The sequence below is a fragment of the Miscanthus floridulus genome, chromosome 4 (assembly GCF_019320115.1).
Source record: "Miscanthus floridulus cultivar M001 chromosome 4, ASM1932011v1, whole genome shotgun sequence".
Classification (NCBI taxonomy): domain Eukaryota; kingdom Viridiplantae; phylum Streptophyta; class Magnoliopsida; order Poales; family Poaceae; genus Miscanthus; species Miscanthus floridulus.
The window spans coordinates 110,628,514-110,913,048 of record NC_089583.1 but is presented as its reverse complement, the minus strand read 5'-3'; the positions used below and the strand labels follow the sequence as shown (position 1 = coordinate 110,913,048).

The window sequence follows — 284,535 nt, the reverse complement described above, 5'->3', positions numbered from 1 at the left end:
ACTTAGTGTCTAATAGAAGACAAGTACTCCTAGAGGCATTAGATTAGGCGGTTCTGTCACATCTACCAACGTCCATCCTAGTATTGCAAGATCTACGTCGTGTTCTTCACCGACTAGGAGCATCAAGCTCCGATTTGGTGAAGATTAAGATCTACTTCATCTACATCAACTTCATCATATCTCTAGCGACACAAATGGCATCCACAGGCTCTAGTTAGTATCTAAGATTAGTTTTTGCATTAAGATGAGTTAGTGATCATGTTTAGGCTAAGATTAAGATCCTATTTAATCTAAGTTTTAATTCAATAGCTGGTATCGGAGCCTGCTCAGTCAACATGATCCTAGGCTAGAGTCAGTTTTGTTTATGCCTCTGTTAAGATCCGTTCAGTTTTAATCTACTATGTTTTTTTAAGTTAGACATTAGCACATGATCAGATTGACTAAATAAGTTTAGATGGCATTAGCAGTTGGAACATATATGTTTTAGATTGATTCGTCAGGTTCAAAGGATAATTAACTAAAGTATGACTTGCTTTCACTACTTCTGGCCAAAGCTGATTAGTGTTTGCATGTTCACCAAGTTTCTTGTTCTAGTTTATTCTGGCCAACTCTAATTAGACTAGTTCATAGAGCTTGTTTTTTTGGAGACTTATATGCCTTATGTTTGTCATTCTGGCTGACGCTGATTGATGAATATTTGATCATAAAATTTTTACTAGGCAAAACCTTAGCAAGACATGAGTATAGTCTAGCTAAGGATAAGAAATGAGATTCTAAGTAAATGAGCTATCCACATGGCACCCTGATTATGTTCCTAGAGAACACAGAAATCAGTGAGAGCAAAGTCCAAGGGATTGTGTTTCTACTGTTATAACTATTTCACTAAGTTGTTAAGATATGATGTGCTTCTAGAGAATGCAGAAATCAGTGGGAGCTAGTGGGAGTTCACAAAGGAGGAAGATTAAATCTTGGAGAGATAGACTTAGTTTTCTGTATCAACAACTCAAGAAGACATAAATATCTTAGTTTGTGCCATAAGTCATTAGTATACCTCCATTTAAATTACTACAATTTCTATTGTGGATTTTACAGAGTCAATTAGTAAGCCACAACAGATATATGTAGCAACCATTAGTTAATAAGTAGGCACGTAAGTAAATCTCTAATGTTGTTAATCTATTTGTGATCCATGATAAATCTATAAGATAATTACATCAAATGAGGAATTTTGATATTCTAAACCAAGCAATTTTATAAGTATATATAAAGTGTGGGTGTTAATAAGTTTTTTGATGAAGTCAAACCAGTAGGCTATAAAAGGGTCTACAATTCTATGCGTGGCTTCAAAGAGAGTTTTGAAAGATTTAAACTAAGAACATAGCCCACTATGGTTTAGAATTTCATTAGGTGGACAATTATGTTTATAAAAAAGTGAAAAGTTTATTGTCCTAATACTCTACATGGGTGAAGTTGAGTTACCTGGCAATAGTAATGTCACATAAGAATTTTCTACTCGCCTAAATCATTAATTAATATGATATATTTTGGTGAAGCCTCTGAGTTTTTGGCTATTGAGATACACCAATACAGGACCAAGTACTAGGATTATCAGAAAAGCATATCAAGTGAATGCATAAGTGATAGAGTTTGAAATGCCATGTCTGTCTACTCGCATAATGCAGATTGCATAATGCATTAAGTTTAATTATCCCAAATATTCTAAGAATAAGTTGATGACAGTTGAAGAGGAAGACGTTCCATATGCTTCGGCTATCATTTTTAACTTTAAGAATGCTCAAAGTATATACTAGTCTAGACTTGGTATCGAGATACTTGGCAAAATATTAGTTTATTAATCCAGAATAGGTCCACTGGAAGGTGCTAAAAGAATTTTTTTAAGATATTGATGAGGCACAAAAAGAATCATCATGTCACTTATAAGAATTAAGAATTAGTCAATTACCAACTCTCTTGAGTAGGTAGATTATACCTACTCTTGCATAAAAGGATAATTTCATTGAAAGCTCAAAATATAATTAGTATTAAGATGAGCTCAATTAGCGGCATGTTTACGAATGAATACGATAGGCCGTGTGGCTTAAGAGATATTATCTCAAAATTGAGTATTGACATACTGCTATAGGCCTGCAGTTGAGTTGTAGTATTATTTCGAGTAACAACAAATCAGATATTGAAACCAAGCACATTGATTAAATGTTGTGAAAGAAAGAACCCATGATCATATTATTAAGCTTGAGAAAAATAAGAACTAAGCTGATGCTAGCATATTTGATTATTTGAGTCTTAACACTTTGAAAGGATCAAGATGCTCAAGAGGGAGGGGGTGAATTGGGCTAATTCTAAATTTTCTTGCAATAATTAAATCCTACGGTTAGCCCAATTAACCCCTTGTGCCTAGAAAAGTGTTTCTATCAATCTAACGCACAAAGGACTTGCAACCTATGCTCCAAACTTACTCTAGCATGGCAATTCTATGAATGTAAAAATAAGTATTGAATTGCTCAAAGTAAATGCTCAAAGTAATTGCTCAAAGTAAATGGAGAGAGAGGAACGCGGCGATGTTTTGCCGAGGTATCGGAGAGTCGTCACTCCCCACTAGTCCTCGTTGAAGCACCCGCGCAAGGGTGTAGCTCCTCCTTGATCCGCGCAAGGATCAAGTGCTCTCTACGGGTTGATTCTTCGACACTCCGTCGTGGTGAATCACCCACAACTGCTCACAACTTGAGTTGGGTCACCCACAAGCTCCGCCAGGTGATCACCAAGCTCCCAATCACCACCAAGCCGTCTAGGTGATGGCGATCACCAAGAGTAACAAGCACGAACTCTCACTTGACCATGTGAAGCCTAATGAGAATGGTGGATGCACACTTTGCTACTCTTGATTCACTAATGAGACTACTCTCTTGGATTCTCAAATCTCAATCACCTCACTAGGACCTTGCTCTTCTTGACACTCACAAACGTGTTTCTCAGCTGTTGGAATGAGCAAAAGTAATATAAGGCAGCTTGAAAAACGAACCGTTATGTGCCTCTGCGGGGTGATCGGATGCTCCGGTCAGTTCAACCCACACACCAGTGTTTAAGTGTTGACCGAACACTGGCAAGGTCTGATCACCACTGACTAGACACGTCTGGTCGCATTAAACCCTCACTGGATGCTTACTGTACTCGACCGGACGCTGGATCCTTAGGGTTCGGTCAGTACTGACCGGACGCGTTCGATCGCAGATATTCTCTTCTGGAACCTTACTGGAGTCGACCGGACGCTGGACCTCAGTGTCCGGTCACTTGACCACTCCAGCGTCCAGTCGCACCAGACACAATCTCCTTGGTCAAATGAACTGACCGGACCCTGCGGCCAGCGTCTGGTCGCACCGGAGCCAGCGTCCGGTCAGCATTTGACCCTCCATCCACTTCCAACTCTCGATCATATGTGAATGAAGTTTGCTCCATTGGATCTTAGGCATATGTAGGAGCTACCTAGTGCTAGTTTTAACAAGTGTGCACCACACCTAACTCACTAGACTCATCTAGGTGAAGCTACCCGTCCATACCCCCTTAATAGTACGGCCAAAGGAAAAACAAAGTCCTAAACTACTCTAAGTGTCACTCCAACTCCAATCGACACTTAGAACTAGTCATCCTTAACCTTGTCGTCCATCCTTTGAAAACCAAAATGATTTCCATCGTAGGGGCATGACCACCTCGATTGCCCAATTGATCCTCATTACCATGACCTAACTTAATTGCCTCTGCAAAACACACGTTAGTCATAGTAATCTTGTATTGTCATTAATCTCTGAAACCCAACTAGGGGCCTAGATGCTTTCACACTTATCCATTTATGAGCGCGCAAATCAGTTTGGGTTTTAATGTAGAGTCTCTAACTTGATTCCAGGTAATAGAGCCATGTACTCCCAATAAGTAATAAGTTGTTCTAACAAGGTATTACAGTGAATTATCGATAATGGGATCCCAGTGGCGATTAATGCTGTTGATGACGCATTGGTCTAGTCTTGCTGTAGTACTGAGTGTGAACATAAGTGTAAAACGAACATTAGTTGCATAAGTGCATTAGCCGTTCGATCAAGTGTGAGAATGTTGGAATGTGATCGATCTCGACTAATCCTAAGATTAATTACAAAATTAATTAACTGTTAAGTTAGTAGTTTTAAAGGTTAAGTTAGTGGTTCACCTGACATTAAATATCCAACACTAATTAGAGCTGCCGTGATCGGCGGCAACCCTTAGATCTTTTAGGGTTCGCCCCCCCCCCCCCCCCCCCCCCCCCCCCCCGGGGCCACAACGCATCTATAAATAAGAGGAGATACCCCTGGCGACTCTAACCACGTGAATATTCACATAATCGATCGATTAGGCGCTGGAGGGTTTAGGAAGGTCGTCTACCTACGTTCCATCCTGGTATTGCAAGATCTACGTCGCGTTCTTCATCGACTAGGAATATCAAGCCCCGATTTGGTGAAGACTAAGATCTATTTCATCTATATCAACTTCATCACATCTCTAACGACACAAATGACGTCCACAGGCTCTGATTAGTATCTAAGATTAGTTTTCGCATTAAGATGAGTTAGTAATCATATTTAGGTTAAGATTAAGATCCTATTTAATCTAAGTTTTAATTCAACAATTTATCCACCCACGAGTATGTCCATAATTTTAGCTTTATACTTTTCCGTGGGTACGTTCATAGGTAAGATTTTGTACCTATATCCGCGCCCCATGGCTACCCCTCAGGTATCAGGTACACTGATATGATCAAATACATTCACAGTGAAACAACATACAACTACGCTAAGAACACCATGTTGTTTTGCTTTTTCCATTGCAACCACCAAACGATCAAAGCCTTTTTGGCAAATCCATGGTGAACATGTTCCTTGCTAAGATCCACCAATCCGCCATTAATTGATCCTGCATGGCGCGGTTGCTTCCGATCTATTGATAGCACCTCGGTGCATCAGTGCCAAACAAATTTATCAACAATACCTTGCCAAGGGCAGATCTATGTTATCCGCTGCGGGTGCGGCCACAGGCAAGCCCAAACCAAAAGTCAACTATCGTATTTTTTTTTGTCGAAACGCCCTCGTGTTTTTATTACCATATATATTTTACCTAGTAGCTATATAGCGATATAATAGTCCTGTTTGGACCCACCAGATCCAAACAGATCATAGCTAAACCTAGCTAAACTTTAGCTGAGAGCTAAAAGATAGACAATCTTTTTAGCTATTTCAACGCAGCTAAAACAACTCAACGACCAAACTACTCCTAGCTAAAGTTTAGCTAGAGAATCTAAAGTTTAGCTAGCTAAACAATGGAATTATTAAGGGATAGCATGGTCAAACAGGACCAATATCGCATCCCATTTATTTTAGGGTAAAGTACACTTTATAACCCTCAACTTGCACCAAAGTTCGATTTTCAACCTTCAACTATGAAACCGGTCAAGAAACACCCTCCAACTATCAAAACCGGACGAATTTGGTCCTCGGCCGGTTTCAAAAGCAGTTTTGTCGCGTGATGAGACTCAAATTTCAAAAAATAGAAAACCCTTCAATACGATGTCGAATGAAGATAATTTTTATATGTAAATTATAGACCTCGATGAGATCTATAACTTTATAGTTTTAATTTTTTTCATTTGAGGACAGTAAGATGCTCGAAAAAATAATATAAAATTTCAGCACCATATTTTATCGCGTGATGAGACTCAAATTTCAAAAAATAGAAAACCCTTCGATATGATGTCAGATGAAGATAATTTTTATATGTAAATTGTAGAGCTCAATGAGATCTACAACTTTATAGTTTTGAGTTTTTTTCATTTGAGGACGTTAAGATGCTCAAAAAAATAATTTAAAATTTCGGCGCCTCCCGAAAATAGAAAACCGCTTTTGAAACCGGCCGAGGACCAAATTCGTCCGGTTTTGATAGTTGGAGGGTGTTTCTTGACCGGTTTCATAGTTGAAGGTTGAAAATCGAACTTTGGTGCAAGTTGAGGATTGTAAAGTGTAATTTACCCTTTATTTTACTCTGGCTCCGCCCCTCTAATAACTTGCTGCAGCGGCCACCCATCAACAACCTCCCAAAGCATCACGTAATGATGGAGCATCGGAATAGTAAAGCGACGCTGATGTCACCCACCCATTTTCTGTCAGTTAAACCTTCTTGGAATGTTGTTTTTCCTGTACCTCTCTTAAGGCACCGCTGCAAGCAGGCAAGGATTATGCACTTGAATGAAACTGGTTTCGCTGCTCAACTGCTGCATAAATTCTCCCGCATGTTAATAGAAACTCAGTAAACAGTAATACTGATGCAGAGTCCACCTCAAAGATGCAGAATACATGAATGTATACAACAACACTGCAGGAAAGCGTCGTTTGTATATAAAAAAGTAACGTGCAGCAACGAATATCCGACCAATTATCTTTTTTTTTTTGTGCTTCATGAAAGTAAGCATCATTATAGGCGTGTTTGCACCGATCAATCCACTGTTGACACAGATTTGGCGTATCTTCACAAGGATTTTTTTATAAGGCCTTGTTTAGTTCTAAAAAGTTTTTCCAAAAAGTGTTACAGTAACCATTACTGTCAATGTTCGACCACCGATAGCCTGCCACGGGGTACCCGGAGCAGTATGTTCGGGCTTCAGCGTATGCAGAACTCGACGGTTAATGCAAGAGACAGTCGATCTATCCTGGTTCGGACCCTCGATCTTTGATCGAGTAATAGCCCTACGTCCAGTCGGCGTTAGCCTTTGCGTTAGATTGATTGTAAAATGTTGTGTTATCTCTGTCCCCCGATCCAAAGAGCACTGCCCTCCTTTATATAGTCAGGAGGCCAGAGTCCTAGTCGATTTACAATGTAGAGTCCTATTAGGATTACAGGGTAGTATTACTACTAGGATTATATGGAAAGAATCCTACTTAGACTAGATCTTCTCTCTTCCATGCGGGGTATTCTGTGGGTCCCGCATCGACAAGCCCTCGAGCACTTCATGGTTGAAATCTAGAAGCCTCGTCTTGTTCCTCTTGTCGAGTAGGAACAAGGGTCGTCCGAGTGCTTTCTTGAGTGAAACCATATATCGCTTCTTTGGATCTTCGAGTGGTGTGTACTTTTTGAAAAAAGTTCATCCATCTGGATGTAGCCCTCGAGCTTCTTGCTATTTAGAACAAGGAGCTGGAGGATCTTGCCTTGAAACTGCTCTGTTTCTTCGTTGAAGGTCAAAAAGAACTCGGATATGGCTCGGTCCGGGTTCTTTTTGTCGTACGGTCTTGAAGTGGTCTGCCTTGAAGAAGTCTTTTCTGTGACGTGCGCTTTTTTGAAGAAAAAGTGCACTCACTGAGTGTAGCCCCCGAGCCTCTTGCTATTTGGAACAAAAAGTTGGAAGGTCTTGAATCTTTATGTTGTTTGAAAATTCCTATTCTGAAGAAGTCTTCTGAGTGATGTGCGCTTTTTTGAAGAAAAAGTGCACTCACTGAGTGTAGCCCCCGAGCCTCTTGCTATTTGGAACAAAAAGTTGAAAGGTCTTAAATCTGAGTTGTTCAAAGAACTAAAAATCTCTTCTGAGGATATGTAGGATCTTGTAGACATTCTCGAGGGTGTATCTAAGTAACCAGCGAACTGCAGTAGGCTATCCATATACCATTGCAAGTCAACACAGTTGCGCCACCGAGTACTTTCCATAATTAGCTTGCGTGCTTGATGTCTTCCTGCATGCTGCTGTATGTCATGCCTCTTCCTTTGTTTCGCTTGAGTAATGAAAGTACATATAAATATGCACGTGCATCCTCATATTCGTGCTCATCTTGTTGACGCAAAATCTTCTCGTTCGACCATGATCCGATCCGAGTAAGGCAACCTAGATAATCCGTCAAAAGGCTTCGGGTGGGCAGTCCCCTCACCGGAGACCCCGTATCACCCCCACCTTAGAATTTCCAAATCACCGCAACAAGGTCGACCTTAGCTGTCGAGTAGTTGATCACCCCAACCAAGTAGTCGATCACCGCGGCCGAGTAGTCGGACGTCCTAGCGACTTGTAGAGCAGCAACCAAGTAAGATAGCGCGGGTCGTGTGTCTTACCCAACGAAGTAGTGGCCAAGTAAGGCAGCCAGCGGTGGGCGAGCTCCTTATTTGATGACGTGGTCTAGAAAATGGTTCCCTCTCCTATTGCAGCCCCCGAACATATATCTGGGTTCTTTTATTCAAAAAGAACTGGATCTTGGTATATTCTCTGGTAGTCTGCTTTTGTCAGATATAGTTGTATGGTGGTGGTTGAGTGTAAATGATGTTTGTTCACGAGTTATATAGTGTTGGTATATTCTTCCGAATATTCTTGTTCTTGAGTACTATTCCTTCACGTCTGAGTCCTCTTTCATTGAATTCTGTCTTTTCACCGTGTCCTTTGTTAGGTTTGTTCTGTTGGTGCTCCCGGTCCATGTGCACCGCTTCTTTGGTCTTTAAATACCCTTGCGGGTTCTTTTTGTTTTCTTTTGTGTTCCAATTTCCCTTTCTGCTAACTTGTTTTTTGGTGCCTGGTTCGTGCTGAAGAAGAACTCGTGCTTGTCAAGTTGATTAGGCGTGGAGCTAATAGGGATCTTGTGCAGGTCTAAAAACTGTTGAAGTCTTGACTGGCAAGTTGGCGACGGCTACTGAGAACTGGAATGCTTTGTGGAAATCATTTCGGTCAGTAGCCGATCTTCTCCGGACTTCAACAGATGATGGTCAATCTTGGGCTCAGTTTATTCCCTAAGTTCCGACCCATTTCTAGGAGTTCGTGAAGAGGTGCGCCCAACTATGTACCAGAAATATTCTTGCCTAGTTTTGGGTTCTTGCTCCGGAGGTGCCTTTGTCCAAGATTGCAGAGGAAGCCGAGAGTCAAGAATATCTAGATGCCATTGAAAAGGTGAAGCCTGAGGTCAAAGATTTAGCCAGGAGGATCGTGGATAATCTTAATATTGATATTTCTTCTCCTGATGACAATGCTTGATGTAATCGACCTTTGTATTCCAGCTTCTGTAATAGAACACTATACTTGAAGATTGAATGGAGATTCTTTATTTTTTGTTGATGTCTTCTTTGTCTGTATTTCTTTTGTCTTGTAAACAACCCGGTTTAGGTAAATCATTGTCTTGATAAACTTTCTTGATCTGTCGAGTGCTTTTCTAGCTTTCGTTTGTGCCTTGTAAACAACTCGGTATATGTAGGTTGATGTTTTGATAGACTTCCTTGATTTATCGAGTGCTTGTCTGGCTTTCGTCTATGACTTGTAAACAACTCGGTATAGATCGTTGTTCTTTTCTGGCTTTCATTTGTGCCTTGTAAACAACTCAGTATATGTAGATTGATGTCTTGATAGACTTCCTTGATTTGTCGAGTGCTTATCTAGCTTTCGTCTGTGACTTGTAAACAACTCGGTATAGATCGTTGTCTTAACAAACTTTATGTTCTTGTTAGTACTAAAAAGACTTAGGACATCTTCAACTTCTTCTTTTCGGCTTAACTCGGAATGTGGTCAGCATCTGGTCCTTTCCCTGGTTGCAAAAACATCCTAGGATCAACAAGCCCTCGAGTACTTCATGGTTGAGTTCTGGAAGCCTTGTCTTGTTCCTTCATGTCCTACCGAGTAGGTACAAGCGTCGTCTGAGTGCTTTCCTGAGTGAGTGTAGCCCCGAGCCTCTTGCTATTTGGAACAAGGAGCTGGAGGGTCTTGTCTTGAAATTGCTCTGATTTATGCTCAGGCTAGTTTCAGTCGTTTTGCTTTTTGGTTCAGGTGTTAGCTTATTAGCTACCCTCATCAGCGGGCTCAAGCGTTTTTCAGCTCTTTTGCTCTCGGCTGGTATGCTCAGGCGTCTTTTCAGCCATTTTGCTTTTTGGTTCGGGTGTTAGCTTATTAGCTACCCTCATCGGTGGGCTCAAGCATCTTTTCAGCTCTTTTGCTCTCGGTCGGTATGCTCAGGCGTCTTTTTAGCCATTTTGCTTTTTGGTTCGGGTGTTCGCTTGTTAGCTACCATCATCGGCGGGCTCAAGCATCTTTTTAGCTCTTTTGCTCTCGGCCGGTATGCTTAGGCGTCTTTTTAGCCATTTTGCTTTTTGGTTCGGGTGTTCGCTTGTTAGCTACCCTCATCGGCGGGCTCAAGCATCTTTTCAGCTCTTTTGCTCTCGGCCGGTATGCTCAGTGAAAACAACTGGGGGAAAGCCATAATAAGACATATGTTGTCGAGGAACACCATCTTCATTGATCATGAACGTTGATCTCTTGTGGCTTGTATATATATTCTTCCTTGAGTTGTTTTCATGCGTAGAGTCTTCTTAGTTGGCTGATGTACCATGTATTGTTGACTTCTTTTCCATCTTCAGTTATCAACTTGTACGCGCCTGCTGTCGATGTTTTGATGATTTTACTTGTCCGAGTTGTCTCAGTTGTTTCTATCCAGGAACCTTTCTCGTGTCTTCTCCTCTGCAGTAATCATCTTTTCTACTGTGTGTCTGAATTCTTTATTGTTTCTCGGATTTTCTTTGCAGAAGTCCTAAAATTGCCACCTAGCCATGATTCTGTGAGAGAAAGCTTCGATTACTTCTCGTTCGGTGATGTCATGTACTTGAGCACGTAGTTCGCCAAATCATCGATAGTAATCTCTGAGACTTTCGCCCCCCCCCCCCTTCTGCTTGAGTCCTTTTAACTCTGTGTGGGTGGTTGGGTGTGTAATGATACCCGCAAAATTTTCATAGAAAGCTCTTTGCAAGTCCTCCTAATTTTTGATTGATCCTGGATTCAATTTGTCAAACCATTGGAGGGGTATGGTCTCTAGGGCCATGGGAAAGAACAGGGTCTTGATATCGTCGTCTCCTTCGGCCAGTTCAATCGATTGCGAGTAAATCCTTAGCCACTGCCTTGGTTCGGTCTTGCCATCATATTTAGAGTGGTTGGACGGCTTGAACTTGTGAGGTAGTCGTATTGAAGTGAGTCTGTTTGCAAAGCAGGGGAACCTATCGTGCGTTCTGGCTTCTGTGTATTCTGATTCAGCACCTCCTTCTTGCTAACTGTTGTCTTGGTGAGAGTAGTTCTACATGGCTGTCTGAATAGGTGCTTTGCTTCTGACCTTTATTAGTTGTTTGACTCGGTCGTTTTGAGTATGGTCTCTTCTATTTTTTCTGTTGTGACTTCCACTTGGTCCAAGTCTCTCGAAAGCAGACTTCCTTTGATTTTGATCTTCCTGCTCATGAGATGTTGACCTGGCAGGTAGTCTTGAGTGGGTCCTTCCGTCGTGTGTCCTCAGGACTGTTGATCGGAGAAAGTCCTAGAGCTGTTCTTATTTTTCACTGGGATGTGAAGTCGCCCTGAGTTCTTCTAGTGCTTCTCGGATCTTATCGTAGGGTGTACTCGCCACTTGTCCTTCTTCGACATCTCGCTCTGATTTTCTTCTATTGTACTCGGCTAGATCTGACTTATATCTGATCCAAGCTTCCTTGTGTTGCCTAGCACGGCGTTGACGTCCTTGTTTCAATTTGTTCTTTCTCTCTCTGGCTTGCTTTTGATTTTCGGTCTCACCATCGTGCCCTTGGATAAAGGGTGATATGTTGGATTTAGATTCGTCTGATGATCTGATGTCAGGTGCTTCTGGGGGGCCAATGGTGATCGAGAACGACGAATCATGAATACTTCTCGTGCGTGGGTTGTTCTATCATCGGCGTTGGTTTCCGTACTGTCAGAGTTGTTGATAACTTTAGTAGAGGCTTCAAGGTCGCAGATCGAGTCTCCTTCTTGGTAGGGTAGAGTTGTTGTCATTGTTGTGTCAACTAGCCGAGTACTGCTATCTTCAGGAATAGAACCTGGCCAGTGGATGATGCAGTCTTGAGATGTTATGGTTAGTACGAGACATTCCTGAGCTCCTATCAGTGGTATTCCAAACATTGGATTAAGAGATCTTTTGAGTTGTACCTAATAAGACGTTGCCATGTTGCCGAGACCGAACGGAAAAGGACCTGTCTTCTTTAAAGTACTCTGAGTGTACTCCGAGTTGTATTCTTGATAGGTTGATGTGAGGTTCCGAAGCCTTGTCGAAAAAGAACTCGGTTTTCCGAAAGAACTCGGATAAGACTCCGTCTCAGAAGCGGAGCCTGAGTTTGAATCGGTTGCGTGAAGCCGCGAAATCTGAGTTGGATCGGACATCGCGAGCTGCACGAATCTTCCAGCAAGTTGATCTGTCGTTGTCGCCGAAATGAAAAAGTCCTGATGATGATCTGAATCTTCGAGGAGACGGCCTTGGAGCTTGCCATCGTCACCTGCCTCGCAGATCCACGAACCGAAGATGAAGGTTGATCCCTTCGAGAAGATCATGTTGTCGAGGTCCATCGAGCTCTCGGATGTAAAGTCGCCGAAGTCTCCTACCTAGCGCGCCACCTGTCGATGTTTGACCACCGATAGCCTGCCACAGGGGTACCCGGGGCAGTATGTTCGGGCTTCAGCGTATGTAGAACTCGACGGTTAACGCAAGAGACAGTCGATTTATCCTGGTTCGGACCCTCGATCTTTGATCGAGTAATAGCCCTACGTCCAGTCGACGTTAGCCTTTGCGTTGGGTTGATTGTAAAATGTTGTGTTATCTCTGTCCCCCGATCCAAAGAGCCTTGCCCTCCTTTATATAGTCAGGAGACCAGAGTCCTAGTCGGTTTACAACGTAGAGTTCTAGTAGGATTACAGGGTAGTATTACTACTAGGATTACATGGGAAGAATCCTAGTTAGACTAGATCTTCTCTCTTCCTTGCGGGGTATCCTGTGGGTCCCGCATCGACAATCACATCGAATCTTGTGATACGTGCATGGAGCATTAAATGTAGATGAAAAAAAACTAATTGCACAGTTTGGTTGGAAATCGCGAGACGAACGTTTTGAGCCTAATTAGTCCATGATTGAATACTAATTGCCAAATAAAACCGAAAGTGCTACAGTAGCCAAATTCTCAAATTTCACCCAACTAAACAATGTCTAAGCATATATAAGATTCTTCACTGATTATATGGTCTCACCTCTCTGGAAGGATTTTGTTCAGATCATGATAAGATCTTCAAGTGTCTCTGTTCTCTGCCCCTTGATCCTTTGTTTTGGTTACAAGTTCATTTCAGACAATCCATTTTTGCACCCAGAAGACATTAAGGTCCTGTTCGTTTCTCTTATAATCTGTACCTTTCAGCTTGTTTTTTTAGCCAGAACAGTGTTTTTCTCTCACAGTAAATCAGCCGGAACAGTATTTCGACTTGTTTTTTCAGCGAATCGAACAGGGCCAAAGTTTCAAATAATGACTAGTCTAAAGCTGTGGATAATAATGGATTAATCTTCATGTATGGATTTTCTAGTGGTGACAGGTATACCTAGGCAGCAGCAAGGCTCCCAGCTGTCTCCAAAGAAGACGACAATTCAAAGTCATAGCTCCAGTCAAAAGAAGCAATGGAGCCACATGAAAAGTATTCTTCGGTAGGGACCCATCCTAGTCTAAAGAGTGGAAAACTTCAGGAATTCTTGACGATGAACAGCTCCGAAGCTGATGTTTAATTTACAAACCGTATGGAGCATATAAGTTATCTGAAATGTTTTCGGAGAAAAGCATGCATGATTTGAGTGGACCACAGAAAAGGGGCATCCTGATCACCAGTCTTTTTCGGGTTTTCTCATAGCATGAAAATGATAGACGGATGGATATGGTAGATGCATCCATTTGTATTTTGATTTTTTATAATTCGGCTTCAGAGTTCAGACCACTTCAAAGAGGCATCATTTCGCATTTATTACAACACAATAGTATTGCATAAGCAAGAGTTTCATATTAAAAACCAATCCGAAAAATTAAAAGCCATCTACATTTGATAGGAATAAGTGCAATGTTATCCCGTAGACGACCGAATGAATCATAGCCTCCATTAGTGAGCTCAAAATCGTAGCTAATGTATCCATATTTTGATAGCAACGTGGATTAAATGTTTCATCTAGAAAGAAGGAAAATAAGTGCGGAAGGTACAAACAAACACACTCTTAGCAAGGAACATGTTCACCATGGAGAAAAAGAACACGCGAACACCTGCACCTGGTACCTCGACGACCAGTCCATCTCCCTGCTTTCACCATGCTCTCTTCTCCTTTTACGAGGTAACGCGATGTCTCCTTCAGCTTGTCTGCTCGTTTTAATGTCTGTTTTTCTAGCAGGTGAGGCGTGAAGTGAGAGCACCGACTTGGCATGGCATCCGATCCGAGGCAGCTGGAGATGGTGGACCAATCATTCGGACGAGATTAGCCATGCATCCAGAATCAGAGAGGTACCTCCTGGCTCCTGCTTTTTGCGTCGCTGAAAACCACCTCTCAGAGCCTAACACAGGCCGTTTTCAGAGCGACTGAAACGTCCTGGGCTCCTGGCAACATCTGTGTGTGCTCTTGGAGCTTTGCGCTCCACTCAGGATGGATTCTCGTTCGATCCATGCCTTTTTCTCTTCCTCCGAGTGCTGGAGACGATGTGGCTTAACATTAACGTCCTCGTATGACCTGCGTCTCTGAAGAACACGCTTGGGCCCTCTGCTTCCATGGCAGGGGCAGCCGCGCAGTTCTCAGCCAAGCAGCAATGCTAATCATCCTGGCCTCTCCCGTCTGTTTTTTTTTTTTTAATTTTTGAAAGATCCGGTCGCCCGGCCTCTCCCGTCTGCTGGCTGCTGATTTCTCCAGGGACAACTTTTATGTCTCTGATTATCCTCTGCGGACCGCGAGAAACAGAGTGTTCGGTTGGGATGAAATAAAGCATTGTTATGCTGAAAATACTGTTTATGCTGAAATTTTGTGAGAGAAAAATACTGCTCCTGCAGGAAAAAAACAAGCCGAACTTGTGGGTGTGGCTTTGGCTTGGACGGGCCGAGAACAGGTCGGCTCCAATCTGTTCTGTGCTGAAACAACTCGTTCTCTGCATTTATTTATTCTCTTTTTCCTTTGATCCGTCCGGGCTGTTGTAGTAATAAGGCAAACAAATTTCTGCATGACAGTAACACTGCAATCTTTGAATTAATTTACTACTCCTGTTGGCCAATACTGAATTCTGAAGAAGTCGACTTCCCAAACTAGTACTGGTTGATTCACAGATCACAGTACAGGTGATGGAATCTTTGATTGGAGAAGGGACACAAAGAAGCTTCTCCGGAGTCAATCAAAAGAAATCATACAAAAACAATGCTATCTTAATATTAATATTACTAGTTTGAGACCTTATAATTTAACTGTAAGCACTATTTTTTTCTATAAACAGTAGTACTACACACATATATAATTCTTTGAATAGAGAAATTCAATATCTTTAGTACCATGGTGCACGATGGAATGATTTTAAGACATAGAACCCATTTTTTCAAAAAAAAAAAAGTGTAAAGGAAATTTTTGAATAAATATACAATAAACACTAGTAAGAACAAAAGTTCTAAATACATATTAAAAACCAACATAGGTGCAGTGCAAAGGATGATGAAAGATATAAATATAGCTTAATTGATAAATTTACCACAACCGAATCGATATTGAGTACAATATAAATGGGTATTGTGTTAGGAAATTAATAGGAGATAGTAAAGATAATCACTAAATTTATCCATGAAACTCTTAATACCTATGTAAACGTGCTAGACCGTACTGGAGCATGAGTTGGTGCGCTAGTATTAGGCCTCCAATGAAGCCTTTTGATCCTCATGAGACATGCTAGAAAAAATAAATCCTAAAAGATTTCACAAGATAAGAAACATCTAGTCTAGACTTTAATTTGATAGAGTAGAATCATTAATTGCTAATAGTAGACATTGGATGTATTCTCTTTTTCTAAAAAAATTACTCACCGCTCCTATATTATTAAAATTACATAAAGTAAACCCTAGATTTCATCTATATTACCCGTACAAGCCATCATGCAAAATGTTTTAAAATAACCTCTAAATTTTTATCTAAGTTATCCACCTATGTCATTATAAAGAATAAATTAAAGTAATCACCCAAATTTGCATATAAATTACTCGTGTTTGTCATTGTGAAAGATGATGCAAAAATAACCCTTAAATTTTATTACTGCATATAACATTATAAAATATAATATGAAGTAATCTATTTAATTTTCATCTAAGTTACCAACCTTTATACCATTATAAAAAATAAATTAAATACCAATGGAAGCTATTAGGAAAATAATTCAATTCAATAACCAGAAAGACGTGGGCCCAACCACATCGTCCGCGACTCATGGTCCAGGCGTTCCCCTGGACTGGCGCATGGACGGACTCATGGTCCAGGCGTTCACCCTTTCGTCTGTCACCCTCGGCGCCCGTGAAGCCGACAGGCTCACGTCGTACATACACTCGGCGACTTACCCGGTGGCATCTATCCGCTACACCTGCCGCACGGTCACCGGCGAGAACCGCGCCCCGATGGTGCCGTCCTTCTCGTCACGCGGGCCCAGCCACGTCGTCCGCGAGATCCTGAAGCCGGACGTGGTGGCGCCAGGCGCAACCATCCTCGCGGCCTGGCCGGTCGAGTCGCCGCTGACACGCAGAAAGGGCGACGCGAGACGGGCAAGCTTTAGCATCATGTGTCCGGCACCTCCATGGCGTGCCCGCACGTCGCGGGCGCTGCTCCGGCACACACAGGCATCCCGACTGGACGCCGGCCATGACCCGGTCGGCGCTCATGACGACAGCGGCGACGCTCGACAGCTACGGCTAGGGACATCGCGGACAACAGCCACACCACCACAAGCGGCGGCGTTGCCGGGCACGTCCGGCCGCAGATGGCGCTCGACCCGGGCCTGGTCTAGTGGTCTACGACGCCGCGGAGGGAGGACTACGTTGACTTCCTCAGTTCCTCTGCACCCTGAACTACACCGCGGCCCAGGCGAGGACGTTCGTGCCTGGATTCGCCGGCTGCACGAGGACGACGCTCCCCGGCGGCGCCGCGGGGCTCAACTACCCGTCGTTCGTCGTGGGCTTCACCAACGGCGCCGACGTCCGCGTGCTGACGCGCGCACCGTGACGAAGGTGTCGGAGGGCGCCGGACCACCTGGTGGCGGTGACCGGTACAGTGACCGTCACGCCAAGGACGCTGGAGTTCGATCGACCAGCGGAAGGAGAAGAGGAGCTACAAGGTCGTGTTCAGGAGCAAGAAGAGCTACAAGGTCTAGGTTATTATTCTTATTCCATTCCATCATCGCTGTACGTATTCGCGGCACGAACGAACGTTTCATTAGACGATTAGAACTAGGAGCACGAGAAGCAGTAGCAGTGGCCCTTGATGAAGTTTCCCCTGCAGTGTCCGCAATGGCGCATCTGCACCAGGCAAGCGGCCGCGCAGAGCATCTCCACGCACGGCCCTCTGTACAGACGCGTCTCGGCGCATTGGCTATTGGGGAACGCGCCGCCGGCGACGGGGGGAGGAGGCTCCTGCTCTTCGCTTCCGCCGTCCAGATGCTCGCTTTTCACGTGACCTGCCGTTCAAATGACCCGGCTGAGACCATCGACAAATCGACAGACGTGGAAAAGTCATTTGGAAAGAACAAATCTATATATAGATTTTAGAATTTATTAAGGCCTCCAGCACTTATTATACTCTAACAAAAAAATGCAAGGAGATCCAAGTTTGTATTAATTTAAATATTTTAGCTTTGACCATGAACATCTAAAATTTTATATAAGCTAGCAACAGAAGTTCAATATACTCCCGCCGTCCACAGAAGAATGCCATTCTCACATTTCAAGGAGTCAAACGCTCTGAACTTTGACTAAATTTTTATATAAACATTTATGATACAAAACAAGTACTATTAGATTAGTTATAAAATATATTTTTATAATTATTTATTTGGAGACATAAATAATAATACTATTTACTATAAATCTGTTTAAACTTGAGTTCGATTGACCGGCACGGATACTAAAATTGCATTCTTTCCGTGTACGTAGGAAGTATCAAACTACTTCCATGACATAGGAGTAACTCTTTACGTATTGCTAGTCAATCGAAGTGTATAAAGTTTGTCCTCAACTCCTCATTGAACATATAAAGATGGGCTTATATCTATGATCTCGAAAAGAAAAGAAAAAAAATGCATGGAGGATGCGGCTGTAATACAAGCCTACCTGCAAAGACAAGAGCGACCAGCAGAAGCATCGTGAGCACGACAGTCGCTGGAGCCATTTTGCACAGCTTTGTAGTGTACTTCGTGGGTCTTATCTTCCAAGGGTCCCTTCTGAGCTCTGGGCCTCTCTGGCCTCCTCTTTTATAGGCGCCTGGCTTGGAGCCCTGCACAGAGCAGCTAGTGTACAGTTTTTAGCGTTTTCACCTGTAGTTTTAATGATTCCTTTCTAGTGGTTTTGGATTCTTCAAACAACCTTATTATTAAATGGAAAATGGATACGCTCACAGCCTCACCACTAATATAATATATGCTTTCTACTACCATTCGAGTCCAGCTTAGGATACGCAACTATTAAATCTGTAATTACACCTAAGAAACTCCGTGTTAATTTTCTTCCCAAAGATTCCAATCGTTTTACCTTTTCATATCTTAGTGCAAAACAATGGATTTCACCGACACAAGATCATCCCAACAAGAGAGAAAAAAAAGACATAAAATAAAAACAACTACTCCCGCCATCCCGCAAAGAGTGTTATTATCACTTTAAAAAAGTCAAACATTTCTAACTTTGACCAAATGTACAAGAGACTATTAATATTTATGATGCACAATAAGTATCATTATATTAATCTTTGAATATATTTTTTATAATAAACTTATTTGAAGATACAAATATTGTAATATTTTCACAAATCTAGTTAAACTTAAGAAAATTTAACTTGCACAAAACCTTAGGCGTCTTTCTTTTTAGGACGAAGGGAGTACTCCCTTCATACATGAGCATAAGCGCTTTATGGCGAATTATTAAGAAGGAAGGAAAAAGTTCATAGTGCCGCTAATCTATATCTATATATTTATATATCTTATAAAAGTAAACTTCATTATTTTTCTATCTCAACATGCAAGTTATCTATCCCCTATTAAATGTCATACCATCCTCCACTAACTTTGAATCTTAGCATGCAAGCTATCCATGTCATGCCCACTAAATGCTACATCCCCCTCTCCCTTAATTTTCAATCTCTTGATGCAAATTATACAAGTCATTTAAACTAATTGCACTTACTATTTTCAATCTATCAAGAATACAAGGCATCCATATAATATATTTGTTTGTTGTCCATGATCTTATAATTCATTATAATATTTTAATAGTTTTTTATTAGGTTCATTCTTTATCTTACTAGATTTTGACCAAATCGATACAAGAACATTTAAGTCCAATCATACTCTATTTCTAAGTCCCACAATAATGCGCGAGGTCTTCTTCTAGTTAAACAGTTGAGACTACACCTGACTAGCGTAATTGCATGCTGACCTAGGGCAATCGATACAAGAAAAAACAATTTTAAATCTATGAGTATACAATTCGCTACATCTATATCTACATATCTATATATCTAGTCTACATCTATACCTACACCTATATTTATATACATCTAATTTTTTTACTTAAAAAGTGCATAAGGCTAGTACCTCAGCACAGCACATCTCAGTGATTCATTGGATGACTTTGCCCCTAGTGGGAAGGGTTAGAGGCATGCTTATCGGTGCCACAAAGTAGGTACATATTGGGCTTGCCCTCATCACCATGGCATGTCGATCTTCCTCTTCTCTTCATCTCAATAGGAAGTCCTCACCCTAGATAACATGGATTCTACAGAACTCTCCATTACTTAGGACATCTAACCTGGAGGACATGGAATTTCGAAGAAAATGAATACCTACTTGCTCTTGCAATTGAAGAGGGAAGTTCAATTAACCCCGTGAACTTGTCATTGAGTGTGAAAACGCCCTCTCAACTTCAACACCAAGAATTATATGTCCTCCAATTTTTAAAACCGGACAAAATAACGCCCTCCTCCAACCATTTCAAAGTAGTTTCTCACGCGGTTTTGGCTGATGTGGCATGTGGGGGCCCACATGTTATCGGTCTTTTTAGGTATGCCATCTTTTATTGAATATTTGAGCTTTTAAATAATCTCAAATAAAAACAATTTCAACAAGAAAGTTTTAGATCTTGTTAAGCACTACAACTTAGGTATAGTGTGTCTCATATTTGGTCGTTTAAAAAATAAATAAAATAAATTTCAAAAACTAAAAACTAAAAATGAATATTTGGGCATCTAAACAATCTGAAATAAAAAGTTGTCAACTAGAAAATTACAGACCAAAGTAAAAATGGCAACTTTGGTATAGACCATGTAAACATTTAAGGTCATTTGAAAATTTTAAAATAATCCCAAAATCTGAGAACTTAAAACAAATATCTGCATATTTAAACAGTCTTAAATAAAAAAGTTATCAACTAAAAAGTTATAGATCGCGTTGAAATTTACAACTTTGGTAAATTCCATGTTAACATCCAATGTCATTTCTTTTCTCGGACACAACATCCAATGTCATTTCAAAAATTTAAAAATGTGAATTACAAAATGTGATAGTTTAAAACGAATATGTGCATCTAAAAATGATCTCAAATAAAAGAGTTATCAAATGCAAAGTTATAGAACATGTTGAGGTTCATATGAAGTTTGTCTTCATATGATTTCATATGGAAAGGTTGTAATTTTTTATATAAAAGAAAGAGGAGAGAGAAATGGAATACTACCTAACATGTGGGCCTCTACTGCCATGTCAGAAGCTATTTTGAAATGGTCATGAAACGTATTTTGTCTGGTTTTAAAAGTTAGAGGATGTATGATTTTTGGTATTAGACTTGTGGGGATCTTTCAAACTCAGTGACAAATTAGAGGGTTAAATGGACCTCACTGTAATAAATTTCCAATTGGTTTCATATTTAGGCACGTCACGTCACAAAAGAATGCTTAGGAGAACACAAGAAAGAAACTAACCCATTGTTTAATATTGATAGCTCACACAAGAGCAAAATTTCCATGACCGCTCAGCTTATGAACATAGCATCAGTTCACCTGATCTTATTTTTTTCGAAAGGCAACACCTGATCTTATTCTCCTGCAAAGTTTCTACGAAAGAGCCATCGCCCATCAGTTCTTCCACTCGAAGGCCACTGGGCTCCTGACTCGATGGTGGTGGTGGTCCTAATGATGTGTCCGAAATCCCACACCCTGTCTTCCGGTTTGCGAAGGCTTCATTTCTGAATATCAGAATAGCGCACTATATAGAAGGCTGAGTCGACTCGGCCATTTATAATAAAATACAGTCCACTAAGAACAGTTCAGGATGCATTACATACAAGTCATATAGTATACTTAACCATATAATTAGTACTAAATCCGTTCCAAATTATAGTTCGTTTGACTTTTTTAACCTCAAGTTTGACCACTCGTCTTATTCAAAAAACTGTGCAAAATATTACTTTTTTTTGTTGCGGCTTGCTTTATTAACAAAAGTTCTTCAAGAATGACTTAAATTTGACTATATTGGCATAAATTTTTTTAATAAGACGAGTGGCCAAATTTAGGGTCAAAAAAGTCAAACGAATTATAATTGGGAACGGAGGGAGTAGAAGTCTTCTCGCTCCTATGCTACTTTTGATTCACACTAGCTCATTGCATACATTCTTGAGGGATGCAACACACGAAAGCACCAAATTGGAGAGGTGTGTTTGTGTAGTACAAACTTAGCCTGACGCACTCACCTTAAGGAATAGGTTGTAGTCCGTATAAATAAATTTCGTTAAACAATGGTGTAGATGAATTTATTTCTGGTATACACTTATTATGATGACACTAGTATCCTATGTTACATGACAACTTTAGTAGTGCTAGCTAAATAGGTAAGGTAGTAGTGTGCTTAATCCTATAGCTAATGGCCACTAGCTGCAGCTTAGTAAGTTTATCTGTGATTTTTCTTTGTATCTGCTAATCCCTTCAAAACAAAGCAGACCTTTTTATGCACTACATGTGAGAAGCCTTGCCAAAGTTAGGGTTACTTACTGGGCTAAATTCATCCGGTTTTGAATAAAATTGCAGATAAGAACTGTACTAAATGTGTCTTTGCAAAGCAGCTGAAATCATTTGGAATCGCATGCAACAATAGCACATTTGGGAGACCAAACGTGTATTGGAGGCTTTGCAAGTTGCTACAGGTGGCGTGCCACATTGTACACACATTTTTTTTTAAACCGCCATCGGAGAAAGAAATCCTTAAAATGAATTGCAGCTTCTATCATCCAGCACTTGGACATAGCCGTTTTCATTTCTATGATAGAACTGCTGAAGGAATCAGTTTAAAACAATATCAAATTTGGAACTCTCCCAATTGTATATTACACGTATGTGTGAATGTGATAGGGTTGGAAGGTGACAGATGACAAGTAAACATGTTCCTAGAAGAATTTCATGTTCATCACGCCACTAGAAATAGGGCAGTTAGCTTCCATACCATGTTTGTATCAATGATGAACTGTTAGCATGCCTCCTGAATATCAGAAATAATTTACATGAGCATGGGCGACATTATTTCATCCATCAATATTATATAAAACGTTTCTTTTGAATCATGATTCTATATGTACACCCTGCGAACATTTACAATGAAATTACAGTCCTGTAAAACAAGGACCAGAGACATTCTTTTCCTTGCCAATTACTATATGTGCCTAGTTGGCAGTTTTGCTGCTTTCGAAAAGAATTACCATACAAGCAATGCGTTGTCCTCAACAATGAAGCTAAGGTTATATTTACAATCTTCTTGCCCCTATGCTACTTCTAATCCCTACTCAGAACGTGTCTGAGTACATTCTTTCCATCATAATTTATTCAGACTATATATATGAAGTCAAAACGAATTGACCAGGTACCCGATTCCTCCTTTTTTGCCTATAATGTCGTTAGTATCTTCAGGCTCCAGCAGCAGTGCCATTCTATCGAGCAATTACTGTAAATGTTCACTGTGAACCTGTAATAGTGCCACCAGTGAAGTTATGCTAGAAGGGGCTCCACCAAAGGTCTCCGCCGAGTATCAGGGAGGTCCATGGTATAAGCTACTATTGCTGAAAGCAGTGAACAGACAGCTGGAACTAAACCCAAGCCAAGTCTTGTAACTGAATAGCCAAATGCTGTTCCTAAATTTGATCTGATCTTTGTACTTCCTGCCATGCGAAATTCCAACCGCATCAAAACTTTTACTGGAAGATTACAAATTCAATTTTGCTTATGATGATGTTTCAGTATTAAGATAGTGACAGTAATTACCTTGATAGGACTCAAGAACATACAGAGCTACTCCACATGAAACTTTGTCAACAAAACTTAATGAGCCATACACAAAAGCACAACCATTTAGATCTTCTCCTACTAAAACACCTTCCATGCTAATACTTGTCACCTGGTATCAACGAAAGCACAGGAAAGATAAAATTATCTAAGAGAACTCCCGTAACATCACAAGAGCATACACTAAAATATGTGTAAATGAAATTCAGCTGAAATTAAACAGGATACAGTAACACTTAAATTGAAAGGGAAAATAAAAAGCTCATAGTAAGAAGTTTAACATATGCAGATATATACAGGTTGCTCACAAGTGTTGCAGCACAATGTTAACAGTAACACATCAACAAATAAACTAAGACATACCAAAACAAAATTTATCTGATCATAACATGGCATGTTGAGTCCGCAACATCTCACCAAGGTATATAACAGAACTGAACAGCAAGGACACATTTGCTAAACCAGATAGTCCTGAAGGTCAGGATTGAAATTTAAGCGCCAGCATACCAGATACATTAGCAAGCTAACAACTAGGTACATGGACGGTGGGCCAGAATAAGAGCATACCACTATGACATGATAAATTGATAATATACCTCCGTACAAGTATATTTTTTCTTTAAATGTGTGTATTATCAAATTAGCTACAAAGTATAAAATTTAATTACCATACTATAATAAATCTCCTAAAGTTTTTATCATCTCTTGGAAGTACAGGTGTTAATTGAGATTACAGTATACTTACTGTCATAAGTGCATTCGCAGCTCCTATTATGGTTGAAATGGCATACATGAGGTTGTGCATTCTGCTCGGTAGAAAAACAATTCCAAGACCTGACAATATCCAAAGCACTGCTCCAGCTGAAAAGTAAAGCTTAAGACGCCAACTTGACCATCTAGTCTCCTGTAAACAGTTTTGAAAGTAATTGAGTTGAGTAACGAAGTATTAAATTAGACAAATTAGATATTAACAAAATAGTCTGACCTGTAATATTACAGATACTATCAAACTGCAGATGTAGATAATAGCAGGTACCTGAAAAGGAAAATGAAAAATAATTAATCCAGGGGAAAAACTATATGCAGATGGGACAAACTACTAATTCTAACAAATACAGGTCATTAAAAATGCTATTGTGTCTTCACTGGGGACGAATAAAAAACCATTTTTATTTAACATATGATTCAGTATTCAAATTATTAGCCATCAGATATCTGTGACCACCAAATGTACTAGAGTTCATAGAAAGCAAGCTTCATTTCAGAAAAGGCTTAAATTCAGAAGCTTTTGAGGATTCAAAGTTCTTAATTCGTTGACAATAAGTTATACTGAATATAATAAATCACTCGTTTGTTCAATCATTTAAAATTTCTACAGTAGCATGTTCATCAGTTGAGTACGCTTTCACAAGGATATATCAAATGATAAAGACAAACTAAATGCAAGAGCCAAAACAAATGGAAGGGACTTACCAATGCTTTGGAGTATTGATTCATTTCTAAATCATTTATTACATAGAAAGCGAGAAATGCCTGTTCAGAAAAATGAAATGTTATCACTGACTGGTCATCTGGTTGAAGCTCCAAGCAAAATGACAAGTCTTATAGTCCAAATCTACTTAAAATAAAGGTAATGCAAGTCTACGTACACCAGAACTTTGTGATAATGAACAAAAGAAGTTCGTTAATTTGTCCAAGAAACATAAATGGTAATCCAGTAACATTCATTGCTTCAAAATATGAATAAACTATAACGTATAATAAGAATTCACTTAGTCTAGGATGATCTGAAATTGGTACATTTTAACACAATACTATCTTGTTGAAACAATGTATATATTTACATTTATAATACAGAAATGAACAAGTAATTTTGAGATATGTAACATTTAACACCAGAGGAAAAATGAACCTATATGTACACTTTCTCATTAGCATGTGAAACTGAAGACGGATACAACAATTTATGCTATTTTGAGCAAGTCGAGGTTCTATAAGGGCATGTACAGTGGACTAGTGGAGGTGCTTATCTAAGAAAATCAGTTTCGTTTTTTTTTGGCCATATCATAAATCATACACACTAGGTTCTTATAAACTGGATACAATGCTTAAGCTCGCTCGGGTGCTTAAGGTGTGCTAATAATGTAGTTAAGCCCATTTAAGAACTAGTTTGCATTTGAGGGATTAACTTTTATGCATGTGCTTAATAATGTGACAACATTCTCTCTCTTTAAGCACTCATGCCTAACCACCTTGTGTAGCATGTGCCCTTAAGAGAAACCACAACCAACTATAGAATACATGCTCAACGTAAAAGCAAAGAAAAAGGTAAAGAAAAACTTAGATAGGGATATATGCTCCTAACATGAGACATCTACCAGCATAAAGAAAAAGGCACTATGCCCAGAAATATTCTAAAGCTTGCTATGTATCTGAAAAACACTCTCAGAGCCACAAAATAATATATTGTGGTACGTACTGGCATGCCTTATGCTGGTAACTTTACGGTAAAAAGGGAAAGTCTACTCTTGAGTACAGTATATTAATCTACTGTAGATAGTGAGATACCCTCTGCCACAGCTGGTAGAATAATGTTAGGGCCGAAAAGGAGCACATAACATAAATCAACAAGAGTAAACAGAATGCAAAGTATAAATGCGTTTAGAAGCTCCCAAAAGAAGAGATAATTTCATCCCTATATCACAGAGTAAAAGATTACAAGGTACCTGTGAAACATTGGTCACCAATCTAGTCAGAGTGTAGACTAGAGCAACTTGGTAGTACAATACTTTCTTGAACCAGTAGGCCCATGAAATTCTGGAAAGACTCTTATCCATGCAGTGCCGGATTGATCTAAAGATAAGGATTTTGTTTAAAAATAGCAAAAGAAAAAAAAGGAGATGAAAAACCTAGGGGAAGTCGATAATTTTTCCAAAAGAATGTTAACTATGAAGGTTTCCATCTTACCCAGGCTCTTTGGTTCCAACCAAGAAGATGACAACAAAGCAACATCCGAGGGAAATGGACACATAAGCAATCCAACGATACTGGCCAAAGTATTCAAAAATATAATGAAAATGAAGAATATCAGAAACATAGCAATACAGATTAGTAAATATACAAGAGAGTACCTGAACTAGTACGTTCACTGACTGCAATAGAGTAAATATCAACAAAGCAATGCCATACAGGCTAAGATTTGCAACCTAGCAAAAGCATGAAAATTAAGAACATCAGATGCAATTACTTTGTTATTATTTGGACATGGTAGAATGAATGATCGAGTAGAGTGTTCTAACCATCGTGAAGGCATTACGACAGCTTACAAGTGAAACCCGGCTAGTTGGATTTGATGACATGCAGTTTACCATAGACCTTAGGAGCATATGAAAGATATCCATAAATGTAATGCTGAAACCATAGAAAAGCATGGAGAGAAATAGGGAAAGAAAAGCCAATACATGTGAGCGACTTGAGTAACTGCCCAACCAACATTAAAAATAGCGGCAAATGTGCTGTATCCAACAGTCTCCAAAGTAGATGAATTAGTTCCCATAAGTTTGCAAGGAACACAGCTACCAAAAACAGACGAGAAGGAAATTGCCACTAAAATAGATCCTCCTGCATGCCACAGTTTGAAATGCCCAAAGCGATCCATCTGGAACAGAAATGGTATGTTCACAACTTTATATATCTACCCCCAGAATCATACACAGTAAATGCTAAAATGAATCTAGCTTGTTGTGACTAAAAGGAGGAGAATCAATTAAATGTTGTTTTATTGCAGCTTCTAATAAATGAATCATGTTATTTCTTGGCTCATACCAATTCCCCAACAAAGATTGTTGTGAAGCCATCCGCCAATTGTCCAGAAAGCATGACAGTAGCAGCATCGCTGCAAAGGTGAATTATAAAGTAAAGTGTCTGAAATAATCCTGAAGCTTTTACTTCCAAGCTGTCAGCATCTCAATATTTCTCAAAACCTGGATAAACAAACATGATCGAATCTGACAACTCAAGATTTTCGGCAGACTCTACGACATGTCATGGATCAGAAAATTAGTAAGCACTTTCTTAGTAACTAACATGTTGGCACTGTCTTACTAGTTTTTTAGCATTGTAAATCATTATTTTTCTTTCTGAACATTACTAGCGCTAGTAGTAAAAAGGGACAGCAGAATTTTGATGATCAGTTGTGCAAACATTTGAAAGTTTTAAAGTTTTTTTTTTTATCAAGGACGTTTTAGAGTATATTGCAGTAAAATGTTTTATATAGTAACTTGGAATTAAACATGAACTTACTTCCTAATGCATAGCAGCAGAGGTAAAATTCCTCTTGCAGTAGAGTAAACAGAGTTAGAGTAAAGCTAAAGTGAGTGCATAAACACCTCCAATTTCACATGATTTAGCAACATGCTAGAGAACAGAATATAACCATATGCATTACAATCGGAGAAAAAGGAGATGTAACCCAGAGAGCACATACCCTGGACTAAGTCCCAAATCCGTCAAGAACACCAGCAAATAGGTAAACCAACAAGATGATGTGATGTCATTGAGCATATGCCCAGAACCGTAAGAGAGTATCGACACTCGCCCTAAGGGCTCGTCCAATTGTGCATCATCTGATGACTCATTGTACCTCATATTAACCATTAACTGAAGTTAGCAAGACTACAAAATTGTCCACCTGCACCAAAATGGCACTCATGTTACATTCAGTTATTAATATGTAAATAGTATATCACTCCCAACTTCCGAAAACAGAATAATACTGCAAAGCTGCTGTGCAGAAGATCCACTAAAACTGAAAATGTTTGCATGTTACTCATGAGTTTTGGGAAACAATGTAAAATTGCAGCTCAAAAACCAAATTTCAGTTCATCTGAAATATATTTGGATTGATCAACTGGCAACAAGCTGATAAATGAGCATAATTTGTGAATTTATACACGATTCCTACAGTAACAGAACAGACTGATCCTGACATGTACTTACATTGTTCTGCAATAAATACGAGGCATGGACCATCTTACTGATGGCAATTGGGAAAGTACAAGACCACTGCGGAAGGTCAACCAGGCTTTAAGTCGATCACCCAACTCGAATACATGTTCATTTACCCAGCCCCTACGGTCTATACAGGCAACAGGAACTACTTCAGTGTGCCATAGTTTTAGGAAGAAAGACTCGAACGAAATTGACAGGCGGAAAGATATATTCCCATTTCCACCAAGGCAATAACCCCGCCGCCCTCCCACTCATTCCAGAACTTTAGCCTCCTCTGGGGTTACCTTTTCCCATTCCGATCAAGTATTCCCACATATTCACGCCCACACATCCAGCCTGCCCAAACATTTTCAATAGGAATCGAGATGCACTAAAAAAAAGTTTCGCCACAAGATCGATTTTTTTGGCAATCCCAGGTTCAGGACTGAAGGACTGGCTGCAGGGGTTAAGGCCTTCGTTGGATGGATGTGTATCTACTTTGTTCCGTGTGAGTGAAATGGAATAAAACTTAGTTTAATTTTACTCCAAGGGCTTAAGTGGAAACCAAATTGAATCAAACAGTAAGGAGTACGGAGTACGCATTAAAAACTTGCGAAAAGGATCGGTTTTTTAGCATCCCTGGTCCACACGAACTGCCCGCAGGCTGTAAAGAAAACTGCACACATCCGTCCTAAGTCACGCGGTAAGAAGCATCCCCCAGCCTCGAAATTCCATGGCGATCAAGCACGGACAAAGGCGCAAGCCTTGTGAGTTCCGTCCCCAAGAACCTGGGAACCAACGAAGCGGAGGCAGAGAGGAGCTCACCTGCAGGCTGCAGCAGCGAGGGCCTCCGGCTCTCCGCCGCCCGCGCCGCGCTGCTCCTCTGGTTCAGAACTTTCTTAAAGAAGGAAACCCCGCCGCAACTATATCTCGGGAGTCAGGACCCAGCCCCAAGGAAGGCGACGGGGACACGAGGAACGTCGCGTGGACGGCAGGCAGGCTGGGCCGCAGGGGTGGGAATTGAGGAGGAGCGGGGCGCGGACCGCGGAGGGAGCAGCGGAAGCGGGGACGCAACGAAATTCTGGAGGAGAAATATATAATAATATATAACAGAATTAGGGACTTGGGGGCGCGCCGAGCGCCGAGCGCCGAGCGCCGAGATCGCGGTGCCCGCTCGGGTGGTGGGGCCGCCGGTTGGAGACGAGACGCGGAAAGATTTTTTGGAATTTTATAATCGTGGCGGGGCCGGCGCGCGTCGCGTCACGTCACGGCCGTCACCCCCGTCCCCTGGACCGCCTACCCAGTACCCACCGAGCGGCTCCCGGCACGGGTGGAGTGGTCAGTGGCGGGCATCGGACACCGGAAGGGGACGCCTGACCTGAGCCTTACGCCTGACGTGCACCTTTCTATTCTACCCGTATACTGGGTGTGGGCGACAGGCGGACGAATGGTTGCCCGAAACGAGCTGGCGAGCAGCGGTTGGAGCATCCGCGCCGCGCGCGTTCTCGGGCGGCAGAGAGGCCTGCGAGTGCTTGCCTGCCGGTCTTCCCTGTAAGAAGTGGTAAAAACGGAACGCTAGTACCACGTACGTTACGTGTATGCCGCTGTAGCGTGTACGTATCCGGTTGCTGTAGTCCTCAAAGACGGCTCCCGCTGCACATCTCCTCTGCAGCCGCGCGGCGGACGTCGGTCAACAAAGGACACAGTTGGAGACGTAACGTATGGGAGGCCACATGGACCTGTGGGTGTTCGACTGAACCACTTTCAGCTTGTTTTAGCTTGTTTCAGCTTATTCCCTCTCACAGAATTCTATCAAATCATTCTAAACCATCCGAAATTTACTGTACAGTAAACCATCCGAACACGATAGTTGCTAAGAAGATAACGCTAGCTACCGGATTCTCTCTCGTTTTCCCCCCCTGGAACACTATATATTGTGATTCAGTGATTTGAGGATAAAATAAAATCGCTGGAACCGATTGGCTGCAGAGGAATGGCAAGCGCGCAGGAGATGGCCCACGCATCGGTATGGCACATCATTCTGCATCCACCCAATGCAGATCCCGTTCCCATACACCCACCACCCAAGGACTTCGGAAGGAACCGAGCAAAGACACGGTGTACGCAACGCAAGCTCACCTGTCCTATCGTGACTCCCGAATTTTTTATATTTTAATCTTTTTTTTTTAAATTTCTCATAAATAAATATCTGAGGGAAAGAATTTAGAAAATAGACCCTTAGCTCGATACCATTGATATTGACGCCGAGCTAGATGCCAGCGTCTCTAACGTCAAGCTTCTAAGCACGGTGAATGATATGTCAAGGAGCTCAGCGTAGCGTCAGAGTGACAAACGCCGAGCTCCCTATATGTCACTGTGCCAAGAAAGCGACACCAGTTTACAGTGGTCGCGTCGCCGTGTCCCGTGATGGTGTCACTAGTCACTAGTCACTAGTCACTAGTCATTCAGCACTGCGCCCACGTCGATGCTACCAGCCAAACTATTGCCACTCGCCGGTCGCGCTGCACGGAGTATGTTTATTGTCACTAGTACTAGTGAGCATACATTTTTTTTTTAAGAAATACTAGTGAGCATACTTTTCAGTGCCTCTTTTGGTTTCGTTTCAGAGCATACTCCGTGCTACTTGTCACTGTGAAGCTCAGGGAAACTGTTCTAGCAGGACTATCACTTTTGTCGAGACAATGAGCCCGTTCGCTGGTTGGTTTTTAGATTGATAAACCCGGTTGATATCGATTTGTTATGAGAGAAAAATACAGTTGACTGGCTGATAAACTCTGGCTAAAACAACAAACGAACATGCTGAATAAAATCCATCAAGAAAAGTAAGCAGGAGACCGATCGATCAATTGATGGATCAACAAACGAAAATATTCAGCATGTTTACTTGTTGATCCATGAACATTTTATTTTCGTTTGTTGATCCATCTGAAACGAACGTTTTACCCTTGACTTAACACTATCAATGAACATTTTATTTTCGTTTGTTGATCCATCGATTGATTGATCGGTCTCCTGCTTACTTTTCTCGATGGATTTTATTCAACCAGTCAACTATGTTATCCTTTCGTACCAAACCGGCATCCGTCAGGACTTACTAATCCAGAACGAACAGGCTCATTGTCTCGGCAAAAGTGATAGTCCTGCCAGAACAGTTTCCTTGAGCTTCACTAGTGACAAGTAGTACGGAGTATGCTCTGAAATAGAAACAAAAGAGGCACTGAAAAGTACGCTCACTAGTAGTATGGCCTCGTTTAGATGCTGAAAAAATTTCAACCCGATGAATAGTACCATTTTCGTCTTATTTAACAAATATTGTCCAATCGTGGATCAACTAGGCTCAAAAGATTCATCTCGTGATTTCCAACTAAACTGTGTAATTAATTATTTTTTTTACCTACATTTAATACTCCATGCAAGCGGCTAAAAATTGATGTGATGGAGAGAGAGTGAAAAAACTTGGAATTTTGGTGGCATCTAAACAAGGCGTATGTCTCGAAAAAAAGTGTATGCTCACTGGTACCGGTGACAATAAACATACTCCGTACAGCGCCAGCTGCAGTGCAGCAACAGCACAGGCACAGCATTGTCATCTAGCTTTAACTTTTGCTGTTGTCGGGGTCACTGAGGCCCGTTTAGATAAAAAAAAAAATTGGATTTTAGCTAATGTAACACTTTCGTTTGTATTTAGTAATTAGTGTCTAATTATAGACTAATTAAGTTTAAAAGTTTTGTCCTACGATTTCTCACTCAACTGTATAATTAGTTTTTTTTTTGTCTATATTTAGTACTCCATATATATACAGCCAGATTCGATACGACGAATACTGCACAAAATTTTTAGAATCGGCCCTGAACGAGTGAACGCGAGACTTCCGGGACGAGCTCTAGTCCCCCGGGTCTTCGGCGAGAGCCGAGAGGTCGAGCTTGAAAGTTGAACCGAGCCTCACGCCGCGGCCGTCCCATCCAGGTAGAAAATTCCCGCTCGGCTGGCTGCTCGTTTCGGCCCGGTCTTGGCATCGCACTGGCCGTCTACAGCTGCCGCAGAAAATTACGGGTACTGGTGCCGCTAGCAGGCGTAGCAGGCTAGCGTAATCTCTGGTTGGCTGGTTTATGTTGTCGTTGATTCGTTTATGTGAAAAAGAAGTACTATTGATTAGTTTATGTAAATAGTGTCTATGTAAGAGGTTGGTCAGCTAGCCCAGACCTAGCCGAACAAGCGGCTCATTTTCACTTGACAGTTGCAACGCACGCTTTGTAGATATCGCCGTATGGTATTGGTATCGTTCGCATAGCCACAGGCAGGCAGATAAGATTATAGGCTTACAGCGACGGTCCATTAGCCTGATGATCGACGTAGCAGGTAACGGCGACCGGCGAGTGGCAATAGTTTGGTTGGTAGCATCGACGTGGGCGCAGTGTTGGTGAGTGACTAGTGACGCCACCACGGGCCACGGTGACACGACCATCGTAAACTGGGGTCGCTTTCTTGGCACAGTGACATGCCAGTGAGCTGGGCGTCCGTTACTCTGACGTCGAGTTCGGCGTCGTAGATCTTGACGCTAGAGTGACTGGCGTCGAGCTTCCTGGCATGTCATCCACCGTGTCCAGGAGCTCGACGCCAGAGTGATTGGTGCTTAGCTCGGCGTCAGCATTAATGACTCTAAGCTAGGTATATTTTCTGAATTCTTTCTATCAAAGGTCCATTTGTGAAAAACTTTCAAATAAAAACTAAAATGTAAAAAAATCGGTCCTGACTCCTAGAGCCGACCGGGAGAGTCTGAGGACGTGGCCGAGGGCGACGGAAGGCGACGGGGGGCGAGGGACGTACGTCGCGTGGACGTCAGGCAGGGTGGAGCGGGACTGCGAGAGCCGGGAGGAGCGGAAGCAGAGGCGGGGAAGCAATCGTGGGAGCTGGGACGGACAGGGAGAAGCAACAAAAACATGCGCGGGGGGCAGTGCACCAGCGCCGCCGCGCGGAGGTTGACTGGTTGAGGAACCCGCCCGGTCTGGAGCCGGGACGGTGCACAGATATCTCGGGGCATTGGGGCAAAACCCAAAGGATATCTCTTCGATGCGTGCCTTGGGGGACGTGGGCGCCGCACGTCAGCTCAGCTCATTCGCCGCCGCCCGCCAGCCCCGGGCGTCAGGGGCGGCGACTGCGGCAGCGGCGGCGGCCTGCATCGTGCTGCCTGCAGCCGCAGCGCAGCTGGCAATATCATGCGTGCGTGCACCCTGCAGCCTGCTCGACGGCCAGTGCGTGCATTCTTCCTCGCCGTCTAAAGTTCTGATGAATTCTGAACGGCTCGCTATGAATGATACATCGATGCAGAAAATCAGAAACCAAACACGCCACACAGTCTGTTCGCTTGCTCGTAAACGATCGTAAATTTTCAGTCGAGAATAGTGTTTTTCTCTCACACCAAACCAGCCAGCAGTAAATAATCCACGATACGATACGGTCTCCCGAACAGGCTGACAAGTGATTCGCTAAAGCCGGTCGCGTGCAACTCATGCTGCCGTTGCTCGTGGATGTGATCAGGCTACGCCGCTACGGCCCCCAGAGGCCCAGGGCAGGAGCCATTGACTACTGTTGCGCCTAACTAATACCGTGACACCGACTGCTCCAGGTTCAGCAACGTGTCACCTTTCTTCTGTGAGTCTACCGCTATGGCCCTGTTTCTGCTTATCCCATATTCTGCTTGTTCGGTTTCTTTTTTTTTAGTTGAAATAGTATTTTTCTCTCATAACAATTCAGCCAGAACAGTGTTTTTCAGCCAGTTTCAGCCAAGTTTTAGACCAGTTTCAGCAGGAACAGTATTTTCTCTCACAACAATTCAGCTGGAACAGTGTTTTTCAGCCGGAATAGTCTTTTTTCAGCCGGAACAATGTTTTCCTCTCACAACAATTCGCCATGGTTACTATCACCATTTTTTCTCATATATGTATTCCTCGTTCCAAATCGTAAATTGTTATGTTTTTTTCTAGATATATAGTTTTTACTATTTTTTTGACATAGTTTATATCTAAATACACAATAAAAGCTATGTTCTACAAAAATCAGATACAACAGATGGAGTATATATGAAGAGAATGGATTACAAGAGTCCAACTCTAGTTGTGCCCTATACTACTAAATCCAGAGTATAATTCAAAGTCCTAAGTAACTTAACCGAACTCGTACATAATATTCAATACATATCTAACACAAACCACCGTATATACTCCCTTTGTCTTAAAAGAAGTGTCGTTATGGTATTTGTGACTAGATTTATAAAAAATATTAGCAATATTTGTATCTTCAAATAAGTTTATTATGAGAATAGATTCAACGACTTGTCTAATGATACTACTTATGCACTATAGATATCTAATATTTTTTTATATATTTAGTTAAAGTTAAAAATCTTCTCAGGAAGCGAGAACGACACTTATTTTGGGATGGAGAAAGTAGTTGATAAAGCCTACCTCAAGGCCCTAAAAGTCTATTGTAACTTGTAGTTATTTTAAATAGCTAGGGTCTTAGCGTCGTTGTTTGGAATAGGCAAATTATTCGTACGTTACAAAAGAAAATAGACCTTGTTGCATGCTCATCTAAACGACTAAACAACTCGTAGCTCTGAGATTTTATATAATGTTCATGTTATCTTTTCCAATATACATGAGAATTGGACTCCGTACCGTCATTGGACACACTAACGTGCGTGGTTTTAACTTGTCTGAGCACGTGTCATAAGTCTAAAGTCTTGCAGGAGACAAAGAGAAACATAATGGCTTTGTGGGAAGTAAAAAAGATGGATAAAAATATCTTTTGCTCTTTAATATTATTATTAGAGAAAATATTAATGTTATGTACTATAGAAAATATTAATTATATGTAGCACCAACTGATGACTATCTACTTCAAACAAATAATTATTTTGTGATGTATAATGAATTTAGTTTGATATTTGTGTGTTCTTATATACTTAATTAAAGTTAGAAGTTTGACTAGAACTGAAAATAATTTATAATTTGAAACTAAAGAAGTATTAAGAAGTCAACACGCTTCTAAGAATCACACTGTCCTAAATTTGCCACTACTTTTACATTTTTTCATTGAAGTAATATTACTTGAAAACATTCTACGGTGACGATGATAAGGCCACTCTCAAAAAGACTTGATGTTCTTTTATTTTAGGAGCACACCATGTGTAAAAGGGAGCATATAAATTGAGACTGATACAGTCCTTCCAATGGACTTTATCACCTCTGATGTTTTAGAGGCAACGTAAGATATAGAATATCGTGTTAGAAAGTGGTCAGGTAATTTCGTTTGAGGTGGCGTTTATCCCTCACGGTGAAAATCCATTGCACTATAGATACGTACTCGTAGACTACAGCAGTGTGAGACGAGATTAGGTCGTTGTCGCTGTCTCCTATTACCGAAGCCCTAGGATCCTCTGCGCTACCACCACAGGTCACCTCCTCCCCCGTGCGGTAGCATAGCCAGTAATAATGAGGAGCGGGAACTCTCCTTTATCCAATTTAGGGGGTGTTTGGTTACTACAGAGAAATTTTAGTCTCTGTCCCATCGAATGTTTGGACACATACATGAAGTATTAAATATAAACAAAAAAAAATAACTAATTGCACAGATTGTGGCTAATTTGCGAGACGAATTTTTTAAGCCTAATTAGTCTATGATTTGACAATGTTGTGCTACAGTAAATATATGCTAATGACGGATTAATTAGACTTAATAAATTCGTCTCGTAAATTAGTCTCCATCTATGTAATTAGTTTTATAATTAACTCATATTTAGTTCTCTTAAATAGCATCCGAACGTTCAATATGACATGAACTAAAATTTAGTCCACGGAACCGAACACCCCCTTAGGCCCCCTTTGGTTCACGGGAGAAGCGTTTGAAAAATGGAGGAATCAGTTCCTATGGATTTGCTGACGTCACATGGTGTTTGGAACGGAGGAAAGCACAGTGCCAATTTCAGAGGAAAGGATTCGTTCACTCAAAAAACGCAGGAAATAAAACATCCGGTTCGAGCTCATGTTTTTGGGGAAGTACGAGACAAATGACCAACCTGACAAGTTGAACTACACTGCACCGCGCAAAAGTTGGCCAATGATTTAAGCAAATCACTACACTGCCTACTGCAAAGTGATGTTTCCTCCTGTCAAATCGGCATCTCACTACAGTATTCTAAAGGAAATATTCCTCTATTCTAAATGACCACAATGATTTCTTTCCTACGTTTTTCCTATGTTTCTCCTGTTAGTCAAAGGGAACCTTAGTCGTAGTAGTTAAGAGTTTGGATTTAATATATACTAGTGCAGGGCGCACGCCATCGCGCGCATATGTGGGCACAGGAATGATTTTGAACACAAGGTGTCCTGGGTATATATTAAAAAAAACACAAGCATACCAGATTGATCCTAGTACATAGTTCAGATCCGAAGATACGTATGCAGTTCGGAGTGACAGTTAAATAAACAAATACATAGTGATATTACACAGGCATAGTGATTACAATGTATTTTTAACAGGCTGCCAATTTTTTTAGCCTGGTAAGGAAACGACGTGTCCCTTTAACGTAGAAAATGTGACCATGCATGTCGAAAACGCTGGAGCAGGCATCTTGTTGGCTATCGTCACCTGCTATAGGAAGGAAGATAATGAATTGATAAACGATTGGGAAGAAATAGGCGAACTGCGTCTTCTTTCTTTGGGACAAATACAGTGGTAGGCTAGGCAGGAAGAAAGTACCATATGGAGACCAAATTAATATTTAAAGCGGTTAGAAGGCCTGCGTATAAGAAATCTGTAACGATGCAGCCTGCTGTACCTGTGTAGCAGCAGGAGGTAAAGGTTGTATAAGTACATTCAATTTAATAAGTTTAGTAATGGATATATAATTGTGAATTACAGGGCTGATGAGTTTCTTTCTGTCTTACATTCACTTTTGAGTATTGGTTACCTAGAATTGGGGTACATATTGGAAAGTGAGGGATTGTAGGGGGTGTGGTTTGTTGGGCACAAAAACAGGGGAGCAAGACAGATTGCTTTGGTTCATACAGATGTATTCAGTGAATAATCGCAGACACGGAAATTGGGGAAAATGGTGATACAATATGTAATCATCAATAAGGGTGTACATATGTTTAGACCTTATCTATTCTGGGGCATGGTTTGAGGAAGCCCTACGGTTACTGGCTTTTCCTTGATCTTCAGAGTCTTGGGTACGAACTTATGAAGCAAACAATGTGGCGCGCAAAAGCACGGAGAGGTAGTTTGACAATTGTTGACGGTAGTTAATAACTATTATAAACCGTCAATATAACATGCATAAGAGCATAAATATAATCACATACGAAGGTCTAGGAGTTTAAACTAACAAATTCCACGAGTTTTAGTGAATCTGTATTTTCTGCAGGGTTTATTTAGGAAATCATCAAGGTGGACCTATATGTCAGATTTAATCGCGTTTATCCGCAGCAAAACGGACACCAGAAGACTCTATAATACTCGAGAGGACTCCGCGCCGAGGTAGAGAGGCAGAGACTGCCAGGTGGGGCCGGCCGGCCGGCCCCTAGGGCCCACTGTCAGCCTCCACGTTGCAATATCGGTTCTCCACCGTCTCCTAGATTGCATCTATGCCGTCCTTTAAGTCGGTTTGATCCAAGGGCTCACGTTGGACGCTCCAGCCTATATATACCAGCCCCTGCCACCCCTCAGACATAACCTCAATCATCAAGTCATTTGAGAAGACAAAAACCCTAATCATCCTCAGAGCCCCATCATATTTTAGGGCATAGCTAGTTAGGCTAGGTCTAGAGGGGGCAAGCAGGCTTTGTTTGGATTCCCGATTGTGTCAAGAGCGTGATTTGGTATAATCTTTGTACCCTCTCTCTTTTGTATCTCCATTACTTTTATATGCTAGCTACAATTGTTACGACAATATTATTATTCATGTTCTTCGTTATAATGTTCATGGTCTACTTTGATTATAACTGAATTATCATCATGTTCATGCATAAGTTCGTATAGCGCTCACTCTAAGGATCTATGGGTGGGTGGTTGACATTGTATAAGCGTGGTGCTTATACGTTATTTACCTGTGAATACATCCTATATTCTGGGTATTGTGGTAGTTCGTGGATGTGACACTCCCGTTGAGTCCTTTGTAGCTCACTCCCCGAATATAGGTGCACGTAGGGCCTGGTTACGAAAGAAGAACAAGATTTGTTCTTAATCTTCCTTAGTAATATCCCTTATGTGCAGATATGACAACGATCTTAACAATGATTACTAGGTATAATTGCACTAATTAATATATGCTTTGACTTGTAATTAAAAATGACTTAGGAATTATTTCTCTAATATTCTACTTGATCATGCTAATGCCATAGAAAGAAGTACTCTGAGTGATTTATCATTATTTTTAATCAATACTTATCATATATCTTATCCTATGACTTACCCTTATTATGAGTAGAACATTGGTTATGGTTTATTTCTCCATCAATAATATAAATTATCAATACATGTTCATGTTAGATCTTCCCTGTGGTAAAAATATAAATAATGATACATGTAATACTCTCGGGTGAAATACTATAATGGTATATTATCTGTGCGCTTGTAGATTTCTTTCATATATATATATATATATATGTGTGTGTGTGTGTGTGTGTGTGTGTGTGGAGAGTATATTCAGTAGCCAGTTACAAAATAAGTTATTATGTAGCCACCTCTATTTACGATAATTTTATATACTAATTTACGATAATGTCAATACATATTTATGATAGTTGGGTTACTATAACACATGGGAATATTTACCATAACGTTATAGTAAACCACTTAGTAAGGAGTTACTATAATCTCATAAATTAACATAGTAATTATCGTAACTCAAAGTGGCTACATAATAAGTTATTTTGTAACCAACACCATTACCAAGGACTCATCCACTGAAGACTCCACTTCACTCCACCACTCCACTTTTTCACATATACCATGAATAGCATGACCTCATAAGAACTATGAGAATCATCCATCACGAATAGTAATACTCCACTACTATTGTATTACTCCACCACTATCTGTAAATTAGATTAAAGGAAGTCACCGTGATCTTCCTGCGCTTGTAAGGTAATCTATAAGGTTTGTGCTAAGTGCTTGGGGTTTTTTGAAAGAGAAAGCCGTATGTAAGTTTGCTCTGTGGAAATGAACTAAGCTTTTCTATTTTAATCTCTGCCTTCCTTTAAGCTCGTTCATATAGGGTGATGTCTCTATGCTAGGGACCCTAGAGGAGAAATATCTGTGTGTGTTGTTTTCGTGTTAGCCCTGGTAGCGGCGTTTGTAGAGAATCCTATGTGCGCAGAGAAGTATTTCCTTCGGGTAGAACTGTCTAAGAAAACGATAGAGCCTGAGTCTTGTGTGTGCGTGGCTCGGGATAGCGAGAGAGGAGACCGGGCTAGCCTGGTTCCGAAGCGAGCCAGTGATGCATACGGTGAGTACCGAGTAGGACTAACACAAGCATAGTCGCACGATCAGCTAAAACGTTGGTCTCGCCAGCATACAAAAGATCCTAAAAAGCATAATCCGCATACGCATATTCACTAATCATGCACATACTAATCACACACGCATTCTGCATCCACTATCCACCCACTATAAATTCAAAAGCTAGTGCCTTGAATAGTGCCTTAAATAGTAAAAAGTTTGGGTGCCTGAGCCACTTCTGGGTGAGTGCTCGTGCACTGTTCATATTCCAAATTTAAATAGTTACGAGTATTTTGAATAGTGTCACGAATTTGAATAGTGCTATGAATAGTAACTCGTGGATTTTAAATTTGAATTCTGAATCCGAGTTAGTTTCTCAGTGTTTGCTGTAATATCTCCATGTAACAGTAGTATCAGAGCCTGGTTATTAGATTTTGAATTTGAGGGATTTACTATAATCCGTTGAAGATTAAAAAGTTACATTATTTAAATTTAGAAGTTAATACAGGAAAGACAGTCAATACTAAAGAGAATATAAATATAAGGTGCAGACTAAATAGCTCTGAAGAACATACTTGGCATACCTCTCACGGACAGATAAACTTAATAGTTGATTTGATACATAACTTTTACATATCTTGAAGAAAGAAGCAAGATGATCTAGAACTAAAATTTGACAGACTGCAAAAGGAACATAAGCACCTTGAAGAGCAATATTCTGCTATCAATAATAAATTAGAATTATCTTTACAGGTTTTAGAAGAGAGTAAAGTTTCTCTAGAAAGAATTAGCCAGAATAGTGATTATATTAAAAAAGATATAACTTATCTATATAAGAAGATTGATAATATTAATATTGTTGAGCATAACAAAGAAATTGTGTTATCATCAGCAGTAATAATTGAGCCTACTAGATCTTTAAACTCAGAAATATGGAAGTATCTGAGAGTCTCTCTAGAAGAGACAAGTCACTCCAGCTAGTAAATAGAGATATAAGACCTCTAGGTTTTATAGATAAACTGAAGGGAGGATGTGATGATATTGAAACCTTAGAAGAAACGATAGACGTAGAAAGAGATCTTGAAAGATATCAGAAAGATACTTTAAGAAAAATAAGGCCTCAACAAATATATCAAATGGGTTGGTTTGAAAATAAAAATTGATTATATAGAATATCTAGAGAAGTAGAATTAAGTGTATTGATAGAACCAGTTCTGCTAAGAATTGTTAGTAAACAATTTGAGAATGCTTTAAAATATTCAGGGTATAAATATATACATCAGGGAATGTATATAATTGGAATTAAAGGAATGACAAGGAAAAAATTAGGAACCAAGGTTTTAATAACTTTATTAGATAAAAGATACGATTCAATAAATAAAGCAACATTAGGATTTTTAGAGGTGATATGTGTGGCAGAACCGCCTAATCTAATGCCTCACAGGAGTGCTTGTCTTCCATTAGACACTAAGCACTCGAGGGAGAACACTAAATTACTCGATTCCGTCGGGCACACCCTAGGAGAGAACCTAAAAATCCACATTTTTGCAGGAAGCATTACTAAGCATGCGTCCTTATATTCGATTTTTATTAGTAGCCGCATTGGTTCATTAACTAACCATTCTATGTAAGCACCTATACTATTTTCAAGCAGGTGGTAAGCAATCAGATTTCCTCCTTCCATCTTCCATCTTCATCTTTCAGTTCTTACTACGATGCTAAACCGTAGACAAGCCGTACCGGATAGCCCGGTGATTCGCGAATCAATGCCCCCAGCTGGGTACCCTAAAAACACACGCCCCGCTTGTACCCCAGGCACAAGCAGGACCAACCCATCACTCTCCTATCCCGGGTGTCCAGGTCCCCATCCAAACTGGGACTTCAAGCCCCCGCCCCTGAGTCCCGGACTTAGTGCGGTGCAAGGATCTCCTCCACCAAAAACAAACCCTGACAGTCGGTCTGGAAAGAGCCGGATCCGCGATAAGAGAGCAACAAGTCTTCCAAGCGCCCATACAAAAGTATGTGCTCAGGATAATAAGTCTGTGACTTGCCTAGAATCTTATGCAATGATCGGTCCTTAATTGACACAGACAGGAAAATAGTGTAACCAAGCCATGCCCCGCATCCACGGCGACACAACCTCTAACACCCACCAATACCCAAACCATATCCCTGCTCGGTCACCATTTATCATTTCCACCATTTATATTTTCCAAGTGATAATAATATAGTAACATATTTCCTAAAGCTCGCGAGTGACAGGCAATCACTCGACTTCTACTGGAGTCCTGTAGCATATCATTCTACACGATTCTGTCATACTAGTAAGACTCATAGGATAAAGATATATATATGCAAGTGGGTTTCATTCAACTCCTTAAAACTTAATGCATAAATATAATTTTAAATGCAGAAAGTAGGGGTTATGCACCGGGGCTTGCCTAGGTAAGATATATTAAAAAGTTAGTGTCTGCATCTTCAGATCATCCACCATCAACTGGATAGAAGGCCCATTGCAGCATCTCCTAGAGAGAATACCAGTACACCATCTTCGGATTCCCAATCATCCTTCGATCAATCTGTTGATCCATCATCGTACCTATATGACATGCCATGCGATGCAATGCAAATACATAATTAATCGATTGCAATGGTGACTCGTAAAGTACGGCGTACGCCTCTCGAGTTACGGGCTAATTCTAACGACGTCCGTACTTAGACTACATATACACGTCATCGGATAAGGCGTTATTTCCCAACAATTAGTTTAGTAATATAAACCAACGGTGTTTCTTTATTCGTAATAGGACATCATTATTTATCTAGTAACTAATTACTCTAGAGCTACAAAAATTGCGATGAGCAGCTAATATTGCTAGGAACCTACTGTAAAGATTTTAGATCCAATACTATTATCGATTTATCATGGAAGTTCCTACAAGTTTATTTTCTTATAATATTAAGTATCTTCGAATAATTATATCGCTCCCAAGAATATTATCCAACCATGTGAACAAACTATACTAACAGGTAGATCGTGATTTTAGGAGACTAACAAAACTGGTTTGGCATTTTTATGATTTTTCTATGATTTTCTTTGAATTTTACAAGCTTACTTTATAAGCTAAATTATCAAATACTCTACAACTAAAGAAGGCCGTCAGTCAGTAAACGGACCAGCTCGGCCTGGTCCGCGAGCAAGCAGCCCAGACGGTAGCACCAGCCGGCCCAGCGGTGTGGCAGCGATGTAGGTGGCCCAGCAGCGTACTAGCGGCCCAGGCGGGGAAGCAGTAGCCCAACTCGGCGCGCAGCAGTCAGCGGCAGGCAGGCCAATGGCCCATGCGCGGCGCGATGAGCAGGCCGGCCCAGCGAGGCGGTGGCCCCATAAGACAGGGCAACAGCGCGGGCGGCCCACCCAAGCTGGCCCACGCGCGGCCGAGCGCGGCCCAACCGGCAGGCAGCGGCCCAGGCAGAAGCAGCACGGGCGGCCCAGCCAAGCTGGCAGCGGCCCAGGCAACCAAGGCCAGACAGCGGTGGCATTTCGCGATTAGGCCCCTGTGCTTTCTCTAAATGAACTAAGCCTTTACTTGCAAATGTATGAGTCAAGCACATTTTGCAAAATGAACAGGGTAAAGCATCGTATTTGCGTTCAAGTCCTTTTCTACCTCAAAACAGAGCATCGCAGGGAAGTTGTCGTAGTCACGCTCGATGATGGCGACGCCGTGCGGGTCGTGACAGCGGAGCTAGAGCGACGCGGGGAGGTGCGCAGCCACGACGACGACGGAACGACGCGGGTGGACCCGACGGCGTGGAGATGCGGAGCTCGGCGCGAGGAGGCAGTGGCGTGGCGACTGCGCCTCGGTAGAAGGGCAGAGGAGGTCCGGTCATCGGGCACGGTCGACCAAAACCCGGCCATCAACACACCCGCCGGTGGGAGACGACGGCGCGAGGCAACGACGGGACACGGTGCGGCCGAGCGCTACGGCACGGCGCTGTGGAGCAGCTGGCCTAGTGTGGAACCGGGGCGCGGGCATGGGTGTGCCTTCGTGGCAGTGGCCGACGATGGAGACGCGGCTCGGGAGGTGCAGCAGGCTGGTGAGGCGGCTCGGGTGCGGGCGGTCGGACGTGGCACGGCAGCTCGGCGCCCGTGGTGCACCGCGGAAACGGAGTGACGACACTCGCGCGCGGTGCAGCGCTCCAGGTGTGGCGACGGCGCAGCGACGGTACACGCACGCAAGGAAGAAAGGCGCGGGTGGAGGCAAGGTGCTGCGGAGCTTGAACGGCGGGGCAGCGCGGGACCAAGGGGCGATCGAGAGAGATGGTGCTGCTGGCACAAGCAGCGGGGACGCGGCCGCACCTGGCGCGTGGAGCAGCTGGTGCCACGTGGGACCGCGGGGCTCGCACGTTCGAGGGAGGGTTGGTACCGGTGGTGCGAGCACGGGCGGTAGCTGGGCAGCGCAGCGGGGAAAGTAGGCGGAGCTGTGATGCCCACTCGGCAGTAGAGAAGAAAAATAAAGGAGCAGCGCTGGGGAAACGACGACGGCGGACGCAGCCAAGGTTGGTGCTCGGCTCGGAAAAGAATTTGGAGCCGGAGGCAGATAGGCGCACGAGGGCAGGGCGCATCGGTCGGCGTAGACAGCTCCAAAAATGTGTTCCTACACGCTGCGTGCGGTCAACTGCCACAGTGACATGACCGGCAACGCGACGATGCCGTGACAGGGCGAAGTAAATAGGTCGAGTAGAAAGGGACGCACGACAAGACCGCGCAAGATAGGCAAAGGGACAACAGGAGTCATAGAAAAGCAGGCGCGTGAGAAAAAAAACAGGAAAGAACAAGGACATGTTGCGGTCTAAATGCTCGGTGCGACTGCCGCTGACCTAAAAACATCGGACATGGGAGCTCATACTCGTACCAAGCCATGAAACAAAATGTCAAAGCGTTATGCGATTATTTTACGCAAAATAATTCGCCACAAACAACGCTTTAAAATATACTTTCAGATTTTTACTGTTGACGCGAAAAGCTGGACTTTTAATTTTTAAAACCCGAAAAATCGTCTCGTTAATTTTTCTTAGGCCTAAATCACGATGCTAAATAAGGTCGTAACACCGGGGTGTTACAATATGATTGAAAATATGTTAATAACATATATAGCTCTAGATTTAATAATGCGAGTAAAAGAATTTATAGATAAGATGGTTTTTGGATTTCAGACCAAAGGCTTCAGACTTTAAAGAAACAAATCTATTAGTAAGCGTAGAATTTATAGGAAGGTTAACCAATAGAAGTGGAACCAAATATAAGGTAAATGTGAACAATGTTATAGAAAGTATGCAATCTAAAGAAATAAAATTTATGAGTTCTCTGAAAATAAGTTCTGAAGAAAGAGCAGGAGAAGAATAGAATATAAGCTCGTTAATAGAACCAAAACTTTTAAAACAACCTAAAGATTACATAAGCTCTGAAAATAATAGAGGGATGACTAGTATTAGGTTTGTAGATTATAAAGAACAAAGTTTAGATGATTTAGAAGCATCTAGTTTAGAGGCAAAATTAGAAGAAAATAGAAGACATAACATATGTGAATTTATGGAAAATTAGATATAGATAATGAAATAAAACATTATGAGCAAAAGTTAAGCAAAATTCATGATGGATATAAAACCTCTATGATATGCCAATGGACTGCTATAAGAGAAAATAAACTTTACTTTAGACGAGAGTTATATAGACTTAATAACATCAAGAAAGATAGAGAGTTAAATAATAAGAAATTTAATATTCTAATAAAGAAAAATGAATTTGTGTCAAAACAAATAGAAAATAGGGTAAGGGAAGCCCAAAAAAATTAGAATATAGCAAAGATAAGATAAAAGACAGAGAAGATAATGATATAAGCGAAGAAGAGCAATGAAAAATTAATAATAAGTTTTTACTAGAAAGCTATGAAGAAGAGGATGAAGATACAATTGAGATATGCAGTAACTCAGTAACTCTCATAAACTCCTTCGAAAATAAAGAGTTGCATAAAAATAATGCTATAGAAGCAATGGAAATAGATCTAAGTTCATCAAAAAAAAGAAGAGGTCCGAAAATAAAGATAGAAGGAGAAAAAGAGAGACCAACTAGAAAACCATAAACTTGGCCACCAGAAAAAGAACAACCTGCATATAAAATATATACCTGGACAATATAAGCATATGGGTTAAAAAGAAGAGAATTTGAAAAGACAGTTCAATTCCAGAATTATAGAAGTGATGGTGCTATATTAAATTTAGCAGCACATGATCCTATAGATTGGTCAAATATAATTTGCATATGGAAAAGATTGATATTCCAAAAGTATATACAAAATCAGTATAATATTGGAAATAGAGTAGAAGATATGATTACATATTTAGAAACATTTTAACGAGAATTAGTCAAAGTTTTATGGGAATAATGGGTAAAAGCTTTCCCTAATCATTATGCCCAATTAAAAATGGCTGGTAGTAACCCATATAATTTTGCAAATATTATATCAAGCAATGTAATATGTGAAGATCCTGAATTAGGATTTACTGTTTTACAGAATAAAAGATTAAAAAATAGAAAAATTGTCACTAACAAGCTGGAAAGGAATAAAAAATTTTCTCAACACTACTTGTATGATGCTACGACTGCCAAGTAAGACTATAACCAAGGTATAGTTGAAAGATATTTTAATAAATTGCCAGATCCTTTAGGTTCTATGATATTCGAAGAATATAAAAAAGAAAGTAATGGTAAAGAATATAATATCTCTCAGGCTATAACATTCGTTTTCAAACAGTTAAGAAAAATATGTACGAACATACAAGCCCAAAGATCAAAGAAACAAACAGATTATAATTTTTGTAATAAAATAGTTTAAATACCATTAACATATGGAGAAGAGAGATCTAGAAACAAGAAATATCCTAAGAATTATAAGAAAGGAAATGTAAGGACAAAGAGACATTATTTTCTAAGAAGATCAGACAATAGAGCTCCATTCCTCCATAAGAGAAATGTAAGAAGATATAATCCTAGAAAAAAAATTATGATAGTACATGTAGATGCTTTATTTGCAACTTGCCAGATCACTTAAGAAAAACATGTCCTAATAAAGATAATAAAAAGGTATTCCAGTAAGCAAGAAGAACAAGAAAAGGTTCTAATAATAGATAGTGTGAATAAAAATATTTTAGTCTATGATGATGATATAATGAACGATGAATCGATATACTCAATTATAGAGACATATGTGAAGAAGAGTTAGACTTAATTGATGAGTTAACAGAAATAAAGATAGAAATGATGGATCAAATAAACTATGAACACAAATAGGATCATAAAAAAGGTGATTCTAATATAAAATGTGTATTTTGCATATATTATCAAGATCCAGCAAAAAGAGCAATATGTAGGTTATGTTTAAGACAAGCATGTATGTCATGTCTAAAACAACAGAATGATATGAAAAATGAGTCAGAAGCTAAAATAATATATGAGAAAAATAAAGTGTAATAAGAAGAAGAAGTAATTCTAGAGGAAAAAAGAAACAAATATTTAAACAATATTCCATAAGAGTTCCTCATTCCTAGATTAAGTTTTAAGACTGAACAAATTTTGTCATACTTTACTCATGATATTACAGATCTAATTTGGAAAAAATATACTGAAAGACAATATAAAACCTTTCATGATATACAAAACTATTTTATGAAATTATATCAAGGAAAAGAAAAGCCTCTAGGAATAATTGTGAATGCAAATATTTTTCCTTTACTTCATCTCGATGATAAATTAATTGTTAAGCCTCATCAAAGATTCTTAATACCGAGGGCCGATATAAATTTAAAATATTTCAGAAGCATACAAAGAAATATTGAAGATGATATCTCTCTACAAACTATTATTGATCATGGGTTAGTCCATGATATATATAGTACACTTGAAGAGATTTTCCAATCAGACCTTGAAATAGCTATCAAAAAAGCTTGTAAGAAATTAGCATGTATTCAAGAGAGATACACAATTAAGTTTTGTTTTAATCCACCAAAATTTACACAACCAATAAGACCAGCATGCCATGATATATATATATATATATATATATATATATATATATATATATATATATATATATATATATATATATATCATAAAGGGATCATACAAATTTCCTACTACGGCCCTGTTCGGCTGGCAGAATTTTAGCTAAAACTGACCGAAAAATACTGCTCTGGCTGAATTGTTGTGAGAGAAAAATACTGTTTCGGCTGAAAAAAAAAGCCGAACAAGTCGAATATGGAGTAAGCCGAACGGGGCCTACATGGACTTCAGACTCATGGCAAAATTATGAAGAGCTATTCGTAAAAGACACGAATCATGATAATTAGAGAATTTTCAGTGAAGCAAAAGAATTAGAAAGAAATACTAAATTTGCCCCTGAATATTATATGATGTACCAAAATAAAATAATAAAAGTATTCTTACGAGAATACTATGGAAGATATAGTATAATACAAAGAGAAGTTGGAAGACTAATAAAGCCTAGTTATGGCAAAGAATGCCAATTACAAAAAATATATCATGAATTGTTGTCCGGGTATGAAATATGGTAACCTGAAGAACTGGACAACAAAGAAAATATTGAGTAATAAGAAGAGTCAATACAGATTCAGTTCAATATCAATATATATATTCTAGACAAAAATATAATCTCTATGTTGATAAGGTGTTATCAACAATTCGATCGGGAAAAGATACTGCATGCCAAAATCATTGATTTGATATTTGCAACATCAATCATTCGGACGTGGAAGACCATACCAAAGAATATCCAGAAGGATAAGACCGTGCGCGACGGAGGACAGCGCAAAAGGAATATATAGTCACTCTACTATAGCCAGGACAACTATTGAAGCACACAGCTTTATCCAGCTATCCAGGCAACAGTAAAGGAGAATAATTGAAGACACCAGAAGACTTAAGCATGAAGTAACTCCAGAAGATAAGCATGAAGGACAATCTAGAAGGCTCCCTTCGCGCTATAAAGAGAGACGCCGAGCGCATTCATACGGCATCGGACCGAAGACCACCAGCACCATCACCACGAACTCATCCACTGAAGACTCCCCTCCACACCACCATTCCACCATCTCTCCACTCACACATACACCATGAAGACTACGATCTTAGAAGTTCTCTGAGTTCGTCCACCTTTAGTACTAATACTCCACTTACTTAGTAACCACTCCATCGTTGTAAATTAGAGAATAAAGAAAGTCTCTGTGATCTTCCTGCGCTTGTAAGGTAATTCCTAAGATTTATGCTAAGTGTTTGGGGTTTCTCGAAAGGAAAAACCGTATGTAAGCTTGCTCTGTGGAAATAAACTAAGCTTTCCTGTTTTAATTCATGCATTTCTTTAAGCTCGTTCATATGGGGCGATGTCTTTATGCTAAGGACCTTAGAGGAGAAACCTATGCGTGTATTGTTCTCGTGTTAGCCCTGATAGCGACGTTTGTAGAGAACTCTGTGTGCGTAGAGAAGTATTCCCTTCGGGTGGAACTGTCTGAGGAGACAATAGAGCCTGAGTCCTGTATATGTGTGGCTGGGGATAGGAGGGAGGAGACCAGACTAGCCTAGTTTCGAAGAGAGCCAGCGATGCATACGGTGAATACTGAGTAGGACTGACATAAGCATAATCGCATAATCTACTGAAACGTTGGTCTCACCAATAGATCCTGAGAAGCAAAAATCCGTGGACGTGTAATAGGCCCGGACGTCCGAATGCGCGTATCTGTTAGACATCCGGACGCTGGCAGCGGCGATTGGAGTACCAAATAGATCAAACAGCTTCCATTAATAGCAATTAAAATAAAAGAGGACACACAGTGACATCTGGGACCCAGCGCCAGAGACACGGCTTTTCCATCTTTATGGTCTGTACTAATAATTTTTGGTCTTTTGCCCTGTTTTTCTAAATTTGACAGACTAGCTTATCAGCCGAATATTTTTCAGCGTTGCTTTTCAGTGGAGCTGTCTCGTTTCTACCGGTCTCTCGGTCCTACCGGTCTCCTCGTCTCGTTTCGACGTTTCGTCTTCGTCCCCCGTGACGTCAGTACCTCACCCATCCTCACCGGCTGTCGGCACCCAACCGCCGCTGATCCCCGCCGCCGTGCCACGACCACTCGTGGGTTCAGATCAGGCCCAAATCGCGAGCGGCGATCTGTACGCCGTCCGCGCTCGCACGCCTAGCGCGATGGCGCACCCGATGTACGGCTCCGGGCCGCTCCGATCCAGGTAAACCCTACCGTACCACCTCCGCCTCATCTGGCCCCGTCGATTTGCCCCCTTGAAATTGTATCGGTTCCCATGATGGATTTGGGTTACTTGCTTGCGGGGTCGCAGGAACGCGGCGAACTCGGACGAAATCCAGCTGCGGATCGACCCGGTGCACGGGGACCTCGACGAGGAGATCAACGGGCTGCACTCCAGGGTCCGCTTGCTCAAAGGGGTAAGGTTTGGTTCCCCTTTTGCCTTGATCCTTCGTGGTTTTTCATATTTGTTGCGTGATGCGTGATAGCTTTGCTTGATTCTAGGGTCCTTGGTTATCCGTGATTTTTGAACTACAAAACATATTGGTTGGTACGCACGTTGTAGATTTTTTATGGGATGATGTAATATATATTTCATAGTTGCTTGTTTCTGATTTCACATGTAACCCGATTCGCGATTTAGTGCCTGGTGGTGGTGCAGCTTGCTAGTTCGGCTAAAGCTGGTTCCATTGTCTTCAAATCTAATTGAATTGCTCGATTCTGCTTTAAATGTTATCCGATTTGTGATTTAACACTTTGTGGTGGTGCACAGTTCAGCTAAACTGGTTCCGTCATCTTTAAACCTGCATGAACTGTGAGTGGATGGAACTTGAATTAGAATGTCAGGTGAGAATAAGAGACGGTCATGTTGGTTTCATGTGAGGTGCTAGCAAGCCTTCTAAAACCAGTTCCATATACTGCTACATCTAGGCTGTCTGCAACACAAGGATATGAAGGGAATTGTACAGGGGATAGTTCAATTCTTATGGGAATAAGAAAAAAGATTGCGTCTTATCAGAGTAAATTGTGTGCAAAATTTCCATAACTGATGTCATCTGGTCTATTTGCAAAGGCAATATATTATTTAGTGTGTCAAGGTTGTTTGATCTACTTTGAAGTTTGAATCTTTTTGTTAACAGTCAGTCAACATACATATGGCTCAGTTGGTGCCGCATTGTTGTAAGTTTTCATCGGTACATAAAAAATGCTGGGTCCTCTTGGTTTATCCATTGCTTCTGACCTTGTTGATTTCTACTTTGTTTAATCTACTTGTCGGGGACCAATACTAGGGTACCCGAAGAGGAGGAGCTAATGATCATCAACATTGATTCATCCGAGCAGTCAAGAGCGCGACTACAGCTCCAACCGACCCCCGGACGCGTGGGCTCCGCCTCGCCCGGCCTCTGAGGGAGGGCCCCGACCCCGAGGCCGCGGGCTCCGCCTCGCCCGACCCTTGGGTTTGCGCTCCGCCTCGCCCGGCCTCTGGGGGAGGGCTTCGCCTCGCCCGACCCCAAGGCCGCGGGCTCCGCCTCGCCCGACCCTTGGGTTTGCGCTCCGTCTCGCCCAGCCTCTGGGGGAGGGCTCCGTCTCGCCTGACCCCAAGGCCGCGGGCTCCGCCTCGCCCAGCCCTTGGGTTCGCGCTCCACCTCGCCTGGCCTCTAGGGGAAGGCTCCGTCTCGCCTGACCCCGAGGCCGCGGGCTCCGCCTTGCCCGACGGAGACCCATGCCGCTGCCAGCCACTCCAGGTCCAAGTGTATGGGCCTGGGTCAAAGCTCTGACATCAGGGAAGCGACCGGCACGTCCCGATGTAACCCGCGGCCACGACAGGCCATACCCGAGGATTCACATCAGGAACAGCGTTGGGCGTACCGGTGCTGTTCTGCCTAACCCTCGTATGAACACTGACAGGCGCGTCAGTTCACCACGACGTCTGCCAGGACGGAGTGGAGCGCCATGACCGGTAGACGAAGCCTGCGCATGGCGCCAGTGGCGGATAGGGCCGCGACATGGAGCCATCCCTGTTGACATCTACAGGGTCGGTGGGACCCGTATAAAGGATAAGAAGGACACGACGATCCTAAAGGACTTCTTCTCCCTCTCGTTCTTCTCCTTTCCTCTGTTGTAACCCGTGCTTTCTCTTGGCCTATAAAAGGGAAAGCAAGGCGCCCCATTAGGGGGATCGAATGATCGAACTATCACGAACCCATTGGGTCGATTCAAGCCAGATCCGAACAAACCCATCGAACCCCGAACACACGGCTGAGCAGCGACCGAGCTCTCGGCACTCGTTCACTCTTTCCACCAGAGACTTAGGACCTGTCCCTCTCTCGCCCGTTTGTAACCCCTACTACGAACTTTTAGTGCTAGTAACACGAGCAGCAGCAACGAACTGGACGTAGGGACATTCTGCCCGAACCAGTATAAACCTCGTGTCCTCTTAGCACACCATCCGAGCTAGACGCGCAATATTAGAAATTTACTCGTCGGTGGTAACTCGAAACACCGACACTACTACAATGAAGTCTCAATGATTTCATTAAACCTTATTGTGCCAGTGGCTTCGTACTGTTTGAGGCCTTGCTGTTGCAAGCTCTCTCACATGTTGGATTTGTTGAAGACCAGTTATTTGCATTCTTGTAGAACCAACCTTATTAATATTTCAAATGTATTGCTTATAGGATCTATATCAAATGTTTGAACAAGTTAACAAAAATGCCTTAAGATAATGATTGTTCATTCTTGCTACAGTTACATACAAGCTGATCTTTATACTATTTGTAGTTAGCTACTAGTCAAAGAATTTGTTCTTTTTTGGAAGGTAAGTTTGACTTTTGGTGTTTGATCAACTGTTTCTCTAGGTGGCCCAGGAGATAAATTCTGAAGCCAGGTTCCAGAATGATTTTCTTCATGAACTGGTACTTGCCAGAACTTTTTTCACTCTTTGTATTCTAAATTTTTGTCTACATGTCAAAGGACTAAGTATTTGTTTCAGACTTTTCTGAATTTAATATGCTGTACAGGTCAGGTACTTTGTATGGCCTTGAAGTCCCCTTAGACAAACACTGGCAGACTGTTAATTTCTGGATTTATGTGTTGCATCCTATATTCGTAAAGCCTATGTCATCTTTGAGTAATACAACAGCAATATTATTACCTTCAGAAACAGTTAATCTTTGCTATGCTCTTTGACAATCTATATCGGAGTTATGCTGACTTTGGTTATTGCTTGTGCATGTACAGCAAATGACCCTTGCAAAAGCTCAGGCTGGAGTGAAGAACAACATGCGGAGGTTGAACAAGAGCATCATCCAGCAGGGCTCAAACCATGTTCTCCATGTTGTCCTCTTTGCACTGTTTTGCTTCTTCGTTGTCTACCTCTTGTCAAAGTTCTCTAGAAGATAGTTCCCGTCTTCGGTGGGAAAATCTAGGATACCATGACTTGTATGTAGTCTAAAGAAAAAAAATGCTATTGTACTTTTGTCTGGCCTTGTATCCTCAGTTGTTATGTTGAAATTTGAAACAAACCAGAAAAGGGGAAATTGGTACCCCTCAAAGATCAGTCTAACCTCATCCACTGATCCGCTGTTGGGATTTCAGTTTGTACTACAGAGACGTTCTCCCTTGGGTGTTTTGTTGAGTGTATTCAACGAGTTGAGCGTGGATCAAAAGTGTGGCATATAGTAGTAAGATAAAAAAGACTAATGTTAATCACATCATTCAGAACAACGAATAGCCCATATTTTTATAAGATTATATTCCAATGTAACTAGCTGGGGTGGTTTCGTGTACCATCATGTATGTTATTTCTGATATTCAGAAGACACTTGCAAGCAAGTGGTTTCATCATTGATACATACAAGGGAAGAAATCTAACTGGCCGCCATTCCTTACAATTTATGATGTGACTTTGCCTGGTGGAACCGGATTTTGTTGAACTGAGAGGATGTTTAAGGCCCTGCAGGATAGCTGTGCATGCCATCTCATTTTGAATAAATGGCTGTGGATTAATTTAAGAGGCGGCTGACTACTCAAAGTGAGGAGTATCCATATATATGGGCTTTATCATTGTCACCTTGAGTTCAAATTGGCAGAAAATATGATGGAATTATAGTTGAAAGAGACTACAGGAGGAACTGTCTAATCTTTTAGGAGCATCCTATTGCTTCAGGGTTCATCTTTTCTTAATGGACATTGCTTCATAGTTCACATTTGCTGTCTATATTGATTTTAGTCGCCTGAAGAAGTTGAAAGTTTAGCATTGCCAAGGCTGCAATCACCCCCTCTCTTAATGCGAGAACCGCAATTCTGGCTGCTGCAAATCCAGCCTGGTAAGTTTTGATATGAATATATTATTTTTTTTCTAAGGGATAAAAAGAAAATCTCATCAGTTGACAATGTCAATTGCCTTTAACCATTCAGGGGCAGGTACGATATGAGGAGGACTCCAGCAGAAAATATAAATCTACCTCCAGCACTTCTGTCTCGTTTCGATCTCTGGTTGATCCTGGATCGTGCAGACATAGAAACTGATCTTGAAATGGCAAGACACGTTGTTCATGTGCATCAAAATCTAGAATCACCAGCGCTGGGGTTCACACCACTTGAGCCATCTGTACTCAGGCAAGGACACTAGTCCTTGAGTGGCAGTGCAAATGTTCACTTAATTTCAATTTCATAGTTGAATTGCTCATATTTTAGTTGGAAGTTCCAGAAACTATAAAACCTGAAATACAGATAAAATCATTGTGTAGTATCTTTGCATTATCTAATACTTGCTAGTCTACAATTTTTATCTGTTCATTCACAGAGCATTCCTTCTGTTCCTAGAGAGCTCGAGGAATACATTGCAACTGCATATTCCAGCATCCGCCAAGAGGAGGCAAAGTCAAATGCACCAATCTCCTACACAACTATCAGGACACTTTTGAGCGTACTCCGTATTTCTATTGTAAGTAACTTGACTGTTTTCCCTTCACAATACCATATGAAAATATCTCTTTAAACATGATGCTGCTTGCCTATTTCAGGCCTTGGCAAGACTTAGGTTTTCAGAAACTGTGGCTCAGAGTGATGTCGATGAAGCACTGCGACTCATGCATATGTCCAAGTACTCGTTATACTCAGATGACCGCCAGCAGTCTGGCCTTGATGCAATATCTGACATATATTCCATCCTGAGAGACGAAGCTGCTAGGGCGCAGCATGGATGTGAGATATGCTCATGCTCTTAACTTGATCTCCAGAAAGGTACAGTTTCTACTTTCTACATACACATACTGGTACAGGTGCACAACTCGGTATGGCCTGATTGCTGAAAAATTGGTTGGTGCTATTGAAGGAGTGCTTGGAGGAATAAGCTTCCTGAATGTGTGGCAGATGATCCATCCAAGCACCTTTGACATCCATTTCATCGATGCCTGATGCAGAAGCCAATACCGACCACTTAACATTTCATCATCAGCGAAGGAATGGAACATAAAGAGTTTGTAGCTTAGCCTAACAAGATTTAGAAGTTCCAGTATATGTATCAAGGATGAAACGAGTTGCTTGCAAATATCTTCTAAATATCAGAAATAACGTACATGATGGTACACGAAACCACCCCAGCTAGTTACAATGGAATATAATCCTATAAAAATCTGGAATGGATTCACATTACAAGCTATGCATTGTTCTGAATGGTTTGACTAACATTAGTCTTTTTTATCCTACTATATGCAACTTTTCATCCACGCTCAACCCGTTGCATACACTCAACGAAACACCCAAGGTAGAGCGTGTATGAAGTACAGAGTGCAATTCCAACAGTTCCAATCATACGGATCAGTGGATGAGGTTAGAATAAATCTCGTGCCTCTACAACTAGAACACGGGGGCACGTGACTATCTCGTGCTCTTCTCTCCTCTTCTCTCTCTTCTCAATTATCACCAGCGGAGAGAAATCAAACCCTAGCCCCCGTCGATGCCCCTTCGGATCTCCGGCGAACGCCACCGCGTATAGAGTGATTCCACCCCGCGAGATTGAAGCCCCTCGGTCTGGGAATTTCAAGGTGGGTGCTTTGCGGTTGGTGATTTGGGGGTGAAGGAGGTGGAAGGCTATGGGGTCGTCCTCGAAGGTGGTGCGGCCGGAGGAGGTGCTGGAGTCGCTGAAGAACGACGGCAGCATCGATGCGCTCCGCATGAAGATCATCGCCCAGCTCAAGGCCAACGTACGTGCAGGCTTCCCTTCCTCTCCCGATTCCCCTCTTATTCCTTTGAGACCTTTATTTTGGCTCCTCCTTACTATTATGTTAGTTTTTTGTTGTATGATAAAGAAAAACATTATACAGTTTCTCTAAAAAACATTATTCAATTAAGAAATCACTTCCAGCTTAAGTTGGTAGACCTGCTTAGGAGATATGCTCATAGTATGCGACCCTGGGACGGTCTGAATTAATGAACTTGCTATCCAGGTTGTGGGCTTTCTGTAATTGATGGAATCAGGAAGTGTGTGACTAAATCGTTAAAATTAAGTTAGAGTTCAGTAGATTATTTAAATGCTGTTGCAGTTCAGAGGCGATCGTGCATGTCCCAAGGGACCGTTAAACAGGGAATTGGTTTGCATGAGAGTTAGGGTATTTAGTTGTTCTTTGCTGTCACTTGGCACGCGTTTTGTCGTCTGTTTCAATCTGTACTTCTCTTATATCAACATGCACGAGAATTTGGGTATTTAGTTGTCCTTTGGTGTCACATGCCGTTTCCTCATTGGTTCTGTTCTACTTTTCCCCATATCAACGTGATGTATCAGGAATGTGCATATGGCAGGATATTCTTGTTGATGTAGAATAAAATCATTTCTGCATTGTCTTATGCTACATGTACCCTTCATCATGCTCTTGGCATCACTCTCTGTCAGACTCACCTGACCAATAGAGTAGTGAGAAGTGGAGACATGTCGATGAACTTTCTTACTTTGATTTCAGGAAGATATGAAGAAAAACACTATGATGATGGTGGAGCAAAGCAAGGTACTGAATACTCCTGGAGCTGAGAAAAAGACCAAGAGGGAGTTATTTGATGCACTTCGACAGGAACTGGAGTAAGCTCCTGTCTTTCTGTTTGAATCTATGCTCAGAAACAGTACATTGCCTGGTTTCTATTTGGCCTTAACAACAAATTGCTTATCTGGATGTTATAAAATGCTTATAGCAGTTTTTACTAACAAGTAAAAACATGTGTAGCCTTGACCTCATACACAAATCTCCAGGTCTAGGATAAGTCATCTTCCTACGTATTGTTGCCCTTTGCTGGTTGTTCAAAAAGTAGTGAAGTGATATAGTTCCCATGATTTTATTTGTTCTTCCATTGTTCTGGTGTATTGTTTATATTGTGGAAAATCCAAATTTACATCTCCTGCATTCTGCAGTTTTTGACTCCATTCCCAGCTTCGCAATGCTAACTGTTTTATGCAATGCAGGACTCCTGTCCTTGAGAAAGCCTCCAAGGCAGTTTGGGAGCTGATTCTAGACAATGGTGGATTAGGGAAAGAGATAACTGAAACAGTTGAGAAAGTCTTCTGCCGGCTCAGTGGAATTGACATGATGCCACCTCCGCTTTCAGCCGCTGGTGCTCATCAAGAGAAAGATGACATGGCTGTTGATGAAGTTGTGAAGAGCAAGGAGGTGGATGCTTTTGAACCATCCTCATCAAGGAAGAGACCCTTCAGCGACGTCAACCGAAAAGGAGCAGGTGCTTTACCAAATGGCAGTGCTACAGACCAGCATGATGAGTCCGAGGATAGTGACCAGAAGATATGATGCTGCTCTGTGCTGTAATTTTTAGTTCAGGCTGAAGTAGCTTTGGTGCTTGAATGATAGCAAGTCGGCTGTATGGTATATTGGCAAGTTATACTTCTTGTTCATTGGCAAGTTATACTTCTTGTTCATACAAGTTCTGTGAGCAACTCTGCAACTGCTATAGGATATTTCAGTTTTCAAGAAAGCAGCTGCTGTTGAGTTTCTTCTGAATATAGGATAAATTGGTTGACTAATTCCTCTTGACAGTTTTGTGGTATGTTTAAGTTATAATCATTCAAGAGTTATGTTAGATGCTTCTTCATTTTGCAAGGACTGCATTTTGCAAATTAAGAATCAGTCTCACCCAGTCTTCTTCATGATGGTTGCTATCCTGATGATCTGGACGATCTGGACAGTAAGAAACGACTACATATTCAGGAATGTTCAGCCGAACCTTCAAACAGCTAAGGAATTCTTCAGAAAGGAATTAACTCTGTTATCTTTGAGGGCAAAGACTAAAGTTTCAGTCACCTTTGATCTATGGATACAAAATCTGTTGTAATCTTTCTGATTGGCCTTATTTTCTTCCTTTCTTTCTTTGTTTCTTGATTTTACTCCCTGTTCTCTGTACTCTGTACTTTGTAGTCTGTACTTTGTTTCCTCTTTTTAATAAATCTTTGTAGGGGTGCAAACCCTCCAGTTCCATCAAAAAAAATATTTATTCATTTTCTTGAGAGGGATTTCACTAACAATTTTGCCAATGGTACCTTGGCCTGAGTTGGATGGTAATCTTTTATTTTTTTCTTGTTTAGTTTTGACTTTTGAGTACTATGATAGGAGTGTGGACAACATAGAGAAGTACAAGGTGGCAAAGAAGACTGCAAAACGAGCTGTAAATGTGGCAAAGGGTAGAGTATACGATGATCTTTACCAACTTTTGAGTACGAAGGAAGAAGAGAAGGACATTTATAGGATGACTAGGGTTCGTGAGAGAAAGACAAGAGACTTCAACCAAGTTAAGTGCATTAAGGATGAAAGGGAGCATCTCTTGGTGAAGGAGGATAAGATCCGACATCGATGGCAAGAGTATTCTGACAAATTGTTCAATGATGAGAATACGGATACAACCTTTCAGTTGGATGACTCTTTTGATGACACCAATAGACGCTTTGTGCGGAGAATCCAAGAATCTGAGGTCAGCGAGGCGTTGAAAAGGATGAAAGGAGGTAAGACGATGGGACCGGATGGTATCCCAATCGAGGTGTGGAGATGCCTCGGGGACATAGCTATAGTATAGCTAACCAAACTGTTCAACTATATTTTTCGATCGAACAAGATATCTAACGAGTAGAGGAGAAGTATATTGGTACCGATCTACAAGAATAAAAGGGACATTCAAAGTTGTACTAATTACCGGGAAATTAAGTTGATGAGCCATACTATGAAGCTATGTGAGAGAGTTATAGAGCATTGCTTGAAAGCAATAACGTAGGTCTCTATGGACCAATTTGGTTTCATGCCCGGAAGGTCAACCATGGAAGTCATTTTCTTAATAAGACAAGTTATGGACCGGTATACGGAGAAGAAGAAGGACCTACACATAGTTTTTATTGACTTGAAGAAGGTTTATGATAAAATATCAAGGAATGTTATGTGGTGGGCTTTGGATAAACATAAAGTCCCAACGAAGTACGTCAGGCTCATTAAGAACATGTACAACAATATTATGACTAGTGTTCGAACAAGTGATGGAGACACGGATGACTTCCCAATTAGGATAGGACTATATCAAGAGTCGGCTTTGAGTCCTTATCTGTTCATAAGGGACATACAAGGGGACATCCCTTGGTGTATGCTTTTCGCGGACGATGTAGTGCTAGTTGATAAAAGCCGGACAGGAGTGAATCAGAAACTAAAGTTATGGCGGGAGACTTTGGAGTCCAAAGATTTTAGACTCAGTAGAACTAAAACTGAGTATATGAGATATGACTTCGGCATTACTACCCGGGAGGAGGAAGATATTAGTTTGGAAGGTAAAGTAGTGTCTAGAAAGAATACCTTTTGATATTTAGAATTAATGCTATAGAGATACGGTGATATTGATGAAGATGTTAGCCATAGAATCAAAGCAGGGTGGATGAAGTGGCGCCAAACATCTGATGTCCTATGTGATAAAAGGGTACCACAGAAGCTAAAAGGCAAGTTTTATAGGACGGCGATTAGACCTGCTGTGTTATATGGTGCATAATGTTGGCCTACGAAAAGACGACATGTTCAACAGATAAGTGTCGCGGAAATGCATATGTTGCGTTGGATTTGCGGTCATACAAGAAGGGATCGAGTTCGGAACGATGATATACGTGATAGATTAGGGGTAGCACCAATTGAAGAAAAGCTTATCCAACACCGGTTGAGATTGTTTGGACATGTCCAACGAAGACCTCCAGAGGCACCGATGCGTAGTGGAATCCTAAGCCAGGATAGTAATGTGAAGAGAGGCAGATGAAGACCGAAATTGACTTGGGTAGAGGCAATAAAAGGAGACTTAAAAGGATGGAATATACCCAAAGACTTAACCTTAGATAGGAGTGCTTGTAAAACAGTTATTCACGTGCCTAAACCTTGATTGCTTCTGTTGGTTTTTAACTCTAGCGTACCCCAACTTATTTGTGACTTAAAGGCTTTGTTGTTGTTGTTGTTGTTAGTTTTGACTTTTGAGGGATGGAATGGGGATCCATCACAACATCAAAAGCACTTGTTTACTGTAAACATGAAAGAAAGACCTTACATGGTTCATCTAATCTATGATGACTTCAAACAAAAACACCAATAGCAACCAGAGAGTTTTGTCCCCACTAAAACGTCCCTCCTTTTGCAAAAATAATCCCCAGTGTCCTTGGTAACCAAAAGCATAAAACCTTACCAGCAAATTCGATAAACCTTATCATATTGGCCCTGTTCGCTTCTCTTATAATCCATCTTTTTCAGCTTATTTTTTCAGCCGGAACAATGTTTTTCTCTCACAACAAATCAGCCGGAATAGTGTTTCGACTTGTTTTTCAGTGAAGCGAACGGAGCCATTGTTGTGTGCTAGTTTCCTTTTGATGCCCAAACAATGGCATAAATGCACTGATGCAACTATTTTGGTTTCGCTAGCGGGTTTTTTTTTTCTTTTTCTTTTCTGGTTCCATGAGAAGCTTCACCAATGGAGCTGAAGCTGTTTTCGAAAAATGTTTGATAAAATAGCTTCTCGGGAGGATGGTAGAGAGGGAGCTATGAGACTAATTTTTAGCTTTATCAATGTTCCTGGTAGCAGAGAGGGAGCTGGGAGAAGTATTTTTTTAGCTTTACCACTTACCAGTATTTCCTGGACATTTAAGAGCACATTTTGAGGGACTTCTAGGGAGAAGCTTTTCCAAGAAACTGAAAAATAGCTTTGTAAAACTGGACCATAATCCATACCAAACAGTTAATAAGGAAACACGGCAGGGTACAATCCACTTTAGAGTTAAGTGTCGCACAAGGAGATTGCCAGAAAAAAAAAAGCTACTCATAAGTCAAAAAAGAATGGCTCTACTAGTACAGTTGTGACAGGCTTCTCTGCCCAGCATTACAATTGACATCATGAAATGGTCTGTTGTTCACTACAATGGAGTACAAGGGAAGAAATCTAACTGGCCACCCTTTCTTACAATTTATGATGTGACTTTGCCTGGTGGAACTTGATTTGGTTGAACAGAGAGGATATTTAAGGCCAGGCAGGATAGCTGAACACGCCGTCTCATTTTGAATAAATGGCTGTGCATTAATTTGCAAGGCGGCCCACTACTCAAAGTAAGGAGTATCCATATATATGGGCTTATCATTGACACCTTGAGTTCAAGTGGGCAGAATATGATGGAATAGTTGAAAGAGACTACATGAGAAACTGTCTAATCTTTTAGGAGCACCTTATTGCTTCAGGGTTCATCTTTTCTTAATGGTCATTGCTTCGGAGTTCACACTTTCTGTATATATTAACTTTGGTCGCTTGAAGAAATTGAAACTTCTGTCACAAATCGAGATAGCTCCAAATTTTTATTTCTTTTGTAGCCCAGAATGCTCACTGGGCTTTCTTCAGTGCGGGCAGCGTAGCACTGGTTTCAACTTGCACGCCTCAGATACATATTTGTGGCCAGGAATTTGCTATTGTCTGGTGCAAGATGACTAGTTGTATTGGATTTTAAGAAAGGAGCATGTCCAAATGGAAAGTCTCGTGAAGTACTCTTCTGCAAATTTATTTAAATATGACAAACTTATCTTAATAATTTTTTAAAGAAGGGCACAAATTCTGGCAAAAGCTCCTCACCTTGGTTCCCAAAACTTGACATCTTTCTTTTCTTTTATTTATTGGGATGAATATCTTTATACTAGATCTTTAAACTCAGTAATCACGCAAAAATTTCTCTCCCTTTTATTTTTCCAAGGGGTTCATGTTGATTGAATTAAATCTAGGGCATGCAATTCTCAGGTGAACTCACTACTCACCTGACGTTGGGGTAATGCCCATTAACCATGAGACACAACTTCCTTGCGGATTGAACAAGCATAACCAAAGTTCTCACATTAAATACTAACTAATATAGCATAAGCTCACACCACAAATAAATTCATGTAATCCTTGCTTAATTGTACACTAGAGGCACTTGGCTAGGCACATATTTCTTAGTCCTGGAGTTTACTGTGTTTTCCTTGATCAAATACCAAGCAAGTTTTGCTCGATAGGACTACATATATTGTACAATATAGAATGACATTGTTGACACTGAAAAAGGGTCCTAAGCCCCACATGTCATCATCAGGAGTATTACATCAACAATCTGTTAATGAGCAAAATCTTCTAGTGCAATCCACCGACCACATGGCCTACCACCACACCAGCTTACCACTGTTTGTGCTGTGTAGTGTAGCAATGTCCAGGGCTCGGCCTCTATAAAAGGCTCACACCGGGCACGCATTCCTTCACCACGAGCTAACGCACCCACATCCATCAGCAATGGCGACCACCATCACCAGGCTCTTGCACCACCTAGCACTCTTCCTCCTCCTTGTCCAGTTCGCCGACGCAGTTCTCATCCCAAAGACCAAGTACAACGCTGCGCTGAAGCCTCAGTCATCGCGCACCACCTACATCGTCCATGCCAACGACCTCGCCAAGCCGCCCCACTTCGGCTCCCTGGAGGAGTGGTACCGTTCCATGGTGATCACCCACGCCTCTTCCACTCGGGCGGCGAGCTCCAGCGGCATCCTGTACACTTACGACACCGTCATGCAAGGCTTCGCTGTCCAGCTCACTGGCGACGAGGCCCGGCTCATGTCCAGCGCGCCCGGCGTCATCGGCGTGTACGAGGACAGGGTGCTCTACCCTCAGACCACGAGGTCGCCGGGGTTCATGGGCCTCGAACCCGGCAACGGCGCCTGGAAGCAGACCGACTTCGGCGACGGCGTCATCATTGGCATCATCGACGGCGGCATATGGCCCGAGAGCTCGAGCTTCCACGACAGCGGGCTCGGCCCCGTCCGGTCGAGCTGGAAGGGCAAGTGCGTCGACGCCCACGACTTCAACGCCAACTTGTGCAACAACAAGCTGGTTGGAGCCAAGGCCTTCATCACTGCTGCGGACGCCGTGGCGGGGAGGAAGAGCCGTGGCATCCCCTCCCCGAGGGACGAGGAGGGACACGGCACGCACGTGGCCTCGACGGCCGCCGGCGCTGAGGTCCGCAACGCCAGCCTATACACGTTCTCCCGGGGAACCGCGTGGGGAATGGCGCCCAAGGCGAGGATCGCCATGTACAAGGCATGCAGCGAGGTAGGCTGCCTGTATGCGGACATCGTAGCGGCGGTGGACGCTGCGGTGAAGGATGGCGTGGACATCATTTCCATGTCCCTCGGAGAGTCGGAGGCAACCCACCAGACCCTCCTTTCCACGATGACGTTGTCGCAATCGCCTTGTTTGGTGCGGAGCGCAAATTAAGGCGTCTTCGTCGTCCTCGCTGGCGGCAATGAAGGCCCGCAGGCATCTACGGTGATCAACTCGGCGCCGTGGATGACCACCGTAGGCGCCTCCACCGTGGACCGGCTGTTCCCGGCGAGCCTCACCCTCGGGAACGGGGTCGTGCTCGCCGGGCAGTCCCTTTGTACCATGCATGCCAAGGGCACGCCCATGATCCAGTTACTGTCCGCCGACTGCCGCCGCCGCGATGAGAGGAAGAGCTGGACGCCCGACAAGGTCATGGGAAAAATCATGGTGTGCACGAAAGGAGCAAGCGACGGGCACGGCATCCTCTTGCAGAATGCTGATGGGGCAGGGATAGTTGGTGTGGATGCTCTTGAATTGTCTCGAGATGGTTCCGCAACCTATTCCTTCACTCTTCCGGGTCTCACGCTCAGCTACACCGCTGGCGAGAAGCTCAGGGCGTACATGGCCTTGGTGCCCTATCCGGTGGCGTCCTTCAGCTTCGGCTGTGAGACGATCGTCCGCAAGAACCGGGCGCCGATGGTGGCGGGGTTCTCATCGCGGGGCCCCAACCCTGTCGTCCCCGAGCTCCTCAAGCCCGATGTCGTCGCGCCGGGGGTGAACATTCTTGCGGCCTGGTCGGGCGACGTATCTGTGTCGGGAGCTTCCGACGATGGGAGGAGAGCCGACTACAACATCATCTCCGGGACGTCCATGGCGTGCCCGCACGTCGCTGGCATCGCAGCAATGATCAAGAAGAAGCACCCAAGCTGGACGCCTGCCATGGTACGTTCGGCGCTGATGACGACCGCCGGGACGGTCGACAACAGAGGCGGAGACATCCTCGACAACGGTAACGGGGCCATCGTGGGCCGCGCCGACAACGTCAGGATCGCGACGCCGCTGGTGGCCGGGGCCGGGCACTCCAGCCGGACCTCGCGCTGGACCCGGGGCTCGTCTACAACGCCGGCGAGCGCGACTACGTCGACTTCCTCTGTGCCCTGAACTACACCGCGGAACAGATGCGGCGGTTCGTTCCGGACTTCGTCAATTGCACGGGAACGCTCGCCGGCGGCCCCGCCGGCCTCAACTATCCGTCGTTCGTCGTGGCCTTCGACAACCGCACCAACGTCCGCACACTGACGCGGACGCTGACCAAAGTGTCCGAGGAGGCGGAGACGTACAATGTCACTGTCGTGGCGCCAGAGCACGTGAAGGTGACCGTCACGCCGACGACCTTGGAGTTCAAGGAGCACATGGAGACGAGGAGCTACTAGGTGGAGTTCAGAAATGAAGCCGGAGGGAACCGGGAGGCAGGCGGGTGGGACTTCGGGCAGATCAGCTGGGTGAACGGGAAGCATAAAGTCCGGAGCCCGGTGGCGTTCCAGTGGAACAACTGATGACTTCTTCTGCACAATAATAAGCTATGGATGCTTAAACTGCCATATATCGTCATGGTGATGAGTTCGTTGGTTAGGGGGGAATCAGTAATTCCGCATTCTGAGTCGTGAGCTGTGAGACCTATGGATGTTAAAAACTGGATGGTGTTAAAAAAATAGCTGTTATTTTTTAAAAATATTTCCAAATCTCCCATTTTATTTTGGTATAAATTAGTATTTTGGTATTCCACTCCATTTTTCTCCTCAAGCTGAACCATTTTTCACAACACTGAGTCCACTGTTTACACAATAGACCATATTGCTAGTGCTGCATCTTCCTTTTGCCTGGGTTCCTTGCTTGCCCTGAATCATTGCTTTTCACAACACTGATTACTGAACAATGACTACTTAACTGAATTAGATGGCGTGAACCGTGTAGAGTGGTGTAGTTTAAACTGTTGCTGCAACATTCATTCAGCATTAGTACTAAGACTATATTGATAGGTCGTGACTTCACCCGCAGGCAGCTGGATTTTGTAGAATCCAAGCAAGAGACAAGAGGCCCAGCTCGAAATTTAGGATGGATTTTTTTTTTAACACAATGGCAGGAGCTCTGCCTTTCAATTAAGATAGGGAAAGAAAGTTTATGTACAAGCAAGGACACTCGAGATTAGGGTTTCAAACCCCCACAAGCATGTAAAGGAGGGAGCCGCACGGCCTAAAGGGGGGGACAACAGCTAAACATAAGCGAGTGCTCTCTTCCTCTGATCTATGTCTTCCTTTATCCTTGCGGCTACCTGCGGCACCGTTTCTATCTTGTTGTTGAAAATTCTCATATTTCTCTTTTTCCAAATATTCAAAAATGTGTAGATTACTACCCCGTTAAACCGTCTACGCTCAGATCTTGGCACTTTTCTTGCCGCCTCTTCCCACCACGACCTGATATGGGTGGGGTCTACCTGGGGTTGTTGTTGAAGTTGAGTGAAGTTTTCCCACGAGAGGATCTGATCCCAAACCGCCTTAGCAAAAGGGCAACATAGGCATAGGTGGAGGCCGGTCTCTAAGGGACCGTTGCACAGCACGCATTGTTGTTGGTGTGGCCACCCTCTCTTTTATAGGTTTTGCGCCGTTAGAATTTTATCTTGCACTAAGATCCAAGCGAAGATCTTGCATCTGTTCTCTACATGCGCTTTCCAAATCAATTTCGTACGGAAGGGGACGAGCGAGCCTTTGAATTGAATTCTATAGGCCGAGCGGGTGGAGTAATTTCCATCCTTGGTCCATCGCCAGATGATGGTGTCCTGGACGCCCTGTTGTAGGTGCACATCCTGTATTCGTATCCAAAGGGACACAAACTCCTCTATGTGGACAACCGAGGTGATTTTCCTTTCTAGCTTGTGCATCCAACTATTGTTCCGGAGCTCTTGCTGCACCGTTTGGTTTGTCCTTGAAACTAGGCGAAACAAGTTCGGGGCTAGGTACCTAGGAGCTTGTCCATCAAGCCAATTATGATGCCAAAACTTAGTCTTTGCACCATCCCCCAAAGTTATAATGATTGAGGAGTTGAAGAGGAGACGATCATCATCAGAACATGGAAGCTCTGAGCCGCTCCAAGACTTGGAGTCATCCACCCATTCTTGCCAAAGCCATCGCAACCGGAGGGCTCTCCCAAATCTATCGAGGTCAGGAATGCCTAAACCACCGAGGTATTTTGGTCTGGAAACTGTTTGCCAGTTAACTAGGCAGTGTCCTCCATTGGCATTCTCCTCCCCCTTCCACAAGAAAGATCTTCTGATTTTGTCGATCTTTTTCTTATTACTGCATCTACCGCAGTCGGCAAGCTGATGTGGCTGTTGTTCATCACACTATTTTCGTTGTTGTCATGGTAGTTATTTGCGTCGAGGAGGAACATCTGCGAGTTGTTTCAGTAGAGTCGTCCATGTTGTTTCAGTAGAGTGTCTAATTCGGTAATTCCTCCACAGGTTGTGCTACGTAGTAATATAAATCTCACCCTTATGGAGGATCCTTTGCGCTTGCTGCTCTTGTCACTCTCATAGAGTGGTTGCTGATGGCTCAACCATATATGACTATATGAGCACAACCATAGCTTAAACAATTTGGAGCAGTTTTTTGAGAAACAAAAGTGCAGAGCAGTCTTAATTATATGACACTTATTTGTCAGTGCAGCTAGCTCAACTGAACATTTGTGGTGTCTTAGGTACAGATTTTCCTAGGTTTTTTTTTTTGGAATTCAGCTATTGCTACTGTCCCAGGTTTAGTTGTCTAGGTCCTTCCAGTAATGACTAGAAGGACGGGCCTGGTACAAGCGGTAGAGTCTTATTTCATACGTACTTCCAGTTGAGTGATCATCCCAGCAAATTATTGGCCACACTGATCTGCCCAGCTCTTTCCACTTTTTTTGTTTCAGGAATTCAGGGTGTATATTAGTGTAATATAACTCTGCCCTTTCTTATTAGTTGTATATCTATATGACATTCTCCGTATCCACACTTACATGGTCCTAACCAATAGAGCCATTAGGGTGCTGTAAGTTGTACTGGTTGTAACATGACAACAACTAGAAACAGTATGCAAGCTATTTTAAATGCTATGCTCTTTTGCGATTCTCTCCAGATTCTAGACGTGTTATAGGAGTAAACCAGTAAAGTGGGCAAAAAAAAAAAGTAGTATAACTGTAGTGTAGATTAATGTTCTTCTTTCTAACAAATTGTGCATCAGGTTATCAAGCAAGTCTGTTTCTGTTTAGAGCACTAGCTAGGCATGTCTGTATTTGCAAAATCCTGGTAGAGAGACTGTTATGCATCAACAATTATCTTCACAGCCAAAGACCTTTGCTGGATTACACATGAGCACAAACTGCTGTTTTGATGTTAATTTGTAGTAAAATGACCATTCCATACAGGATTGAAGGGCTGAAGGTTTCTGAACTGCAGAGTTCTCAATTCATGTCATCTCATCTCAGCTTTGCCTTTGGAGTTCAAGGACTGAAGGTTTCTGATGACTTCTTGTCACTAGTTGTAGTCTTTAAAGGACTAAAGGTTTCTGATAATTATTATTTATTGTTTAAGATTACTCATTCTTCTCCTTTTAAGTTGAATGACAAATGGCTGTAGATACTACCATTGATGACATTACTCATGGTTTGTCATCTAAACTGAAGAAAATGGAATCTTAGTTTGCTTGTGCCAAGTTTTGTACTAATAAATAAGTATATGTCTATCAGTAGAAATGTCCTTGTCATGTTTTTATATTTCCAGATTTTTTTTTCTGATTTTTTTGTATTTTGTTCAAGTATGTGAATGGATTGTAAATTTGTGCAATTTTAGAGATGCAAGTTGACATGAGTGAACGAGCTACTTGACGCAACTCTTTCCAACTACGTATAGTTCAGAATCTTCAACTACTTGATCCAAGTTGTGGGCTTTGTGACAGTTCAAAACAGTTAAACACATACTAAGGCCAGTCTCAATGGCAAGTTTCATATCACGGATACCAATGTTTGGGTGGATGAATGAAACAACCTTTCTCAGTGGATAGTTTCTTCTCACAGTTTCATAGACTACGAACATATTTAAATTATTGCACAGTGCTCTGATCAAATGTTCCATGTGATTATGTGGCCATATTTGATCAAACTAACACGAGACTGCACAAGCTAGCATCCTTCAGTAGCGTACGCACAAGAAGAAGCAGATACAATACTGCACAAGCTAGCATCCTTCGTTAGTTTACGCACAAGACTACACAAGCTAGCATCTCTGTCTTTCAGGTCGTCAGCATGCTTCCCATCAGGTGCTACATCGCTGAAAACCATCAAACTTTATAAAAAAAACAGACCCCGGAGGCTCCCACTCTGCCTCCCACATGAGTGGACTCTGGGAAAGGAAAAAACCAAGACAAGTCTGTCTCCCGCAAAATCTACGGAGAGGCTGCTTGGAATCCATGATCTGATCTGGGAAAGAGAAAAACCGAGGCAAGCTTTCCTCCGCAAAATCTATGAAGAGGCTACTTCGAACCCGTGACCTGGTGACTCAGTGAGACAGCTCTCACCACTGCAAAGGCTTGCCCTATCAAACTTTATACTACTGCAAAAGATATATTGAAGAACTCCACTTGATAAAACAGAGTCAATATTTATATGAACCAACGAAATATTCCTACCTGCTACTAGAACAGAGAACTCTGTATCGATAGAAGAAACTCTGTACGAACATACAGCAGAGATTTGGCGGCAGCGGCGTACGCAAGGAATCGCGCTAGTGCATTTGGGGGAGGGCGGACGGGCGGTGCGCAATGGCGACGCCGGCGCCCGTACCGGTTCCCCGCGCTGCCGGAGAAGGAGGAAGGCGAGCAGGTGGCCATTCGGTCAACCAGGCGGCGCAAGTGAGGACGTTGGAGACAGCACGCAAGCCACGGCCTGACGACGGCTCTTTCTCACCGCCTGGCGAAACAGTTCTCCGCCGCAAATAATAGCGAGGGATGCACCAGCAACCTCGTCTTGTCGCCGCTGTGCATCTACTCCGCACTCTCCATTATTAGTTAGCTAGCTCGCGGCATACGCGGACACGGGATGGGCTGCCCGCCGCCGCGCCGCTTGCATGCAGACGCTCTACGACGGGGCGTCCCACTTCTCGGTCAGCAGCAACGGTGTACTGTCAATCTGTCATCAACGCGGGCATGGCCGTGAGCTGGTTTTACATGGCCTCATACCTCATGGGCCTCCCGTTCTACGGCTGCTCGTGGTTCCTGCGCCGAGGCCCAGACACGCCGTGATTCAAGCAAGGTCTCGTGTCAGATTCGACGCCGAGCTCCGAAGTTGCAAATTTGCATTGACTAGGAAGCTTCCTCACACCCCACATTTGGAAGGTATCCGTAATCCCGTATCCTGCCGGATCTCCATCGGCTACTCAGACTCGCCGAAATATGGAAGCCTACGAGGCATAGGCCCTAGCCTTAGCCGCGCGTGTTCGGCCCCGCCGCCGTCGTGCAGCGTTCGATCCGTGGCACGCGCCGCCTCCCATATATACCGCCCCCTCGCGGCCTGCCTGCCCCGCCGGAACAGTAACCGATTTCTTTCGACTACTAGTACGACGCAGGGGATGACGGGAAAGCGGAGGACCGCCGAGTGTGTGCAGGGGATGACGGGAAAGCGGAGGGCCGCCGAGCGCGCGCAGCAAGGCGCGGCGGGGCGAGGCCGCGGGCGCGGGCGCCGCGCGTTGGACCTCATCCGCGACCGCCGTGCGCGGGTCGACACGTTCGGCAAGCGGAAGGAGACGCTCAAGGTCAAGGCGTACGAGCTCTCCGTGCTCTGCGGCGTCGACGTCGCGCTCGTCGTCGCCGCAGCGGACGGCGAAGGCGACGGCGGTGGCGCGGCGGCGGACGTGTGGGAGTCCACCGAGGGCGCCGTGCTGGCCCGGTACCGCGCGCTGGACCCGGAGGTGCGCGCGCGGCACACGCACCGGGCGTACCTCGAGGGCGGGCTGGGCAAGGAGGAGGCCAAGCTCGCCCGCGTGCGCCAGGCCGGGCCCACCGGCCTCGACCCCTGGGACAAGGCGCTGGACGGCATCGCCACGGAGGAGGAGGCGCAGGGGCTGCTCGAGGCCATCGATGCCGCGATACGGGCTACGGAGGACAGGATGAGGGCGCTGGGTCTGCCGGTCGACGGCGTCGGCGCTGGCGTCGTGCTCGAGGGGGTCGCGCCGCTCGCCTTTGCTGGCGCGGACGGTTATCCGCTGCACGCCCCCGGCGGCGGCGGCGACTACGACAACCAGGCCATATGGGCCAATGATGGCGTTCAGACGTACGGCTTCCAGCAGTGCACCACCGGCAGCGGCGGCGCGGGCATGGATGGTTACCACCTGCAGATAACGCCGGACATGTACGCTGCCGGCGGCAGCAACAACAACAGCGGCCGCCTCGCGACGGACGACCACCTGTACCCGCCGCGCGATGCCGGCACGCTGCAGCACGGCTACGGCTTCCACCAATGCGCAGGCACCGACTACTTTGGCATACCCGCTGGCCACCAGATGCAGGAGTTGCTGGGCTGGGGCGCTGCCCAGACCAATCTGGCCATGTGGTGCACCGAGGAGCCGCACCATGCCATGGTGCCTGTCCACTACCCCTCCGCCGAAACCGGCCTCAGCTACATGGACATGACGGCGGCGCTCGGTGGCCAGGGCAGCGGCGGCTTGTCCTGTGCCATAGGCGGCAGCTGCAACTTCGTCAACGCGCCACCAGAACTCTCCCTCGCCATGGTCACCACCGGCTGCGGCGGCGGCGACGACTTAATCAACGCGCCACCAGTAGCCTTCTCCCACGCCATCGGTGGCACCAGCGACAACTTCACCAACACAACGCCAGCCCAGTCGCTCGCCATGAGCTACGGCGCCGACCTGACAGTTCCCGGCGGGTACGCGACGCAGTGGCAGACAGCCCAGCGCGCCGGCAGTGGCCAGCAGTCCGGCGTCGAGCAGCTGCATTACATCAGTGGCCTCGAGGACGCGCAGTCGCAGGCAGCCCAGAAGCACCAACACGCCGGCAACGAACCGCAGTCCGGCATCGAGCTGCTGCATTACCTTAGTAAGCTGGAGGAGGACACGCAGCTGCATCTATGGGGAAACTAATCTAGCAAGCAGTAGTAGTAGTGTACAGCGTCGTAGGGTCAGATGTGCGTGCGACATCACGAGTCCGGCAATTTTGGGCGACAGAAGTCTGGCCGCCGGGTTCTGATGATGTCGTCGCCGCCACCGCCGCCCATGGTTCCCGAGCAATTTTCCAGGCCAGCTAGCAAGGGACAGGGGCTAGGCATATTAGGTAGGTTGTGCATGGTCATCGGGTGAAGACCCCGGAGATTGCTCACTTCAGCTGCTCGGCTAGGTAAGAATCTGGCAAAAGTCCGTCAGTTTTGTACCTCTGCCCGATTGATGGATGGAGCAGTTTCTGTTAGCATATAGGAGATAGGATAATTTTAGGATTCATCAGGAGTTTTGTTAGGCTGAGAAGTTGCAGAAACTCTCATCTCTGGAGGTTATCCTTGCAATCATGTAATAAATACAAATACATATATAAGTATACATCAAATATCTCTCTCTACCGACAGCGAACGAAGTGCTTCTGTCCACCAATGTCTTGAGCCACCGGTGCAGAAGGGCGGATGAGATCAATACGTGTACCGAAGGCGTACTTCCGGAGCTTTACGATCTTTTGGCTTTCAAAGTGCAACGTTTTCTTTACATTATTTCCTACGCCCATGCGTGCAGCGTGCCTGAGAGCTTAGACGTTTTTTTATATATACGGTTAGGCCATGCAATATTCAACAAGTACTAACTCCTATGAATATTTTTGCTATACTAGGACAGAGCTCTCCAAAAAACGACCCTCAATTTATTTCTTTGTATTTGAGCACATAGGTTTTTTTTTTTCATTTCAATGCAATTGTGCACTCAAGTTTGTGATTTGAGTTTGTTTTCAGCTATTTTATATTCCATAGGTGCCTTCAAGAAAAAAAATACTCCACATTAAAATCGACTTTAATCACCTAACGAAATAATAATAAAGTAGATGTCTACATTTTTCTCAATTTAATACACTTGGTCTAACTTATTAGGATGCAATGGATTTCTAAAATGTCAATAATTTAATTTATTAAAGAATGGTCTTAAAAAGATTTAACAATTAATTAATGAATAATTCTTTTGAAATAAATGTTAGATGCTATTTTGAAGACATGTTTGGTAAAGAAAAAAAAAAGAATGATACGTTTTCAAGCAATATATGTGTATCCAACCCAGTCTGCGAAGGTGCTCTTAGGGATAAGGTATGCGTGCGTGCGTTCATAGAGTTAAGTGTGAGTGCGTTGTGAACGTCTGCGTTGTATTGTATAATCTAAAAAAACATTATATCTTGTAGATAAGTTTAGGGCTTTTTAATAAATTTAGCATAGGGCCTCTAAAATCGCCGTCTTATCGCGGAGCCTATATGACACTGGTCGGGTCACAGCTTTTATATGTATGGACCTTCTTAGAATCGGCGATGCAAGCCTCCATTCTGGCCGAGAGGTCCATCGCTTCGGCGATGGCGAGTCCTTCTCTTTCGCATTCGTAGGCGGTGGAGACGTTGGCGCGCAGGGTGAGGACGCCCTGCTCCATTGGAATCTTCAACACCAGATAGACATAATGGGGCACGGCCATGAACTTGGCGAGAGCTGGTCGGCCAAGGATGGCGTGGTAGGCGGTGTCGAAGTCTGCCACAAAGAAATTCGCATACTCAGTACGGAAGTGGTCAGCGTTGTCAAACTAGACTGGCAAGGTGATCTGCCCCAAAGGTTGAGAGGCTCTGCCAGGTACAGTACCCCAAATTGGAGAATCAACATGGATGAGATCATCCTTTGTGAGGCCTAACTCAGTTAGGACTCCGACGAAGAGGATATTGAGGGCACTTCCACCGTCGATGAGGACCTTCTTGAACCGCACGTTGCGGATGGTTGGATCCAGCACGAGTGGGAAACGCCCAGGGTATGGGATATCTGCCCACTGGTTAGCTCTACTGAATGTGATAGGATGCTTCGACCAGTCCAGATATTTGGGATCGACGACCGTGTCGTACTTGGTGATCGACATGACCTGCCGAGCGGTGAGCTTCTGTTGGCGTTTGCTCTCGGAGGCGGCGCATCCTCTGAAGATTGTGGCGGCCGTCTTGTTGGCATCTTGAAAAGCAAGTCTTGCATCCTTAGAACGCTCCTCCTCCTTGCCATCATCGGACTCATCGTCCTTGCGCGTCTGACGTTTCTGCTGTTCATCGCGGAAAGCTTTGGCCATGCCATAGCATTGCCGCATGGTGTGCTTGCTGTTCTTGTGAATTGGGCATGAACCGTCAAGGAGCTTTTCGTAGGCAGCATTAAAATTGCGCTTAGCGCGTGGCTGATCTATGTTGTTGATGAAGTTTTCCGGTCGACGGCGACGTGGTTGTGCAGTCCTCGATCCCTCTGGCCTATCATTATACTGGCATTTGCGATCATCGTAACTCCTATCGTGATCTTCATAACACCGTTCTTCGCGGCGATCATCATCACGACGTGGGTGGTGATGCGAGCGGGAAGCACGAGCAACGTCGTCCTTGAACTGCCGATCAGCTTCTTCGAAATCTGCGTATGAGTTTGCAACCTTGAGGAGTTTGCCGATGGTCTAGGGCCTCTTACGGTAAAGTTTGGAGCGCAGCTCCTGATGGTGATGGAGTCCTCTGGTGAAAGCAGAGATGGCCTCGTTGTCCCCGATATTGGGGATGGTGTTCCTTGTTTTAGAGAAGCGCCTAATGTAGCTTCATAGAGGTTCCCCAGAAGTCTGATGGAGTTTCTCTAGATCATATTTCGTGCCAGGCTGCTGGCACGTTGCCATGTAATTTTCGACGAAGACTTTCTTGAGATTATCCCAAGATTCGATGGAATCCTCCCTTAGGCCCATAAGCCAATTGTTGGTTGTCTGGGAGAGCATGACAGACAAATAGTTTGCCATTATGTCGTTGTTTCCCCTGGCAGCACGTACAGCGATCTCGTAGAGCTGCATCCACTGCTGCTCGGGATTAGCCTTGTCGTCGTAGGGATCGACCCCGAAGATCTTGAAGCCTACGGGCCATTGTACGGCTCGCAGCCTTGCTATGAAGGGGCGGGGTCCCGTCGGCTCGATAGTAGGGAGTGGTCGGAGGCCGACGTGGTCGCCGTGTTGGTCGTCATACTCCTGTCGGCGTTGGAGTTTTGTCTGATGTCGCTGGGCATGACTGTTCTTGATGCGATTGCAGACATCGAGATTGGCGTTGATGCGGTCACGGGCGTCACCGTGCGGGGGTTGATTAACCTCCTGGTTGGCGTTATGAGCTGGTTAGCCATGCTGATTTCGTGGTCCTTGTGATCCAGGTTTGATAGCGACATTGCCCCTGGACCCCACTTGGACGATCTGGCCGCTATGGTAATGACTCCCCCCATCATGGCAAAAACTACGAGGGTTATGACTATGTGCGGTCACTGTCGAATAAGACCGAGCTGGGTTCCGGATGTCGTTGACTTGGACCAGAGCTGCTTTAAGCAGTGCTTGAATCTTGAGTACCTCCGGCGTTGGTGGGAGTCTAGCCAACTCGTAGGTAGCCACAGCCCGATTGGCGCTCGGTGTCTGCTCTACTTGCTGGTTGTCCACCATGAGGAATTCTTGTTGAAGATTATGGACGAGAGGCGGCGGGCCACCTCCAGCAGCTTGGACGGCGGTTTCTGCTTCTTCATTGCGACGTTGTTGGCGATCAACGTTCTTGGCTTCGCGCTCACGGTGCTGGACACTGGTTTCTCCATCGATAGCGATGCTATCGTGGCTAACCATGAAGAGCTCTCTCCGTAAGCCTGGAGGAAAAGGTGGGCAGGTGCTGGTAGAGCCTTCGGAGTATGGCTCGGGGCTTTCCTCTAGGATTGTTTGGAGCGTGTCATCCGAAAGGTCTGTTCGGATTTGCACCATGTTTACCATTGGCGCAGGCTGGTCGGCTTCAAGGAAGTCGATCTGATAGAGGTCGTCGACGCGGCTGCGCTCGGCGTGGTCGGCAAAAAGATGGTGCATGATGTCCAGACAGATTGGACCCGCACCCACTAGCCCAAAAGAATAGGGCTTCGGCATGCTCTTCGTCGGGGCAGGAGTGGTCGGAGTTGAACGGTACGCCCTTCCAGAGTTGCCGTGATCACCAGATCAGAATATGGTCGCCTTGAATGAAGTGGCCGAGTAGGTTGCTCGGTTGTAGCGGCTTGGTGATCTTGGAGTACGAGAAATTCGTCACTCGCTCTGGATTGATCTAAGACCGAACCCACGAGAAGCTGACATTCTACTAAGCGGTCTGTGACCCAATCGATGGATGCGATCAGATCATCATTGCTGATGGATCTCCTAACCTAGTGGCGGGGCGATGGGATCGGAGATGTCATTGCAAGTTTTAGTGCGATCGGTGCAGGGTGATCCTGCACCACTTCCACGATCTCCCCGTTGCCGTTGGGGCCAATGATCCAAGTCATGGATCCGACCATGAAGATCTAGCCCGGCTGGAGAAAGGCCACGGAGCTCAGGAAAGTGACCATCTGGTTGGCCATGGAATCAGCACGCACACCCCCTACCTAGCGCGCCACTATCGACGAAATCTAGTCGGCAGTCTACCGAGAGGTATACCCACGGTAGTAGATGATCAGTGGAGGTGCTCGTAATAGGAACTGGATGGTGACACAAGGCGCAGAGACAACGATTTAGACAGGTTCAGGCCGTCTGATCGACGTAATACTAAAAGGATCTAACAATGCCTAGAGGGGAGGGTGAATAGGCGTATCTAAAAATTTACTATAAATGCTAAGTTTGAATCTATCAGTCAATGTCGGAAGTCCCGGTGTTTGGGTCAAAACTCCCGACGTTGTCAGAAGTTTCGGCACAAACGTCAGTAGTTCCGACGCCTACGTGAACTACAAAAGCAGTGCCAAATTTAACTTTGCGGATAAATAATCTTACAACCTCACTTCCTAGTGGTTTGGTGAAGATGTTGAGTCACTCCCTTGACGCCGTAATGCCTCTAAACCATAGATCAAGTCCAAACCCTAAAATGGAAATTTGGGAGAGAAAGAGACAAACAAATACAAATAATCTCTAGCAATCACAACAACAACAACAAGCATGCGGGACACAAGGATTTATCCCAAGGTTCGACAACCCCACAAATGAGCTCCTACGTCCTCGTTGTTGAGGTGACCACCAAGGTTGAAGTCTCTTCCACCTCCTTGCCTCTCTCAAAGCGACCACAAAGGTCACTTGAGCTTTCCACTAAGAAATCGAAGGGTGATACAAACTTCTCAAGGCTCTTCCACAAGATGAAAGCTCTTAGGCAACGCCTAGCCGGCTAGGGGCAAAACCCCAAGAGTAATAGACGCAAAATCAACTGGCTTGGCGAAGAAATCAAGTGCTCAAACTTGCCAAAGTGATGCTCTCACTTAATCCACTCTCCTTTCACTCAAAACCCTAAGGGAATCGAAGATTAGAGCAAAGAGGGAAGGAGAGGGGTGCTTTAGTTACTTGGGAGTTGTTGAGCATGAAGTGGATCAGCTGTGAATGAGTCTGTAACAGTTAGAAATAAAGAGAGGGGTATTTATACTCCAAGTGAAAATCTAACCGTTCAGATCTACGTCGGAAGTTCCGACGCAGATCTCGGGACTTCCGACGTTAACAGAAAACACTGTTCACACAGGGTCAGAAGTCCACGCGTGCAAGTTAATGTCGGAACTCCCGGCAAACGTCGGGACTTCCGACGTGCGCAGTTAAACAACCAGCAAAGCTCCAGGTGTCGGGACTCCCGACGTACGTCGGGACTTCTGACGAGCACAGATAGTCAGAACCACTGATACCGGGACTCCCGGCTTGGGTCGGGACTTCCGACTATCGGAAGTTCCGACTTACGTTGGGACTTCTGACACCGATAGTCACAGAAAAATAATCTACGTGCTCGTGGAGTGCTAGAGTGTCTCTCTTTTGATTTAGTTATTATGCTTGCGCACTCTATCTTCCTCAGACCAACTAAATTTGCATCCCTCTTTATAGTGCGGCGGATCTGAAGGGTCGAGATGGCGACTAGAGGGGGGGGTGAATAGTCTTTTCTAAAACTTAATCGCGTCGGCTAACCGATACAAATGCGGAATTTAAACTAACGGTCTAGCCAAGACTACACCCCACTATATATGTTTACTAGCACCTTGCAAAGATAACAATTATGCAACAAAGGTGCCGGGCTAGCTAGAGCTCTCCTAAACAATTCTAGGAGCAAGGTCACACAAACCTATGCCACTAGTACTTTAAACAACAAGGGAGCTCCTACACATGCTAGTAAGCAAAAGCACAAAGCTAACTAAGCTCACTAGCAATGCTCAATAACAAGGCAACCAATGCCTAATTAGAGAGCGCAAATACTTAGTTACACAAACTAAGCAATGTGACTAACAAGGTTACTAAAACCAAATTAGCCACGCAAGGGAGCTACTTCTATGCTACACAAGCAAGAAGGTAATTAGCAAGCTACACAAGCTATCTAATTACAAGAGCAACTACACAAGCTTAATATGTATAAAAGTAATTGCAAGCTTGTGTAATGGGGATGCAAACCAACGGGAAGAACAAGGTTGACACGATGATTTTTCTCCCGAGGTTCACGTGTTTGCCAACACGCTAGTCCCCGTTGTGTCGACCGCTCACTTGGTGGTTCGGCGGCTAATTAGCATCACCCGCTAAGCCCGCACGTCGGGCGCCGCAAGAACCTACCCCTTGAGTGAGGGTAGCTCAATGACACACTTTACTAGAGTTGCTCTTCGCGGCTCCCGCGGGGCGAGCACAATGCCCCTCACAAGCACTTCTCCGGAGCGCCGCACAAGCTTCTTGCGGGCTTCCACGGAAACCACCACCAAGCCGTCTAGGAGGTGGCAACCTCCAAGAGTAACAAGCACCACCGGCTTGCAACTCGATCACCTAGTGCCACTCGATGCAACCTCACGATGCAATCACACTAGAATCGCTCACTCACACAATCGAATGATCACTATCAAGTATATGTGTGATGGAGGGCTCCCAAGCACTCACAAGCATGGACACTAAGTCCCCCAAGGTGCTCAGCCCCAGCCATGGCCGAGGGCCACTTCTATTTATAGCCCCAAGGGCTAAACTAGCCGTTACCCCTTCACTAGGCAACGGTCGGGACGACCGGACGCTCCGGTCGTGTTGACCGGACGCTGGACCTCAGCGTCCGGTCGCCCACAGACGACCACGTGTCCCGGTTCCAACGGTCACTTGACCTGACCGGACGCTCCAGCTTCAACTGACCGGACGCTGAACCCCAGCGTCCGGTCGTTTCCAGTAAGCTCCCGAGCATGACCGGACGCGTCCGGTCGAACGCGATCGGACGCAGCCAGCGTCCGGTCACACTCCAGCGACTGCTACACTCCACGTCAGCGCGACCGGACGCAGCCTGCCAGCGTCCGGTGCATTTAGATCCAGCGTCCGGTCAGTTGACCGACGCCAGCATCTTCTCCATTTTCTTCACCCTTGCTCAAGTGTGCTAACCACAAGAATTTGCATTCGGCGCAATAGAAAATAGACATTCCATTTTCCCGAAAGCGCCGAATCCCGCCTCACAAGCTCGGCGGGAGGGAGAGAGGGACCCAAACCCATCTCACCCCTACAAACACCACCGCCTTTGTAAATGTGCCAACACCATCAAGTGTACACCACCATGTGTAAGTGTGTTAGCATTTTCACAATCATTTCCCAAAGGATGTTAGCCACTCAACTTGCCACGCCACTCGATCCTAGCGACAATGCAAAGTTAGATCACTCGAGTGGCACTAGATGACCAATATGCAAACAAGTTTGCCCCTCTTGATAGTACGGCCATCTATCCTAAACCCGGTCATAAACTTCTCTACACACCTATGACCGGTGAAATGAAATGCCCTAGGTTATACCTTTGCCTTGCGCATTCCATTCCATCTCCTCCAATGTCGATGCAACACATGCACCAACACGATCAACAATGATATGATCCACTCCATATCATCACATGATCATATTGGTTCATCGATCTTGACTCTACTTGCTCTTCACCGTTGCCATCGTCCATCGGCGCCAAGTCTCGCTCAAGCTTCACCGCCACGCGATCCATCACTCCAAAGCCTTCGACTTGCCCTTCACGCTTGCAACCGGTCCATCAAGCCAAGTCTTGTCTTGATCTTCTCCACCTTGATCACACAACTCAATGTCATGTCTCATGTGCAATAAGCTCCTTCATCATCACATGTGTGAGCTTTGCAACATCTCCAAGCCATTTTCACCTTCATGGCATATGTTGCTCACACACATGTACCTGTGGACTAATCACCTGTGTATCTCACATAAACACAATTAGTCCACCTAAGTTGTCACTCAATTACCAAAACTAAACAAGGACCTTTCAGGATCCTAAACTCAAAAGCAAAAATAAAAACTTTGGAGAGCGCTTTGAGTTCGTCCACCTTTACAATTTCAAAAATTGAGGGATTTCATTTCATCTTTATCAACTCTTTGATTCTTTCACGGGGCTAATAGCTGCGACATATCTCATTAAGATCACATTAGTCCCTAATTTAGATGTCATCAATACACCAAAACCCACATAGGGGACAAATGCACTTTCAAATACCCTACGTCATGTGTCTTTATTGGATTGTATTGAATATGAGATGAATTCGAGGGGGTCTCTACCCACCTTATATAGTCTGGGGGTAGGGTTATAAGTCGGTCTAGGCCTAGATCTATTCAGTTATATAGTAAGTATTTACAAGGAATACGATATCTATCATATTCGAAAAGATCTTTCTTCATCGCCGAGATGTCTTCTGATTGCCTTGCGGTGCACGCCGACCAGAACTGGGCAACTGTAGGCCTTAGATCTTATGGGTTGGACCTCCCCTGACGGTGCGGTCCATATCCATTGCCGTGGGTACATGGGGTTATACCCCCTACAAATACTTGGGATGGCCCTTCAGGAAAAAAAAATTGCTTTGGAGAACAGGGTCTAGAGAAAGGCCATCATCCATGTTGTCACAGACTCACTGTTGTAGAATGGACGACTTATAGTGGTTAGGTACGATCCCTAAGTCTAAAAAATTTAGCGTGATAAAATTTTATGATATATTTAAATAAAAAAATTATGATGTCCCCTCTCACCTCACAAAATTTGTCATGAAGAAACAAAAAGGGGAAATATATGGGTTGGACCAACTCATCAAATAGTTAAAGGAGACTAAATCGAACCAAACGTTAGTGTAGAGATTTATCTGAACATAGTAAAAGCTTGAAGAGAGGTAATTTGGACCTTTTGAAAATATAAGTTGTTGCCAAACTTACCTTGTATTCAACGAGTATTCGGGAATGGTGATTAAAAAAGACTTACCTATAGGGGATAAGATAGTCCTGCTACGAAGACCTTGAGAAAACCCACAAAGTACTGCCCCAGCCAGGTCTTTTATCGGAGCACTATGGACTGCGACAGATAAAGTTTCTGCCAAATTCAAATACTCCCTTCTGAAACTTATATCAATGAATTTGCATTCAAAGTGGCTCCGAAAATATATTCATTCGTTAGCAAATGACAATAGATTAACGGTCTTAAATCTATTTTTACTTTGTTCGACTCTTTTCTTGATCAGAATATGCTTATCATTCTGAGGAGTTCAGAAATGAAGACATTGGTTCAGTGAGGATGATTAGCCAACACAAATCGTGGGAAACACATTAAACAGGACACAAGCAAAGCAAACTAACTGTTCGCTTGAATTTATCAGCCGGCTTATCAGCTAGAATCAACAGCATTTTTCTCTCACTACAAAACAGTTTTAGCCGGCTAATACCAGCCGAACAGGCCGTACAAGCAAACAGATAAAGAAACCTAGATTGAAATGTGTAAACAATAAAAATTTGAAATTAGGCATCCACATTGACTCCAAGCAACACAGCAAGTCGATGGCTCCGAAACGTCTTATTGAAATGAGCTCATTGGAAGGTGATCCAAGTGAAGGTCAGGCCATCTTCCAAACAGAAGGCACGTAAGAAAAGGAAGCCTCAGTAGTTTTGTTTGTGGCCAGGGAAACGGATCTACGAGGAATTGCTCGCAATTGCCCACGAGCATAAAAAAGCGGTTTCTCAATGTCTCTCTACTGTACCATTGTGTCTCTATTCTACCATTCCACGCTGCTTGAAGATTTCAAACATGGTAGAACCAATCTTCGCTGGTGACTCGACAACGGTAACACCGGCCTCTCTGAGTGCCTTGATTTTGTCCTGGGCAGTACCCTTCCCTCCTGCCACGATAGCTGCATGTTCACAACAGAAGGATCAAACTGGATTAGCAATGCAACACTAGTGCCAAACCTGATGAAAAACTGCATTAGTACACATTAGTATGTGTAATATGAAATACAATTAGTATGTGTAGCAAACTAAGGGCCTATTCAGCACACAAGATTCATGCAAGATTTTGAATTTGTAAAATAAATTAAATGGCTAAAACATGTATCATCCAAGATACTTTTAATATTCCCACAGCTCCAGCTCCAAAAATTTTTTGGAACTGAGCTGTGCCCGAAGTGCAGTCAAAATCAGAATGGCCAGATGAATGAATAACAGCACTACAGTTAGTTGATGACTACAGCTATTCAACAACGCAAACCAGGTTTGATGAATGTCATAGCAGTAAGCCAGTAACAAGGGATTTTCTCCATTTTGCAGACATGATTTCAACGCTAACACAAAAAAATATATACAGAATTGCCCTCACCTGCAAATGACTGAACAGATACCACATTCATCCTGATACGATACAGTCATACAGAATTGCCCAGACTCATAAAGAATAGAATGGTAAAAAGAACATTCCCAGTAACTTATCTCAACTAAATGCAAGGATCATATTTCAACTTAATACATAAAAGTACAGTTGAATGGAGCTAAAATATGTAGATTAAGAATTACAAAGGGCAAAGAATGAAGAGCTAGGTTGGTACCTCCAGCATGACCCATGCGACGACCTGGGGGTGCTGTAAGTCCAGCAATGAATGCAACGACAGGCTTTTGTGTTTTGCTTTCCTGAGGTATTTCAAAACAGATGAAATTAGTAGATAGGAAATGTAACTTTTTCTTTATTTTTTTTTTATAAAAATGTAACTTTAAGCTCCAACAACCAAAACACAAGACATGCATCCCTATAAATCAATAGCAGCACTTCTGAAGTGACTGGTGACAATTTACCCGAATCAATAAGGCATAAGCATTAGTAATTAGTTTTTAAACTTCTAACCTCACCAGTCATTCCATATCACATGAAAACCTTTTTGAGTTCATTGTAGCTACCTTGTCTATAGAAGACCGCAAGAATCTCTTAATGCAATGACACGCAGCTCCCTTCATGTTTGAAATATGGCAAAAGTAGATTGCCGACAAGTAGTTTTACTAAATCTGAATGCATATATCAGATGGATAAGATGGTCTAGAACATGCGCACCACAATGCAGCTTACTTAGGAACTGTATGCACTAGATTAAGCTAGAGTTGTGGTATAAATCAGGGCCAAGGAATCTAGCTTAATTCTGTCTGTTTCCTACAAGCATAATCCCCCTTTCTACTAAAACTGTAACTTGAGGCAAGAACATATGCAATTGTTTACGTGTTGTAAGCCAGTTCATCATTCGAAAAATGATCCAAATATGCATCATCATATTTTGTGAAAGGCAAAAAGGGCCTTCAAGGTATGTATCTTCGAAACATAGTGCCAACTGCCAACACTCAAATACTCCAGAGGAGACAACAGTTCAGAAATATTTTGTGAAATAAAAGCCAACAACATCACAGATATGAGTACTTTTTATTAGCAGTCTAGTAGTCTGGTATGCAATATTGCATGTAATACAGAAAAAAGGCTATCCAAACTAAAGCCCTAACACACTCTTACCTGGATGAATGTTGCAGCATCCTCCTCAGCCGTACCTCCAATTTCACCAATGAGAACAATACCTGAAAGACATAGAACAGTATTCAACACTGAGAACAATACAAAATGGGACGGAGCTGTGTTGACTGAAAAAAGCATATGGATGTAGCATTTGAAATGAAAAAAATGCAGTTTTGAAGTATTCAAGTACCAAAAATGCCAAAAACAAGGGATAAGTGCCACAGAGAAGAGTACAGAGAATCCAGGAAGAAATATTTCATAACAGAATTAAAAAAGGAAGGCTTTTGCTTAAAATATGAGGCCTTAATCTCAAAGTGTTGGAGTATAAGTGAATTGCCCACCTCTCCCCATCAGCTTAAGCTTTTGGGTTGATCTGGTCAATGCATGCAACTAAATATGGTATCAAAGCAAGAGGTCTCGAGTTCGAATCCTGGTTAGCGGCTTAGCGCAATTAAATAAAATAATTGTTGCTCGCTTCTATTCCACGTCTGAGGCCAGAGGGAGCCTCCACGTGAGGGGGGGTGTTGGAATATAAGTGAATTGCCCACCTCTCCCCATTAGCTTAAGCTTTTGGGTTGAACTGGTCGGTGCATGCAACTCAATACAAAGGTGTACCTTCTGTCTGAGGGTCATCAACAAACTTTTCAAGGCAATCAACAAAATTTGTGCCATTGAACGGGTCACCACCAATGCCTACACAAGTTGACTGCCCCAAGCCTACAGCTGTTGTTTGAAACACCTGTCAACAAAAATCAAACGTGCATTAACCAAATAATTACCTGATTTGGTTCGCACATACAAAAAATAATAATAGCAGGCATACCGCTTCATATGTCAAGGTACCAGAACGAGATACGATCCCAATACGCCCAGGCTTGTGGATGTAACCTGGCATGATTCCAATTTTACACTCACCAGGCTTAATGATACCAGGGCAATTTGGCCCAATCAATCGAGTTTTAGACTGCCTGTTTAGTGCAGCCTTCACTTTCACCTAAATTTGCAAATGAAGCATTATGGTGTCACCTCATGGAATTCCATCAACAAAGCAAAATATAACTAACTGATTTATGACATGAGTCAATAGCAATATGCAGAAAAAAAAAATACCACAAAAGGAATGTCTGCAAGCAAACCGCTCAATGGACCATGGTAGTAAAATCTGTGTCTATTAGGATCACCTACATCTATTTGCCAAAATTTGAGCCCCATCCTGCACAAAAGAGGATAATAGCCTACTGCATGTCCATCTGTGTAAGATAAACTAAGATAAGCATTGACCACACATTCACACTACTTTCTAGTCCTTTTGCCAAAAATAGAAGACTTGTAATTTATATGTGCAGTGATTTCCAAACCAAAGATGATATGGCATTGAGCAGATTCCTAGGTTCAGATGACTAACAAAGAACAGAAATGGTTAAAAATTACCATGTCATGCTGCGGAATTCCTTCGGTAATGCATACGACAAGGTCGAGCTCAGCATCCATTGCCTCCATTATAGCGGCAGCAGCAAATGGTGGTGGAACATATATAACAGATGCATTGGCTTTTGTTTCAACCTTAGCTTCTGCTACAGAGTTAAACACTGGGAGCCCTAAATGTTCAGTTCCACCTTTCTTAGGAGTCACTCCACCAACCTGTTACAACAAAAAAGAACCTTAATATAAAAAAAGAGAGAGAGACAGACTACAGGCAAAACATAAAAATAACAATATTAGTTATCAGATTTAAAAGATATATCTGTTTACTGAAATACTGTTGAAACATGCAAATCATAGATCAAATATTTTGTGCAGCATGAACCGCTTTCAGTTATATTCATAATAATATTAGTATAATACCACATGGCAGAAAAAGGTAGCATCTGGGTCAATTCCATTGTCAGAAACAGTGTGCAACATTATTTACATGAATCTGTGGTCAACAACATAAATGTAAAACATGCCAGGTCCATGGAACAATCATGCTAAAAACCAGACTCCAACATGCTTAGTGCCTCACTTCCTTCTTCCTGCATTACAATTTGGTTGTCTGAGGACTGCAGCCCATTTACATAAAACAGATTGGAAACAAAAATTGCCTCTGTCCCACTTAGTGAAGAATAATTACATCATAAGTCATACATGATTCTTTTTTTGTTAGGTTGTACTTAGAAGAGCTTAAAAGGTTTCAAAGCATTCATGATGGGTATGATTCTCATAATCTCAAGCTGGTTCAAATCAGGTTTCCTGTGAAGATCCTTTTTCTCAAACCATAATACACTTATGCTTCCTGAGAAATGCATATGCTTCCTGTCTACCAGACAAATGCTGGCTAAAATCAACTCAACAAATGATAACGAACCCTAGTTTTTTTTGCCACTTGAACTACGATTTCAGACCTCGTACCACATAAGCAGCAGTTATAGTCAAACATTTTGCCTCCAACATCTTCCGTTAAGGGTCGCTCTCAATCGGAATGTAAGGTAGCCAAACGAAAGAGTAAGACCCGAGGAAATGGAGATCGGCGACTGCGCACCAACGAGATCGCGCAGCACGAACACCGCCAAACCCTAGAATCGCGCGGCACAGAACGGAGCACACGGATCGGGCCATTGAGGGGCACATCAAAGGGAGACAGACGAGGGGTGGCCGCGGCGGGGTCGTACCATGTTAGTGCCGTACTCGATGGCCTGCTCGGTGTGGAAGGTGCCGTTCTTCCCCGTGATGCCCTGGCAGATCACGCGGGTGCTCTTGTCGACGAAGACCGCCGGCGAGGGCGCCGCGGCCGCCGCAGCGAAGCCCCTCGCGTGGAGGAGGCGGGAGGCGGCGGACCCCAGCAGTTGCGACGCGCGGCGGGAGGAGGCGGCCATGGCGGACGCGGTGCTGGCGGCGGCGCGTGCTCTTCGCCTCTTCCCCCTTTTTTTTCTTCTTTCTTCCCCCGAGTCGATTCGATTTCTTGCGGGTTTTTGGGATGGTGCCCCTCGCCTTCCTTTGTCTTCGGTCTACTCTTCCTGGGTCTCGCGATCCATTCTTGCAGGGAAAGTTGAGCGTGAAAGTTCGCTTGGCCCCTGTTATGTCGTTATTTTCAAACGTAGGCTAATCTTGAATCAACTTTTTAATCGTTTCCTGAACCAATAAACATGGCAACTGCACATAATGCTTGCGGATGATAAAGTGTTAATTTTGCAGATAGAGGGGAAAAAGGATAGCAGAAGTTGAATTCGGAAATTAGTGTGAAATAACCTCATGAAAGCAATCCATACTTTCCATTCTACTATTTTAATTAACTTTGTGTAGATCGGGGAAATACTCAATTGCTTTCTTTCAATTGGCACGCTGAAAAGACAAAATGTCTGATATTTTGATAAATTTGGTATCGGTAAAATTAAGGTTGTGTTTGGATGAGTGACTAGGAAGAGTAGGATGGTCATATCCCTATTTTAGGAAAGGATGGTTCGATTTTGATTTTTGGTTCGAGGGACATGATCATCACTGTTTTTGTGTTTGGTAGAAGAGAGATCGAGAAGTATGAAATGGATGTTATTTTTTACACCATTAGCAAGCAATTAGTTGTGGTCCCACATTTCATCCATGAGCCCAAATGCCATCCTCTTCGTGTCAGTCTTATCTTCTTCCATGATCTCCCTAGTCAAGAATCAAAGGCGCCGCAGGAGAAGTTCAACATGTTCTGCAGCACTACTTCGACAGTATTTTTCAACGAATGAATAACGTTTTTCTCTCACAACAAATCAGCATAAGCCAAATTTCAGCAAAACGAACAGGGCCGTTAGCTCATCGCTGAAGATCAAGCCTATTCCGGCCACTTCTAGCTCCCTGCTACCACCCCAATCACGTAGCCTGGCTTGACTTGCGCCCTGTTCGGCTGGTGCATTCAATAGTGATTTTTAGATGGTTTTGGATGATTGAATAGTATTCTGTGAGAGAGAATAAACTTAAACAAGCTGAGAGTGTACCAGCCGAACGCGGTGTTGGATCCGATCGTTGTCCACGCAGGCTCCCCTGCTTTGCGCCATGGGCGCTGCCCATGTCCATGCCCACACCTGGCTCTGCGCATCGCACCTAAATAAGTTTTTCTTGATAATTTCTCATGTGAGTCGCTCAACTTCTTGAATATACTTGTTCAAATAAGTTTATAGAACAGCTCGTTAAATTACCCCCTTCACTTCAATTATAAGTTGCTCTGACTTTTTTGGTATATAGATTTTGCTATATATCTAAACATAATCAAAATGACTTATAATTTGAAGTCCATGGAGTAACAAGGTTTGAGTGAAACTTTTTTCACCATATAAACTGTTATACTAACTTTATACAATGCCATATAACCTGGAGTAGTTACTATAAGAACACACAGTGTGCTGACTGCTGAGTTGAGTTCGGTGCTCCAATTGTCTTGTACTCTTACCACGAAGATGTCAAACTTTTAATTTTGTTCCACGTATAAGCATTGGCCGCGGGTTTAATTTTGTTCCACGTATAAGCATTGGGTCACCGTGTTTCCCCCGTCGCGGAGCCTGTTCGCACTTCGCAGCCTAGTCCGAGCCAGCTCCCGTGCGTCGTCGTCGCCGCGGCCGCGCAACCAGCTTGCCGTGCGCCCAGTCGCTCCCGCCATCCACCGGAATTTTTTTTAATTTTAACACTTTTTTTTAAATTAATTCTAAATCTAACACCAACTGTTTTTTATTTTTAAATCTAACACTTTTGGTCGCGCCTATTGCCATGGCGCGGCCAAATGCCTGTGCCGCGTCATGCATGGTGACACGACGAGAGGATTGACGTGGCGACGATCGGGGCGCTGACCGATGACGTGGCAGGGTCTGCCGCGCCACCGATCTTGGCGCGATAGTGACGCGCCATAGCTGATGGCGCGGCAAGGACGGGATTAATTCGCCGGGCGGACGCCGCGGCGGCAGAGCACTGCTGCCTGCCAACGTGCTGCATGTGCTGCCACCACGTGATCACAGAAACCTGGGGGGCCCACGTCGTCCTCAGGGCTCATCCTCATCCTCTGCGGCTCGCCCTTCCTGTGGCTGTGGCCTGCCCTACCAAGGACTAGGACTGCTTGGAGCTCAGAGATCCGAATAACATCGCATAAAAAGTTTTACATAGGACATAAATACATTTTAATAGTTTTAAGATCCGAATAACACCGTATAAAAAGTTTAGTGACCGCTCTTGCATTTTACAAAATTACACAATTGTTTCTCAAGAGGTAGCAAGAGGACATTGATTAATTCCATATTACCTTTAGAATGTCTAGCTCAAAAAAATGATAGATCTAATATAGTTATTTGGTGGTTGGTATTATAAATCTTAATAAAAAATTAATTTATGCATTATGTACAGCGCAAAACGTCAAGAGTAGGTGAGCAAGCTGTACAGTGTAAATTAATTTATGCATTCTCTTTGCAACAGTGCAGAGCGACGGTGCCAGGGACACTGCCCGGCGTATTATGTCACTGCTCACACTTTGCATGCATGGCTGTTGAGTCAAAGGCTGCCGCTGCTGGTGTGTTGTGCGCCGAGTGTGCTCTCGTGAGCGGCTGTGAAAGTGGCAGGCTGCTGATGGTTGTAGCTCTCTATAGCTAGTACGACATGGACTGGACATGCACAGTCCAAGCAAGCAAAGCAAGCATGCATGCTCTAGCGGAGTAGCTCACCTCTAGTAGCGAAGAGAAGCATAACTGAGCATGTACGACGTGCCAACTGACAAGCCGGTGATGGCAGCAACAGTGGTCACAATGTGACGGAACCGAGAGAGCCCATAGCCCTGTCCCCTGTAGCCAGTAGGGATCTTCTCGGAAACATCCCATTGCTATTGCTAGTGTAGAGCACCACCTATTTTTTTCCAGAGCCTCATTAGGATTAATGTACCAGTACCAGATTATGACCAAACATAAAAGTACTATAATTACAGTTGTGCAGGGCATGAGCATGGCACAGTGTTTCGCTGCTTTCCTGCAGCCCCAAGGAGATATGGCACCAATGCAAAGCAGTGTGTGATACGCACGGATACCGAGACAAAGTGGCAGACAAAGCTTTTGAATTAAAGCATGGGCGTTGCTGCTGCTGGACACTCACAGCACTGCTACATGCTAGCTTGATCTGCGGCAGGGCGATGGGACGTGACATTGATTAATTCCAGATTACCTTTAGAATGTCTAGCTAAAAAAATGATAGATCTAATATAGTTATTTGGTAGTTGGTATTATAAATCTTAATAAAATTTTGTGTGGTTTTGTAAAATGCAAGAGCGGTCACGAAACTTTTTATGCGTTGTTATTTGGATCTTTAAACTCTTAAAATGTATTTATGTCCTATGTAAAACTTTTTATGCGGTGTTATTCGGCTCTCTGAACTCCAAGCAGTCCTAGTCTTGGTAGGGCAGGACACAGCCACAGGAAGGGCGAGCCGCAGAGGATGAGGATGAGCCCTAAGGACGACGTGGGACCCCATGTTTCCGTGATCACGTGGTGGCAGCACACGCAGCACGTTGGCCGGCAGCAGTGCTATGCCGCCGTGGCGTTCGCCCGGCGAATTAATCCCATCCTTGCCACGCCGTCAGCTGTGGCGCGTCACTGCCGCGCCGAGATCGGTGGTATGGCAGATCCTGCCACGTCACCGGTCAGCGCCCCAGTCGTCGTCACGTCAGCCCTCATGGCGCGGCACAGGCATTTGGTCGCGCCATGAAAATAGGCGCGGCCAAAAGTATTAGATTTAAAAATAAAAAACAATCCGTGTTAGATTTAGAATTAGTTTAAAAAAATGTTAAAATTAAAAAAAATCCCATCCACCCGCCCTCATGCCGTCACCGAGCGCTCGTCCGTGCACGCCGTTGTCGTGGCAACGTGACTGGCTCGTCGCACTCCGCTCACGCACTATTTGCCGTGCGATCGCTCCGCTCGACCGCGCTCGCCGTCGCCGCGTGCCGCGTGCCGCGTGCCGCGCCACCGCTCCCGCCGTCGCAGCAGCCGCCGGACCTGCTTGTCACCTTGCTGGCCGTGCCCCTCGCTTGCGCACACCGTCGTGGCGTCGTCGCAGGCCGCTTGCAGCGCACCTCTGTGGGCACGTGCAGCGCGCCATGCACCCGCCCACGCATGTCGTGGTCATGGATTGGGAGAAGATGGAAGAGAAGAAACAAGATAGGAGAGAGATTCTCATGCATTGGCTGTTCTTTTATGATCTAAAAATTCAATGTGTTTTGTGGTGTAGTTTCGAGATGTAGTTTCTTGTTGATGCGGATGTTTTGAAAACTGGTAGATGGTTTTTGGGTTGGGATTACCGAGTAAGGCCTGTTTGACTCGTAGCCACAGCGCGCCACGCCCGAAAGGCAGACGTCATACCCCTGTTTGGTTACTGCTGCGTCTTAGGCGTGCCGAAAGCGTGGCGCCACTCGCTGTGTAATTCTAGACTAACTCTTGTCAAATGGTGGTGCTCGTTTTGTTCGCTGCATTTACGGCGCAACCAAACTCACGGTACGATGATATGTAGTGGGAGCAGGACGACGCCACGTTATATTCATCATGTTCGTTTGGACTTGTTTTTTATTTGTTTTCAGTCAACGAATAGTATTTTCTCCTCACATAAAATCAGCCAACAGTACTTTCAGTCATGACTTATAAGCCAAACACGACCAAGCAAACAGGGAGATTACCCTGGTGCACACAGGCACCACAGTATAGGCAAATTTCATTAGTAATTTGACTAATATTTACCATATATCGCAAGAAATATTTAGGTATTGCTTTGGTGGTGCACAACCTTGATTTTATTGCTAGCTTCGTCTTTGGGCGGGAGCCAAACATGCCCTAAAGCATCATCAAAACGATTATAAGCGTTGTTCAAATCATCATCTCAAGCCGTTGATTCAGTGAAGAGGACATATTATCTAACGAGTATCGCATTTTTACATTGGTTACAACATAGTACAAGTACACCATGCATCGCACCACGAACATTCCATCATCATTGACAGTCTACTCGCTCCGCAGTCCGCCCCCACAAAAAAATGAAGTTTCATATCGGCCATCAACCTAACAATGCATGTGTGGTAGCACTCCTCGAATTGCTAAGTTCAACTCCTCATTTGGGGGTGAAGGCCTTGGTCAAGAACATAACAAGAATCCCAAATCAGTAACCGAATCGATCGCACAAAAGTTGTGACGACACATATGCAATGTGGATTAATTGATTCAGCTGACCTGGAAGATGGTGGCGTGGCCGGGGTCGGCGAGGTGGGCGAAGAGGTTGTCGATGGGGCCGGTGCCGGTGTACTCCGCCTGGAACCAGGCTCCCATGACGGCGAGCATAGCGAGGCGTCCGTTCTTGATCTCCTTCGTGCGCAGCTCCTTGATCTTCTCCGGCGAGCCGCTGCCCCAGCCGAGCGGGTCAAACCACAGGCCACCAGGGTACCTTATATAGCACGCAGATGAATAATTGTTAGCCTTTGGTATACCAAAAACTACTATATGAGTCTTTGTCTTCTGGATTGGATTCATGCAAAAGGAGAGAGATGTACCCGACGTCGGTGCCGGTGAGCTTGTTGCTGGGGAAGATGGGGTCGGTGTTGACGCTTCCGGGCTTGATGATGTCAGCCCAGCGGCGGCCCTCGGCCCAGCCGATGAGGATGAGCTCGATGATGAAGAGGGTGGTGGTGTCGGTGAAGTACTGCTGCTCGCCGGCGGTGTACCAGAAGGGCGTGTTGAGGATGCCGATCTTGGTCAAGAACTCCGGGATGAAGATGCCCGCCGCGCCGAGCATCGCCCACCGGCAGTGCACCAGCTCCGCCTGCACGTTCCACCGCAGGCTCTCCGGGTCAGATCCTGCACAGATCAATCGCCAGCACATCCATGGACAGTTAGTTATCAACCGCTCAACGATTGTATATGTGCACAGTGCACAGTGCACAGGAGAAGAGATCGATCGGTGATCATAACTCACCGAGGCCCCAGGGATCAAAGCCGAAGTCGCCGGGAAGGCTGCATGCATCATCGAGACAACAAGAGCACACTGTGTCAGAGTCACACTCGCAAGGAGAACCACCTGGCTAGCTTTAACGAATGAATGGAAGACGACTCCAAGGATCAGGATCAGCAGCCGACCTGCCGTCGAGCCACGGCGGAGGGGTGCTGCCGGGGAACCAGATCGGCCTGTCGGGGTCCGCCGCGACGCGCACGGCGAACGACGGCCGGGCCGCCTCGGTGGCCTTCTTGCCGCCGAGGAAGGAGGACGACGCCCGCTGCCCATTCCTGGGGAGCGCCGCGACGACGGTGGTGGAGGACGAGGAGGCGGAGACGAGTGCCATTTCGCGCGCAAGCTGTGTGGCGTTGGAGAGCGTTGGGGCTGTGGTGGGCAGTTTAAGGGATCTCGCGGCGCGCACGCGCCGGAGCGGGGCCGGCTTATCCGCGAGGGGATAGCGGGCGCGGGCGCCTCGTGCCACGCGGCGCGGGAGAATCTGCTCGTTTGGCTCTGGCACGCCGGATCGCGCTGACGTGGATCGCGCTCGGCTGCGAGCTGATAAAAAACAGGAGCGGGCACGGCATTGGGCGCTGCCATGTAGGCACGCTTCTGCTCATATCTGCTTTCGGCAAAGCATACTGTGACACTCACGTGTCGCGTGTCGTGTGCCACGCGGATTTCTTCGGCTTTAAAAGGAAGAGTAAGACTTGTTTAAAGTAGAGTGTGCTTGGTGTAAATCAAAGACTCAATAGATTCACAAATAAGAGTGGAAATCGTTGTTATTCATTGATCTATCGTTGTACGTATACATATATGTGAAAGGACGATCTCTGAAGGTGTGTCTTCTAAGAGTGGTTGATCACTAATAAAGTTATTCGTAACACTCCTCTTGATCACATCGTCATCCATCGCTTAGGTCAATGTATTGGATAATTCCCCTCAAAACCCTATGAAAAAATAATAAGAAATATACGTGGATATGCCATTAAAAACTCCTTAAAACACAATGAGAAAAATAAGGAGAAATTGATACGATATATGTTGATTATTATCTCATTGTAAATTCACATAGGAAACAAACCTTGGAAGGAAAAACTCATAAGCAAGTTTAGAGAACAATAAATATGATTTGAGGATCATAACTATAATTTATGTCTTTGATATCTTCTAAAAAACAATGTAGGAAAATAAAATGTATGACATATTTATGTCTTAGATGCCCCATATAAAAACCCCAACGAGGAAAAATAAGAGGTATTCCCTCATTAATTTGGAACAGAGGAAATATGACATATAAATTTGTATTTGTATTGCCTCATTAGAAACCTTATATGAGAAACATGTTTAAGGAAAAACTCATAGTGAAAAAAGTACAATACGATGTTTTAAATAGGTTATAGTTTCAAGATGAGTCTCACCTTGAACCTTGCAATTTTCGAAGTCATTGCATACCAATCTCAGTAACGCATCGCGAAATGTGGAAATTGGTAGAAACCTTATGAATAAATCTTATGAAGTTATCACTTAATTTAGTTTGCAAGGTGTTTATCTCCCCACTTTCATGAGAATAAATATTTTAGAAGGTAATATAGTGATATTGCTCTTGTGTAACCTATTTGGATCCAGGCAATACCAGCCACATTATCTTTATAGATAATGGCTAGTCATTCGATGGAATCAAAAGTCACCATTCAATGAAGTCATACATGTTCATGTAATACTTTAGAACGGAGAGGGAAAGTGGCCACTAGAGTCAAGTATGATGACTCCCACGAGAACTTCACCATTATAACATCAATATATGGCCTGGCATTGTGGGGACTAAATAGCCATTATCTCAATACCCAGCTATGGTCATATCTTAATTTGTATAACAATAGATTCAAGATCCTTTGTGTCATATAGATATCTATGGATATTCTCTTTGACTCCCATCTTTCGATGTAATAGAAGTTGCACTATTTCAAACTATAGCAAGGTATATATGCAAATGCAATATGAGGCTTGTTGTGATATATATGTAAGATACATGAATGCTTAATTTGATGCACTAATGTTGTCATCCTAGGATCTGAATGGAGATTGATCCATGTTTAGGGATTGAATGATCATCAATGTTGATATTACGATTGTTCAATATTATTGGATATTGATAGACGATATCGTTCAATATTATTGGATATTGATAGACGATATCGTTCAATATTATTGGATATTGATAGACGATATCGTTTGAATATTGGAAGGCTGATGTAAGTGCTTAAGTTATAGATTTAAGCATAGTTTGATTTCATCTCAAATTATATCTTATATGATGATACCTCATATGAGATGTATAAAATCCAATTAGAATGTCATTACGATAACAAAGGTGAAATCATCAACAAGTGGGGCCCTCACCTCGTCAGAAGAGAGGTATAATGCCCTGTTCGCTTGGCTTATAAGCCATACTTTTTCAGCCAACAATCAGTATTTTTCTCTCACACCAAATTAACCAACAGTACTTTCAGCTATGACTTATCACCGAGCGAAATGGGCAGTAGCCGCCGCCGCTATTGGAACTCGCGTCGGTGTGCCCGTTCGGCAACAACCGAGCGAAAAACCGTGGGGTGATGACGTCGGTATTGAGAGGACAGGACGTTGCATGCGTAGAGGCGCGGTCTTGACGCAAGGCAAGAATGTCTCGCCGACCATGGGCATCGCCACCGCTATGAGTTGCTCGCCTGCTTTGGAGCCTATGCCATCGATGACCACATGGGTATTGACTATTACGGTCGAAGAGTACACAGTAGTGGTCGTGGATGAAGGACAATGAAGTCGAATCCTTTAACTGTAATAAGCAAGATTTGAACAACACCAGTATTGGCTTACTGTATGATTTTTGCTGATTGTAGAAACGATAACACCTTCATGTCTGATGCAAGGTCGACGGCGAACGGATTCGATGGAGATTGACGGTGCTTGTCGTTCATCCTCCGATCTTCTCTAAAATGGCCTCTGCTAATGTAGAGAGTGATCGTTCTTGATTGGCACGGCGGTCGGCAACCGCACTTCTTTCTCCAGTTCTTCTCTCGAACTATTGATACAGAGCGAAAGTTCTCGGCAAAGTCAGCGGGAGAAGAGCAAGCGTGTTTGATAACGTGTTTGAAGAGTGTGCTTGATGTAAATCAAAGACTCAAGAGACAAATAAGAGTGGAAATCTTTGTTATTCATTGATCCATGGTTGTACATGTATTTACATGTGAAAGCACAACTTCTAAAGAGGTGTCTTCTAAAAGAGCAGTTGATCACTAAAAAAAATCATAACAAGCCTAATGTGACGGACTGAAAAATTTGTGACAACAGCAAACTGGATGTAGCTTCCTAATAAAAACATAGGCAAATGGTGAAACCTTTTTAAAATAATACATCATGGCCAAAAAAAAACTGCCGGCGATGCCCGACTGCCTGAAGCCCAGCGGCTAACAAGAAGCACAAGATAGAAGGCATCCGACCTCATCAAAAACAAAAAAGACAGAAGGCATCCGATGGCAAAAAAAAGGTTTCATTTTACTTCCACAATCTTAGTTAAAGTCAAATTTGCTTCCCATATTCAAAAACAATTTTTTTTGGATTATCAAACGGACATCCTAGCCCCCGGACGTCCGACGCGAGCGATGCGTCCGGACGCGGCTCCCCTTCCCAAACCGCCCCCTCCCGCAGAATCGGATCCCAATCTTAATCAGGTCACGGGATCGGAATAGAATGGGATGTGTCCGGCGCGCGAGTTGAAGACGGATTTATCGATTCTGAAAACTGTTTTTTGGACGACGAGATGTCACACGTTAGATTCAGTGACTAATATTTACCTTATTAGCCGCAAAGGGAGATAAAAAATAGACTTTATATAAAAACTATATAAATTATCTTTTCAAAAACTTATTCATTTTTTCAATAAAAATTATGCAATTAAAAATTTTAAATAATTTAATCCTAGAAAATATAAATAAACTTTTTAAGTTGGAAAAAATATATGAAACCAGTTTAGTTTTTTTTTTCTAAAATCATGCTATACCATGTACTGACTAGTTTGAACTATTTGAATCTTAAATAGTCTCCTTTTGTTGTTTACCTTTTGTTATATTTTCTATGTTGTTGGCACAAATTACGTAAGAGCTCAAATGACTTTGACGGCAACACAACTAGAATGTATTTACAAGTGAGAGTCTTAGGGTACAAAACAAATTATCTTAAAAGTTAAAGGGTGGCCAGCATGTGGACATGTGTTCGTAGTTTTTTTTCCCGAGAAATACATGTGGTCTCATCGTGGGGAGAGAAAACGCACTCTATGAGCATAAAATAAAATAAAATAAAATAAGGAGGTAAAAGGAGTTTTCCTAGGTGTTCAAAGTCCATACCGGGCGGCGAGTTGGGCTCCTCATTAGGCCCGAGAGTTAAAAGCACAAACCGAGCAGGCGAGTTGGGTTTTATGGCTAGGTCTGGCTTAATTGGATTCCGAATCGAATACAGCAGGAATAGCGGTAGCCCTGTTGCGTTTGCGTTGCGTGTGGCAATAAAACCGGGGCTCCGCTCCCGCCAGCCGTTCCTTCACCCCACATTATAAAACTAATTTTTCTATCTTTCAACTTTTTAAAACCGGTCAAATAATTCTTTAGGCGATTTTGGACGATGATTTTGCTATAATTACTGTGGTTTTGTCTTTTTCTTTTTTATTTCTTTTCGCTGAATCTTTGAAAAATCATAGTCAATCACAGAAAAATCATAAAACGGAAAATTTAATTTTGTTGGACTCCACATGAGTAGGTCTACACAATGAATATATAATATAGTATTATTTAGTATAAAGTCTTTGCTGTAGCTTTAGATCTATGCTTTTCTATTATTAATTAGAATAATTCATAGCTGCAGCTTATATGGTAAAATTATGATGAAATTTTTATGATAGGCTAATTATGCTTGAATTATAGTAAAAATTTTATACTTATTGGATCATATATAATTTATTGGATCATATATAACTTAGTTACTCATTGCATCATGTATAACTTAGTCTATAACTATGTATAACTTAGTCTATAACAAAAAAATTTCACTACAGTTCAAGCATACAATAATTAGCCCACTATAAAAATTTCACCACAATTGGATCATAGAAGCTGCAGTCATAAATTATTCCAATTAATTACAGAAAAGCATAGATGTAAAGCTACAGCAAAAACTTTATACTAAAGCATACCGTATTATATGTTCACTATGTGGATCTACTCATGTAAAGTCCAATAAAATTGGATTTTTCATTTTATGATTTTTCTGTGATTTACTGTGATTTTTTAAAGATTCAGCTAAAAAAATAAAAAAAATTAAAAAAGATAAAACCACCGTCACTGTAGCAACCACCGTCTAAAATCGTCAGAGGGCTATTTGATCGGTTTTAGAAAATTCAGAGAGTAAAAAATTTAGTTTTATAATTTGTAGATAAAATAGTCCACCTAAATAATTGAGGGGTCACATGCAATTTTTCCTTCCTTTCTTCTACCGTCGTGTCCACGCGAGTCAATAGCCGCCGGCGCCACAGCCCTCGCCAATCGCCACCTGTCCATCCAGATCTAGAGCTCCATCGATCGCACCTGCTGCGATGGCGCTGGTGACCGTGACCTCAAGAGGAAAGAAGCGAGCGTGTCGGAGAGGAAAGAGGCGAACGTGTTGGAGACGGAGAGCGGTGACGACAACCTCAAGAAGATCCAGGCGATGCCTCTGTTGGCGACTAAGCCGGCCACGGCCGGGGCCGGGAAGAAGAGGAAGAAGCTTGTCAAGACAAGACTACCGCAGGAGCTCGTCGACGAAATCATGACGAGGCCCGTGACGCCCTTCCCGGTGATCCCTGATGAGTTGGTGGCCGAGTTCTCTGAGGAGTGCCGAGCAGCCTTTGCAATGCAGAAAGCTGACATTGAGGAGCTGATGGCCGTCGACGCCGACATCATCAGGCAGTACAAAGACAACGGCTGCGCGGAGGTGGAAGAGGAGGTCACCGACAATGAGGAGGGGAAGGTGGAGGATTAGGGAAGAGGAGGAGGTTACCAAAAACGCAGAGGAGAACCCTAGATTATGATCATCTGCTCAATTTCAGATGCAATTCAGCTGTTCAGTTCTGTTTGGATATATTCCTTGAAATTTGACCTGGCTGTATGGAATATTATGCAATTTCTGTGTTGTTGTGACTCTGTTTGTCTGGATGCAGTGCCAGGGAGCAGCAAATATGTTGCTCGCTGAATCTTTGATGTTTATATAGTAAGATGCTGAGATCAACAAGCCACATTGTTTTTGTTCCCATTATTGTGCGTGGGATAATCTTTTATTGTTCCCATTTCTGGTTCAGAATGACGTGGAGCTCCAATCTATTCAACTTTTTTAACGTGATGAAATGGGCTTATTCTCTTGTTCATCAAGTGTTGTTTGATGATAGTCCGGATGCTTCTTTTTGTTAGACAGAGATCATCTTGATGTCCACAATCACTGCTACAAAGGCAGCTCAGTAGTGTACATGGTCAGAAAGTTGATGATGGTAGATCTGGAAGTGGAATCAGAGTAGTTGGCAAATAGCAGGTTATGAGTTTTGATTTATGAATATTGAATAGTCTGCCGATATACTTATATAAATTCTTTTGTATTACTGATAGATTGATGCTACTGCAAGACCATATGCTCAAATTTGAGTAATGGAGACCTGGTATCGTCCAAAGTCTTATATATTCTAAACTGAAAGAGTAAAAGCTGATAAATGTTTGAACTTTAGAAAAATCCATATGGATGGGAGTAAAAACTTGTAAATTCATGCCCCTACAGTATTAAATGTACGACATTTTTATTTTGTACTGATGGCCTCATGATACGCCGCCTCATGCCCTCATATAACCCTGTATAGAATTGGGTGCTTACTTCAAACCAAACGTCTCCTTAGACCTTGTTTGACTGCACTCTAATCCAGTGGCGGAGCCACCGTCCGCGGGACCCCGGGCGGTAGTCCGGGCTTGACTACGGCCAAGTGTAAAGGGATTTGTTGTTTGTATGAAAGAGGAACACTGTTTTCTATAAATATTTCTGCATAGTGACAATAATAGCCTGGGCTCCTAAAAGTTTCTGGCACTACTGCTGCTCTAATCTACTACAATCCACATTGATCAAGAGGATTGAAGCCTAGCCAAACAAGACCTTAGAAGATGAAGAAAAACTGTCTGCTCAATTTTCAGTTCCATAAAAATACAGTAGCAAATGTTTATAGAGCATAAACATGTCCTCCAGTCCCCCAGGTCCCAACCCCAACAATACCCCATTCAAATCTTTAAACCGAGAGTGATCATAAACGAAGAAGAGATGTATGGTGGCGTACCATGCGTTGCATCCTCAACCAATAACTCAAGAGGCTTCACAGGTTTCAGCTCTTTCACCTTTTCTTTTGCACTAACTTGTGTTCTCAGCATTTAGTATCACACACCAAACCGAAACGGGACGTGGCACAGAAAGGCAGAAAAGGAGTCTGCACCAAAACCGCTGCCGACCTGGGGGCAGGTGTCGGTAGAAGTAGAACCGATCATTTTCCCTTTTTCTAACCACAATCATGCTTCTAAAAGAAAAAAGCTTTCGCAGAGGAAGTCAACAACACAAGATCAGAGCCTGATCTCGACTCTTGGACTTGTCACCCGTTACATCGTTGAGCAAATCGCGTAGAACATCACTTAGTAGTCCATCTTCTCACAAGGCTGGTGATCTTCAGCTAATAAAAGTTTCACAGTTTATTGCTATAGGTAGAACAGTATAGACCAGGGCGTAAAAAGCCCTGGAGTTTCTCGCCAGATCTTGCACACCCTGCATCATGCCCAAAATTTTGGTTCTGCGCAACTGCGCGTGCATTATTCAGAGATGTGCAGTCTACTACGAAACTCTGGACCACACTTACCCATCAGTGTGTATGTATGTACTCCTTAACTCTGTTGAAAACTAGAAATGCAAGTTCTTCTTGGACCCGTGCTTGGCCTTGATCATCTGGTTCAGGGCCTTCACGCACCGGCGTATCATCCCCATCGATTTCTTCCCTCCCTCGGGTCGCTTTATCACCATGGCCAGCGTCGTGCCGCCTGCTGCTGCTCCTGATCCTGAAACCTTGTGATCAGCAAGGACACTCTCTCCACGGTTGCCTAGCTTGCTGGTAGGCATTGCCTCGCCGGTTGGAAGCTGCTTCTGTTGTATAAGCTCCTGAAGGGAGAACCGGGGCACGTTGTCCACAAGACGTGGTGGCGTGGCTACCTTCTTCAATGCCTGGAATTGCTCTGGCGCCTTCTGCTGAATGTCATGGCGTTCCTGCTGAGACTTCTGCTCCTCCTCATCTTCAGATTGTGACTCCTGCTCATCTGCCTCTTGATGTTGTTGAAGGTCCTTCGGCTCCTCGTCTTGGAATCGCCCAGGTGCAGTCTCCTTCTCAATTTCTTCAGGTAGGTTGGGTGTCACCAGGTGCTCCTCGTCTTGGAATCGCTCTGATGCAGTCTCCTTCTCATCTTCTTCAGGTAGTTTTGGTGTCACCAGCTCCACGTTCTGGAATTGCTCTGATGCAGTCTCCTTCTCATCTTCTTCAGGTAGGTTTGGTGTCACCAACTCCTGTTCTTGGTATTGTTCATCTTCATCTTGATACTGCTCTGGCGTCTTCTCTTCGTCTAGATACTGGTCCGGTTTCTTCTCATCATCTTGATATGGATCTGGTATCTCCTGCTCTTCGTCTGGATATTGCTGTGATTCCTTCTTCTGCTCATCTTCATATTGCTCTGGCGTCTTTTGCTCATCATCTTCATACTGCAGTGGTACTTGTGGAGTCTTCGTCTCCTGATCTTCATTCGAACACAGCGTCTTCTGCTCCGCATCCTCACATTGCTGGACTGCCTTCAGCTCTTCATCTTGGCATTGCAGAAATGCCTTCAGCTCTTGGTGGCGATGCTGTGCTAGGGATAATGTATACTGATCTTGAAAGCAGGCTACCAGGCTTGTCGATCGCCGAGTTCGCCTCGACATGGCAATGTCGAAGCGGCGAGACTTGCCCACATCTAGTTCGGTGGCCATTGTCTATGGTCTAAAGAGTAAGGCCACCAGAGCACCAGAAGTGTGGATTTGCATCTTCTCTGGTGGAGGAGTTATAAGGTCCCCAAATGTGATCAATTACGCAGTCCGTACTGGGAATCAGTGAAATGGTGAGGCGTCAACTTCAGAGGTGAAGTCCAGTTTGGTCATTTGTAAGATCAGTGCCTGTCGTGGTAGCTTTATCATCCCTACATGAAGTGAGATCCAAGTTAGCAGCAGTAGGCAACTGACAATTATTCTGCCATAATAAACATCTGATATCTTTGTGCTTTGCTGGATGGCAATATGACATTTATTCTGTCCAAGGAACGCCAGAACTAGGGACAAAGTTCTGGAACCAAGGAAAATTACCTGTGTAACTGAAGCCTTGTCCAACAACAAAACCCGAATGATAACCAGCAGGATTTGGTTTCAAGTGAAAGATATGGATGGCATGCTTTACATACTTGACTGCAGAATTAATCGATCATTTGTACAGCTGTAACGTTAAGGGTTGTTGGTTTCTGAACATTCCCTGATTTATGTTATTTCCTTTCAGTATATGAAATTGACATCCTAAACCAGGACCCGATGCCAGTTTCAATAGAAATCATTTTAATCTAGCAAAAAAAAATAGAAATCACTTTAAGAAATAAACTCAGATAGCAGGTTTCTAAGAGTTGCTTGTGCAACTTGGCAGAAGTGCAAAATCTAAAAAGATTATCCTTCACCTAAAACAACAACAACAACAACGATAAAGCCTTTAAGTCACAAACAAGTTAGGGTAAGCTAGAGTTGAAACCCAGCAGAAGTAATCAAGGTTCAGGCACGTGAATAACTGTTTTCCAAGCACTCCTATCTAAGGCTAAGTCTTTGGGTATATTCCATCCTTTCAAGTCTCCTTTTATTGTCTCTACCCAAGTCAATTTCGGTCTTCCTCTGCCTCTTTTCACGTTACTATTCTGGCTTAGGATTCCACTACGCACCGGTGCCTCTGGAGATCTCCGTTGGACATGTCCAAACCATCTCAACCGGTGTTGGACAAGCTTTTCTTCAATTGGTGCTATCCCTAATCTATCACGTATATCATCGTTCCGAACTCGACTCCTTCTTGTATGACCGCAAATCCAACACAACATACGTATTTTCGCGACACTTATCTGTTAAACATGTCGTCTTTTCGTAGGCCAACATTCTGCACCATACAACATAGCAGGTCTAATCGCCGTCCTATAAAATTTGCCTTTTAGCTTCTGTGGTACCCTTTTATCACATAGGACACCAGATGCTTGGCGTCACTTCATCCACCCTGCTTTGATTCTATGGCTAACATCTTCATCAATATCCCCGTCTCTCTGTAGCACTGATCCTAAATATCGAAAGGTATTCTTCCTAGGCACTACTTGACCTTCCAAACTAATATCTTCCTCCTCCCGAGTAGTAGTGGCGAAGTCATATTTCATATACTCAGTTTTAGTTCTACTGAGTCTAAAACCTTTGGACTCTAAAGTCTTCCGCCATAACTTCAGTTTCTGGTTCACTCCTATCCGACTTTCATCAACTAGCACTACATCGTCCGTGAAAAGCATACACCAAGGGATGTCTCCTTGTATGTCCCTTGTGACCTCATCCATCACTAAGGCAAACAGATAATGGCTCAAAGCTGATCCTTGATGTAGTCCTATCCTAACCGGGAAGTCATCCGTGTCTCCATCACTTGTTCGAACACTAGTCACAATATTGTTGTACATGTCCTTAATAAGCCCGACGTACTTTGTTGGGACTTTATGTTTGTCCAAAGCCCACCACATAACATTTTTTGGTATTTTATCATAAGCCTTCTCCAAGTCAATAAAAACCATGTGTAGGTCCTTCTTCTCTCTATATCGCTCCCTAACTTGTCTTATTAAGAAAATGACTTCCATGGTTGACCTTTCAGGCATGAAACCAAATTGGTTCATAGAGATCCACGTTATTGCTCTCAAGCGATGCTCGATAACTCTCTCCCATAGCTTCATAGTATGGCTCATCAACTTAATTCCTTGGTAATTAGTACAACTTTGAATATCCCCTTTATTCTTGTAGATCGGTACCAATATACTTCTTCATTCGTCAGACATCTTGTTCGATCGAAAAATATGGTTGAATATCTTGGTTAGCCATACTATAGCTATGTCCCTAAGGCATCTCCACACCTCGATTGGGATACCATCCGGCCCCATCGCCTTACCTCCTTTCATCCTTTTCAACGTCTCTCTGACCTCAGATTCTTAGGTTCTCCACACAAAGCGTCTATTGGTGTCATCAAAAGAGTCATCCAACTGAAAGGTTGTGTCCGTATTCTCACCATTGAACAATTTGTCAAAATACTCTTGCCATCGATGTCGGATTTCATCCTCCTTCACCAAGAGATGCTCCATTTCATCCTTAATGCACTTAACTTGGTTGAAGTCCCTTGTCTTTCTCTCACGAACCCTAGTCATCCTATAAATGTTCTTCTCTCCTTCCTTCGTACTCACATGTTGGTAAAGATCCTCGTACGCTCTATCCTTTGCCACACTTACAGCTCACTTTGCAGTCATCTTTGCCACCCTGTATTTCTCTATGTTGTCCACACTCTTGTCATGGTACAAACGTCTATAGCATTCTTTCTTCTCCTTAATAGCCCTTTGGACTTCCTCGTTCCATCACCAAGTATCTTTAGCCTCGCCTCCACTTCCTTTAGTTACTCCACACACCTCTGAGGCCACCTTCCGAATGTTGGTTGTCATCTTCTCCCACATGTTGTTTATGTCATCTTCTTCCTTCCAAGAGCCCTCTTTGATAACCCTTTCTCTGAATACCTCTGACGTCTCTCCTTTCAGTTTCCACCACTTTGTTTTTTCAATCTTAACTTGTTTATCCCTATGTGCACGTACCTGAAAACGAAAGTCTACCACCAAAAGCTTATGTTGAGAAACAACACACTCCCCTGATATCACCTTGCAACCCAAGCATGCCCATTTGTCCTTTCTTCTTGTGAGGTCAAAATCAATCTGGCTACAGTGTTGTCCGCTACTGAAGGTCACTAGATGAGATTCTCTCTTTCTAAAGAAAGTGGTGTCTATCATCAGGTCAAAAGCTACCGCGAAGTCCAAAACTTCCTCCCCTCCTGATTCCTATTACCATACCCAAAACCTCCGTGAACTGCCTCGAAACCTGCGTTTATAGTACCTACATGCCCATTAAGATCTTCTCCTATAAAAAGATTCACTACTAGGTACAACTCTAATCAGACCATTTAAGTCTTCCCAGAACTGTCTCTTAGCACTCTCGTCGAGGCTTACTTGGAGGACATACACACTAATTACGTTCAAGACCATATCACCAACGACAAGCTTGACTAAGATAATCCTATCTCCTTCTTCTTACTCCCACCACACCATTCTTGAGGCTCTTATCAATCAAAACTCCTACTCCATTTCTATTCGCAACTGTCCCTGTATACCAAAGCTTGAAATCTATATTGTCCACATTCTTCGCCTTCTGACCCTTCCATTTAGTCTCTTGAACGCATAATATATTTACACGCCTCCTAGTCGCGGTATCAACTAATTCGCCTTCTGATCCTTCACCTAAAAGCATCAATTAAATAACACTCAAGCATAAAGTACACCTTTATGTCACAACTGACATCAAACAAAACATGGCTCCTTTGCGACCATCTCAGGCCACATTAAGATTTTTTTTTACAAGGTCAATCGTGCTTAGATACAGACAGAATCCCCTATCTTGCAAATCTCATTGTCCACTCAGCTGCTATTTCATCGTGTTTAGCTCTCTCAGTCAGATACTGACGTGAAATGCTCATCACAAGCGGCGTGTCTGCACAAACAAAGATCATAACTTTAGCCTGTCAATCGAATAACAAAACGTAAGGCTTCCAATTGTTGAAGTAAAGTAGAAAATATGTAGACAGTAGGCTTAATTTGCACCAGAATCCATGGTTGTTTACAGAAGGTATTACAGAGAATGGTAAGTACATGGATCTGGATTGCTGATGATGTCTTTGATGGCCAATAACACCTTTGAAATAGTGAAAGCTGGACTCCAGCCATCCTTCAGAATGTCCAAATGCACTTTACCAGTGGAATCAATATTGCAGTGGTAAATCCTTGTTTTGAAAGTTACCTAGGAGAATACCAGCATAACACACAGTAGGAGTTGTCATTTAACTAAATTGTCTGATCCAAACTAAATGTACTCAATTTGAATAGATTTCACAGAAGAGTAAACAACTTGTGAAACTTCCAATATTAACATGTGAAATGTCACGTCATGATTAACATTGCTGGTAACACTACATACATAAGTATAGATCTGACAATAGAGTGTTGGAAAGATATTTTGAGAACACACACACACACACACAAAGCAAAGCCTTTCATGGTAAAACTGTGCCACTGAAGATTTATATGGTAGGTGAAAGACAAAATGGAGGTCGGCTGTTTCTGGTCCCTCATATGTCAAGCAACCTGTCAAAAGTCAGAAAGTAAACATGAAATAGATGGTTGCAGTGTTGCCAATTACCATCATATCAACAACATGAATGGGTGGAGTCTTTTTTTTTTTTTGGTGGCCGTGACGTTGCACGTTTTTCATTAAGAGGAAAGGCTAGTTTTTACAGGTTTCTTACATAGCCGTAAGCCTAGGCTTACCACAAGTAAGCAGTCTCCCCGATTAATCTTATATTACAAAACTATTTTGCGACCAACCAGAGCTGCTAAACAGGCGAGCAATACTGGAGTTATTTGCTCTCAACAAGCCAGCTAACGACAAGAAATGTGAATAGCCCGCCGAGAGTGGAGTAGTGGGCTACGCATTTAGAATCACTTCCCTCAGTTAGCAGACTCTCTTATATTCTAAGCGAAGATAACAATATGTCACTGTGTGATAAGAGGTGATGTTAAAAGTACATGTTATAGTGGTAAGGCTTTGACCGAGAAAAACAATTGTAGGATATCTTAGCTAAGAAAAATATTAAAGCAAGCTAGGACAAAAAAAAAAAAGAATATCTTAGCAGCCTGCTTCCTTTCTTTTTTTTTAAGCAACAACAGTAAACTAAAAACTTCATATAGTTTTTCTTCATACATCAATATCGTACCAAGAAGACAAAAACATCACACTTTCAGTACTTCAGCTGAAAACGTAACAACACCGCTTTAGAAGAAATAGGCTAACTTTAGTTAGCAGCAAAGAAAACTATCTTTTAGCATGTAATCTTTTTCTCAATAGTTCCACTCCTCGCCATCAGACACACGCCTCCCTGCCAATATCGTCTGGTGAGGTGCGGTCATGTGGCACTTCTAGAGTTATCTTCATTCTTGACAGAGAGCCGAATGCACTATTATTTGTCTAGGCCAAAGTAAATATTGGTAAACTATTGTTTTCAAGTTAAGTTTTCCCCCATAATATGATAGATAACAATTGAAAATTTATGGATATAAGGCTTCAAGGACAATCGACTCTCTGCACTTTATAAAGCACACTGAAGTCATCATTCTGTTAACACACTGTGTGCATGGTTTTTTTATTCAGTTTCCTAGGAAGAATTGTAATGCAAATTCAGGATCCCAAGGGCAGAACAATCAGAACTATTACCAGCCTAACTGTTCTGATCTCCCACTTCATTTTTTCTTATGAATACTTTCTAGTACTTTGGCGGTCACGGGCACCAATCATCACAACTGAGCGTGACATACAAATTAGTTAAAGCTTGTCCATTCAAAAAGAGTACAAGAAGCAGGAATCATGGGATTAGGTAGAAGGTATGCATAACAAGAAGAGAAATGTCAAGTCGGAGCTTAAGTTTTCCCTTTTCAGGGCACACTAAGCAGAGATTTCCCAGCACAATTCAACAGCCAGTGGCACATAGAAGTACATTAATAGCAAAAATGTGAATTCTTACCATGGGAGGTTTGAAGGGATAATCAGGAGGAAACACGATGTCAAGGAAAAATACCCCTCCTTCATATGGCGATCCTGCAAGACGTAAATTATGTGTCAACTCAACCCGCACTTCCATGCTTATTTCACAGCTCAACTTACAGCACCTACTCTAAAAATAGCAGCAGCAATCTTTCAAAAAAAAAAAGCAGCTTGTTGAAGTGAAACTGCCATCTAGCGCACTAAAATTTCCACGAGCTTTGGACTGTCTCTAACGAATTGGAGAATTGGAGAGGAGGGAGCTCTTACCTTGGGGCCCGATTATGGTGGAGAGCCAGTGGTAGAGGTTGTCGCCCTTGGGTCCCGCGGAGCAGTCGGAGGCGTTGAGGTCCAGCAGCTCCTTCTGTATCCGTTTCCCAGATGAAGACACCGACGTCCCGCCGCTCGACCCCCACGGCCGCACGCTGCTCCCGCCTCCACCGCCGCTTCCGCCGGGGGCCCCGGCGCCGGCGGCGAAGGGGAAGCGGGAGTTGGGGAAGGACGAGGACGAGGACATAGCCACCGCGGGGCTCCGATTCGGGGGATTTTTTTAACTTTTTTGCCATCCGACGACGCTCCTTCGTTTTTGCTAGTTTTCGCCCCTCGGGCTTATTTGGCTTAGCCGTATTTTTTCCGCTAATAAACATTATTTTTCTTTCGCATCAAATTAGCTAATAGTATTTTTAGTCATGCCTTATCAGCCAAACAAGCCCAAACGAACAGGACGTTTATACGCGCTCCTACATAATTGACATCGTAAACAGTAAACCTCCTACGTTTTTATCATTTTTGCTAATGTGGCACGCCAGCGTGGCAGGGAGCCTGAGAAGGCCTATAGAGCATGCGAAATGACTTATTTACCCTGTTGCTTCTCTCCCTCTACTCGCTGACGCGTGGGCCCCACACGTCAGCTTTGTCTTCAACCTCCAACCATCCGGCGGCTTCCTGGCGCTCGACTGGTGCGACTCCACCCCGGCACTGTCTAGGCTCGCGTGGGGCTCCTTCGCGCTGCACCGTCACCTCGCCGACGCCTACGGCTTCTGCCCCGTCCACACGCTCTCCGTCCTGCTGCCCACGCACCTCGTGCCCGCCCCTGCCTCGCCGCACCCGTGGCTCCCGCTCTGGGTCGACCCCTCCGCGTCCGCCGTGCCGCCGAGGGAGCTCGGGACACCACCGCGCAGGTCCACCCGGGCCTCTTCACCAAGGCCGTCCTCGCCGCGTCAGGCGCCGAGGTTGTCATCGGCGAGGTGGAGCGCGTCGTGGCCCGGGACGGCCGCGTCGCCGGCATCGTGGTGAAAGGGCGTGACACCGTCGTGCTCGCGCTTGACCCCTGGTCCGGCCGCCTCGAGGTCGTCAGCGAGGTGTTCGACGTGTCCGGGCTCAAGGCGCACAGCGGCGCACAGCATCGTGCTCCGGCCACGCGAGACCGAGAAGATCACGCCGCACTGCCTCTTCCTCAGCTACCAGCCGGAGCCCCGCGCCAAGATGCTCGACCCCGAGGTGTACCCGCGGTCCACTGGTACGCCATTGCTGCCTGTCACGAGTTCCTCCTTCCCTCTCTGCGTGATTATGGCTGGAGGTTGAAGACAAAGCTGACGTGTGGGGCCCACGCGTCAACGAGTAGAGGGTGAGAAGCAATGGGGGTAAATAGGTCATTTCGCATGCTCTGTAGGCTTTCTCAGGCTTACTACCACCTGGCGTGCCATGTCAGCAAAAATAGCAAAAACATAGAAGGTTCACTATTTATGATGGCAATTATGTTGAAGCGATATAAAAGTGGTAAACGAAAGAGTTTTGTCCGTACGAATAGCAAAAAAGTGAAAAATCCCCAGATTGGGTGACCGCTCTGGCAATGGCAAGGCACCGCGGGACTTCAGTGTCCAAATCCACCGTCGAGAGAAGATCTAATGGCTGCCAGCGTTCCCACCCAAAAAGACATTGGTTTTCCACCGGTGAAGACAGGCGGGAGCGGCTCCTTGTTCGCGCGCGCCGCCCAAAGGAAGTGCTGCCCCCCGCGCGCGCCGCCAAATAGAGCTGGAGGTCCGCGGACCGCCTCCTTGGCTCCTGGACGCCATCGAGGAGAGGCTCCGCCAGGACGCCGGGACGCCGTCGAGGAGCGCCACCGTCCAGGAGTAGTTCACATAAGCAGTAGTTAACTAGTTATACTAGACTACTAGAGTCAAGTCTTTCCAATTATGCTTGAAAGCACTAGTTCCAGCATTTCGTAGATCTGTCTAGGTACATGGTTGTCTACTCCTGCTTACTATCGTGAGACTGGAGTACCTTGTCGTTGAATTCTGTTTCTGCTCAAAAAGGTATGGCACGATCGAACAAATAAAAGTGCCACAGGAGATTTGGATTGAGCTGATGCAATTTGCTAGATCATCTTCGCACTGAATTGGCCACATACAAGCTGAATTTACAGGATCTTCGGCATTGAACTGGCCACTGAACTTTGTTGTTCACGGCTACTTCGTTTCAGCGATGAAGCTAGAGCAAATTGAACAATTGAAGGGTGTGGGCAAGTGGGTTTGCCTTGTAGTTGTAGGTGCATATATGGTGAAGTTTTGGTTATAATCACTGTTTTCATATTTTTTTTAGTGGTGCATTTGCACCCCCTAATTCCTAGGTAGCTTCACCCCTGTTTCATTCGTATTTAGTTCAGATAGTGTCAGATCCTTGAAAGCTAAGAATACGCAATCCAATCTTCAGAAAGTATTCACATGCAGTTTCGATAGGCTACATTATTTATTGCTTTGGAAATGATTTAGCTTGATCTATGTCCTATTTTTTGTTTACAGTAAATGCTTTGCTTGATCAGAAATGAAAACTTGCAATCATTGTGCTGTTAATTATTTTCAGTACATTTTTATTCTTTATGACAGAATTTGACAAGGCAAATTTGAGTGCTATGAGAGGCAAATTTGAGTTTTGTGAGAGGCAATGGCAGAATTCAACAAGGGGATGCTGTTAGGATCGATGGTGTACCTCTCTGTGTGTAACCGTAGATCCAGGGACGACCTCTTCCACTAGAGTTCCTCTAGTCGCCCTGGGACAGTAGCGTCGTGACCTCGCGGACACCGGTGGCGAGGCAGCTCCGGCTCGGTGGCGAGGTACAGTGGTGGCGACCGTGACGCTGCAGGGGCGACGGCGGAGGTTGGTGGGGCACATCCTGTCGCTGGCAGCACTTCTTTAGGATCGGATTAGGGTTTCTCTGTAGGTGGGTAGCGGCTCCGTTCAACCTCGTGACATGAGCCCAGTTCCCCACTCCTCTATATATATGTGCTGTGCGACAGGGGCCCATCAACCAGTTAGGGTTGGGCTCCCCCGATCAGGGAGCAGAGGCCAGGGCCAAATAGGCCGTTGGGCCTATTGGTAGAGATCAACTAACATTCTCCCCCTTGATCTCATTCCATCTTTCAATTTCATATCATTTACTTTTGTTCATTCCATTACAGATTAGCGCATAGAGCATGTCTCATCGTCCCGGTCCATTGCCGATAGATTTAACAGCTACAACACACTACTCTGTTCTGAAATAGATACTAATCTTTGGGCCTTCTTTTGTCCAGGAATTTTAGGGTTCTCTTAAACCCATGCTAGCTACATATTCTCTGAACACCATGTTCTCTGAACATGTTGGGTGGTAAGTCTTTTGTAAGTGGATCCGCGAACATCCTTTCTGTACTTATATGCTCAAGATTTATGACTTGATCCCGGACTTTATCTTTCACAACATAATACTCTATGTCAATATGTTTGGCAGCACCACTTGACTTATGCTGTGAGCATACTGTACTGCCAAATTATAATCGCAGTATAACTTTAAGTGGTATATAGATATCATCAACCACCTTCAAACCGGGTATGAACTTCTTTAGTCAGTTCACCTGTCCGTTGCCTCATAACACGCTACAAACTGTCATACATTGTGGACGATGTAGTGACAGTTTGCTTTGAGCTTTTCCATGAAATAGCTCCCCTTTACGAGATGATAGAAAATCTATGTCTGGATATGTATTCACTCTTGCATAATCAGAATATGAATATCCCACTATGTGGAATGAATCATATCTTCTATATGTCATCATGAGGCCTTTCGTTTCTTACAAATAATACAAGACTTTCTTTACTAATTTCAGTGTTCTATTCCAGAATTGCTCTGGAATCTGCCAAGTAAAACCCGGTAACAAATGCCAAGTCAGGGCGCGTACATACTTGAGCATGTTGCAAGCTTTCGACAGCTGAAGCATATGGAACCACTTTCATCTGATTGAGCTCATATTAATTCCTGGGGCATTGAAAATCCCTATATATGTCGTCCTTGACTATAGGAGCAGGTGAGGAACTATATTTGTGCATACTGAATTTCTTTAAGATCTTTTCCATGTATGCCTTTTGTGACAGTCCTTATACCCTTTTTCTTCTATCTTGATGAATCTCGATCCCTAGAACGAACGAAGCTTTACCAAGATCTTTCATATCAAATTTCTTTATCTCCAGTAGTAGACTGACATCACTACTAGCAAGTAAGATATCATCTACATATAGGACAAGGAAGATGAATTTCCCATTCTTAAACTTTGCATAGACACAATTGTCCTCTACATTCTCTTTAAAACCCAAAATTCTTTATTGACTGATCAAACTTAAGTACCACTGTCTTGAAGCTTGCTTTAATCCATAAATGGTTTTCTTTAAACGGCATCCCATTCGTTCTTTTCCTTCCATGACAAAACCTTTCGGTTGTGCCATGTAAACATTTTCCTCCAAGTCTCTGTTGAAAAATGCCGTCTTTACATCCATATGATGTAATTCTTAATTGTAATGTGCCACTAATGCCATTATAATTCTGAAGAAAACTTTACATGAGACTGGAGAAAATATCTTATTGTAATCAATCCCTTCTCTTTGTATATAGTCTTTTGCCACAAGTCGCGCTTTATATTTCTCTATATTCCCTTGAGAGTCAAGTTTTGTTTTGTAGACCCATTTATAGCCTACTGTTTTGGCTCTTTTAGGAATTATTTCCAAATCTCAAACTTTATTGGCATTCATCGATTTCATTTCATCTTCCATGACCTCAAGCCACTTCAATGAATGATCACTTCTCATGGCTTCTTCAAAAGAGGTGGAATCAACCTCCATTTAAAATTGGCTCACTAGTCACTACAGTATCTAATGACAAGATCCACGATAAATTGCTGGCATCTCATCCAAAAGGCAACATGATTACAATGCTTTACATCACTACAAATAGAATGGGCAGCAATGTGGCTACTAGGTGAGTCAACCAGCAGGATTGGGATTTTGAAGCAAAACTGTCCGGGCTTACAGGCCCGGAGGCCGTTCCACCTTTGCTGCAGTTGGCGCCAGTGCTGCAAACAGGAGCAAATTACATTGTCAATACAGAACACAAAATAAGGTTAGAACCTATAAAACGAAATGGTACACTGGAATTACCTTCCAGCGAAAATGCATGAACCATGGCCTGCAAGAAATCCAGGGGAATTTAGATCAGGCTCACATTATTAACATGGTATAAAAAGATCTTATGTACTAAATACCCTTGATTTCTAGAGATTAAATTTAAAAACAAAAACTGACTTTATAATAATAAACTAGAAAAGCAAAAGCATAAACACAAGATGCTGATAGTAGTTGTTGTGACCATAGATTGTTTCTCTTGTATTGCGTTTTGGACACTGATTTATGATCAATGTAACAGCTCGAGCAATGATCCTAGTTTGACTAATTCCGTCCTATAGATTGAGCGCTGGCTAGCTAAGGGTGTAGAATTCTCGCCTTTACATAACAAGACAGAAGAATAGTCAACGCAAAACACAGATCAAACAGTTACTGCAGCTAATGGTTTGGTTAAATCTTGCAGATAAAAGGCCTTGGGCCCATGAAGCATATCAGTGCTAAATTTTAATCTTTTGAAATGCCACCTACCGCTGACATTAAGGGCAACTATAAATTATTTGCAAACAAAAGGAATTACTGGAACCATTACAAAGTAATCAATATTGTGCAAAAATCTCTACAGTACGAGAGAAGAATGTAGCTTACTTGGATCAGTTGATGTTATCATTGCGGTGCCATTGAAGTTGCATGTACCACCACTAGACTGTGTTCTATGGTAATAATCGTTGAAAGCATAAGAAGAAACAGCTACAATATCATCTGATGCATAGCATGGTTGCCCAGTTCTATGGTAATAATCATTGAAAGCATAAGAAGAAACAGCTACAATATCATCTGATGCATAGCATGGTTGCCCAGGTTGAATTGCACTGCAGTTTGCAGAACCAGGGCCACATGCCCAATCCAAACTATGCTTGAGTGCACTTGAATTTGCCACACAAAACACCCCACGCAAAGCTGGCGATTCAGGAATAGTTGTGGCCACGTCCTCAAATGATAGAGTATATGTGGTTGCATTGGGAAACATAATCCCCCAATTTTGCTCTGATACAGGCCCTGACCGATTATCCTCGTTGAACAGCTCAAAGATGTAGGTGCTTGACTGATTATTTGGTTGGCTGGGAGTACCAGAATTGTTCAGTACATGATGTATGAGGTTTGTATTATAGGCCAAAGCATTATCAACAGTAGCAGCCTTCTCACTTGGCCCACCACGCCATGGCCAGCCAGAAGCTGTGGCTAAAATAGGAATCCCTGTGAAATTCATTGCTTGAATTGAGTTGTAGGTAGCATCAATTATAGCATCAAACATATTGGTATAAAAGAGATTGGTGTTAGGATCTGAAATTTGACTGTTCGGATTAAGTGAGCGGAACAGTGCATACTCCAAGGGGAATACGCCTTGCCCTCCGACATAGCCATAGTATGGTTGGGCATTCAGCATAAATGAAGATCCCGTATTCTTGAGAAACTGAAGATACTGGGACATTATTGAGCTCCATGTCGAATTGAAAGTGCCAGCAGAGGGAGGAAACGCCTTCGAGATCACATCCATTGAATGACGACTCGAAATTTTCACTTGAGTATTGAGGTTTGCAGCCAAAAGTGCTGACTGGAGGAATTGCAGTGCAGGTATGAGAACAAGTGCTGCATTGGGAATGGTAGTAAGGACCTCATTACCCACAGCAATATATGTGATGTTAGTCGCCGGAATGTAAGCAGCGACGTTCTTATTAATCCAATCAGCAGCTGTGGAACGAGATTGGCCCACACGAAGTAGCTGATCATTTGGAATCCCAACCATCACTTCTATTCCAGTATTTGCAAGGGCAGTCAACATCTGATGGTCTGAATCAAGCAGGCGAACATGCTGAATCTTCTTTGCTTTGAGGATAGACACTATATCTGTTGCTGGTGGCATGTTCGACATGTCATTGCCAATAGTGATACCAATAAATGCCCCTACAGAGTGAAACAATACTTGTTATGCAAATATAGAGGTGACATGTTGAAACTTCAAAACCCACTTCAAAACATCAATTTTTAATGTCCTCGTTCAAGTGGTTTTCCACCAAACTAGAAAATCAGAGTGAGGTTCTGAAAATATGGTAAGCGCTAAGGTAGTTTGAATCATATCCCATGCACTACAAAATATATGGACTGGAGTACCTGAAACATTGAAAACCAAGAGCATAAGAAGGGTAAACACGCCATGTAGTCTCTTGGACGACATATCCTTGTGCCCAAGGATCTGATTAGCTGTGAGCCAGGGGCACTTCTCAGGAGCTCTCAAGAAAAGCTGACAAATATCAAGGTTGGGTTAAGCACAAACCACTATATACAGCAAAGTAAACTCTCTAACTTAGGAGTAAACTCTATCTCTCGGAAATACTTGAGCAATACATTTATTCACTTTTGTAGAGCACACATTAATTATGACACTAGAAAACAAGCTTACAGATTTTCCCTAATCTTCAGTTCACTTTTGTAGAGCACACATTAATTATGACACTAGAAAACAAAGCTTACAGATTTTCCCTGATCTTCAGCATGAAGTAACAAGCTTAGAACATTAATGTAGCACAGGAAATCTAGAGATTTCTATAAACCTGTCTGTTTGAGCTACTCCATTCCAAATTATAAGACGTTTTGGCTTTTCTAGATACAAAACTTTTGCAATGCACTTAGATATACACCATGTCTAAATACATAGTAAAAACAATGTATCTAGAAAAGCCACAGCGTCTTATGATTTGGACCGGAAGAAGTATCTTCCAATCCCAAGTGAATGAATCAGTAACTGAAAATGTCACCCAAAATCGTGGTGAAATATCCCTTGGCCGCTATTAAATGAAGAAATTGAAGCAATGTGCTGGCACCTCCAGAATCCAGATCATCATGGGAAAATTTCCCCCAAATTCTATCGCCACATATTCATGAACGATCCATTGAAGTTCAATAAAGCCAAAAAATTAGAAATGACCATGGACAGAATGACAACTGTGTAATAAAGTTATCTTTAGTTTAAATGACTCTTTTTTACAAAAAAAAAACAAACAAATAATACCGATTTTAAGTCAGAATTCGACTTCCACAAATTTTTTGTTTAAAGACATGGTAATTTGATCTACTAAATGTTTATACATTGTTTTGTACCGTGAAGATTCTTATTTTGTAAGGCTCAACTTGAGTGTAATTCTTGCAACTAGCCCATTTTATTTAAATGGATTTTCATCCACTAATACTATATGTCTATATGAAACAAAATATTAAGTGTATAGTGCCAAAAACGTTAGCAAATGAAATATTTAAGCACTTTTAGAACATGGATGCTATCTTTAATAAACCCAAGCGTTTTGCCTTTTTTCGGAAGGATGGTGGCTTTTAGCTAAAGGAAGGTGGATTGGTTTATAATTTTATATAAGATTCATGCACGCATCACAAATACTCTCAATGACTACCCGGTAGAGATCACATCGGCCGTAGCGGAGTCACCCAGTGGCCATCACTGCGGCGTGTGTCAATGACTACCTAGTAGGGGCGAAAATTTCGGGGGGGGGGGGGGGGGGGGGGGGGGGGGGTTGGAGGTGGGGCACTAAGTTCGTTTCCAATGAAATTGAGAAATTTTATACTACTGCCACCCAAAAAAAAGAAAACACATTTGTGGAGGCTCGCCAGCCACATTGGTGTCATCTATACAATATTTGAAACAAAGCATTCCTAGCTTGGGAAATTTGTCTTCCTTTGAAATAAAACTTTCTACAATATATGGTACTTTCGCTTAAAATTTATAAATGTGTGTGAGAAACTGGTCCAAACCACTCAAGTAACCCAAAGTCCCAAAGAAGATTAATGATCCAACATTCACCCTGTTTTGTATTTTTTTTTTCTATTCCGAGGATGGAACACCATGCATTCCATCGCTTAAAATGGATCAATGGTTTCCATTCAGAGAAGAAAGACAGTAACCTCTTTTACCAGCATCCGATGGAACCATGGAAGTGATATTCCCATTGCCCTTTTTGTTTATGAAAAAGCCAGTAATCCTTCCGAGATGTGTGTACCTAAACCGCATGTGCAAATTATATGAAAAATCCAAAAGCACGATTCGACTAATCTATCGTTTTAGTGATACTCATACAAGTGTGCACTAGCTGTGTAGGACAGTAGGAGGACACATGGGACATGTTTCATACGAGATCCACTCGACTCGTTTTTTTTCCTTTTTTTTCTAATATATGCGACGGAAAGATCCACTCTTCTAAACTCTGAAATGCCTCGTGTAAAAAAAAAAAACTAGATACTGCTGCTGACAAGCATAACTGCCATTAGAAATTCGCAAATTCTCCCCCATACACATTGTAGTATACAGTACGATACAAATTCATAACTTGATGAAGTCTGTGCCAGCTTCACTAGAGGGAAAAAACTGAAACTAAGTTAGTTTCATACGGAGATTTTTTTTATTTGCATTTTTGACGCCTTGGGACATGTGAATTCAAATGGTTTCGCCCATGTTTTACTTTCACCTTTGGCCCATTTTGAAATGGAAAAGGTGGTCGGTGCTCTGGACAGCAGCAAGTCGCAGGAAAGAAAAGGGCACGAGCAAGATGGCGATGCAGTATCCGCCGTGCCAATCCCGCCAACTGCCAATAGCACGGAGCTCCGCTTTTCTTCGCAGCTCAGCTTTACACTCGCTGTCGGGTCATTTCATACCCAGGCCAGTCTTCGCGGAAGGTTTCGTGACACAATTACGAAGACTGCCACGCTAGTTTTACTGGTTTTGTTTGATGAATGAAACATCACGGCCCTGTTTGGCTTACCTTATAATCCACACTATTTAGCTTATTTTTTTTAACCGGAATAGTGTTTTTCTCTCATAATAATTCAGCCAAAACAGTGTTTTTCAGCCAAGTTTCAGCAAGCCGAACGGGCCCATCTCTCAATACACAGTTTCAATACACGGTTTTATAGATTAACCGTAACATTTAATTCTTGTATGACGTCGATCAAATGTGCCATGTGAACTTTATAGCCATTTCATACGTGTTAGCTAGCATCTATACATATAGTATATATATCAAACTATAGATATATTCTGAAACCACATGATACAGAGCAAATTCAGGTGACCGAGGAACTATTCTTTAGATATTTTCCTTTCAATTTTTGTCATAGCAATCTCCATACCAAACGGATTATTCCAACCTACAGGATCTTATCAGCTATGCATATCCATCACCTTGGATAGTTGGCCTGAACAAGTAAAGATGCAATTTGAGATGGCCTTTTATACAGATAAGAGATTGAGAGGCGAGGGAGCCCTGGGGCTTGACCTGCAGATGAACGGCGCAGCCTCATGGAGAGAGTGGACGGCTTCAAAATTACTCCCTCAGTTTAGAAAAGAACACAATTATGAGAAATGTGCCGGTTAAACTATAGCTCAAGTTGAAGTAAATTTATAGAAAATAATATTAATATTTATATCTCTAAATAAATCTATTATGAAACTATATTCTATAACTCATCTAATGATACTTATTTTTGATTCGGGAGTGTTGGTACTTTTTTATATAATTCTAGTTACAATTTGAATTGTTTGACTTCTTGGGATGTGAGAATCGTATTCTTTTATAGACGGAGGAGTACATGAACGAATCTCCTGCTTCTTCAAGATGAATTTGCATTTTGGCGCTCCAAATTTCAGCAGAGAGTACTCCGTTCAAGAGCTGTATACTAGGCTGTGTAGGCTGTAGCGAAACGGATCTCTCTCTCTCCCTGTCTTCTCTCGGTGCATGGAGACTGACGCTGGCTGTGCCCGAGTTTGCGTTGTCCCATGTTTGATGTTTGTTGGTAAGCACGAGCCGAGTTATGGTTCTCCGAGTGCGGGAATCACTGCTACCGAGGCCGTAACGTTGACTCGCATCCATCAACCACAACCAGACGAATCATCAGGGTCATTGGCTCGTTGTCCTCGGTCCTTCCCTGGTGTCTGTTGGCCGTCCGGGACAGTCACACGTGTGTTCGGGTGTTCGTGTAGATCCTGCCCGCAGATAGATCTGTTATGAATCACGTTAGAAGACACCTTCAGAAGTTGTCCCTTCACATGTATATATATACGAACAATCGTGAATCAATGAATGAATGAACAAGAGTTTTCGCTCTCATTTATCTCCTAGAGTCTCTTGCTTTACATCAAAGACACTTTACACTAAACACGTTATCAGCACGCATCGCTTTCTCTGCATACACCTGAAAGAGAAGATGCAGAGGCCTGGAGTTCGTCAAGAACTTTTTGCTCTCCATCGAGAGTTCGAGAAGAACACTGAAACAGAGAACTCGCAGAGCGACATAGAAGATTAGAAGATCGGAGGATGAACATCGTCTCCATCGAATCTCTTCTACATCGGGCCTTCCATCAAGAAACGAAGGTGTTGTTCAAATCTTATTTATTGCAGTAAAGGATTCGACTTCATCCTTCGTCACGGCTACCGCGTTCTCTTCGATCGTAATCGTCGATGTCACACGGCCGTGTGGTCGTTGGCGGCTCTCACGGCTGGCAGCGGCGGCAGTTTCTCGGCGGCCTCGGCTTCACCAAGTCCGGCAGCGGCGGCGCCTCCGCGTCCTAGCGGTAAGGCACGCGCACACAGCCCTGGGCCCGACGGCTGACGGCCTCGCGCCCCGGCCAGCGGCCTCCGCGTCTGCAGCGGTGCTGCGCGGCCGGTGATACTCGGCGCCTGCGCTCGCTCCTCGCGCATGGCGACTCGAGGCCCAGCGCCTGCGTCAGCCGGCTGCTCCCGTAGCGGCCGGTAGCCACGCACCCGCAGCCGGCGGCTCCGCACCCACGGCCGCCCAGGTGGCCCTTGCGGTGGAGCGGACGCGCCTCCAAGCGCGGCTTCCTGAGCCGCGACCCCGCGCGGCCCCTTGCGCCCGCGGCCAGGCCGGCCAGCCCGAGCCCGCGACTGCCGCCCCGCCCCAGCGGCCTCGCGCCGCGGCCGCCTCCCACGCTCACGGCCGTCGGCCGGTGCCCGGTTCCGACCTCGACCCGGCGGCTCCTCCCGCTCCTGCGGACAGTGCGGAGGCGACCCCGTGGTTGGGGCCCTGCGCCCCACGGCTGACAGCCGCGCCCGGTGGCCAGCCCTGCGAGGAGCCTGCGCCGGCGGTCCGGCGAGCCCGCAGCCGGAGGCTGAACGGCGGCTCGTCCTCAGGCCGAAACGCCGAGCGGAATTTTTTCCCCCGTGAGTATACTTGGCCATGCAGCCCGAGTCCCGGTAGCCTGGCCCACGGCCCGCTAATTTGGCCCGACACGAGTCTGGCCCGGCACGAGGGTCTCTAGGCCCGGGCTGGCCCGGCACGCAGCTACAGGCCGTGCCTGGGCCGTCGCGCAAGCCCGCGGGCTGGCACGGCCCGGCACGGTAATAAGCAGGCGGCCCGAGGTCGGCCCGGCAGCAGCTCCCGCGCGGTATGCTAGCGGCCCAGCGGCCAACGGCGCTTTGGCCTCCCCCTGCCATATAAGCGCGAGGCAGCCGGCGCCCCTCACAAACCCTAAACCTAAATCACTCGATTAACTCCTCTTCACTCTCCAGTCCACTGCGCCGCAGCCGCCGCTCGCACTCTCGCCTATAGCCAGTCGCCTCGCCTCGCCGTATCCACTGTGCCGTCGTCGACCTCGACTCCGGTGACCTTGAACCGCCGCCGTCGACGTGCTCCCCACCCTCTCTACCTCTCCCTTCTCCCTCTACCTTTCTCCACTCTAGATCTCGGTGATTATGTGAGTTTGTTGACCCCGTTTGTCCCTCCTCCGCCACTCGTCGTCCTTGCTGACCTTGTGTCGTCTTCTCTGGCCGCGGGGCTGTCATCGTCTTCTTCTCCGGCACCGGACTCTGGTTGCGAAGGTAAACACCTAACCCTAACCGGCTAACCCTAATCCCCATCTTTCTTCTTTTTTTGATGAGATCTCTAACTGATCTATTCCTTCCTCCTTCGTAGGTCGGTAGCCGATGCTTCAAGCTCTAGCTGCGGCATAGAGCGAGGAGCAAGGCGGCCACCTGCACCGTTGAGGTACGGTGCTGGAGAGGCGGCCATGGCTGAAGACGATGGCGAGCAAGTTGTTTTTGTGATTCTATGAATGACTTGTCAAAATTATGAATGTGATGTTGATTAAGAATCTGATGAGCAGTTTTCTACAATTCGGGTTGTGGGCTGACACGGCCCACAAGTTTTGGTCGGGCTGTGCGAGCGGCACGGCCCGAATTTCAGCCCGAGGGGCCGTGCTTGGGCTGTCAACGGGGCACGAGGCCCGGTAAGACACGGCACGGGGGGGCACGGCGTGCCGTGCCGGCCCGACACCAGCGGGCCGTGCCTGGCCCGTGCCCGGGCCGTGCCTGGCCCGTGCCCGGGCCGTGCCGAGCCGGCCCGGCCCGATGGCCATATATACCCGTGAGGAATCGTCGGTGGGATTGGGATTGAAAGGATAAGGCTGTGCATTTGCACAAAACCCCTTTCTTTTCTGTGAATTTCATGATAGTCCAAATGGATTATTAATTTATTCCAGATTTATGTTTTAACCATAGGTTTCAAGCATACGATATTTACCTCATGTAAATATTCATTTTAAACCGTGTTTAAAATAAATTATGATGCACAATATTTACCTCATATAAATAAATATTTTTGAGACCATGCGTCATAAAAAAATTACATCATAATATGTACTGCTGCAGATGAGTTTATCGTAGTAAATTCTTACACATTCCAGTTCTGTTATTTGCTGGAAATTTCTAGTAGTGTTCAAAGAGTCTGTCCACTAGCATTCCCAATAACACATACCACCGTAGTTACATTGTTCAAAGTGTTTTGCTCATGGCAATTCCTAATAACATGTAACCGTGATGTTGAGTGTATTATTCAAAGTGTTGTCATATGACATTCCCAATAACAATATATTCCACTATATTATCTATGCAATTTATTTTTGCATCTTTAATTAAGCCCATTAGCTTGTATTCAAAGCTTCAAGTGCTTAGTTCATTTTATGTGATTACCTCATCATTTGTGTATAATGTTCTAAAACTTTAGATATTGACCATACACAAGGTGGTACCATAGTACTACTACGGGATCGACACTGTATTATACATAGTGATTATCCTCATCGTGCGTACCCAATACCAAGTTTAAGAACAAATGACCTTCACCTTCACGGTGACAACTTTTGTTCATTTTTTAAAATTGGCCATACACAAGGTGTACCACAGTACTACCATGGGATTTCATCCTCAATGTGCGTACCCAATTTTGAATATGAATTACAAAAGGGTCTACACCTACAGATGATTGCCATGATTCATATTTTAGATTAGCCATACACAAGCTAGTATCCTAATACTATTGCAGGATCTACACTATGTCCATCACACAGTGACTATCTGCATGTGCTTATCCAATCTAAATATGAATTACATAAAGTTTACATTGTTTAAGTGTTTAATTTCAAAGCAATAGTCTCATAATTTGAGGTCTACACCATGTTTCTATACACATAATGACTATCTCCAAGTTGAATCACCCAATAAGGTCTATGTCATGTTTCTAACATATGACTACCTTTAAAGTGTGATCAACCCATGTTATTAGCATAAACACAAGGTAGTAGGATAACATCTACTGCACATATTTGCATATTATGCACCCCTACTACAAGGTCACCAATTTGGTTTGCACCTTTGTGTGTTAACTTGCTAATACATAATGATTGAGACTATTTCTTGGCAATAAATATTGTTCATAGTGATAGTAGTGATTTTCTATCAGCTATCCAAAATGAGGTAAACGCTACATGTGATTTAAGATTTATCTTGATTTCACAATATTTTGCATATGCCAATTCAAGACTCATCTTGAATTTAAAGATATTTAAGTAATCATTTGCTTAAATAAATAGCAATCTACAGTGTATAATTTTGGGACTCCTTTCTATCATATACAGAGCCTATGTTTTGGCAATGATTTTACATCATCTCGTCTATTTCCATAGGAATGGATTCCAAAACATTAGCAACAAATTTTGTCGTCTGTTCTTTATAGAATGGTCAGTCTATAATCAAGTATTACCTTGAACATAAATTTTTTGCCTTTCTTGCTATATAATTTACTGTCCAAGTAAATTCATACATGATCAACTCATGTAGGACATGGCTAATATTTTCAATTTTGACTTTTCCATACTCGCATTTGAATGGAATTTATTTTCCTACCATGAGCGTTAAGATATCAATAATATCATTGGGGGCATATGGCATCACTGCTATTGTTGATCAACCCCAACAAAATGCTTAGTCCATTCTGGATATTGCCACACTTGTTTTTGCATTTTTAATGCAACTCCAATACTTGGATTTCTACAAATCCGTGTATTCAAAGGAGTGAGATGCATCTACCTTTTGCAAGTTCCTCATCAGGATTTCTATAAAGGATGCAAGATTGCCCAAATTATAAACAAGTGTTTCACTCATTTGTTTATCAAGGATCTTTGATTCATGGCAATTTACAACATAATGGATTCTCATGAACGCAAGTGTCATTTTTCATTTAGAAAAGTGACCATGTGTGACAAATCTCACATTTTTCACGAAAATGTGATTGTACAGTTCATGTACACATAAATGCCAAATCAAATATTTGGCTCAACTATACCTCCAACTCATTGAAGGCAAGCGAGTTCTTTGAAACAGTATGAAGTTCACTTCAACAAGCAAACACTTGCAAAAGTCTTCATATTTCCATTGAAAATACTATTAGCCTAATGATGTACTACCACATATAGTATGTTGTCCGTTACCAAAAATATCATGTACCTCATACATGATATACATATTCTACATGAGTGCAAAGTCTTTTGGATTCTGCCTCGATCTTATAGAATCACTTGGGATTCTACCAAATGAAATATAATCTTGTTTAGTGGACCATCGTGCCGCTAACACAATTGTGAGAGATTACACTCTTTTGGGTATTCAATTAATCATGGATATGTCTATGTATACTGATTCTATAAATACCCTATGATGTTTTTTATGTATTCAGTTGCATGGTTTCCAAATGGGGACTCAATACAAAGGAGCGATGATGAAAATCTTCACTCAACTTAGTGCAACATATATGAAAACTATATAATTGTGTAAATTCCTTCCATATCATCTGGGGTGTATTATACATACATCAATCCCATAATGTATGTTGCGTACAAAAAAAATTCTCTCTGGATCCAATCAAGAGTTGGCATATTTGCCTTGATCATTCTACCTTTAGGATGATGAGAAAATTATTATCAATTCCATTGGTCACAACATCAATATGAGCCACTAAATTTCTTGAAGAAATTCAAGAACATACATGTGACTCCATTTGCCATTTTATGGATCATAATGATACTATGTAATGCACATTTATGCATCTACAATGTTGTCCTAAGTGTGTGCCTTACTCATAAGGTACCACAAATTTGCCAAACTCACTGCTCAAATTCTTCAATTTAGAGCAAATGATCCTGGACAAAGGATCTAATCCATTTATATGGAAATGTTTGGTTTCTAGGGACTACATCATTAAGTATCTTATGTTCATACATATAATTGCCAAACTAATTCTCTCATTGAGAGAATTAAGTTTGTTGTTTGATGACCTAAAATAGAATTGCAATTTACCAACATCTAGTTTGTGGCATGCAGATTTACACCGCATCATAAATCTAAATTTATCAATTGCAATCGTATGGCTCCCTCCGTTGTAGTTAGTACGTGGAAATTTAGCCCTATAGACAAAACATTTTCCATCTACGAATCGATAATGTTTTGCACGTACCGATATCACCACCGCAGCATACATCAATGGGCATTGGAGGTCTACACAAGGTATCATTATCTATCACTCAATAATACCTCAGATCTCTACTTGGAGATTTATTCATTCCCGTATGCTGAATACATCTTTGAGGAAGATTCTAGGTATTAGGGAGAGATACCACACATAGAATGCCAGGAATCAGAAAGAGAGTATCACTATTGATATTTGATCCTCATATCCATGTACCAAAGAATCTGAACCAACGGTTCAGAATATCTTATATTTGCAACACATTGCAAATAGTCTGCCAAATGCATTTACTTATCATAAAGTTGTCTACAAATCCGATTCTCGTTGAATGTGCCAGAAAGAGTGGAGGTACCTGACAAAACCACTCAACTCTTGAATCTCAATAAAAGGGGGAGAAGTATGGCCACATGGGGATATAACTTCTTGCAAGCCTTCTCGGATTAGGCGGAGAGAATTCTCCAAGACAGTACATGCATACATCAAGTTGATAGACACTATGGATATTTGCTATCCAAAGCCTATGGATGTTTAACATCCAAAATCCCAGCATAACTTGTGCACAAAATTAGGCGTTGGGTCATTGGAATGCCCTAACTCTGTTATTATGGGAAATGGTGTAGAGTTCAAGGGGTAAAAAATTTCCACATACTTAATTGGTTTCATTGAATCAATCATACAAAAGACTACAAATTGTCGACGTACTCCTCAAAATTGCCATACACCTTATCTGGATCTAGACCAAAAGTCCTAGGCAGAGTGTTCAAACACTCATACTGGATCAATCAAAGGTGGCAGTTAAGGAGAATTGCTTTCACTCATTAGTGAGAAGTCATTACCTCTTAAATGACTTCTCCTCACAATGCTTTCTCTATGAAAGCAATATGGATTTTTCAAATCCATAAGGTGGTGAAATAGTGAGAGATTGTAGCACATGGTTTCATGCAGAAATCTAGCATAACATACCCATTGGTATGTGTGGAAATTATGTTCCTATATTGATATCTGGCAGATCAAATTTGATTTGAATAGATTCGGATTTTAAGTCCTAAATGGACTTTGTATTCTGAATCAAACACAAACCGTAACATACATTTGTGTACAAATCAAGTCACTCTATGACTTGAGATAGTCTCCTTCCACAGAAGGATGGCTCCCATCTGAATGATTTTACCTGTGTGATCATAATAAAATCCTAATTGGATTTTATACATCTCATATGACACATAAAAACAGGTACTCATCATATAAGATGGAATTTGAGATGTTATATTTGGGTAAAACTAAATTACGCTTAAGTCTATAGCTTAAGCATGTACATCAGTCATCCAATATTCAATTAATATTGTCTACCAATATCCAAATAATATTGGACAATTGTACTTCCAACACTATTGGTCATTCAATCCCTAAATATGGATCGATATCCATTAAGACCATGGGATGATAACCTTAGTGTCATCAAAGCGCTTATGTATCTTGCATATCGCAACAGGCCTGATATTGCATCTGCAGATACTTGCTATAGCTTGAAATAGCGTAACTTCTATAACACCGAAAGGTAGGAGTCAAAGAGGATATCCACAGATATCTATATGGCACAAAGGATCTTGATTTATTGTTATATGAATTAAGATATGATCATAGTTGGGTATAGAGGTACTAGCTATCTAATCCCCATAATGTTAGACCATATACTGATGTTATAGTGGTAAAGTTCTTATGGGAGTTATCAAACTTGACTCTAATGGCTACTTCCACTCCTCATTCTGAAGTATTACATGAACATGTATGACTTCATTGAATGGTCACTTTTGATTCCATCGAATCACTAGCCATTATTTTCAAAGATAATGCAACTTGTGTTGCTTGGATGTAAACAGGTTATATATGAGCAATATCACTATATTGCCTTATATAAATGTGTTACTCTCACGAAAGTGAGGAGATAAACACCTTGCAAACTAAATCAAGTGATAACTCTACGAGATTTATTCACAAAGTCTCTACCAATTTTTACATTTCACAATGTATTATTGAGATTGGTATACGATGACTTTGAGAGTTGCAAGGTTCATGAGGAGACTCCTCTTAAAACTATAACATGTTCAAAACATCATATTGTACTATTTTCCTATATGAGTTTTTCCTCACACAGGTTTCTAATAGAAGGTTTTTAATGAAGCAATATCAATACAAGTTTATATGTCATATCTCTTATTTTTCCAACCGGGGTTTTTATATGGAGGTATCTTAGACATATACATGTCATATCTTCTGTTCCCCCACAGTGGGTTTTGAGAAGGTATCAAAGATATATAATTACAATTATGATCCTCAGATCATATTTATATTGTTTTCTAAACTTTGTTATGGGTTTTTCCTTCCGAGGTTTCCCATATAAGTTTACAAAGAGACAATAATCAACATATGCCATATCATTTTCTCCTTAATTTTTTCACTAGATTTTAAGGAGTTTTAATGGCATATCCACACATATTTCTCTGTATTTTCCCATAGGGTTTTTAGAGAAATTATCCAATACATTGATCTAAGTGATGGATGACACTATTAATCAAGGAAGAGTGTTATGAATCACTTTATTTGTGATCAACCGCTCTCTTAGAAGACACCCATTCAGAAGTTGTCCCTTCCCATATGCATACATACATACATACATACATACATACATACATACATACATACATATATATATATATATATATATATATAGATATATATATATATATATATATATATATATATATATATATATATATATATATATATATATATATATATATATAAAATCATGAATCAATAAATGAACAAGAGTTTCCGCTCTCATTTATCTCTTAGAGTCTCTTGCTTTATATAAAGACACTTTACACTAAACAAGATCTACCAGATGCGGACGCGGACGCCACCGCGGCGTGGGCATGGGGGCGGTAGAGGTTGGTGGACGGCACCACAGTAGCTGCGGCCGGTCGTGTTTGGTGCGGCCGGTGATGATGGCTTCGGGGAAAACGGCAGCGAAGCCGGGAAGCCTACCTCCCGCGCTGGGAACAGCACGTTTCGGCTGTCCCTGTCGCTGGGCCGCACGCGACAGTGCGTTCTCACGCCAGCCGGGACCAACCCGGCAGGCCGGCCGCTCGCTCCGAGCCCTGGCCCGTTCGTCAGCATCTTTCTCCCACCGTCCCACGACCTGCAGATGAACAGCCGTCTCGTCGCACATTGGCTCCGTTCGGCTTACCCAGAAACTGGCTTGTTCGGCTTGTTTTTTCAGCCGGAATGGTGTTTTTCTCTCACAATAATTCAGCAAGAACAGTATTTTTCAGCCAGTTTCAGCCAAGTTTCAGCAAGCCGAATGGAGTCATTGCTGCCGACCGCCGGTCTGCTGCGCCGTGGACCCGTGGTCCAACAGTGCGTGGCTAAGCGGAGGCCTCACCCCGAGAGCATCCGCATCGTGTAAACCACTGCCGATCAGTCGACGACGCTCCTCTTTAGTGCGTTGCTGTCATATTATACTCATATGGTACGAGGGACGAAGCTAGTTGCCATGATGCAGGGAAATGGGAAATCAGGTTGCAAATAGGACACTTTTTCTCAACGATCCATCGAGCTGAAAGAAGTTTCTGTAACACAGAGTTTTGTGCGAGCCACGTTTTTTCTTCAGTTCACAGGCATACACATGGAAGAAGTTGTCTTCCAAAGTTCCAAGCGGTGGGAAAAGACCGAAGGTTCCTAAACAACATTTACAAGATGAAACTCAGGAAATATATGCAGTAAGCACGTGTACTATATACTCCGTATTATATATAGTCTATAGTCTTCTGTGTTTCATGGGAGAGCGCGCCGTCAATGTCTCACGTAGTAGTGGTTTAGCCTCGAATGACATGAAACAAGCTTGTCTTGGCCGTTCCACCGCCACCTGTTTGGAACCAGATCTCAAGCTTCAAACTATGGGCTCAAGCACTTCCAAGCAAGATCCCAACTAAGACCGTACATAACCCAACACTGTTGATACAAAAAAAACCCAACTTTCATAGCTCCAACAAGGCAACAACGCCTTCAGCACCGCAAAAGCTTTGAAAGCTCCTACAACCTCAGAACCCTAGCATAGCAACATTGCTCTTCCATTGTTTCCGTAGAAAGTATGCACAAGAGACCTTACACTTTATATGCAAAAAAAAAAGGCTGCACATTGCCAGCTTCTCTCTCTTTTGATTTGCTCCCATGATTTAGGCTGTAGCCCATGCTGGTGCTACACGATCTGACCTTTTTTATGCAAACAAATGTTAGAAGCAAAGAGACTTTTAAAGAGGGGCGCGGAATGCTAATCAGGAAAGTCACCTCTATCTATATTAACGGGAAGAAGATTATTCCGCGTAGAAGGGATTCCAGATGAACTTGTAGTATTAGGGCTTCTCCAATGGGCACAGAAAAGCAACTCATCATCCGATGTGGAGGCTCAACGAATCGACCCAACGACTGGAGCATACGACTCATGGAGGAGAGAGAAAAATCGATTCACGTTTTAGAGTCGACTCTTTCTGATTAAAGAATGAATTTGGCCTACCTGTATGAGCGGGGGCGGAGCGAGGACGGCGGCGCTAGAGTCGACTTGAGACGGAGCAAGTCAGTAGCAGCGACGAATCGAACGGCGGCACGATAGCAGTTCGCATCGGTTTCGACGCTGAGGGAGCCCGTCCTCCGAGGCAATGGACGCCGCCGTCACTACAAGAAACCTCTTAATCTATGACGGATTCTTCGTGACGGATTTAGAGACCGTCACAAAATATGCACCAGCACTAGCAATACTCGTCCACCCTGGCGGATATCCAACCCAGGCCCAATACCTGTTGGCATATATAAATCAGGCTCAAAACCCTAACCCCACCACCCCGGCTACCTCTCTCGGCCACTCGCCCCCTCCTCTCCACTAGCCGCCGCACCTCCCAGCTGCCTCCCTTCTCACCCACCGCCACCCCTATCCTAAGGACACCGGCGGTGGCTCCCCACCCTAGTCGTCGCCCTCATCCCCACCCAATCGGCGAACACCGGGGGCGGCTCCCCACCCTAGTCATCGCCCTCACCCCCACCCAACCGGCGACAGCTGCTGAGGGTTCCCAGCGGGCACAAGGTCGTGGCGTCGGTGAAGGAATTCTGGGGCGTGGGTGACGGGGCCACGTTCAACATGGTGGAATTCCGGCGCGCAAGTGGCGGATGTAGTGCTGCTTGGGATCCTCTGCCTCGGCACGCAAGCGACGGCGGTGGTTGGATCTCGCGTGCAGGGGCGCTCAGGCGGCTGGATCCGGGGCGCGGCCCGCGACCTGGCGACGGGATCTCAGAGTTCGGCGGCACCCAGACCGGCTGTGGCGGGGGCAAGGTCGAGATAAAGCGCATCGAGAACACGATGAACCGGCGGGTGACCTTCTGCAAGCGCCGCAACGGCGCCTACGAGCTCTCGGTGCTCTGCAATGCCGAGGTCGTGCTCATCGTCTTCTCCAGCCATGGTTGCCTCTACGAGTACGCTAACAGCAGGTGATGAAAAAGGCCACCGGTCTCTTTAAGTTCTTAATCTCAGCGCATGCATATTTAATTTAATAGAACACTTTATTAAAAAGGTTGTGCATGTGCATATGCATATGTACATGTACGTATACCTTAGATCCTACGCACTAAGCATCAGTTGTTTGCACTATTCAAATCAGAGCAAGTTCGCTCCAAAAGGGGGCTGTATCTTTTGTTATTGTTTCATTCTGTTACCAACCGCATGATGTCTTGTGTCATTTTGGTCTTCCTGAGAAGAGCGACAAGGGGAAAAATTGCATCTGTTCTTTTAATTTCGATTTCCATTCCCCTGTGCTCCTGTGATTTAATTTCTGCATATTAGTATGCCCTCAGCCTGCTGTATGTTTACATAGGCGTAGTACAGAGCCTGCTGAGCTCCTTTTACCATCAGCAACATGCTGTTTGATGTGTTAACACTACCCTTTTTCGAACAAATGTGTGTGACGATCTGATTACACCAAGTCAGCTAATACCATCCTAGATTGGTGAATTACTAAAAGGGGTATATTCAGGACAAGCAAGTTGGACTGTGTTTTATTTACTGCATTTATTGATTTACTAGTCTAGTTGCAAACTAGAAAAGAGAATATGTTTATCCTGAACGTGCCACTATTAGCATCCTATCAAGCCAATATGGTTCATTGTAGTAGCTAGATAGCCTTCAGGATAATCTAATGAAACTTTTGTGAAAGATAAATTAATATCCATGCAGTACAGCTGAATAAGTTATTCTCGGCTGCTAATTTTGATGTAGAACTGCCGGCCTTGCATTTTAACAAGACTCGATTGTGTAAATAATATACAGTAAATTTAAGAGTAGTATACTATATATGTGTGTTCATACATTCATTCATTCATCAAAATAAAAACAGCAATATAGTACCAGCGTCTTGTCAATTGGATTTGGTTTGGTTGGTTTTGATTAATTCTCTTGCTATTTTGAGCTCCTGTAGTTCCTATTCAGTTCAGCAATATAGTAACAACAAAGTAGTACCCTGTTCAGTTCAGCAATTGTAGTTCCTGTTTGGTGTGCTATCTGCATGTCGTACTTTTCTATTTCAGAATTAGCATCAACTTAGCTGTTAGTTTAGTTTAAAACCTTTAGCTTAGCTGTTTGCTTGCCTTGGTTCAGTACAGTAACCTAGTTAGTAATGTCCATAATTATGCAGTCAGGTGATAACTCTACTCTGAGAATTGAGATAGATGATCTTGCAGTGCAAGCTATTGACTTCCTCACCTTTGACAAGACACAGAACAAATGGTAATGCTACTGTTTGGATTACTGTGTGTCACTACTTGTTTATTTGAACACGCAAGGTATCAACTACTTAACTCTACTTTGGACAGGTTTAAAATGTGTATCACTGTGTGTCAACTATCTGCATTCGCAAGGTATCACTTTTAAAGTTCAGCATGTTGTTGTCATTGGTCTGTGTTTTTCAAGCTCGAAAAAAATTATTTTAGAATTTTCATGTCTTTTAATGTGTGCTGATTTTATATCCTGGACAAGAAAAATGAGGCCTGGCTACTTGTTGATGCTTAACAATAAGTTCTTTTTGATAATTGTTGTGGCTGTTCAGAAATATATCAAGTTGTTACTGCAGCCAATGGAGCAGCTAGCTCTGCTGATCGAGTGTTGATTAACAGTTGTAGCATAGCAGCAGTTCTCTGGCACCTATGGCTACTCGTTTCTTTAATTTTTGTATTTGCTTGAATATGTATCTGTGCTTGCATAGGGCCAATGTACTTCTAATATTTGTAGGATGAAGCTAATCTGCACACTGAATTGGCCCTTGCAATCATACATTAAATATGACTCTGCATACTAAGATTAGTGCCATTGTCCTACATGCGTTTTTTTTCTTGCAGCTTGTAGTTAACCTCTTTATAGCTGCATTCTGAAATTTTCAGTTGAAACTTAATAGCTGCAAGAAAATTATGCATGCACCCAAAAGGGCTCATACCTCTTGTTTGCTAAACAAGTTTAATAATTTTAAAAGTGTGCTGGACATTTTTGATAGTATAGCAGACAGTAACAGTAGCACTTATTTTGAGCTGACATCTAGAAAAGCAAGGGTACAAAGTTTGCTAGTTTCTACTTCAACTGGTATGTATCTGTTTGCTACTATAATTCAAAACTGATGCTCCCTTGGCAAATCATGTATTTCTCTAGCTGCACTGACTATGACTATTGCAATGTATTTCTGTGTACATGTGACTTGCATTTATTTCTATTTTTTGATGAAATAGCTGCCGGATTATTGAATAGACAGCATCAGTTTTTTTACATTAATTAATTAATAGATTTTTGTGTTGTAATTTGTAATTCACCAATCGGTAGTGTTACATTGGCTTTGTCATTGCAGTCCTATTTGTTAAGTTCTTTGAATCTCCATTTGATTGAACGTTTCTTTTTCATGGTTGCAGGAAGGGCTTGAGGGCAGTGCAAATTAGAATTGGTGGATAAACAATAATATTGGCAAAGCGCTTGACGAAGGAACATCATTCCAATTGGCTGCATTGCTTATTGCTGCATGGTGGATAGATAATGTAGGCTGTATGAATTAGTGTTGTTCTAAATTGTGTGTAAATGGCATCTTTGTATCTTTGTATATATAAACATTATTCTACCAAATGGCTGTAAACCCATAATCACGAATGCTATAAAGCAATGTCAACATTTGCCATTCAATAAATGCGCCGACATTTCTTACAACAAATAAAATATGTGAGCAAGACGGTGATGTAAGCATCAATGTCATCATCCATGTAAGCCTCCAAGATGATGTGGCATTTTATCCTACGGTTTAGAACATCACAGATATTGGGCTTGGGCTGGGCTAACTAGGCTTTGGGCTGTTCTATGGCAGTTTAAGACCATCACAGATTCCGTTAAACTATGATGGTTTTCGGAAAACCGTCACGGAGGTTAATCCATGACGCTCAATCCACGACGATATCTAAAACCATCACAGATATTGCATTGTGACGGTTTTTGGGTGATCTATGACGAAAAATTTTCATCATGGATTAGCAGGATTCTTGTAGTGCGTCTTGGACGCTGGCCCTGGTGGCGACGGTGGGCCATGTGCTCCCCGTGCGCAGGCCATATCCTCGACGATGCTGGCCCTGGTGGCGGTGTCGGCATGCGCTGCGGTGGCGGCATGAGCAGGCATCGGACGAACCTCCACCTCAACCAGACCAGGCGCACGTCAAGGCTTCAGATCGACCCGAGGTGGAAGAAAGCAGTACCAAAGAATAAACAAGGCTTCAGTTGTTTATGTTTTTTTAGTGGGTCCCATGGTACTGTTGGGCTAAGAGTCGATTCATGGGCTCAGTCGACGTGGCTATCTTTGTCAGTATAAATAGACTCAACCACTGCGGTTGCCCTTAGCATCCTACAAACAGATGAAGGCAACCATCTATATCAGAAACAAGATGACACAAGTGGTTCTGGCACAAGTTGGACTCTGTTTTTTTAGCCACTCATCGCCATTGGTGACGTGAAACAAGGCAAGTTGAGAGTGAGGCGAGTGACGAGAGCCGTGGGTGTGTTAACCTGTGGCTGCGGCAATGTGGTGCGGTGCTGTTGACAGTGTTATTTCTGATTTCCTTTGCTCCCAACCTCACTCTCATGGAGTTCAAAAAAAACCTCACTAGCACTATCAGCAGTAGTATCATCGTCTATCTCGTTTCGCAACAAAAATATATCTCTCTAACCGATGACTTCATACACCTAGAATCCCTTGCATGTATAAAAAGCACAACACAAACGGTGGGTTTCCATCTTTATATCTCTACCCTCGCGAGAAATTCAATTTCCAAATGCGAACCTTCCAATGATCAAAACCTCACCTCACCGGAGTAGTAGCCACTGTCACGAGGCCTAACTTCCGTTCCCCATTGCCTAGAGGTTTGTCTAGAGTGATCGGAGGGAGATGGAGTTCGCAGAGGCATTCAAGCAGATGGGCCCATGTTCCTTCTCCCCCGACTCGTGCTTCCTCGCTATTGCCGTATACTACCGCCTCGTTGTGCGGGACGTCGTCTCACTGAAGGTACCTGCACCGTTCGTTCCACATCTCCTTTCTCTCAGTCCATCCTTGGCCTCGTGAGTCAGAATGTGTGTTTAGGGCTAAGGCTCCTGGTGTAATCGTTGAATATGGAATTGTGGACTTGGGTAATGTGACATCGTGCTGTTCTAATTTGAGCTTGCTCATCCATGAAATGCGCCGGCTTCTGTCGATCTAAAATCCTAGGGTTCAGGTGTAGGTTGTGCTTAGCTCAATTTCATGGTACGCTTTGGATGGATGAATATATGTAGTCGGTCCCAATTAGTAAGTGGCGCCAGCTGAGGTTGTTCGGCCCTCAAACTATCCACGTCCAGCCAAAAAAATTTCCACCGCTTGATTTCTTTTTACGCCCTTCGATTACTCCCACAACACTATGTAGATGACCACGTACCATGGTTTTATTGGTTTTGGAAGAAAATATACCGCTACCTCGCCTTCGTCGCACGAACTCGACCTCTATCTCTCTCACATGCTCTCAGCCTTTGCCTCACCCTTGCACCACTCTCCGTCTCTCCGTCGCTTGCGCCTCCGCCGTTGTCTGCTCCTTGTCACCATCGCCTTCTACTCCTCATCACCGTCGCCGCTCCGTACTTCCCCAATGCCGTTGGCTATGGCTTTGCCCTTGCCAGCGCCACCGGCTGTCGCTTCGCCCGTCCTCGCGTCACCATCGCGGCGATGACTCCGTCTCTCCCCATCACCTCCTCTGAACGGACTCTACGACAGATCAATGACTTCACGGATCTGGAGGCCCTTGTATGTATAAAAAGCGCAGCGTAGACTGTGGATGTTCATCTTTACATCTCTACTCTCACGAGAAATTCAAATTCCAAACGTGAACCTTCCAAAAATCGAAACTCCACCTCACCGGAGTAGTTGGCACTGTCAGGAGGCTTGACTTCCATTCCCCGTCGCCTGAAGGTTTGTCTAGGGTGATTGGAAGGGGATGGAGTTCACGGAGGCGTTCAAGCAGACGGGGCAATGCTCGTTCTCCCGGACTCACGCTTCCTCGCTATTGTAGACTACCGCCTAGTTATCTAGGACGTCGTCTCACTGAAGGTACCCACGTCGTTCAATCCCCATCTCCTATCTCTTAGTCCATCCTTGGGCTCGTGAGTCGGTGGGTTTATGGTTTGGGCTCCAGGTGTAATCACCAAATCTGGAATTGTGGACTTGAGTAGTGTGACATCGTGCTGCTCTAATTCGAGCTTGCTCATCCATGGAATGCGTTTATTTTTTCCAATCTAAAATTCTAGGTTTCAGGAGTAGGCTGTGCTTAGTTTAATTTCACGTTGCACTTTGGATGGATAAATTTTTGTAGTCTATACCAAATGATACGGGGCCTGGCTGAGCGGCGCATACCTCTGAACGGGGCCGCACCGCCCGTCTTATACTGTAGATGGCCGCGTATCATTATCTAACTGTTTTTGGAAGAAAATGCATGCTTGGATCCTCGCTTCACCTCGCCTCGCCTCGCCTCGCTTGACTTGCTTAGCAAGGGTGGGTGTTCGGTTCTCGGTTCGGTTCCCTGGTTATGGATAAAATTCGGTTAATGGAAAATGGTAACCGATCGGTTCCAAAAAAAATTTAGGAACCGAACATTTCGGTTTTCGATTATTTCGGTTTGGTTCCGGTTCTAACCGAACTAACCGATTTTTTTCAGAAGACCTCAAGACAACAATAAATATACGTGTTCTAAGACAAATTTATGCAACACTATATTCATTTTTAATAATAATAATGTATAAGAAAACAATAGCAATATAGTAACACAAATATATAGCAGTTCAAATATAAAACATTACACATAAACCAAACATAATCTTACAAAATACAAGTAAGTGAAGTATAATTCATGTATTTTGGTTTTTTTGGTTAATTCGGTTAACCGAGAGTAGAAACCGAATTTTCTTCGGTTATTTCGGTTTCTCAATATCAGGAACCGAACAAGGAACCAATTTTTTTTTGTTCCGGTTCGTTCGGTTTGATTTTCGGTTCTCGGTTAATTTTGCATAGGGCTATTGCCTAGCCATATAAGGAGAGGCAAAGCAAGCTAGGACCTAGGAGTAGCTGTTCGGTTCTGAGCCTCGCCACTTCTTTCTTCTCCCCTTTCATGCGCTCAATACAGCACATAAATTTGCCTCCAAGATGCATGCTAAAAATTCTACTACTTATGCGCTCAATTTTGCTACATGCGACCTCGATTTGGTTAGTCCTAGGTTTGATTCATCTCATGTTAAATCAATTCAGCACTGATGGGATTGATTTTGGTTTGAAGATATATTTTAAGGGAAATCCAAGTACCCAGCATAGCAATTATTCGATGGGTTCGATTCATGCTAATTATTAAATCCACTCCGTTTTTACACTTTGGTCTATCAGAGATTGTCATGAGTTGCCGTGGTTGTGGAGTTTCAGTTCATGCTGCTGGCCGCGCCGATCCTTTTTGCCAACGCTTCGATTTCCAATCTTTGGATGTTGATTTTCGCGGCCGGCCATCCATCTCCAGCTTGTTCGTTTGGCTGTGGCTTGTCGTAAACGATCGTAAATTTTCAGTTGAAATAATATTTTTCTCTCATATAAACCAACAGTACTTCTTTATGAGCCAACAACGATACGAACCAGATTTCCATTGATGCAGGCGACCACCTTGCTAGCTTTGGCAACCTCCATGGCTCCATGAACTGCGAGACGCTAACCTTAGATTTCCATTCGTGCGACCTTGCTCGCGTAGGAGAGCCGATTTGGCTCTTCTGCACTGGCAAGGAAAAGCTTGCCTAAGCAGGCTAGATTGCTTAGCAAAGCAAGGACAGTTGGGCGACTGCCGACTGGGAGCAAAGATCCAAGCACCCTATCTCTCACGCTCGACCGCTACCTCGCCTCCGCCCCTCCCTCGCACGTGCCCTCCGCCGCTGCCTGCTCCTCGTCGCCGCCGGAGCTCCGCCCTTCCCCAGCGCCGTCGGCTGCCGCTCCGCCCCTGCCAGCGCCACGCCGCTCCGCCCGTCCTCGCGCCGCCGTCGCCGCGGCGGCGGCTTCGTCTCTCCCCATCGCCTCCTCTCCGATGACTTCACGGTTCCGCAGGCCTTCCAAAAATCCAAATACGAACCTTCCAAAAATCGAAACCCCACCTCACCGGAGCGGTAGCTGCTGTCGAGAGGCCTGACTTCTGTTCCCCATCGCCTGGAGGTTTGTCTGGAGTGATCGGAAGGGAATGGAGTTCACGGAGGCGTTCAAGCAGACGGGCCCGTGTTCCTTCTCCCCCGACTCGCGCTTCCTCGCTATTGCCGTAGACTACCGCCTCGTCGTCCGGGACGTCGTCTCACTGAAGGTACCCGCACCGTTCGTTCCCCATCTCCTTTCTCTCAGTCCATCCCTGGGCTCGTGAGTCAGAATGGGGGTTTAGGGTTTGGGCTCCTGGTGTAATCGCCGAATCTGGAATTGTGGACTTGGTAATGTGACATCGTGCTGCTCTAATTCAAGCCTGCTCATCCATGAAATGCGCCTACTTCTGCCGATCTGAAATCCTAGGGTTCAGGAGTAGGCTGTGCTTAGCTCAATTTCACGGTGCACTTTGGATGGATGAATCTCTGTAGTCTGTACGAAATGGTAAGGGGCCTGAGCTGGAGGTTGAGTGGCGTATGCCTCTGAACCGGTGTATCAGCTAGCATTTTGCATTTGGCACTATTTTGTTTGAGAACTGTGTTTCGATTGCTTGGATCCTGAAAGTTCCATGAACACTTAGGTGTTTGGCTCAGTCGCACAGCTCCAGCTTCAAGAATTCTGGGAGCTGGGTATTCCTAGCACCAAGAATTTATGAAGCTGGAGCTAGGGCAAAGCGGGAGTTTTAGGTAAGTCATTTTGTTTCCAGTCTAGATTGGAGTACTTATTCAAACTTGCCTTAATTTTTTATACAAACTCCAAACCCAAAGAGTACCTGGGAGCTAGAGCGCTGCTAAATGGGGCCTTTATGTTTCATGCCTGTATATGCAAATTTCACATCAAGTATTATGGTTTAAATTTTCAAGAATGGTCACATCATGTATATGTCTTACGTTTCTTATTTACCATATTTTTTAGACAGTCTTATTTACCATATAGATGAACTCATGAGGTATATTAATTTCAAGTCTGGCATGAGCTCATATTGTTGTAAATATGTGTGCTCACATTGAGACACCACATTAATGTGTCCCTAAGCTTGTTCATTAATGTATGCTTGAACTCACTTATGCAGGTGGTACAATTGTTTTCATGTGTGGACAAGATAAGCTCTGTGGAGTGGGCACCGGATTCAGAATATATTCTATGTGGACTTTACAAGCGGCCCATGGTGCAGGCTTGGTCACTGAGCCAGCCTGACTGGACCTGCAAGATCGATGAAGGTCCTGCAGGGATTGCATATGCTCGCTGGAGCCCTGACAGTCGTCATATACTAACTACATCTGAGTTTCAGCTCCGTCTCACTGTGTGGTCTCTCGTAAATACAGCATGCGTGCATGTCCAGTGGCCAAAGCATGGTTCTAGAGGTGTTTCTTTTACCAAGGATGGGAAGTTTGCTGCAATCTGCACCAGGCGTGATTGCAAGGATTACATAAATTTGCTCTCATGTCACTCCTGGGAGATAATGACTGTCTTTGCCATTGACACGGTAGACTTAGCTGGTGTTGAATGGTCACCAGATGATAGTGCTATTGTTGTCTGGGATTCACTTGTTGAATACAAGGTGCATGTACTTCCTCTTCACAAATCCATGTTGTTTTTTGTGTGATTTAACATGCTACTGTTCCATTCACTTGCATTTCTGTGAGCAATTTCAGTCTTGAGTTATCCTCTTTCTTATGCGTTCATGATAATTATCTTTACTTTCAGTATCTCATCATCTTACATAGCAATTTTGTAGCTGGCAAACATTTGTTCTACTAATTCAATTTTAACCTGAATTAACCTGAATTGAGGTTTCAGTTGCTCCGAATTAACTTGTTTGTCTTGTACCACGATCTTTCCTTTTTCCTAAAGGAAGCATATATTTTCTTTTAGGTTATCAACCTTGTACTCAACTATCGCTGTTGTATGTAGGTTTTAATGATTGAACCTTCCGTATTATGCTTCATAGGTTAACCACTAACAGTCAACTCTAAAGAGTTCATTTCAGCTTATTGTGAAAAAACCATTTTGTTCTTTTTCCTGCTTTAAACTAAGCATAATACAATTATGCAGAGATACTAACTACAATGATCCTTCAAGGACAAAGCTTATTACAGGTTCTGACATCCTTTTTTGTCATTTACAGGTTCTGATATATTCGCCAGACGGAAGGTGCTTGTTCAAGTATCTAGCTTATGAAAGTGGGTTAGGTGTGAAAACTGTTGCTTGGTCACCATGTGGACAGTTTTTAGCAGTGGGCAGCTATGATCAAGCAGTGCGGACTTTGAATCACCTGACATGGAAAACTTTTGCGGAGTTCTCACATGCAGGATATATTCGAAGTCCTTGCAATGCTGCTATATATAAGGTAACTCAGTCCATTATTTTGTTGACTTGTTATATTACCACCGCTGCATGGTCTAAATTTACTTCACTGACAAATAATCATGATATCTAATTTTAACTTCCAAATATGGGCAGGAAGTGGATGACCCATGGCAGCTTGATATGTCAGAGTTATGCCTAAGTGAAGGCTTCTCTTGTAACATGCAAGACAATGGCGCAGGTCAGTTTAAGCGTGATCATTTCATACGTCTTCTCATGCTATTGCTTTTCTATGTTTTCCACCCACAGACCTTTGGATTACTCTTTTTAAAAAACATTTATTGCATGACGAATTCCCTTCTCACTGAAGTTGGATGTAGTGGCCCGTATGAGACTAGGATTTTATCGTATCTAACAAAACGGAAACTAAAATACTCAATTGGGTATTCTCTAGCAATTTTATGCTCCTGCTGTCTGTAGTAGACTTGTAATCTTATCTCTCCCATATGTTTTTTTCGAGAACGTGCATTACATGTAGAAGGGGAAGTGCAACGAGCTTCCTAATAAAAAAAGCGGCCACAAAGCGAGCAGAGTTACAACAAAAGAGGAACAAAAGCTATGGTTAGCCACCTAAGAGAAGAGATGTGACGGTTTAGTGCCAGAGGGACCGGAAAGAAACAGAGAGGCCGTGTCCTAAAGGCATCACACAGCGGTTACTGGGAGGGTAACTGTCACACTAGCACAGCTAGCTGATTGTCCACCAGAACCACTGGCCGCAAGGTCTCCCCCCTGAACACCTTTGCTTTACAAGTCAACCCATCTCTCCCATGTGTTATCATCTGATTTCTTGTTATGCACTGCTGTACTTCTGAAGATGTGTCTTATGAAACCTTCCTTTTGGTGTTACCATATTCTAGATTACCAAATGATTCTTTTCATGTTGGTATGGCTTATAAAGTATGATTACAAAATAAATGGATTGTTGTTCTGTATCATTTGATAGAATGATAGATAGAGAAGCCCATACTGACTCTTGTAGTTTAAAATCATATTTGTTTTATTATCTGCTGTCTCCATGTTTTTTTTTTGCCCTCTTATCACATTAGTTCAGTGGCCCATTGAACAAAATTTTCATTGTGATGCTGCCTTTGTATTATGTTATGAGCTAATCCTTACATGTTTAATTCTGTATTAAATTTTCCCTATGTTGTTGTCAGAAAATGGCACCGAGGGAGGAGTCTCTAGAGTTAAATATGCTCTGATGGATGTTCCCATCACCTTACCTTCGATGAAACCAGCTTTTGACAAGCCCAACCCCAAACAAGGCATTGGTGAGTTCCTCTTGCCTTTTGCCACTCCAGCTGATGCTTGTTCCAAGGTTCTATTCATGCGAATGGTTATCAGTTGTTTCCTTGATGACTTGTGCATAGGTGTTCAGTACTCTAGTATCATGCGCTTGTGATCTATTTTGTTTCTTACTCAATGCTTGTCTTGTTTCTTACTCTTCACAGTTATTGCGCTTAATTGCAATTGTTCTTGAATTCATTGGTGATTTCTTATACAGCTATACATGCATTTGTATGAAAATAGTGAACATTGTTTTGAAACATCATTTGCATTAGTTGTCTTGCTAATTCTTGAATTTCTATCAGCAAGTTATTCAGATTATGTCTTGGTGTATCATGCGCAATCTTGATTCTACATGGAAACACCACTCACATTACAAAATGTTGCAGGTATGCTGTCATGGAGCAGCGACAGCCACTATTTCTTCACCCGGAACGACAACATGCCGACTGCTCTTTGGATATGGGATATATGCCGCCTTGAGCTTGCCGCTGTGCTTGTGCAGAAAGATCCAATCCGTGCTGCAGCATGGGACCCTACCTGCACACGCCTTGTTTTATGCACGGAGAGCCCTCACTTGTACATGTGGACACCATCCGGTGCCTGTTGTGTCAACATCCCCTTGCTGAACTTCCGAATCGTTGATTTGAAATGGAACTCAAATGGAAGCTGTCTCCTCCTGAAGGAGCGCGAATCTTTCTGCTGTGCCACAATCATATCTGCCCTGCCTGAGGAAGAACCTGATCAATCTGATGGTACTTCTGAAGATGAATGAATGGTCTCACGGTATGTCTAGCAGCTTATGTGAATGGAACTGGGAACTAACAACACAAATGATCTTGTGATGGTGAATGAGTGATACCGACTGACTACTTAGCTACTTGTAGAATCCAGAGTGAAAAATGCATTACCATGAAGTGATAAGGTCGTTTGGCTGCTTAAATGCTAAATGATCTATCAGCTGGCACTACACAATGAACTGACAACTGTGTGTTTCTGTTTGTTGTATTCTTGCTCTTGTTTGTCTGCTGTCAACAAGGTCCCGGGGTCCGGGGCAGCTCCGCAGAGGTACCCGTCTGCCACTCCCACAAGTCACCGGGCATGTTCCGGCTACCGGATCCCGGCGCTGATCCACAGCGCTTGCCATGGTGCTGTTTGAAGTCTGATTTCTCGGTTGCTGCACGTCTTTTCCCTTTCCTACGTTGCATATGTACGTTTCAAGTGTTTGTTTCATATGTATGTTACAATGGTTTCATCTTGATGTTGCAAAAGTAGATCGGAGGATGTTGTACATGTTACATATGTTGCAAGTGTTTCAGAAGCATGTTGTAAGCATTTGTTCAAAATGTTTTATCTGTTTCTAGATGTATGCTGCAATTATTTTTTAATCTTGATGTTGCATATGTTTTACACATGTTGCAACAGTATGCCAAATGTTTCACTTGTTCAAATCTTATGTTGCAGCAAGTGGTTTCATATTGCAAGTCGCAATTTTGGATGTTTCATGTGTTTCACGCATATGTTGTAAGTGCATGTTCTAAATATTTTAGCTATTTTTAGACGTATGTTGCATTAAAATGTTTTTCATGTTGAAGTGTTTTATGTTGTTCGGCTGGAGGCAAGCGGACTGGGCGCGTGGCGCGGCGAGGGCGGATGGGGGGGCGTTGGGGGCCGGTGGACGGTGGTGCTACGGTCAGGGCACGTTGAGGGCGTGCTCGTCATCAGCCGGCTCCTTAGTGCTGCCCGCGGAGAGAGAGAGAGAGAGAGAGAGAGGAGGGGGTTAGGGGCGACCGACGGGCACAGAGACAGGGCGAAGTGTGCGCGTGAGTCGGGGCGAAAGCAGATGGGGGTCGGGTGTGGGGGCGAAAGCAGATGGTGTCGGGACGAAGGAGGATGAGAGCGGGCTACGTGCGTATCCGAACGTCCAGGCGCCACGCCCTTTTGAAATGGAAAGGCGCACGGGACAGCTAAGCCGCAGGAAAGAAAAGGGCACGAGCTGACGAGCAAGATGCCGATGCAGTATTCGCCGTGCCAATCCCACCAACGGCCAATCGCACGGAGCTCTGCTTTTCTTCGCAGCTGAGGTTCGCCGCCGGGTCATTTCATACTCGGAATTTCCCGTCTGAAGGGCTACAGCCTGCAAACGTCGGTCTGCTTCGCTCCGTCTCGTCCGTGGCAAGAACGAAAAATAAAAGGAAATGATTCTAAGTGAAACGTGTAATACATGAATCACATACTTCTTCAAGATGAATTTGCATTTTGTCGCTCCAAATCTCCGCAGAGGTTGAAGAGCTGTATAGGCTGTAGCGAATCGGATCTCCTCCCTGTTTTGTCTCGGTGCATCGAGACTGACGCCGGCTGTGCCCGAGCTTGCGTCGTCCCATGTTTGATGTTTGTTGGTAAGCACGAGCCGAGTTATGGTTCTCCGAGTGCGGGAATCACTGCTATCGAGGCCGTTACGTCGACTCGCATGCGTCAACCACAACCAGGGGCCTCGTTGTCCTCGGTCCTTTCATGGTGTCGCCCGCTGTAAACTGGCCGTGCGGGGCACGTGTCTTCGGGTTTTTGTGTAGATCCTGCCCGCAGATTAGATCTACCGGACGCGGACGCCACCGCGACGTGGGCGTGGCCGCGTGGACGTGGGGGCGGTAGAGGTTGGTGGACGGCACCGCAGTAGCTGCGGCCGGTGATGGCCCCGGCGAAAACGGCAGCGAAGCCGGGAGCCTACCCCTAGCGCTGGGAACACCCTGGCTCGGCTGTCCCTGTCCCTGTCGACAGAACTTGTTCCATGATGCAGGAAAATCAGGTCGCAAGTACGGGAGAACACTTTTTCTCACCGATCCATCGAGCTGAAAGTTCTGTAACATAGAGCTTTGTGCGAGCCAATTTTTTTTTTTTTGGGTGCAGATCACGGGCAAACACATGGAACAAGTTTCAGTCTTCCAAGCGGTGGCCGGTGGGAAAAGACTGAGGTTCCTACTAACAACATTTACGAGATCAAACTCAGCAGTAAGCCAGGCACATTGTACTATATATATATAGTCCATAATGTTTTACTCCCTCTGTCCTGTAATATAATACATTCTAGAAATTTTAAGACAAATTAAAAGAGAACATAAAAAACGCAACTACCTTCATTTTATTTCCTAATTTGACGCTATCATCAACGTGATTAATGATGATCGATTAATAAATGAAAAATATTTAATGTAAAATTAGTTTTTGTCCTTTAGAATGTATTATATTTGAAGATAAATTTTGAATGCTAGAATACATTATATTACAGGACGCTTGAGTATGTTTCATGGGAGTGCGCGCCGTAAATGTCTCAGTAAGTAGTTTAACCTCGAGTGACATGAAACCAGCCTGTCTTGGCCGTTCCACCGCCACCTGTTCGGGATTAGATCTCAAGCTTCAACCTATGTGCTCAAAGCACTTCCAAGCAAGATCTCAACTAAGACCGTACACTTTTCAGAAAAAAAAACTAAGACCGTACAGAACGCGGCACTGTTGATACCCCCCAAAAAAAAAAAAACTACCACAGCTCCACCAACACCATCAGCGTCACAAAAGCTTCGAAAGCTCCTACAACTTCAGAACTGCTCCATTGTTTCCGTGGAAAATATGCACATCAGACTTCACACTTTATATGCACAAAAAGGCAGCACTTTGCCGACTTCTCCCTGTTTTGATTTGCTCCCATGATTTAGTCTGTAGCCCATGCTGGACTACCAGATCTGACATTTTTTATGCAAATAAATGTCAGCAGCAAAGAGACTTTAAAGAGCGGTGCTGGATGCTAATCACGAAAGTCACCTCTCTATATTAACGGGAAGAAGATATATTCAGCATAGAAGAGATTCCAGATGAACCGGTAGTACTGCGAAATAGCATCCTGCAAACAGATGAAGGCAACCATCTATGTCAGAAACAAAATGGCACAAGTGGTTCTGAAAAAAAAAATCTTGTAAGGTTTTTGATCCTATCAGATATTGCAATAACTTTGTATCTTATACTCTGAGAAAAAGGCTTCCAGATTCAAAAGAACGATCGTAATAACGATGGTAACCATTTCATCCTGAAGCACCAAATACATAATTCGTTACATGCAATCTTGAAATTTCATTTTGCTTGTGTTAGTCATGTTTAGGTGTCTAAGGCACTGCATGGTCATGTTTCCCATAAGGATAAATGGTCAACTTTCAGAATTTTTTTTAAACAAGCTTGTGCCATTTTGTAGTAATAAAGCAGAATGCATAAATCAATACCTGAGTACGCATGCTCACAGGCAAAATTATTGTGCTAGCAATTTTAATTAGTAAAGTCTTTCTTTTTAGATGAGTTTTTTTATCGTAAGTTGCGAAATATGTATGTTGAAAACTTCACCTTTGTGTACTTCGCTTGCTCCAGAACCCATGTCTGAAATCATGGAACAGAACAAACAAGTTAGAATAAAATAACACAGAGAATTCCTATAGAACCAAGATCTTATGCGGTATGAATGGATTTTTTTGCTCATTTCTCAATAGCAGTTGCAATTCCTTGGGAACTTATGTGCAGACTTGCTTAAGCAGTACTCTAGTGTTTTGACCAAGGCACTTTGAGCCTCACAACCCATGAAATTACCAATGTAGTTCTATATGATCGATAAAAAACAAATAGCTAGGTACTAGAAGGCACAGACAATGCCCATTACAACATTGGCTAATCACCTAGCATTGAATCAAACAGTTACAAGTGTGTTTACCTGGAAAATTAAACCAGCAGCAAGGACAGCGTGCACAGGAACCATTACAGTGCGCCTGAAAGCCTGCATATTGGACACCATAATTAGTGCACATTTGCCAGGTAATGCTTCTTATATTAAAGCATGCATAATTTTCTGGGAAAATCCAATGAACAGACCAACCATCCTTAAGATAAACAATCTCTTTGCTGATACAGTTACAACAACAACAACAAAGCCTTTAAGTCCCAAACAAGTTGGGGTAGGCTAGAGTTGAAACCCAACAGAAGCAATCAAGGTTCAGGCACGTGAATAACTGTCTTCCAAGCACTCCTATCTAAGGCTAAGTCTTTGGGTATATTCCATCCTTTCAAGTCTCCTTTTATTGCCTCTACCCAAGTCAACTTCGGTCTTCCTCTGCCTCTCTTCACGTTACTATCCTGACTTAGGATTCCACGTTACTATCTAAGGCTAAGTCTTTGCTGATACAGTTCAGAAATATAAAACATTTAGGCATGAGCATGAAAATACTGTCTATTAAACAGATGTACAAAATTACAGTGACAAATCATCAGTAAGATGAATGCATGTTATGGCATACATTTAAACGAAAAAAAAGATAAGCAAGGTAGGACAAAGGTAAAAAAGATGCAATATTAAGTATTAACAATGGATAAGCGACAGGATGGAAATGTATATTGTAAGTTTGTAACTGTGAGCAACAGTAAAGGATGACAATAACTTTTGTAGTACAATTGCACTTATTTGTTTGTATCAGTTGAATTAGTTCTATCTGAAAACAAGGTACTGTAAGAAATGTCAGTAAAATGCATACTATGTACAACACATGCTATGTTTATGTCTCTCTGTCTGGAATGAGTAAAGAAGCTTAAAGGGAGATTAGAAGTACAAGCATGGTAACCTGAGGCATGATAAAAGCTACAGCAATAGCAGCAATATAGTTTGCTAATAATAAACCAGATCCAAGGAATGCAATATTTCTGACACCAAGCTTTGTTGCCAAAGTTGATATTTGGTACCTGGTGGGAAAGACATTAAACAAAGAATGTCAGCAATTCAACCAATGATATTTCTTTTAGAAGGTTATCTTCTTGATGTTTTTCAATCTTAATTGAATACGAAGACTTCAAAGTTAGAACATATAATTCACTTACTAATAACTGCAAGTTTCACCCCTTTTTTCTTATCTCCGTGAAATCGATTTGTATACTAAGCTTGCTTGTTTTAGACAGCTCACGAGCTCACCCTGTTTTTTCGAGTGGGCAATATTCGGCCAAATCTGCATATGAGAGCCTTTTCATAGGTGCTATACAGTTCAGGCCTTGGGAGAGAATGTGGAAAACTTGGGCACCTGCTAAATGTCGTTTCTTTTTGTGGTTGGTCACTCATAATCGCTGCTGGACGGCAGATCGTCTTGTGAAGCGGGAATGCCTAAACATGAGCAATGCCCGTTATGTGACCAAGAAGAAGAAAATATCAATCACCTACTCACTTCCTGTGTCTTCACTCGATAATTTCGGTATATCTTTCTTAGGCAGGTCGGGCTTCACTCTCTTGCTCCTCAACCTTTGGATCAATTCTTTAACACTTGGTGGGAGAGAGTCAGCGAAGCAACCAGTGGTATGGTCCAGCATGGGCTCAACTCTCTGATCATATTGGGCGCTTGGATCATATGGAACCACCGGAACCGTTGTGTTTTTGATGGTATGACTTCTACTGTTTGTCAAGCCCTGATCGAGGAAGGAGAAGAGCGTTGACTTTGGTCTATGGCAGGTGCTAGAGGAATCTCCTTCCTGACAACCCCCATGGCCGGGTGTTGATTGGTGTTTTTTTAGACGGGTCGTTCTATGTCCTTTTTTTAATCAGCGCGTTTGTAACTTAAATGTGGCATTTGTGGTGTGTGTTGTAACTGGGTTCTTGTCCCATCTTCTTCTTAATATAATTAAGTGCAGCTCTCCTGCGTTTTCAAGAAAAAAGCTCACCATGTTTGGTTGATAACCATGTGGTTCGACCAATTACCCAACCACAAAAATGTGTACATACGTGTGTGCATTAAAGATACACCCGCCTAGGACAAACCATTTATGCACTGTGTTTTCCTTGTATTACTACAGATTTGATAAGAGATTCCCGAGCAAAGTTTTGAGTAACTACTAGTGATGCGCTGAATCAAAGCAACATATCAGAACAATATTTTTGCTAGAGAAAAATATGCCGCCATAAGTCCATATTAAGAAGTTTTCTTCTTAATATAAAGATACGCAGTTCTCCTATGTGTTCGAGACAAGAACCATGTGAAGTTAGAAACTCACTTGCGATCTCCTTCAACATCAGGGAGATCTTTGGTTATAGCAATGACCAAAGCAAATAGTGTCACGAAGCATGTAATGAAAGCAACAGGGGAGCTGCATATAGAAAAATATAAAACACGTTAAATATCATGATCATCTCTGAATGTAAGTTAGATGAAGCACAACTTGTACCCACTGCTAAGGGGCATGAACTACGGAATGTCAAAATATAACTTGAATGCAGAAACAGCTCCAAAGAAATTTCCAGTTTACCTCCATTGGAATGTAAGACCTAGTGCAGCCCTAGTAGCATAGTACACGCCAAAGTTGAGAAGGAAACCGCGAACCTAATCAAAAAATTTTAAAAGGTGGGCTCGTCAAAAACATACATATAATGTATGAACTGTCTTTACTAAACATGGAATCCAGGAAACAAGATCAAGCAGCATAAACCCAGATTAATAAGTTCTGAATTTGTGCATTATGTGCCAGTTGTAACTGAAGTTTGGAACTACCTCAGTATTTTGTAAAATAAAAGGATGAAAAAGTTGAGGCAAAATCTGCAGTATTTCATTATTTGTAAGAAGGCCTCCTGAATGTTTTTTTCCTAATAAAAGTTGGTATTACTTAACCTTAACAAATAGGTTTGATGCTGCTGTTATTTTCAAACTGTTTATTTTTACCAAGCATAGTATAATCAGGAACAATTTGATATCAACTATGTTAAGAATGAATCAAAACAAAGAAAAAGAAGCAGCAAATTTTTGTTTTTTTGCGCAAAAGAAGAAGCAGAATTGCAATGATTTACTAAAATAAAATAATAAATACAGAGAAGGGAGGAGCAAAGCACCGTTGCGATGATAAGAAAAGCAGCAACCGGATATCTCTTCAGTCTGAATGGAGGAACAGAATATATAGTGCCAAGAAATAGGCCAAGGCAGTATAGAGAGGTAATGAAAGGTCCAAAATTCGATATAACAATTGAAAAACCTGCAGCTGCAAATAATATCACCAACAACCATGCTGACTCAGCTGAGAGATCACCGGCAGCAATGGGTAAATATGGTTTGTTTACCCTGTACATTAGCATAAAATCAGAAATGTTTGATGTGCAAGAAAGAGTTGTTGGAAATATTTAACTTGCAATGTTAATTCATACTCCCTCCGCAAATTGTAAGTCGTTCTGACTTTTCTAGATACATAGCTTTTTACTATGTATCTAGACATAATGTATATCTAGGTGCATAGCAAAACCTATATAACTAGAAAAGCCAGAACGGCCAAAGGGCGCCTAGCTCAAACGGTTAGGTGACCTAGCGGCACTCCTCAGGTCCTGGGTTCGACTCCCCGTGGGAGCGAATTTCAGGCTGAGGTTAAAAAAATCCCCTCGTCCGTCCCCATAACCAAAGCACTAGGGGGCACCGGCCCAATTCTCACTTGGGCGACAGAAAGCCACCGTGTAAGGGTGGGGGCAGGGGTTCGGGGGTTTTCTCGGCCGGGTGAGAAGGTCCTTCTTCTTATTTGTAATGCTGCGGGGGCAGTCTTAACCACCCCGGTCGAGTTTTTTTATATATATATTTTTTTAGAAAAGCCAGAACGACTTACAATTTGGAACCGAGGGAGTAAAAAACACCTGGATCATTAGGTACTAAAAATCAGCCAATTCATGGAAAGAGTATACATACTTGTCAATAGCAACATCATATATCTGATTAATCCCAACTATGTAACCATTGCCACAGATCAACGCTACAAGCCCATAGAATGCTTTGAATAGCAACCACCAGTTTATAAGATGGGAATTCTCTATCAAGGCTCTCGCAACCAATGCTCTGCATCAACCCAATGATATCAGTACCAGAAGAAAAGGTACTCCCTCCGTCCACAAAAGAATGCAATTCTAGTACAATACCAAGTTAAAGTATCTTGAATTTGACTAACTACAAATAAAAAAATATCAATATTTATAACAACAAATAAGTATCATCAGCATGAGTTATATTTTCATACTATACTTATTTAGTGTCATAAACAATAATATGTTTACCTATATATTTGGTCAAACTTTAGACAAGTTTAACCAAGAATGCACCTAGAATTGCATTCTTTTGTGGACAGAGGTAGTACAACTTAGCTGACATTATAAATCTAATAATAGAACAGTCGAAACTCACATGGATCCTAAAGCAGTTCCTCGGATTGTATGTGGCCTTAGAAATCTCCAGAACGAATCTTTGAGGTCTAACAGTGTCTTTGATAATGGAGCTGGTCCAGCAGCATCAACTCGAGAGCATTCCTGCAAGAGGCCCAGTAAAATCAATATTGTCATACCATACAAAAAGATGTGCATAGTTTAGTTAGGGATGCCCTGAGTAAAGCAATGACGAGCTCATTCATTCATAATTCTCATGAGTAATGTCATTAGTAAGGCAGTACGGTCCAAAGGTAGTCATATCCTTCATACTTTGATTGACATTCATTTATGTGGAGCTTTGATGATAATTAGGGTAACTAGGTAATCAAATGGCTGACTGATGTAATTGACGGGCATCCATATTTACACTATCCAAGAAACTAAACAAATTAATTGGCATCCATGTTTACACTTTGCAAGTGTGTCTAATCTAGAAAATTGCTAAAACAGAGCGCAATTAAATTTACAAGGAAGCAAAAAATTCAAGCAGATAGCAATATACATTCAGACCCCTGCTCTATGAATAGTTGAACACCCACCAACTTCACTAATATGTACAGTAACCTTTAAAAATCTTACTGAAGGAATCCTGCTTCCAAAAGCAGACTAATGGATAGTGCCACGTCATCCGTTAGCCTACTAGCCATTGGATCGGGCAAAGACGCAATATGAGCCGTTCGATCGGGTTTGTAGCGGGTCTCAACCGTTAAGCCACGGACCCGAAGTTTTGCGAAGGCTCGCGAACCCGCTCGTCCCCTCTGCCTCTCCTATCTCCACATGCCGCGCTCGACTTCACCTGCCACGACGGCACGGTGAGCGCGTCCCTCCTCCCACATCCCGTCGCGACACGGATCTGGCTACAGGCGCCGTGGCGCGTGCACGACCGGCTGAGCTCCGCCCTCCGAGTGATGTAGTGCGGACCAACGCCGGCGGTGAAGGGTGGTGCGGCAAATGGGGACGGCAGCTCGAGCGGGCGGGCGAGCTGAACTGTGGGGGGCTAGGGGAATAGGGAGTGGCGGCCGCACGGGCGAGCTAGCTGCGGTGGCGCGAGGAAGCTGCGGCCGCATGAGCGAGCGAGCGCCGGAGCGACGGCTGCACGAGCGAACGCGCGGCACGGGTGAGCATCTAGGCCGGGCAAACGAGCGCGGTGACCGGCTACAACGCAGGCAAGCGACGGCTTTGCGTGCTCGAGCCTTCGAGGTCTCCTGGACGTGTGTAAACATCGGTACAGGTACGTGGGTAAGGCTGAAGGCCCAACAAGTACCGGTTGCCCTGCTCAAGATGTCTTCTATCCTATTCATCTCACTGCTTCAGACACTAAAAAAATTATCTTAAATAAAAAACTTATATCATTCCAAACGTTAAACTAGAATGGTTTTCATATAACGGAATTAACAAGTATGTGCGGTGCACCTACCTCTCTCCTCACAGGTGTGAGCGTCACCACCTTCGTCTTTGTAGGCACGGCATCTAGATGGAACTTGATATTTTGCCGTATTTCCATAGATGTAGCGTGAGCCATGATTTCCAATTTTTGGTCCGATAAATCACTATTATGTAATCAAGCCACTATATGTTTTTTCCCTACAACTATTTATGGCATTAATTTGAGATCATTACATATTTCCGGTTAGGCTACTGCCCAGAGAACATGAACTCTGAATGATTTGTTCAAACATTAAACTTCTGCTCATACATATTCTAATACAGAAAGTAAACTACGAATCTAACTCTATGTTATGCAGAGATGTAATTGGGATCTTATTCTTATATATCTCTAAGTGAAAGAAAATATAAGTTTTGCAACTGACAAACACAATGCATCTTCAATCAGTTCTATTTATTGCGTACACATAAATGATAGCTCAAGTTGTACACCACCGTATACGTCAATACGTATAGAATCCGTTCTATTTCTACCTGACTAAGACAACAGATTAGTCTTCAAATGGGACTCGCACAATAGTATCACCATGGACTCACACAACAGTATTGCAGGCTGGCCAGACATAGGCAGGGCGCGGCAACGCCACGCATAATTTTCTAGTGCAAACATGAATCGCACATTCAGAAATAGTAGTGCTATAGTGTGCCCCTCCAAGCACAAATGCAGAATAAGAAAGTCGTGGGATGTATGTAAATGTAACTATGTACCGTATCTGACAACGGTTAGTGCATGCTCTTAACAGGTATCGCAATTTATTTATCCTTGCCCTCCCTAGAAGAGCAAGCAGCACACTCTACTTGAACAGTTAAATTTACTGGTGTGGAACAATGACATTGGCAACAACGCTAGAGTACAGTTTGATTGGCACGATTGCTGCAGCCAAAATCGGAAAAGCACCGCAAGCAACAGCAGGGAGGCATTGCACTAGAGACGGGGATCAGGCTATTAGCGGGACTTACCCGCACGGTGTCGCGGCGGTGCTCGCGGGCGGCACTACAGGGAGCGCGAGGAGCGTGAGGGAAGCGACCTGCGGAGGCGGAGGAGATGAGTGGCGACGCGGACCGCGACGGGCTGAGCGAGCGGATGGCGGGGGCGGCGAGGAAGCGAAGAGCGGTGACGGGAGTGCGGAATGGGAGCGGAGGGGAGGCCAGTGGAGCCATGGTGGGAAGGGGCCGAGCAGCCGGGCTTGGACTCTGTTTTTTTTAGCCACCCGTCGCCATTGGTGACGTCGACGCGAAAAGGCAAGCTGAGAAGGGAATGAGGCGGGTGATGAGAGCCGTAGGTGTGTTATCCTGTGGCTGCTAAATGCGGGGCGGCGCTGCGGACAGCGCGCAAAAATGGTGCTACTGCTACAGTGCTACTCCGTATTTCTGATTTCCTTTGCTGCCTCGGTATATCTCTGAGTTATGTGCATATTTGCATAATAGCGTGTCCTTGCATCTAAGAATTGTCATATAGCATATAAAATATAAACATATTAAACTAGCGAGATAATTCGTAGAGTTGGTTGTGATGTATTTTGTCTTCATTGTGTAATCTATTAGTGTCGCTAGGTATTACAAATATTTATACTTTTTTCTATAAACTCGATCAAACATAAAAAAAAGATTGAGTTAAGACAACTCTAAAAATTAATTTATTCAGATATGGAAGGAGTACTGATAATAGTGAAGCACCAACTAATTAGCAAATAATGGTTTTTTTTTTTTTTTTTTTTTGCAATTTAGACGTGAGGGTTGTCTTTTCATTGGCGTTCTGTTAGGTTTCGTTCACGATGACAATGTTGAAGATGACTTGTTTTGGATTAGGAGAAAATGTTCTTCGGAAACCATCTTCTCGGTACAGTCATTGAAAAGCTCTTAAAAACTTGCCTAGAAGTTCCGTGATCTATAAATGGGTGTCCCATTTCTTGGGGTGCAAATTATTTTTGAAAAAACAACTCAACTTTTAAGCAAAGTATATCCAATAAAAATGTCGCTGAAAATGGTGCACATCGAGAGTTTTGTCTATTTGGTATTGTTGACCTCGAATTAGGTTTCCTTTCTTGTGGTACTGGGTTCCATTAGATTTCATTGCTATTATTATGTTAGGCATACATCTTATTAAAGGTACTCTAATGGAATATTTAGTTTTTGAACCCATATATCCATCCAAATATAGCTTCTAGTCTAGGTTGCAATCACTATTCTCAGTTCTCAGTACACTCTAATTGAACCATCATATTTGTATCTCTACATTCTATTCACTTCTATTTATACATAGCTTGTAACTAATTAACAAGTTAACAATTTTATATTTAAACAATGTTGTTTCAAAAGTGCTATATTTTCAACAATTATTTCTCAATGTAGTATAATAGTAGAGAACATTAAGAAATTACAGCACATATGTAAAATCTCAATACATTATTTTTCTTTCACTCTCCTATCTCCTTTGCTGCCCTCATCATTTCTCCCTCACATTTCTCCCTACTCTTCCTTGCTGCCACCTTTCTCACTCCTAGCATGGCTGGGGTAGTGGTGGGCGCAACTGCACAAGAAAGCGACATGGTGCGACGCGCACAAGACAAGTAGTTAGGCAATGTAACGCAAATGAATCTATCAGTTGCACTCTCTCCCATTAAAAAATCTCAGCTAGCGCTAGCTAGTCAATCTTCTAGAGAATTTCCATGGAAACTGTTCAAACTTCTCCAGCCCATTAATATCCACCCACGATGCACATGCGCGTACAAACGTGAACAACCTCAGCGTGACATTTTCTAGTCCACCATCTTTGATTTTTTTCCACATCTGATCTGATCCCAATCCGATTATGCAGGCCATCCAGTCTATCCAGTATCCACTATAAAGCCATGTGCTCGCACCCGTACCCAAAGCACTCCACACAGCCACACTTCGTTCCGTGTACGTTCTGCATTCGCCAACAAAATGGCAGCTTCCGTGACGCTCGTCGGCAGCTTCCTCGCCGCCCTGGCCCTCCTCGCCGTGGCCGGCGAGGCGGCGGTCTTCACGGTGGTGAACCAGTGCTCCTTCACCGTGTGGGCCGCGTCCGTGCCGGTGGGCGGCGGGCGGCAGCTGAACCGCGGCGAGACGTGGCGGATCACGGCCCCCGCGGGCACGACGGCGGCGCGTATCTGGGCGCGCACGGGGTGCCAGTTCGACGCGAGCGGGCGCGGGAGCTGCCGCACGGGCGACTGCGGCGGGGTGCTGCAGTGCACGGGGTACGGGCGCGCCCCCAACACGCTGGCGGAGTACGCGCTGAAACAGTTCAACAACCTCGACTTCTTCGACATCTCCCTCATCGACGGCTTCAACGTGCCCATGAGCTTCCTCCCCGACGGCGGGTCCGGGTGCAGCCGCGGGCCCCGGTGCGCCGTGGACGTGAACGCGCGGTGCCCCGCCGAGCTGAGGCAGGACGGGGTGTGCAACAACGCGTGCCCCGTGTTCAAGCAGGACGTCTACTGCTGCGTCGGCTCGGCGGCCAACAACTGCGGGCCGACCAACTACTCGAGGTACTTCAAGGGGCAGTGTCCCGACGCGTACAGCTACCCCAAGGATGACGCCACCAGCACCTTCACCTGCCCCGCCGGAACCAACTACAAGGTCGTCTTCTGCCCGTGAGGCTGAAGATGAACAGGGGCCGGGAGTGATGCGGATGCGACGAAGAATAAAGGACCGATCGAGGTTGTGTAGCCAGTGAGCTCAACTGGAGCAAAAATAATAAAGCCAATAAGCACGTGTGATTTCTATGTCACCAACTCACCCTAATGAAGCATTATATTCTAAAGTTGTTTCTTTACACGATGATAGCGGCTCATACTAAAATTGGATTTTATGGACTGAATCGCTTACGACTTTTAGCACTTAGCATTTGAATTCGTACATTTACAGAACAAGCAAGGTGATTAGTTGCCGGTAGTGATCTTTGGACGAGAATTGGACGCTTGGACTTAGCTACATGCATGGCTACATCTCTCAGCGTGCTCAGCTTAAAACAAATAATAAAGCTAAAAATTACTCGTGATTATATTTATACACCACCATAATAAAGCATTCATTTGTGTTTATTGTGATGATAGTTTTGTTGTTGCCTCCTTCCAGTGCAGGCTTAGTACCTCTCCCGGGTGGTCAGAGTTCGAGTCATGAAGGAGTCACTCTCGTGGCTTCAGCCATAGCGATCGGAGAAAAAACTCCCTCGTCCGCCCCACATCCAAGGTGATTAGTTGCCGGTAGTGATCTTTGGACGAGAATTTGACGCTTGGACTTTACATGCATGCCTACATCTCTTAGAGTGCTCAACAGGAGAAATAATATAGCTAAAAAATACTCATGTGATTATATTTCTATATCACCATAATAAAAGCATTTTTCCGTGTTTCTTCTTGTGGTAGTTTTGTTGTTGCCTTCTTCATGCACATGTTGTCTTGTTGAGTTTTTTGTTTATTTATTTTTTATAAAAACTTTTACTTTATTAATATATGCCAGGCATGCTTTTGTCGTTGGGTTTTCAAAGAAAAAATAGCATGCTATGAAAGTGGGTTTAATTTGAATCTATTTGCTTATGACTATTGAATTTGCACAAGGTACAATAGGTGATTAGTTGCAGGCATGAATGAATGATTTGTGGCCAAGCCGAGGATTTGACTTGGCTACATCTCTCCAGATGCTGAACAACTTGTAAACCAGGCAACTAGCAAAGTTGCCTCACTAATAGCATGCTAGACCCGTCACTAGGTTCTAGGGTGGGATAAATACCCAAAAAGTATGCAGAATTCCCGTAAAAATGGCTAATTGGGTCTGTCATAACTGTAACATGAAATTGTTTCTCTTAGCAGGGGTGGACGGACTGGATGACCTGCAGAATCGCATTTGGATCGGATGTGTGTGGAAAAAAAATCAAAGATGGTGGACTGGAAGATGTCACGCTGAGATTGTTCACGTCCGAGCGTGCATGGTGGGAATTCATGATGGTTATGGGACATATGGCTGGAGAAGGCTGAGCAGTTTCCATGGAAATTGTCGAGAGAACATTGACTAGCTAGAGCTACTAGCTGAGATTGTTTGACGCTCGCTGGTTCGCACATGCAAATGGCTAAAGTGGTGCCATGCGTCCACCGGCTGCCGAGTTCGTGTACATGCCATAACCAAGTTAGGCTTCAACGTCGTAGGCGCCTCGTCGTCACATTATTTGGCAATACTTCCCTGGCTCAGCGGCTGAACAACCTCACCCTCGAACGAGAGGACAAAAGACCCGAGTAAGATATTCCCTCTATCAAAAAAAAAAAAACTTACACAAGTTTTTTCTCAAAAAGAATGCTATAAGATTTTTAGAATAGATTAGTGCCCAACTAAAATTATCCATGTACCCCTAATTATTAAGGCCTAATTTAAAAACTCCCATCCCTCTTGAGATCACGGACTTTTCCCGGGGTTGGAAATCCATGAAGATATCATTTTAGTTATTATCTTAATTCTTAGTGTTGGGTTTTCTATCTGGACCTAGTATGCCGCCTAGAGGGGGGGTGAATAGGTGTTTATGAATTAACACCTTTAAATGCGGAAATGATTAGTAAAGGAAGTTTTCAAAATGGAAACTCCAAATAAAGAGTAGTACCACTCCTCACAAGTTAGCCACAGAGTATACAATGTATAAAGAATATATCTAGAAGCTACAACCCTGCAATACAAAGTTAGAACAGAGAATGAATAAATTCAGCACAGGCAGGAAATATCGGACGTGTCCGGTAGGTATACCGGACATGTCCGATATGCACGTGTTCTGCAGAACAGCCTGACACAGTGATCAATACCGGACGTGTCCGGTATACACGATTTCTGCAGAACAGCCCCAACCTTGTTCCCTTCGATTTTTATCTTCAAACCAAACTGTAAGTATCTACTGGAGATGATAATATACACAGAGAACCTGCGCAAGAGCTAGAGCAATATAAATATCAAATGAAATACGAATTGAGACACGATATTTATTTTATCGAAGTTCGGACTCGTTTGAGTCCTACTCTCCGTTGAGTCCCGACCCTCAGCAAATTTGAAAACCATGTAACTGAGTTAAAGTATGTGAGGTGTCGGAACTTCCAACACATGCCGGAACTTCCGACCGTCGGAACTCCCGACTCACATTGGAACTCCCGACCCTCAAGGCTTTTGAAAACTAGCTGTTGGCTTCTGGGTGTCCATACCGGACACGTATGAATACCGGACACATCCGGTATGACCACCACAGTGAACTCTCCAAGTCAGTTAAAGCGCGAGACGTCGGAACTCCCGACCATTGCCGGGACTCCCGACCGTCGGAACTCCCGACTTACGTCGGAACTCCCGACGAACCAACCCGAGAACAACAATTTTACCACTGCTGGGTAAATACCGGACACGTCCGGTATCTATTTGCCAGACCAACAAAAATAAAGTTAGCTCTTTTGTCGCTCAAATACTCAAAACTCACATGGGTTGGCTTGAGCACTTATGAAACATTATCTATCAACATGATGCATCCCTCTTAATAGTACGATATACCTATTAAACTTAAGATGAAAGGAAAAATGAATTTATACCACTTGAGTTGATCTATTTTGAATCGATGCCGTCTCTTTCAATCTTCATCAAATAAGGGTGCTAACATGTTGATAATGATCTTTTCACTTGAGCATACCCATCTTGAGCACATGACTTGATTCCATTCATGAAATTTGAATAATCACAAATGTATCAAGTCACTTCCATCAAACACTCCAATAGTGATTTGATCCTCCACATAAACATGGCCATCATAGCTTGATTAGTACCTCAACTAAATACAAGTACTTCCTTCTTCACCCTAGCTAGGTTCTTCGGCCGCCAAGCCATCGCTTGCCCTTCACCCTTGCTTAGTACCTCGAAGCCTTTCCTTGCTATCTTTACCATCTCAAGCCATCAAGTCACATCTTGTGTTGAATCATCCATTCATGTATTGTTATCTTTTTCATTTCAGTTTAGCAAGCTTCAAATATGAGACCAATCCATATGCAATCCCTTATGTCTCATTAATTAATTCTTACAAGCTTGCTTTTACATAGTACATAAAAATCCTACAATAAACAAGCCCTTTGCATGAATTCTATTTATATTGTTATCTTGTGCTTGAACTAAATTGTTTATACAACAACACATCATTTTGACGTTCACTAAGTACCTATGAGATAACCTATTACTTGTCCACACTTAGCAAATGGGTTAGTCCTTTAATCGCGTTGTCATTCAATCATCCAAAACCCACTAAAGGGCTAGATGCACTTTCACTATCCATGGGTTTTGCTCCCCCTTCCTTCCAAAAGGAGCCTAAAGGTGAATCATGCTAATTAAGGAATAAAGTCCCTTATTAAAAGGATTGCGCGGCGACCACTACTACATAATATTTATTGGAACCACCTTCAATCAAAGGTCACGGTTAATCCTTAATCCGTGACGACGGTTGCTTTGCCCGCCTATGTAAACCAAACACAAAAAACAAAAAAAAGAAAAACCCGTGGATAGGCCCGCCGAGCCCATCCATGGGCCGCCGCCGTCGCTAGCTGCTCGCCAGTGCCACCGGGGAAGAAGGCCCTGCCCCGCGTGCCACCGTAGCCGGGGTTGCTCGATCCACCACCGGATCCACCGCTCCTCCCTTCGCCATCGCCGGAGGTGGACGGGCAGTTCCACTGCGCCTTGATCCGCCGCCACCGCGACCCGATCCGCCCTAGCCGCGTCTCAATCCGCCACCACCGCGACCTGATCCGCCCCCACAGCGGTGGCCCGATCTGCCCTTGCCGTGATCGGATCCGCCGCCGAGGGGCCGTCGCGACCTGATCCATGCTCTGTGGCGGGGAAGAAGAGGGAGGGGCACTGGATCCGCCGGTTGTGGAGGTGCTCTGGCTCGCCGGTGGTGGGGGAAGGCCAGATCCGCGCTCGGGGAGAGGGAGAGCGCCGCCACCTATGGGGGGGGAGATGAAGATGAGAGGCACCGCCGCTTGTGGGGGAGATGAAGAGGAGAGGGAGAGGGAAGGAGCCCCACCACCACCACCTGTGGGGGAGTGGGAGGAAGGAGACGGAGAGGGAGGGGCGGACGAGGCCGCGAGAGGAAAGGAGACGGAGAGGGACAGCGGGCCGCAGGTGAGACCACGAGAGGGAAGGAGACGGAGAGGAGTGATGGGCACCGCGGCTGTTTGCGTGTGAGGAGAGAATGACCGATGAAAACCCTAAGCCCTTGTTTATATATGACCCGTTACAATGGACTTTGCCTGGGCCTAAGCTGGGCCAGTATTTTTGGAGACGGGCCTTATAGTGTGCCCACCTCCGAAAATACATTTATGACCTTAAGATGACCGCCTCCGAAAATAGTCTATTTTTAGAGGCGGTTGTTTTAAGGTGTCCGCCTCCGTAAATTGATTTTCCGAGTCGGGCAAAAGTGCCCGCCTTGGTTAATAAAAAATGCCCGTCTCCATTAATCGCAGGCATTAACCACGGCGGTTGGATTCTGTGACCGTCTCCATTAATAAAAGGGCACCATCTTGCAAAATTATTTGTGCAGTAGAGGACATAAAAACTGCAATCTGAAGTTGATACGGTTACGATAATGATCCAACACAGGAGTCGGCCCCAGATCTCTTAGAAACAAAAAAAAACAAATCCCCACTCCCTCATATGGCCGCTCATCCGTCCGCCCCCTTCCCCACCGTGCGCTCGTTGGGCTCACCTGCGTCCCATTGACCTACGCCGCTCGCTCCCTCGTCGTCCGTCCATCAGCGCGCTGCTGACCCCGCCATGGCCGCTGGTGCGCATGTGCCGTGGCACCTCATGTCTTCCTTGGCTAAGCCAAGAGCACCCACGAGCGTGGCCAGTGCTGGTGGTGCTCGCATGCCGCCGCTCCCCGTCGGATCCCACCACGACGACCGGAATCGATCGGCTCCGGCCTTCTATTATCCTATGTTGCAAATGTATATTTCAAGTGTTTCAGATGTTTCAGAGATATATTGCAATTGTTACATATGGATATTGCAAAAGTAGATCAGGATATTGCACATGTTGCATATTTTTGCAAGTGTTTTCAGTGGTATGTTGCAAGCGTTTTGAAAAAAAAATATTTATCTGTTTCATACGTATGTTGCATATGTTTCACACATATGTTGCAAGTGTTTTATCTGGATGTTGCATATGTTTCACATAGATGTTACCAGCGTTTTATCTGGATGTTGCATATTTTCACACATATGTTGCAATAGTATGTTTCAAATGCTTCATCTGTGTCCGACGTATGTTGCATCCAAGTGTTTCACGGTGCAAGTGTTTCACAGGGGCACGATGAGTGATGGGCGCAAGGCTAGGGCGGCGGGGGATGGGGCGGGCAGAGCTAGGGACCGGCGGAGGGGTGGGGCGAGCGAGCTAGGGGTAGCTCCCACCCACGTGGAGGTAGAGGAGGGGGTCAGGGGGAGGAGCGGGGGGGGGGGGGGGGGGGGGGGGGGGTGCGCGTGCGAGGCGGGGGGTGAGCTGCGTGGCCGTCCATCGGGAGGCGAGGAGCGGCGAGCGCAGTGTCGAGGGCGGGGTGCACGGGCTTCTGGACGTGGCATCCATTCGGTCATCCGGACGCTAGCCACCCCCAATCTATTATCTAAAAGATGTCACGTGAGATGTCTACGGCCTTCGGAAAGAGATGAAGTGTTGGGGTAGAATTGTTTTTACTAGAAGAACTAAAATTTTAGACCACTTTAACTCATTTTTATGATCTAGTGGTCTAATGTGTTTTAGGGGAGTTAGCTAAAGTTTTAGACATTATTTTAGACCACCTATTTGGAGACTTTATCTAAACTTTAGATGGTGGAATCCAAGCGGACCTTTAGAAAATACATCTTAGCTTCGACCCAGTACCATTCTTACTGGTTGCTTTTCGACAAGGACATATAGAGAAAAATAATATATGTCATCCAGATTCGAAGGGTGAATCCAGATCCATAATTGGACCTAACACTAGCTTATTAGAATGACTTGAAAAATTGAAGAACCTGGATGATCACTTTGAGAGTTCATGATACTAGATAAAAATGTAGAAAAAGTTTAAAAATGAGAATGTAGAGAAAATTTAAAAACCCGCGGTACATTACACTTTTGTTGAAATTGTGAAGCTCGTGCTTACAAATGAATATCTCAATGGTCGTATAAAAGCAATAAACAGCAAACCAAACAATACTACAGATCATCGAATACATACAGCTGAGATCGAAATACACTGCGTATATATGAACACAACCAATCCTTTTACCTCCTCTAATCAGCAGGCAATCCTTAATCTGCTGTCGTCCAACGCGAACCGTCTCATCCGTATACTAAGCGTTATCAAGCTTCCCTCTCGTCGTTTCTCCAGTTACCATGCATCTTGGGGCCCGTCGGCCCCTCCCCGACGAGCACCTTCTCCACCAGCTTGGCTAGCCGCTCCCTCACCGAACGCGGCAGGATCCTCGCGGCGCGGTTGATCTCGCGCCCGATGTCGTACTCCTCCCGCGGCCCCCACTCGCGCTCGAAGCCGAGCCACGCCGGCTCCTTGATGCCGAGGTACTCCGCCGACACCACTTCGCACCGCCCGGCGCCGGTGTCCAGCCTGCTCCCCCTGGCGCAGTCGTTCCGGATCCCGATGCCCAGGCTCGTGTTTCCCTGCAGCACCGTCCCCGCGTTCGGGTAGAACGCGTGCCCGTGCTGCGACGCGTACGCCACCGGCCTGTTCCCGCCGTCCCCGTCGAGGTACTCCAGCCGCGACGCGTCCACCCAGGTGCCCGCGCTGTGCTGCGAGAAGTACATCCGGAGCAGCTCGCCGGAGAAGTTGCTCACGCGCAGCGTCACGTGCTCCCAGTCGCCGACGTGCTCGCCGATCTTGCCGAGCGGGATCGACGGGATGAGGCCGACCTTGGCGCGCGCCGGCCCGTTGAACGGGAAGAAGATCCACACAGCGAGGTCGGTCACCGTCCCGCCGAGCATCGGTTTCGCCTGCACGTACACCTTCGCGCCGGCGAGGTCTCCCTTCTTGACGTTCTCTCTCTGGTTACCGTCCACCGGCAGGTCGAGCCAGTACCCGCCGTCGTTGCCACCGCCCTGCGGGAGGTTGGACCCGTCGGCGGCCACCGGCGTCGGGGTCTGGCTGCCCTTCTGGTACAGCAGCGCGCCGTTCTCGAAAAACCACGTCACCGACGAAGGGAGGTAGGGCTCGTTCGGGTGCAGGTACACGTGCGGCGCGTAGGCCGCGAGGAGGGAGTTCACCTGGGCCAGGTCAGGCATGGAGGACGTGTAGCTCGCGCTGTTGTTCTTCAGACACGCCAGCGTCGTCGACGCGCCCGCCGGCGTCGCGCTGCTCTGAGCGAGGAACGTGCCAGCGTGCACGCCACGGGCGTCGATGCCACGGACCGCCGGCCTCAGGGTGGCCGCGCTGAAGCCATCCTTGTCGCTGCTCAACACCGAGTCCTCGGTCTCGCACGCGTCGGTGAAGTCGGCGCGGACGCACCTGACTTCGTCGGGTGAAGGCTTGTCCGCCGCGGCCGTGACCACCACGCCGACGGCCTTATAGCCTTCGGGCGCCGTGGGGAGCCAGAAGTGGCCGGCGGCGTCCGGGCTGGACCAGACCAGGGCGTAGTCCACTGGCGCGACGAGGAGTGCACCGGTGCCAGACGTGTCCCGGCCGACGAGGACATGACCGAAGAGTGACCGGTTGTTGGGCTGCGCGTAGTGGCCGAGCACGGAGAAGCCGGCGGGGACCGGCGAGGGTTTGAAGAAGGTGGCGCCGAGGCCGTCTTGGCCGCCTTGTGTGGTGGACCAGACCTTGGCAAATGTGGTGACTTGGCGCACCTCTAGGCCTCCAAGGTCTATGCTGCCCTTGGCAAATCCTCCATCTTCTGAAACTGAAACAGTGGTGCCAGTGCCACCGGTGAGCTAAAAAAAAATTCAGCGCGGACAAAACCTAAGCTAAATTTCAAACTAGTGTGATGGTCAATATCATTTTTCATGGTAGTGTCTAATATTCAGATGACTGGCACGTTGCTTTTCAATCATTTTCAGCACCAACAAATAATATGCAGCATTAAAATCGAGGAAACTGGGAAATTTTTCATAACCACAAGAATAAAATGCTTCTTGAGCCTTGCTACTCTGCCTGTTCTGAATAGAGACAAGCATAACTTCAAATCAACTTTGAGTTGATGAAGGGTCAGTATCTGCTGCCTTCAGAAGCTGGAGCGTATCCTAGATTGTTCTCATTTGATCACAGATGACTAAGAATCTATGCTTATCTTGTTACGTTTCAAAAATAGTTGCAGACAAAGGATCAAACTAAAGGAGGACCATTTAGTTAATGAATCTAGCAAAGCATGTTCTTGGACGTGATTGCAGGCAAACTAAGTGTCCGTCCTTCACATTAGAAACGAAAGGCCACTAAAAGAGCCTCCGTACAAGGAAAACAACCCCATCAGTGATTGGACAAACTCACAAACAAGTTGAAAAGGAGCACTAGCTATTACTGATAGATTCAAACTAGCAGATTAAGTACCATTCGTGCACCGAATGTCTCGGGGAAACATGAATGCAAGTATTCTATGAGCTTATCAACATGATGTACCTGACGCGGGCACCGACGGTAGCCCAGCCGGAGGAACGAAGTGCTCCTCAATGGGCAGCGCCGCCGTCCCCATAGGCACGCAGGACAAGCACAACCTGCTCCTCCGCATAACCCCGACGAGGTCGACCGGAGAAGAAGGCAACCCGCAGATGCAAGACGTATGTATCCTTGGCAGCTCAGCTCAGAGCCACAGAACGAAGCTGATGATATAGAGCAGGAGGCAGCTCGCCGTCTCAGCTCTCGACTCCTCTCCCGATAAGTGACAATGTATGGGATACTTCGGCGACACTAGTCGTCAATCTTATATGCAAATCCAGCCGCACAGAGCCCCGGCGGGTTGGCTTGTCGGACACCCCTGCTGCCCGTTGCAAGGAACCGGCGGTTACTTGCAAGAAACCTTTCTCTCTCGATCAGTGCTCGCCGAGGCTGTGGCCTAGGGCCTTGTTTAGATACCCTCAAAATTCCAAGTTTTTTCACTCTCTCTCCATCATATCAATTTTTAGCCGTTTGCATGGAGCATTAAATGTAGGTAAAAAAATAATTAATTGCACAGTTTAGTTAGAAATCACGAGATGAATCTTTTGAGCTTAGTTGGTCCACAATTGGACAATATTTACCAAATAAGACGAAAGTGTTACTATTCATCGGTTTGAAATTTTTTCCAATCTAAACAAGGCCTAGCTTTTGTTTGGCGACGACTTCACTGCCCGTGCCTTTAAATGCGTCTTCCTCGGCTTCACGGCTCATCCATATATAGGAGTATGTTTTTGATTGACGACATGGATCTAATCCATTGTTTTGCATTGCCATCCATTGGCGCGCGCTTCCATCACCTCAACTCCCACGAGATACACACGTCGTGGCCTTGTTTGTTTAGCGTCTTCCGTGACGGCTTGGACTTGTGTGCTCACCGTGTGTTAGCTTAGCTGGAGCCAAAGGCCGGCATGGACACACGGACGGACTGGCAGGTTTATCTAGGCCATGTTTAGTTGCCCCAAATTCCAGAATTTGGCACTATATAAAAAGAAGATTTCCCGTCACATCAAATTTGCGGTATATGCATGGAGTACTAAATGTTGACGAAATCAAAAACTAATTGCACAGTTTGGTTGTACTTTGCGAGACGAACGTTTTGAGCATAATTAGTCAACAATTGGACAATTATTACCCAATAAAAACAAATTGCTACAGTACAGCTACAGTGTCCTATTCCCGGCGGCGCCGAATCCGGCAGCGAACTAAACGCGGCCCTATTTGCTCGTGGCAGCGTCGCGCGTGCTTCGGCACACTGCATCATTGGGAGGAAAACCTGCGACAAAGCAAAGGCCAGCTACGACGCGCCTCGGGCTGCGTTGTTTTCTGGTTATTAGGTCAGTCAGAGCAGGTAAGGCCGGACATGCATTCTGATGACCAGACCATGGCCTCGTTTGATTAGATGCTCGTAGTTTGTTTATTTCACATGAACAACGCGGCATGGCTAAACAAAACGGAGAGAGCGGTTGAAAGATTCTGGTGATGATGATGCAGAGTAACAAAGATCATTCACACAATCACACAGGTGACTTGCAAGGCTCCCTTCCTCCAATGGGATTATGCAAGTGTCAGAGTTCAGACTCATAATAGAACGAGAATCGCGTGCAGTTTTTAGTTAGCCGGAATTAGAACGGAGAACTTGTAAAGAATATGCAACTATTCAAGGAGAATATCCATTTTTTGCGCTGCTGGAAGTCACATCAGCTTGGAGTGGTCCAGGACAAATTTCCGTGTCGGACTTGGACAAGAGGCGACTTGCAAAATTTTGTTTTCATGTATAGTCTTTATGGACCATTTCTAAGTGTAATCATTCAGACGAGCACATGTATTATTCTGGTAGTACAGCTGGTCTGCCCGATACAGGGTGTGATCCAGACTTCGTTGTACTTGCTACAGTTTTTTTTTTTTTTTTTTTTTTATAGGCTACTCATGGCTAAGGGAAGTGCGTATGCATATGGAATTAGTAAACATCACATTTGGATGCATTTGGAATATTAACCACACTAGCATGCAAAACTGGATTTCCACAAGCATCAAAAGTATCATAAGCGAAGTCTTCAGTCTTCACGGTAGAAGTTGACATATTAAAGGGAAATTCATGAAAATGCATTCATAATCAAAACCAAGAATACAAGGTGGAGCCTTTATGCTACCAAAAAATAGGAACAGTTGTGTTCAAGTTTCGTCTCTCTTTCCTCTATGTATTATTACTGAAATAGATGCTTCCAGTGTTGAGTGTCCAAATTAAATGTTATCTCTATACAAATCGTGCAGGCTCAGTTATAAGAATTCTAAGGAAACAAAGACAAATATACATGTAGGAACTTCAACTAGAAAGAACCACTATGCTCCTGGTACTAACCTCTCTGCTCTGAGAATACGTGTTCTTCTTTTGCTGCAATAAATCATATATTTCTTCATGATTTCTTATACCTGAATTATAATGTGTCAAATGATGTTTGCCCTCGGCTCTCAGATGCAAATACTGCAGAGCAGAAGGGCAAAACTTAGTCCTCCAAAAATAGTTTGCTGTCAGTTTCAGGCAAACATGTCTTTTGTTGACAGTTTAGCAGTGAAAGCACTCACCATAGCCAGACAGGACTCATTCGTTAACCGTGCATTCCCATTTTCCATCAAATTGAGGGCCTACTGGGAAAGGGCACACATAAACATAGAAAGATGCTCACCCATGTGCTAAGTATGGCGCTGGACAAATGATTCGACAAGTGGATTTACAAGCTCAGGTGTTTCATCCTGCAAGACAAACACAAACAAATAAACACAGCAGACTCCAGATGCAAAAGTACAAAACACTAGACAGATTGCAATAGATAATACAGTAGCTGAATAAATTAATCTATTACAGAGAGGACCTGAGGGCAGTGTCCAACATCTGGCAAGACAACAAAATCTTCAACTGTATCAAAAGATGCATAGGCTCTTCCAAGCTCAACAGGCTCCCATGGGTCCTTCTCCCCCCATGCTACCAAAACTGGACACTGCACAAAACAAAAGAAACCCATACATAATTTCCAAAATCAAAACGAACTATTAATCACACAACTAAGATCATCCGAACCTTGACCAACGGAAGTAACTCTTCAGGTAGAGGTCCTCCAGAGTAGCAGATGAACTCAAGGAATACATCCACTGCGCCAGGATCAAGCCCAGGCTGTAGAATAATCTGAACTAGCTCATCTGTCACTGCAGATGTGTCATGATAGCACTGAAGAAAGTTTAGTTAGAACCAGAAAATCATAAAAGTTGAAGTGTATGCAATCCAAAGGTATAACTACGCGAACGGGTGCCTAGCCAAGTTGGTTAGTTGGCTCTAGTAGAACTCCTTAGGTCCTGGGTTCGACTCCCCGTCGGAGTGAAGACTAGGATTAGGGTTAAAAAAAATTCTCTCATCTGTCCCACGCCACAGCACAGGTCTAAGGACCGGTCCAGATTCTCACATGGGCAACGGTGCCACTGTGTATAGGTGGGGCTGGGGTTCGGGGATTTTCTCAACCTGCATGAGAAGGTTACCTTCTATCTTAAACAGAATGCTCGGGGGCTGTCATACCCCCCGCGGGTCGAGTTTTTTTAAGGTATAACTACCTATAAAGAGTTCCTCGGTTGGATATGATTATTTCTTATTGAGTTGCATACAGTGACCAGTTCAACCAATTATGGTACAGAGGAAACATGCACAATGCACTCATACTTCAACGCTCCCACTCACTTGTAGGCTCCCTTAAGCTTAAGATGTCGGATAGAAGTGTGCCATAACTTTTATTTAAATTGTTGCATCTAGGATATAATACAACAACAACAACAAAGCATTTAAGTCCCAAACAAGTTGGGATAGGCTAGAGTTGAAACCCAGCAGAAGTAATCAAGGTTCAGGCACGTGAATAGCTGTTTTCCAAGCACTCCTATCTAAGAGCATCTCAAGAGTACCCTATTTTTTCTTCCTAAAACCATGATGTTTTACAACTCCTAAAACAGTATTAGGAGGAATAAATAAGAACATCTCCAAGTGTTTGTAATAAATCACTCTTAAAACATCAAAATTGTGGTCCTACACACAGTTTAGTTGCCGGTAGTTTTTTTCCCCACGAAATCGTAAGTTTCTTCTCCGTCGCCGGCGCCTCCCTGCACCTTCTGCCATCCCCAACCTTCCCCTGCCGGCGGTAGCCATCCACGTGACCTCGTAGAGCTGGGCGAGCAGGCCCTCGGTGGTGGTCGCTGCTGCCTAGCTCTCCCAGCCGGCCACCCGGAAGCAGCAGCAGGCGGCCGGCAGCCACTGAGAGCCACAGGAAGCAGCAGGTGGCCACAAGGACGGAACCTGGCTGTCTGCATCAATCCGGCAATCGATAAAATCAATCCTGCCTCCTCTGCTGTCCGTGCTGCGGCCGGTTGCTCGCCTACAGGCACTCGTGGCCCGTATACAACACCGATACGGCACCGTCGTGGAGCTCCGCCTCCGCGTCTGGGAGTCGCATCGGCTCCTGCTGGGCGCGGGTGACGAGGAGGGCGTGGGCGTGTTCTTGCTGGCCGTGGACGCAGGACGCGTCATCTCGCTGGTGCGCCAGTGCCCCAGCGCCGTGGTCCCGTGGAGACGGAGGAAATACATCTCACGCGAGGATACGCATGACCGGCGTTGCGCGTAACTTTACACGGACGAGGAGGATTTTTCCCAACTTCTAAAATATTAGGAGGTTGTATTAGGAGTTGTTGGAGATGGGTTTTTTTACTTCTTTCTAAAAACCAAAGATTAGGAGAAGGTTTAGGGAACTCTTGGAGATGCTCTAAGGCTAAGTCTTTGGGTATATTCCATCCTTTCAAGTCTCCTTTTATTGCCTCTACCTAAGTCAACTTCGGTCTTCCTTTGCCTCTCTTCACGTTACTATCATGACTTAGGATTCCACTACGCACCGGTGGCTCTGGAGGTCTCCGTTGGACATGTCCAAACCATCTCAACCGGTGTTGGACAAGCTTTTCTTCAATTGGTGCTACCCCTAACCTATCACGTATATCATCGTTCCGAACTCGATCCCTTCTTGTATGACCGCAAATCCAACACAACATACACATTTCCACGACACTTATCTGTTGAACATGTCGTCTTTTCGTAGGCCAACATTCTGCACCATACAACATAGCAGGTCTAATCGTCGTCCTATAAAACTTGCCTTTTAGCTTCTGTGGTATCCTTTTGTCACATAGGACACCGGATGCTTGACGCCACTTCATCCACCCTACTTTGATTCTATGGCTAACATCTTCATCAATATCCCCGTCTCTCTGTTGCATTGATCCTAAATATCAAAAGGTATCCTACCTAGGGACTACTTGAGCTTCCAAACTAATATCTTCTTCCTCCCGAGTAGTAGTATTCAGTATTCACCAAATAGTTCAGTCAAAGGTCTAAGCAAAATGAGGAAAGGTGGGCAATAAACTCATTCGACAACACTTTATTGTACAATGGATTTTTGAAGCGGGTAAACAAAAAGCGTAAGATTTGAAACTGCTTTACGGTTTACACAATTTGATGCATATAGAAAAATATCCACTACAACATATGTGTCCTCACATCTCTTTTTTTTGATCGGGTACAACTTGAACGTACACAACCCACACACTCCACACTCACACCGAGGCGTCGCCTCCAATATGCGGGAAACGCGCTGTCGGGGTCATAACCCCGGGGTGTCTCAAGGCATCAATTAGTCAGCAGGCCACGCGGGCCACGATATCTCAGCTAGCGAAGGCCCGAGCAACCGAGGCCCAGCTAAGCCAAGCGAACCAGGCCGGACGCTAAGGCCGGGGTCAGCCACGACCCCTTCCTCTTGCCTTAGCCGCACGGCGCACGATCTCTCCCCCGTCACGACCCTGCAAGCACGTCGCACTGACCCCGCAAGGACCGAGGGGACAACATTCACCTCGGTCCAGCCAGACGCCATCCCTGTGCCACACTGCACAGACAAGACAACACCGCACGACGCTGACGACCGGTACGGAGCCCACCGTCTAGATACGGTCCGACAAGACGAAGATACGACTCCACCCAGTACAGGATGGGATCCACAACGAGAGCCTTGATTTAGAGGCCATCTAGATCGGCAAAGCCACGACCCCAACGACTAGGATCGTGGCCCTCAGCTCCTCAAGCCAACCAGATTCGACGACTTAGGGGCGGCTACCAACTCCTGTACGACGCCTCGGGGAACCAGGAGACGATGACGAAGACCACGACGGAGACCACGTCGCACAGGACGGCTGGTGAACCACCAATGTGCCTATAGTGCTGCCACAGCCGGTACAGTAGCGCCACGCCACACCATACCGCGACGTGGCCACAAGACCATGACGACAACCACACACGGACGTGTACCTCAAGACGACGTAGCTTGCAAGCTAAGTTAGCTAGGCCCTCCCTTAAGCTGACGACCCTTCGGTCGGGAGAACCTCCTCCTTTGTATGCGCCCTGGCCCTGAACTCTTTATAAGGACAGCCAGGGCACCCATCTCGACACATTCACATCCTCTACCATTTTTACTCATTCTCCATATCCTTTACCATTTTTACTCATTCTCCATCGTAGCAAGGCTCCTGGAGCTTCCCTCCGGGCAGCCCATCTCCTAGCTCTAGCTCTTCTTCCTCTTCCACCATTCTTGCACCCCCCATTGTAAGAACTTCAGAGCATTCAAGCGAGGAGCACGCACTCGATCATCTCTGAGACTGAACGTAGGGCTCTGGCCTGAACCAGTATAAATCCTCGTGTCTTTTGGATGCTACCATCGTCTTCCTAGAGCAGCGCGGCAATCGTATAAGTTTACTAGTCCGGTTTACAAAACACCGACATGCGCAGTACCACCAAACGCGCACGCGTACGTGTACCCTGAAAATTCTAGAAAAAATCCAGAAAAATGTGCGATCACCAGGGTTTGAACCCTGGTAGGTAGCGTCCCAGTGGACAGCCCTATCACTGGACCACAGGCCCATTCGCATGTCCTCACATATCTGACTCAACACATCACAACATATTATCTTGCAAGCAGACTAACAATAATGTATTTATTGTAGTGCAAGCCAGAAAATAAATAAAGTTATGCTACAATGAAGTGTTGAGGAACATTATTTTCCACTGTTCTCGAGGGGAAATAGTGAGTCATAAATTGTCTTGTTTCCATTCTATATGGGGCCTGAAATTCAGTAGTTGGACTGAAATTTGGTGCAATTAAGTTCTAGATTGGAGTTTCTCTTCAGCACACGGTCTTAAGCCGTTGTACAGGGCACATCTATCCCCAAAGAAAATATTGAGCAGCAAAATGTCAAGATAACTTCCATTTACTTCAGATAGTAGGTGAGGCATCTATTTGTATCCTAAGTAAAACCTTGTTTTTGCTTTTTCCGCAGTTACATATGAGAAATGAGCATGTGATCCTCTCACAGCCTCAGAGAATATTAAGATAAGGTAGCTTTTCTAAACATCTAATTTACCATTATTGTTGTAGAAAAACAATAGGGCCCTTCTCTGAGAGCTTGGGCTTGTGGACCTATCATACACCTGTAAGTTGGCACTTGGCTTCACCACATAATAGAAGGGTTAAATTTATAAACTGAAAAACTCCGACTCATAAACTAAACGTTAAGCTTAAGCTAATGGTAGCTTTCAGCTCTACAAGCCCAAGCTATTGGTCCCAATATACTAGTGCAATGTTTTGTAACACATATAGTTTCTTCAGACAAGTATGTCAACATAAGATTGAATGTAACAGTATTTTTTAATGAAAATTTTGGAACTTCTCGCCATAGTATTGCATGGCATAATATTACATATATCCTCTGAATATATTTTTACAATATGAGATGATAGAGAGAAAATACCTGGCAAAGAATATTTTTCACAGATTCTGGTGTAGCGACAGCATTAAAAAATAGCTTCCCAACAACAGTGTTCCTAGAAACCAGTAAATGCATTATAACAAGCAACTACCTAGCACCAAGATACTGTGATGGGAGTAAAAAAAAAAGCAAGTTACCTTAGGAGACTTTGAAAAGATTTGATGAAAGGCTTTGCAAACCATGGTTGCTTTTTGCTATGAAGCATCCTTAATGAAATATCCAATAAAACAATTCCTTTACATTTTTTAGGTTCCATAACGGCTGCCTGCAGACCAACAACCCCTACATGATAGTAAGCACAGCACAAAGATTTAAGATACTAAAATCATATATCAAATAATCACGAGATCAGTCTAATTAATCAGATTCACGAATTTACTCATTTCAGTAAAAGGGCTTTCAGTAACAAATAAAATAAGAACACCAAGCTGGGGCATCCAGCATTTCAATACTGGAAAGGTGACTTTCAACAGATTGTACCAAGTAACCAACATCGCTATGCTAAGACTGCCACATCAGTACCTCAAATGTATTATAAAATGGTTAATGTAATCTATGACAAAAGATAATGACAATAAAGGTGCAATAAAAGAGGAACATGCTAGAAATTCTGACAAAAAAGATCTGGACCTCACCATGGTGACTGGTGGGTCCTATATATGATTCGAATATAATCACTGGATGTTGTTAATAACCTTTTGAAATCGAAAAGATAAAGAGGGTAAGTACATAAAACAAACCATATATGGTATGACGGCGGGTTTTGCTTCGGAGGAAGTACGGAGGGGATCGAGGAGCGTGAGAGCGTGCAAGGGTTCGGCGGACTGGAGCCGTGATTGCGGTGGCAATATGTGACGATGAACAGTAGATGGCGATGAACTGGGAGACGCCAGGCGCCCAAGGGTGACTTGTAGTCACAATCCCACGCTCCCCGTTTCCTTAATGAAGTTGGACTCTTATAGTCCTTACAACTCGACCCTTGACGCTAACAAACTCTTGCTATAAATCTGGATCAAATCTTCTAAGACTCTAACCCAAATCTGCTAGGACTCCAGATGGGCCTGAATAGGTTGGTATGACGGCGGGTTTTGCTTCGGAGGAAGTATGGAGGGGATCGAGAAGCGTGAGAGCGTGCAAGGGTTCGGCGGACTGGAGCCGTGATTGCGGTGGCAATAGGTGACGATGAACAGTAGATGGCGATGAACTGGGAGACGCCAGGCGCCCAAGGGTGACTTGTAGTCACAATCCCAGGCTCCCCGTTCCCTTAATGAAGTTGGACTCTTATAGTCCTTACAACTCGACCCTTGACGCTAACAAACTCTTGCTATAAATCTGGACCAAATCTTTTAAGACTCTAACCCAAATCTGCTAGGACTCCAGATGGGCCTGAATACAACACGGTTCAGGCCCTTCTGTTGTTGTTGCGCCTTGCATAAGTCTTCCCCACCATAACATCTCTCCCTCCCTCGGGAAACAGCTCGTCCGCGAGCTGGAAGGAAGGGTGAGCTTCCCGGAATGCAGGAACCGGCTCCCACGTTGCCTCGGACGCAGGCATGCCAGACCACTCGACGAGGACATGCCAGACGCCACGACGAAGTTCAGCGCGCAATATGCGTTCCGGTCGCTGGAGAGGCCGACCGTGGCGAAGTGGAGGAAGCACAGGCTCGGATGTCGGCGGTGTACCACGGAATGGCTTTAACACCCCGACATGGAAGACGTCGTGAATCCGGGCGTCCTCCGGAAGACGAAGCCGGTAGGCCACCTAGCCCACCCGCGCAAGCACCTGGAATGGGCCAGCATACTTGGGCCCCAACTTGCCCCGACCGCCAGGGGCTAGGGAGTGCGTGTGTCGATGAAGCATGCGGAGCAGTACCCAGTCCCCGATGGCAAACTCCAGGGCACGGTGCTTGGCGTCGTAGAAGCGGCGAGCGTACTCCTGCGCCTGGAGAAGGCGAGCGCGTACCTCGTCCAAGAACTCATCCCGGTTGGACAGCATGGTGTCCACGGCCTCCGTGCGCGCCTCCCCTAGAACATACGGCAACAGGTCGGGCGGAGGACGTCCATAGACCACCTGAAACGGAGTAGTCTGAAGCGTCGTGTAATATGCGGTGTTGTAACAGAATTCCGCCCACGGCAGCCAGTCCAGCCAGTCGCGAGGGCAGTCACCAGTGAGACATCTCAAGTACATGGTTATGGCCTTGTTCACCGCTTCGGACTGCCCGTCCGTCTGTGGGTGGAACGCAGTGCTCATCCGAAGCTGGACGCCGGCGTGGCGAAAAAGATCGCGCCACACATGGCCCGTGAACACCGGGTCACGATCGCTGACGATGGACTCGGGAAATCCATGGAGGCGCACGATGTCCTGGAAGAAAGCTCGCGCCACTGATGACGCCGTGTAGGGGTGGCCCAATGGAATGAAGTGCGCATACTTCGAAAACCTGTCAACCACGGTTAGGAGAACACTTTTACCGTGGACCTTGGGCAGCGCCTCAATGAAGTCGAGGGAGATATCTGCCCAGATTCACGAGGGCACCGGTAAGGGTTGCAGCAGTCCCGCGGGGTGCAACGTCTCCGTTTTGTTCCGCTGGCACGTGGAGCAGGAACGCACGAAGTCACCGACGACGCGCCGATCATGGTCGACGTAGAACTGGGTACGAAGCCGCCGTAGAGTCTTTTGGATCCCCTCGTGGGCTCCTGTGTGGGCGAGCTGGAGGACGTCTTCCAGGAGCGGGGACGAGGCAGGCACGAAGACGCGTCCGTCATGGAGTATGAGCCCCTCGTGCACGGTCCAGGAGGCCCCGTGCGCACCTGCGGCCACGGCGTCGCGGAGTGCGCGCAACATGGCATCGGTGTCCAGCTCCTGGCGGAGGTCATCGAAGAGCCGAAACGTCGGAGTCGAGAGCGCCGCGAGGGACGCCGCCTCAGTGTCGCAGAGACCCGCCAAGAGCGGGGTGTCACCGTCGCGGCGGGACAGCGCATCGGCCACCACGTTCGCCTTGCCGGGGCGGTACTCAATCCTGAAATCATACCCGAACAATTTGTTCACCCAGTGATGTTGTGGAATTGTCGAAAGCCGCTGGTCGAGCATGAACTTGAGGGCGTAGTGATCAGTCCGGACGACGAAAGCGCGCCCCCAAAGATAAGGGCGCCAATGGCGGACCGCTTGGACGAGACCGATGAGCTCGTGCTCCCTTATGTATTATTCATCGCAATTGTAGCATAAGCCCATCTTGCGCCGTTCCGCCATCTCCTCCGGTGTGAGGCACTTGAACGTGCGAGGCGCTGATGCCGAAGAAGTGGCGCTGGAAACTGCTGGTGCAGGCAGCGCGGCTGGTGCGCCAATAGGGCGGCACGCCAAGCGCGGTACCGAAGCCTGCGAGGCATTGCGGCGCTCATAAGCGCGCGCAAGCCGCATGGCATGCTGCAGGTCCTGGGGCTCGAGGAGCTCGACGTCGACGCGGATGTGTTCCGGCAAGCCGCCGGTGAACAGCCGCGCTTTCTGCAGCGTAGAGAGGTCGCCGGCGTGTGCGGCGCGGGCTTGAAACTCCGCCATGTACGCGTCCACCGATCCTCCGAACGGTAGCCGCGCCAAGTCGGCGAGGTGGTTGGTGCTGAGGGCCGGGCTGAAGCGTTGCTGACACATGCGACGGAAGTCCGGCCACGCGGGACGGCCTATGTCGCCTTCCAAGACGAGGTACCACTGTTGAGCCACGCCCGTGAGGTGATACGATGCGAGCCAGACTTTGTCCACCTCCCGTGTCATCTGGCTGCGGAAAAACTGCTCACACTTGTTGAGCCAGCCAAGCGGGTCCTCTTTGCCGTCGTAGGTGGCGAACGTGAGTTTGTGGTACTTTGGCACAGCCACGCCCTCCACCTCCGGCGGTAATGGGATCTGTGCCGGCGTCGAGGACATGTGCGACGTCGGCGCCGAGACGTAGGGTAGTCCTGTAGATGAGAACACAGGCAGCGGTGACGGTGAGTGCGGGAAATTAATCTGGGTGATCGGCACACCCGTCGACCGCAGTAGAGCAGGCGTCCGCGATCCGTGCACCACTGGGGATGATAATGGCACCGACGGCGGCAGCGCCACGGCGGATTCCGCGGACGCCGCAGCGACCTCGGAGATCACCGGAGCGGAGGCCGCGGGTAGGGCTGGGACCCCACCGAACCCCGGCAAGACGAATTGCGGCAACGCTGGCCGGCCGTCGAGCGCCGAAAGCGGGGCACCCTGGTCCGCCAGGTGGTGGTTGACGGCTGTCATCTGGAGTTGGAGGCCCGCGATGGCCTGCGTCAGCGCCTGGAGCGCCTCCGCGGTCGACATGGGTTGGGACGCGGACGGCACAGGGGGCGCAAGGGTGCCCGATGTGCCAACCATCGGCAGCAGCACGGCGGATTGTGGCACGGCGGAGGCAGGCACGCCGGTCGTGGAAGCAGCGGAGGAAGGAGGGGACGGTGCAGATGAGTCCCCGGATGTCGCCATGGTCTCTGATACCAGGTTGGTATGACGGCGGGTTTTGCTTCGGAGGAAGTACGGAGGGGATCGAGGAGCGTGAGAGCGTGCAAGGGTTCAGCGGACTGGAGCCGTGATTGCGGTGGCAATAGGTGACGATGAACAGTAGATGGCGATGAACTGGGAGACGCCAGGCGCCCAAGGGTGACTTGTAGTCACAATCCCAGGCTCCCCGTTTCCTTAATGAAGTTGGACTCTTATAGTCCTTACAACTCGACCCTTGACGCTAACAAACTCTTGCTATAAATCTGGACCAAATCTTCTAAGACTCTAACCCAAATCTGCTAGGACTCCAGATGGGCCTGAATACAACACGGTTCAGGCCCTTCTGTTGTTGTTGCGCCTTGCATAAGTCTTCCCCACCATAACAATATAACTCCTTTGTAATAAAGAAATAGTTGAATATATTCAGAGTAACAGCATAACTGTGCAGCTTTGGCAATAGTTCCAATTGAATTTGTGCATCTTTGGCAAATCATTTGTGCATCTGGCATACCTCCAATTGAATTGCATATGAAGAAAGCTTCACTCTGGACCACTTCAGCACAGAATGTATTCAGCTGTTCTCCCCATGTCTCAAAAGTATAAAAGTTCTCTCTGATCTCACGTGGATTAGGCTTATCAGAATAGCCATAACCAATTAGATCTATCGCATATACCCTGTGTGCCACGGCTAGAACAGGAATATTTTTCCGCCAATGGTCACTGAAAAAAAAAGGAATATGTAGACCACTGCAAAGCAAAGGTAGCTGATAATTTTCAGAGAGACATATGTGTGGATAGTAAAGGCCTAGCGTTACTTTAGTCTCATATGGGTACAGAGTAACTTTGAAGCAAAATAATCAGAAAATTTTCGATGTAATAGGTAAAGATATCTTTTCTTAAAGCTGCATTATCAAATTAATAAAAGTCCTCAACTACCTACTAAGTTAATGGGCTACTTTCCCCGGCCCATTGTACATTTCTGCATACCTTTTCTTTTTAAATGCATTTCTGCATACCTTAGCAGTCCACCAACGAAAAGTGTACCAACAGCTAAGGAACATTTGCTATTAAGAAATGCAGTTGCTTGCAAATTTAGAGACAGATATGGAACAGAAACACTCAAACACGGGTTATCAGTGTATGACGCACACCTGTTTGCCCCGAACCCGTGAATCAGAACCAATGCAGGGCCTGATGTCCCAGCGTACTGGTAGCGAATGTTGTAGCCCCTCCATTTCCATGTGCTGCATGCAGACGAAGAAAGGCAGCAATCAACGATAAGCAACACAAGTCGCGATATCCAAAACAATGAAACCGCAATCGGACCCCAAACGTCACGTCAGGCGCGGCGGTGCCTACCCGGTGCTTACTTGGGGCTGAGGCTCCACCGGCGAGGACGCGTCGGACGAGACTGGAACGTCCGCGAGCGGCGCGACTGGGGGTCTCTCCTCTACTGGGTCCGCCTTGGAGCTAGATGCCACGACGCGCAGGCTGGAGCGTGCCGCGCCTCCCGTGGAGGGTTTAAAACGCCCGTAGAATCGCGGCGGGTGGGGCCCCACGGCGAAGACCACGCGGGCCGCCGTGGTGCTGCGGCGAGCGGGGAGGGGGCCGGGAGGAGCCGCGCAAGCCATACCGCCGCGCCGCGCGCACGATGGTGTGTGGAGAGCCGACAGCCGAGACCGGGGAAGGAGGAATCGGGGAGACGGAGAAGCAACGCAACGGGCGCGCGTGCGGGAGCTCCTCAACCATTGCCCAATGGTGTTCGTTGGGGACGGCAGGAGCAGGAGGCGAGCGGGGCTGGGTATGGTGGGCCTCGAGTAGCGGACCCAGCGAAGTCCGTTTAAACTCTAAAACCGGACAAAATATCTCTCTCAACTTTTAAAATCATTTATTTTATCTTACTGGTTTTAAAGACGATTTTATCTTTATCTTTACGTTTTTTATTTATTTCGACTGAATCTTTAAAATATCATAGTAAATTACAAAAAAATTATAAAATAGAAAATTCAACTTTTTTGGACTCCACATGAGTAAATATACAAGGTGGCCATATAATATGGTATGCTTTAGTACAAAGTTTTTGTTGTGGCTTTAGATCTATACTTTATATAATTAATTGGAATAATTTATAGTTGCAGTTTCTATGGTTTAATTGTGATGAATTTTTTGTGGTAAGATAATTATTGTATGATTGAACTGTAGTAAAAATTTTATACTCATTCGATCATGTATAGCTTAGTTATAGATTTTATTTAGGTTTATGTTGATCGAATGAGTATGAAATTTTTACTACAGTTCAATCATATAATAATTATCTCACCACAAAAAATTCATCACAATTGGACCATAGAAACTGCAACTATGAATTATTTCAATTAATTACATAAAGCTTAGATCTAAAGCCACAGCAAAAAACTTTATACTAAAGCATATTATATTATATGTTCACTGTGTATATCTACTCAAGCGGAGTCCAACAAAATTGGATTTTTTATTTTATGATTTTTTCTGTGATTTACTATGATTTTTCAAAAACTCGGCCAAAATAAATAAAACAGACAAAGACAAAACCGCCTTCAAAACTGCTTATAACAAGGCCAGAGAGGTAAGATGACTAGTTTTAAAAGTTGAGGGTGGTATTTTGAATGATTTTGGAGTTCAGGAGAAAAAACGGATTTTCGCGAAAGTTGATGAAGGTAATTTGGACTTTTTCCGACAAAAACAACAAAAAGAAAACCTGGATCGGGGTCCAGCCCATCTCGTTTACTGGGCTTAAACGCAGGCCGCTTTTGCCCACTGGTTGGCCATCTGCAGGCCGCAGGCGACGTCCGTTGATGGGCTTTTTGGAATTCGACCATTATGAAAACTGGGCTTCGGTGATTTGCCATCCCGTAACGGGGCTTCGCCATATTGCCATTACGAAACGCAACCCATCCGTCAGAATGCCATCCGAGAGCTTTGGAACCCTTTTCTTCCTCTTCTGCCCCTGTCCGTTTCCTCTTTCAGTCTCCGGTGCTCGCACAGACGGAACGGAGGGGCGCAGAAACGGATCGGCTGCTGCTGCTTCGCCGAGCTCCGAGCGAGGCACCCCCACGACGAGCACCCCATCCACGGCGAGCCCCCCCATCCACAGCAAGGCCCCCCACCACCACAGCGAGCACCCACCCCCACCCACGGCGAGCTGCCCCCCACGGCGAGCCCACCCAGCGCCCCCCTCCCCAGCGCCCCCACCCACGGCGAGCCCACCCACGGTGATTTGCTAGAGTAACAAAAAGCAATCAAAATCCCCATGACTGCAGATGGAGTGACCTCATTCGGTATGATTCCTCTTTCTTGCAGTGTTTGTATTCCTGTAACTCAGTTTGGGAAGCCAATACAGTGACGTTGCCAAATTTTCCCCAATTTCTCCAGGCTCGATGCGGAGCCTGAGGTTAGTGTAGATGCAGTAGAACAAATTGGAGATGTTGGTAGCAATGATAAGCCTGTAGAACACGAAACATGTGATGTTCTTGGCAGTTCACAGGCTGTAGAATGTTATGGAGGTGTTGATTGGGACAGACTGCAGATTGCTGATACAGTTGATGAAGAGGGTGAGGGTGTGCTGGATATAATTGATGAGGATCAGTTGTTCTGTCTTTTAGGTTTGAGAACTGATGATGATCAGCATGATAGGCCTAGTGAGACTGAGGCTCAGGCTGCTGCTGAGAGGGACAGCCCAGCTGGAAATAGAACTGCTGACATTGACATTGACACAACTGGTGCTGGAATTCCTGTTGATGATCATGTACCAGGGGAAAGACTGTATGCTTATGATCCTAACAAGCCTTGTATGGATATTGGCACAGTGTATCCAAACATGAAAGAGTTTAGACTGGCTATGAAGCAATTTGCAATCGATGAGGAGTTTGAACTGCACTTAGTCAAAACAGATAAGAAGAGATACATTGCTGATTGCAATGCAGATGATTGCCCTTGGCATATTAATAGGCGAACACAACCTGATGGGATAACCGTCAAGGTGTATAACTTTTGCTTACTTTATGTCACCATTTTTTTGGTTGTAAATATCTAATATTTTGGCTATTGGCTTGTTACAGGTGACAGCTTTGATTGCTCTGCATACCTGTACTTCTAGCGCAAGGAGGAGGACCACCACTCCATCAAGTGCCTGGGTGGCATCAAAGGCCATTCATCACCTCAGGAAGGATTCCACCATAGGCACCAAAAACATGCAGAAACTGCTACAAGATGAGCACAAGTGTCAGATTCATTATGACACCATATGGAAGGGAAGACAAATTGCCTTGGAGGAATTGTTTGGTAGCTGGCAACAAAACTTTGAAATGTTGTTCAATTGGAGGGCAGAGGTACTGCAGCGATCACCTGGAAGTGTCATTGAAATTGACATAAAGCAGGTAGATGGGAAATTCTACTTCCATAGATTTTTTTGTGCATTAAGTCCTTGCATTGAGGGTTTTTTGGAGGGTTGTAGGCCTTATGTTAACGTAGACTCAACAGCACTTAATGGTAGATGGAATGGGCATATGGCTGTAGCTACTGCTATAGATGGTCACAATTGGATGTATCCACTTGCTTTTGTGTTCATAGATGGTGAGACAATAGATAACTGGACATGGTTTATGAGTCAGCTACATAAGGCCATAGGACACCTACCAGTACTTGCTATTTGCACTGATGCATGCAAAGGGTTAGAAAAAGCAGTAAAAGATGTGTTCCCTCAAGCTGAACATAGAGAATGTTTTAGGCATCTAATGCAGAATTTTATTAAAAGATTTGGGGGAGATATTTTTTCAAAGATGTATCCTGCAGCAAGAACATATAGGCCTCAAGTATTCAGATATTTCTTGAACCAAATTGTCACAGCTAGCCCTGATGTATTGGAATGGCTTCAAAACCATCACAAATTGTTATGGATGAGAAGTGCCTTCAACCCTGAAATCAAGTGTGACTATATTACCAACAACCTTGCAGAGAGTTTCAATAATTGGATCAAAGATTGGAAAGACCTACCTGTAGCTGAGCTTGCTGACAAGATTAAAGAGATGATAATGACACTATGGAACAAGAGATGTGCAATTTCAGAGAAGCTTCATGGTAGGATCCTACCTGCAGTACTACAACAATTGAAAGCAAGGACTAGGGGTTTAGGAAACCTAACAGTTGTGAAGGTAGGTGCTTTTGCTGCAGAGATACATGACACAACCAGCACTCATAACAGGCATGTTGTCAAGTCACATTTGCATGAATGTACCTATGTTCAGTGGCAGCACACTGGAAAACCTTGTCAACATGCCTTGGTCCTCATAATAGCACAACAAAGTTCTGAAGTTAAGATGGAAGACTTTGTTCATGATTATTACTCAGTGGAAAGGTTCAAGAATGCTTATAAGAGACTGATAGAGCCACTTCCAGATAAGACCCAGTGGCCTAAAGTTGTGCTTGACTTTGTAGTTCACGCCCCTTTAGCTAAAAGACCTGCTGGAAAGCCCAGAAAACTGAGAATCAAAGGATGTCTGGAGGGGGGAAGTGGTGGCATTAGCAAAAAAGATGCAAAGGATGCTGCCAATCAGGCCGATAAGGATGCAGAAATTGAAGCTGCTAAGGGAAAAAGGCAACTAATTGCAGAGAAAAGGAAGTGCAAGCGGTGCGGTGAACTGGGTCATGGAGAAACTAGCTACAAGTGCAAGCTAAATGGGACAAAGAAAAGGTAGCATCTTTTATTCTTCATTTTATTGATTGAGTGCACCATGCTGATTTATTGATTGATTGCAGGCAACTAATATTTTTTTCTCCCTACAGGAAAAGAAAGCCTAAGAAAAATACTACTAAATATGGGCCAAATGCTAAAGTCCCAACAAAAAGGGCAAAGAAGCAAGCCAAAGAGCCTGAAAACCCTATTGTGCAACCTGAGAATGCAACTGTGGAAGCTGAGAATGCAATTGTGCAAGCTGAGAATGCAACTGTGCAAGCCTTGAATGAAACCGCTATAGTCCCATTTGTTGCACAAGATTCAATTGTAGTAACCAGCCCCACCAAACCGAATAATGAAGCAATCTTGCAAGACAGCCCAATTAGACTGACAAGAAGGTAAACACAGCCATCTATACTTCCTGAAACTTGATTGTACAGTTACTTAATTTTCTTCCTTTTTTTAGCCGCTTGGCATTATTGATGGGAGAAGGCATAGATGGCCAACCTACTGAGACTGATGGGTCTCCCAGCACTACTCAAGGAACACCAAGAAAGAAGAGAACGACACCGAAGAAGTTGGTCCCAAGGAAAAAAACTAAGAAGCTGTCATTTTCGTAACTGTATGAGTTGTATGTGTTACTGAAACTTGTGTGTCCTATATGAGTTGTATGTGATACTGAAACTTGAGTGTCCTGTATGAGTTGTATGTGTTCATGAAACTTGAAGAACCTGTGCCCTGTATGAAACTACTACTGCACTTGTGATACTGGAATATATGAAAAATCTGTGCTTTATGTTGGTGGAAAATCTGAAACTTGATGAATGACATGTTGGTGGAAAATCTGAAACTTGATGAATGACAGAGAAATGACAGAAAAATTTGTGGTTTATGTTGGTGGAAAAACTGAGAAACTTGATTGTATGCAGCTTAGTTGTATTATGTGCTTTATTCTGAAACTGGGGATCACTGGTTGCACCTGGTTGCAACTGGGCTTTCCTGCACCTGGTTGCAACTGGGAATCACTGATTCACAGAGATGGGCTACATTCTGTCGTTCATCAAGTGCTACATTCTGTCATTCACAGAGATGGGGCTACATTCTGTCATTCATCAAGTGCTACATTCTGTCATTCACAGAGATGGGGCTACATTCTGTCATTCATCAAGTGCTACATTCTGTCATTCACAGAGATGGGGCTACATTCTGTCTTCATTCACGGCCTAGGATATCAGACTTCGACAGAACAGAGAATCTCATTTATTTACCAAATACACTTCGACAGACAAAATTTCATACATCAAGTGCTACATTCTGTTCATCTGACAGTTTACTACTACTGCAAACTTGATACATTGGAACACAAAATTGCTAATGTATACAAGTACACAAGATTCACCCACTGTTGACAATTGCATACAAATTGCTAACTAACACAAGTCCACAAACAAGAATCAAACATTTCAGCAGCATTACTATCTCCCTAAGCTGCTTAAGTTGTTCTTCCTGGCTTGATTCTCCACAGTTCGCCTTGTTTTCGACAATTAGGACTTGCTGCGGCAACTTAGTAGACTCGAAAACAGATTGATAATCTGAAGGCACCAATTTATTGTCAACCAAGTATTGCTTATACCCCTCTTCCCACTCCCAAAATGGACAACCAGCACATTCTCTCTGTCGCCAAATAAAGGGAAACCAATGAAATCAACTCAGTCATCAAATCACACAAAATACATCACACAAAATTTACAGCTAACTATTCTCACCGTTCGAGTTGGACACATGTAGAACCGGCGGCCGTAGTTCTTGTCCGTCTTCGCTGTCAAGACCTTGAGAAACCGGCACTTACAGTACTCGCAATGAACAAGAGGGAGTTCATTGTTTGAAATCCTTCGGCTTCGAGGTACTGAGTACCTGCTGTTCTCCATGGCCGACCTTGGAGGTGTCGTGGCCGTGCTGTACTCCATGGCCCGCGTGGGGGAGGGCGGCGGGGAGGCGCTGGGGGCGTGGGGGCGCTGGGTGGGCTCGCCGTGGGGGGCAGCTCGCCGTGGGTGGGGGTGGGTGCTCGCTGGGGGGGGGGGGGGGGGCTTGCCGTGGAGGGGGGGGGGGCTCGCCGTGGATGGGGTGCTCGCCGTGGGGGTGCCTCGCTCGGAGCTCGGCGAAGCAGCAGCAGCCGATCCGTTTCTGCGCCCCTCCGTTCCGTCTGTGCGAGCACCGGAGACTGAAAGAGGAAACGGACAGGGGCAGAAGAGGAAGCAAAGGGTTCCAAAGCTCTCGGATGGCATTCTGACGGATGGATCGCGTTTCGTAATGGCAATCTGGCGAAGCCCCATTACGAAATGGCAAATCACCGAAGACCAGTTTTCATAATGGTCGAATTCAAAAAGCCCTCCGCCGATAGGATCTCCAGTCCAATAAGGGCCTGATTGGTACCAATTTTTGCCCAACCAAATAGCAAGCAGAAGGTGAGAGAAGGAGAAGGCCAATTCCCGTCTCGTTTTCCTTTGCCGCTCTCCAATTCGCTTCGAACGAACGAGATCTCCGAACAAACGGGCAGAGGTGAGAGAAGGAGAAGGCCATGTCGGCGGCGGCGCAGCAGCAGAAGGCGGCGGCGTCGACCTCGGCGGCGGGAGCGGAGCAGGAGGAGGTGGAGCACGGGCCATTCCCCATCGAGCAGCTCCAGGTACGGACCCGGCTCCCCTCGCGCTGGAATGGGTGGCCTCTCCGGGAGTTGAGGCTTTCTTGAGGCTCTATCTCCGTGTGAGGAGGGAATGGAGGTGGATTTCGTCGCGGGTTTCGGGTTCTTTGGGTGGGGCGCTGGGTTCTTGGCCGAAGAAATGGGAGGTTCTTGAATCGTTTGTTGCCCCCTTCGTGGAGCCAAGGGCAATCGTTTCTTGGATGTTCCGGTCCATGCGCGGATGAATTGGCAATTTGGCATTGATTTTTCCCAGCTGTTGCCGCGTTTTTCCCGTTAATGCTGGCAAGATTGCGAGAGATTCTGGAGTTGCCAGTTCATGCGTGATTGAATTGACATTGTCTCCGCTGGGTTGCGATAAACTAGGTTCTTGATTATTCGCCACTTCACAATGAATGGCGGTCAAGCTTGAACGTTTATTGGGGTTTCGATTTGTTTGCTGCTGGATCCGAAACAAACTTCTGGAAATGGAACCCTAGCCCCTGCCTCTTCATTCAGGGTGTGAACTGGGAGTCTTTCTTGCAACTTTTGGTGGCTTGCAGTTGCAGTCCACTTATGTTGGGGTTTTCCTGGGTTTGTTTGGTCCTTTCTAGTTTCTACCACGGATTGCACAATTTGCAGTAGTAAACAGTGTCAACGTTTATTAGATTCATTGATGTACTGAGATGACGTGCTTTCAATTGGAATCATAACTAGGCTCTCGAGTGGATTCATGGGACATGGGTATTTGCTTCTGAAATCTGCTTCAAAAATGAAGCATGAAGTCAACATCCTGTATCTTCTTCTGTTAGTTGATTTTCCTGTGCCTACATCATTTCAGATGAGTCAGTTTTCCCCTGTACAAACTCCTGAAAATGAGGAATTTGTTGCCTGAACTATATTGGCCTTTTAACTAACATATGGCACAATTGTAGCTTATTGCTCAAGTACATAGCTTTCTTCAATTGTAGCTCAATATACATTAGCAAAGGATCTTATGATTGCATTTTGCAATTTATTTTTAGTCCCTTGTTTAAGTGCCATTTAGGTAGCTGACTAACTGTAACTAGTTTCTTGAAACATAAAAAAGGTTTGTTGCTCTGTTAACATTAAATTTGTGTGTAATTTGTGGTCTAGGCTTCTGGAATAGCTGCATTGGATGTGAAGAAGCTGAAAGATTCTGGTCTCCACACTGTGGAGGCTGTGGCTTACACTCCAAGGAAAGATCTTGTGCAGATCAAAGGGATAAGTGAAGCTAAAGTTGACAAGATAATTGAAGCAGGCAAGTAATATGGGACTGTATATGTATTGAAACTGTATTGAGGCTATGTTGTTTGGAAGCTGTATTACACTATCCAACTCATAACTGTCTGCAAACTTTTTGCAGCATCCAAGATAGTTCCACTGGGATTTACAAGTGCCAGTCAACTTCATGCGCAGCGGCTGGAGATTATTCAAGTTACAACTGGATCAAGAGAGCTTGATAAGATCTTGGAGGGTAATGAGCTTGCATATTCCATGATATTAGTTTCGTGTACTATAGCAAGTCACTGTGATTACTGATTAAGCATTCTGTTATGACATACCTGCAACAGGTGGGATAGAAACAGGATCTATCACTGAGATATATGGTGAGTTTCGCTCTGGAAAGACTCAATTGTGTCACACCCTTTGTGTTACATGTCAGGTGACTTTTTTATCTATCCACACCTTTTTCCATTTCATTCCTTAATTGTTCTTTTGGTCTCAAATATGTAAACCATTTATATTGCAGCTTCCACTGGACCAGGGTGGTGGTGAAGGAAAGGCTCTATATATTGACGCAGAGGGTACATTCAGACCACAAAGGCTCCTGCAGATTGCTGACAGGTTATACCTTAGCCGCACTTATTATTTTGGATTATAACATAACTTTGATTGCTAATCATGCGCATGTTGGAATCTAGGTTTGGGCTGAATGGTGCTGATGTGTTAGAGAACGTGGCTTATGCCAGAGCTTATAATACGGATCATCAGTCTAGACTTCTGCTGGAGGCAGCTTCCATGATGATAGAGACCAGGCAAGTTTTGAATCTACTACGTGTGAACTGTCTGTTAGTTTGAGCACATAACAAATATAAGCATGATTTACTTACTATAGATAGGCGAGCATCAGTTGTGCACTAGGTAAATAAGTTAAATTTGTTTTGGTTATCTTTCTGCTTACGAATAAAATGTATTGATCCTTTGTAGCCACATCGGTTCCATGTGACATTAAAATATGCATGCGCCTGAACTTCACTAATCACTATTATTTACAGCTGTCGTATTGTGAGTTTTCAGTCTATGTGCATTGAATAAGAATGTCCCAAACCTATTCATGATACATTGCTCTTCATGTCAGCTAACTAGTCAAAATATAATATAGTTAGACAGTTGGTGTATATTTAGCATATCAAACCATGCAGGACATACAGATAATTAAGTGCATACTATGGTTAGGCTGTATATACCAATGCAGAGGTCACTAGCATGATAATGCTGCCTCACAATTTTATCACATCAGCCAATACAGAAACCAGATAATTTTTGTTGCTGCAACTGCAACTGCTACTATGTTGAAGTGTTTTTCATTAACTCTGCTTGCAAATGCTTTTTTTCTGCTTTCTTGGACATATCCATATGACTATATAGCTGATGCCTGTTTTCAGTATATGCTTATTATGAATCTCATGGTTTCCATATGACTAATAATAGCAGAACTAGCTGTTGTTCTGAATCTCTACATTTGCAGGTTTGCTCTCATGGTTGTAGACAGTGCCACAGCTCTGTACAGAACTGATTTCTCAGGAAGAGGGGAGCTATCAGCGAGGCAAATGCACATGGCTAAGTTCCTGAGGAGCCTTCAGAAGTTAGCTGATGAGGTCAGTTGTAAGTTAGCATTCTTTATTTTTTGTCATTGAGAAAATTGTAGCCTTTTACCTTTATTGCTATGTCTTAGCTTTCTTTCAAAAGAAAGTTCTGTTTACACTATTGGATATCAATCATGGTTGTTCAATTTGCTTAAGTTGATTTTATTGGTCACTGCAGTTTGGAGTAGCTGTGGTTATCACCAATCAAGTAGTAGCACAAGTGGATGGATCTGCTATGTTTGCTGGACCACAGTTCAAGCCCATTGGTGGAAACATCATGGCTCATGCTTCGACCACAAGGTGCATTGTTCCGCCAGTTCATCATAACTAGTTATCTATATTCAAGCCCCCAATGTTGGTTCTATTCCTATCTGTGCCTTTCCTTAAAATGTTAGTGATGTCTCTACCAGGCTTGCTCTTCGCAAAGGACGAGGGGAGGAGCGGATCTGTAAAGTAATAAGCTCTCCCTGCCTGGCTGAAGCTGAAGCAAGGTTTCAGTTAGCTTCTGAAGGTGTTGCAGATGTCAAGGATTGAGACCATTTATGCTTACAGGCATCTTCAGATTCATTACTGGTTTGCTGTCTGCTTTGTCATTCCTTGGGTCAACTTCTGTGTTGCCTCACCTTGCTTCACAGATGTGAATGCATGCCTGTGACTGATCTAGGCGTCCTGTTGTAAATAAAACGATGCCTGTTGCCCTGTTGTGTGTTGCATGTAATCTGACAATTCCAACAAATATTGACGCAATTGTAGTTATGATGTATCAAATATCAGTTTGGTTCCCATTTTGGGTTTTATTGTTCGCTTAGCACAGCAGTTGCTGGATGTGCAGTGTGGGATTATTATAGAAAAGGATCCACAGAACAACAATGACCGATCCTGATGAAGTCGTTAGTGAATACGACAATATGTGACTCCAGCTGACGCTACCCTGAGTTCTTGACTGTTGATGCAGGTTGAATTGTGGACTTGTGGTGACCTTTGAGTTCACTTGTGATAAGAACAGGGTTGATGGGGAAAACTAACTTGTGATTGGAACAGGTTTGATGGGAAAAACTAAGGATTCTATATGATTGGCTGTTGTGTGACCATTTCCATTGTTTCTTCAATTAATGAAATGTCCATTTCCATTGTTTCTTCAATTAATGAAATGTTACCGTCACATATGAAAGGTTTACGTCTTCGTATTTGTTTGCATGACATATTTCTTTCCTTTTCCTTTTTTTTGTGTGTGTGTGTGGTGGGGTGGGGTGGGGGGGGGGGGGGGGGGGGGGGTGGCATAGGTCAGAAAATAGGAGCCATGCTAGTCATAAAATTGAAACGCCAGCCCAGAGCAATTTTTACTGTAACATGGCATGAAGATGTTGCACGACATACGTCCATTTGGTCTAAAAGCCTTGGCACTAAGTTTTAGAAATAACTATTCACCCTCTTTTAGTCGGACATCTTGTCCACGACCTTTCAGGTGGTTACAGACTTACAGGACACTCGTGTTGCTGGTCGAAGTCACTTGAAATTCTACACAATATGAGTCATTAGTGTAGACACTAACTATAACAAATAGCAAGAGCATATACGGGTAAATAAACCTCAAAACAAAACCATAAGATCCAAATAATTCTAATCTATGGACCATAATATAGAGCATGATTTTATTAAAAATATAAACTGGTTTCATTTTTTTGAGCGAAAATAAATTTCCTATGATTTTTCTAAGATTAAACCAAACTTTATAATGTTAAATTTCATATTTTGTTAAAAAGTATTTGGGTAGTTTTTGGTAAAGTCTATTTGACTGAATTATCTACGTTATCTGATTGATTTACCTCTCTAGTGGTTTGATGTTGTGCCGATGCCACGTCAGAAGTTTGATGTAGCGTTATGTTAGAACCGCCTTGACAATCACCCGTGGATAAAAAATAGTTGGTTCAATAGTTGAAGGAATCAAAATATTTGGTTTTGGGGAGATAAATCAGATAAGTTGAGGAAGATGAGGAGATAAATCGGACATTTCACTTCAATCGATGAGTTTACCTGGGCTTTGACGATGAAGTGGCCTTGATCAGAGGTGAATGGTCCTCTGCTGGACTCCTTCCACTTGTGGTCCGCCAGGCTCCTCGTCAGCCTACCGCATTCTCTTTCTACTGAAAAGCTACTAATGCTCAGTTGTGCTATGTCTACTCGTATTATGAAAATTGCACCAGTAAGTTTCAAAAAAAAAAAAAAATTTGCACCAGTACGCGCCATACAGAGATGGACAGTAATTTGGAACTGAACAAGACCAAAACACATCTAAGTTGTTCGAGCTGAATTAGCAACCATAAACATCAACACATTTTTAAGTTGGGATCACAAGTTGATTGCATTGCAGGGACAGGGTCAGGGAGAAAAGCAGCGGCAACAGCAGGATCATCTCCCCTGAGAGAGAACAGTCGAAGAGGCTGCACAAACGCTGGTGGTAGCCGACGACGGATCGCGTGACATGACGTACGAATCAAACCCTTGTTGGATCTGCGCCAGCGCGATTTTTTTTAATTTTAACACTTTTTTAAAATAATTTTAAATCTAACACTGTTTTTTTTAAACTAACATTTTTTGCCGCGCCTATTGTCATGGCGCGGCGAAATGTCTGTGCCGCGCCATGGTGGCGTGGCAGGAGGGTGACGTGGCGAAGACCGGGGCCGCTGACTGGTGACGTGGCAGGGTCTGTCGCGCCACCGATCTTGGCGCGGCACTGACGCGCCACGGCGCATGGCGCGGCAGGATTAGATAAATATTGCCCGCGAGCCGCCCCTGCCCCTGCCTGCCGCCCCTGCCCGAAGCGCCGCCGCCGCCGCGCCTGCACGCCGACCACCGTGCCTGCTCGCCCGCCCGCCCGCGCCGCACGCGCCCGCCGCGCTCGCCCACTCCGGCCGCGCCACGAACGCCGCCCGCCTGCCTACCGCTCATATCAAGGTAGGCTCTCTCGATTTCATGTTATTATGATTGTTATTTTAGTTAGGGTGTGATTTAGGATAGTTAGGTTAGTTAATTTGTTAGGATTTGTTAGTGATTTAGGATAGTGATTTAGAATTTGTTAGGACAATGATTTAGAATTTGTTAGTGATTTAGGATAGTTAATGTTTGGTTAGGTAGTTGGGGTTTAGGGATTGATTTTGGGTTTAGGTTAGGTAGTTTTGGTTAGGTAGTTAGGATTTAGGTTACTGTTAGTTAGGATTTTGGGTTTAGGAATTGATTGTCGGTACTTAGTAGTGCGTGATACGACGATTTGGATGACTTAATGAAGTTTCATCAAATGCTTATTTTTCTAGTTAAGTTGTTTAATATGTCTGTTAATGTTACTTTGAATATATACATATGCTTTTATATTGTGTTCTTATTGCATAACAAGTAATTCAAATTTTATAATGCTACATAATGTTAATTTGAATATTATTAATTTGAATACTCTAACCCTTTGTTTATCAATTTGTAATAGGATGACTCCTCCCACGCATCACCCGTTGTATTCCATTTTTGAGGTGGAGTACGACGACCAGCACTGAGCACACATCTTGATTGACATCGACGCATAGGTGACATTGCCCACTTTGAGGCCCCGCACGCACACCAGGGCGCACCAGTGGGACGAGCATTACGCGCTGTATATACGGCGTGCCGGCTTCCTCGAGCTTATCCGTGTGGTCAACTATGGTCTTCCGCCCCTTAACCCAGCACTACTTACTGCAGCTGTAGACAGGTGTGAGTGTCTTCTTTGTACGTAAACATTCTTATAATAAATTTGAGGCAACTAACAGTCGTTCTATTCTTATAACAGGTGGAGGTCTGAGACCCGCACGTTCCACCTACCTTGCGCGAGATGACCTTGACTATGCAGGACGTGATGGCTATCTTTGGCCTTCGGTTGGGGGGACTTCCAGTGACAGGGATAGTTGACAACGATCACTGGAGGGAGCTGATGGCTCAATTCACTGGCTTTCCTCCACCGGACGACGAGGCTTCTAAGAAAAAAAAAGTGAGCAATTTAAGCCTATTTAATATTTGCATTGCTTTCCTGCAGTCATTGGGTCCCATTTTCTTTAGTCAATTTCAGGAAAAGTTCCGGTATTTCGTCGTCCTGGATCACAGAGCGCTTTGATTATTTGGACCCATAGGCCGAGGAGGCTCAGATCGACAGGTTCGCTAGAGTGTGGCTCTAGCACTTTCTTGGTGCTTTTCTCTTGCCAGACGCCTCGGGCAACACCATCAGCTGGATCTTCCTTGACATACTATGCCAGCCGTGGAAGAACATAGCGGCGTACAACTAGGGCAGCGCAGTCCTGGCATGGACGTATCGACAGCTGTGCGTTGCCTGCCGTCGCACCTCAGGGTATGCGAACCTTGGGGGTTGCTCCTACCTACTCTAGGTTTAGTGTTGGGAACGATGGCCCGTTGGGAGGTCACTTAATACTAATTTATCGGTAAGTACTTTGGTTCACTATATTCTTCGAGACAGTTACATATGATTAAATTATTAATGGCTATTTCATTATCGTGTTCAATGCATCAATGGAACAGGCATGATACACTCCTTACAGCTCTGTATATCTAGATGGAAGCAGAGTTAGTTAGAGGGAATGCGATGCGCAAGTACAGGGAGTATACGGACGGTCTCGACGTCCTAACACAGCACCAGGTTACGCTCTCTTTACTATTATACATGTGTTTTGTTCGATGTACACTATATCATAACCTAACTCAATTACGAAATGTACAGGTGCATTGGTGTCCTTAGGATACTTCGGAGCTCAAGTACTATCTGAGTTCTGTCACTAGGGATGAGTCAGACGAGTATCGCTGCAACGTTCCTCTTATTTTCTTCCACGTGGTCAAGATTCACTTACCCATCAGGGTTTGTAGACAGTTTGGAAGAATGACAGGCTACCCACCACTACTTTACTCCACCAACCAAGGATTGCACGGGTGCATTATCGATTAATAACAAAGCTACAATTCAGAGGTGTGTGTGGTACAACTAGCATCGTTTTGTTGCAGGTATGACCGCAGGAAGAGGTACAAGACCAAGGATTAGCGCGTGACACACAACGCGCACATCCTTTTGTGGGAGACTAGGGAACGACAGCCGGTCTATGTGGGTCCTCCACACGATCAGCACACCTTCGACGAGTACCTGTGGTGGCTTCACGGGTCTACGAGGACACATATCAAGCCCCCGTACACTGAGGAGGTGATTGACGAGGACTTGGAGAAAGATGTGATCGATGATGTGTATGATGTTGCCACTAGGGAGGACACACAGCTACAGAGAGCCCCGCTTCAAAGATACGTGGTATGATACTTGAATGGTACAATTTATTATCCTTTTGGTATTAAGTATGTGTACTAAAACTATCCAACCATGTTTCAATATCTAGGCGACACAATTTTCAAGGATGTCCAACGAAGCAGCGTTTCGGCTTCACGAGTCTAGAGGGCAGGGGCCAGGTGTTCTCGAGGCTTTTGTGGAGGTAAACATAAACTTGTCTATTCTAAAAATGTTTCTTTAGTGTATATGTGTTTGGGAAATGCACTAACTTTAATGTTTATTTATGCAGAAGGTGAAGAAGAGCTGCTGGAAGCTAGCTCAGAAGCTGAGCTGCACGGACACTCCTTATGTGGAACCGCCACTCCCGGCGCGATCAGGTGGCATGTCTTCAGCCACTTTGAGAACACCAGCCGGCTCTTCTCAGCTGGTGATAGGTGCCACTTCCACAGTGCGTACACCACCACATCATAGCACTAGGAAGGACCCTACAACCGAGGACGACGATGACGATGACCCCCCGGGCTTTCGTAGACAGCACGACCAGAGGGACGATTGGCCGCAGGACGAGATCGACATATCTCGACTAGATGGTGCCCCGCTTGGTACCCAAAGAGCCTCACAGGTACTAACAAAGGTAGTTTTTTTAAATACGTAGGCTCCATAAACTAACGATCATAAAGATTATAAGTAATCGTGCATATCATATACTTGCAGGGTACGAGCCGTATGCAACGGCGATGCAACCACACCGATGTTGGCTACACTCCCAATGTGTTGCCAACAAATCCGAAGAGACAGAGGCGTCCAAGGGATCCTTACACTCCTGGGTCTTAATTTGTTACGTCGAACGAATATTGGCGTCCGAAACTTGCAGGCTTAGTTGGTTATGTTATGTTGAACTTATGTCAAACCAATGATAATTTTATGTGGCAGCTTGTCAACTTGCATACGGACTGCATTTATTTTCTTTATATTCATTTCAATGCGTCGCGGCAGCACTGCCAGCGAGATTGAGTAGCAACTAGTTCGGGAACCGACAGTCCCGACGTATCTCGACGCCGGTGGCCGGTGTCTTGACCCCGATCCTCCTGAGGTTGGACATCGCCGTCACGAAAATCGTCGAAGAAGGCACCCTGGTTAGACACGTAGTAGTCGACCGTGCTACGCGACCCCATGTCAGACTAGACCACCTGGTTAGAGCCCACCAGGAAGGGGTCGAGGAAGCCGAGGTCCGTGGTCCATGATCGCGTCGCTGCCGATCCTCAACCAAAAGCGGTCGATCTTCTGTCTGCGCCCAGGTCCTACCGCGCCATGCGCCGTGGCGCGTCAGTGCCGTGCCGAGATCGGTGGCGCGGCAGACTCTGCTACGTCACCGGTCAGCGGCCCCGGTCTTCGCCACGTCACCCTCCTACCGCGCCACCCTATGACAATAGGCGTGACCAAAAGTGTTAGTTAAAAAACAGTGTTAGATTTAAAATTATTTTACAAAAAAAAGTGTTAAAATTAAAAAAAAAATCACCAGCGCCATCGTGCCATAGCTCGCGTAGCTCGGTGACAGTCTGACAGATCATGAAGAACCGGCAGGCCGGAGTCCAGGTACTGCACAACTTTCCGCATGCTAGGCCTCATACTCGGCAGAGGGTGCAGGCACATCATGCCTAGATTCAGCACGAGGCTCAACTCGTCTGTGTTGTACCTTCCTGTGAGCCGCGGATCGACCGCGTCGAGAACCGTACCACCACCGCAGTGGCACTCGACCACCCAGTCGACCAGCATGACAGGATCACCATTACGATGGTCTCGCTCGATTGGCCTCCGCCCATAGATGACCTCCTGGAGGAACGCGACGAACGCGAACACGTCCGTCGAGGGAGTTGCCCTGCCGTTGCGCACGAGCTCCGACATGAGGTACCCCATGGTCCCAACGATGCGAGTCATCTCAGGGGTGGCATCGTGATCGTACAGTCTGGCCAGGCCAAAATCGCCCAGCCGCCCGTTCATCTCGTGGTCTAGGAGCACGTTGCTTGCCTTTACGTCTCGGTGGATGACGACCTGCTCCCAGTCCTCGTGCAGGTACAGGAGGCGCGACGCGACGCATCTGATGATCCAGTACCTCTGAGGCCAGGAAAGAGCAGGCTTGCTTGGGTCGTGTAGGTACTTGTCGAGACTGCCGTTTGCCATGTAATCGTACACCAGGTGAAGCTCGCCCTTACGCCTGCAGTAGCCCAGCAACTGCACGAGGTTCCGGTGCTAGAGGTGGCCGATGCTCACCACCTCGGTGACGAACTCCCTCACTCCTTGCTTTGACCCATGCGACACCTTCTTCACTGCTACCTCTAGGTTAGATAACGGGAGTGTTCCTAGCCCTGTTCGGCTGGCAGAATTTTAGCTGAAACTGGCTGAAAATACTGTTCTGGTTGAATTGTTGAGAGAGAAAAACACTGTTCCGGTTGAAAAAAAGAAGCCGAACAAACCGAATATGGAGTAAGCCGAACGGGTGCCGAATCCCCCGACGCCGAGCAAGTTCCTATCGTTGAACCCGTTGGTGGCATGGAACAAGTCCTTGTACGCGAACTGGTGTGGTCCGAACTCATCCTCCCAGCCTTCCCGCACCTCGGTGTACCGGCGCCTCCGCCGGATGATCACGAAGACGGCTGCTAGCGCCGCGGTGACAAGTAGTGCTGTGGCCGGCGGTAGCGTCACATCCAGGACCTTGGACCAGGGCTTGGTGTTGAACTTATAGGACCACTCGGAGCATAGATCTAGCCGGGTACTTGCTGTTGAATAGTATCATGAATCCTGGAGCGTCTACTAGAGCAGTAACAATAGGTAGAATGAGAGAAATGGAGAGGTAGAAGATGGACGTGTCAAACCTGACACCGTAGTGGAGGAAGATCCGCTCGCATCCGCCATGGAGTCGATGTCTACGCTAGGGCAGCGACGGTCGGTGAAGACGGCGTTGGTGATGCACGGTGGCGATCGACAGTGAAGGCAGTGGAGTCCGGTGGTGGCGCGACTGGTGGCTTCCCATCACTAGCTGAGCGCCCTCTAGATCGGATTAGGGTCTATCGGTGGGAAGCTCGGCTCAGGTCAACCTCGTAATCAGAGCTGCCGGCCCCCACCTCTTTTTATAGCGCAGTGTGATAGGGGCCCTCCAGCCATGGTGGGCTGGGCGCCCCCGATCAGGGCACGAATCAAAGGCCCAACTAGGCCATTGGGTCTAGTTAGGATTAGTAATCTAACAATCTCCCCCTTGATCTCCTTACATCTTTCATTTTCATATCATTTACTTTTGTTCATTCCATTACAGATTAGCGCATAGAGCATGTCTCATTGCCACGGTCCATTGCCGATAGATTTAACAGCTACAACACACAACTCTGTTCTGAAATAGATACTTAACTTTTGGGCCTTCTTTTGTCTAGGAATTATAGGCTTTCCTTTAAACCTATGCCGGCTACATGTTCTCTGAACACGTTGGGTGGTAAGCCTTTGTAAGCGGATCCGCGAGCATCTTTTCAGTACTTATATGCTCAAGACTTATGACATGATCCCAGACTTTATCTTTCACAACATAATATTTTATGTCAATGTGTTTGGCAGCACCACTTGACTTATTGTTGTGAGCATACTGTACTGCCAGATTATTATCGCAGTATAACTTAAGTGGTCTATAGATGTCATCAACCATCTTCAAACCGGGTATGAACTTCTTTAGCCAGTTCACCTGCCTCGTTGCCTCATAACACGCTACAGACTCGACATACATTGTGGACGATGTAGTGATGGTTTGCTTTGAGCTTTTCTATGAAATAGCTTCCTCTGTAAGAGTGAATACATATCTAGACGTGGATTTTCTACCATCTTCCGCATAGTCAGAATCTGAATATCCCACTATATGGAGTGAACCAGATCTTCTATATGTCATCATGAGGCCTTTCGTTCCTTACAAATAACGCAAGACTTTCTTTATTAATTTCCAGTGTTCTATTCTAGGATTGCTCTGAAATCTGCCAAGTAACCCGGTAACAAATGCCAAGTCAAGGCACGTGCATACTTGAGCATATTGCAAGCTTTCGATAGCTGAAGCATATGGAACCACTTTCATTTGATCGATCTCATATTGGTTCCTGGGGCATTGAAAATTCCCATATCTATCGCCCTTGACTATAGGAGCTGGTGAGGGACTATATTTGTGCATACTGAATTTCTTTAAGATTCTTTGTATGTATGCCTTTTGTGACAGTCCTTATACACATTTACTTCTATCTCAGTAAATCTCGATCCCTAGAACGAACAAGGCTTCAACAAGATCTTTCATATCAAATTTTGAGGACAAAAACTTCTTTGTCTCCAGTAGTAAACTGACATCACTACTAGCAAGTATGATGCTATCCACATATAGGACAAGGAAGATAAACTTCCCATTCTTAAACTTTGCATAAACACAATTGTCCTCAGCATTCTCTTTAAACCCAAAATTCCTTATCGTCTGATCAAACTTCAAGTACCACTGTCTTGAAGCTTGTTTTAATCCATAAATGGATTTCTTTAGACGACATCCCATTCGTTCTTTTCCTTCCGTGACAAAACCTTTTGGTTGTGCCATGTAAACATTTTCCTCCAAGTCACCGTTGAGAAATGTCGTCTTTACATCGATCTGATGTAATTCTAAATCGTAATGTGCCACTAATGCCATTATAATTCTGAAGGAATCCTTACATGAGACTGGAGAAAAAGTCTTATTATAATCAATCCCTTCTCTTTGCGTAAAGCCTTTTGCCACAAGTCATGCTTTATATCTCTCTATATTCCTTTGAGAGTCAAGTTTTGTTTTATTTTGTAGATCCATTTACAGCCTACTGTTTTGGCTCATTTAGGAATTATTTCCAAGTGCCAAACTTTATTAGCATTCATATATTTTATTTCATCTTCCATAGCCTCAAGCCACTTTGATGAATGATCACTTCTCATGGCTTCTTCAAATGAGGTGGGATCATCCTCCATTTGAAATTCCTTAGTGTTGTACACTTCATAATCAGTAGGAATAGCTGATTTTCTAACTCATTGAGACCTTCTATGGGCCTCCACATTTGGCACATCTTCTATTTGAGACTGTTGTTGCTCCCCCTCATTTGTGGCAATAGGTTCTACAGGATCCTGAAGAGCAGGTTCCTCATCATCATTCATTATTGTCACAGGTGGAATAACAATAGGAGCTGGCACCATAGTATCTTGTACTGTCGGTGCGGCGACAGCAGGTAGTGAGAAAAATGGCTCATGAATCATCGGAGTGGGGGCATACACCCATTTCTCTTCAAGGTCAATTTCTCGAGCTACCATGCTCCCCCTCATCATTTCATCCTTTAGGAAGACATCGTGTCTTGTTTCTACAAACTTTGTATGTCTATCTGGACAGTAGAAGCGAAAACCTTTTAACTTTTCTGGGTAGCCAATGAAATAGCAACTTACTATTTTAGGATCTAGTTTCCCAATGTTTGGGTTAAATACTTTAGCCTCAGTAGGACTCCGCCACACACGTAAGTGGTTTAGTGAGGGTACTCTTCCTGTCCACAACTCATACGATGTTTTGGGCACCGACTTACTTGGTACTCTATTGAGAATGTGAATGGCGGTTTTTAACGCCTCCATCCATAGGCTCAATGGTAAGGTGGAGTAACTTATCATACTGCGCACCATATCCATCAGGGTACGATTGCACCTTTTAGCTGCTCCATTCTGCTGAGGTTCATCCAGTGTAGAATACTGGGCTACTATGCCATTCTCCTGTAAGAACCTTGCAAAAGGTCCAGGAACTTAGCCATATGGGGTATGCCGACCGTAGTACTCCCCCCATGGTCGGACCTGACTATCTTAATCTTTAAATTATGTTGGTTTTCAACTTATGTCTTAAATATCTTAAATTTATTCAATGTTTCTGTTCTTTCTTTGATTGGATAAATGTTGCCATAACGGAAGTAATCATCTGTGAATGTTATGAACGAATCATAACCATCCACACTCTTTATAGGAAACGGATCACATATGTCTATGTGAATAATCTGTAGAATTCCTGCGCTTCGTTTGGCATCTTTTTTAATTTTCTTTATATACTTTCCTTTTATGCATTCTCTGCATTGTTCTAAATCTGAGAGCTCTAATGGAGGAAGAATATCATTCTTAACTAGTCTTTCTATTCTTCCCCTCGAAATATAGCCTAAACGACAGTGCCATAATTTCAACAATGCATCGTAAGCTCTCTTTCGTTTTCTGTTTACATCCGCGGACAAGGATACATTCACATTGTCGCACGCAACGTTCCCATCATCGCATACAATATTCATATCATCACGTAGTGATAACAAATAAAACTCATTTTGTAAGATAGTAAGACCAACACATGCATTATTAAATGTTATCTTACAATTGTTATTTCCAAAATGGCAATCATATCCATCATTGTCTAAGCATGAAACACTAATCAAGTTTCTCTGTAGGGAGGGAACATAAAGTACATCTCTCAGTAAAAGTGTGAAACTATCAGCAAGCTCTAGAGAAAGATCACCAATGGCTTCAATATCTGCTCGGACTCCATTTGCAACTTTAACGTGTCTTTCGCTTCTTTGCGTAGTCCTCGTCGAACGGAATCCCTATAAAGAATTAGCAACATGAACAGTTGCACCTGAGTCAATCCACCAAGTAGATTTTGAATACTGTACATACAGGGATTCATTTATTAACATAGTAATGTTCTCACCTTTCTTTGCCATGATCATCTTTAAGTAATCAGGACAATCTTCCTTATAATGTCCCGTCTTCTTGCAATAGAAACACTGATTTTTCTCTACTATGAACTTGTTCTGCTGAGGCTAATGTAGCATGGGATCCTTTCCCTTTAACTTTGAGGTGAGTTAGCATTAGAATTCTTTTTTTTATTGTCTTTCAAATAATTAATAGAGCCACCATTGGCAGCTTTCATTCTCTCCTCCTCTTGCACATACATAGCCATGAGCCTCTCCATGTTCCACTTCTCAGGCTATATGTTATAGTTGACAACAAAAGTATCAAACTCTTTTGGCAAGAAAGCAAAAATTAGAAGGATAAGTAACTCTTCCTTGAGAGCCAGATCCATTGGTTTTAGCTTGGATGCCAGATTGCTCATCCTTAGTATGTGTTGTCTTATGCCACCATTACCTAAGTACCTCTCTGTCACCAGTTGCTTTATCAGCTAGATAGCATGTCTTTGAAGAGCTAGTGAACTGACTCTTTATTCTTTCAAAGTACTCGGTGATGATGTCACACTCTATGATTGAGTCCACAATTGCAGACTCAATCGTGTTCTTTATCATAGCCAAATACTTCTTGTTGGCAGTGACCCACTTCCTATGCTCAAGGTCATAGGACATCTTTTAGGATGCAAAATCCCTTTTCTTTGGTTGCCCAAGCGGCATTAGCCTCGTTTATCTCCCTCACCGGTGCCACCGGCTCAGCGGGACACGGTGAGGTGACTACCCAGTCCACCTCAGTCAAGATGAAGGCCAGATCAATCTTTTTCTTCCACTTCATGTAGTTGTCACCTTTGAGAGTGGGGATCTCATTGATACAACCCATCAAGTTGTATGCACCTGAAAACACAATTCATATAATGTGAGAACATAAATAATGACAATAACAATTACATGCCTTAGTTCCAACGTTGGTCAAAATTAAAACATACAATTGTCATTTACATTAATTCTACATCACCGTTGGGCAGAAATAGAATCAATGCATGACTAAAACTCATCATAATAACATCATAATATTGTCATTAATCAACATTGGTCAGAATAATAACAATATTATAATCAATTAAAAACATAACCATTTTCAAAATTATATTCTCCCGTTGGTTCAAATTTAATAATGAAAATAACATGTTTAAATACGCAGCAGAAAAATAATTCAATTTAATGAATTTTGCCCACAGGACCAATCTCTTTTCTATTTTCTTTAAGCCATTAATCAATTTCTAGGAAATAAACATTTACCGGAAAAAGAAAAAAGAAAATTGATTCATTTCAGCACTGTTCCTTCGGCCCAGCCGGCAAAATGGCCCGGCCTAGCTTCTCTCCGCGCGCGTTGCCCGCACCCAGGACGCAACATGGGCCTAGGCCAGCAAAGCCACGCGGCACGCTCGCCCACCTGGGCCGCGAGTCGGCCCGATCAACCGGCGCCGTCCGTTTCGATCCGACGGCTGCGCGGTGAAGTCGCAGGATCAAAACCGACGCTCGGCTGCCTCCCCGTAACCCTAGCATCATTTTCTTCTTTACTCTCTCTCTCTCTCTCTCTTCGCCACTCTCCTCCCCGCAGCGCAGCCGCAGTCCGAGCGAGTCGAGTGAGTCAAGTGAGTCCAGCAGATGAGCGCGTCGCCATCGAGCGGCCTGGCCGCGGCGCCCCTTTGGCCGGAGCCCGGCGAGCAGCGCCCTCGGCTCAGCCCTCTTCTCCTCGTACGCCGGCGAGCCGCACTACGGCGGTGTCAGCAGCAGTCGAGGCAGGCCTCCCCTTCCCCTTATGATTTGCATTCTTTCTATTGTTCTTCTCGGATCCAACCGATTGGGGATCTAGGGTTAGGGTTTTGGGTTTCATTGTTCTTTTTCCCCATGATTGATTCATGGGTTTAGGGTTCGGTTTTGAGTAGACTTGAAGCTGAGCCCTCCTTCTCTTCTTTCTTTTACCCAGTTAGGGTTAGGGTTAGGAAAACCCTATTCTTTTCTCAGATCCGAATGGATCTTATTCGATTATTTTCTTTTCTAGTCTGATTCTAGACCCTGTCGTGATCTACACCTAGCAAAATGGCTCTGATACCAATGTTGAAGCTATAGGATCACTAGGATCATAGATCTAGCCGGTAGAGTGATTCTATTCGAGATAAAAGACGCAGTACATCCTAATACATGTAGAACTAGAGAGACAGAGAGGGAAGAGAGAAGGTGTTGAACCTGACACCGCAGAGGGGGAAGGTTCAGAGGATGCCATCACGTTCGTCGATGTAATCTGTGCACGGGCAGCGACGGTCGGTGAAGATGGTGTCGGTGATGCGCGGTGGTGACCGGCGGTGAAGGCAGTGAAGTCCGGTGATGTAGTTCGGAGGCGGCGCGGTTGGTGGCTTTCCATCACTGGCTGCGTGCCCTATAGATCGGATTAGGGTTTGTTGATGAGGAGCTCGGCTCAGGTCAACTTCGTGATAAGAGCCACCGGCCCCCACATCTTTTTATAGCACAGTGTGATAGGGGCTCTTCAGCCATGGTGGACTGGGTGCCCTCAATCAGGACATGAATCAAAGGTCCAACTGGGCCATTGGGTCTAGTTAGGATTAGAGATCAATCTAACACTTGGGACCCAACCGTGGCAGGACAGGGAGCTTGGAGAAGTTGAGAGGAGGAGCTGGCCCATCCAAGCTGAAGCTCCACCCAAGCACGTAGTGGTGCATGACCATGACCCCCGTCACCGAGGAGAAGCCGACGTACATCGGGCCCCGCACGACGATCGTGGAGAGGTCGACGGCCATGGAGAGTAGAGGCTTCTTAGGTTTTGGCACTCGGACCGGCTCCAGCGTCACGTCTAGCTGTCTAGCCCGACCATCGTAGTCCACCCACACCTGCATCGGCTTGCGGCTGTTCAGTGCCAGCTCTTGAAAGGCGCCTCCATCGCCGTCGTCGTAGTATCCTGCCGATCGGCCCTGCTCCGATATCATGCTATTGACGTCGACCCCAACATGGTTGCTGTTAATGTCGTGGAACTCGGCGTCGGTGATGGTGTCGAGCTCAACCTCCAGGACGCGGTCGCCGCCGGCCGCCGTGGTGCTGTTGGTCGCGTTGAGGAGGCCTAGGTACTGCCCGGTGTTTAGCGTGGAGAGGTTGCTGGTCGAGGTGACCATGAAGGCGAGGCCGTGGGAGCTTAGCTCGTCATAGGGGGACACGATGGCGAAGACGAAGCATGTCGAGAAGGACCGAGTCGTCGTAGCCATAGACTCGCTGCTGGGGTGGTGGAGGTGGAGTGGGACGGGATGGAAGGCGTGCATTTTCGCCTGATCCGTGGTGTTGGTGAGCGCCAGGAGGTCGTAATGTCAGCGACGCTGGTGCTGGCCGTGGGTGTCATGATTTACTCCCAGCACAGCGGCGGCTCAGGTACGCCGAGCTCCGCGAGGACTGGGAGGTCCCGTTCGGACCGCACTGCTTCTCGTATAAGGACCTGTTCCATGCGACCAAGGGGTTCAGTGACAAGCAATTGCTCGGGGAGGGAGGATTCGGAGGTGTGTACAGGGGCGCGCTCCGCAACTCCGGCATGAACATCGTGGTGAAGAAGGTGTCGCATGAGTCCAGGCAGGGCATCAAGGAGTTTGTCGCTGAGGTCGTCAGTATCGGACGCCTGTGGCACCGTAACCTCGTTCAGCTACTCGACTATTGCCGACGCAAAGGTGAACTTCTTTTGGTCTATGATTACATGCCAAATGGTAGCTTGGATAAATACTTGCATGGTGGGAATGGAAGTAGAGGTGCAATAGACTGGCCTCAAAGGCTACACATCATTCGAGGAGTGGCATCCGGACTACTGTATCTCTATGAGGACTAGGAGCAGATTGTCATCCACAGAGACGTCAAGGCAAGCAATGTGCTACTGGACAGCGAGATGAACGGGCGATTAGGAGATTTTGGCCTCACGAGATTGTATGATCATGGAGCTGAAGCGCAGACAACACATGTGGTGGGCACTATGGGGTACCTAGCCACCGAATTAGGACACACCGGCAAGGCGACTCCGGCGACCTATGTCTTCGCATTCGGAACTGCTAGCGTCCAGACGTCTGATCCGGGCGCTAGCGTTCGGACGCCTCTCAGTGCTTGACCCCCCTTGTCCGCTTCTCAGTCCGCACTCCCCCAGTGCGTGCTCCTTCCCTAGTTCCGCACCGCATGCTACCAGCACGCCCCCCCCCGGCGACGCGCGCAAGGAGCGGACCCGCTAGCGATGGTACGAGGCCAGGGTAGCAGCATGGATCGACACCGTCGCCCAGAGATCGTGCACCTGCACGAACTGTCGCTGCTGCGTCTTCGTCGAACGAAAAGCCCCACTAACACCGACGAACTCGCGACCCGCGATGCCTACGAAGAGCCCTACTAGCCTCTGTGTCGCGCAAGTCCGCACGGCCCCAGATCGCCCCGCAGCCCGTTGCGTCCGCCCCACGCCCACGACGAGCATGCTGCATGCCCAGTGCCCCCATGGCCACAGCACCCCCACGTCCGCTGGCCCTGGCGAACCATGCGCCCCCGTCCATCCCGGTTCGCCCCTCCCCGGCCGAACAACATAGAAAGCTGGAATAAAACACGTGCAACAACATGAAAACAACTACTGCAACATTTGGCTGAAGCAGCTAAAAACCATGAAACATATATATTGCAACAACAAGGAGCAACAGCTGTGACATTGGGATGAAGCAGTTGAAACACCATGAACATATTATTGCAACAATAAGGAACAACAGCTAAAATATTAGGTTGAAGCAACTAAAACACCATAAACATATTATTGTAATAACACCGAACTAACTGCTGCAACAATAGGTTGAAGGAGCTAAAATATTTAGAACATATTATTGCAATACTGGTGTGAAGCATATGAAACAATGCTCGAAATAAAAACACTTACAACAACATGAAACAACTACTGCAATATGAGATTGAAATAACTGAAAACATACTGCAACATCTCAACAGTACTACTACAACATCGCAAAACATCTGTTGCAACAACCCCAAAAAAATCCCATTGCAACATTCAAAATCATCTATTGCAACATCCAAAAAAACCATTGCAACACGGCGAGATCTGACACTGAGAGCTCACCGGAACCCTAGCCACCGCCGCATCCCTTAGATCTAGAGGAGGAGGAGAAGGAGGGCTCAGATCCAAAGGAGGTGGAGAAGGAGGGCTCAGATCCAGAGAAGGACCCACCTACCTCGTCCTCTTCTCCGGTGGCATGGAGGTTACGGAGGGAGGGAGGGCCGGCTCGCCAGAAGCCACCGCCATCGCCCTCCTCTCTGGTGACATGGAGGTCATGGAGGGAAGGAGGGAGGGGGGAAGGAGAGAGGGGTGGCTCACCAGAAGCCGTCGTCGTCACCCTCCTCGCCTATGGCATGGGGGTCGCGGAGGCGAGGATGTAAGGTCCTAATGGCTAGAGAGAGGGTGAATAGCCTATTAAGAATTTCTACAACAACACTAAGACAAATGATTAGTCAATAAAATAGCGAAGCAAATTTTATGCTAGCACTATACTTGGGATTGCAAGCCACCTACTCAATTCTATTTTCTTTGATCTCTAGTATATCACAACAAAGCTATGTCACTAATATACACCTAGGTGATCAACCTAGTGAGAGTAATACAATTAAATGATACACTATCTAGTCTTAACTATCACTAGATCTATCCAAGTGAATGTATAATGAAATACAAAAATGTGGTAGAGAGGTATACCACCGTGGCAAGTGATCAATGAGTGAATACCAATAAATACCAAGGAGACAATCAAGACACGATGATTTTTCCTTCGAGGTTCACCTGCTTGCCGACAAACTAGTCCCCATTGTGGTGGTTCACTCACTTGGAGGTTCACGCGCTAATTGGCATCACATGCCAAACCCTGAATAGGGTGCTGCACAACCAACACAAGATGAGGATCACACAAGCCACGAGTAATTTACTAGAGTACCTTTTAGCTCTTCACCAGGAAAAGGTCAAGAACCCCTCACAATCACCACGATCAGAGCCGGAGACAATCACCAACCTCCGCTCGATGATCCTCACTACTCCAAGCCGTCTAGATGGCGGCAACCACCAAGAGTAACAAGAGAATTTCACAGCGAAACACGAACACCAAATGCCTCTAGATGCAAACACTCAAGCAATGCATTTGGATTCTCTCCCAATGTCACAAAGATGATGAATCAATGATGGAGATGAGTGGAAGGGCTTTGGCTAAGCTCACAAGGTTGCTATGTCAAAGCAAATTGCCAAGAGAGTAAGCTAAAGCCGGACAAATGATATTTATAGACACCCCCAAATAATAGAGCCATTGGCTCAATTATTGGGCTGACTGTGGGATGACCGGACGTGTAGGTCGTGTGCACCGAACGCGTCCGGTGGGCATCTGGTGTGGTGACCGGACGTGTTCGGTCAATGTTGTAACACCTCTGGTGTGACGAGCTCGATTAACACCGAGATTTAGGCCTAAGAAAATTTCTAAAATGATTTTCGCGGATTTTAAAACTTTAACTTATATTCAAAAGTGTCACTTTTGGCGAAGTATAATGAACAACGGGTTAATTAGTTCCTAGATGTTTTATTTCTATGAGTTAGTATGATGTATGGACTGGTGCGTAAAAATATCTGATAGCAAATAAAAGGACAAATGGCTTGTTTATTTGATTAAGCATGAAAAATAAATTTTATAAACAAAAATACGATACGACTGGTATATAGTACTTAAATAAAATTTGGAACATGATTTTTGGGGTGCATTTAAAATACCGAGTAGCCACTGCCTCCGTTGTCCCGTCGAACTAATGACCTTGTCGTGATGCCGCTGCTCCTTCCGCGTCGCCGTGTGTGTTGGTTTTGCGACGCGGGCTTTGCACGCGGCTGCTGTTCTGTTACCGCTGTCCGCACGCAGACAAAGCCGAGTATCATCAATACGCATGGCCGCTGTGACATCGTCGTTGGTGATCATGGCATCTTCTGGTATTTTAATTCACCTACTGGCCGCCTGGCCCCTGGGCTCTGCGATGACGACGACTTTTCCCTGCCACGTCGGATCCTTTCATGTCCCTGTGCACGCGCATGTGTGCCCTGTCGGCCACGCTATGCCATGTGCACCCTACCTCATGCCCTGTCCTCGATGTCGTCGTGGCCCGCTGCCGCTGCTACCCCGTACGCTCGCGCCCTCTCTTCCTCTCCCTTTATTTTTCTGTAGCCAAGAGGAGGCGTCTCAGCTTCATGCGCTCGAGCCGCCTCGCTAGCCTCCGCGCCCTTGCTGCCTCTGCACACGCAGCGCGCCATGGCCCTCGTCCTAGCTCATCCTATTTCCTGGTGCGCCGTGGTCATCCGTCGTCACGCCGTGCCACTGCCCGTCTGTCACGCGCCCATCGATCCCGTGCTGGGTCCGTTGCTCCTCCCCGCTGCAACCGATGTGGCAGCGCCCGTGTCACATTAGCCTGCTCCCCGCGCGCTCGTCCATGCCAGTGTTGGCCCTCCCCCCGCGCCCGTCCGCGCCGGTGCCGGCCCTTCCCCGCGCCCGTGCGCCCCGCAGCGCCGTTGCTGCCGCCCGCCTGGCCGGCGCCACTGCATCCGTCGTGCCCATCGCCGTGGCTCGCGCTGGCGGGATGCTGGGGGCCGGCTCGGGTCTTGCCACGGCCAGCCTGAGGCCGCATGGGTTCCGGTGCAACTCGTCGGTGGCCTTTCCGTAGTCGTCGTGCCTCCCCCGGCTGGGATTGGTCGTCGGGCGATGCTTCTCTACCCTGTGCTCTTTTTTGGAGAGGAAGAGAAAGGTGAGAAATGAGAATAGAATTAATACAAGGTTCTAATTGCTAAATATGTGACTCATACGAATAGTACAGGCCGGACTGATGGTTCATTTCGAGAAAGCATAGGGTCCTTTTTGCATATTCGCCAGGTCTGTTGGGCAGGCCGCGCTAGGCTGGCTTGCTGGGCCATGCTCGCCGTCCGCGTGGGCCGCCGGCCTCCTCTGTGGTCGCGCGCGCGCCCCGCCCATGCCTGGGCCGGTTGCCACCTGCGCCTAGGCCGCTCATGCCTGCGCGCACGTCCGCCCACTCGGGCTACCTCGCCGCTGGACCAGGCCGAACGGGCCGCTGGGCCGGTTGATGGCCGCTGGCCTTAAGTTTCTAAAACATCTAGCTAATTTAGGTTCGGAAATAAACTTATAAAATCAATGTAAATTTGTGTAGTTGTCCAAAAATTATGAAACCAATTTTGTTAGACTCCTAAAATCATGATTTATCTGTTAGCATAATTAGTTCATTTAGTTTTAAAATGTTTTTGAGTTGCTCTAATTATTTTAACATATTTAAGATTGTTAAAAGGTGAACTTATAGAAATTTCTGTGATAAATCGGTGATAGTATTAACTCTAAAAATTTTATAGTAAATTACTAATATTATTAGCTGCCCACTGTAATTTTTATAGTTCCAGAATAATTAGTTTACTAGAGTAGTTAATGATGCCCTATTTCGATTAAAGATTAAATCGATAGAGTGGAATAAAGAGACAACTTGTGTTTGTATAACTAAAATATTTGTTGAGATATAACGCCTTATCCGACAACATGGATATGTAGCCTAAATATGGTTGTCGTTAGAACTAGCTTGTTAACTTGAGAGGCGTAAATTGTATTTTACGAATCACGGTTGCAGTTGATTAATTACGTCTTTGTATTGCATCGTATTGCATATCATAATAGGGACGTTGATGGATTGCGGAGTCATCGGGAGTTGCTGGAGAAATGGTGCCTTTGGAGATTTTGTCACCATGATGGAAAACTAACTTCTGATTAAATCTTACCCAGACAAGCCCCGGTGCATAAACCCTTATTTTGCTATACTTTAAATTATATTTGTGCATTAAGTTTTAAGGAGTTGGATGAAACCTACTTGCATATATATATCTTTATCCTATGAGTCTTACTAGTATGACATGATCGTGTATATTGTTATGGTACAGGACTCCGGTAGAAGTCGAGTGATTGCTTATCACTCGCGAGATATAGGAAATATATTACTGTATTATTATCACTTGGAAAATATAAATGGTGGAAAGGAAAAATGGTGATCGGGCAGGGATATAATTTGGGTATTGGTGGGTGTAAGAGGTTGTGTCCTGCGGCCATGGGGCATGGCTTGGTTACACTGTTTTTCCTGTCTGTGTCGATTAAGGACCAGCCGTTGCATAAGACTGTAGGCAAGTCACAGACTTATTATCCCGAGCACATACTTAGGTATGGGCACTTGGAAGACTTATTGCTCTCTTGTCATGGGTTTTGGATCTTTCTGGACCGACTGATGGGTGGTGGGGATGGTGGAGGTTCTTGCACCACACTGAGTCTAGGTCTCAGGAGTGGGGCTTGAAGTCCAAGTTTGGACAGGGACCTAGACCCCAGGACAGGAGGGTGATGGGTTGGTCCCGCTTGTGCCTGGGATACAAGCGAGACGTGTGTTTTCGGGGTACCCAGCTAGGAGCATTGATTCGTGAATCGCCGGAAAATATGATATGGCTTGTCTAAACTATAGCACCGTAGTAAGAACTGAAAGATGAAAGATGATAAAAAGAAAATCTAATTGCTTACCACCTGCTTGAAAGCAGCACATGTGCTTACATAGAATGGTTAGTTAATGAACTAATGCTGTGCTAATAAAAATCGAATATAAGAACGTACTTTTGGTATTGCTCCTGCAGATGCAATAAACCCATAAGCCAGATAGCCTTGTATATCATTGGAGTCTTTTCTTTTCTCCTGTCGGGTAAGTCTTGCTAAGTACAATTGAGTACTCAGGGTTTTATTTTCCCCTGTTGCAGGTGATAGGTGGATGCTGGCCCTGTTCGGCTTACCCCATATTCGGCTTGTCCGGCTTCTTTTTTCAGCCGGAACAGTATTTTTCTCTCACAACAATTCAGTCGGAACAATATTTTTCAGCCAGTTTCAGCCAAGTTTCAGACCAGTGAACGGGGCCGCTAGAGCTGACCTTTGTGTGTGGATTCCTTCTGGTGGGCTCAGAGAGAATTTTCTTTACGCTACGACCATAGTTTTTATTTATAAGTCTTACCAAATGTTTTATTAAATGGAAGTTTTATAATCTGTTGTCGTAGTTTATATATCAATATTTCATCACGTCGTAAATAGATGTTTAATTCCGCTGCAACTCTGTTCACATGTATATAACCGCTGTTAATTTAAATTGTTCATAACTCTGATAACATGATTACATTCCGTTGTTATAACGATAAATATTATACTCTGATGTTGTATTAAAAGTGATGTAAGAAATGATTAAGAATGATGTAAACTTTATTCTCTTATTTGTGATCCTGATGGAAAAATATGGATTTTTGGGTTCTCCACTGGGGTATGCCCGACGGAACCGAGTAATCCAGTGTTCTCCTTTGGGTGCTTAGTGTCTAATGGAAGACAAGCATTCCTGGAAGGCATTAGATTAGGCAGTTCTGCCACAACTGCGTACGGTCGCAGCCTGACAGCCACGTGTCCCTTTCAAATTGTTTAGTCATTCGCGCTCAATGGCTATCCGCTCAACAGCGAAAGGATGCGTCCGGTGTGGCCGACCGGATGCAGGAGGGGCAGCGTCCGGTCGAGTCCAGAGAGCTCCTAGAGCTGCTCAACTGTGACCGGACACGTCCGGTGTGGCTGACCGACGCACCCCTACGTCCGGTCCTCTCTGGACCAACACACGCGCCCCACATCATCATGACCTGACGCTAAACAATGATTGCTCAGCGTCCGGTCACTGCTACGAGCCAGAGTTCGGTCACCTCGGCAACTCTGTCCGCGCCTAGCCAGAATACCGGATATGTCCGGTATAGATATTGTACGTGTCCGGTCACGTCGTGAACTACCGGACGCATCCGGTCCTTATGTCGGACGTGTCCGGTCACTCCGTGACCAGCGCATTCAACTTCTTTTCTTCACCAACTTCATCTCCTTTGCAAATGTGCCAACACCACCAAGTGTACAACACCTTGTACACGTGTGTTAGCATTTCACAAATATTTTTCAAGGAGTTAATCAATCCACTAGATCCTAAATGCATATGCAATGAGTTAGTGCATCTAGTGGCACTTTGATAACCGCATTTCGATACGAGTTTCACCCCTCTTAATAGTATGGCTATCGATCCTAAATGTGATCACACTCGCTAAGTGTCTCGATCACTAAACCAAAAACATCCTATAAATTTCACCTTTACCTTGAGCTTTTTGTTTTTCTCTTACTTCTTTTCCAAGTCTAAGCACTTGATCATCACCATGGCATCACCATCATCAAGTCATGATCTTCATTTGCTTCACCACTTGGAGTAGTGCTACATATCTCATAATCACTTTGATAAATTAGGTTAGCACTTAGGGTTTCATCAATTCATCAAAACTAAATCAGAGCTTTCAATCTCTCCTTTTTGGTAATTGATGACAACCCTTACACAAAGATATGAATTGAAATTAAATTGAATTTATATTGCTTGCCCAAGCATATTTACCATGTGTAAAAGGATATAAACAAGTTTCATGAATCCTAAATGATAGCAATTGCTCCCACTACATATGAGCTAAGAGTTTGGACTGTAGCTTGCACATATGCTTAGATAGAAAATATAGAGGACAATGTCTACCAAATGATACTAAGGTATAAAAGATGGACCTTTGAAGCGTGATACCAATCGGAGTACACCAATATACCATTCTTAGCGTCATGAGTAACTAGACATACACAAAAACTAGAATACCCCATGAGATCAACATTAGAAACAAGGGTCTAGTTTTCATAATATGAGCATGAGTCTAGTTACTTAACCTATGCATGCTAGTTTTTCATTTTATCATTTAAACCTACAACTAGCATACACCACACAAGCATGGATATTAAAATTTAAAACTTGTGTCATGCTAGCAAACATATAAAATGCACATTCAAATGTATCCACCAAGTTTATGAGCTTAATCCTCCTACTTATGTGCTCAAAATTTTAATTAATCCCTTACTTTGTCATATCCCTCCCTCTATGTCAATATCTCATTCAAGTGCAGATACGCATCTCCCAGCCCACTAAGCTAGGATTTGCATGGGGGCTCCTCCGCGTCGTTACTAGCCAGGTAGGAGTAGGACCTCGCATTTTGATCTTAACTTGTTTGTTCTTCATTCCTCCCATCGATCTGCTATTTTTCTCGCTGTTAGCAGCTGCAGATCACACTGTTCTAAATTGCTTGTCTGGTCATGTGCTTTCTTATTCAGTGTAGTAGCCACTTCCATTTTCAGATCAGCAACACCAGTTAGTGTTCAGTGACAGCAACAACACAGTTCTAATCCATTAGTTAAGGTAATTATGGCAAGGTAATTTGAACATCACTGTGCTTTAAACAATTCCTACATGTGTGTTGAAAATTTGTGATCTTATAGCAGCACATTTTGTTTTACTTGGTAGGACTGCTATGTTTGGTGGCAGCAGCAAGCAGTTTGCATTGGTTCTGAACCTTGTGATTTGCAATAATCTGTGCACAATTGCTTGTGACTTCTAGTTTATTACATTGCTGATGAGTATATGTTTTGAATAGTTTAATTCTTGTTTGGATGTTGACTCCTTTGCTTGATCATTATATCAGAGCATATAGCTGTATGTGTTTGGCATCAACTTTTTTCGTTTCACAGCCGGTCATCAATAGCTACCCTGTATACTTGTGTAAGCCTGTTACCGTAGTAGTAGTAGAGCAGCTAAGTGAGCCTCTAATTTCAGAAGTATCACTTTGATGCAATAGTGAATCAACTTTTAAAGCAATCTTTAGCTGTTGCAGAACCACCACCACTCCATCTTGGACCAAACCATAAATGGGCAATGTGGTTACAAAATATCAAAATGCTAACCTCCAAAAGAATCTGACATGTGACCTCTTTATTATTGTTTAGTATGGTAATTAATTCAATTGCTAAAACCTCAAAACTCATTAATTGTGTTCTATTTGAATTCCCATGTCATTTCGGCCATGTTTAGTTCACCCCAAATCCAAACTTTGGCACTATGTAAAAAGAAGATTCCCTGTCACATCAAACTTGCGGTACATGCATGGAGTACTAAATATTGACGAAATCAAAAACTAATTGCACAGTTTGGTTGTACTTTGCGAGACGAACGTTTTGAGCCTAATTAGTCAACGATTGGACAATTATTACCAAATACAAACGAAATGCTACAATATGCTACAGTGTTTTCGACGTCGCCGATTCTGGTCAACTAAACATGGCCCTCATCAGCGGCGGATCCAGGGGGGGCTCCAGCCCCCCCTAATGGCTTGATTTCAAGCCTAATCACTGTAGCAAAAGCTTGATTTCACCATTAAATCTTCGTACAAATCAACATCTTCATTGTTTTAGCCCCTCCTTATCCCGCATCGTGCATCCACCACTGGCCCTCATTAAAAGGTATGTCTGAGTCTTTCAGTTCACCTATGTTTGGTGGTTTTCTAGGCCGTGCTTGTACAGCCATGGACAAATTGGTCAGTGAGGACGACACAGGCAAGCTAGAAGAGCTCGTTGTTGTTCCCGACTTCCTGCACAGGGTGTGGGTGCTGGAATTACACTATTAGAGGTTGTGACTTCAGAACTTTTGCAACACTAATAACCTATTTAATTGGACCTAAGCAGATTAGTTTGCTGATTTTCTAGGCTATATGACCTGGTTTTAGAACATTGTTCCTTCCTGAAGAACTTGTTAGTTTTGAGAGCTGTTGATTGAAGATAAGGGGTGAGTGGCTCTGATAAAAATAGGAAGCAAATTCTGAAGCACAAATGTATTAGTAAACATTGCTACAACAATTATGTTGGTTCATTTTTCTATCAAATATTCAAATCCTTTTTATTCTTTGGTTTATGCCAGTTTGCGGCAATACTATAGATTGAGAAACAACTTATTCTTTAGACGTGATGAGTATGTTTTAGAATATTGTACTTCCATGAGAATGTGTATGTATAATATAACTACTTATTCTTTTTCGGGTGATTAAGAATAACACAAGATAATTGTTTTTTTTACTCTTTTAGCTAAAGTCTTATCCTGCTGGTAACAGGGAATCAACTGCTAGCAATAGAAATTAGCTTTAATGCAAGAGTTTAATAAGGCTAAACTTCTTCTGTGAGATACAAATGCAAAGCAAGGCCATTAGAATAATATGTAACCCATACATGTTTGCTTTATCATTACCACATTTAACGATTATGCTTCTCCTCGTGACTGACCCTTAGTCTGATTTCACGTGTAAACAGCGCAGGGGAAGGAAGCACGGGGGAGCGAGTGGAGGCAGAAGCACTATATTCGGTGCTGGCACCGTTTCCGTGATTTTTTTTTACCGTCATTTGAGAATATTTTGTTCCAAACAGGCCCTTAGTTACGTGATTAGATTTTCTGGTTGTTTACTTTATTTGAAATCCTCCACATTACCTGAAACAAAAAATATAAAGTGGAGGGTGTAGAAGCCATCTCTGTTTCGACCTGTACAATGGGAGAACTGGATTTTTAAGTACGACCTGATTATATCTTCCTTAGACTTTATGATGTAGTATGTATTTTACTGACATATTTCTGTTAGCTTCTCACATTCCATCCTGCAGTCTTATGGTTAAAAGGTATATTTTGATTCCATGAAAGTATGCCTTCCTGACCAACTGATTTGTTTGATCAGGCAACTTGTGAGATAACAAGACCAAGGTGGATAAGAACCGGTGGCATCTAAACCGTCAAATTTGCCTTGCTGCATTCTGCGCTGGTGATTCTGCACTTCTGCAGTCACACCACACAAGGTGGATAAGAACCGGTGGCATCACAACCTTTCTGGTCCCTTGCTTAGATCTGCACATTCCACCTACAACATAGCCAATACAAAACGCTTAAATCCCGGACGTCTTCCCCTCCGGTGAGGAAAAGATAGCCTAACCAACCATTTGGCCGTTATTTAACTGCAAGAAAGCCGCATTCCTCCTACTCTCACTTCTTCTACATAAATAACCTCCTATTGCCACTGTTGCAGAAGCATGCATGCTCCATTTCCCCGCAAATAAATAATCAAATTATGAAAATGTATCGCGTCCAAGCTGCAAGGATGTCTTATGTTGTGCTAGCCCTACTAGCCATCTCTGCCGTTGTCTCGACGGAGGCAACAGGCGTCGTCGACGCGCCGAGTCCAGCTCCGTCGGGGCCTCTCAATCTGACGGAGATCCTCAGGAAGGGCACCCAGTACAACGCGTTCATTCGCCTGCTCAAGGATGTGAGTCTTAACTGTAAGTCTGAGTTCAGTTCGTTTTTGCTTTCATTTTCAGTTAAGTTCAGTTAGCGTTCTGTTAGCGTAGAGCTCGGCTTTGGATTCTTTCCTCCCGAGCGCGTCTTTGTACCGATTCTGTAGGATCGTGGCGTGGACTGGGCGTGTGGGATGGCACATGCAGTAGTGCGGTTCATGGCCACGAATGTCGGTTGGTGCGAGCAAAGCCCGGCCACCATTTTCTTTCCGTTGAAGTCTTCTCTGTAATGAGATACAAATAATAGAGGAGCATAAACAGAAAAGCTGCTGCAGTTTGCACAGCACCAAAAAAATACCCTGTGTTCATCGTGCTTGTATTCTCAGTACGTGAGATTGAGAGCACGCCGGAGTGAGTCCGGCTGACATTTGGTACCAGAGCCGAGATCACGCCGCCGGCGCCATGTCCGAGTCTCCGTCGAAGAAGAAGGAGGTTACTCCATCGCGTTCGCCGCGCCGCCGCCGAGGCCGCTCGCACACTCGCCGCTCTCGCGCCCGCAGCGGATCGCGCGTCCTGGAGCGCATTGTGGAGCGTCCGTCCGCGAGCGTCGCGTGGCCGATGCTCACGCGATCCAACTACCCCGAGTGGGCGTTGGTCATGGAGGTCAACTTCCAGACGCTCCGAGTATGGGACGTCGTCGTCGACGCCATCGACGACGATCCTGACGAGGACGACTACCACGACGATCGGGTGGCCATGGCGGGCATCCTGCGGTCCGTACCGCAGGAACTCTGGAACGCACTCGCCGTCCGGCGCACGGCGAAGGAGGCATGGGACGCCATCAAGATCCTCCGGGTCGGCGACGAGCGTGCGCGCGACGCCACCGCGCAGCAGCTCCGCCGCGACTTCGGCAACCTCGCCTTCAAGGATGGGGAAACCGTCAGCGACTTCGGCGTGCGGATCACCACTCTCGCCACGAACCTGCGCACCCTCGGCGACAACATCTCCGAATCCGAGGTAGTTAAGAAACTGCTGCAGGTAGTGCCGGAGAAGCTGTCCCAAGCCGCCGTCTCCATCGAGATGTTCTGCAACCTCCGCACCATCTCGATCGAGGACGTAATCGGGCGCCTTCGGGTGTTCGAGGACCGCGGCAAGCAGAAGTCCGTCACGGACGCCATGGGGCGTCTCCTTCTCACCGAGGAAGACTGGGAGGCGCGCCGCAAGGCTCGCCGAGACCAGGACAGCTCCGGGCGCAGTGCGGCGTCGAGCTCCGGCGGGAAGAAGCGAGGCCAGCGCGGGCAAGGCCGCGGACGCGGGAAAGGAGAAGGCGGCTCCACCTCGCACGACGGGAAGCAGGCCGAGCCCAACTCCGGCAAGACAACGAGGGCCGACCAGTGCAAGCGATGCGGCAAATACGGCCACTGGGCCAAGGATTGCCGCAGCAAGCCCAAGGCGGAGGCCCATGTCGCGCAGGCTGAAGAAGATGCCGAGCCTGCCCTGCTGATGGCCCGCGCCACAGTCGTCCCCAATCCGGTGCCAGATCCCCACGGCGCCGCCACCACTCCGCCGCCGGAGCGCCGCCCTCTTCGCGTCATGGAGGGCAAGGTCTTTGCCAAGCTGGACTGCGACTCCGAGCGCGACGACGGGGTGTGGTACCTCGATAGTGGAGCTACGAACCACATGTCCGGCAGCCGCAACGCCTTCATCGACATCGACACGGCGGTTCACGGCTTCGTCAAGTTTGGCGACGGGTCGGAGGTCGCCATCGAGGGCTCCGGCACCGTCCTGTTCGAAGGGAAGACCGGTGAGCACCTCCCGCTCACGGGGGTGTACTTCATCCCCAGGCTCACCACCAACATTGTGAGCCTCGGGCAGCTGGACGAGGGCGGCTGCGACGTCCACGCCAAGCACGGCGTCCTGCGCGTCCGCGACGAGAATGGACGCCTCATCGTGCGAGTGAAGCGCTCGGCGAACCGCCTCTACCTACTGCGCGTCAAGATTGCCCGGCCGCTCTGCCTGTCTGCGCGTTCCACCAACAGCGCGTGGCTCTGGCATGAGCGGTACGGGCACCTGCACTTCGACGCCTTGCGCAAGCTGGAGCTGCGCGGGATGGTCCATGGACTGCCGCATGTCGACCACGTCCACCAACTCTGCGCCGACTGCGTCACCACCAAGCTGAAGCGGAGTCCGTTCCCAGCGCAGGCAAAGCGGCGTGCCGAGGGACTGATCGATTTGGTCCATGCGGACCTGTGCGGCCCAATCACGCCGCCAACTCCCGGCGGTAAGCAGTATTTTGTGCTGTTCGTGGATGATCGAAGCAGGTATATGTGGGTGGCCCTGCTTGCCGCCAAGAGCGACACGCTTGCGGCAGTGAAGAAGTTCCAGGCTCGAGTGGAGACGGAGACGGGCCGGCGACTGCGCGTTCTGCGTACCGACAACGGAGGAGAATTCACCTCCGTGGAGTTCGAGCTGTACTGCGCCGAGCACGGGGTTGAACGGCAGCACACCGCGCCGTATACACCCCAGCAGAACGGCGTCGTGGAAAGGCGGAACCAGACGGTCGTGACGATGGCGCGCAGCCTGCTGAAGAGCCGCGGCATGCCGTCGCTGTTCTGGGGAGAAGCGGTGGCCACGGCTGTGTTCCTGCTCAACCGGGCGCCCACGAAGGCGCTCGACGGCGTCACCCCGTTCGAGGCCTGGAAAGGCAGGAGGCCCAATGTCTCCTTCTTTCGTACCTTCGGCTGCGTCGCCTACGTCAAGTCGACAAAGCCGTACCTGAAGAAGCTCGACGATCGTGGCACGCCGGTCGTCTTCATCGGCTACGAACCTGGCGCCAAGGCATGGCGCTTCTACGACCCGGCGTCGAGGCGCGCCGTGGTGTCCAGGGATGCTGTCTTCAATGAGCAGGCACCCTGGAGATGGAAGGACGAGGAGATGAACACGGAGGCTGAGTTCGTGGTGGAGGACAACATCGTGGAGCTGGACGCTGGGCACCACGACGCTGAAACCGGCGGCACTTCTGAGGTCCCGTCGACGCACGTGTCTGCTCCAGGCTCGCCCGTGGCTCAAACTCCCGCGACGTCGCCCGCATCATCTGCGCCCGGTCCGTCCACACCTGCGCCGCCACCGATCGAGCTTTCCCAACCTGATTTCGTGTCCCCTCCACCGAATGCTGAGGAGTACTGGGACGCGGACACGGACGACGTGGAGCCGCGCTACCGCACCGTCGACAATGTCCTTGGCGCGGAAACTCCACCGGGCTACGCCACGCGCCAGGTTGCTGCTCAGCTCCATCTACAGATTGAAGAAGAGCCGGCCACGTTCACTGAGGCCGAGAAGCACGAGCCCTGGCGCAACGCCATGAAGGAGGAGATGGACTCCATCGAGTGCAACAAGACGTGGCGCCTGGTGCCACTGCCTGCGGGTCATCGTCCGATCGGCCTAAAGTGGGTGTTCAAGGTGAAAAAGGATGCTGCCGGTACTGTGGCAAAGTACAAGGCGCGTCTCGTGGCGAAAGGCTACGTCCAGCAACCCGGCATCGACTTTGATGAGGTGTTCGCTCCCGTCGCCCGTATCGAATCGGTGCGGCTGCTGCTCGCACTCGCTGCCCAGGAGGGGTGGCCGGTGCACCACATGGACGTGAAGTCCGCGTTCTTGAACGGGGAGCTGCGCGAGGAGGTGTACGTTCGGCAGCCTCCCGGATTCGTTGTCAAGGGGCAGGAAGACAAGGTGCTGCGCCTGGACAAGGCGCTCTATGGTCTCCGCCAGGCGCCGCGTGCCTGGAACGCGAAGCTCGACGCGACGCTGAAGGTGCTCGGCTTCACTCACAGCACCTCGGAGCATGCAGTCTATGCCCGTGGGGAAGGCGCGTCGCGGCTGCTGGTGGGCGTGTACGTCGACGACCTCATCATCACCGGGAACGACAACACCGAGATCGCTCGGTTCAAGCACGAGATGCGCTCCATGTTCAAGATGAGTGATCTTGGCCTCTTGTCCTTTTATTTGGGCATTGAGGTGCAGCAGACGGAGGACGGCATCAAGCTCTCACAGGCGGCGTACGCGCGCAAGATCCTGGAGCGCGCGGGCATGGGTGGCTGCAACCCGTGCCATACTCCGATGGAGCCTCGCCTGAAGCTGTCGAAGGAGAGCACGGCGGCACCGGTGGACGCCACTGAGTATCGAGGCATTGTCGGCTGCCTCCGGTACCTGGTGCACACCAGACCCGACATCGCCTACGCCGTCGGCTACATCAGCCGATTCATGGAGCGCCCAACCACCGAACACCTCAACGCCGTCAAGCGGGTGCTGCGCTACGTCGCCGGCACCATCGACCTTGGGTGTCACTACAGGCGCGGCGGAGGCAAGTTGAAGCTGCTGGGATACAGTGACGCGGACATGGGAGGCGATATCGACACAAGGAAGAGCACTACAGGCGTGCTGTTCTTTCTTGGTCCCTGTCTTGTGTCCTGGCAGTCACAGAAGCAGAAGGTTGTCGCCCTCTCCTCGTGCGAAGCAGAGTACATCGCGGGGACGACGGCGGCATGCCAGGGCACCTGGCTGGCGCAGCTCTTGGCTGACCTGACAAGCGAGCAGCGCGCCGCCTTCCTGCTGAAGATGGACAGTCAATCTGCCATTGCTCTCAGTAAGAATCCTGTCTACCATGATCGAAGTAAGCATATAGATGTTCGATATCATTTTATCCGCGAATGCATTGGTGATGGGAGGATGGATGTTGAGCACGTCCGCACTGAAGAGCAGCTCGCCGACATACTGACCAAGCCGCTAGCACGAGATCGTTTCTGTGAGCTACGTGTTCAGCTTGGTGTCGTCAACGTCGGCAAGGAACTTCAGACTTAGGGGGTGAAATGTGAGTCTTAACTGTAAGTCTGAGTTCAGTTCGTTTTTGCTTTCATTTTCAGTTAAGTTCAGTTAGCGTTCTGTTAGCGTAGAGCTCGGCTTTGGATTCTTTCCTCCCGAGCGCGTCTTTGTACCGATTCTGTAGGATCGTGGCGTGGACTGGGCGTGTGGGATGGCACATGCAGTAGTGCGGTTCATGGCCACGAATGTCGGTTGGTGCGAGCAAAGCCCGGCCACCATTTTCTTTCCGTTGAAGTCTTCTCTGTAATGAGATACAAATAATAGAGGAGCATAAACAGAAAAGCTGCTGCAGTTTGCACAGCACCAAAAAAATACCCTGTGTTCATCGTGCTTGTATTCTCAGTACGTGAGATTGAGAGCACGCCGGAGTGAGTCCGGCTGACAAAGGACACCGAGGTGACCTCGCAGGTGACCAGCCTGCTCGACAGCGACCGGAACGCCGACGGCCTGACGGTGCTGGCCCCGACCGACGCGGCGTTCGCGGGTCTCAGGCCAGGCACGCTCAACCGGATGGACGCGCAGGCGCAGGCGCAGCTGGTGCTGTTCCACATCCTGCCCAAGTACTACACCTTCGTGTCGTTCCAGACCACCACCAACCCCGTGCGCACGCAGGCCTCCGGCCAGCACGGCGTGTACACCGTAAACGTCACCAGCGGCGGCGAGCGTCAGGTCAACGTGTCGTCGGGGCTCATGGAGGCCATGCTAGGGAAGACGCTCTACTCGGCGTACCCACTGGCGGTGTACTCCGTGGACAAGGTCCTGCTCTCGCCGGCGCTCTTCGGCCGCAGCGCCGTGAACGATGGAGCCGAGGCACCGGCGGCGGCTTCAAAACCGCAGAAGCAAGCGCCTTCTTCGACGGCGGTTGATGATCAAGCTCCTGCTAATGAGGCTGACGCCACGGCCGCGGGGGCAGATACCACAAGGACCAGGTGGCTGCTGGCTTCTGCTGCTACCGCGTCCGCGGTCGTGCTCAGCCTGCTCTCATGCTAAGTGAAAGCAATCGATCAACGTACGTGTGCATTCAAATCCTATTTCTTTTACTATTTGTCATCTATTCGGATGTATGGTGCGGATCGTGAATACTTCTAATTTCAATGCTAAATTTAGGCCAAAATGGTTACAATATGTACCATTTGCGACCAAATTGCATTTGTTGGGAGGTGTGACAAGTATTGGTATGGTCTAAAGTTTGTGTCTCGAACTAGTGCATTGTATTTATGCATACAAACACAAACAGTCCATGCGATGCGACAATGGGCGGGTGGGCAACCCAGTTGGAACTCAGGCAAGTAGACCTTTTTTTTTAAAATAAGCACGCCAATGAGCGTTGATATATATATTTGAGGCACATATGCTTAACAAATATAAATAAGCATGCTCATGAGCGTTGATACACAGCTGATCCACGAGGAATACAGCTCCACCAAAGTAGTGACAAGTGCCCAGCATTTTCTTGAGCTCAGACAAGTTGATTGCCAATGTCCTGGTCCTGGATGCAGTAGCAGATCAGACTTTCGACACTGGTACCTGGGGATACCGATCTATCATAGATCCGACTGCATCTGCTTCCATCTGCAATATTGTACTCCTCAGTGTTGATATCACATTCCCGGTAGCAGATCAGACTTTCGACAATGGTACCTGGGGATACCGATCTATCATAGATCCGACTGCATCTGCTTCCATCTGCAATATTGTACTCCTCAGTGTTGATATCACATTCCCACGCCAAATACATGGTATCAGCAGTGACATAGGGAAAGGCCTCTATTGATACCGAAATGGTGCGCATCATGCCCATGAACACGGCACGTCCGTTGAGGCGCTTGACTGGGATCAAGATCCCAGCTTCCAAATCCAATCTATAAACCACTACTACAGAATCGATTTTTAGGGGCGACTTGTAACCATTTGTAGAGGCGATTTGGCCAGCCGCCCCTACCGAACCGTCTCTACTAATCATGCATTTGTGGGAGCGGTTCCCAGGCCGCCCCTACAAATCGATTTGTAGGGGCGGCTCGTATTACTAGCCGCTCCTACAAATCGATTTGTAGGGGCTGCTGGAAACAATAGCCACCCCTACAAATCGACTTGTAGGGGTGGCTGTAGTACCAGCCGCCCCTACAAACATGTATTTGTAGGGGCGGCCCCTACAGTACGTTTTCCCGCAAAAAAAAATTCAAATTTACAATTCAAAATCGCGTTGCCGAACATTCCGCGACCAACATTCCGAACCGCGTTCGCGTTGCCGAACGCCCCGCGACCAACGTTCCGAACCGCGTTCGCGTTGCCGAACGCCCCGCAACCGCGACTACAAGCACAAGAGAATTATATAAACTACAATTACAAGTTCAATTCATAAGAATATATACAACACATCATTAAATATACAAATTCCATACCCATTCTTATCAACGTCCTAGAGCTTGCCTTTCGGTCTCACGAAGGTGTTGGTACTGAGGATTTGTACCTAACTCAGACTCTCGATCAGGTAGGCACCTCTGACGTGTACAATCTGGTCCAATATAAAGTTGCAAAGGTCGCCGACGAGCTCTAAGAGTTGGTCATCCTTGTATGGGTCTCTTTTCATTCCTTTCTCTTCTCTCCACTATAAGAGAACAAGTTTCGGTTTAGTATTTGATATCATGTACGAAGTTTTTATACTACGGGGAAGAGGTTCAAACTTACCCTTAAGGGGTGTCTCCTGTAGGCACCGGTGTTACTCATCATAGAACATATATAGTATCCATAATGTACACTTTCAGGCCTCTGCTTGGAGCATTGTGTGTTTTGCATATGAAAATGTTAAGTAATGCTTTCGACAGCCATGTAACGGAGTACTGAAGAAGTAAGTTACACTTACCGCATATAGTGTTTTTATAGCCAGTTTTTCCTTCCTTGCTGGATCATGTCTTCCATGATGATTAGTGACATAGAACCTAAATGCTATGTTCAAATTATTTTAGCAAATACAACTTGTTAGTATCCAAAAGTGAACGTTACAAGTATGTATACAAACATATAAGCTAATAAGGATTGTCGATTTGTATACGTCTTAAGAATCGATATGAAGTCTTTGTAGGTCACCGTGTCCCTATCTAATGAATCAAAGACTCATGCCATGCTCCTCCCGACATCGATGGCTATACAAATTTAGTGGTTGCTGCATGTATTTAATCATAGAACTAGATAAGCTCTTTTGCATTGAATAAAATATATCAAACAAAGCTTTAAGTATAGAGTTGAACTTACTCGAAGTTGTATGGTATCCATATAGTAGAGTGTTGTTGGAGATTTTTGAAAGCCATGGCAATATATGCCGCAACCTTAAGGGACTCTTCCCTTAGTTTTGCCGTACGGATGCGCTCTTTCTCTCGAAGAGTCTTTGCAGCAGCTAGCTCTTTGGCATCTAGTGTCCACCATTTAGGGTAATTAAAATTTATTTGGGCTATAGCTTGAGGGTCTACATACCCGGCTTTCACACTTGGCATTTGTTTGGCAATGTGCACTTGCATTCTACAAATCACGGCGTGGGTTAGTTACAACAAAATTCAAAGATTACATTCATATCATATTGGAAGGACAAGGACTTATAGGCACCACGTGCGAATTAGATTCATCTCCATTTCTCCCAGGTGAAAGCATGTGTGCATGCCATTGAAGTCAAAGACAATTTTTCCGACTGGGCTTCCAAATGTGCCGATGGGGAAGCATGCTTGTATGATATCTATGCTCATTGGGAGAACACGTAAGTACCAATCATGGAACCTTCTCATTCCAAGTGGTATGCGCTGGATGTCCCGGTTTGGTAGGAAGGGCTTGTCTCTTTCATATGTTTTCGGGCAATCCTTTGAACATTCGATGGCATCAACATTTGGATACTGCTTTGCAATTTGGTGGAGTTTGCTAGTGACGGCCTCCTCAGAACCCCGTGATGGGACTTTTTTAACTTGGTTCTCAGGCTTGAACTAGTCATGGGAATACCACTTGGACACCGACGAGACGTCTTTCATCGGAACATAAACTGGAATCACGGTTGTGCTTGTTGAACATAAACTTGGACACCAATTGGAATCTTCTTTCAAAATTCCCATTCAGGCACGTCCTCATCTTCTTGTGCATCACCTTTTTTAGGAGGCACTCGTTGTTCATGTATCGGTTGTGCTTGTTGAGAAGACTATAACATCTCATCATGTACTTGCTCGGTACGAGTTGGAGAAGGTTGTGGCATCTCATTAGGCACATGCTCGCTAGGAGGCGGGGAAGAATGTGGCATCTCAGGAATGTGGGGGTCACAAGATAGTGAAAATATCTCCCCGACCTCAACAACTCGCTCCAAATTTGGGAGAGAGGGAGGCGACGAAGAAGCAGTCAATATAATGTCCCGTTTGTGCCAAAGGATGAACTACCCCATAACGTCTCCGAGTAACACCAGCCCCTCGGGAGTTGCGTAGTCTATCCTCCACTGTATGAACTCAGGCTTCACTGTATACACCTCGACCCTAGTGTAGTCCGGGGGTATCTTATTATTGTGGTGTAAGCCACCGAGAGGATGTGCCACACCCGTTGCCACCTCCATCATAGTGTTCTGCCAGCCGCTGAGAAACACCAAGGTGCAACTAGTTGGTTCCCATATACGATCGACTGGGGTTGTAGCTGCAGTGGAACCTTGGCTGCTAGGAACTTTCGGAGGGCTGCCAACTAATGTCAGTTCTCCCGGCGGCGTCACTAATATCCGTGGCTCCGTAGATAGTCCTTGCTCCTCCAACGCTTTTGCAACTAGAGCCTTCACTTGGAGCTCAAGACTAGTCTCCTGGTCTTGGCCATGTTTCTTATACATGTGCCTATCCTCTTCAAATTCTTGCTTCCAGGTCGTCCTTTTCCCTAGCCCCCTGGTGCGGCCTGTGTGCTCCTTGTTTCCCAAGCCAAGGCTAAGCTCGTCCCTCTCTCTAAAAGGATTGAATGAGCCCTTCTTCTTGTCTTCAGCATATTTCAGTATCCTTGATACCACCTCTTGGGTCTCTGACTTATCAAACTTAAGATTACTGCTGGATGATTCGTACTCCTCGCATATATCTAGTTCCTTGAGCATACCTTCAAATTTGTCACATCGATATTCCCAGCAGTTGCGGCCTCTTCGTCCATCTTCCTAAACTGTTCTTCCTTGGCATAGTAGCCACCGGGGCCTAGATGATGCTGGTATTTGTTCCTCTTCGCCAGCTCAGTGTTATGGGCACTGAGCTCCAATGCCTTAGGTGAAGTCTTCTGAGCCACGAGCTCCTCCCTTTGACTAGGAGTTATTTTGCCAAACTCGTTGAAGGGAGTTAACCCCTTTTAGATATACTTCGTGTTGAGCTCCAACCTCCAATGTTGGAATGACTTTCCCATCATCCTGATAGCATTTTTTACCAATTTGTGCTTACCCTCTGGAAATCTAAAATTGAGCTTTAGCTGCCTATCCCATAGTGCATTCTTTGTGTTCTCTGGCACCTCTTTCCAGTTAGGGATTGTTGGGTTCAATTTATCTCTTACTAGGGCCCCGATCGCATTACGGAATCGTCCTCTTAATTCCTTCGGCTCAAGGATCTCCCTTGCTGGCCTGACCTCTGTTATCACATAGCATGTCTTATCTAGATATAGATTTCCTTTTCTATCCTCTCATTTTCTCTTAGGCTTGGTAGTCGTGGCTATATCTTGAGGTTGTGGAGCAGAGGCATCATGATCTGTCTCTATGGTTGTTGCCTCTGCTCTCCTTTCCTCTACTCCGTCTTGTCCAGCGAGATGTCGTGGATGTCGACATCATCTTTTCTGAGTTTTAGGAGGGACCTGTATATACGATAGGTCAAAGTGTTAGCAGAGGTAACACAGCCAAAGCTTTAGCAAAATTTACAAGCTAAGGCTTTTTCCCTACCTCCTCATTCGGGTTAAAATCCTTGTCCAAATCTTCCTCCGTTGGCCTCCTTCTGGCTTCACGTGGGAAAGGATCCTCGATACTTTCATATCCCTCTTCTGAGTCATCATCATCATCATCCTCTTCTTCTTCACCTTCAGCAGCCTCTCCTGCTCTTCCTTCTGCTCTTCCTTCCTCCTTATCACACTGCTCCTAAGTAAGCATCACTTCTAGATCCTTTTCTAACTCGTTATCGAACTGCTCCTGAGTTAGCTAGTCCTCTAGTGCTTGCTCCTCATAGGTTGGGTGCTCATCATGCTCGGGGCATCAGGCTGCACTATCTAGTGTCCGTGACATTATTTCGCGCTTTGTTCTAATAGATGCAATTAGTAAGAGGAGTAGTAGGAGTAGTAAGAGGAGTAGTAAGAGGAGGAGGAGTAGGAGTAGTAAGAGGAGTAGGAGGAGGAGGAGGAGTAGGAGTAGTGGTAGTAGTAGTAGTAGCAGCAGCAGCAGCCGCCACTACACACCAGCAGTATATAAGCAAAAAAACAGAGAAGGAGTGGTAGTAGTAGAGTAAGAGCAGCAGCCACTTAGGAGTAGCCAGTAGTAGTAGTAGTAAGTAGAAAGTAGTAGAGTAGAGTAAGTGTAGCAGTAGAGTGGTAGTAGTAGAGTAAGAGCAATAGCCACTTAGGAGTAGCGAGTAGTAAGAGTAGTGCGAAGTTAACCTAACTACTCAACATACTAATTCGGAGATAATACAGTTACACAAACAGAACCAATTCCATCCTAGCTTGCATTCAAGTTGACCAAACACCAACATGTATAAATTACAAATGGAACCAACCATTAAGTTCACTAATCATTCAAGGGCAAGAAACCCAGTCGTAATTTTACAAAGAAAATAAACGACTTCAAATTAGAATGGAAAAAATAATTGATTTTGGGAGACTAAAATTATCTTAATAATTCAAATTTCCTTTAGTTGATAACTGGTATCTTATTCTCATGGCATGTAGATGAAGAAGGGAGATAAACAACATAAACATATTTGTTTATTTATATTTGCTCTCAAATCAGCGGGTTGCTGCATGAGGCAGCCTTCCAATGCTTGTTGGTGATCTCAGATCCTAGACGAACGTGACAGTCCTCCTTAGCAAATTATAGGGTTTTTAGATCAAAGATTAAATGCCTAGAAAGACAACAATATAATTGAGTACCAGGTTACTGAAGTTTTAGAATAGTACACAGATATTAAAAGTAACATAGGTTATATGCTCACAGGTTTAGCTAACTGATCAGCAAGTAATCAGTTCAACAGTAGAGATAAAAATACTAGGTAGGTAATAAGACAATGCTGAAAATAATCAACACTACCCTTCACTGTCATGTTGTCTCACTACACCGCATTGTATCATCGAGCAATTTAATCTGCCCACGCAATTGCAATCATAGCCAAGTAACACAGTACTAGCAGATTGCACAAATGTAAATATCTGAACTAAAAACCAAGAGGGGCAACGGGTAACTCACAGCACGTAGATTGCACCATCCCAAGAAGCAGAGGTACACCGCACAGCAGAGAGCCTAGGAACCAGGCCACGGTTGACAGCACCAGAACAAAGTAGTACGGCACCACACAGGCGCACATATAGCAACGGCACACCGCCAGTCAGAACCAGCAGCACAACACCACAGCACCACCACTACTAGTACCAAGTCGCCGCGCCGGGCACCAGCCAGAAGAGCCGGCACCACCGCACGACCAGAGGTATGAGCCCCAAGAGAACACGTCGATCCCGGTTGGAATCGGTCAGAGCTTCGTCGAATCCTGGTTGAAGGGGGCGCGCGGGTGCGCTGCCGGCCGTCGATGGAGGTGCGCGGAGGCCGCCCACCGGTCGAGGTGCGCGGAGGCCACCCGTTGGTGGAAACCCTAGGGAGGCGCGTTGGTGCAGGGAGGAGCAGGCGTGCGCGGAAACCCTAGGGCGGGGAGAAGCAGGCGGGAGGGGGCCTAGGTACGGGGAGGGGGCACAGGTGCAGGGAGGAGTAGGCGCGCGCGGTGCAGGGAGAGGGTGCGGGTCCGAGAGGCGGCATCGGTGGAAACCCTGACGGCGTCAGAGGAGAAGAGAACGCCCAACAACAGCAGGCGCACGGCGTCGGTGCGCCCTTTCTTTTATAGTCGGGATGATTTGTAGGGGCGGTTCCTGATCCAGCCGCCCCTACAAATATTTTTTATTTTTTGAAATTATTAATTCTGTATTATAAAAATAATTATGTATATATAAAACAATTGTAACCAAAATAAAAGTACTATAAAAACAATTGTGTATATGCAAAAATATAATATTTTGTATTATTCTATATATGAAGAAATATATATATATAAACAATTGTAGTCAAAACAATATAGAAAACAAAAAAACAAAAATTAAAATTTTGAATTTTAAAACTTTGACTACAATTTTATGACATTAAATGAAATAAAACGAAAATATTATAAACATAAAAGTTGTATAACTCATCAATATGTACAACTTTTATTTTGGTCATCTTGTCATGTGACTTTGTTTGAACGATTCAAATTTTGAAATTCAAACCATTTCAACTTGAAACAATATTTTGAAAGAGTAAATGATTTCAGATGAAAAACTCATGAATACCAAAGTTGTAGAACTCATCAATATGTACCATTTTTATTTTGATCATATTTTCATTTGACCAAATTTAAATAGTTGAAATTTTGAATTTCACTAAATAGCAACTTTAAACAAGATTTTGAAACCTTAAATGATTTCAACAATAAAAGTCGTGAACATAAAAGTTGTTGAACTCCTCACTATCTACAACTTTTATTTTGGTCACTTTTTCATGTGATAAAATATTAGTAAACATTGTTCATAAATTCACATATGACTCATAGTTTCATGAACTATACCAGAAACATGTTGATTTGTGAATAATATTTACTATCACTTTGTCAGATGAAGAAATGATCAAAATAAAAGTTATAGATCTTGATGAGTTATACAACTTTAGTATTCATCACTTTTTCAGCTAAAAATCATTTAATGGTTGAAAATCTCGTTCGAACTTGTCATTTTTTTAAATTTGAAAATTTGAAGTGCTCAAACTTTGACAAATGAAATTTTGTATTAATAGAGTGGATGTTCAAATAGAGTCATCTGGATGTTGCAAATGATAGTCTCACACACATGCATAAAATCTAGTCTCACACACATATAAAAATATGTAGTCTTACACACGTATATAAATATATAGTCTCACACGAATGCATACATGAAGTCTTACAAACACACACTTACACAAACACTCCACGTTCAACAACTAGCTAGCCTGCTGTAACGACTTTCCCTTTGATACCTTTTTGTTCCCATGGCATTATGTCTTTGGGGAGGTTCTTTTCCACAACACTGATCTTCTTAGGAAAGTCTGTGAATAGCGGCATCTCATCGTAGTTATTGTAAGCTTCAACATCGTCCATGCCATCAACTCCAATAATGTGTTGTTTCCCAGAGGCAACCACGTGCTTTGTCTTCTTCTTCAGGGGGAGGCTACTTTGTGGGTCAGACATATAGAAAACTTGTGCGACATGTGAAGCGAGCACCCAAGGGTCATCTTGGTAGCCTAGATTCTCGAGGTCTAGGACTCTCAATCCTATCTCGTTCAGTTGGTGTTGTTTGATCCAGCGGCATCGAAACAGGGCCACCGTTATATCCCTTCCATAGTCAAGTTCTCATATCTCTTCAATGATGCCAAAGTATTAGATCTTTCGCCCTAATACATCGAGAGCCTCTATTTGAACGCCGCTATTTTGGTTCACATATTTACTATCCTTTGTGTGGGTATAGTACATATACCCATTGATGTCATAAGCATTCCAAGATGTCACTTGTCTCGATGGCCCCTACGCCAACCTACTGATGGTAATAGAGTCTATGGTTTCTCCAGGCGGTATGTGTTGGTCCTTCAACCATGTAGTTAGTCGTTGCTTGTGTTGTTTCATGACTCAATCATCCAAACGACCATTTCTCTCCACCATAATGATAGCCAAGTGTTCATCAATGTACGGTTGCATCAGTTGTGTATTTTGCAAGATACTGTAATGCGCCCGACTCACCTCTTTGTAATCATGGTCGATGAACACTTTTCTACCACTGGTGCCTTTCCCAGCCAGCCTACCCTTGTGACAAGAATCGGGATTACCAATTCCTTTTTGTACTTTTAGGTACTCTTGACAGCACTCAACGACTTCTTCAGTACTATAACCCTCTATCATGGAGCCCTCTGGGTATGCTCGATTATGCACATATTGACTTAGAACCGATATGAACCGCTCGTAGGACCACATTTCATGCAAGTAGCAAGGGCCTAGCACCTATATTTGATGAACCATGTGAATCATGAGATGTGACATTATATAAAAAAGTAGAAGGTAAACACATCTCCAGTTGGTTTTGTGTCTCCACCACAAATTCATGTAGGCCACTCAGCTCTTGCTTGTCAATCGTCTTCTGTGAGATCTTCGAAAAGAAGTAGCACATGCGGGTGATGGCTATTTTCAAGAACTCTGGCTTTATAGCCTTGATTGCAATAGGTAGAAACACTATCAGCATCACATGGCAATTGTGAGCCTTGCAGTGTATTATTGACAAGTCCTTCATCGACACTAGCTTCTTCACATTTGCTGAAAACCCAGTCAGGACTTTGATCCCCCTTAGGAAAGTGTATATAGCTCTCTTCTTGTCTGGTGTTAGGTTGAAGCATGCCGCGGGCAGAGTGTATTTTCCATTAGCCTCAGGTACCGGGTGAAGCTGTGGTATCACGTTTAGCTACACCATGTCTTTCCGTGCTTTCAAACCATCTTTTGACTTGCCTATGTCCATCAAGGTAGCAATGAGACTCTCAAAGACATTCTTCTACACAAGCATAGCATCAATGGCATGAGGGACCTTCAAGTCTGGCCAATAAGGCAGATATTGAAAGAAGATCAATTGTTTCTTGAAAGGTACGCCTTCGACAGGAGGTATGCTTCTATCTCTGTTCATCCTATCTGGATTCTTCTTTCCATAGACGACGCGTATGTTTTTCACCATTATATACACATGTTCTCCGTTATGACGTCTCTCCAGAGGGGGTTCAATCTTTGGGGTGCTGTTATAAAATCTAAAGAACAATTTACTGCGATACTTGTGACTTGTCTTTAAGAAGCGTCGGTTCCTTAGATAAACTATCTTCTTGGATGCATCCAGGTACACCCATATAGTATTATCCAAGCAAACCAAGCATCCCGTCTTCCCTTTGATCTGTCTAGACAAAGCAAACAGCGTGGGGTAATCATTGTTAGTAACAAATATTATTGCTCTACATATGAAGTCCTCCTTTTGGAACGTATCATACATCTGCTCCCCATGCCTCCATAGTCTCTCCATTTCTTGCATCAAAGGCTCGAGGAACACGTCTATATCAATGCCTAGTTGTTTAGGGCTAGAAATAAGAATAGCAAAGAGAAGGTACTTTCTCTTCTGACACAACTATGTTGGGATATTGTACATGGTCAAGATCACTGGGCATGTGTTGTGGTCGCTCATCCTCTCATTGAAGGGATTCATTCCATCGGTGCTCAAGCCAAACCGTACATTTTTTGGGTCATCGCTGAATTCTTTGTGCTTCTCATCAAACCTTTGTCACTGACTATAATCAGCCGGGTGTGCAATCTTATCATTATCCACCTTACGCTCATCATCCCACCATGTCATGAGTGTAGCTTCTTTAGGGTTTAGGAAGATACGTCTCAAGCGGTCGGTCACTGGCAGGTACCACATTACCAAGGCAGAAATTCTTCTCTGTTTTACATCGTTGCCTAATGGAGTATCCTCTAGGGGCTAAGATTCTTGTACCATCTTTTTGTACCCTTCTTATTCCTCTTTTCCCCCGTGAAGGGTTCGTCCCCACCGTAAAGGTCATTGTTCTTGTATCGGCTGGCCCCACACCGGAGACATTTATCTAGTGACTTGAACGTTTCACCACGAAAAAGTATACAGTGGTTGGGGCATGCATGGATTTTTTCAACCCCCATTGTCAATGGACTTATGACCTTCTTCGCTTAGTATGTGTTGGCGGGAACTAAGTTTGGTTGTGGTAGCACCCATGACAAGAGATGCAATAGATCATTGAAACTACAGTCTGACAGTCGTACTTAGCTGTTAGGATGAGCAGCTCAAGCACAAAATGTAGCAATGTCCAATGTGTCGGACAGCCCTTTTCAATATCATACACAGTCTTCTTCGATGCTTTTGTCACCCTTTTCAAATTTTCTAGACCTTTCAGGCTATTTAGTAAAATCTCTGGTCTAAGGACTCGAATCATGTCCTTCAAATCATCTTCATCCCCGACACATGCTCCACCCTCATTATTGGCACCACCTTCGTCGTTACCATCCCAACCACCAGCATCACCACCTTGTTTATTGCCAAACTCGAAATCTATTCGTGCATCAAGCTCTGCTGAATATTGGGACAGGGATTCTATGGTTTCGTCGTCGTATTCCTCCTCATCCTCGTCGTTAACAATAATCATTTCACCATAATGAATCCAAACTGTGTAGTCCTCAACAAATCCTCGCATAATCAAATATGATATGATGATAGTCACATCTGTCCGTGCCATACGGTTCTTGCAATCTTTATAAGGGTAAATAATTGTATCATTATTATCTTTCAATGTCGTTGCATGCTTCTTTGCGGCTTCAATAAATTTATCCATCTCTTTACGGAAACCTGCCTTGAACCTTAACGAACCATACATCCAAGAGTTCCTGTACTCCACCTTTTACAACAACAATAAAATAAACATTAAATGGCTACTTATTCAGATATATATAAAAATAAATCAAATTAATAATTACTTGAGAATAATTGTATATACTTCAGATATATATAAATATAAATATAATATAATTACATGAAGCATACAAACACACCGTGATAGAGGAAAAATAATTAATGGCCCATTTATCCATAAATAATTAAAATACATATTTATTAATTACAATAAATAATTTCAAAGACAACAATTAGCAACAATTATACTTTATCCAATATCTTTCATACAAACCCTAGTCCAATTTCATCAAACATAAATTTACAAAAACAAAATTAATAAAAAAACCAAACCCTAGATCTAGATCCACATGCATATAAAACATTCATAAAACTAACTAATTGTTCACTAAAATCAAGAAACATGGGTATGATCTTGTTCCCATCCCTAATTTATCCTAGTACATTTAAAACTTGGGTCTAATTTGCTTTATAAGTAGCTCAAGCACCATAGAAGAGAGAGAAAAATAAAACTCTAATTACTCACTAACCAACCATCAAAACTATAAAAAAGTGTGGAATAGCATTTTCTTACCTTATACAATCTCTTCACCAAAGAATTTAAGACCAAAACCTTTCCCTTTAGTAGAGCAATTTTTGGGAGATGCCCAAGGCCTCCCCACCTTTGTTTTATGGGTTGAAGTGAGTGACCTGAGGAGAAAGAATGTGCTGCGGCTGTTTTATATGTGTGTCATTTGTAGGGGCGGCTGGTGATTGAGCCACCCCTACAAATCGGAGCTATGTATACGGGGGGTCATTTGTAGGGGCGGCTGGTGATTGAGCCACCCCTACAAATCGGAGTTATGTATATGGGGGCATTTGTAGGAGCGACTCAATCACCAGCCACCATACAAATAGCAACTCCAGGGACGGCTGGTGATTGAACCGCCCCTATAAATCAGACCCCGTTTGTAGGGGTGGCTCGTATCACCAGCCGCTCCTGTTGTTCCATTTATAGGAACGGCTAGTGTCTGGACACTCGAGCACACCACTGTAGGGACGGCTCCATCACCAGCCGTCCCTAAAAAAACGAACCTTTGGTAGAAATCATTTTTTGCGTAGTGAACAGTATACTTCCTGCGTTTGTCCTGGCCAATAGTTCGGTGCACCAGCATCAGTTCTCCACCATTGTCCACCAGGTGAAGGCTGTCCCTCATTTGGGAATAATAAATAAATGACTTCTTCAGGTCAGCAACCATGATCAGTCGCGGTGGCTGCTGCTGATCTACAGCGGTGGTATTCAGCACCATGACACCTCTGTGGGTGGCACAGTAGAAACGCCCCGCGAAAGGCAAAGCTGAATCTATGTATCCGTCATTTACCACAGTCCAACAGTCCAAGTTGAATCTATGTATCCGTCATTTAATCCTTGGGCTCTGTTCGGTTAGTATTAAATCGGCTTGTGCTAATTTGTATGACTGGTTTGTTGTGAGAAAAAAATACTATTCTATAGCTGATTTATACGGATTAAAGCTGGCTGAATAGCACAATGAGATAGAAGGAGACTGCCACTGTAGAGTCCTCAGTGAGGCCAACCGCCAACGGCTTGCACAAAAGGACCTTCTTTTTCTTCCGGTTCATCACAGTCGTCTCCACCTTGCACAAATGCGGTCGGAGGGGGGAGGTCGATGAGCTGGCGCGTGAGCGGGTTAAGCAGTCAAGCAATCGTTGTGGGTTGGTCGAAAAGCAGCAGCAGGCCCTCGAGGGTGACCGCGAGAAACCTGTGCTCCCCCTTCGATAGCTCCTAGAGGCCCATCCGAATGCACTCGCCAGTAGACAAGTTGAGGAAGCGATGGTGGCAGGGCCCTGCAAGAGCGGCTTTGTCAAGCTTAATCCACCGGCGGGGTAGAAAGCGAACGTCCAGGCCGCCGCCGGCGAGCGGGTCTGGCGAGCACTGCCGCCACGGTCGGCACACGGCGCGGAAGCGGACATACAATCTATTCGGTTGGCTGGTTCGTATCGTTGCTGATTCGTGAAGAAGTACTGCTGGCTGGTTTGTGTAAGAGAAAAATATTGTTCCGGCTGGAAATTTACGATCGTTTACGACAAGCCACAGCCGAACGAACAGGCTGATAGTCGGCTACATCGCTGGCGAGGGCAAGCTCAGCGATCAGGTCGGCCGGCCCGTCCCCAAGGTTCGCCCAGTCGCTTGTGCAGGTGCGGCCAGCGCCGAGCACGGAGCGCGCGCGCTTGGCCCCCCAGTAGCAGTTGATCAGAGCGTCGAAGCCAACGATCGAGTATTTTTGGTTCGCTCCTGGTGATCGGATCTGGGCGGAAGAGGAAACAAGATTCGGTCTCCGTGACTGCTCCCGGCGGTCACTCCATGGCAACCGTCCGCTGCCATTCAACGGAGCAGCTGAGCCCAGACACTATGCCTCGTTCGTACGGTGGGGTGGCCCAATAACACGGTCTACAGTCTCACAGCCCCCTATCGATAGCTCGCCTGGATAGGAAAATCGCTGCCGCCGTCTTCTACTCGAGCGCCGCACTGTCGCCATCCCATCATGGAGAGCCGCGTCGTCGCCATCCTCTCTCCCAGAGCCACGCCTTCCTCAACCCCCCCTCCCAGAGCCACGCCGTCGCGCATCCCTTCGCTGCGGGCCGTATCATTGTCGTTCCTAGGCCGAGCGTCTCCCCGTCGCCGTCCCTTGTCGAGCATCGTCATCGTCCTGGACGCTGCCGGCCTGCAGCATTTCCACCTCGTCCAGGAGCAGTCCACGAGCACGGCTGCTGTCCAGGAGGTCGACTAGCTGCAGCACGACTACTGTGTAGGAGCTCTCTCAATCTCTAATGCTCTAAGTACAGACTGCAGAGAACACAACTGAAGATTTTCAATTATATTTTGTGTTATTACATACCTTTGAACATTTTTCCTTTTTATTGCCTCCCTTCTTTGCTACCTTGTGCTTCTTGTCAAGCCAATTTCTTTTGCGCTTCGAGGTTTTTGTTTCCACCTCCTTTTTCTTTAGGCTTGTTGTACCCACCAAATCAATGGGGGAGCAACATTTGTGGGAACAATGACTGGATCCACGGCACTAGAAAAACCTTTGATTTCTTCTTCAACTTGCTTCCTAAGCATGTCAAGTGTGTTGTTCACTAATAAGGTACATCTTGGATGACTGGCAGCTCGATGAGCCAAATTGAGAAATTTGCGGGTCATATTTTTGTAGCGAAGCATATCATCTAATTTTGGATTCTCTATTATGTATCGGCCTTGGTTGTCTTGTATTGTCCCACTGCGTGCTTTTCGTGTCCATCTCTTCAATATATATTGGGCTGGGAGTGACTTGATATTCATTAAATCAAGAACTTTTAGAGCATGGCCACACAATATTCCGATTCTATTGAACTATCCACAGCTACATGTACTGGTTTGGTCGGAAGGATCACCAGTAACTTTGTACTCCTTCTCAAGAGTAAAATTTTCAACAAGACTCCCAATTGCTATAAGATATTTATTTTTACCTTCTAATGTCGTGGTGTATGCTGCCATGGGCCTCTCATATTCATATTGAAAAGCTTCAAAAATAATTGGTGTGTATAGCTTGCTAGCTTTGATTAACATATGTATCCTTATTTTGAGCCTAGGTAATGTTTTCCATGATTCAAATTCAGCATTCAATTCATTATTTCTTTTATATTCCACGACCTTTCAAAATGCTTAAGAAATCTAATGATATCAAAATCAGATTTGAAATGTCGCTTCAAGTCACTATTCAGACTCACTTAATTGTGTACTTCTTATCCCTAACGTGAACACACCCTTCATATAACATTCAGTCCATTTTTCTCTCACCTTGTATATACTATCCAACCAAGTTTGTTTGCTGACCTTTGTCCTCATACTATTAAATGCTTGTTCAAATGTTTCTTCATCTTCGTACTCAGACATATATGCACTAAAATCTAAGAGAATACTTGGTTCTTTGTTGCTGCCTTCGACTTCTTGTTTTGGAGAAGTAGCTGATTCTTCATCATCATGTTCAGCTAGATGTTTAACAGCATTTTGCATGATGTGAAAAGTGCACGGACCGTGCGAAGACTCCAAAAAGACCGCCTTAACTGCTTTTCTCATTGCAACATCTTGATCAGTATAGATTGTTTTAGGTTTTTTGCCATTATGCGCTTTCATGAAAGTCTTAAATAGCCACTTAAAGGATTCAAATGTCTCATCATACATGAGAACAGCACCAAAAACCACGGTTTCCTTAAAATGATTGAACCCAACAAATACACCAAAAGGCATACTCTCCTTGTTTGTTCCAAAAGTAGTATCAAAACTAGCATCACCACCAAAATATGCAAAGTCAGTGAGCATTTTAGCATCTGCCCAGAAAATGTTTGCTATTTGTTCTTTCAGGTCCATTTGCAAAGCATATTGGAATGACGGATTCTCAGCGATTTTTTCCTCAAAATACATAAGCAGGCTTCCTGCTTGACCATATGCCATCTCTCTTTGGCGCTTGCCTCTTTAAATAGTTTTTATGGTCTCAAAGAGTGTAACTGGGATTAAGCGAGCCACCAACTTGGATGGAAGCCAACTCATGTGGAGCTTTGGGCCTAATTCCTACATCATCAACCGTCTCAATTTCAAAACCTTGTAACTCTGAAATTTTCCTTTGAGACACCACCAAGTGTGAGGTTTGCGGCAATTGAAGGGTGTGATTGTGTTCCAAAATCAGATCAGTTACTTTATAATTTCCCTTCTCCCGGTCTAGTATGAGACCTATGCGGACTTGACAATCAGTTCTAGTTTCAGCTCTTGGACACTTTGTGAGGTGATCTCTTTTATCTTGCACTCTATGACCTTCATTTGTACAAACATATCTGCAAGATCTAACTTTTCCATCAGATTTTCTTTTGTTTGCATTTTTTTCTAACCTCAAAGCCTTTTTGACCTCCAAAGATAACAAAAAACATCCAGGCCTCTTCTATGGTACTGAACTCCATGCCAACTTGAGGTAACAAACCAGGAATCAAACTCTCCCTATAACAAAAAAAAAATTGATTTGGTGCTAAACTGAGCAACTAAAATGGAGACTCTGTACTTGTGTGAAGCCATTAATCTAATCTGATGATGCAAATAAACAATCATGATTACACACCTATTTTCTACCATCTGAAACATGCAGGTTTCGTTTTCACACAGACAAAGAACTTCTTTCAATCCATATCAACACATCTAGGGATGACAGCGATGACTAGATTAGAACAATGAAAAATCTTAGTAGAGAGAAAGATCTAGGAGTGTAGAGTACTCCACCAATTGATCGTATCAACGGCAGCATAGCACGAGCAGTCGATGATCTCCGACTCGCCTTGGTTCACCCTAGGCGCTTTTTCACCGAAAACCGAACACCGAACCGAACCGAACCGAACCGAATAGTCGGTAGTTCGTTTTTTTCGGTTCGGCTTCGGTTTTTGGTTTTAGAAACATCGGTCATCGGTTCGATGTTCGGTTCCTATGTAAAACCGAACAGTAAACCGAGAACACCAAACATTCGTCAACTCTTGCCTCTCAGCAGCCCGTGTCCCTCTCCCCGTCCTCTCAACAGCCCACCTCGGGCCAATTAGCAGGCCCACTCAGCCACTCCACCAGACCACCGCTTCGGCCCTGCCCCCACGCGAGATGACGCGACAAGACAGACACCTGAGCGGGCGAGCGGCCAGGAGCGAACTTGCCCCAAACCCTACCGGGAGAGAGCGGCGGCGACGCGTCGGCCACGCGAGGGGGAAGCGACATGGGCGGCTGGGTGTGACTCGCCGACAGCTGCGAGCACCCGAGTGGAGCACCGAGCTGCGCGGGCGCTGCAGCGGCTACGAGCGCCTTGTGCCGGAGCGAGCGAGTGGCGGCTGCGAGCGCCGGAGCTAGCGAGCGGCGCAGCGAGCAGGGAGAGGAGTTGCACGGCCGCGCCCGCGGCGGCAGGAGCGACTTTGAGTGAGATCAGCGAGGAGCGGAGCAGGTCGGCAGTTCCAGCCCCTGCGCCAACTAAAGCCGCGCCGAGCCAAAACAGCGAGTGTGCGCCAAAAAGGAGGACGCCGCAGGCTACGTTTTCCGCTACTTTTTCCGTTTAGCAGGCCATGTTATTGTGCCAAAACATGCATGTGCGAAGGAGGTATTGCCTGGGCTAAGCTTCTCTGTCGGATGGCATTGAACGGCAGCGATGAGTGACTGCCGGCAGCAGTCATGGAGACCGACTTCAGAGGATCTCGTTATCGGAAGAGTAGGGGCGCGTGGATGGCGAAGGGCGCCGGTCGCTTCGCCGCCCGGCGGCGCAAGGGGGTATCAGGACTCCCGAACATCACTGCAACCACTTTTCCCGTCGGAAGGAGGTCTGGGCTCCAGAGGGATCCGCCAGCTTATTCATATGTTTCCACCGCCGTCAGAAATCGGCGGGATCAGGACTAGCCCTGCGTGGGGGACGAGACAGAGGAGACCCTATTTACGACAACTTCTTGGTACCACGCACGCTTTGAGTCAAAGCTAGCTTTCTCCTCTCACATCTGGCTTGGTAAAGAATCAGGATCGGAAAAGAATCACGGGGAGAGAAGCTTACCGTTCGGCACACCGATTCTAAAGGAGCATCACCGGCACCGAAGATCTTGGCCAACGCGGATTCGGTAACTTTCTTTCAGCAAATCACGTACTCTTGCCATCTACCCTCCAATCAAGATCCAATGGTTCCATCGCTTTTACACGTACGACGACGCAGGGAGGAGCGCTCGCTGCCGACCAGACTAAACGGCGAACGATTTTCGGACATGCTACATTTTCTTTTCTAGTAAAAAAAATCTCGCATTTATCCTTTTCTGGATGAAACCACGCGCGCAGCGGCCATTCTTCTCTCAAGGCGCGCTTTCCTAAGCTGCTGACATCATTAAATAAAGAAAAACATTTATTTTAAAATGCTATAAGTTCTGAGTGTATCTATTTTTAATTTTATTTGCACCGGTGTGTTCTACGCGACGAGGCGAATAAAACTAGACCCCACTTACATGTGTTTCGAATAATTTTTTTCTAATAACAATTTATGTGTACTAGCTCATAACGTATATCTTATAACATATTACTTATGTCAAAAACTTGTAAATACAAAAGTTATGAAAACACAACTTATGTACAAAAAGTTATGAAACACAACATATGTTAATAAGTTATTCTAAAAATTTATGTACTTAAGTTATTCTATACAACTTGCCAACGCTACATAATAAAAGTTAAGATAAAAACTTGTGTTAATAAGTTCTGCTTTGTAAAATTTTATATTGTAAAAGTTGTGACATATAAGTTGTGGGAATATATTGTGCATAAAAGTTATGTGTATAGCTTGGTAACTTTCCAAAAAAAAAAGTTAACTCTTGTTCGTATAACTTAAATATATATAACTTGATGAGTTGGACGTTTAAGTTATATATTCCATAACTTAGTTGTATAAATTAATATTATAACATAATAGCTGAGAGTATGTACGAAAAATAACTATATAGTATAACTTATAAATATGTAAAAAAAAAAGATAAAAAATGGTAGAAAGAAAAAAATAAACGTTCGTACAGGTGCAGCCAATAGCAAATGTCATGGGACAAATCTGACTAATGTACGGAATATATCTACGTATCATGGAAAAGGGGAAAAAATTAAGAACAAAGTGGAACCTATAAAAAACAGCACAGAATAATTAAAGGAAAAGGAACGCGTCGTTCGCTGGGGAGAAATCCAGTGAACGACCAATCAACTGCATTTGGGGCTCGCCGCACCGCCTTCCCGCACGCCGCGGTCCCGTCCCGCGCGTAAGCCGCGCCAGCCCTCGCTGGCCGCTCGCCTCGGCGGTCGTCTCGCCCACTTCCCGCACATGTCCGCCCCGAGGAGAAGGAACCGAGCTCGGGCTGCCATGGCGAGACGTAGAAGTGTCGCCACCATTTCTTCACTTTCCTAGTGTTCGTGGGTACCGCTGCTACGTCTAGAGCCAACGTTGGGGGGAGGCATCTCCGTTCTCCCGGTGTGGACGGAGAGAACCGACCGGCACGGACAGCACCGACTTCCACGACCATAGGACATGGCGTCTAGGTGCAGCACTCCGTCGAACACCCAAGCGGCGACGCAAACGGAGCGGCGTTGGGCAGCACGCGGCGCAGAAGCACTACGGGAGGGCGTGGCCGATGGGCTTGGCAGCACCGCGGCAAGGCATGGCCGGGCGGCTGAGACGCCGTGACGTGCTGTAGGAGATAGGATGGCACTATGGCAGTGTACGACTGTGCGTCCGCGGCTTAGCTTGGCGGGCTGGCCATCCAAGGAAGTCTGTATATTTGTCGCCGTAGCTGTTGGGGCAGGTTCGTATGCAGCTGCAGCACCGTGGAGGGGACAACAATGCCCATCTGCTGAAAAAGACGCGGCGGGCGCCCGCGGGAGCTACAACATGATAGCTTTGTGCAGGCGCCACGCGTGGACGCTGTCCACGGCGCCGGGTACGCCGCGGGCGGCGCGGTGCTTGCACAGTTGCACTGAGGGGTGGGGAGGGCCGGTGTGCGGTGTCTGCAGATTGCTTAGGGCCACTTGAGATGTCAAAATTTTTGGCAAAAACGCTACCGTAGCATTTTCGTTGTTATTTGGTAATTAGTGTCCAATCATAATCTAATTAGGCTTAAAAGATTCGTCTCGTATATTTTGTCTAAACTATGTAATTAGTTTTATTTTTTTATTTATATTTAATGCTTCATGCATGCGTCCAAAGATTCGATGTGACGGAGAATCTTAAAAAATTTAGCGTTTTGAGGTGCAACTAAACAGGGCCTTATTGCAACAGAGGGAGTATCAGATAAACAGAAACGCGACCAACCACTGGACCACATGACCCAACCCATTTGAGCCAGCTAGGGCCTTATTTAGATTGCAAGTTTTTTCACTCTCTCTCCATTACATCAAATTTTTGGGCATGTGCATAGAGTATTAAATGTAGATAAAAAATAACTAATTACACAGTTTGATTGTAAATTACGAGACGAATCTTTTGAGCCTAGTTAAGCCATAATTGAACAATAATTGTCAAATACAAACGAAAATGCTACCGTGCCAGATTCCTAACCTCAAATCTAAACGAGGCATAGGCTTGACAGGTTCTACTCTTGACGCGCTACAAGGATCCCAGAATTTTCCTCGCGACAAACACTTCGCAAAGTCTCATCCTGGCGGCGGCCTAGTGCTCATACTGTCCCACAAAAACTGAGGCTTGTTAGAAAATCGACCGTAGCGTTGAAGCAATGCTGTTTCAGACCTTCCACCTGGCTACTCTGCTGATCCTTCTCCTCGTTCCTGTTGGCCGCTGCGCCGACGCCACCGTCGGCAGCGATGACGAGCAGTTCGTCTACAACGGCTTCAAGGGCGCGAACCTCACCCTCGAGGGCGCGTCCACCGTGACGACGGACGGCCTCCTGATGCTGACCAACGGCACCATCCAGATGATAGGCCACGCGTTCCACCCGTCTCCGCTGCCGTTCCGGGACCCGGGCGCCCAGAACGCCACCGCCGCGCGGTCCTTCTCGACCACCTTCGTGTTCGCCATCTTCGGGCCGTACATCGAGCTGAGCACCCACGGCCTGGCCTTCGTCGTCTCCTCGGACATGGCGATTCTGTCCACCGCGCTGCCGGGCCAGTTCTTGGGCTTGCTCAACGACACCGACAACGGCAACAGCAGCACCCACGTCTTCGCCGTGGAGCTGGACACGCTCTTCAACGCCGAATTCCTCGACATCAACAGCAACCACGTCGGCGTCGACGTCGACAGCCTGGTGTCGCGTACCGCTGCGGACGCCGGGTACTACGACGACGGCACCGGGCAGTTCCGGAACCTGAGCCTGGTCAGCCGGAAGGCCATGCAAGTCTGGGTGGACTACGACAGCGGGGCAACTCAGGTCACGGTGACCATGGCCCCTCTGGGCTTGGGCAGGCCGAAGAAGCCGCTGCTGCAGACCACCGTCGACCTCTCTGGCGTGGTGCAGGACGCGGCGTACGTTGGGTTTACCTCCGCGACTGGCATCCTCTTCTCGCGACACTTCGTGCTCGGCTGGAGCTTCGCGTTCGACGGGCCGGCCCCGGCGCTGAACATCTCCGCGCTGCCAGCCTTGCCGCCCGCGGGGCCCAAGCCGCGGTCCAAGGTGCTGGAGATCGTGCTTCCCATCGCAACAGCCACGCTGGTGTTCGCCGTGGGCGTCCTGATATACGCCCTGGTGCGGCGGCGGATCAAGTACGCCGAGCTCCGCGAGGACTGGGAGACCGCGTTCGGGCCGCACCGGTTCTCGTACAAGGACCTGTACCATGCCACCGGAGGGTTCAGTGACAAGCGGCTGCTCGGCGCCGGAGGGTTTGGGAGCGTGTACAAGGGCGTTCTCCCCAAGTCCAACACGGAGGTCGCGGTGAAGAAGGTGTCCCATGAGTCGAAGCAGGGCATGAAGGAGTTCATCGCTGAGGTCGCCAGCATGGGGCGGCTGCGGCACCGCAACCTCGTGCAGCTACTCGGCTACTGCCGGCGCAAAGGTGAACTTCTCCTGGTCTACGATTACATGCCGAATGGTAGCCTCGACAAGTACCTCTACGATCGAAGCAAGGGTGCACTGGATTGGCCTCAAAGATTTCACATCATCAGAGGAGTGACGTCTGGACTGCTGTACCTGCACGAGGATTGGGAGCAGGTTGTCATTCATCGAGATGTCAAGGCAAGCAATGTGCTCCTCGACGGCGAGATGAACGGACGGTTAGGAGATTTCGGCCTCGCGAGGTTGTACGATCACGGAACTGATGCGCATACGACGCATGTGGTCGGCACCATGGGGTACCTGGCCCCTGAATTAGGCCACACCGGCAAGGCAACGCCGGCAACTGATGTTTTCGCTTTTGGGGCATTCCTTCTAGAGGTCACTTGTGGACGAAGGCCAATCGAGCAATACGAGCACAACAATCACACGGTGGTGCTCGTGGATTGGGTGACTGAGCGTTGGCGCAGGGGACTGATCCTTGACGCGGCAGACACGATGATCCCAGACGGTTTCGATCCTGATGAGGTCTCTCGGGTGCTAAAGCTCGGTCTGCTTTGCTCGCATCCGTTGCCCAACGCAAGGCCAACCATGCGGCAGGTCATGCAGTACCTCAACGGTGACATGGTCCTTTCGGACTTGTCACCGGAGTATTTCGGCTTCACCGTGATGGAGCGGATGTATAGCCGGGAGCTGAGCTAGGAGACAATGGCGTGCGTGTCGTCGTCCACGAGCATGGGGTGTCATTTCTGATCTCTCTAGGGGAAGATGAAAGGTTTTTTTTGCAATTGGAGAGTGTAATTGTTGATCCTGTTGTTGTCGTTGTAATAAGAAATTGATCTTCTTGTGTTTTACTGAAGGCTTCTAAAATACTCCAAATTAATATGGAGCATTCATTGTGAGTTGATTCAGCTACTGATAATGATATTTCCTCTTGAGAAGTACTGAGGTTGTTATGTAGCGTTCAAGTGTTCAACTAGTAACTTCTAGCCTTGATTCCGAAATGCATACATAGAAGTTGGACATGAGAATATCTGAATATCTCTTCCTCGTCTTAAATAGCACATGTTCTAATCGGTTGCTTTTGTTTTGCAAAACCGAAACTAACATACGTGTACTCTTTTTTCTCGCCACTTTTCCTAAACCTCAGGTGCCAAAAAAATTAGACTTACATCAAGCGACGTGTTGGTCATGTGGCATAGCCTGTATTTGTCCTCTTATTATTTGTTTATGATTTGTTAATTGTTTTTGTGTTATAATATATTAACTATTTTTGCGAATGGTAAATATATTAACTTTTTGTCCTTGTCTAACTAAAGAAAAAAATATAACTTTTTTTTTGTCTAACTATAGAAAAAATGTGTAAATTGTTAATTGTCTTTGTGCCAAATATATTAGATGTTAGGTTTGTGGTTTTGTCTAACATATTTTTTTTATTCTCGGATTAGAGAATTGCAAATTATATCTACAGAAATTGCAACGAACTAAAACTACAATTTAATATAAAATATATGTAATAACCGTCGTCTGAATGGAAGCTAAAACTCAGAAAAATTGAATTTTAGCAACTCCCTTTTCGCGTTATGGAATTATTGTGTCTTCCTTTCAAAGGAAAATAAAAGGCAATTGAATTTTAGCAACCCCCTTTTCGCGTTGTGGAATTATTGTGTCTTCCTTTCAAAGGAAAATAAAATGGGCATGTGACGACAATAGTGATCAATCACGCATACTCGGTGACGGCGAGTTGAGGATGGCCGGATCGCAGGAGAACAAACATTCAAAATGCGCATGCTCAAACCGCTAAAATGTTTATCCATATCAAGATCGATCACGACTCCAGAGTTGACAAGCGAGAAAACAATACTCTCTCCGTTCCAAATTATAAGTTACTTTGACTTTTTTGATACATTTATTTTACTATACATCTAGATATAATAATATTTTTAGATATATAGTAAAATGAATGAACTAAAAAAGTCAAAGCGACTTATAATTTGGATGGGAGGGAGTACTTACTAGCAGTAGTTGATGACTGCCTGACTTGCCGTGCGAAATAGAAGTGCTTCGCTGTCAGGGGGTAGAAGAGGAAGAAGTGCATGGACTCCTGACTTGCTGTGTGAAGTAGAAATGCTTCTCTTGTCTTGTTTCAGTCTGCAAAAGGCTTCCTAAAGAACAGTCCATTTGATCACTTGGGTCACTCCAGTGTCAGTCAGTCTGAAAAGGCTGCTGATTGTTTAGGCAGCGTGGAAGAGTCAGGTTTTTCAGCGCCTCTCGTCTTCACAGAACTCGTTTTCTTGCTGGTGGCTGGTGCGTCGCGACCGCATCAAGGCGAGTGACTTCATTCGCTCGACGAAAAACTCGAAGCTTGTTAGCTCGCTCGGCTCGTGACTGGTTTGATTCGATTCGGCTCGACTCGTTATGATAACGAGCTGAGCTGAGCTAAGATTTTAGCTCGTTAGCTATAACGAGCCAACTCGAGCCAGCTCACGAGTCGCTCGCGAGCTAAACGAGTAAGCTTCCATTGAAAAAATATCAAAATTTATATTAGTTTTTTATTACTTCATGTCTTGCACTTTACAATTGACTGGTAACTGGTTTAGACCCTATAAATTAACTGGTAACTAGTCTAGATGCATTTCTTTTATATTATTATTATTCTTAAACTTTAGATAAATACAAATATTATATTTTGTGTATTTTTTATACCTGACTCGCGAGCTTAACGAGTCAGCTTGAACTTTTAACGAGCCGAGCCGAGCTGACTTTTTGGCTCGTTATGATAACAAGCTGAGCCGAACTAACTCGTTATCTTAACGAGCTAGAACGAACCGAGCCGGGCTGAATCAGCTCGTTATCCAGCCTTATTCAGAACAGTCTACCATGCCCAGGCACAACGACAAGTCGACAACGAGTGCGCCCGCCAGCGCACGGCGACTACCAAGGCTGTGCTCGCAGAACAGTCATGGTGTACACATCATCTTTGAAGCTCTGGCAGAATTATTCGTCACGTTCGCTTGAGCTTATTAAAACTATTTTTCAGTTATGGAGCCGTGTTTTTCTCTTATAATATTTTAGCATAAACATTAATATAAGTCAAATTTTAGCATCAGCGAACAGATTGTCGCGTGGGACAGGTTATGTTGACAACAATAAATATGTTCGTATGTTGACAACAATTATTGACGCGTATGGTTATACCTGACAGTTATGTTCGTTGTCACATTCCTCTGTGTGTCTCTCCCTATGCCCTAGTGCCGCAAAACTCTCACTCGGCCACCACCCACCAGTTCAGCATCCAGCCAACAGAAAATCTCAAGAGAGTATAGAGCCTGAAAGCTTTTCCAGGGCTTATCAAGGCGGAGCGAGTGTTCAACCTGGTAAGAGCTTATCAAGGCGAACAGAGTTATGTCTGCTAAGCTGGCATCCTTGGTCGTCCTGCTCCTTGTGATCCATGTCCCCTCGTCGTCTGCCGACGACGACGGCCACCAGTTTGTTTACCAAGGCTTCGCCGCGTCGGACCTCGCACTGGACGGGCTCGCCGCCGTGACGCCCGGCGGCCTCCTCGCGCTGACCAACGCCACGTTCCAGGCGAAAGCGCACGCGTTCCGCCCAGCCCCCGTCCACTTCCTCAACGCGTCCTCCGCATCGGTGGCGTCGAACGACACCGCGGCGCGGGCACGGTCCTTCTCGACGTGCTTCGTCTTCGCCATCGTGTGCGATTACGAGGGTCTGAGCGATCACGGCCTCGCCTTCGTGGTGGCCCCGACCACCAACTTCTCCGCGGCGAAAGCCGGGCAGTACCTGGGCGTCCTCGGCGCGATCAACGGCACGGCGAGCGACCCCGTCCTCGCGGTGGAGCTGGACACCATCATGAACCCGGAGCTCCGCGACATCAACAGCAACCACGTCGGCGTCGACGTCAACAGCCTCGTGTCGGAGCAAGCCACGCCGGCCGGCTACTACGACGACGCGGCCGGCGGCGCCTTGCGGGAGCTGCAGCTGAACAGCCGGAAGCCGATGCAGGTGTGGGTCGACTACGACGGCCAGGCCGGGCAGCTCGACGTCACGCTAGCGCCAGTGCATGTGCCGAAGCCCAGCAGGCCGCTGATCACCACGGCCGTCGACCTCTCCACGATCGTCGCACGGGGCCCGATGTACGTCGGCTTCTCCTCGGCGACGGGGGTCATGGTCACGCGCCACTACGTGCTCGGGTGGAGCTTCAGCCTGGACGGACCGGCCTCACCTCTCGACGTGTCGAAGCTCCCCGTCCTGCCACGCGTGGGTCCCAAGCCTCGGTCCAAGGTGCTGGACGTCCTGCTGCCACTCGGCACCGCGCTGCTCGTGACCGCAGCGCTCGCGGCCGTCTTCTTCGTCGTGTGGAGGCGGCGCCGGTTCGCCGAGGTGCGGGAAGACTGGGATGACGAGTTCGGCCCGCACCGCTTCTCGTACAAGGACCTGTTCCACGCCACCAACGGGTTCAGCGACAGGAACTTGCTCGGCGTCGGGGATTTGGGAGAGTGTACAGAGGAGGAGTGCTCCCACTTTGATTGATCACTAATCCTAGACTGGTTCAACGGTCTAGTTGGATCTTTGATCCATGCCCTGATCGGGGGCGTCCAGCCCATTATGACTGGAGGGCCCCTGTCACACTACGCTACATATAGAGGTGAGGGCCGGCGGCTCTGAGTACGAGGTTTACCGTGAGCCGAGCTCCCCATCGAAACATAAACCCTAATCTCGTTCAGAGAGGGGCGTAGCCAGTGACGGGAAGCCCCCAGCTACGCCGCCCCGCTCCACCGACGTCAACGACTTCATTGACCTCTTCCCCGAACGTCGCTGCCCGTGCGCAGACTTCATCGACGAATGAGATGACGGCTTCTGGACCATCTCCGTCTGCGCTGTCAGGTTCGACACGTTCTTCTTCTATTCCTTTCTGTCTCTCTACTCTCGATATCGCATTCACAGTAAAGAGAAAAGAAAGGGGTCTCGGCACGCGAAGCCGAACCCTAACCCGCGAATCAAACTCGGGGAAGAAAAACAGTGAACGAACCCTAACCCTAACTAAACCCTAATCTCGATCCTAACCCCATCCCCAACCCTAAATCGGATAGATCCGAGAAGAGAAGAAAGGAAAATCAAATCATAGAAGAAAAGGGGAAGGGGAAGAGGCCTACCTCGCCGCTGCACCGCGTTGCCGCCTCGTGGGCGCGTGGGTGCATGCTCTAGCCAAGGGCGGCGCGCTCACCTGCTGGGGAGCGCGCGCACCGGCGAGAGGGCCGGCGACGGCGCCGTCATCATCTCACTCCATGCCGTCGCGGGAATGAGACAGAGGAGGAGGAGAAGCGGTCGGGTTAGATTTAGGGTTTTGGAGAGGGGATCAAGGCACCGCCGCCCCAGACCGCTCGACGGCGGCGTGCTCACCCGCTGGGGAGCGCGCACGCCGGCGAGGGGACCGGTGATGGCGCTGTCTTCGTGTTTTTTCGCTCGGTTGCTCGCTGCTGCTGCGCTGAGGAGAGAAAGGAGCGAGGCGAGGAAGAGAATGGGCTAGGGTTTCACCGGGGTCACCGCGGCGTCGGTTTTTATGTCCCCGATCCACGCACGCGGCCGTTGGATCTTGATGAACGGACGAGCGCGACTGGACCGAAATCGGCCCAGGCAGGCGACTTTGCCGGCCCAGGCCCAGGTTGTGGCCTGGGCGCGGGGAGGTGCCGCGAGCGCGCGTGCGTGGGCTGCTGTGGCAGGCCGGGCGGGGCACTGTTGCTGCTGGAGCGGTTACTGTTGCTGCAGGCCGGGCCAGAATGAACAGTAAATAAAGTTTCGAGTTTATTTAATTTCAGAAGCAGATTTCGATGAATTTTATCTAGTTTAATATCTCTGTTAAAATTTTAACCAACGGGATAATTTTTTAGCGAATATTTAAGAAAAGTTTAATGCTTCTGAAAAATAGATAATTTTTTACGTTTCCCGCTGCTAAAGAAATAGTTTATTCTCCAGTTATTTTGAACCAACGTGATATTTAATTAGAGAAAAAGAGATTTTAACATGATTATGATGTTGTTATTTTTTTACCAACGTTGTTAATAACAATATCGTAATTTTAATGATTTTATGCATTATTTTTATTTCTGTCCAACGATGATGTAGATTTAATGTATAAACAGTTGTATATTTTAATTTTAACCAACGTTGGATCAAGGCATGCAATTGTTGTTATTATTTATGTTCTCACTCTATATGAATTATGTTTTCAGGCGGATACAACTAGATGGGTTGTATCAAAGAGATCTCCACTCTCAAATATGACAACTACACGGAGTGAAAGAAAAAGATTGACCTGGCCTTCATCTTAGTTGAAGTAGACTGGGTAGTCACCTCACCGTGTCCCACTGAGCCTGTGGCACCGGTGAGAGAGACAAACGAGGCTGATGTCGCTTGGGCAACTAGATCAAGGGATTTTGAATCCCAAAAGATGTCTTATGACCTTGAGCATAGGAAGTGGGTCACTGTCAACAAGAAATATTTGGCTGTGATAAAGAACATGATTATGCTTACAATTGTGGGCTCAATCCCAAAGTGTGACACGGTCATCGAGTACCTCGATAGAATAAAGAGTCAGTTCACTAGCTCTTCAAAGACATATGCTACCCAGCTGATAAAGCAGCTGATGACAGAGATGTACTCTCGAAATGGTGGCATAAGAGAGCACATACTAAGGATGAGCAATTTGACATCCAAGCTAAAACCAATGGATCTGACTCTCAAGGAAGAGTTTCTTATCCATCTGATTTTTGCTTCCTTGCCAAAGAAATTTGACACTTTTATTGTCAACTACAACATATAGCCCGAGAAGTAGGACTTAGAGAGGCTTATGGCTATGTGTGTGCAAGAGGAGGAGAGAATGAAAGCTGTCAATAATGGCACTATCAATTATATAAAAGACAACAAGAAAAAGAATAATAATGCTAACTCCTCATCAAAGTCAAAAGGAAAGGGTCCCATGCTGCATCAATCTCAGCAGAACAAGTTCACAATAGAGAAAGACCAGTGCCTCTATTGCAAGAAGACAGGACATTATAAGAAAGATTGTCCCGATTACTTAAAGATGATCATGGCAAAGAGAAGCGGGTGTATGCGCCCACTCCGATGATTCATGAGCCATTTTTCTCACTACCTGCTGTCGCTGCACCGACAATGCAAGATACTGTGGTGCCAGCACCTATTATTATTCCGCCTATGGCAACAATGAATGACGATGAGAAACCTGTTCTTCAAGATCCTGTAGAACCTATTGCCACACATGAAGGGAGCAACAACATCCTTAAATAGAAGATGTGCTAAATGTGGAGGCCCCTAGAAGATCTCAAAGAGTTAGAAAATCAGTTATTGCTGCTGACTATGAAGTATACAATACTGCAAATGGAGGATGATCCCACCTCATTTGAAGAAGCCATGAGAAGTGATCATTCATCAAAGTGGCTTGAGGCCATAAAAAATGAAATGAAATCTATGAATGCCAATAAAGTTTGGGACTTGAAAATAATTCCTAAAGGAGCCAAAATAGTAGGCTGTAAATGGATCTACAAAACAAAACTTGACTCTCAAGAGAATATAGAGAGATATAAAGCGCGACTTGTGGCAAAAGACTTTACGTAAAGAGAAGGCATTGATTACAATGAGGTCTTTTCTCCAGTCTTATGTAAGGATTCCTTCATAATTATAATGGCATTAGTGGCATATTACAATTTAGAATTACATCAAATGTATGTAAAGATGGCATTTTTCAATGGAGACTTGGAGGAAAATGTTTACATGGCACAACCAAAAGGTTTTGTCATGGAAGAAAAAGAACGAATGGGATGCCGCCTAAAGAAATCCATTTATGGATTAAAACAAGCTTCAAGACAGTGGTACTTGAAGTTTGTTCAGACAATAAGGAATTTTGGGTTTAAAGAGAATGTTGAGGACAATTGTAAGAATGGAAGTTTATCTTCTTTGTCCTATACGTGGATGATATCTTACTTGCTGGTAGTGATGTCAGTCTACTACTGTAGACAAAGAAGTTTTTGTCCTCAAAATTTGATATGAAGGATCTTGGTGAAGCTTCGTTCGTTCTAGAGATCGAAATTCACCGAGATAGAAATAAAGGGGTATTAGAACTGTCACAAAAGACATACATAGAAAAGATCTTAAAAAAAATCAATATGCATAAATATAGTCCCTCACCTGCTCCTATAGTCAATGGCGACAGATATGGGGATTTTCAATGACCCAGGAATCAGTATGAGATCAATCAAATGAAAACGGTTCCATAAGCTTTAACTGTTGAAAGCTTACAATATGCTCAAGTATGTACGCGCCCTGACTTGATATTTGTTACTGGGTTACTTGGCAGATTCCAGAGCAATCTTGGAATAGAACACTGGAAATTAGTAAAGAAAGTCTTGCGTTATTTGCAAGGAACGAAAAGCCACATGATGACGTATAGAAGATCAGATTCACTCCATATAGTGGGATATTTAGATTCTGATTATGCGGGAGATGATAGAAAATCCACGTCTGGATATGTATTCACTCTCGCAGGGGGAGCTATTTCATGGAAAAGCTCAAAGCAAACCGTCACTACATCGTCCATAATGTATGTCGAGTTTGTAGTGTGTTATGAGGCAACGGGACAGATGAACTGGCTAAAGAAGTTCATACCCGGTTTGAAGGTGGTTAACGATATCTATAGATCACTTAAGTTATACTACAATAATAATCTGGCAGTACAGTATGCTCACAACAATAAGTCAAGTGGTGCTGCCAAACACATTGACATAAAGTATTATGTTGTGAAAGATAAAGTCCAGAATCATATCATAAGTCTTGAGCATATAAGTACCGAAAAGATGCTCGCAGATCCGCTTACAAAAGCTTAACACCCAACGTGATCAGAGAACATGTAGCCGACATGAGTTTAAGGAAAAGCCTATAATTCCTGAACAAAATAAGGCCCAAAGTTAAGTATCTATTTCAGAATAGAGTGGTGTGTTGTAGTTGTTAAATCTATCGGCAATTGACCGTGACGATGAAATATGCTCTATGCGCTAATCTTTAATGGAATGAACAAAAGTAAATGATATGAAATTGAAAGATGGTAGGAGATCAAGAGGAGATTGTTAGATTGGTATCTAATCCCAAACTAGGCCCAACGGCCCAGTTAGGCTTTTGATTCGCGCCCTGATCGGGGGCGCCCAGCCCACTATGGCTGGAGGGCCCCTGTCACACTGCAGTATATATAGAGGTGGGGGCCAGTGGCTCTGAGTACGAGGTTTACCGTGAGCAGAGCTCCCCACCGAAACCTAAACCCTAATCCCGATCAAAGATGGGCTCAGCCAGTGACGGGAAGCCACTAGCCGCGCCGCGCCGCTCCACCGACGTCGACGACTTCGTTGACCTCTTCCCCGAACGTCGCTGCCCGTGCGCAGACTTCACCGACGAACGAGATGGCGGCTTTTGGACTATCTCCCTCTGCAGTGTCAGGTTCGACACGTTCTTCTTCTATTTCTCTCTATTTCTCTACTCTCGATATCACATTCACAGTAAAGAGAATCTGCTAGACCTAATCCTAGATGATCTTTTCGATTAAAACACTCCCATCATCCAGTGGCCTGGAGATCGCAGTGAAGAGGGTGTCGCATGATTCCAGGCAGCGCGTCAGAGAGTTCATCGCGGAGGTGGTGAGCATCGGCCGCCTCCGGCACCGGAACCTCGTGCAGCTGCTAGGCTACTGCAGGCGCAAAGGTGAGCTCATCTTGGTGTACGACTACATGGCGAACGGGAGCCTTGACAAGTACCTGCACGACCAGCACGTGCCGGTGCTGTCGAGGCACGAGAGGTACCGGATCATCAAAGGCGTCGCGGCGAGCCTCCTGTACCTGCACGAGGACTGGGAACAGGTCATGATCCACCGAGATGTAAAGGCGAGCAACGTGCTGCTCGACCACGAGATGAACGGCCGGCTAGGCGACTTCGGCCTGGCCAGGCTGTACGACCATGGCACCGATCCTCAGACGACCCACGTGGTCGGGACCATGGGGTACCTCGCGCCGGAGCTCGTGCGCACGGGGAAGGCGACAACCTCTACCGACGTCTTCTCCTTCGGCGTGTTCCTCCTGGAGGTCGCCTGCGGACGGAGGCCCATCGCCCGCGACGGCCGGGTCGTGCTGGTGGACTGGGTGATCGAGCACCACCGCAACGGCTCGCTCCTGGACGTGGTGGATCCACGGCTCGTGGGGAAGTACGAGGCGGAGGAGGCAACGCTTGTGCTGAAGCTGGGTTTGATGTGCGCGCACCCATTGCCTAACGCGAGGCCCAGCATGCGTAGGGTCGTGCAGTACTTGGACTCCGACCAGATGGTTCCTCTTCCTGATCTGTCACCGAGCTACTGCACGAGCTACAGCATGATGTCACTGATGCAGAATGACGGGTTTGATTCGTACATCATGTCGTCCGGCAGGTCGCATCCATCCATGACCAGCATCGGTTTATCCTCTGCGAGTGTTCTATCAGAGGGAAGATGATCCGTATTTTCTGTAGCTCATGCATGCGGTTGCCCTTTCCGAGATGGCACATTTCGAATGCAAAAAGACTATCCTTGAAAATATAAATCTGCTTTTCCAATATATATCCCCCAATGTTTTTCAACTTTTCGCCGATCTGACAATCCTAATCATGCTCGCTTTGTATACCATCAAAATCAAATGGACGAAAAGCGCTGCATTATACTATCTGTCATAGGAAAAATTCAATTCTGAGTTTGATCACAGTCAAACCAACTCAAATTTAACCGAGTTTATAAAAAATATAATAATACATTCCATAACAAATATAATACTGTAATACTTAATTATTAACAAATACTAGTATCTTTTTACATAATTTAGACTTTAAGATAGTTTGGCAGAGCAGTATTATAGAACTGCATCTTTTTTGAACTGAGAAGTACTTATTTTGTTGCTCATACGAAAGGCACCTCATCAAATATCCTATCCAATCTCCTATACCCAAAAAGTGTGTGTTTAGAGATGGAGAGGGGCTACAAAAGATCTCATGTCTCATCTCTTGTACCTATAATTTTTAAAAGATCACCTAAAAGAAGCATCATCTCTCCTAAATAAAGGAGATGCCTGTCGACGAAATATGGTCGGCAGTCTACCTAGGGGTATGCCCAAGGTAGAAGATTATCGGCAGACAGATGCGCAAGCTACAAACAAGATAGTGACGCAAGACAGACACAAGATTGTATCCAGGTTCGGCCGCCGTAAAGGCGTAATACCTACGTCATGTGTCTAATTGTATTGCTGTATGTCAATGAGAGATGTTTTTAGAGGGGTCCCCTGCCCGCCTTATATAGTCCGGGGGCAGGGTTACAGATCTGAAAACTAATCCTAGCCAGTTACAATTGCCATAGGTGGCCGGATAAGGTTTCCTATTCTAACCGACCAGGATATTGCTTGATCTCCAAATCTGCCTTGATTCCTTGTGCGGGATTCCAAACAGGTTGGCCGGACCGCACGTCGTCTTCTAGTGGGCCGGACCCCCTGATCCGGGCCGGCCCAAGCCTAGCCGTAAGGGTATAAGGGTTAATACCCCCACAGCTAGTCCCCGAGTACCATGTATTATGCTACGACACGCCGTTCGATCTCCTTCGACTAATGCGACCCGTCTTCATGTCATCTCCAACTGATTGAAACATTGACCAATCGAATGTGCCAGCATTTTGGTTAGAACAGAGAGCAGTAGACCACGATTATAGCCAAAGATTCCAGTTGTCCGAAGAATGCATGGTGCTCTAAAGAAAAAAAGAAAAAGATTTCTTTCCTTATCAAGTGTGCCCACTTGTATTTCTGAAAAGAAATGTAAGTGACTCTTGGACAAAAGTAATTCTGGCAATCAGTCAAAGCGTAGGGGTCGATAAAATAAACACATTCACCGCAAGGTGAAGTGTGCCCACTTAGTCCCCGAGCATGGTAGTAGGTGACATAGGCACATGGTGTCAGGGTCTAAAAAGAGTTTCCACTAAAGTTAAGAATCCAATCGTCGTACAAGCAATACGAAATGCACCGATAGGTGCATCGTATCGATGTAGTCTCCGAGCTTGCTGGAAGGCGAAGTATAAGCCTTGTAGCAAGGTCTAAATAAATGCCTCTCGACTGTATGTGAGTACAAATCACATGTAGCCGAGGAAAGTGGTCTCCGAGTAGTGGTCGGAAAAGTCCCCGAGAACGGTAGTTGTCTGAAAAGTCATCTAGCACGGTAGTGGTCGGAGCAGTCCCCGAGCACGGTAGTGGTCTGGACAGTCCCCGAGCACGGTAGTGGTCTGGGCAGTCCCCGAGCATGATAGTGGTCTGGACAGTCCTTGAGCATGAGAGGTGCGGCGAAGAACCAAATGCCACTTGTACTATTATTTGGTGTATTTATTTATCTTCTTACTCTGTCAAGTCCAATCTGACACGTCTCGTAAAAAAAGTAGACAGGTATAGCATGTCATACTGCCTTCTTGTCCTTTCAAGCAAATAGTCACTTGGCACCTGTAAGGAGGTGCGTCAGCGTGGGCCCTCTCACACTAGTAACGAAGAGGCGCATAAACTGATAACGAAGAGGCGCATATATTGGCATAGATCTCGAGGTTGTGAAAACAACCGTCTACGACGCGTGCGCACGTCTCCCAAGAATCTCGGGCAGACGAAACGGCGGAACTCTTGGTTAAATATAGTATAGAATTGGTAAGTTACTTTTTACCAAACCCCATTACCATTCGCCGTCGCAGCCTTCTTCTTCCTCTTGCCAACCCTAATACCTCAGAAACTATCACCAATCAATCCTCCACCATATCCTCTTTCATCAGAAAGGCCGGATTCATGGCGAAAAGTGACGCTTAGAAGAAAGCAGGAGTCATGGCGAAGGAGTGGTGGAAGTCGAGAAGCAACGAGCAGACCATCGAAGACCTCGTCATCATGGGAGTACTCCATAACAAGGAACTCGCAGGATGGCGCGCACCGGAGGGCGAGGGGTACCCCGATCCACAACCAGGTAAGATTGTGGTTTTCGAAGACTTCTTCAAGCGGGGTTTTGGGGTTCTAGTGCACCCTTTCCTTTAGGGGCTCTGTCTGTACTATAAGATTGGGATTTGTAATCTGCATCTCAACTCGATTCTCCTTGTCTCCACCTTCATTCATCTTTGCGAAGCATATGGCGGCTTCCAGTCCTATTTTGACTTCTTTTGCCATCTTTTTTGTCTGTGGAAGAAAGGAAGCGACGGCTCAAAGATAGCCGAAGGTGTGTACCTCAACCTCCATGACGGAATGAAGGCCCAGTACCTGCACTACCCTTGGAACACGTCGCTTGACGACTGGTACAAGAAGTGGTTCTACATCCACGAAGAGCCAAACACGATCACACTGTGCGACGTGGGGTTCATTCTGGAGAAGAGGACCAGCTGGTTGGAGAGGCCTGAGCGCCTGGAATAGATTCCAGAAATACTTGGGATGATCCCGTGGAAGAAACTGGATGGTCCTAGCGTGGTCAGGAACTTCATCAGCCGAAGGATCCAGCCCTGCCAGAGGAGGGTACATCCCGGCTACGAGTACCAAGGTAGCGTAGACCCAACAAGGACGAGGCAGGAGGCGCTTGACAAGATCGAAGTCAGAGCCAGAATTGGAGAGCTATTTAACTTAGCTGATCCAAATTATGTTAGATTGAGCGACATCGAGCACGCTTTCAAGCTCGCCCGACCTCCCCCAAAGGTAACTCATCTTGCCTTGTACCCGTAGTCTCATATTGTAGTAGAAACTTACTGTGTGATCTCCTATTTATTTCCCAGATTAATGGTCGAGATAGAGCGACAGTGTTTGTGTCGCCACCCCCTAGTGTAGATTGGTCGCAAGTTGCTGACCCGACCACCCAGACCAGCACCGGGGCTTGGAGAGGAGGCAGCGGCCAAAGCTGCTGGTAAGCGGCCGATGACCAGCAAGCGTTGTCAGACGATCTTGACTTTGTCGGACGACGACACAGAGGATGCAAACATCTTGCAACTCGTCCCTCGAAAGAGGAGGAGGCAACTGGAGTCAACGGAGCAAGGTGGCTCCTCCGTGCCAGTGGGACTCACATCGCCGACCACTGCAGCGCCGAGGACAAGCGGCGGAGGGGTCGAGCACCAAGCCCCGGCGTCGGTGCTAGATGTAGAGGGAGACCAGGTGTCACCTGCACAGCACGTGGAGCAAGCACGGCCGAAGAGATGCGCCTTCGCCACATCATTCCGTGCTTCCAACATGTAAGTATTTGTAACCTTGATGTAAGCTTGCAATTTATATTGATCACGGTTGCCTTCTGAACTTATCTCGGATATACTAGTTCGGCGTCCACCGAAAATCCAGACCAACTAGCCGGGAGCGGCGTGGCTCCGCCCGCAATTTCAGAGAAGACTGCCCAGCAACCGGCCATGGAGAAAACCACAGCAAAAGGTCCACTAGAGCCTCAGCACACAAGCAGCCAGATAACAGTCCCCGAGCAGGTAGTCGAGGGAAGAGCCGAGCCAAGCACAAGTGCTCCGAGCACCAACCCTACTGAGGGCAACACCCCAGCATAAAAGAGTAACAGAACAGATCGAGGAGCAGCGGCCGGAGGTGATAGCACAGAGCATGTTTGTCGATGCTGCAGCTCGTGGAAAGGCCATAGTGATCGCAGAAGCTGCCAACTCCAGACCAGCACCGATACCCAAAGAGGAGGCTGAAGAGGATGAAGTAGAGGAGGTCCTAGGCCATCCACAGGACAAGCGACAACATGTATATGTGTCGTGCTGGTAGAATGACCAATGGGTTGTTCATGAGGAAATCCCAGAGGTCGAAGAGACCAAGTAGATTGAACGAGCGGCGAAACGACTGGTGACGGAGGTCCAGGTATGTTTTGCTTCATCACTTGATCTTGCTATGTAGTCAAACTTTCTTACTTAGCTTTTTGCACATAGGACTTAATGAAGACCGCAAGGTACCGTAAGAAATGCTTCGACCAGATCGAGGGGATCACTACAAGCAATAAAGAGTTGACGGCGGAAGTGGAATGCTTGCGCCACCAACTTGAAGCCGCCAACCGTGAGAGGACGGAGCAAGAGTCCCAGAACCAGAACCTGGTCATCTAGCTCAGTAACAAAGAGCAAGAAAGAACAAGTAAGTAGTCACTTTATCACAACGAGTGCATGACGAGTGTTGTTGCGTTGTTGGTAGTAACAGCTGTAGTGCAGGCTTAGAAGCCAAAGTGGTCCGTCTCTAAGAGGAGAACAATCGTGCGGTCGTGGAGTGTGATCGCCTGAAGGAGGACAATAGAAAACTAGCGCACGACCAGTCACAGCTCTAGGACCACATGACCAAGATGAAAGAGGAACTGAAAAGTAAGTTTTCCAAACCCCTTTGCTCACTTTTGTTGCCCGCTTTATCTTGTCGTGGTATGACATTTTAATGGCTTGTGCGGTTTGCAGTTTTAAAAGTCAATGCCAAGAAGCATCTGGAAGCCGTGATAAAAGATCATGATGGCTGGAAGGCGCGGTGCCAAGAGATCTCCAAGGATTGGGACACGTGGAAGAACCGGTGCCAGGAAGTGGCAACGGGCATTTTGTCAGTCCTCAACCTTATCGATCCAGCGCTTACAGAGGACGTGCCAAGGACGCCACAGCTCGGACTGGTCGATAGATGCCGAAAGGCATAGGGATGGTTCTAGGAGTTCGTGAAGAAGGCAGGTGAGTACACCAGCGCACATGTGTTAAGCATGGTGCGTGCTCACTACCCCTTGATCGATCTCAAGCTCCTGGAGGCTAGATACCCGAAGGAGGTAGATCTAGACAAGGCTGAGGAGCTTCAGATGACCCAGCTGGACTTGTCGGCAAAAATAATTGGCGACATTAACCTGTGTGGAGGCGGGACAGCACCTATACAGGGTACGCCATCAACAAGTCAGCTAGAAGCGCCATCAGTTTTGAGCCAACCGGCAAAGCCTGCGGTCTCGACCAGCCAGGCATCGGCAGGGCCATCTTCTTTAGCTCGACCAGGACAAGAGTCCCTAGGACTTGAGCATGATGCCAGGCCCAGCGAGCAGCAGGTGCCGTGTGACCCAACCAGCCAATAGTATAGGCTGTAACTGTAGAAGAAGATGTAGTTGTGTTATTGTAAACTTGGACCTTTTCAGGCAAGCTTGTAATAATGTAACTATATATCAGCATAAGCTTGTTTGTTTTGTGGAAAACGTATTTAAGCTTGGATCTTGTGTTGGTGTAACTAAGTAAGAACATATTGGCGTTCTATTTAGTTGTACTAGTTTAGTCGACATGTCATCCTGACATGTTTGTATGGCCCTGGTTTGTCCTGTGGTCAGAGTGTGAGGTGCGTAGCCTATGCACACGTAGACATAGACAAGTCAAACCAGAGGGGACCTATCGATCACCCATAGCGTAGAGAACAGATCCCATGCACGTGTTGGGAGGAACCGAAGACAGGGCCTGCTCCGAAAACCCAGGAAGGAATGGTGGTTGGTTTTGACTGGTTGAGTTAGGATAACGATAGACTTCAAAGTGACACATTAGAGTGGTCGGAGAAATCATAATAGCTTTATTGAATTAAATCGAAAGTACAAGAGGAGTACATATCTTAGTAGTTAAGCATAGAAACGCCTAAGCTTGTTAATGTGCCATGAATTGGGTACGTCTGCACCGTCTAGGTGAGCTAACCTATAAGATGTTGGTCGTGTAACTTCCTTGATCATGAAGGGCCCTTCCCATGGAGTTGCGAGTTTATGGACACCAGTCTGATTCGTCTTTCACTTTAGGACTAGGTCCCCGACCATGAAAAAACACTCCTTAACATTCTTGTTGTAGTACCTGCGCAAAACATCAAGGTATTTGGCTGTACGTACGCAAGAATCAAGTCGCTTCTCTTCTGCACTATTCACTTCTAGCTCCCGCACTTCATTGACCTTGTCTTTGTCGAAGTTCTCTACCCTTGCTGACCTGAAGGCTATATCTGCTGGGAGCACTGCCTCAGCACCGTAAACCATAAAATATGGTGATACGCCTGTATTGCAACTGGGCTAGGTTCTGAGGCCCTAGACCACGGCTGGTAACTCTTTGAGCCATCTTCCGGGAGCTTTGTCATTTTCTCTGTACATCCTCTTCTTCAGTGCGTCCAAGATCATACCATTTGCCCGCTCGACCTGTCCATTAGCTCTAGGGTGCGCCACCGAGATGTACTTTACTACTATGCTCCTTTCATCGCAGAAGTCTCAAAAAGCGTTCCCGGTGAACTGAGTACCCAGATTAGTGATGATGCTGTTGGGTATGTCGAAGCGGTGGATGACCTGGTTGATGAACGTGACAGCCTTTTCTAAGGATGCCTGTACCAGAGGCATGTACTCTATCCACTTAGAAAATTTGTCGATTAGCACAAAGACACATGTAAATTTCCTAGGAGCCGGTTTAAAGGGCCCGATCATATCTAGTCCCCAGCATGCGAAGGGCCAAGAGGCTAGTATTGTCTGGATCTCGTGTGCTGGTACATGGATTCTCTTGGCAAAGAACTGACAACCCTCACAATGGTGGACTAGCTTTTCTGCATCGGCTACAGCTGACGGCCAATAGAACCCTGCTCGGAAAGCCTTGCCAACCAGCGTTCTCGAGGCCACATGGTTGTCACATGAGCTAGAGTGGATTTGGTCCAGGAGTTGTTCGCCATCCTCCTAGGTTATACACTTCATCAAGATTTCCTCCTTTGTGTTCTTGCACCATAATTTGCCATCGACGAGCAGATACTGCTTACCGCTACGCATCAGGCGTTTGTTTTCTATCCGATTAGTGTAACTGCTGCCATCTGTCAAGTATTTGATGAAAGGTACTCTCCAATCGGGCTCATTAGTGGTTGGAGGTGGCTCGGTGGTGCTTGACACTGGAACCGTAGCCACCAGTAGCTGATCTAGAGGCTTGTCGACCGTGGGATCTTCCTTTTTGTTGGAAGGCATGAGCAGGTCTTGAACGAATACGCCATGTGGGACTTTGGCTCGGGATGATCCTAACTTTGACAGCGCATCTGTCGCTTGATTTTTGTCCCGGACCACGTGTGTGTACTCGATGCCATAGAACTTGCCTTCTAGCTTTCTGATTGATTTGTAGTATGCATCCATCTTTTCACTAGTCGTGTCCCAGTCCTTGTTGAGTTGGTTGATGACCAGAGCTAAGTCTCCATAGACATAGAGACATTTGACACTGAGCTCAACCGCAATACGCAAACCATGTAGGCATGCTTCGTACTCGGCGGCGTTATTAGATGCTGGGAAATAAATCCTGAGGATGTACCGGAGCTGCTCCTTGGATGGTGACACGAAAAGGACTCCTGCTCCTATGCCGTCGATGTTGAGAGAGCCATCAAAGTACATCTTCCAATACTCATCGGGCCCCTGAGAGGTAGGTGTGCTTAAATCTGTCCACTCAACGATGAAATCGACAAGTGCCTGAGACTTGATTGTAGTACGGCTTGCAAATTCTAAGGAGAAAGGGCATAGCTCCATTGCCCATTTGATGATGCGCCCATTCGCATCCTTGTTGCGAATGATGTCCCCCAGAGGGTACTCGGTCATGACCACCACACGATATCCGTCGAAGTAATGTTTCAACTTTTAGGATGTTATCAGTATGTCGTAGATCAGTTTCTAAATCTGTGGGTACCTGGTCTTGGATTCATTGAGTACTTCACTGATGAAATAGATTGGTTGCTGTACCTTGTAGGTGTGGCCAGGCTCATCGCGCTCGACCACCATGGCAGTGGAGATCACTCGATTAGTTGCCGCAATGTAAAGCAGGAGGGTTTTGTCTTCTCTAGGAGCAGTGAGGACCGGAGGTGATGTAAGGAATTGTTTCAACTATATGAAGACAGCGTCTGCTTCCTTCGACCACTCAAACTTCTCAGATGCTTTGAGCAGCTTAAAAAATGGTAGTCCTTTTTCGCCTAATCTTGATATGAAACGTCTAAGAGCAGCCATGCATCCGGTAAGATTCTGGACATCCTTCACCTTTTTAGGCGGCTTCATGTCTAAGACAACTTTGACTTTCTCCGGGTTAGGGCATATGCCGTCGTGACTGACGACGTTGCCAAGCAGTATACCAGAAGGAACACCAAAGATGCACTTCTTTGGGTTTAATTTCCATTGGAATGTATTAAGGGCTGCAAAGGTGCGTTCCAGATTGTCAACAAGGGTATGTGCTTCCTTGGTTTTGACAACTACATCGTCAACATAAGCCTTGATGAGGTCGTCTTTTATCTCATCTTTGAGGCAGGCCTGTATGGCGTGTTGGTAGGTAGCCCCAGCGTTCTTGAGCCTGAACGACATGGTCGTGTAGTAGTAGGCGCCAAAAGGCATGATGAAGGATGTCTTGATCTGGTCATCCTTTTTGAGAGCGATCTGTTGATAACCAGAGTAGCAATCGAGAAAGGAAAGCAGCTCGCAATCGGCGGTTGAATCTACGACCTCATCTATGTGAGGTAAGCCGAAGGGGTCTTTAGGGTAGTGTTTGTTGAGATCAGTGTAATCAACGCACATTCTTCATTTATTATTCTTTTTGCGTACAAGAACCGGGTTGGCTAACCACTCCGGATGATACACTTCTTTGATAAATCCGGCTGCCAAAAGCCATGTAACTTCTACCCTAATCGGCTCCTTTTTATCGCGAGCGAACCGTCGTAGCTTCTGCTTGATAGGTTTGGCCTTGCCATTGACATTCAAGGAGTGCTCGATCAAGTTCTGAGGTACATCGGGCATGTCAGCATGTTTCCATGCGAACACACTCACGTTGCTCCTCAAGAACCTGACAAGCGCGTCTTCCTATTTAGGATCCAGGTTGGCCCCGATAAGGGCCGTTTTGCTGGGATCATCGTCGACCAGCTAGATCACCTTGTCCTCCTTGGACTTGATGTTCTTGCGTGGAGCCTCGAGCTCTGGGATCTCCAGGTGGTCGGCTGAGGTCTTCTTGGCATCGAGCATGGTCTCAGCCATGCGAATAGAGAGGTCGTGAGCCTCTGCTATTTTGAAGTTGTCGTCCTCGTAGGTATAAGCTGCGTATACGTTGCCCCTGAGAGTTAGAACCCCTTTCTCGGTAGGCATCTTGAGCACCAAATACATGTAGTGAGGTATGGCCATGAATTTGGTGAGCGATGTTCGACCAAGGATAGCATGGTAGGTGCCGTTGAAGTCAGCGACCACGAAGTTGACGTAGTCAGTGCGGAAGTGGTCCGGGGTACCAAACTACACAGGTAGCGTGATTTGCTCAAGAGGTGTAGAGCTCTGACCGGGGAGAACACCCTATAATTGTGCCTCGTATGGTTTGAGATCCGCTTAGGTTATCTTCAGGCTGGCAAACTGTTCTTGAACAGTATATCGATGGAACTGCCGCTGTCAATCAGCACTCTATCGAACTAAACCTTATTGATACAAGGATCGAGGACAAGGGGAAAACATCCTAGCTCAGGTATTGCCGCCCATTGGTCCTTTCTACTGAAGGAGATCTCACGGTGAGACCAAGGAGGGAGTCGCAGATCGGCGATGAGGTTGTCGGTGTTGGCCACGTTCAAGCAGGCGTGGGCGAGCAGCTTGCGTTCTCGTTTGGTCTCGATGGACACTTTGCCTCCAATGATGGTGTGGACGCGATCGGTTGGCTTGACGTACTTGTGACGGGGATCTGCGTCTTCATCAACGTTGTCTTCGTTGCGCTGTTCCCCTGCGTTGTTAGGCTTGTCAGACGTATCCAGAGCCTGTTGACGCGTGTAGATAGACTTGAGAATGCAGCAATTCTCCATGGTATGGTTTGACTTGGGGTGGAGCTAGCAGGGTCCTTTCAATGCTTTGGCGTAGTCTTCTTCATAGTTGCGATGTCCGCCACCTTTCTTAACGGTGTTGACCTCGCCGTCGTCTTCTCGAGCACGCTTGCCCCTATAATCGTCATGGCGATTACGCCGCTGATTACGCTGGTTGCGGTGGTCACGGGGGTCGTTGCGCTGGTTGTGGCGATCAAAATTGTCGTTCCGACCATGGTTGTTGTGGTAGTCATCGCGGTGTGGGGGGCGGTCGGAGCGTGAAACCCTTGCTGCTTCTTCGATGATTATCTTTTTAGCATCGTCGGCATCCGCATATTTCTTGGCAGTGTCCAGAAGCGCTGTGACTGATTCAGGTCTCTTGCGAAGGAGCTTGTCTCGTAGGGCATCGTGGAAGCGGAGACCAGTAATGAAAGCCTCGATTGCCTCATTGTCGGAGATTGATGGGACCTTGATGCGCATCTCTGAGAAACACCGAACGTACTCGCGTAGTGGCTCATCTTTCCGGTCTCGAATCCGCTGTAGATCATATTTGTTGCCAGGTTGCTCGTAAGTAGCATTGAAGTTGTCGATGAAAGCTTGCTTGAATTCTTGCCAAGAATCAAAGTAGTTCACCGGCAAGCTGACCAGCCATTGGTGACCTACATGACCGACAGCGACTAGGAAGTAGTTAGACATGATGTGCTTGTCAGCCATGGCTGATCTGCACGCAGTTTCGTAGAGCATGACCCATAATTCGGGGTTCTCCTTGCCGTCGTACTTCTGAAGTTTCTCGAGCTTGAAGTTCTTGGGCCATATGACTTAGCGAAGGTGCAGAGTAAACTGCTTCAACCCCAGAGGGCAGTGGGCAGTATCATATTCTATACGACGATAGCTTTTGTGGGATGCACGATCATTGGCTCTTTGGTTGATGTGATCACGTAGATCGCGTTCTCCGAGGTAATGGCGGAGATCGTTATTGCCATCACGGTGATCTCGGTTGCCACCCTGATTAACCCCGTGACCGTGGTTATCATGGCGATTATCACGGTTGTCCCGGCGGTTGTCGTCCCGGAAATCACGGCGGTTGTCATCCCGACGACGGTTGTCGTCCCGACCACCATCATGGCCACCGTTTCCGCCTTGACGGTTGTCTGATGGGTCGTTGTTACGCGAGCCATGTTGGTTGGGTGGCTGTGAGCGACTTGAGTACTGGCGGCTGTGGCTTGATTCGACTGAGACGGATGGAGCCCGAGCTTGATTTACAATCTCTGCGGTCTGGGCCATAGCAGCCGTCAGGTAAGCTTGTATATCATCACAAACTGTCTGTGTTTCCAGGGTGTTGGGTAGTCATTGCATTGTCATCATAGCAACAGCTACGTTGGCGCTTGGAGTCCTGAAGACCTGCTTGTCCCCCACCCTGTCAAAGGCATTGTTAAGGTCGCGTGGTTGGATCCTTATGCGTCGGGCCTCCTCTTCTGCCTCGGCTTCGATTTGTCGGCGATTAAACCGGTCAATATTGCGTGCTTCGCGTGCTAGCCTTTCTTGTTCTGTTTCGCCGACTGTCGGTGGTTCGTCATTACTGACAACATTGATCAAGTCTCCTTGCCTTGGTGGGAAGGATGGGAATCGCGGGAATCCCGGGGCATGGTCTAGGATATCCAGATCGTATTCAACGCCTTCATCGTCATGATGCTGGAGCTCGGTGTGAACGGAGGCATTAGATGCGATGCCGGACAAGGAGCTTGAGCCACCCTCTTGAACTGTGTGGACCAATCCTTCTTGATAATCCTCAATTCGGACTATGTTGACGAAGTTGCGTAGGCCGTAGGGCTGGACCTGGTGGTTCTCCATCGAGGCTTCGTACTCGGAGAGCCGGAGACCCATCGCAGGGGCTGGTCGGCAACGAACGGAGCGCCCTTCAGGAGTAGATGTGACCACGAGATCCGTACCGAGTCGTGCAGGACGACTGGTCCGAGCTGGTCGGGTAGATCTGTTGTGGGTCATAGTTACCTGCTCATTAGGTTGACTTTGAATCGAACTTACCAGAGCCAAGGTTTCGGCAAGTTTGGTGCCGACCCGATCGATGGAGTCGAGCAAGTCGGTGTTGTCGATCTGCCTCCTTTTGTAGCGAGGAAGCGGACGACGGGTTGTCGGCGTGGTCGAAGACGACGCTGGCGTGGTCGGAGCCAGATCCACCGTGGTCGGAGCCGTAGCCGATGCAGGTGAAGCAGTGGTCGGCGCAGATTGAACCCGCACCTCCTCCGGGGTCATGGCGATGAAGTCGTCGGAGCCGGTGGTCCAGGTGATCCGGCCGATGGTGAACGTAAGATCGTTCGGCGTAGCCATGGAACCGGGGATGATGACCATCTTATTCGCCTGGAGAGCAGTACGTATACCCCTACCTGGCGCGCCACTGTGGACGAAATATGATCGCTTTCACACACGATGAAGCTTCGCCAAGTCAACAATACACATCTTTTTTTTAACGAGCCGGCACGCACCATTTTTTCTATTACTAGTACAGAAGGACATGCAGATCATAGGTTCCTAGTAACATCATATCTCCGTTCGGCAGTTCCCAGCCCATAAAACAAAGTTCAGCAGGCCTTCCACTGCCCGCCCAATATGCTGTAAACAATCTCACGCCGTGGAAGCTACTGTATGCCACAGCGTCTCCTCTAGAGCAATGCGAATACGCGACGAAGACGTCAAATCAACTCGATCTCTGTTCTGATCAGGACAAATGGAGCCTGAACACGAATGTTTAGGCCAGAAAACTCGGCCGTGTAAGTTAAACGGCGAAGCGTATGCTCCAAGGCCAGCTTTGAGATATGATACGCAACCGGGGGAGACGAAGAGGTTGTGGACAGAAGCGGCACAAGAGGCCGACGAACGCTAGTGCCAAGAACACTTTTTGTGAACTCAAAGTGCCAAGAACACTGGTTTGAGCCACTTGGAGGCAGCAGCGAACACTATGCGGTTCGCGCAATTATCTCATTAGATAATACCACACTTAATACATATATATAGCGAAGAGCCTTGACGTCGAGGACCGCACCAATCAAGAGCTGCAGCGCGGAGCAGGTCAATCCAGAGCTCTAATGGCGACGCTCCTCCTTCGGCTGCTGTTCTTGCTCGGCTCGCCGATGACGCTCCTAACGTGCGCGGCCGCGGGCGCGTCGTTCCCCGTCAATGTCTGGCCAAAGCCGACGTCCATGTCGTGGGCGGAGCCGCACGCGGCCGCCCCGGTGTCGCCGTCGTTCCACATCGTCGCGTCGTCGGGTAACCCGTACCTCGTGTCGGCCGCGGAGCGCTACGCCAAGCTGCTGTTCAAGGAGATGTACCGGCCCATCGTTCGGCCGGCGGTCAACGTCACCGCGGAGAACGCGCTGGAGACGCTGACCCTGGCCGTGTCCGACCTCGCCGCCCCGCTGCAGCACGGCGTGGACGAGTCCTACACGCTGGAGATCCTCCCCACGGGCTCCGCCACGGTGACCGCGGCCACCGCGTGGGGCGCCATGCGCGGGCTGGAGACGTTCTCGCAGCTGTCGTGGCGGGCCGGCGGCCGGGGCCGGGGCCGCGACCTCCTGCTGGTGGCCGCCGGTGTGCGCGTCGAGGACCGGCCCCTGTACCCGCACCGTGGGCTGATGCTCGACACCGGGAGGACCTACTTCCCCGTGTCCGACATCCTGCGGACCATCGACGCCATGGCGGCCAACAAGATGAACGTGTTCCACTGGCACATCACGGACTCGCAGTCGTTCCCCATCGTGCTGCCCTCCGAGCCGTTGCTCGCAGAAAAGGGCGCCTACGGAGAGGACATGAAGTACACCGTCAAGGACGTCAAGCGCATCATCGAGTTCGCCATGAGCCGCGGCGTCCGCGTCGTGCCGGAGATAGACTCGCCGGGTAAGCACTCTCCACTCTGTTTTGCAGCTTCCTTCCTCTGCTTCGTCGGCTTTGCTTTCGACGGGCTAGTTTCTCGTGTTCCAGTGCATTAGATTTTGGTTTTAACGGCCCAATTACTTTTAGGCCACACGGCTTCGTGGGCCGGCGCGTACCCGGAGGCCGTGACCTGCGCGGGCAAGTTCTGGCTGCCCGACGGCGACTGGAACCGCCGTCTCGCCGCCGAGCCGGGCGCCGGCCAGCTGAACCCGCTGGCGCCCAAGACGTACGAGGTGATCACCAACGTGGTGAACGACCTGACCTCCCTGTTCCCGGACGGCTTCTACCACGCCGGCGCCGACGAGGTCACCCCGGGTTGCTGGCACGCGGACCCCACGATCCAGGAGGACATGGAGCGCGGCGGCACGCTGAGCCAGCTCCTGGAGCGGTACGTGAGCGCGGTGCACCCGCTGGTGGTGTCCAAGAACCGCACGGCCGTGTACTGGGAGGACGTGCTGCTGGACGCGGCCGTGAACGTGAGCGCGTCGCTGATCCCGCCGGCCACCACCATCCTGCAGTCGTGGAACAACGGCGCCAACAACACCAAGCTCATCGTGCAGGCCGGGTACCGCGCCATCGTCTCCTCCGCCTCCTTCTACTACCTCGACTGCGGGCACGGCGGCTTCGTCGGCAACAACAGCATCTACGACGACCCCAACAGCGACTACAAAGCCGACGGTGGGTCCTGGTGCGGGCCCTACAAGACGTGGCAGCGGGTGTACGACTACGACATCGCGTACGGGCTCACCCCCGAGGAGGCCCAGCTGGTGATCGGTGGCGAGGTGGCGATGTGGACGGAGCAGGTCGACACGGTCGTCCTGGACGGCCGGGTCTGGCCGAGAGCCTCGGCCATGGCGGAGGCGCTCTGGTCCGGCAACCGCGACGCGTCGGGGAGGAAGCGGTACGCCGAGGCCACCGACCGGCTCATCGACTGGCGGCAGCGCATGGTGGGGAGGGGGGTCCGGGCCGAGCCCATCCAGCCGCTTTGGTGCCGAACACGCCCCGGAATGTGCAACGCGGTCCAGTAACGGCCCGGCAAGAATCTTTGACGACTGCTGCCAACTACTTGTCATATGGAATATTCGACGTGTCGAAGTAAATTAAAAAAAAAAACTAAGGTGTGAGTGCCGCTATACAACTTGTAGTTTCGTTCTCGTGTCAGTGTTGGAGAGAAAACACCATTTGTTTGTTCTTTTGTTTATATTTAATTAAAAATTAAAGTGAAGTGGACGACATGTTATCTTGTTAAGTGGAGTTTGTGTACCTTAAAAGCGGGCTTTATGTGTGTGTGGGCCCATCCGGCTATCAGCGGCTCCATTGCTTGTAGCTCGATGTGATTAAAGAACTCGGGTGCTGATGAAACCTTTGAATTGTTTGTGCTTCAAGGACTGGTATGCTTGTTTGTTCGTGCGTTATCAATTATCGCTCCTCCCTTGAGGAAAATGGTGCATTATCACTAGATTGGCCCATTGCTTAGCTTGAAGGATGGAACTTTTCTTGGTGTGAGTGTGACACGAGATGCTTTTCACATTTTTTGGCAGGAGACGCCATTACGTGGACAAGAGAGTCCAAGGGTTGGCTCGGTGGAACTGCCATGCTGGGGGAACTAGCCAAAATTCGTTCGCTTGGTACACGAGGCTCACTGCTGTTGTTTTTATGAGGGGTGCCAAATAAGTGTGTACGTTGATAACTTATGTATCCCGGCAAAACTATTGATGCTAGCTGGATGTGTTATGGTGTCAAATCACGATCGGTACGCAGCTAGACGCCCATGCTATTCCGCGACGGTTCTACTCATAATCCCACCTCAATTCTCTATCTCCAAGGGATTAACAAAAAGAAGCCGCAGACACGTCTGAAGAATGCAATTTGGCGGCGAACCAACAAAATCAGCCCAAGAACCAACCAAATCCCCAACGGTTTCGCGATTCTCACCTCGGATAGATTCCCACAGCTCCCTCCTCACCCTTCTACAGATCTGCAAGAACAAGACCAGAGAAAAGACCCCATCACCAAACCGCTCGGAAAATCGCAACCAAACAACCACATCCAAACCCTCCAAACCACAAAAAATACTCAACGATTTGCTCGGCTCCTGCCCAGTCTGCTTCAATCCAATCCCCGCAAATCCATGGGGAGGAGGCGGAAGAGGAGATGGGGATGAGTCGGAAGAGGAGATGAGGAGAGAAAACCTAGACACTATTACGCCGGGTGATGAAGATCCTGCTTGAGGCTTGTACGGCGGGCGTAGTAACCTTCGTGCCATGCTCGCCGAGGGCACGGACGCAACTGCAGGGTGGGTGCGGACTTGGAGATTAGAGATGAAGATGTACACATATGTGTGGCGTGGGCGGCTGGGCGCCTATATGGTTCACGCAGGGCGCGGCACAGCTCCGCAGCATACTCGACGAACGGTTATCAGGTATTCAGGTGATCGATAACCAAGTATGCGTGAAGCCTGCAGCCTGCAGAGGTTGGATTACCAACTCAACCATCACGACTTACTGACCGACTGCACATCCGCACGGGCTCGACGACGAAGGCAATATGGAACGTAATGATCATTGTGTCGGATACAGTGAGAAGGGGTACCCTAAGCACGAATCAAAAAACGGCCGCTTAGACTTCGAAAAAGTCGAAACCAGCTAAACACCGCTGGCCTCGGCCGATCCTCCGACTCGCCCGAGGCCCCCTCACCGCTGGCCTCGAGCGACCCCCCACCAAGGGCCTCGGCCGGGCCGCCGACTCTCCGTCTCGCGCGAGGCAGGCTCGGCAGCACAACGCTGCCTCTTCCTCCTCCCGCCCCTCTGACAAAACGCCGTGTCACATTAACTCAGCCAACTGCTGCCCCTGACATCGGCCGCATGCTCGGCATAGTACAGCAGAATGGCCGATGGGACAGGAGGCAGGACTGGGCAGAAGTTACCCGCCACTGTGCTAACCACTAAAGCACATAGTTGACGCCCATGCCTCACTGTGCTACCAACCCCTGCTCCGAGAACAACGCAGCGTGGGAGCCACGTCGGAGATACTGTGGCCTCGGAATCAGCACCTAGGATCAATAATTCCCCCCAAGGCCTCGGCGGTATGCTTCAGGGGCTCGGCAGCCTGAGGATCCATGTCCGCCGAACCCCCCCACGATGGCTCGGCCTCGCCGTCTGCGGAGCCACAGCTCCCTACGACGTCATCACACGATGACCAGCACGACGCCCGCCATGCCCTGCATCAAGCTGTACTGGAGCCCCACGACGCACAAGATCAAGTACGACCGACGCGTCACTTCTACACGGCAAGGACGGGGCCACTCCATCAACCATACCACAACAGTGGCCGGCTACAGGGCTCGGACACACCGCCCCTGTTTATAGAGCAGGAGGTCTCGGCATCCCGACGCCAACTCCGCTTCGTGCGAGGCACCCCAGAGGAGGCCTCGGCAAGGGGCCTAGTCTCCGTCTCGCGTGAGGCCTCATTCTCTGTGTCGCTCGGGGCCGGCTTGTCCGTGGTCTGTCGGCCCCCACCTCGACAGCACGTCACGTCTCATTAATACTTTCAACCACTCCCGCAATCTCCGCCGGACCGCGGCTCAACGTCACAGAATGGCCGATGCAACCCAAAGTCGCATCAACGCCGTACCAGCTGGGACAGGACACGGCGGGGGTTACCGACAACTGTGTCTCGGCACTGTGTCCACTATCAGCACCTGGGACAGAGCGTGACGGGGGTTACCAGCCACTGTGTCCTAACGCTGCACCCGCGACTCGCCGCCCACTCAAGGCCTCGGCACTGTGCACCGGGGCCTCGGCAATCTCGGGGTTCGTGCCCGCCGAGACCCCCACCGCAGCGTGAGCCTCGGCACCAACCAGGCCTCGGCCTCGCGCACAATCTGTCCACCAGGGCTTGCACGTTCGCCGTCACATCCGCTCCGAGACATTCCCGGGGCTCCCATGACGCACAGGACCTGATGGGACAACCACGCCGCTCTAGTACTCCAAGGACGGATCGCTCCTACGGCCACGCCGCCACCAGAACGGGCCATAGGGTTCGGACGTGCCACTTCTATTGACACTACATCGCATAGTGATACATGTACTACCTTCGTTCTCCCTTCAACTATAAAAGGAGAGGACTTGGGCCTCGTAGGGGGGGACGGACACACCGATAGAACGACACACTTCTACGCTACTTGAGAACAACGCCTCAAGCAGCCCGCACCACCCTCGCCGAGACCTAGGGCTAGCTCCCTCTCTCACCTAGCTTGTAACCCCCTACTACAAGCACTCCGATGCAAAGAACATAAGATCGATCTCTCAGACTGGACGTAGGGCCTCGATTGCCTGAACCAGCATAAACCTTGTGTCTCTTCGCATTACCATCCGGGATTAGGGGCACGCAGCACAAATTCACTCGTCGGTAGAGGGACCCCCATTTCCAAAACATCGACAGTTGGCGCGCCAGGTAGGGGCCGCTGCGTGTCAGCTTCATCGTCCCAGCAGGACCCGGATGGCAGACCCCATACGACCATTGCGTCTTGGCACCATAGTTTGGTTCGGGAGCCTAGAGTTCATGTCTCTGGGGCATGAGTACGACATGGTGCTCCTCGCCCCTCGAGCCCCACCATCCAACGATGAGGTCACGCCCCGGTGGCCCAGACGCAGGCGGCGCCCGGGCAGCCGCTCTCGCCGCGCTCGCCAGGCACAACGCAATGAATGCCACCCCGACGCTACGCGAACCCGGGGCGGCACGCCACTCCCCGCCGACGTCCTATGACCAGCTGTTGGTATGGGGTCCCTGGCTAGGGGACCTGTCTGGCCTAAGCCTGGACAAAGGAAAATCGCCGGTGGCTCGCGGCGACGCCTAGTCGTCTAGTTCTACTCCACCATTCCCCGAAGGGTCGACCCCGGCGGGGCAGAATATGGAGGCGGCACCGTCCTCATACCCCTTTGGGTTGCGGGATGCCGTCGCCTCTTATGCCTACGCCTACACTGTCGCTCACGAGCACCCCTCGGAACACCGCCAGCGCTTCGCTCTCGACCTGAGCACACACTTCGACTCCTCGGACGAGGACGAGGCATGGCCCGGGGTGGATTTCTCCGAACTCCACAACCCCGGGGCGTTGCGCCAATTCTTGGCCGCAAGCGACTACTGCCTCGGCTATTCCGACTCCGACGACGAAGGGACTTACGATCCATCTCGCGAGTGCTTCCATGTCGGGCTCGGGATGCCAAGGGCGGGCGAAGAAGACGAAGGGACAGGCAACCATCCCCCACCCTAGGCAAGGGCGGGCGATGCCACGCCTCCACGTCTCGTAGCCCCGGTGGCGCGAAACGAGAACCCCATCCGCGGGGGGCATCGACGCCCAGACCTGGAGCAGCTCCACGAGCTTCAAGCCAAGGTCGAACAAGACCGACTCCTCCTGCAGCAGCTTCGGGACTCTCTCGAGCAGGAGCAGCAAGGGCATGGTAAGGGCAGAGGGGCCTGGGGGAGGGCCCACGACGTCCATCACCGCATCAACGACAACGAGGGGGGAGAGCCACCCCCAATCTTTAATCGGGCTAGCCAAAATGTCGCCGCGGCCACGATGTTGGTCCGAGCAATGCCCGAGCCCTCCACCACCGAGGGGCGACGGGTCCGTGAAGAGCTCTGTGACCTCCTCGAGACCGCTGCGGTACAGCAGGCCGAAAGTTCCGCCTCCTGCCGGCACGGAGGCACTTCGAAGCAACCCACGGCGCGACCTCGCCGGGGCCAAGATGCCTTGGTCCGTCCCGAGCCCGCTCGCGCGCCGGCGGCCAACGAGGCCCCCTCGGTGCGCGATCGACCTGGGGACCAGCACGAGGCACAAGGCGACCACGAAGTAGTTGGCAGACGATGGCGCTGCGGCGACGGAGCTGCCCGGGGCTACCGCCCACATCGAGGCGGTCGCTACGACAGCGAAGAGGACCGCAGTCCTTCTCCCGAGCTGCCGGGCCCTCGGGTCTTTAGCAGAGCCATTCGCAACGCTCACTTCCCAGCCCGGTTCTGGCAACCTGCCAACCTCATGAAGTATAGCGGCGAGACGAACCTCGAGCTATGGCTGGCCGATTATCGTCTGGCTTGTTAGCTAGGCGGGGCGGAGGATGACCTGCTCATCATCTGCAACCTCCCTTTGTTCTTATCAGACTCGGCACGAGCCTGGCTCGAACACCTTCCTCCCGCACAGATCCACGACTGGCGCGACTTGGTGAGGGTCTTCGTCGGGAATTTCCAGGGCACCTATGTGCGCCCGGGGAACTCCTGGGACCTCAAAGGTTGCCGCCAGAAGCCAGACGAATCTCTTCGAGATTTCATCCGGCGCTTCTCCAAGAAATGCACCGAGTTGCCCCGCGTCGGTGACTCGGAAATCGTCCAAGCGTTCCTCTCTGGCACCTCCTGCCGGGACCTGGTCCGAGAATTGGGCCGGAACGTACCAACCACAGCGGCCATGCTCCTCGACATCGCCACCAACTTCGCCTCGGGCGAAGAAGCGGTTGGGGCCATCTTCTCCAACAACGACGCCAAGGGGAAGCAGAAGGACGAGGCCCCCGAGGCCTCGCCCGCCCGCGTCCCTAAGAAAAAGAAGAAGGGTCGCCCAGGGAAGCAGGAGGTCTTCGAGGCCGTCCATGTCGCCGCGATAGATCGCAGGAATCCCCGAGGCCCCCGGGGCCCCGGGTTATTTGACGACATGCTGAAAAAGCCCTGCCCTTACCATCAAGGTCCGGTGAAGCATGCCCTCGAGGAGTGCACCATGCTCCGGCGTTACTACGCCAGGCTTGGGCTCCCCTACGACGACGAAGCCAGGAAAAGGGGCGCCAGCAAAAGGGACGGCGATAAAGATGATGGGTTCCCCGAGGTACACAACGCCTTCATGATCTTTGGCGGACCCTCGGCATGCCTCACGGCGCGCCAACAAAAGAGGGAATGCCGGGAGGTCTTCTCGGTCAAGGTGGCCACCCCCCGGTACCTCGATTGGTCTCGAGAGGCAATCACCTTTGATCGGGATGACCACCCCAATTATGTTCCAAACCCCGGGCAGTACCCGCTTGTCGTCGACCCGATCATCGGCAACACCCGGCTCACCAAAGTACTCATGGACGGAGGCAACGGCCTCAACATCCTTTACGTCAACACTCTGGAGCTCCTGGAGCTCGACCATTCACGGCTCCGAGGTGGTTCCGCACCCTTCCACGGCGTCGTACCGGGAAAGCGCACACGACCCCTCGGGCGCATCGACTTACCCGTCTGCTTCGGCACTCCCTCCAACTACCGCAAGGAGGTCCTTACCTTCGAGGTGGTTGGATTCAAGGGGGCTTACCACGCCATCTTGGGGCGCCCGTGCTACGCCAAGTTCATGGCGGTCCCCAACTACACCTACCTCAAGCTCAAGATGCCAGGCCCCAACGGCATCATCACCATCGAGTCCACGTACGAACATACATACGACTGCGACGTCGAGTGCATCGAGTACACCGAGGCCGTCGTGGAGGCCGAGACCCTCATCGCCGATCTCGACTAGCTTGATAGCGAGGTTCCCGACACCAAGCGGCGCGCCGGGACCTTCGAACCCGCGGAGGCCGTCAAGCTCGTCCCCGTCGATCCCGCCGACCCCGACGGCCGTGGTCTGAAGATCAGCACCACCCTCGACCGCAAATAGGAGGCCGTGCTCATCGACTTTCTCCGTGCGAACGTTGACATGTTCGCGTGGAGTCCCTCGGACATGCCGGGCATACCAAGGGAGGTCGCCGAGCACGCCTTAGATATCCGGGCAGGCTCCAGGCTGGTAAAGCAGCGCCTGCACCGATTTGACGAGGAGAAGCGCAGGGCCATCGGCGAAGAAGTTAAGAATCTCATGGCAGCCGGGTTCATCAAGGAAGTATTCCATCCAGAGTGGTTGGCTAACCCTGTATTAGTCAGAAAGAAAAATGGCAAGTGGAGGATGTGCGTGGACTACACCGGTCTAAATAAAGCGTGCCCGAAAATCCCATTCCCACTACCACGAATCGACCAAATCGTCGACTCCACTGCGGGATGCGAAACCCTTTCCTTCCTTGATGCATATTCCGGTTACCACCAAATCAAGATGAAAGAGTCCGACCAGCTCGCGACTTCTTTCATCACTCCATTCGGCATGTACTGCTACGTAACCATGCCGTTCGGCCTCAGAAACGCGGGGGCTACTTACCAACGGTGCATGATCCAAGTCTTTGGCAAACACATCGGGCGAACCATCGAGGCCTACGTGGATGACATTGTAGTCAAGTCCAAGAAGGCCGGCGATCTCGTCGGCGACTTGGAGGTTGCCTTCACATGTCTCAGAGAGAAGGGCATCAAGCTCAACCCCGAGAAGTGTGTCTTCGAGGTTCCCCGAGGCATGCTCTTGGGGTTCATAGTCTCGGAACGGGGAATCGAGGCTAACCCAGAGAAGGTCTCGGCCGTGACCAACATGGGCCCGATCCGAGACCTCAAGGGGGTGTAGAGGGTCATGGGATGCCTTGCGGCCCTGAGCCGCTTCATCTCGCGCCTCGGCGAAAGAGGCCTGCCCTTGTACCGCCTCTTGAGAAAGTCCGAGCGCTTTTCTTGGACCACCGAGGCCGAGGAAGCCCTCGCTAGGCTCAAGGCACTGCTCACCAACCCCCCCCCCCCCCGTCCTGGTTCCGCCCACTGAGGGCGAGCACCTCTTACTCTATGCCTTCGCGACGACCCAAGTGGTCAGCGCAACCGTAGTAGTCGAAAGGAAGGAAGAGGGACACGCTCTACCCGTCCAACGACCTGTTTACTTCATCAGCGAAGTGCTCTCCAAGACTAAGACGCGTTACCCCCACATCCAGAAGCTGGTTTACACCGTAGTCTTGGCTCGACGCAAGCTGCGTCACTACTTCGAGTCCCACCCGATGACTGTGGTGTCGTCTTTTCCTTTGGGAGAGATAATCCAAAACCGGGAGGCCTCGGGTAGGATAGCCAAGTGGGCTGTCAAACTCATGGGAGAAACCTTGTCTTTCGCGCCTCGGAAAGCGATCAAATCATAGGTCCTGTCCGACTTTGTAGTCGAGTGGACCAACACGCAGCTGCCACCCGCTCAGATCCAATCAGAATGCTGGACCATGTACTTCGACGGGTCTCTGATGAAGACTGGGGCTAGCGCGGGCCTGCTCCTGGTCTCGCCCCTCGGGATACACATGCGCTACATGATCCGGCTTCACTTCGCCGCCTCCAACAATGTCACCGAATACGAGGCCCTCGTCAACGGCCTGCAAACTGCCATCGAGCTTGGAGTGCGACGTCTCGACGTACGGGGTGATTCCCAGCTCGTCGTCGATCAGGTGATGAAAGAGTCAAGCTGCCATGACCCCAAAATGAAGGCGTACTGCGCGATGGTACGTCGCCTAGAAAACAAGTTCGACGGTCTCGAACTCAACCACGTTGCGCGAAAGTTCAACGAAGCCGCGGATGAACTGGCAAAAATGGCGTCGGCACGAGCCCCAGTCCCCCCGAACGTCTTCGCTAGAGACCTCCACAAGCTATCCATCGACTATGCCTCGGCGACGGAAGAGGGCGCATCGGCCGAGCCCAACACAGGGCTCGAGACCCCCTCGGCCACCGAGACCCCGCCAGCCGAGCCCGAGGCCATGGCGATTGACGCAGAGCCTCCCAAGGTCGACCAAGGAACGGACTGGCGAGTCCCTTTCCTTGATCGCCTCATTCGAGGAGAACTTCCTGCGGATAGAACTGAGGCCCGGTGGCTTGCGCGATGAGCCAAGACTTACGTCCTCTGCAACGGCGAGTTGTATAGGCGTAGCCCATCGGGTATTCTCCAACGATGCATCACCACCAAGGCTGGACACTCCCTACTTTGGGACTTGCACGTGGGAGTCTGCGGGCACCACGCGGCGCCTCGGGCGCTCATGGGTAACGCCTTCCGACAAGGTTTCTATTGGCCAACGGCGGTGGCCGACGCCACGAAGATAGTATGCTCCTGCGAGGGATGCCAGTACTACGCTCGACAGACGCACCTCCCGGCCCAAGCCCTCCAAACCATCCCCATCACATGGCCATTCGCTGTGTGGGGGCTGGACATGGTTGGGCCTCTGCAGAAGGCACCCGGGGGCTATACCCATCTACTGGTAGCCATCGACAAATTCTCCAAATGGATCGAGGCTCGTCCGATCACCCAGATCAAATCCGAGCAAGCGGTGCTGTTCTTTACGGACATCACCCACAGGTTCGGGGTTCCTAACACCATCATCACTGACAATGGGACGCAATTCACCGGTCACAAGTTCCTAACGTTCTGCGACGACCACCACATCCGGGTGGCCTGGTCGGCCGTAGGACACCCAAGGACGAACGGCCAAGTAGAACGTGCCAACGGCATGATCCTACAAGGCCTTAAGCCAAGAATATTCAACCGGTTGAAGAAGTTTGGCAAGAAATGGCTTGATGAACTCCCGTCAGTCATCTGGAGCCTACGAAACACCCCGAGCCGAGCCACGGGATTCACACTGTTCTTCCTGGTCTATGGAGCCGAGGCCATCCTCCCCACTGACTTAGAGTACGGTTCACCGAGGCTACAGGCGTACAACGAGCAAAGCAACCGCACCGCCCGCGAAGACGCCCTCGACCAACTGGAGGAAGCCCGAGATGTCACGCTATTACACTCAGCCAGGTACCAGCAAGCCCTACGATGCTACCAAGCCCGGCGCATCCAAAGCCGAGACCTGAAGGTGGGCGACCTGGTGCTGAGACTGAGGTAGAGCAACAAGGGCCGCCACAAACTGACCCCACCCTAGGAAGGGCCGTACATCGTCGCCCAAGTGCTGAAGCCCGGGACCTACAAGTTAGCCAACGAGAAGGGCGAAATCTTCACCAACGCTTGGAACATAGAACAGCTACGTTGTTTCTACCCTTAAATTTCCAAACGTCGTTTACATTGTTTCTCGAAATGCAATAAAGAAGCATTCTTAGTTGTTATAATTTTTTGAGAAACCCCCATCAAGGGGAACCTCCCCCCTTATAGACAAGTCGACTGTATAGAGCCTAAGGACAGTACGATCGTCTCAAAGGCGAAAAGGCCGGCCGAGCTGTGAGAACGGCCCACGCCTCCGGGCTACGGCAGCTCGCTCACCACCTTTTCACCCAAAGGACAACGTAGGCTCCGAGGAAGTTCTATACAGAGAACTTGTCTATCGATAGGGGCTCGACGTCTCAATAGCGCTATAAGGAAGACTTGGCTCTGCCTCTGCAAAGCCGAGCCTCCCTCGGGGGATAAAAAGGGGGAACCCCCTGAGTCCCGAACACCGTTTGTTAATGATCTTTCAAAAAATTTCTACACCAAACTCTCTCACGCTCCGACGGGACCTTCACAAGAAACCCAAAGACCAAAAGCTTGTCTCGAGGCCAAAGGGCCGGTCGAGTCGTGAGAACGGCCTACGCCTCTAGGCTACGGCAGCTCCCTCACCACCCTTCGCCAAAGGACGGCTTAGGTTCCGAGGGATTTCTTTGCGGGTTCCCAAGATCGAGACAGAGGGCACAGGCTCGGAAGTAGAACAGAAAACGGTTAAAAGACCCACGTACGCGATTACTTTAAAGGCCTCAACGGCCACAAAAATGTCACGATACGGCGACTAACTCAATTCGGTTACATGGCCCCTTTCGGCCCAGGTCAAAGCTCAAGGATCGGCGGCCGGCGCGGGAGGGACCACCTCTTCTTCAAATAGACTAGCCAGCGCTGCGCCAGGTGCCTCGGCCGCCTCCAATAGCTTCGCGACCTCCACGTCAGCTTCCTCGTCATCTTCTGGCAACACGTAGCCGTCGCTGACAGCCTCGAGGTTGATAGCGTAGTGCGAGGAGACGACGGCCAGGGCGCGCTTGACGCCCATGTGCAACGCCCCCCGGAGCCTCTCGTGGACGCGGCCGCTCAACGCAATCAGGCGGCTCCCAAGGGAGCTGGCCGATTGGACCCCCTCGACGTCCAGGGCCTCGCAGGCGGTGCGGACTGCGCTGCTCAGCGCCTCGTGCTCCCGGACCTCAACATCCAGCGCCGCTTGCGCTGCAATGGAGGCCTCAGCCGCCTGGGAGGCCTCTTTCTCCAGATCTACGTCGCAACGAGGGGTCAGAAGTCGAACGCAAACCAGAACAAAAAGAACTAAGAGCACGATTCGGCGGAACTTACCCTCGGTCTTGCTCTTCCAATCTAAGGCCTCGGCCCGAGAGGCCTCGGTCGCCTTGGTAGCCTCGGCCAAGGCGACTTTGGTTAGCTGATGCTCGCTCTGCTCCGCACCCAGCTGCCCGGCTAGGGCCTTGGCAGAGGCCATCGCTTCTTGGGCCCGAGACCTGAAGGCGTCTCGCTCCTCCTCCAGTTCCTTGATCTTCGCCACCAGAGGGGCAGACTGCTCCTTAGCCATGGCCAACTTGGCCTGAACGTCCGCACAACGAAGGCGAAGGTCCTCCACTTCCGCACTCCGCGCCGACAAAAGCCCCTGAGCATCGGCGAGCAGGTCTGTCTGCCACCGGAGCTGGTCCCAGATATCCCTCTCCCTTCGTAGGAATACCGATTTCCCAAGGGATCGGGTCTCCAGCTCCTAAAGGGGCAAAACAAAAAACGCGCGTCAAACATTGCGAGGGGGCTCGGAGAGGAAACAACGCGGCACGGGAGAGGAAAAGTACTTACCTGGGTGACACCGGGCAAGTCCCGTCCCACAATAGTCATCGCGGTCTGCAGCGACTGCACTGCGAGTTGGCGGTACTGCTCGAGGGTATCCCACCGCCCCCCCTCTGCGATATCTTCAAGGGCGAACACAGGCTCCCCCTTGGGATCAGCCCGGTCCCACCAGAAAACACGCGGGAAGTTCCACCCACGGGGCTCGGGCCGTAGCCGGGCAAGGGCCGAACTCCCCTCGGTAGGATCTGGGACTGGCTGCTCCACGGTACTGGCCGCCTCGACGTCCGCCGCCTCCTTCCCAGGGGAGGAATCATCAGACGAGATTGTCTGAACCAGGGGCGGCGCCAAAACTTGCTCTGTCTCCACTTCCATCGCCTCGGCCTCAACAGATCCAGGGGCTCCGGCCTCCGCCATCTCTACCTCGGAGGCCTTGGGGGCTCCGGCCTCACCCTCAATGGCCTCGGCAATGGTGGACGCACCAGCCTCCTTCGCCCCAAGACTCACGACATCGCGAGGCGTGGGCTCCTCCTCCTCCACTCGCTCCGCGGCCGCCTCGGCACCCTTTTCCTGGGCAGTCGCCTCCTCCGAAATGGCCCCACCCGACGCCGCGCCACGCTACACGCCAGCCTGCGCCTCCGCTGCCTGATGGGCGGAGGAGCTAACATTCACCTTGAGTGCCTTACGGGGCACCAAGGCAGGATCCTCCACCAGATGCTTCTGGCTGGAAGCAAAGACACTCCCAAGGTCAGCATGCGACCAAGGGACAAACAGGGAGTACTATGGACTCCACAAAGAAAAGACGCTTACCGCGAACGGGGATGCAGCCGCTTCGACACCGCCAGCCTCCTCTGCAGCGGCGCCGGTGGTGGCAGCGGCGCGGCCTCGGTATCCACCGGAGCCAGCTGGCCTCCGCCGGACCCCGGCACCTCCTTGACCCTTCGCGGAGACGATGGGGTCGGCCCCACCGTCGCTCGCTCCACCTCCACCGTCGGACCCATCGGGCTGACGGCACGCTCCTCCGACACCCGCGCCTCGGGCATGTCGGCCTCAGCCCCGGGACAGGCCGCCACCGGCCCCGGGACACCTCCTCCTCCTAGGGGCGTCAGGCTCCTTGCCGGTGCCCCGGGCACCATCTCCCTAATGTCGGGGAGGTGTTCCAGGCAGGCCGTCCCCACGTCGCGCCCGTCGCCGTCGCCCGAAGAATCCGACACCGACGACGAGGGAGACGGCTCCAACGGGAGGCTGTCGAGCTTCTGACGCCGGCGACGGGTGTCTAGCTTTTTGCGCGCGAGGAGCTTCTTCGTGCGTTTCGCCTCCTTGGCATCCTTCTTCTTCTTCTTCTCCTCCTCGGCACGCGCCCTGTTCACGGCTCGCAGCTGGGCGTCCTCGGGAACGGGCGGCGGGGAGTCTCGCACGTCTCTTATCCCCTACGGGAACGACAAAGTAAGACAGCAGACAAAAAAGGCGGAAAACAAGAAGGCCGCGAAAGCATCGGCAACATCCAACTCACCATTGAGATGTACCCCTGTGAAGGGCGCATCGGGAACGGTGTCAAATCGTCGATCTTCGGCCTCCCGTCTACCGCCTCTCTCACCCGACGCAGGGTCTCGTTGTCGGTAAGGGCGAAGGCGGACATCTTGATACCGGCAATCGGGTCGCGCGGGGTCATCTCGAACAGCCGCCGCCGCCGGGCCATCAGCGGCAACACCCTCTGGCGGTGAAAGGCCGCCACAACCACGGCCGCCGAAAGGCCGCGGTCACGTAGCTTCCCCAAGGCCCGCAATAGCGGCTCCAGCCTGGGCTGATCAACCTTGATGACGCCGTATCCCCACTTCTCTGGTTGACTCTCTACAACCCGCTCGGTATAAGGAGGAAGTCCTCCATCGTCGTTGCGGAGGTAGAACCAGCCGTCGTACCAACGACGGTTGGACGATGACAATTGGGCCGGGATGTAGAGGGACTGCCGGTCTTGGCGCACGTGAAGGGTGCAGCCACCGGCCCTCTGCACCTTCCGAGCCCCCCTCGTTCCCCCCGGCTTGGTGGTGAACGTCGCTCGGAACAAGTGGAGCCACAACTCCCAGTGGGGAGCAATCCCCAAGTACCCCTCACAGACGGCGACGAAGATGGCCGCCTGCGCGATGGCGTTGGGGCTGAAATTGTGAAGCTCCACGCTGTAGTAGTGCGGGAGCGCCCGCATGAACTTATCCACCGACAACCCGAGGCCTCGCTCGTGGAAGATGACGAAGCTCACCACGTAGCCGTCGCGCGGCCTCAGCTCCGACTCATCCCCCGGAGCAATCCACTCTGGCTCGTCAGGGTCGGTGATCGGGCGAAGAAGACCGGCCTCCACGAGCGACTGCAGCTTCTCCTCGGTGACGTCAGACCGCTCCCAGGGATCCGCCGGGAGGATGACGGGACCACCAGCCATTGCGCGGTGGAGGTCGCTGCTACGGTGGTAATCTCTCTCTCTTTCTTTCAGTTTCTCGCTCTCGCCCTTCTCCTCCCCGGCGCTCTATGCTCTCAGCAACGGCACAGGGGCAGCGAAAGTAGATGTGGAAAAGGTAAGAAAGGGAAGGGCGAGGCTCTTGGCGTATTTATGCAGGGACGAGACGAAACTGCCGGGCGACGAAATCGGGGAAGTTTCCCCAAAAAGTCTGGCGTGGTTATCCAGATCCGGTCTTATCGCCCACGCGCCCACTCCCTCCTCATTAATCGCGCGTGCAGGTACGTCCCGTCGGCTGACACCACGTCACGTCCGACCACAGCAGCAGCAGGCGCCGTTTCGCCTACCCGGAAAAGCCGCCTCAAAAGATGCGCCTGCCGTTATTAGCCGTAGGGAGAGAAATAACCCCCCTCCCCCGATTCCTTTCAGGCAAAGGAACTGGGCACCGAGCCCGCTACGGTCTAGGGGTTCAAAGGCTGGGCCCTTAGGGGTTTCGATAGCCGCCCCAGGGCAACAGAGTCAGGGGCGACTACGGACGAGTCTATGCGAGGCCGAGGCCCAAGCA

At 46.1% G+C, this 284,535-nt stretch overlaps 19 protein-coding genes, 1 long non-coding RNA gene and 4 pseudogenes across 29 annotated transcripts; 14 read left to right on the top strand and 10 right to left on the bottom strand.

Moving 5' to 3' along the window:
- Positions 1 to 22,631: 22,631 nt before the first annotated feature.
- LOC136550330 (uncharacterized) lies at positions 22,632 to 29,482 on the bottom strand. Of its 4 annotated transcripts, XM_066541872.1 has the most exons (14): positions 29,205 to 29,480; positions 28,389 to 28,527; positions 27,877 to 28,080; positions 27,216 to 27,285; positions 26,852 to 27,048; positions 26,690 to 26,765; positions 26,522 to 26,596; positions 26,358 to 26,437; positions 26,117 to 26,243; positions 24,864 to 24,923; positions 24,376 to 24,426; positions 24,136 to 24,294; positions 23,370 to 23,502; positions 22,632 to 23,266 (listed from the first exon to the last, which is right to left on the bottom strand). In XM_066541872.1, exons 3-14 carry the CDS (start codon positions 28,044 to 28,046, stop codon positions 23,097 to 23,099), a joined length of 1,368 nt encoding a protein of 455 aa, XP_066397969.1. In that variant the 5' UTR covers positions 28,047 to 28,080; positions 28,389 to 28,527; positions 29,205 to 29,480; the 3' UTR covers positions 22,632 to 23,096. The 4 variants fall into 4 exon arrangements, with proteins under 4 accessions (XP_066397969.1, XP_066397968.1, XP_066397970.1 ...); XM_066541871.1 differs by lacking the exon at positions 28,389 to 28,527; XM_066541873.1 differs by lacking the exons at positions 24,864 to 24,923; positions 28,389 to 28,527 and having other exon boundaries at positions 29,205 to 29,482.
- Positions 29,483 to 49,958: 20,476 nt separating this feature from the next.
- Positions 49,959 to 53,577, top strand: LOC136550329 (bet1-like protein At4g14600). The gene is made up of 4 exons (XM_066541870.1): positions 49,959 to 50,212; positions 50,321 to 50,426; positions 52,866 to 52,922; positions 53,248 to 53,577. The coding sequence occupies exons 1-4, from the start codon at positions 50,172 to 50,174 to the stop codon at positions 53,407 to 53,409; spliced, it is 366 nt and encodes a 121-aa protein (XP_066397967.1). The 5' UTR covers positions 49,959 to 50,171; the 3' UTR covers positions 53,410 to 53,577.
- Positions 53,578 to 54,295: 718 nt separating this feature from the next.
- On the top strand, positions 54,296 to 55,238 carry LOC136549075 (DNA replication licensing factor MCM7-like). The gene is made up of 5 exons (XM_066540378.1): positions 54,296 to 54,335; positions 54,427 to 54,432; positions 54,525 to 54,619; positions 54,815 to 54,937; positions 55,035 to 55,238. The coding sequence occupies exons 1-5, from the start codon at positions 54,296 to 54,298 to the stop codon at positions 55,236 to 55,238; spliced, it is 468 nt and encodes a 155-aa protein (XP_066396475.1).
- A 449-nt stretch (positions 55,239 to 55,687) lies between these two features.
- Positions 55,688 to 58,502, top strand: LOC136550328 (uncharacterized). The gene is made up of 3 exons (XM_066541869.1): positions 55,688 to 56,216; positions 56,970 to 57,085; positions 57,464 to 58,502. The coding sequence occupies exons 1-3, from the start codon at positions 56,106 to 56,108 to the stop codon at positions 57,801 to 57,803; spliced, it is 567 nt and encodes a 188-aa protein (XP_066397966.1). The 5' UTR covers positions 55,688 to 56,105; the 3' UTR covers positions 57,804 to 58,502.
- Positions 58,503 to 62,817: 4,315 nt separating this feature from the next.
- On the top strand, positions 62,818 to 65,177 carry LOC136552599 (subtilisin-like protease SBT1.8; annotated as a pseudogene).
- A 5,138-nt stretch (positions 65,178 to 70,315) lies between these two features.
- On the top strand, positions 70,316 to 72,043 carry LOC136552598 (uncharacterized). Its single transcript, XM_066544161.1, has 2 exons — positions 70,316 to 71,644; positions 71,732 to 72,043. The coding sequence occupies exons 1-2, from the start codon at positions 70,316 to 70,318 to the stop codon at positions 71,801 to 71,803; spliced, it is 1,401 nt and encodes a 466-aa protein (XP_066400258.1). The 3' UTR covers positions 71,804 to 72,043.
- Positions 72,044 to 81,725: 9,682 nt separating this feature from the next.
- On the bottom strand, positions 81,726 to 86,735 carry LOC136550327 (succinate--CoA ligase [ADP-forming] subunit alpha, mitochondrial-like). The gene is made up of 7 exons (XM_066541867.1): positions 86,360 to 86,735; positions 85,140 to 85,349; positions 84,532 to 84,702; positions 84,324 to 84,447; positions 83,709 to 83,770; positions 82,765 to 82,846; positions 81,726 to 82,074 (listed from the first exon to the last, which is right to left on the bottom strand). The coding sequence occupies exons 1-7, from the start codon at positions 86,561 to 86,563 to the stop codon at positions 81,935 to 81,937; spliced, it is 993 nt and encodes a 330-aa protein (XP_066397964.1). The 5' UTR covers positions 86,564 to 86,735; the 3' UTR covers positions 81,726 to 81,934.
- Positions 86,736 to 91,580: 4,845 nt separating this feature from the next.
- Positions 91,581 to 93,048, bottom strand: LOC136550326 (chlorophyll a-b binding protein 7, chloroplastic-like). The gene is made up of 5 exons (XM_066541866.1): positions 92,816 to 93,048; positions 92,655 to 92,692; positions 92,233 to 92,536; positions 91,916 to 92,126; positions 91,581 to 91,814 (listed from the first exon to the last, which is right to left on the bottom strand). The coding sequence occupies exons 1-5, from the start codon at positions 93,016 to 93,018 to the stop codon at positions 91,797 to 91,799; spliced, it is 774 nt and encodes a 257-aa protein (XP_066397963.1). The 5' UTR covers positions 93,019 to 93,048; the 3' UTR covers positions 91,581 to 91,796.
- Positions 93,049 to 100,322: 7,274 nt separating this feature from the next.
- On the bottom strand, positions 100,323 to 102,406 carry LOC136550324 (uncharacterized). Its single transcript, XM_066541865.1, has 2 exons — positions 102,147 to 102,406; positions 100,323 to 101,983 (listed from the first exon to the last, which is right to left on the bottom strand). The coding sequence occupies exon 2, from the start codon at positions 101,775 to 101,777 to the stop codon at positions 100,668 to 100,670; it is 1,110 nt and encodes a 369-aa protein (XP_066397962.1). The 5' UTR covers positions 101,778 to 101,983; positions 102,147 to 102,406; the 3' UTR covers positions 100,323 to 100,667.
- Positions 102,407 to 105,406: 3,000 nt separating this feature from the next.
- LOC136549074 (glucan endo-1,3-beta-glucosidase 4-like) lies at positions 105,407 to 115,874 on the bottom strand. Its single transcript, XM_066540377.1, has 8 exons — positions 115,335 to 115,874; positions 113,811 to 115,127; positions 113,202 to 113,229; positions 112,985 to 113,116; positions 108,009 to 108,286; positions 107,722 to 107,795; positions 105,797 to 105,944; positions 105,407 to 105,638 (listed from the first exon to the last, which is right to left on the bottom strand). Exons 1-8 carry the CDS (start codon positions 115,396 to 115,398, stop codon positions 105,541 to 105,543), a joined length of 2,139 nt encoding a protein of 712 aa, XP_066396474.1. The 5' UTR covers positions 115,399 to 115,874; the 3' UTR covers positions 105,407 to 105,540.
- Positions 106,039 to 107,715, bottom strand: LOC136550325 (uncharacterized). Its single transcript, XR_010782199.1, has 2 exons — positions 107,415 to 107,715; positions 106,039 to 106,288 (listed from the first exon to the last, which is right to left on the bottom strand). It is a non-coding gene; the product is annotated as an uncharacterized lncRNA (long non-coding RNA).
- Positions 115,875 to 129,945: 14,071 nt separating the features above from the next.
- Positions 129,946 to 133,330, top strand: LOC136552597 (floral homeotic protein AGAMOUS-like). Of its 4 annotated transcripts, XR_010782845.1 has the most exons (4): positions 129,946 to 130,580; positions 131,780 to 131,871; positions 131,958 to 132,002; positions 133,038 to 133,330. XR_010782845.1 is itself a non-coding variant. In XM_066544158.1 (2 exons), exons 1-2 carry the CDS (start codon positions 130,234 to 130,236, stop codon positions 133,075 to 133,077), a joined length of 387 nt encoding a protein of 128 aa, XP_066400255.1. In that variant the 5' UTR covers positions 129,946 to 130,233; the 3' UTR covers positions 133,078 to 133,330. The 4 variants fall into 4 exon arrangements, 2 of the variants coding, with proteins under 2 accessions (XP_066400255.1, XP_066400256.1); XR_010782846.1 differs by lacking the exon at positions 131,958 to 132,002; XM_066544158.1 differs by lacking the exons at positions 131,780 to 131,871; positions 131,958 to 132,002.
- A 4,079-nt stretch (positions 133,331 to 137,409) lies between these two features.
- LOC136550323 (uncharacterized) lies at positions 137,410 to 142,830 on the top strand. Of its 2 annotated transcripts, XM_066541864.1 has the most exons (7): positions 137,410 to 138,005; positions 138,912 to 139,400; positions 139,968 to 140,189; positions 140,303 to 140,387; positions 141,364 to 141,477; positions 141,883 to 142,279; positions 142,533 to 142,830. In XM_066541864.1, the coding sequence occupies exons 1-6, from the start codon at positions 137,889 to 137,891 to the stop codon at positions 142,266 to 142,268; spliced, it is 1,413 nt and encodes a 470-aa protein (XP_066397961.1). In that variant the 5' UTR covers positions 137,410 to 137,888; the 3' UTR covers positions 142,269 to 142,279; positions 142,533 to 142,830. The 2 variants fall into 2 exon arrangements, with proteins under 2 accessions (XP_066397961.1, XP_066397960.1); XM_066541863.1 differs by having other exon boundaries at positions 137,411 to 138,005; positions 141,883 to 142,830.
- A 1,974-nt stretch (positions 142,831 to 144,804) lies between these two features.
- LOC136550322 (probable homogentisate phytyltransferase 2, chloroplastic) lies at positions 144,805 to 153,396 on the bottom strand. The gene is made up of 11 exons (XM_066541862.1): positions 153,132 to 153,396; positions 150,706 to 150,827; positions 150,217 to 150,363; positions 149,382 to 149,607; positions 148,805 to 148,878; positions 148,553 to 148,645; positions 147,142 to 147,259; positions 146,241 to 146,303; positions 145,880 to 145,912; positions 145,310 to 145,388; positions 144,805 to 145,230 (listed from the first exon to the last, which is right to left on the bottom strand). The coding sequence occupies exons 1-10, from the start codon at positions 153,330 to 153,332 to the stop codon at positions 145,314 to 145,316; spliced, it is 1,152 nt and encodes a 383-aa protein (XP_066397959.1). The 5' UTR covers positions 153,333 to 153,396; the 3' UTR covers positions 144,805 to 145,230; positions 145,310 to 145,313.
- A 1,653-nt stretch (positions 153,397 to 155,049) lies between these two features.
- Positions 155,050 to 155,925, top strand: LOC136552596 (alpha-amylase/trypsin inhibitor). Its single transcript, XM_066544157.1, has one exon. It carries the CDS (start codon positions 155,100 to 155,102, stop codon positions 155,790 to 155,792), a length of 693 nt encoding a protein of 230 aa, XP_066400254.1. The 5' UTR covers positions 155,050 to 155,099; the 3' UTR covers positions 155,793 to 155,925.
- Positions 155,926 to 162,295: 6,370 nt separating this feature from the next.
- On the bottom strand, positions 162,296 to 165,166 carry LOC136552595 (hypothetical protein At1g04090-like). The gene is made up of 2 exons (XM_066544156.1): positions 164,800 to 165,166; positions 162,296 to 164,086 (listed from the first exon to the last, which is right to left on the bottom strand). The coding sequence occupies exons 1-2, from the start codon at positions 164,906 to 164,908 to the stop codon at positions 162,537 to 162,539; spliced, it is 1,659 nt and encodes a 552-aa protein (XP_066400253.1). The 5' UTR covers positions 164,909 to 165,166; the 3' UTR covers positions 162,296 to 162,536.
- Positions 165,167 to 166,861: 1,695 nt separating this feature from the next.
- Positions 166,862 to 179,019, bottom strand: LOC136550321 (uncharacterized). 3 transcript variants are annotated; one of them, XM_066541858.1, is made up of 9 exons: positions 178,583 to 179,019; positions 178,375 to 178,467; positions 177,735 to 177,970; positions 172,866 to 173,010; positions 172,711 to 172,783; positions 167,912 to 168,058; positions 167,706 to 167,831; positions 167,419 to 167,586; positions 166,866 to 167,317 (listed from the first exon to the last, which is right to left on the bottom strand). In XM_066541858.1, exons 1-8 carry the CDS (start codon positions 178,852 to 178,854, stop codon positions 167,527 to 167,529), a joined length of 1,152 nt encoding a protein of 383 aa, XP_066397955.1. In that variant the 5' UTR covers positions 178,855 to 179,019; the 3' UTR covers positions 166,866 to 167,317; positions 167,419 to 167,526. The 3 variants fall into 3 exon arrangements, with proteins under 3 accessions (XP_066397956.1, XP_066397955.1, XP_066397958.1); XM_066541861.1 differs by having other exon boundaries at positions 166,869 to 167,317; positions 177,735 to 177,943; XM_066541859.1 differs by having other exon boundaries at positions 166,862 to 167,586.
- A 2,018-nt stretch (positions 179,020 to 181,037) lies between these two features.
- Positions 181,038 to 183,553, top strand: LOC136549073 (uncharacterized). The gene is made up of 4 exons (XM_066540376.1): positions 181,038 to 181,241; positions 181,321 to 182,951; positions 183,044 to 183,331; positions 183,400 to 183,553. The coding sequence occupies exons 1-4, from the start codon at positions 181,053 to 181,055 to the stop codon at positions 183,551 to 183,553; spliced, it is 2,262 nt and encodes a 753-aa protein (XP_066396473.1). The 5' UTR covers positions 181,038 to 181,052.
- A 1,829-nt stretch (positions 183,554 to 185,382) lies between these two features.
- On the top strand, positions 185,383 to 189,283 carry LOC136552594 (DNA repair protein RAD51 homolog A). The gene is made up of 9 exons (XM_066544155.1): positions 185,383 to 185,616; positions 186,745 to 186,889; positions 186,995 to 187,105; positions 187,203 to 187,294; positions 187,382 to 187,476; positions 187,554 to 187,667; positions 188,381 to 188,510; positions 188,677 to 188,798; positions 188,909 to 189,283. Exons 1-9 carry the CDS (start codon positions 185,512 to 185,514, stop codon positions 189,030 to 189,032), a joined length of 1,038 nt encoding a protein of 345 aa, XP_066400252.1. The 5' UTR covers positions 185,383 to 185,511; the 3' UTR covers positions 189,033 to 189,283.
- A 1,624-nt stretch (positions 189,284 to 190,907) lies between these two features.
- LOC136552593 (L-type lectin-domain containing receptor kinase SIT2-like) lies at positions 190,908 to 203,791 on the bottom strand (annotated as a pseudogene).
- On the top strand, positions 203,766 to 204,690 carry LOC136549072 (L-type lectin-domain containing receptor kinase SIT2-like; annotated as a pseudogene).
- Positions 204,691 to 215,665: 10,975 nt separating this feature from the next.
- LOC136550320 (fasciclin-like arabinogalactan protein 13) lies at positions 215,666 to 221,905 on the top strand. The gene is made up of 2 exons (XM_066541857.1): positions 215,666 to 215,889; positions 221,144 to 221,905. Exons 1-2 carry the CDS (start codon positions 215,695 to 215,697, stop codon positions 221,723 to 221,725), a joined length of 777 nt encoding a protein of 258 aa, XP_066397954.1. The 5' UTR covers positions 215,666 to 215,694; the 3' UTR covers positions 221,726 to 221,905.
- A 20,836-nt stretch (positions 221,906 to 242,741) lies between these two features.
- Positions 242,742 to 254,610, top strand: LOC136550319 (L-type lectin-domain containing receptor kinase SIT2-like; annotated as a pseudogene).
- Positions 254,611 to 268,013: 13,403 nt separating this feature from the next.
- LOC136552592 (beta-hexosaminidase 2-like) lies at positions 268,014 to 270,162 on the top strand. The gene is made up of 2 exons (XM_066544154.1): positions 268,014 to 268,821; positions 268,945 to 270,162. The coding sequence occupies exons 1-2, from the start codon at positions 268,014 to 268,016 to the stop codon at positions 269,883 to 269,885; spliced, it is 1,749 nt and encodes a 582-aa protein (XP_066400251.1). The 3' UTR covers positions 269,886 to 270,162.
- Positions 270,163 to 284,535: the final 14,373 nt, after the last annotated feature.

Coding starts and splice junctions, on each gene's coding strand:
- LOC136549074 (XM_066540377.1), bottom strand. CDS start 115,398: ATGTCGTCCAAGAGACTACATGGCGTGTTTACCCTTCTTATGCTCTTG. Junction 113,230..113,810: donor GATAACATCAACTGATCCAA/GTAAGCTACATT, acceptor GATTTCTTGCAG/GCCATGGTTCATGCATTTTC. Junction 108,287..112,984: donor CCCATTCTATTTGTAGTGAT/GTAAAGCATTGT, acceptor AAAAAGTTAAAA/AAATCCCCCGAATCGGAGCC.
- LOC136550324 (XM_066541865.1), bottom strand. CDS start 101,777: ATGGCCACCGAACTAGATGTGGGCAAGTCTCGCCGCTTCGACATTGCC.
- LOC136549075 (XM_066540378.1), top strand. CDS start 54,296: ATGCGAGAACCGCAATTCTGGCTGCTGCAAATCCAGCCTG. Junction 54,620..54,814: donor TCACACCACTTGAGCCATCT/GTACTCAGGCAA, acceptor GTTCATTCACAG/AGCATTCCTTCTGTTCCTAG. Junction 54,938..55,034: donor CTATCAGGACACTTTTGAGC/GTACTCCGTATT, acceptor TGCCTATTTCAG/GCCTTGGCAAGACTTAGGTT.
- LOC136549073 (XM_066540376.1), top strand. CDS start 181,053: ATGGATATTGGCACAGTGTATCCAAACATGAAAGAGTTTAGACTGGCT. Junction 181,242..181,320: donor CTGATGGGATAACCGTCAAG/GTGTATAACTTT, acceptor GGCTTGTTACAG/GTGACAGCTTTGATTGCTCT. Junction 183,332..183,399: donor CCAATTAGACTGACAAGAAG/GTAAACACAGCC, acceptor TCCTTTTTTTAG/CCGCTTGGCATTATTGATGG.
- LOC136550328 (XM_066541869.1), top strand. CDS start 56,106: ATGGGGTCGTCCTCGAAGGTGGTGCGGCCGGAGGAGGTGCTGGAGTCG. Junction 56,217..56,969: donor TCGCCCAGCTCAAGGCCAAC/GTACGTGCAGGC, acceptor CTTTGATTTCAG/GAAGATATGAAGAAAAACAC. Junction 57,086..57,463: donor GCACTTCGACAGGAACTGGA/GTAAGCTCCTGT, acceptor TATGCAATGCAG/GACTCCTGTCCTTGAGAAAG.
- LOC136550322 (XM_066541862.1), bottom strand. CDS start 153,332: ATGGCTCCACTGGCCTCCCCTCCGCTCCCATTCCGCACTCCCGTCACC. Junction 150,828..153,131: donor ACCGCCGCGACACCGTGCGG/GTAAGTCCCGCT, acceptor GGCCTCTTGCAG/GAATGCTCTCGAGTTGATGC. Junction 149,608..150,216: donor TATGATGTTGCTATTGACAA/GTATGTATACTC, acceptor GCTAATGTACAG/GGTAAACAAACCATATTTAC.
- LOC136550320 (XM_066541857.1), top strand. CDS start 215,695: ATGAAAATGTATCGCGTCCAAGCTGCAAGGATGTCTTATGTTGTGCTA. Junction 215,890..221,143: donor TCATTCGCCTGCTCAAGGAT/GTGAGTCTTAAC, acceptor GTGACCTCGCAG/GTGACCAGCCTGCTCGACAG.
- LOC136552597 (XM_066544158.1), top strand. CDS start 130,234: ATGGTGGAATTCCGGCGCGCAAGTGGCGGATGTAGTGCTGCTTGGGAT. Junction 130,581..133,037: donor TACGAGTACGCTAACAGCAG/GTGATGAAAAAG, acceptor TCATGGTTGCAG/GAAGGGCTTGAGGGCAGTGC.
- LOC136550326 (XM_066541866.1), bottom strand. CDS start 93,018: ATGGCACTCGTCTCCGCCTCCTCGTCCTCCACCACCGTCGTCGCGGCG. Junction 92,537..92,654: donor CTTTGATCCCTGGGGCCTCG/GTGAGTTATGAT, acceptor TGATCTGTGCAG/GATCTGACCCGGAGAGCCTG. Junction 92,127..92,232: donor CTCACCGGCACCGACGTCGG/GTACATCTCTCT, acceptor GTGCTATATAAG/GTACCCTGGTGGCCTGTGGT.
- LOC136552594 (XM_066544155.1), top strand. CDS start 185,512: ATGTCGGCGGCGGCGCAGCAGCAGAAGGCGGCGGCGTCGACCTCGGCG. Junction 187,106..187,202: donor GCTTGATAAGATCTTGGAGG/GTAATGAGCTTG, acceptor TACCTGCAACAG/GTGGGATAGAAACAGGATCT. Junction 187,477..187,553: donor CTCCTGCAGATTGCTGACAG/GTTATACCTTAG, acceptor GTTGGAATCTAG/GTTTGGGCTGAATGGTGCTG.
- LOC136550329 (XM_066541870.1), top strand. CDS start 50,172: ATGGCGCACCCGATGTACGGCTCCGGGCCGCTCCGATCCAG. Junction 50,213..50,320: donor TCCGGGCCGCTCCGATCCAG/GTAAACCCTACC, acceptor GCGGGGTCGCAG/GAACGCGGCGAACTCGGACG. Junction 52,923..53,247: donor ATGATTTTCTTCATGAACTG/GTACTTGCCAGA, acceptor GTGCATGTACAG/CAAATGACCCTTGCAAAAGC.
- LOC136550327 (XM_066541867.1), bottom strand. CDS start 86,563: ATGGCCGCCTCCTCCCGCCGCGCGTCGCAACTGCTGGGGTCCGCCGCC. Junction 85,350..86,359: donor TCGAGTACGGCACTAACATG/GTACGACCCCGC, acceptor TTGTTGTAACAG/GTTGGTGGAGTGACTCCTAA. Junction 84,448..84,531: donor GTACCTTGACATATGAAGCG/GTATGCCTGCTA, acceptor TTTTGTTGACAG/GTGTTTCAAACAACAGCTGT.
- LOC136550330 (XM_066541872.1), bottom strand. CDS start 28,046: ATGGTTAATATGAGGTACAATGAGTCATCAGATGATGCACAATTGGAC. Junction 26,244..26,357: donor GTTGGAACCAAAGAGCCTGG/GTAAGATGGAAA, acceptor CCTTATCTTTAG/ATCAATCCGGCACTGCATGG. Junction 24,295..24,375: donor TAGTATCTGTAATATTACAG/GTCAGACTATTT, acceptor AACTGTTTACAG/GAGACTAGATGGTCAAGTTG.
- LOC136552598 (XM_066544161.1), top strand. CDS start 70,316: ATGACGGGAAAGCGGAGGGCCGCCGAGCGCGCGCAGCAAGGCGCGGCG. Junction 71,645..71,731: donor GCAGTGGCCAGCAGTCCGGC/GTCGAGCAGCTG, acceptor AACGAACCGCAG/TCCGGCATCGAGCTGCTGCA.
- LOC136550323 (XM_066541864.1), top strand. CDS start 137,889: ATGGAGTTCACGGAGGCGTTCAAGCAGACGGGCCCGTGTTCCTTCTCC. Junction 139,401..139,967: donor ATTCACTTGTTGAATACAAG/GTGCATGTACTT, acceptor TGTCATTTACAG/GTTCTGATATATTCGCCAGA. Junction 141,478..141,882: donor CAACCCCAAACAAGGCATTG/GTGAGTTCCTCT, acceptor AAAATGTTGCAG/GTATGCTGTCATGGAGCAGC.
- LOC136552592 (XM_066544154.1), top strand. CDS start 268,014: ATGGCGACGCTCCTCCTTCGGCTGCTGTTCTTGCTCGGCTCGCCGATG. Junction 268,822..268,944: donor GCCGGAGATAGACTCGCCGG/GTAAGCACTCTC, acceptor AATTACTTTTAG/GCCACACGGCTTCGTGGGCC.
- LOC136550321 (XM_066541859.1), bottom strand. CDS start 178,854: ATGGCTTGCGCGGCTCCTCCCGGCCCCCTCCCCGCTCGCCGCAGCACC. Junction 173,011..177,734: donor CATATGCAATTCAATTGGAG/GTATGCCAGATG, acceptor ACTATCATGTAG/GGGTTGTTGGTCTGCAGGCA. Junction 172,784..172,865: donor TCTTTTCAAAGTCTCCTAAG/GTAACTTGCTTT, acceptor ACTGGTTTCTAG/GAACACTGTTGTTGGGAAGC.
- LOC136552595 (XM_066544156.1), bottom strand. CDS start 164,908: ATGCGGAGGAGCAGGTTGTGCTTGTCCTGCGTGCCTATGGGGACGGCG. Junction 164,087..164,799: donor ACCGTCGGTGCCCGCGTCAG/GTACATCATGTT, acceptor CCACTGTTTCAG/TTTCAGAAGATGGAGGATTT.
- LOC136552596 (XM_066544157.1), top strand. CDS start 155,100: ATGGCAGCTTCCGTGACGCTCGTCGGCAGCTTCCTCGCCGCCCTGGCC.